The following is a 243,793-nucleotide window of genomic DNA, read 5'->3' on the forward strand; positions in this document are numbered from 1 at the left end:
CAGTTAAGGTCAGCGTCCATGCCTCCACCATCAGAAAAAGACTGGGCAAAAATGGCCTGCATGGCAGAGTTCCAAGAAGAAAACCACTGCTGAGCAAAAAAAACATTAGAGCTCGTCTCAATTTTTCCAAAACACATCTTGATGATCCCCAAGTCTTTTGGGAAAATATTCTGTGGACCGATGAGACAAAAGTGGAACTCTTTGGAAGGTGTGTGTCCCATTACGTCTGGCATAAAAGGAACACTGCATTTCAGAAAAAGAACATTATACCAACAGTAAAATATGGTGGTGGTAGTGTGATGGTCTGGGGCTGTTTTGCTGCGTCAGGACCTGGAAGACTTGCTGTGATAAATGGAACTATGAATTCTGCTGTCTACCAACGGATCCTGAAGGAGAATCTCCGACCATCTGTTCGTGAACTCAAGCTGAAACGAACTTGGGTTCTGCAGCAGGACAATGATCCTAAACACACCAGCAAGTCCACCACTGAATGGCTGAAGGAAAACAAAATGAAGACTTTGGAGTGGCCTAGCCAAAGTCCTGACCTGAATCCTATTGAGATGTTGTGGTATGACCTTAAAAAGGCTGTTCATGCTCGAAAACCCTGTAATGTAACTGAATTAGAACAATTCTGCAAAGATGAGTGGGCCAAAATTCCTCCAGAACGCTGTAAAAGACTCATTGCAAGTTATCGCAAACGCTTGGTTGCAGTTGTTGCTGCTAAAGGTGGCCCAACCAGCCACTTTTTCACACAGGGCCATGATGGTTTGGATTTTTTTCTCCTTTAATACTAAACACCTTCATTTACAAATTGCATTTTGTGTTTACTTGTGTTGTCCTTGACTATTTTTTAAATTGGTTTGATGTTCCGAAACACTTAAGTGTGACAAACATGCAGAAAAACAGGAAATGAGGAAGGGGGCAAACACTTTTTCACACCACTGTATGAGCGCTACAAGTGGCTAACAGCTACTGCTGAGCACAAGAACGTTTGGATGTTATTTACAAGTAATGGGTGAGTGTTACTTTTCTGTTACATTCTTATACAAATTTACTGAATATTTTTTCTTCTAATTGTTCACATGTGCTACTTGAGCAGTATGGATTGATGTTGAGCTTCACTGGGGAAAATGGAAAAGTTTAGCTAAATTGCTGGCTGTTCAGTTATGTTTTGGTTGGCTGCATTGTTGCTTTACTTGGCGTATTTCAGTTTATATGCATATTATTGGATGCCTGTGGCTTGGTGTGGTGCATCATTGCTGCATTGCCCAGCACAACGTGTGTATAGTTCAGGTTTAGTTGAGTCTGTTGAATCCCTGACTGAAACCCCGCAGCACGGCCCTGTTGATTCCACTGGAACCAGAACTCCATCACCTGCTCCACCTCCAGCTGCTGTGGTTCTCTGAGTCAAACCAACCTGTTCCCCTCCTGGCCTGTGGGGGCGCTGCACCAAGAACCACTGAAGGAAACGACACAAAAACCTCTGAAGACACTGAGAGCAACTTCCTTCTTCACCAGATGGAAACAAGATGGAGGCATCAGATTTTAGCGGTTGGAGGATTTCTCTTTAGTCTTTGGCTAAAGACCAGGAGCCATTTCTGCTGTTAGCGTTAGGCTAACATGTTAGCTTTGGTTGTATTTACCCAGATTGCCCTGCTCTGTAGTCCACTTCCTGCTTTTGGAGCGGTCTCTGGTCCGCTTGGCGTTCACATTCAAACTGAACCAGAGTTCACTTCAACCGAACCCAGACTGAGGTTTGGAGGACCAGAGGTCAGAGGTTAATTAGTGTTTACAACTCACCAACCGACCTGGACCTTCAAGGTAGACAGACCGGAGTTGGATTAAAGCGAACCAGAATCGGGTCGAGGCGGACCGAGTTGTTTTTTAGATGTAAGATTCTGATTTTAACAGTTTCTTGTAGGTTTTCTGGATAAATAAAATCCCTTCTTTATGAATCACTTTTCAGTTTTGATTTTCTTTTTTTCCTTTTCCTTCAACATTGATTGTCATTTAAAAAGGTTTGTGTGCAAGTCTTAGACTGACTGTTGGGAATGTTTTTATCTGCTGGCTGAGACTCTCAGTGAGAACAGCGTTTCTTTCTGCGTTGCCTGAATAAGTTTTTACTTCTCAGAAATTTCTCTCAGCTGCAGCAGCGAGTTTTTTCCGAGTCCTTTGGAAAGTAAGTACGGTAAACTTTTTCTCTGGAAACTTGTCTCAGAATTCCTGAAAGCATCTTCTGGCTTTCTCTTCTGCAAACAGACGCACGTTGGAACTTGGCTGTGGCTTCGTCTCCCATGGGAACGGAGCAGAAAGCGGCTCCCAGCCCAGGACCCGACCGTTGCTCAACACGTTGCAACAGGGCCGCTTGTGAGCTCACCAAGAAATACGAGCCTTCAGGATCACGGTTCAAATCTGGAGGAGCAGAAGGAAAAAAATGAAAGTTCAAGTACAAACGGACTAAAAGGAAACAAAAAGGGGGAAACTGGAGAAAATAACTTTTTCTACTCGTTGTTCCTCGGTGGATAAAAGCTGCGTCAGGTCAGCAGCGATTCCAGCTTCAGTTCCTCGATTACAAACCATGGAAGGCAAAGGTCAAAGGGCAAGATGAGATTAATGTCCTCCAAAGTGAACAAACGAGTGTCAACATTTTATTGATCTTTGATCAGAGATCAGCGCTTCCACCAGTGACTTCATGAATGAATCCAGGATTAGAAATGATCAGGTTTAGTTTTCACATCCTCAGTTCTGCTCTGGATTAGCATGGAAGCTAACTCTTGAATTAATGTTGCCAGAACTTCATCTGGTTTGGGGAACTATGCGAATGCTCAGAAGATAATAATTCAGTATTTTTCAGTCCATTTCTACTTATTATTACATTATTGCAGCTTTAATGATGTTTTATTACATTTTAAAGCCTCATTTTATTACATTAGTTCATATTGTGGCGTTCCTTCGCCTTTCGATCATGTTTCTATAATCAACAGAAACATTTCCACTAAAAGTCAACAGAAAGGAACTGCAGGAGCTCCGATCAGCACAAACAGCAGCGCCGCTCTGGAGGAGCGACTTCAGGAGGAACCAGATGCTCAGTTCACAGCTTCAACTCCTTACAGTCAAAACAAGCAGAGAGAAGCCCAGAGGTCACCGGGGTCATCTGAGTGGATCAGAGTCACTTCGCTCCCCTGGAGCAACCCTCAGCTCACCAAACATACGTGTGTGTGTGTGCGTGCGTGTCGGGGTGTGTGTGTGTGTGTGTGTCTGTGCAACCATCCATTTAACTGACCGTTCCTTCCAAACAGCGGATGTATCGACATGCGCTTTATTTGTAAAACAAAGCCAGTCTCTGGTTTCTCCTGTAAAGGCTAACCATGCTAACTATGCTAACCATGCTAACACACTGAACCATAGTTATTCACCCAGGCTTTGGGTTCCTGCTCATTTCTCCTGTAAAATTAGTAAAACAAAAGAATGAAAAATGGACTAATTACAACAGACTGAAATCTTCTGGCTGCTCACAGATTTTATTTCACCTGGAAGGTAAAACTTCAGAAATACTTTGAATTATTCCAGCTCTGGACTCCTTTTAAAGGAAATGGTGATCCAAACAAAATCTTCCACTTTATCAAATTAAAGTCTTGGATTACGGTTTGCTAAGGCTGTAAAACGGTTTGAGCTACTAACAGACGTATAAAAGGATCACAGCTAAAGAGGTGATAATTTTCTGGATTTCATGACGATGCCACATCGTTTGATGTTAATCTAAAACCTTCAGCCTGATTGGTTTCATCTGGCAGATTGAGAAACGCAAACCAGATTTTATCAGGCGAAAGCAGCTAAAGTTTGAGAGCAATTCAGAGTGAAAATGATTCTGAACTGCTGAAACCCCAAACATCATGCAACAACTTTAATTAGAATTCATTATTATAGAAAAACACATTTCAGTATATTTATTTACCTCACATTTTATGCAAACTGTTTTCAAGCCTTTTTCTGTTGATATCAAACCAATAACAACATTTTACTTTACTTAAAATTATATTATTGTTATTTATTAAGGTACTGCATCTTTAACTTAAGACTGTGCACTGTAAAACATTTGAGTCTAGCTGTGGTTGAGGCTACGGCTAGCTAGCTGCTAATAAATCATTGCTAGCTAGCTAGTTTCTCATTGGTAAGTGTAAATTATCACCAGCTGGTGACAGGCGCCATCGGCTCACTTCTGGTGCATTGTGGGTAAAAGGATCAGCACAAAAACATAAAATATGTGACTTTCTGGAGTTTCATTCAGAAGCTGGAGAAAAGACCCAAACACTGTAAAAATACAAAAAAATCACATTAATAATTTTACTTAAATACTTAATTTTAAAAGTATGTAAAGTAAAAGCAGCTGCTGAATGTTTTCCTTAATGTAATGGTCTAAGACTGAATGTTTCGATATTAATGAACAGATCATTGATGTTTTTATAGTGTGGCAGTTCAGTTGGAAATGTGATTCTGTGCATCAGGAACCATCTGCAGAGTAAAATGAATCAAAATAAGAAAGAGGAAACGTTATTTTAGCTACAGGAAACTTTTCAGAATAAAAGATATCTGCATGAAAAAAGACGCAGCTATCCGAGGAAGAGGAGCTGCTCGTTTCCAATTCGCTCGGCATCAACCCCACAATAAAAAAATAGTTTATTCAACTTAACAGCGGGTCAATTGTGAACAATAATTCAATTTCCAAAACCTCAACCTGTTTTGAGCTGCATGGAGTTGATTTTTGAACCAGATAATTTGATGATGCGTAGGGGATAGCGCGACCCATGTTTGGAGGCCTTGAGTCCGTCGTGGGTTCGAGTCCCGGACACGACGATATTTGCCGCATGTCTTCCCCCATTTCCTGTCAGCCTACTTTCATATAAGGGACACTAGAGCCCACAAAAGACCCCCTAGAGGGGAGAAAAAAAACAACATCTGATTAAGTCATGGATTATTTTCAAACTAACAAATCAAAGAAACGCAATGTGACGTAAAAGTTACGAAATACACAAAAACATTGTAGAAATGTAGTGGAGTGAAAGTCAAAGGCAGCCAGAATTACATCTAGTCAAAATGAACAATGTTCTTTGGTTCAGTAACAAACTGGTGAACTTGAATCACCTTCAGATGTTTTACAGTGCATGAGGAAGAGCCTCAACGCGTCGATCTCTTTAAATGGGAAACAAACGGCGAGGAGCTTCTTCTGCGCCAGAATCAGAGGAAGTTGGTGAAACTGCCGATCAATAACCAATAATCAAGGAGCTGGATTTCAGTCGCCGCATTCAGCTGGGATGTTCCGGCATCCGGTTACTGTTAGCCGGATATAATCCCATTCCCTGTCTGTCCTGATCCCCACACACACCCACACACACACAGAACCAACACGGATGTCCTTAACGGGTAAAAACAGGAAGTTGTTCACGTCCCACTGCAAATTCCTAATCTCTCTCTCACACACACGCCCACACACACACACACACACACACACACACACACACACACACCCACACACACAGGGAGGGCCGGCTGGCACTGAGCTGTCAGGAATGAAAGCCATTCCTTCTGTGTGACTCAGCTCTGACTTTCTATAGGCTGAGGAATGCAGTGGGCAGAAGAGGAGCGCTCTGATTGGCTGGGATGAAACTGTGGGTCGGTTTGAATTGGAAGAAGTTCAAGCTGCTGTGAAATGTAATATCAGAATGACTAAGAGGTTGCTTCCCTTTTTCCTCATTATTAAAACGGGACTTACAGGAATCTGGGAAAACAATGTTCCTGTGGCTTCGTCATTCCGCCAGAGAAAACTGACGACTTGCTGAGTCACGTTGGCAGCAGTCGATCTGACCACAAAGGAAGGAAGAGACTCCAAAGGGTCCAAAGCAAGAAAACTGCAGCAAAAAACAACCACTTGTGCTAACCCAAGGGATTACAGAGGAGGAAGCATAACTTTACCTGAAAGGGAAAAAAAGAGGCAAAACATGAAATGAGATGATTAAAGTTGGTCCATCATGTTTCATACAACCGGTCACGATGGATCTGTGGTCTAATCAAAACATGGTCATTACATTTTTGATCTAAAATCATTCTGCCTGTTGAGCTGGTTCAGAGTCGCCTTAAATCCTAGAAACCGCTGCTGGCCACGCCCCTGATCGCTGCTGGTCACGCCCCTGATCGCTGCTGGTCACACCTCCGACCGCTGCTGGTCACGCCTCCGACCGCTGCTGGTCACGCCTCCGACCGCTGCTGGTCACGCCCCTGATCGCTGCTGGTCACGCCTCCGACCGCTGCTGGTCACGCCCCTGATCGCTGCTGGTCACGCCTCCGACCGCTGCTGGTCACGCCTCCGACCGCTGCTGGTCACGCCCCTGACCGCTGCTGGCCACGCCCCTGATCGCTGCTGGTCACGCCTCCGACCGCTGCTGGTCACGCCCCTGACCGCTGCTGGCCACGCCCCTGATCGCTGCTGGTCACGCCTCCAACCACTGCTGGCCACGCCTCCGACCGCTACTGGCCACGCCCCCAACTCAACATTTACACTCTCACCTGAAAGGGGCAGCAAGCGGATTCATAATTATATGACAGTGCATCTTTGAAAAGCATCAGTGGAGCATCCTGCACAACCAACCAAAATGCAGCAAGTGGTTTCTGGATGATGAGTCAACAAAACTCTTTCAGCAGCCATTGTAGAGCAAGAAAACCAGCTGACCAGATGTTGGAGATCAGCTGGGGTTTCTAGGCAACGGGAGGAGCTCTGATTGGGTTGCTAGGCAACGGGTGTAGCTCGGCTTTTAGATTCAAGAATGAGGTATCTGAACACATCCTGAATTTTCTTTTCATTTAATATTTTTGAATATTTAAAAGATTTTTCCTTTTTCATTCTATTTTGGTTTAATTGGGTTTAATGTTTAGACTTTGAAAAGCTTCTGAAACTAAAACAGTTTTGTCTGAACTGACTGAAGTCCAATTATTGATCAGTTAGGTAAAACTGAATGTTGAACGGTTCTGACCCGCATCACTGCTACGCCGCCGCGCTGTGCGGCTGACCAGGAAACGGAAAGCAGAAGGAAAACATTCAAAGCATTTCTGTCAAACTGAACCTGAAACCAGATGATGTCATGAAACCAGGAGGAAATATTTGAATAATTCCCTCATGGATCAATGGTTTTCAGAATCAATTTGAACTAAAAATGATTTTCCCCAGAATCTTTGATTCAGAAAGAACAGCAGAGAGACATGAATGATTCATTTTTCCATCCAGTTCAGTTTTCATTTTATTCAACTGGGAAGTTTGAAGCAGAGAAACCAGCAGGACGAAACAGTCGATCTGACGAGCCGGCGAGGAAAACGGCTGGCTCTGAGCAACGGGAGGCGGAGCGGCCGAAACCAGGAACTCAGACCAGATGATTTCTAGAAACTCAGGAACGAAGGGAGAGGAAAAAACGAGACGTGAAGTCATAAAACCAAAAACATCAGAACTAAAACAGAATTCAAGATTCAACAAACCAAACATGACGAGTCAAGAGAACCAGCGATAATAATCAATAACTCAACGATAATAATCAATAACTCAACGATAATAATCAATAACTCAACGATAATAATCAATAACTCAACGATAATAATCAATAACACAAACGGATCAATATTCTGATAAATCACTGAATGGCTGTTGGATCAAGATCCTGGTTCTGGTTCTGGTTCTGTTCTGGTTTTAGTTCTGGTTCTATTCTGGTTCTGGTTCTGGTCCATCTTGGACCTGATTCTCTGCAGAAACACTCAATCTTTCCAAGTTTTTTAGTTTTTTTCTGTTAATATTTTTAATTTGAAATAAAACTAAAGTAATTTGTAATTAATTATTCAGCTGGAAATAAATTATGTTATAATTATTGAATATTTATAAAAAATATTAATTTGTTGCACTTAAAACATGAAAATTGCTAAAACATATTTAGTTTCACTGAGAAATTTGCACCAGAAACTAAAAAATATCTGTTAATATTTTGTGTTTTTGCTAAAACAAATTTATTCAGTTTCTTTGATTATTTATTACATTTTTCCTTCATTTTGCCTCCATCATTTAATATTTCTTTAACTTTGTTTCTGAAATGAAAACAAAGCAGACAGAATAATTAATAAGTTTAAAGTTTTATTATTAATGTTGATTTGTCTCATTCTGCAGCAGATATTCAAATATATTCATATCTGAATGAATCTGCGGCGCCAGAACGATTTATCCTCTGGAAAAACCAAAACAACCAAACGATGCGCCGAAAGCGAGCGGAGATGAAACTCGACGAAACGTCGATGTAAAAATTAACGACACAAAATAATAATCTGAATTTATTCGCTCCTTAAATTCCAATTGGATCCGTTTGGGTCGGTTTGAACAGGAATGAAGGATTTTAGAAAAGAAAACTGGAGCTCATTTCTGGTTAAAATTTAAATTATGAATATTTGCTGTGATGGTTTCTCTGCATCGACCTAAAGTGGTTCTGATTGTTCTGATCTTGTTCTGATTGTTCTGATTGTTCTGATCTTGTTCTGATTGTTCTGATCGTTCTGATCGTTTCGCCTGTTTCCTGTTTGCGGAGGAAGCTGCACCGTTCTTCAGGAACAGCCTGACCTCCAGCAGAACCCGCACATCCTGCCGACTCGCTGCCTTGTTTACCAGATTTTGTTTTTAGGGGACGACAGGAAACGTGTTTCAGCTAAATATTGATCACTTATTAAATCAATCAACTCATTGATTAGACATCGATTCCTGAATATTACAAAGAAATGAAGTGAAAAAGCAACTAAAACTTTTAGCAGAAGAACTTTAATAGACCAGAGGAGAGTCTGTCTGCTTGGGGGAAAACTTGGCGGAAGGACGATCTCAGGTGTTTTCACTCTGGTTTCCTGCAGAAGTCAGAAAGGACGTCAGTCTCTGATCAGGAGAAGCTTCAGTCAGTTGATGCCGACCCAACAAAATTCATCTCCTGCAAATAAATAAAACTCAACCTTTGTTTTTAGTTTCCACATAAAAACAACAAAAACCAAATAAATGCTGCTGCTTTTCACTTGCTGCCCTGAAACCGCCTGCTGCAGTTTGCTGCAGTTTGCTGCAGTTTGCTCCAGCCTGCTGCAGTTTGCTGCAGTTTGCTGATTAATCTGATTTAATTTGTCAGATTTTGCTCTTTTTGATAGATAAATTCGTTTCTCACCTCGTCTCTTCCTGTCAAACGTCAGCAAACCTTTTTGTGCTGCGGAGCCTCTGCGAGTGTTTTGAGCCTCACAGGAAGTTGTAGTAACCATGGAAACCGAGCTGAGCTTCACCTGTTTTTTTCCGGTGGTCTGCGGTCTCATACGCCGTGACTTCCTGCTGACAAAGGCGCCGCCTTCTTCCAGGAAAAACATCGAAGATTAAAGGAAAGACGAGTCGATCAGATTCCATCGTCACATCGGCTGGGATTTCTGCACAACTTTAAAGTTTCCTTCATGTCATAGAAGATAAAATCATTGAAAAACATTTTCATATGTTTAAAGTCCAGACTGTGTTTCAGTTGAACCAGAAAAATTCAAACATTAATAAAGATTTTAACTTTTGCTGCTGAATTTAGGTCACGTCTGCAAAACTGGATCTCATTTTGACATTTGGTGAAAAACATGAAAGGTTGTTTAGAGCTGCAGAGACAGGAAACAGTTTCCACTTCCTTCAGATTAAAGGCCTGCGGTTTAACTTCACAGCACATCAGCTGGCTTAGGGTGCACTTACTTATCGCAGCGTTAATAAAACAGATTTTATTAACATCAGATTAAATGCTGGGAAGTTTTTATGTTGATGGCAGGAAAGATCTGCTGCAGCTGTCTGTGTTTCAGCACATCCAAGGAAGCCTCTGACTGGAAATATTTTCTTTATTCTCTTTGGTTTGTCTAAAAGCTGCATTGTTTAGAAACCTGCAAATAAGCTATGAGAATAAAATTGCATAAATTTATGACTTTATTGTCATGATATTTATTCTTTATTCGGTTATGAAGAACCGACTCCATGCTGTTTGTCTAAGAATGGAGTCCAGAAATATGAAGGTACAGAGAAAATATTCCTAAGATTTACAACCTGCATTAACTGGTAATTAATCTCCATCTTGGTCTTTTATTTGTTCCTAAATCATCCATAAACCTTTTATTGTGAAAGGTAGAGACACGCCTTAACCACAGAGCCTAGATAAATACACAAACACACACTCGCTCTGTGTGTGCTGTTAGATAACACCTAGGGAAGAAAATGTTCCAAACACCCACACTCTGTTTCCCATGGGACGCTCGGTGTGTGTGTGTGTGTGTGTGTGTGTGTGTGTGTGTGTGTGTGTGTGTGTGTGTGTGTGTGTGTGTGTGTGTGCGTGTGTGTGTGTGTGTGTGTGTGTGAAGGTGAAAGCAGCTGCATGAACACAGGTAGGATTCTTTCAAAGTGCGGAACCGCCCTTTTTTAACCACCAATTAAAAGTTACAACATCTAAAAGCATCAACCTTTCACACACTTTCCCAATCCGAGTCAGACCGAGTTCTGGTTCTGAGGCTCCAACATGTTAACATCCAACTTCATGTGTTTCAGGGTCGATCTTCCTCATGCAGCAGAGTTACATTTGGAGTAACTCCAAGTTCAGAACTTGGCCCAGTTTCTATAAACGTCCTCCGTTACGCTGATGATACTCAGTTTTATTTGTCTATAAATCCAGATGAACTGAACTAGAGTTTGAACCTGGATGACTTTCTGGATACCAGGCTGGTCTCTGGTGCTTCTCTGACACGTCCTCTGCACTGTTGCCAAAATGACTAAACATTCGTCCCAGCGACACGTAGAGAAACTAATCTGGAATATTAAACATCTTTACTATGAGAAAGTCCAACCATTTCAGGATGAGCTGCTGATAAATAAGTAAAGACGCATCAAAAGCGTTTTCCTTCAAATGAACGTTTTCTAAAGATTCTCTGATGTTTCCGTCTGCAGGTTTCAGATCAGCTCTGAAAACATTCGTTTACTCTTCACGTCTTTTTGTGAATAATTTCAGCTTGAACATTTTTCCCTGAATGGACTTTAGGTTCTGACAGCAGGATGAAGTCCTGGACCGAAGACCGGAACCAACCGGATCCCAAACGATTCCAGGACCTGACTTCTTCTCTCGGTTCTGGACAAACTTTCACGTTTTGTCCAAAAGTTTCTTTAGGAACAAACTGAGGCAATAAAATCTGAATGTTGATGTTGAAGTTTTGGTTCTGATAGAACCGGGTCTACTGGACCATCAGGAGGAAAACAAACTAAATTCACTTTTTGGGTTTTTAGAATTTCACATCAAAAATGGATTTTTGTTCATAACGAATCAACTTTTTGACATAAAAGCTCGAAGATGCTTTTGAGTCTTAACTTGGGAACCAAAAGACTTTATTATTCACATAAATGTCATTTTGAGCTGCATGTTGCTGCAGAGCCGCTGACAGGCAGCAACATGAACGCTTCACCAACGCTCCGCTAATCTCCTGGGGCTTTCATCAGAGGAACCGCTTCGTTTCACCTGGAGCAGCTAACCAGTCGGCCATGTTTCAGCGCGGTGGGCTTTCAGGGTCAAAGGTCATTCACTCACGAAGGGACCGGCAGCCTGGAGACAATCGGGACGTTTAGATGTTCCTCAGCTTCAAGAATTTACCCAAACACTTCACATTTAAACTTCCGAAACCGACCGACCGACCGTTGGAGATTTTTCACATCTATCCAGTCCTGGAAAGTCCTTGGGCAGCGAGGAAGTGAAGTAACGGACCAATCAGAACCAGAACCAGAACTAGCTTAGCTGCTGGTTGATGAGCTGAGACAACAAAAACATGGCTGCCATCGTTATGGGAACGAATCAGCAGAAAGACTCGTTCACCTCCATCAGCTCTGAATGGAGGCTGTAGCGCCCCCCCCCCCACACACACACACACCCCCACACACACACACACACACATTTTCCTGTTTAGCAGCAGTTTAACTTTGTTCTTTGTTCCTGCATCAAACATTATGCTGCAATATTTCTAAATTAATGTTAAGTTATTACATTGTTTAGAGTGCTTTGAAAATGTAAATAAAACTGAGGATTTTCTGGTAGCAGAAACAGAATCAGTCGATTCAGTCAGAAGAAGCAAAACCAGAATATTCAAACATGAATGATTAAAACCATGACATGAAACAAGCATAAATCCTTTAAACAGAAACTCAAACCACATCCTGAACCCACAGCAAGAATTAAAATTAAAATAAAAATATCCAAAAATATTGAATTTATACATTTCCTCCTACAATTGAGCTCTGGTCAGCTGTTAAATTAAATACTGATGAATCTGAGCATCTCTTCTGGTCGAACCTGAGGATCAGCTTTTAGCCGCGCCGCTAATCTGCAAACTGGAGTTCCTCTGCTCTGCTGATGGCGCTCCCTGAAAAATCAACGTGAGGAAAAAACACACCGACGTCAGAAATCTTCCACACCAGAAGTTTTCCTACCGTTAGAAAAACAGCCTGACTGGCGTTTTTCCAAAGTAAGAACTAACTAGCCTCACGTCGAATGAGAACCGAATTTACTGAAGAGCTACCAAAACGTTAACAGTGCTAATACTGCTAACAGCACCAGTACTGCTAACAGTGTTAGCAAACCTGGTGCTGCTAACACTGCTAACAGTGCTAATAACGTTAACACTGCTAACATTGCCAATACCACTAACAATGCTAACACAGCTAACAGCTCCAGTACTGCTAACACTGCTAACACTTAGAGCTGAAATGATTGTTATCGAAATACTTAACTAATTTAGTAAGAATATACTTACTAAATATATAGTACTTAGTAATACTATACTTTCTTTATCCCAGAGGGAGATTTCAGTCCAACTCGGAGTCAAAAAGACGATTGAAACCCAAATGGAACAAAAACCTGAATGTGAGTTTTGCATAATTGACCCCCTCTAAGAAGAAAACCTGCCTGTTTTCCAGGACCTGGAAAATCCCTGGAAAATTTCCCAACAACAGCAAAGCAACAGCAACCGTTGCAGAGATTTCTCAACTCCGTTTTTGTTGCCACAGCAGGAACATTCCTCAGGGTTGCTCAAGACGGACCGGTATTCAAATTGACTGACGCAGCAGTGCAGTATTTGGTTTTTATTTGCATGTGAGCAGAAGGCAGCGTTCCTGCTGCTTATCTGCCTGCAGCGGGCTTTGTTTATGCTCCTGCATCCACAGGGCCGTCATCCACCTGCATGCTGCCGACACGCAGCAACCGACGCCTCACGGCGACGGTTAGAGCTCGGCTCCAACTGGCTGCATTGGCACAGAAACTATTTATTGTTTATTATCCACAGCTAATTGTTTAGTCGTGTCGTTTCCTCAGGCAGAAATGAAACTTTCCCACTTTAACTCTCTCCTTTCTACTTCGCCTTCCTGGTGATTTATTCTGTAAAAATATTTTCAAAAAGAATAAAAGTTTGTCAATGGGACAAAGAAACTTCATCCAAACTCACTGCAAAGCACAAAATCGTACCAAATATTTCTGGTTTTGTTTCTGTTGTAAATATTTTATTTCACTCCAAATTTAGAATAAACTTTTTATCATGATATAGGAGCTTAATTCAAGTCAGCAATTCTTTAATGTGGATGTAGAAAAGCTCCATTTTTCTGGACGGCGTGTGAAACATCTGGGTCTCACATTGAGTTCAGGGAAGCTAAAATCATAAATATTATAGAAATTATTCTCCTCTGATTTTCCCAAACAAACGTTTTACTTTCCTCTAACGTAGAAAGTTCTCCTGGTTCAGATCTTCTGCTCCGTCTCTGACCTCCAGGCCGCAGGTTCTGGTTCTGGTTCTGATGGAGGTTTCCTTCTGTTAAAAATCAGTTTTTAATTTCATACATTGCTACCAATAGTTTGATAAACATACAAGCTAACCAAACACATCGGTTGTCGTTGGTTGCTGGTTGTCATTGGTTGCTGGTAAATATCAGTTGCTGGTTTATTTTGGTTGCTGGTTGTCATCAGTTGCTGGTAAATATCAGTTGCTGGTAAATATCGGTTGCTGGTTTATTTTGGTTGCTGGTTGTCATCGGTTGCTGGTTGTCATCAGTTGCTGGTTGTCATCAGTTGCTGGTAAATATCGGTTGCTGGTTTATTTTGGTTGCTGGTTGTCATCGGTTGCTGGTTGTCATCAGTTGCTGGTTGTCATCAGTTGCTGGTTGTCATCAGTTGCTGGTAAATATCAGTTGCTGGTAAATATCGGTTGCTGGTTTATTTTGGTTGCTGGTTGTCATCGGTTGCTGGTTGTCATCAGTTGCTGGTAAATATCAGTTGCTGGTAAATATCGGTTGCTGGTTTATTTTGGTTGCTGGTTGTCATCGGTTGCTGGTTGTCATCAGTTGCTGGTTGTCATCAGTTGCTGGTAAATATCGGTTGCTGGTTGTCATCAGTTGCTGGTAAATATCAGTTGCTGGTAAATATCGGTTGCTGGTTTATTTTGGTTGCTGGTTGTCATCAGTTGCTGGTTGATCGGCAGCTCAACGGTTGATCAATGTGACTTTATTTCCTTTGAATTCAATATTTTTGCCAAAGTGGTGGAAATGTTGCCGTCACTGTTTGACGTGTTAAAGTTGCGTTGCTCTGTTAAAGTTGCGTTGCTCTGCTAACTGATCTATCACAACGTTTGTTTTTTTTAAGTGTTTGTTGGCTCTAGTTGCCTTTATTTGAAAGTAGTTTGACAGGAAACAGGGTAATGAGGGGGGGAAGACATGCGGCAAATGTCGCCAGGCTGGGAATCGAACCTGTGACCACCGGCACCAGACTAAGGCCTCAATACGTGGGTCGTGCGTTGCCCCTGCGCCACCACAGCAACCCCGGCAACCCCGACAACATTTGGTTTTTACAGGGGAGTGAAAACTTTCCACAGGTTTCAGCTTCTTGCTCAGAAACCAAGAGTTTGTCCTCAGAGCCGATCAGCAGAGAAAAACTGAAAGTTGAATCATTTCTGAATGACGGATTGAAACTTTGCTTCGGTTGAACTGAGGTTCTGCTTTACAGGAATGAGTCAGTGCACTGCAAAACCACAAACTCTTACTATGTTCACTTGTAACGGCATAAATGGCAAATGACATAAGCTGCCAGAGGAACCAGTGTTTTAATCAATATCGATGAATTATTGATCTAAAAGTTGAGTTTGCTGAGTTAGTTTTGTCTTTTTTGAAGTGAACTGAGATATTTGCTCTAGAAGACAAAAACCCTTTGTAGGATTTAGTGTTTTTACAGTGCAGATGCATCGATCACAAAGTTTTATCTCAATATTTTGCAGTAATATTTTATTCAAACATTTCCAGCAGAGGAGATCTGGACAAAACCCAAGGAGTTTTTGGTGACAAATCAAAATTCTTACTAAATGATAAATGATGTAATAAATGCCCACCCTATTTGCAACATTTGATTATTATTGAATATCATTTGAATTTTAACATTGTTGCAAAGCTCAAATTATTTAACTGTTATCAGTTATATTGCAGCTATGAACATAAAACCTTTACAGGCTCCGATCTTCGAATAGAAAACCCAGAAAGCGACGAGGTAAATTTCCACCTTCAGATCAGAAAAACACAAAAGCTGTCCTGTTACCATCCAGGGGGAAAATCGTCAGCCTCCAGAAAACCCCAGGTGAACCATGAAGGAGATGCAGATGAGGCTGTGGGCGTTTAGCAGAACTGAGCCGCTGTTTCGTTTCCACGCCCAGCATCGGAGCCACAGACACACAAACGGCTGAAAATGTGACGAAGTGGCAGCTAAAAAAAGATCCAGTAAATCCTGAAGTTACTGAACACAAGCAGCCTGCGTTCCCCCACAGGGGAATCCACATTTATGGTTCTTAAAGTGTCAAGATCATATCTAAAACAGAATTAACAATAACAACAGTAATAATAATAATCTGTACAAAAGGAATATCAGAGCGAGAGAGTCGGCTGGTTCATTATTTAAAACAATATATCAAATGAACTAATTGTTCCAAATGCCAGTTTTTATCAATTATTCTTTTTTAAGTATAATTTTATTTATAACCTTAAAATGAATCTTCAAGAAGTTGACCAAGTTATTGTGGCTAAAGTCTGAACACACAGTGATGCATGGTGGTGGCAGCATCATACTGTGTGGGTGGATGTAAACACAGATCCTGAGCTACAGGGAAGGTTTAGAAGAAATGTGTTAGAATGGCCTAGTCAAAGTGTGCAGAGATTGGAACGCTGATATCCATGGAGGCTCTCACTCCGATCTGACTGAATTTTTCATTTTCCTTAAATACAGAACTTGATGGTCCGGTCGACCCGGTTCTACTGGAACCAGAACATCTGCTCCACCTCCAGCTGCTGTGGTTCTCTGAGTCAAACCAACCTGTTCCCCTCCTGGCCTGTGGGGGCGCTGCACCAAGAACCACTGAAGGAAAAGACACAAAAACCTATGAAAACACTGAGAGCGGTTTTAGCAGTTGGAGGATTTCTCTTTAGCCTTTGGCTAAAACCAGGAGCCATTTCTGCTGCTAGCGCTAGGCTAGCACGTTAGCTTTGGTTGTATTTACCCAGAATGCCCTGAGCTGTAGTCCACTTCCTGCTTTATATGTTATGTTCATTAGTCCACCTTTATTTGTTGTGTTTTCTATTATTGGAGGAGAATGTCACCTGTTGGTTTTGAGTGGAAAATCAAATGAAATCATGAAATGAAGCAGAAAGCAGGAGGGGAATTACCTGCACCTTAGTTTTTCAGTTTCTCAGAATGAAACTACCAAACGTTATGACTCGTTTTTAATCATCGGGGATGCCAACGGTGTGTCAGACCTCAGAGTCTGAAATCTCTGAGGCTCAAACAAGCGAGTCTCAAGCTGTGCAAGTCATCCTGGCGCTGAAGCTCCACATAAATCATTAAACTGCTCAGGATGCAGAGAGCAGCTGATAAACGTCTCTGAGGTGAAAAATATCTGCAGTTGTTGAGCTTTGAGTCTGGGGGTGTTTCCAGGCCGCCGAGGCGTTTGGGAGGAAACAGAGAGTGAGTCAGGCGCAGACCCCGCTCACCAGCAGCCCACTGCCTGAGACTTTCCAACGGAAGCAGATTTAAAACACAGCGTAAAAACAAAGAAACGAGAATAATCCATCTAAAGTGGACTTAAGGAGTTCATTTAGCTTTTTGTTCAGCTGTTAATCCTCCAAAGTTCATTTAAAGCTTCATCTGCTTCCAGTTTTAAACACAAAGAGCCTTCAGAAAGCAAAGCAGCTTTAAGCTGCATTAAAAACACAAATCCTTCAGTTTCTCTGACAATAACGATGAGAGTTCGTTACTAATTAGATTATATTTCCCAAGCATGTAAACTATTAAACTTGTTATTGTGTTTTTATAATTATCTTCCAGTTTCTGCAGGCAGTTGCATGTTGCCATGTTTGGATTAGTTGACTCAAAATGACATCATTTGCAGTTTTATTCTTGAAAACGTTGAAGGAAATCTTGACCAGATTTCGTCTCTCTGCTACTTTCTCCTACTGCTCTCCAGTAACTGCTCAAAACCTGTCTCTGTGTTGCCATTTTTGTTTCCGATTTAAACCACAACTCACTAAACTATTAGTGAGTTTAACCACTGTAATCTCAATTGCTCTACACTTTAGTAAACTGTAACATTTAAAATATGGTGGGACTCAACTGAAATGTGAGTTTGAAAGTCTTATATAAGCAACATTTTCAATTTAAAACCCTTTTTTTGCTGCTAAATTACTGACCATAAAGGTATTAGAGTTTTAATAAGATATTTATAGTTTTAATAAGATATTTATAGTTTTAATGAGATATTTATAGTTTTAATGAGATATTTATAAGGCGTATAATTATTAATATGAAGATAAGTGTCACAAATCTGTGCAGCCAGCTGAGTTGTGGAGCCGCAGGAGGAGCGCTGCGCTGCGACAGCAAACACAGGGCCGTAACGCAGAACCTGGAGGCTGGGGCAGGGGGAAGGGGGGCCTAAAATCCTATTTATAGTTTTCCAGACAATAGAAACACAGAAACAAACTCAAATTACTAAAGTTCTTTTGTACTGTTGTAACCAGTGAACAATCTCCCCTTCAGTTCAACATTACCAGTGGAGACACATTGTTGATGTTACTATTATAAAATAACAGTTAAGTTTTGGCAAAGATTAATGTGATTTTCACAGGAGGCGAAGCGTCGTTGTTAGCAGCTGCTGAAAGTAACTAAAAATGTTACTTTTAATGTATCTTAGTTACTTTCCTTATCAAGTAATCTAAGTTACTTTTCCGAGGCGTAATGAGATTAAAGTTACTTTTAAAGTAACTATGCCATCACTGCCGATAACATCTGCCCATGTGCACCAATCAGGAGTGTGAATTATAACCTGTTAAATGACCGACAGGAAAACTGGTCAAATATGGAAAATATTCAAAACGCGACCTCTGGGCTGAGCAGTTAAAGACGAACTAGCATCAGATCTAGAAACAAATTCCTGAAGCCTGAAGATTCATTCAGTCACTCTGTCTGAATGAGCGGATGAACAGTTCTCTATTTGCTCCTGAGCTTCCTGAACGTTTCCAGCATATTTCTACTTCCTCCCTGACTTCCTGTGACGTTTGTCTGAACGGAATATTGTTGATCAAAGAAGTGTCTTTTAAGACGATCCATCGTTTTTCTCCCTGCAAGTTTTTCCTTCAACGATACGAAAGAGAAACTGACGCGAACTGTTCATTCTGCCAACTCTATGAAGAAAATCTCTGTCATTTATTCTGCTCTTGCTGTTTCTCATGTATTTTCTGACAAGAACATTTGTACGTTTATTTCCCAAACAATTCTTGATGACTTTTCCCTCACTTATGTAGAAATGTTGTTTGGATTCTTCTCTTATCCCACTAATAAAACAAAACATTTTTATATTATTAATCTAATTTTATTAGTCGCCAAATATTTTGTACATAAATCTAAATTCTCAAATCAGAAACCTCGTTTTTCAGCCTTTAAAGAGGAATTCAAACAACACATCAAATTTCTCCAGTATTCAAAAAATAGAAAAGCCATAAAGACAATGGATATGTGCTCTCACTTTAACATCTTTCTGGTTCTGGTTCTGCTCTGCACCAGAACCAGAACCAAACAAGGAGAAGCAGCATTCAGTATCTATGCACCACAAATCTGGAACAAACTTCCAGAAAACTGTAAAACAGCTGAAACACTGAGATCCTTTAAATCCAGACTAAAACCCATAAGGTTAGAGTTGAATTTGAAACGTAATCAATAATCAATTTAACGATGGAACTCGACTTAATGTCATGTTTTGATTGTTGAGCTATGTTGCATGGCTTTGTGTTTTTATGATGTAAAGCTCTTCGAAATGCCTTGCTGCTGAAATGTGCTGTACAAATCAAATTTGATTGATTGATTGACTGATTGATTGATTGATTGATTGATTGATTGATTGATTGATTGATTGATTGATTGATTGATTGATTGATTGATTGATTGACTGCTAACATTGCTGTTGGATAAAATCTGGTCATTTAGGACAAGATGAGTGAAACAGTGTTTCATGTTAGCTTTGGGTGCTAATACTTTGCTAATACTTTGCTAATACTTTGCTAATATAAAATCAAAGTCACTTTTTGTCCTGCTCTTTAATCCTCATCAGCACGAATGAAATATGGATTCATTTGTTGCTTTATTTGCAATATTTTTTTCAGTGCATCAGTACAAAGCTTCAAAGTTTTTTTAAAAAGATGAATTTGGTATGCAAGATAAACAATAATAATACTTAAATGCTGATGCCATTATTCAGGGATCATTTACAATCAAACTTCTGACTTCTGTGGGTTTTTTCTGGCTCTTCTTTTGAATTATTTGGCTACTTTTTTCTCAGTCGCTTTGGTCTTCTGTCCCCATTTCTACTTTTGTTTTCTGTCTTTTGCTTCCTGCATCTTGTTCTACCAGAGAGTTACAGTGAAAGTGTAGAACTGAATCTTGTCCGGTCTCTTGCCTTTAATCATAATTACCGTTTGTGGTTCTTTGAGTCACTTTTGACTCCTCGGCCGCTGAGTCACGCATTGGGACGACTTCCCGTTCTCGTTTCTTTCATTTGAACTTTTTCTTTGGTGCGTTCTCAGAACAGAAATGAAATTCTCAAAACTACTTCTCCACTGTTCAAGTCCTTGTGCCTCTTGGTCTCTTGCCGTTCCTCTGAGCAAGTTGCAAACGCTTTGGAGCAACCTGAGTGAAGTTCCACTTTCTTCAAATCAAACCAAATTGGTGTCAAACATTTAGATGAATTTTTCTCAGCATGAAGATGGAAATCGTAATGCAACATACAGTAACTCCTACAGTTTTACTTAGTAAGATGTTGTGTTTTTGAAGTGCACAGCTTTAGAATAATTTCACAGGATTTGATCCCAAATATTTCTACTTGCACTAAAACATTTCTTATTTGAGACTTTTTGTTCCCTCTTATTTTCCAGCAGCTCCTGTTGACCCCGCCCTCCTCCGCGCCCCATTGGCTGACAGCTTAGCCTCCAAACAGACCAGTGAATCCCATTGGCTGCCGAGAAAACAGATGAATTCTCCCCCTGCTGTCTTCTCACCTGCAGCGTGTGTGTGTGTGTGCGCGCGTTTGTTTCTAGTACCTTGTGGGAACCATTTTCCTGACATATACAACGTTGTGGGGACACACTGCTCCTTGTGGGGACCGAAACCAAAGGGGAAACGCTGTTTTGGGGTCAGAGGTCAGATTTAGGACTAAGGTGTGAATTGAGTTTTGGTTAGGGTTGGGTATGTAATGGGTAGGGCAAAGGTAAGGGTAAGGTTTAGGCTGTAGAAATGAATGGAAGTCAATGGAAAGATAACTGCGCAAACATGCATGTGTGTGTGTGTGTGTGCGTGTGTGTGTGCGCTCGCGTGGGGCGGGGGGTTCCTGGAAGAGCACCTGTCTTCCTGGCCGTGCGAAGCCAACAGGTGGTCTGACTGACAGGCCACCTGGGCTAGCATGACTCTTTGTTCATGCTAGCTGATAACTATTCCCATTTGTCCACTTCAACAATGCAAAACGCTCAGAAAATGAAATAAAAATAAAACTATTACTGCTGGTATTTATGGTATTGTTGTCCCATTATTTCATATTTCTGCCTTCTACACATTTAGCCTTTTTTGTCACTTTATGGTTGAAAGCAAATCAATCTTTGGTTCCTGCAGTTTTCTCTTTAATGCAGAGCCAGGCAGGAGGAAGTTTCTCTGATTGGCTGATTTATACATTTATTTCTTCCATGTTACTGATATTAATAGTAATTGTTGGCTGGTGAGGACGTATATGATCTTCTTCAGATATTTGATGTTGTCCCTGATTTCTATAACTTTGATTGTATCTCTGTTACTTTTATGTATTTTTTCTTTTTTACATTTCTTAGTGACGTTAATAAACCTGAATGTGAAATATAGCAGCAGTGACCCAAAGCATGCTAAACTATGCAGATACTCCATCTGCGCTAGTGAAGATTTACTCACATCGGCATGCTAGTAGCTGGAAACTTAACGCTTTTATGAAGAATTCATATAAAACTGGAAGTGAATAGAAATATGACTTCTGCTGACGGCAGCAGGCACTGCGCAACATATGAGCTGGTCAATAAATCCTGGCAGATTATTTCACTTAAAACATGGAAAAAATGTTTTAGGTGAATTGAAATAATCCGCTAGTGGAACCAGAACTGTTTATTAATATTAGATATTTGCTCTGAAAACTGGAATAAAATAAAATACTTGGTGAGATTTTGTGTTTTTGCAGTGAAGGCCAAAGACTAAAATAAGTTAAGATGAGTTTAAAAATAGTTTTTTAATGTATTTTTATGAATTAATAATATTTTTCTAGAAAGCCTGCAGCCTGTTGGGGCCCCTGTAGCCTGTTGGGGCCCCTGCAGCCTGATGGGGCCCTGCAGCCTGATTGGGACCTGCAGTCTGATGGGGCCCCTGCAGACTAATGGGGTCCCTGCAGCCTGATGGGGCCCTGCAGCCTGATTGGGACCTGCAGTCTGATGGGGCCCCTGCAGACTAATGGGGTCCCTGCAGCCTGATGGGCCCTGGAGACTGATTGGGACCTGCAGCCTGATGGGGCCCTGCAGCCTGATTGGGACCTGCAGCCTGATGGGGCCCTGCAGCCTGATTGGGACCTGCAGTGTGATGGGCCCCTGCTGCCTGATGGGGCCCCTGCCGCCTGATGGGGCCCTACAGATGGAGCGCTGGCTGTGAATCGCTGCAGCTTCTTTTGGAGGCGCTGACTGAAGATCTGCTGCCCACATTTGGGGCAATAAAAGATGTTTTATTAAAGCCGCAGGAATTCAGACTCAGAGTCACGTTTGCGTCTGCAGGAGGGAGAAACGCTCTCAGCTTCTAAAAACAGATTTATGAATCTGCTCCGTCTGTCAGGAACGCTGCAGGACGTTTCCAGGCGACGCTCCTGTAATCCAGCGATCAGACGAAGCAGAAACCTGTGACTCCATCCCAACATGATGAGTTTGTGCCAAATCCTGAATCAGCAGTCACTCAAATCTCACCAAGGTTTTATTTTATTCTAGTTTCTAGAGCAAATATCTTAGGTCACTTGGAATACAACAAAAATAACTTAATTATTGTTTTCAGTCAATAATCCCTTCATATTAATAGAAAATGCTGATTCCACTGGCAGATTATTTCACTCGTAACAAAACATTTTTTCTGTGTTTTAAGTGAAACTAGCTGTAGCAGCTCCTCAGCACTTGAATTAATCAGCCAGTCTCGACGGGTAAATTCAGCGTTTTATTTTTTTATTTTTTTATTCTTTGATGATCCATCATGATCATCACAGTCACTTCAGTCACTGTGAAAACTAAAACATATACAAATATTAGAATACAAAACATAAACTTACAATACAAACAACAAAACAAAGCGTACCTCGCTGCTTTCACTAAGAGTTTATTTCTTCGTGTTTTGACAGTTCAAGTCATTAATGGCACAATGATTTTATAGGGCCTGCCCTCATTAGCTACGGCAGCCCGTGAGGTACATAAAAAAAAAACCAAAACATTATAAACTGTAAATACCATTAAACAAAACTAAATATAAACCACCAACAATGCAAATCAAAACAGACAAACATCCATAAACAATCTGCGACATTCTTAATTTAGAAAATTCACTTTGAATAATTTACTTTAAATAGTCTACAAATATAAATGATTTGGGCAATTTATTTTAAATAGCTCACTATCCGTTACACTAGTAGCTTTTAAAACATTTAAATATTAAGGATTTATTGACTAAAATAATCTCCTAAATCTTACTGAAAAGTTGCTTTTAAGTAATTTATTTTTCTTTTCTAGTGAATTATAGTTGCACTAAAATGTGGCAACATTTTATTTTGCAGTGTTTAATTTTCCAGAGTCTCTAAAAATCCCCAAAAGTCGACCAAATGTTCCTGATGAAGCCTGAATATGGACAGAATTACATAATTATTTCCCACCTTAAATATTTAGTCTGTTTCTACTTGATTTTCACGGGGATTCACCCGGAGGAGCCGGAACAAGCGGCTGGCGAGGGAAGTCAGGAAATCCCTTCTTAGGCTGCTGACCCCGCGACCCGACCCTGGAAAAACGGAAGAAAATGGATGGATGGATTTATTTTTTACATTATCCAAATATTATAATATAATAATATTGATTTTACAAAAACCAGATTCATTTATCAAATATATTCTTCAAAAAGTATTTATTCTGTATTTTTATTGATTTTGAGAGTTTATTTAATGAATAAAATGAATTGTTAAGCAAACTCAGTGAAATTACTTGAAGTGTTTCAACACATTAAAGGCTAAAACATTTTAAATGCTGGAGCCTTTAGAAACGGAGAGAAACGCCGACCGAATCGTAACGATCCGACGATCAACTTCAACCGTCCTTCCACCAATCAGAAGCCTTGCTGTGATCCAGTCCAACCAATCAGAAGCTTCTTTACAGCACCAATAAGGCATTAAAGTGAGAACCACAAACTGCTCCTCTGTTGGGGATTGGGATGGGGTCAAAGGTCAATGCTCTGCCACTCAATAGCTCAGAAGAAGAACAGGAATCGTTTTTGTCCTGGGAAATCTTCAAAGTTACCTTTGACCTGTGAGGGATTCAGCCCCGCCTCCATCATCTCCTGAACACCATCTTCAGCCTTTCACCCCCTAAAGCCCCTAAAGCCCCTAAAGCCCCCCAGAACCCCCTCAGCCCCCTAAGGGGGAATTAAAGCGACTCCATAGATTCATCCAGACTCATTTTTCAAATTAGTTTTCTACCAGAGAAAATCATGAAACTTGACCCTCGAGATGGGAAGGAACTAGTGACGTTCAGTTACCTTAGTTACCTTAAAGTCACCTATGACCTTCCTAGAACAGGTTCGGGTCGGTCTATGGCCTAATCAAGACTTGGTCATTAAGCATTCTTTAGTGGGAAATCAGATTTCAGTCTGAACAGTTTTGCCTGTTGAGCTGTTTTAGGGCCACTCCATCCATCCATCCATCCATCCATCTTCTTCCGCTTATCCGAGGTCGGGTCGCGGGGGTAGCAGCTTCAGAAGGGAGGCCCAGACTTCCCTCTCCCCAGCCACTTCTTCTAGCTCCTCCGGGGGAATCCCGAGGCGTTCCCAGGCCAGCCGAGAGACATAGTCCCTCCAGCGTGTCCTGGGTCTTCCCCGGGGCCTCCTCCCGGTGGGACGTGCCCGGAACACCTCACCAGGGAGGCGTCCAGGAGGCATCCTGACCAGATGCCCGAGCCACCTCAACTGGCTCCTCTCGATGTGAAGGAGCAGCGGCTCTACTCTGAGTCCCTCCCGGATGACTGAGCTTCTCACCCTATCTCTAAGGGAGAGCCCAGCCACCCTACGGAGAAAACCCATTTCGGCCGCTTGTATCCGTGATCTCGTTCTTTCGGTCATGACCCAAAGCTCATGACCATAAATGAGGGTGGGAACGTAGATCGACCGGTAAATCGAGAGCCTCGCTTTTTGGCTCAGCTCTCTCTTCACCACGACGGACCGGTACAGCGCCCGCTTGACAGCAGACGCTGCGCCAATCCGCCTGTCGATCTCCCGCTCCCTTCTTCCCCCATTCGTGAACAAGATCCCGAGATACTTAAACTCCTCCACTTGGGGCAGGACACCCCCCCTGACCCGGAGAAGGCACTCTACCCTTTTCCGGCTCAAGACCATGGCCTCGGATTTGGAGGCACTGATCCCCATCCCGGCCGCTTCACACTCGGCTGCGAACCGCTCCAGCGAGAGCTGCAGATCACGATCTGATGAAGCCAAAAGGACCACATCGTCTGCGAAAAGCAGAGATGAGATCCTAAGGCCACCAAATCGGATCCCCTCAACACCTTGGCTGCGCCTAGAAATTCTGTCCATGAAAGTGATGAACAGAATCGGTGACAAAGGGCAGCCCTGGCGGAGTCCAACTCTCACCGGAAACGAGCCCGACTTACTGCCGGCAATGCGGACCAGACTCTGACACCGGTCATACAGGGACCTGACAGCCCGTATCAAAGGGCCCGGTACCCCATACTCCCGGAGAACCCCCCACAGGGCTCCCCGAGGGACACGGTCGAACGCCTTCTCCAAGTCCACAAAACACATGTAGACTGGTTGGGCGAACTCCCATGCACCCTCCAGGACCCTGCCGAGGGTGTAGAGCTGGTCCAGCGTTCCACGACCAGGACGAAAACCACACTGCTCTTCCTGAATCCGAGGTTCGACTATCCGACGGACCCTCCTCTCCAGGACCCCTGAATAGACCTTGCCAGGGAGGCTTAAGAGTGTGACCCCTCTATAATTGGAGCACACCCTCCGGTCCCCCTTTTTAAACAGGGGGACCACCACCCCAGTCTGCCAATCCAGGGGAACTGCCCCCGATGTCCATGCGACATTGCAGAGTCGCGTCAACCAACACAACCCTGCAACATCCAGAGCCTTAAGGAACTCCGGGCGGATCTCATCCACCCCCGGGGCCCTGCCACCGAGGAGCTTTTTAACCACCTCGGCGACCTCGCCCCCAGAGATTGGAGAGCCCAACCCAGAGTCCCCAGGCTCCGCTTCCTCAGTGGAAGGCATGTTGGTGGGATTGAGGAGGTCTTCGAAGTACTCTGCCCACCGGCCCACAACGTCCCGAGTAGAGGTCAGCAGCACACCATCCCCACTATAAACAGTGTTGGTGCTGCACCGCTTCCCCCCCCTGAGACGCCGGATGGTGGACCAGAATCGCCTCGAAGCCGTACGGAAGTCTTTCTCCATGGCCTCTCCAAACTCCTCCCACGCCCGAGTTTTTGCCTCAGCAACCGCCCGAGCCGCATGCCGCTTCGCCCGCCGGTACCCATCAGCTGCTTCCGGAGTCCCACAGGCCAAAAAGGCCCGATAGGACTCCTTCTTCAGCCTGACGGCATCCCTCACCGAAGGTGTCCACCAGCGGGTTCGAGGGTTGCCGCCGCGACAGGCACCGACAACCTTGCGGCCACAGCTCCGATCGGCCGCCTCGACAATGGAGGCACGGAACACGGTCCACTCAGACTCCATGTCCCCCACCTCCCCCGGGACGTGTTCGAAGTTTTGCCGGAGATGGGAGTTAAAGCTCCGTCTCACAGGGGATTCCGCCAGACGTTCCCAGCAGACCCTCACAACACGTTTGGGCCTGCCAGGTCTGACCGGCTTTCGCCCCCACCACCGGAGCCAACTCACCACCAGGTAGTGGTCAGTGGACAGCTCCGCACCTCTCTTCACCCGAGTGTCCAAGACATACGGCCGCAGATCCGATGAGACGATGACAAAGTCGATCATCGAACTGCGGCCTAGGGTGTCCTGGTGCCAAGTGCACATATGGACACCCTTATGCTTGAACATGGTGTTCGTTATGGACAATCCATGGCGAGCACAGAAGTCCAGCAACAGAACACCGCTCGAGTTCAGGTCGGGCGGGCCGTTCCTCCCAACCACGCCCCTCCAGGTCTCACTGTCATTGCCCACGTGAGCGTTGAAGTCCCCCAGCAGAACAAGGGAGTCCCCAGGAGGAGCACTCTCCAGTAACCCCTCTAAGGACTCCAAAAAGGGTGGGTAATCTGAACTGTCGTTCGGCCCGTAAGCACAAACGACAGTCAGAACCCGTCCCCCCACCCGTAGGCGGAGGGATGCTACCCTCTCGTTCACCGGGGTAAACCCCAACGTACAGGCGCCGAGATGGGGAGCAACAAGTATGCCCACTCCTGCCCGACGCCTCTCACCTTGGGCAACTCCAGAGTGGAAGTATGTCCAGCCCCTCTCAAGGAGACTGGTTCCAGAACCAGAGCCGTGCGTCGAGGTGAGACCGACTATTTCTAGCCGGAACCTCTCGACTTCACGCACTAGCTCCGGCTCCTTCCCCACCAGAGAGGTGACATTCCACGTCCCAAGAGCCAGTTTCTGCAACCGAGGATCGGACCGCCAGGGTCCCCTCCCTCTGCTGCCACCCATCCCACACTGCACCAGACCCCTTTGGCCCCTCCCACGGGTGGTGGGCCCATGGGAGGGGGGGCCCATGTTTCCTCTTCGGGCTGAGCCCGGCCGGGCTCCATGGGTAAAAGCCCGGCCACCAGACGCTCGCCATCGTGCCCCCCCTCCAGGCCTGGCTCCAGAGTGGGGCCCCGGTGACCCGCGTCCGGGCGAGGGAACACCAAGTCCAATGTTTTTATCCATCATTAGGGCCACTGTCACTTTAAATCCAATAAGCTGCATCTGGCCACGCCCCCAATCACAGCTGGCCACGCCCCCAACTAATGATGGCCACGTAAATGATGTGCAATTATATTGAAAAGCAGAAGTGGAACCTCCTGCACAACTGCTAGGTGACGGGCTGGGCTTCATTGGGTTGCTAGGTAACGGGCTGGGCTTCATTGGGTTGCTAGGTAACAGCACAGTGCCGTCCGTTTTGACGTCACGGCCGGATGGTTTTCAGCTCTTTTGGTTTTTAGAAGCAGAGACACAAAATGGAAGAACAAAATTATGCAAAATGTAAATTTTTTACAATACTTAAGTTACTTTAAGTAACTTTTGAAAAAATACACCTTTAGGAGTAATTTCACTGCACTGTACATTTTGCTTGAGTAATATTTTCATAAAAACTGCTACTAGTAAAATTTCTGAATACTCTGTGACTGAATGAGGAAAAGACAAAAATGAAAAATATTTAATTAAGTTTCGACTTAATTAAATATAATTCTGATGGCTGGGTCTGGTCTGAGAGGAAGCAGCAGGAATGACAATCTGGTTGCCATGGAGATTAATTCACTCCTCAGACTGAGTGATGAAGAGGAGGAGGATGAAGATGAACCTGTGGAAACTGTATCAGGATCTTTTATAGATTAAAAACTGTGCAATTCAAAAAGGAAGTTTGTTTCTGACAGGAAGTGAGGCGATAAAACGATTTAATCAATTCTGAAATTAATTATTCATCTTTTATTATATTTATTTTAGAACCTTCTTAACAATTGGAGCAGAAATCCTTTTTTAAGCAGCGCAGCAGTAAAATCCTTCCAGTCAGCAGAAACGTGTTGGCCAGATTAAGAGATTATTTTAATATGAATAATTTCAGGATTAATTAACCAGAACAGCAACAGAAGATGATTTTATTCTGCCTCCTTTTTGCCAAATGTTGCTCCGATCCAAACATCTTCAGCTGGAAATCACCGGGCTGTCAGGCGCAGAAACACACACACACACACACAGAGAGAGAGAGAAACGCGGCGAGCCGACCTTCAGGTGTGTGTTTCCCGTTAGCATGGACTCTGGCCATAAGTATGGCAGAGGTGGAGTCAGCCTGTGGGATTTTGTTTCATGTTCAGCTCTAATAAATTAGAAAATGCGGCCTGATGAAAGAACTATTAAGCAGATATTAAACTGTTTTATAATTGGTTTTTATGATCTGATGTAACATTTTTAATGTCATGTTTTCATTATCTGTAAGTGGAAAATTATCATAATTAATTAAACCTTTGTTATTCTGTAATATTCTAAATTATGAACAGGTTTATATTTCTTCCAGCAGATTAACAGAAAAATCCGTTTAATTTTTAACCAGGATTGAGCGGCTTTTTCTCGCTTCACTTCAAACGGAGAAACAGAAACTGAAGCAGCAGCAGCTCCTCCCATTCAAGGTGCGATGGTGAAAATTCACATTTTGTACATGTTTGGATTTCTGCTGCTTCTAAAAACAAACCAAGAACTTAAAAAACTCCCAGCTGATTTCTGGCAACAGGTTCATTTTCTTTAGTTTCTGGAAAACGAGTCGTTTTCAATTGTTTTCACCCAATCAGAGCCCAGTCCGTCGCCCAGCAACCCCAGCTGAGCTCCAGCGTCTGGTCAGCCTGTTTTCCTGCTGTACAATGGCTGCTGAAAAAGAGTTTTGTTTTAGGCCAACCAGAACCCAGCATTCTACTTGGTTGTGCAGGAGGCACCACTAATGCTTTTCAATGTATTTGTGCATCTGTTTGCATTTCCAGGTGTGAGTGTGAACATTTGCTGGGGGCGTGGCATTAAAGTGACAGAGACCCTAAAACAGTCCACCAGGCAGAACTGATCTGACTGGAATCTGATGATGTAAGAATGATTTAATGTAAACATATCATGAACATGTTTTGTTTAGGCCATGGTCCATTTAAACTGTTCTACAAAGCATGACAGGTTAGAAAAGTTGAATCTTTGAAAGATTAATTAATCAGAAGACGGACCTGCTGAGTCAGGAATTTGACTTTGGTTTCAAGCACTAACGGCTAGCAGCTAACGGCTAGCAGCTAACAGTATAAATAGAGGAAATAAAGGATTGAAGGGACAGTAAGCATGCATGAGTATGTACAAACGATTTATTTACAAGATAAAGAAATAAGAAAGGCAGGTTAGAAAAGTGCTGAGCAGTTAGATAACGAGTGTTTGTGTTTGTTCTCCTGAGAAGGAAAATCTCCTCATTGGTTGTTTCAAACCTGCTAATTCAGGTCAGGAAAAGTCGTCCAATAGGGGCTTAGACAAAGTTTCTCGACGTTCCCAACCAGAAACAGTCAGAGGAACAGGATCGAGTAGATCAGGAGTTAAAATCCAACCGGATGAATCGTCTCCTCCTGGATTATTGGTTTCATCTGGGCTGCGTGAAGCTGACGGACTCCATGAAATGCTCCTGCAGCTGTTGGCCCATAAATGGCGTCTGCAGCAGCAGTGAGGCTTTCTGAGTCATTCATGGTTTACAGAATGAAGCTGCATGAAGATCAGTACTCAGAGTGTAAAATGAGTTTCAGTCATCAGATCAATCTTAAATCTCCTTTTGACATTCAGAAAGTCCTCGTGACTAAAAGTGTTGCCGCCTCGCTGCGACCTACAGCAGCTCTTCCTGCCCAGCGCCACTTCTTCATTCGAACCGTTGAAGCATCAAGTCAGATGTTGCAGGGGATTTCTCATGACTGCATTTGTTTTTCCAGTCAGGGCGACACAAAGACAGGGACCTCCCCTCATCTGCATGACCCCCACGACCTCCTGCTGCAGAGAAACCAGCTGCTGCAGCCTGACCTGCAACAGCAGCGCTGCGTCTGATTGTCTGGAGCTTCATGTCTAAAGCTGAGTACGCACAAAAAATGTGCGGCGCCATATTTTACGCACAAATCAGCCTGTATGAAAATGAACTTTGCGTCAAAGTTTGCGTAAATATACACAAACTTTTTCCCTGCAGTGAAAATGTGCAGCAGCCACACAAACTTTATCTGTGGACAATAATAAACTACAAAGAGTCAAAACTCACATAAATCCACTGAAACCTGATTCAGTTATTTAGACCAGGAAGCATCAAACCCCATGATTTTATGATTTCAATATTTTAGTGTTTAAACGATGAAACTGAACCGATTTATCCTCAGACATTAACCCAACACAAAATAAAGAAAATAGAAATAAAGGATGTGAAAACCTCAGTCCAATGTAAATAATCATGTTGCTCAGTTTGCGTCTCATAAAGATGAAACGCATCGTCTGAATGCATCTATTTATTCTCACTAAAGAGAAACCAGGGCTGATCAAACAGTTTGATTATTGAAGGTGATCAGGTGTGGAGACAATCACAGGTATATCAGTAGCTGCATCAAGGTGAGCCGCTACCTGAGGAGCTTTGGCTCTGATGGAGAACATGGAGCCATTGATCAGAGATCAGATTGATCTGCTGGTTTATGAGCGTTTAGATTCATCCAGACTGATCATCCTGGAGCTCTGAGCAGAACTTAAAGCAGGTACCGGTACCGGTCCAGCTGCAGCGGTCCTCCAGTGGAGCCGCCCGCTTTGTGAATATGGACAGAAATCATCTCTACTCTGTAAATGTAACTTCTGCTCATGATTCCTGGATTCAGAATAAACATTTAAATCCCGGCTGAACGCTCTGCTGCTCCAACAGCATCTGCTCTGCAGATCTTTAGGATTTATTTGGACTTTTGTCCTTTAAAATGTAATAGTTTTATTTCTGACCTTATGTGCCCTGAACGCAGAGTTGAAATAAAATATATAGTTATTATCATAGACACTTATTCTGCTACAAACAAGGTCGTCGCCATGGTTACGGCTTCACGTGGCGGCAGACTTCCAGGTATTTATACTAATTTACATTAATATGTATTTATGGAGGCGACAGGCGGACCAGCAGCTGCTCTGTAGAAAGCCGTGCACAGCCACGTGCGCGCGCACGGCTTTCTACATCCAGAGTTTCTTTTGCGCCGCACTTTCCTAAATTTTAGTGTGAAAACTGCGACCTCTTTTACACCTGAGGCCCCGGATCTCCAGATGTGTCGCTGATTCTGGTCTAGATCAACTTTCTGTCTTTTCTGCCTGAAATCTCCAGGTTCTGTTTAAACACTTTTCCAGATTTTGTCTGGAAACAGAACATCATGTGTCGCTACAGTACGGCGAAACTTTAGGAAATAGTAGTAAAGATTTCATTTTACACTGCAGAAACACTAAATCTTACCAAATATTTACCTTCTACTGCAAATATTTTATTACACTTAAAATGAGACAAAACTGATTTGTAAGCAACTTCCATCCATCCGTCCGATTCACAATTTTAAAGCCTTGCTTTCTTTGTTCCAATACTGATAACTAGCACAATATTTAATCCTCATGAATTTAATATCCAACAATCCACATTCAGTTTGCAAGTAGGTTACTTTAATTTTTTTCTATCAGTTTTAGATACTGAAATGTTTCTCTCCACCAGCAACAGTCACAGGCAACATGCAAAATATTAAAAAAGCAATCCAGACGTCTCAAAAATGCTATGTAGTTGCATTTTATTCAAGCTGCAGTTTATAACTTTAATAAAAAATATGTTTTCTCCATATTTGTTAAAGCTGTCACCATGTCATCACAGTTTGTTATGAGACAGATAATCTGTGAAAACAATCAATCTCCTCCACCTGAACTGCTATTGCTGGCTAAAGTAAAGCAACGTCCGACCAAAACGACCAATCAGAACCAGGAGGAGGGTCTTAGCGCTAAAAAACATAAATAAATAGTGGAGGGGCCCCTTGTGGGTCAGGGGCCCTTGGAATCGTCATAACTTCCCCCCCGCCATACGGCGCGCTGCGTCAGAAAGACGGATCAGAGATCCATCACTGATCAATACTTTACTTCAGTTATTGATTGAAATAAAGAGCTTTTCTTGCTATCCAGGTGAATTTGGATTAAAGGGGCAGTCTGCACTTTGCTCCTCCCAGATTTACATCACTTCCTGTCTTCTTTACCTGATTAGCATCCAGACAGGCTGACCTTCCTGTGTGTTTGTGGTTGTGGACAGTTTCCATACTTAAAAACTGTTAAATAACGTCACATTTCTTCTATTTTTCTACTTTCATTTCAGTGTTTGATAAAACCCGGAGCTACAGAAACCGGAGCCAGATCCTGACTCACTGTTTCCTGGCGCTCCGGTCCAGCCGACCCGCCTGACCCGGGTCAGCTGCTCCTCCGCTCTGATGTAACGGCAGCAGGCCGTGACGCAGACAGGAAACGCACACCGTCCGCCTCGGGGGACGCCATCGGATCCGGTAACGGCCTCCAGATGAGGGAACCGCCGGCTAACCGGCTGCTGAGTCATGATGCTCGATTCCACATGCAGGAGAACAGAGGATGATGAGGATGATGAGGAAGATGAACGGGAGCAGCTGCGGCCCGCATTCTGACACAGGCAGGCGGTTCCGACCCTCTGCACTGTAAAAACACAAATCCTACCCAGAGTTTCCAGAGAAACAATCCTGATAGTTTCTGCAGCAACATTTAGCAGCTTGTTTCCAGTAAATAATCGTTTAATATTGATTTAAAAAATAAATAACTAGTTCACTGGCAGATTATCTGGCTACAAGTGAAATAATCTGACAGTGAAACTAGAACTTTTTAAATCTGTATTAAGGAATTACTGACTTCAGATTAAGATTTGTTGTTTTTGCAGTTTGAATCAGAGAATCAAACTAAAGACTGAGAGTCGCTGCATGTTCTCTCTGGGTTCTCCGACTTCCTGCCTCCGAACCAAAGCTGCTGGGTTACCTGGTCATTAAAGGTGTGTGTGTGTGTGTGTGTGTGGGGGTGTGTGTGTGTGTGTGTGTGTGTGTGTGTGTGTGTCCTGACTGGCGACCTGTCCAGGTGACCCCGCCCCACCAGGTGATGTCATTAAATTGCCATGGAAACGCCTTTGGCCTCATGTGACCAACAGCCGGAGCGTGACGGCCTGATTTTTAACGACTTCCTGCACATACAAACTCATTCACATTAGATTTTAATACATTTTATTTAATGCCACAAATATGAAATTGTGCTTATTTGACATTAGCAGAATATCAAAGTTTATCTCACAACAGAAACGCAGCGAGTGACAGACTAAAAATCAAAAAACTCAAAGTTCCTGGTTCTGAGCGGATTCTGTTTCTGTGAAGGTTCTGTTGCAGATTTCAGGTGAATGAGATCAGACCGAGCCGGGCTGAAGTCATGACGTATTTCTGTTTTATTGTGGCCTGCAAGCCAAAACGCCTGCAAGAGGCGTTTTTGAAGCCTCTCATTATTTCCCCTTTGGGAAAACAAAGAAAATTCAAATCTTCTGTTTCTCTCATTTTGTCTCCGTTCTCCTCTCCTTTAGTTTATCTCTCGTCTTTCCGTCTCTTGTGTCCCGTGTGATGTGGTGGATCAGAACGAGTGAGTCAGACTATCTGGGTCGCTCAGCCAAACAGTCGGCTACTGTATGACGCCCACGCTCTGGTGTTTAAGTTGGCGTGCTGCACAGCGCTCCACCCTGATGTAACAATATCAGATATTTAACCGGGCTGCTGGAAAAGGTTTTCTTCTTTTGTGGAGAGCAGCAGCTGTACGCTGCCGCAGGGAACGAAAGGAAAGTTAATCCACAGATAAAGTTTCTCTACAAACAGTTAGTCAGCAGGCGAACCCGGAGCAGACTGACCAAAAACACTTTTACACACATTTCACCGTTTACATGCTGCCAACGTCTCCTGGCTCAAGTTTACATAATAACGTCTGAAATGGAAAACATTTTTATTTCTCTGAAAAAAACAAGTTTATTTTAATTATAACATTGTTTTATGTCTTCTCTCTGACCCAAATACATTTGAAATGAATGTGATTTCTGGGGAAAATCAATGTCTGCACCAGAAAGCCACTTCATCATAAGAATAGGAACGCCTTACTTTACGGTGACATTTTTCATAATCTAGACAAGAATCACTGGATTCATACTTCTGAATTTTCCTCCTGATGGTCCGTCGACCCGGTTCTACAAGAACCAGAACTCCATCATCTGCTCCACCTCCAGCTGCTGTGGTTGTCTGAGTCAAACCAACCTGTTCCCCTCCTGGCCTGTGGGGGCGCTGCACCAAGAACCACTGAAGGAAACGACACAAAAACCTCTGGAGACACTGAGAGCAACTTCCTTCTTCACCAGATGGAAACAAGATGGAGGCGTCAGATTTTAGTGTTGGAGGATTTCTCTTTAGTCTTTGGCTGAAGACCAGGAGCCATTTCTGCTGCTAGCGCTAGGCTAGCACGTTAGCTTTGGTTGTATTTACCCAGAATGTCCTGTGCTGTAGCCCACTTCCTGCTTTTGGAGCGGTCTCCGGTCCGCTTGGTGTTCACATTCAAACTGAACCAGAGTTCAGTTCAGCCGAACCCAGACCGAGGTTTGGAGGACCAGAGGTCAGAGGTTGATTAACATCTACAACTCACCAACCAAACCGGACTTTGACTAGACAGACGATCCGGAGTCGAGTTAAGGCGGATTGGAGTCTGGTTAAGGCGGACTGGACAATGCTTTCACACTGCAGCCTGAAGTGAACCAATTCTGATTTTTTGTCAAATCGGATTTTTTTGCCGTGGTCGTTCACACTTCCAAATAAATGCGACCTGGGCCTGTTCTGCAGCGTGAACGGGCAAACGACCTGAAAGTGTCCCGATTGCCCAGTAGAGGGCGGAATAACGTCAGCGTTCTCAGTGTTCTGCCAACCGCCATAAAACGGTAGGGTTAGAGTTGGGGTTGTTTTTCTTCCCGCTTGCTCGTATCAGGGCGCAGAATAGTGAGGTTTGTTGAGTATCAGTGACCTTCAGTTCGGAAAATGCGACCTGGACGTCAGGTCGCATTTGAATCGGATACGTATCGGATATGGGTCGCATTGGAAAGAATCCGACCTGGGCTGTCCAGACTGTCATGAAAAGATTGGAAACAGGTCACATTTTGTCAAAAAAAAAAAAGTCACTGCAAAGCCCCAAAATGAGCTTCTGTTGGTCGACCGTCTCCTGATTTGTCAGCATGTGGACTGAATGGAAATCAATCAGAATCACAAGAACTTAGACTGATCAGCTTTCACAAAGATTTCAGTTGTGATCAACGTATTTAATCTAACTTCTATGAACTTCTTGCAAAGTTTGTTTGGTTTTGGTCACAACTTGACCTGTTCAGTGAGATGAACATGGAAAAATGTTTTATAGTGAGTAAAAAGAACATCTGTCAGTTGGTCTGGTTCTTTTTATCAATACTCAAGAAGTATTTGCTGAAATCAAGCTCCTTTATCTTTCTGAAAAGTTACTTTTGAGTTACTTAGTTTTGTCTTATTTTAAGTTTAACAAGATATATGCACTAGAAACTAAACAAAAATACTTGATAAGGTTTTGTGTTTTTACAGTGCAGCTAGATGAAAAGAACAGACTGAACGTTGTGGACAGTTCTTGGTAGCAAACCTTCATCCTCTGCCTCACCTTTCATAAAAAAATCTTAATCTGAGTTTTATCTGTAACTCGACTCGCGTCACATCCCACAGCCACTCACCTTGACCTACACACCTGTAAACACACACCTGACGCACTTTTAAAGGTGCAGTAACTTTAAAGAACAAACATGAAACGATCTGACTTCCAGCTTTTTTGTTCGCTCAAACTGATTTAATCTGAAGAAAACACCTGGATGAAATGAAATACTGTCTCATGCACACAGGTTTTCGCAAACGACCTGATTACCTGAGTCGGGTGTGTTGGCTGGACTGTGGACACTGATGCAGATATGCAGCAGCAGCTCCAGGCTCCTCTGAACAACCAATATCTTCCTGAGTAGATAAAGATTCATTTACAGAACGGATTCCTCACACTTTGAACCCAGGAGAACGTTTGCACATTTCTATTACCTAGGAGTGGAGAGGAGCGATAAGTGGCACCTGAGCCACACTTTTGCAACTCCTGGCCTAGTTCATACATCCAGATTTTTATTCCAATTTTCGTCTTGCTTTCCCCTCCAGGAGAGATTATCAGGATGACTCTGATAATCTCAGATCTTCCTGTTCAGAGTGATCCGGTCCGGTCTTAAACATGGCGGTTATCTTGACCCAGTATCGCAGCGTGTGACACATTGCCCAATGACAAACAAGAACGCAGCCTGTTCACTGCAAAAACACACAATTGTATCAAGTATTTTTTGTCTAGTTTTTAGTGTAAATATGTAAATACTCTTGAAATAAGACAGAACTAACTATAGCTATAAACTATAATGTGTATTATAGTTATAATACACATTATAGCTATAATAATGTGTATTATATATATATATATTATAAATATATATATATATATATATATATATATATATATATATATATATATATATATATGTATATATATATATAACATTATAGTTATAATACACATTATAGCCAGTGAAGTTACTTATTTGGGTTTGGAAATAAGCAGACATTAGTCTGACATCCAGTTAGTTTTAGTCAGGCTCTCCCTGTCCATCATTTCCCGGATGATCCGTCCCGCTGTGTCTTTGTTAATGTCAAGTTAAAATATTACCTCTGAATGACGTCGAGCTTCGCGTTGCGCTACAGAAAACTGCAAACATGGAGACTAATATGAACAGCGCAATAAACGTGAAAACGGCCACGAATGAACGAGTCCGTAAAGTTGTGCAACTAAACGGCATTATAATTATTAATATGAAGATAAGTGTCACAAATCTGTGCAGCCAGCTGAGTTGTGGAGCCGCAGGAGGAGCGCTGCGCTGCGACAGCAAACACAGGGCCGTAACGCAGAACCTGGAGGCTGGGGCAGGGGGAAGGGGGGCCTAAAATCCTATTTATAGTTTTCCAGACAATAGAAACACAGAAACAAACTCAAATTACTCACGTTTTTTTGTACTGTTGTAACCAGTAAACAATCTCCCCTTCAGTTCAACATTATCAGTGGAGACACATTGTTGATGTTACTTTATAAAATAACAGTTAAGTTTTGGCAAAGATCAATGTGATTTTCACAGGAGGCGAAGCGTCGTTGTTAGCAGCTGCTGAAAGTAACTAAAAGTTACTTTTAATGTAACTTAGTTACTTTCCAAATAAAGTAGTCTGTTACTTTTTCAATGAGTAATCAGTAATCCAGTTAGTTACTTTTTCAAACCATGCCATCACTGATTATAGCTAATATGCGTTAGCTATAAATAGCTAATAATTTTTTTAAAAAGGTATCCAACTGAACTGCTCATTCCTTTGGAGGATGCCATTTTGATAAATGTACAGTACTTTGTAATTTTTCCCATTACTGTACAGTATTAAAATGTTTATATTAATACTTCGACTCCGAATGTGTTGATGCTCGTCTGAACTTCTCCAATGTGGAACACAAAAGGGTATTTACACCAGATATTAAAGTGCTCAAATATATATATATATAATTAAGTTAGTTCTGGGTTGGTTATAAAGACACTTTATACATTCAGCAAGTCAAAAAGACAAACACAAAGTTTTCAAATCTGATATTTCATTTTATTTTCATTTTGAAGAAGGTGCTTTGTCTCCAAATATTCAAAACAAACTACCAAAATAATTTATTTTCAATAAAAAACGTTTACAAATATATACAATAAAAGGAAAGACCTAACTGCAGGCAGGTGGAGGTAGGTGTGTGAACGTATATGTAGAGGAACAAAAATAAACTCAAATCCCTGCCTTCTGGTTAACACCCGCCGCTGCAGCTGAACATTCCTTTTAACCGAACAGTTCATGACACACAGAAGGCAACTAGTTTTAAATTAACTGGATCTTCAGAACCAACCAACTAGAACCTGCTGAAGCCTTCCTTAAACCTGACGAGGAGGACCTCTGCGTAGAAAACGTCTTTTCCATCATACAGGGGAAACCGGCCGTCCGGTTCGTCGCTTTAACACAAATGTTGAGTTTGATTCACTGGGTTTCTCCTGGAACCGGCCCGACTGGGGCGCCGCAAGACATCCTGAAACAATCAAGTTTCACTGGGAAGACCGAGCTCCAGTTTGGCGTCCGGAGGGGGAAAAGACAGCAGAGACGGTTCTGTCTGTGTGCGTCTCAGTCTGCGGCGCTGCAGCCCCCCTCCGGCCCGCTGCATTATCTGCGCAGCTGCTCCAGCCGGGCCTTCAGCTCCTCCTGCTTGGCGCGCAGCCGGTCCCTGCGCGACCGCAGCCGCAGGCTCTCGACCTCCAGGCCGTAGATGCAGTCCCGCGCCTTCTTCAGGATCACCACCTTGGACGCCTTGTCGTTGTGCGAAAGTTCCGGCACCTTGTCCCGCAGGCGCAGGAAGCAGTTCTTCAGCTCGTTGCGCCGCTGCCGCTCCATGACATTGTGAGTCCGCCGCCGCTCCTCCTCGTCCTCCGACGAGCTTCTGGAAGAAGAGGAGGAAGAGGGCGAGCTGGAGCTGCCGGTGGCGTGATGCGTCCGCGACGAGCTGTCGGCGCCTCGCCAACGCTTGTGGGCGGACGGCGGCGGCGAGGCGGGGCGCGGAGCGGCGTAGTTGTGCTGCAGCTGGATGGCGCGCTGCTCCTCCTCCGGGTTGAGGCGGCGGGCGGCCGGCGCTGCGGGCGACGGGCTGGACGAGCCCACGGACTCCAGCGACTCCACGTCGATTTCTTCTTCTGTGGGGAAACGGAGCGGAGGACAAACGTTAGCACCAAACGCCGTTGGCTAACATTTCATAAAAGTTTCAGAAAAACAAAAAAAATAAAAACTGATCAAAGTGGATATTAAAAACAAAAACTTGTTTATGGAGATTTAGGGTCAATAAATAATGCAGCAGCATTTACTCTTTAACTCCCAACAGACAACTTGTTGCTCAACTTTATTGCAGCTGCAATAAAGTTTATTTATTGATTGATTATTTTCCCAATCTTAAAATATTGGCACACAGATTTTTTATTTAAGTCTTTTTTATGAGATGCACATAAAGATGCAAATAAGTAAGTTCCTTTTTCAAAAAGGAAAAACATTTAATTTCCTAAAATGCAATAAGGTCGTAGTGTTGCTTTGAATTTGAACCCGGTGAAAATAAAACTGCCTCTGAGTTTTGGCTAAATCAGAATTAGACAAGTTAGTTTTTTTTATATTAAATGCAAAACGTGTACTTTTTGTAGTTTTGGCTTAGTTACTTTTCTGAAAACATTTTTTCAGCAATTAGTCTTTATTGAGTCTGTATGTTCCAGTTAATTCATCGGTTACTAAAATAGTTTAATTGACCTTCTGGCGCCATGTTTAATTCCCAACAGGAAGTCATGGTTGTTTTGAAGCAATCCGATTGGCTGACCGCTGCACTGCCCCCTGTGGGTCAGGCATGTTATAACAAAGCTGACTGTGGCTGAGATATTCATTTAGAAAGAGCAGCTAGATCTTATTCTGATATGGAATAAAGTCATCCTCCTTCAATAAGTTGTAAAGTCGGGTAGAACCACTGAATCCAAAATTATTTTAACCTGCTGCAGTGAGCAACCAGCCTCCTTTCAGCTGCTAATGATTTCTGCAGGAACAAAATCTGAAAGTATTTTTTGTTTAGTTTCTTGTCCAAATATATCTTAGTTTTGTCTTATTTAAAGTGTAATGACAGCAAGATATGTTTTAGGTAAATAATCCTTCAAGTTTTAAATAAACTGCCAGATTTTTACACTTATAACTTGGGGTAGATTTCTGAGTGAAAAAAATATTTTAATCATCATTCAAGAATAAATGACATTAAAGAAGCTCCTGTGTCTTGCAGAAAAGTTACTTTAAGGTTAGTTTATTTCAGGCGAAGCTTTAGAAACTACACTGAAGTCCTTGGTGCGACGGTGTGTGTTTTTTCAGTGCAGACAGGAATCCTTGGTTGTATTTTGTGTTTTTGCAGTGTAACGTGTGCAACTGGCAGCCAGGTCAGACAGGAAGTCGGCCGGACTCACCGGAGTCGCTAGAAGACGTGGAGGTCTCCCCACCGGCCGAGCCGTAGTCTGACGTGACCTCTGGGGCCACCTGGTCCGGCGCCTGGCGCTGCTCCGGCGCGGCGGCCATCAGGTCGTGGCAGTCCAGCGTGGAGCCCACCAGGTCCTCGAAGATGCTGGTGTCGATGGCGGACAGCAGTGGGCTGGAGCCCAGCACCGACAGCTTCTCATCCAGCTTCTCCGAAATGCAGCGCCACAGGGCGTCGTCGGCCGCCTCGTCTGGGGGCGTCCGGGGGTCGCCGTCGCGCTCGGCGGAGCCGAACAGGTCGCAGGTCCAGTTGAGCAGCTGGAGGTCCTGGTCCTCCAGCAGGATGTCGGACATGAAGCTGAGCTGGTCCTCCTTGGACAGCGGCTTGGCCTGGCCCGGTTTCAAAGGGGGGGAGCGCGGCGGAGTGGGGGGGTAGTACGGCGGCGAGGTGGGGTAGTCCATCTCCATCAGGCTCTGCACGTCCTCAAACATGAACGGCTCCGAGTTCAGCCAGTCCGGAGACAAACTGGTCAACATCTTGGGTCCAGAAGCCTGAGAAGAAAATCCAGAAAATAGAGCCGGCCTAGTTAAAGTTCAGCCGCTGTCTCCTACTGAAACCCCCCTGGGCCATCTGCGCTTCTTATACCTGTTTACATCACGCTGGCCACGCCCCTTTACTCCCAGCGCCCCCCTCTCTACGCACCATGACGTCACAGAACAGTTGAGGCAAAAACTTTGGTTTTCTTCCCCCGAAACTTTAAACCAACAAAACCAGAAAAAACAAAAACAAGAGACTGACGGTTCCGGTTCAGTGAGACCGAACCCAGCGGACCCAAACCAGTTCTACTGGTCCTGAGCGTGGAGTGGGCTTCCCGCTGGGTCGGAACCAGCGGGGAACAAAGCAGCAGCGTGGGCAGTTAAAGCTGCCCGGCACAACTAATACACTCCATTTTCTACCCAACAATAACCGAAAAACTGCTTTTGCTCAACTTTAGTTTTTACAGCGGAGCAAAAACATAAAAACTATTTTCTGCAACTTTTTCTTTAAAAAAAATAAAATAAAATAAAAATAAATAATAACAACAACAACTGGTTGTGTTGACGTCAAGAGGAGTCATGTAAATATTAGTTTCCCTTTAAAAGGTCTTTGTGAATGAAGCCATCAGCAGCGGGGCATTTAAACGCTGACGCGCCGCTGCGGAGCCACACGTGAAACCGGCTTTCACAGTCCGGGAGCGTGCAGCCACGCAGCCACGCGTCACATGCACGGCATGCTGCGTGCTTGAAAACTCACAGAAACTGAATTAAAGACGCATGCAGAATCTTACCGTCGGCAGTTAAAAGGAGGAATTCTCAATGAAGAAAAAGGGGAAAACTGAAATTATCCAATAAAATCCACGCGGAGTGGTCGTGCTCTTAAATGTTTCTGCTTAAATGAAACTTTCTGCGTGTAAAATGAAAGTTGGAACACGGCAGCATTGTGTGGAAATCCGCGAGTGTCCGGTCCTGTGTGTCCTGCGTGTCCCACAGAGGGCCCACGTCTCCTCCTACGCTGCAGCAGCACAACACTGTGGGTGTGGCTGGAAAACGGATATATGTACCGCCGCTACGGTATCCTTCCGCCACGAACGAAAAACCCGCGAAAACTCACAAAACAGCAAAAAAGCTGCTAGTGGTGAGCCAAAGTGCCGCCTTAATAACCGCAGCGGCCCCCTTTGCGGATAAAGTCCAGGCGCAGAAGCCGACATTTAGCGCAAAGTGCGTAAAAACGGCCGTGAAGCGGAACTACCGCGGAGGGATATATGGGTCACTCGGTTTCTGAGAAAGTCGTGGCGGCAAAAAGTGAACACGTGGGGCGAAGCTGTGAAAAAGCGGCTCGCTAACTTACAGTCCATCCTGCGTGCGACCATCAGAACCTGTACGGCAGAGCCGCCGCCATATTGAGACAGGCAAAGAAGAAAAGTTATTCTAAACTGGGTTTTTATAATAAAGAAGATTCAAAAGTTTACCTTTAATTACATGTGATATATTTTATAGTGATTTTAAAACTAATAATGGCAATCACAAAGATGAAAAAGAAAAACATCAGCAAAATACAAATTAAGCCATTCCAGTTAATTTCTACAGAGCCCTCTAGGAGACATGGGGAAAATTTATTTTGCGTTCCCTCGCAATAAGCTAACTGCAATTTTTGCTGGTCTATTTGTATGCAATCACAAATGCATGTTCCTGTTGGGAATTTCACATATATACATATTTATAGAAGAAGATGAAGCCATCCTTGAAAACAACATTGAGAAGAGGACATGCCACTGAACATTATGCAATTTAGAGAATCATTAATGCAACCATTATTCTTAACTCTTTGGTGCAAAAAACTGATTGAAAAACCATTTATTCACTGCATGTTTATGTCTGTTAAGGTTCAGATGGAACTGTATATGAAAACGGCCCTTTAAACCATTCAGACCAACACAAAACAGACACAATCAAAACTGTCAGATGACTCATTACCCCAACAATAACCCAGAAATAGTCCAAGTATGGATGTATTTTCATTTCTTTCCTACTTACGGAAAGTTTCTGTTTACATCATAGGTTTGTGGTGCATTTCTATCCTTAAGGAAAAGATATAAAACTTCAGATATTTCACAACAAGATAATAAGATATATAGAAAAACCTCACAAAAGCCTTATATTAAAGCAGAGAGTACGATGCCCCATAAGAAAGGCTTACAGCAGTGGTTCCCAAAGTGTGGGGCGCGCCCCCTTGGGGAGGCGCAGTGTCATTGCACAGGGGGCGCAGGAAGTGGTATGGATGAATGGGGGGAAAAAACCCAGTTACACAAAAGTGTTTTACTGTAAAGACGGTTTGTAGTTTGTTTTGTTGCAACCTGAAGAGTGAAATAAACTTCAGTGGAGTTTGAAAATTAAATATGTGTTTAGGTTTATGTCTGGTTGAACGATGTGTGTGCCCAGTTGATGTTTTTTCCTTTTTGGGGGAGATTTTATTGTAATTCATAGGGGGGCCCAGAAAATGTTTGGGAACCACTGGCTTACAGTATTCAGTTATGCCCTATAATTGCTCGAGTGATTGCTCGTTAAGAAATGCCTTTTGTATTTATAATTTATTACATATTTGGTTTGAAACAGGAGACTATCACAGTTTGAATTAATCTTTTCAAGCAGGGCTCTGCACTGCAAAAACACAAAATCTTACCATGTATTTTTGGTCTACTTTCTAGTCCAAACATCTTAGTCAGGTCAATAATTTCTTAATTTTGATTAAAAAAGTTCTAGTTCTACTAGCAGATTATTTCACTTATAACATGGGAAAAAATGTTTCATTATAACTGAAAAATCTGCCAGTTGGAATTAAATCCTTTTAAAATCAATATTATGGAATTATTAATTTCAAACAAGCTCCCTTCTTGCTGAAAAGTTACTTGCAAATTAGTTTTGTCTTCTTTTAGGTGTAGTAAGATATTTCCACTGGAAACTAGGCAAAAAACGCTTTGCAAGATTTTGTGTTTTTGCAGTGTGTTGGATATGTCTTCAAAAATAATGCCACTCCCAATATGGCAGCCATAGCTATAAGCGATATACATGTACAGTATATCTCTATGAAGGTGTGCCTGGATCAGGTCTGAAGACCTTAAACTGAAACATTTCCAGGGTTTTTATTGACCTGCTGGAGCTCACAGCCTAACGGGGGTCGGCCATGTTCTCCTCTGATCACTTCCTGTGTGGAAACTGAGCCAGCAGAGCAGCGGAGGGTTACGTAACAGGCCGACCAGCCAACGGGAGTGAGATCAGCCTCTCTTCACGTGAGCTCGATGCTGCAAGTGGAGCCACGTGCACTAAATACTCTGAACATTCACTGATACTCCAGTGAACCGATTCTCACTGTTCATGTGATTCAGTCACAAATCTGAACATAAAGAGCCGTGACGTCATCCACACGCGGAAACCAGCGGACTGTTTTCTCCTTTGTGATTGATGAGGGCTGGACACCAAGCAGCTGGGCAGGTGGGCTGCATGGCTGCTGCAGCAGCTGCTGCAGCTGCTGCAGCAGGGTGAACACACACACCCCGTTCAGAGTCAGAGTCTGTCTCTGCGGCCAGCAGCCGCTGATTTAACGGTCACCATGAACCTGCTCTATCAGGTTCATGGAGGAGAAAATAAGTGGAATAAAGCGCCACCTACAGGCAGAGCACGATACTGCCGCTGAACAGTGAGCTCAACCTGCTGGCAGACTTAATGGCTCTGCCAGGATACATCTGTGGATCATTTCACTGAAAATCTTCTTGTTCCAGCCGAGTCAAAAGTTGATTTATTAAAACAACAACATGACATTACACCGAGTCCAAATCAAGAAACATCCACAAAAATCAGCTTTTAGGCAATTAGCAAGTTAATGTGGACGAAATGTTTTATTAAACACGGACAGAAATAGATAAAGATATAAAAACAAGGGAATGCTGCAGAGTGCTGGGAAAATGCAGATTATACTATACTACACGGTTTAGATTATTCTAGTTGATCAGTATTTTTAGAAATTGTGTAGTACTCACTTTTTAGACCAATATCATACTTTTTAGATTACTATGCAGAGAAGCTCTTATTGTTGCAACCCAGAATTAGAACCAACTTACAATAAAGAAAAACTACTTCCAGAACAGAAACATGCAGCTTTTATTTTTATGTATATTTATCTGAACAGCAGTATCTAGTTTATATACGTTAGATCAACATTAGATTCTTTTTTCTTCTTTTACTCTTTCCTTTAGTCTGTTATTTTGTCTGTATTTCCTTTTAATTCATGTAAAGCACTTTGAATTGCCTTACTACTGAAAATGTGCTATAGAAATAAAATTACTTTACCTTATACAGAAAATAAAACATAAAGGACTGTACAGTAATTTTGTAGTTAATTAGAATAACATCCTCTGATGCAGAGCTGAGTAAAATGTATCATGTTTATGAAATGATTTAAACAAAAACTATTGTATGATGCCATCGAGTTTGATGAAAACACAAAAACTTTCACTAGCACAGATGCTAACGGGAAGGATCTGTGAGAATGCCACTTTGTGCATTTAGGATGCATCAGTCTGTCTCTGACCTCTGACCTCTCAGCTGCTGATGAGCTGCAACTAAAAAGTTCAAATTTCCTCCAAGTTTGGATGTTTCCTTAAAAACCTGATCATCGATCCGCACCAATAATCAGCTGAGCAATCAGCTTTACCCCCCAGGTTTACCCCCCAGGTTTACCCCCCAGGTTCACCCCCCAGGTTTACCCCCCAGGTTTACCCCCCAGCTTTACCCCCCAAGGGTTTTTATGGCCAAGAGCTGATAACAATAAAATGAAAGTAAATGTCTGTCGGTTTTATTCTCTCTGCTGAACAGGCAGGTTGAATATGAGCAAACGAACATGAAGACAAAAACAAAAGTAAATATTAAAAAATAAATGAATTTATGGAGATCAGGGAAAAAACAATTTAAAAAAATGAAAAGTAAAGAATTTCGTGGATCCTTGTCTTTTTTAAAACTTTCAACAGTTTTCTTGTTTCTCCTTAACACACTTAAATGTTATGTTTTCTTGTCTTTCCCATTTTGGAAATAGGCCAAAAGAAATCGTGAAGCTTCCCAAAAGACAAACATTATATATTAAAATTGAGGTTTTTATCAGCAAGAATAAATATTCTCAAATGAAACAGAAGCTGAAGCAAAATGGACAAAACCAAATTTAATCTGAGGAATGAAATCAGTGGATGTTTCCTCCAGTCAAAGGACAACTGAGAAAGAGCAGTGTGTGTGTGTGTGTGTGTGTGTGTGTGTGTGTGTGTGTGTGTGCGTGTGTGGGTGGGTGTGTGTGTGTGTGGGTGTGTGTGGGTGTGTGGTACAGCAGGTGCAGCAGCAGATAGTGTGTATCTGTGAGCAGCTTCTTGCTGTTTCAGTGACTCAGTTCTGGTCCAGATGGGCTGATAGCTCGGTAGGGTTGAGCAGCCTCTGTCTTACAGTGATTATCAGCGCAGATTCCCTTATCTGTCCTGACACACAACTGATGCTCACACACACGCACCCCCCACACACACACACACCTGATTTAAGCAGACAAATAACTTACAACTAACTTATTGGGCAACATATATTAGCTTGTCTTAAGCCAATAATTCCTTAATAGTTTTGGGGAATAAGTTTTAGTTCCACTGGCAGATTTTTGCATTTATGGAATAAAAAAGTTTGTTTTTCAGTGAAATAATCTGCTAGAAGAACTTTTAAACTCACTAATCCAGAATTATTGACTTAGAAAAAGCTAGAATATCTTGCAAATACAAATAACTTTTAACAGTTACTTGTAAGTTAGTTTTGTCTTATTTTAAGTGAACTAATATATTTACATTAGAAACTCGACCAAAATAAAAAGTTTTGCAGTGTTAAATGTAAAGTCTGTTCATTTAGACTCATTTTTACTCATTCTTTGTAAAATAGCTCAGCTGCACCTCAATTTCCAGGTCTTGTCACAGACTTCCTGAACTTTGATTAGGCCACGAATGGCCGACTTCAGCATCTAAGCTCCAACACGTTGCAATCAAACGGCTGAATTACAAATTTTCCTTTCTTTTAAAACCTAAAAAGAGCAATAAAATAGTTGTTTAAAAATGACTATAGATTTGTAGTAGATGTTTATCAAATATTGTAAGATGTGTTTCTTGAAAAGCTCCGGTGAAATTTGTGGCTCTGAACCAGGTTGACTCCTCTGCTGCAGATGCACACACTGTAAAACCTGACTCTCTTTGTTTTGAAATTGTTACATTTATCCCAAAGTCGACCACAAAGCTTCCATTGAAGTTTGAAGAGAAGTTCATTGCAGATCCCAACAAGCTGGTCAGGAGAAGAAAGAAAAGAAAATGTTTTTATGACAGTTTATGATATTTAAAGAGCATAAACTAGGAAGCCTTCTGGAAGAAGAAACATCATGGAGGAAAAGAAAAGTTGTGAATGAAGGGATGCTGACAGCGTGGGAAAGAGGAACTGAAGAATATAAAACAACAGGAAGATGCGATTTGTTCCCACAAACTGACCAGAGAAACAGAAACTGAAGCAGCTCCTCACTTTTCATCAGCTTCACCTCAAACAGCGAGAAGAAACGAACCACGTTTCTCTAAAAGCGCCAAACATGGAAGGACGAGATTCAGGTTTCCTGTCTTCCTCCGTCACATAAAGACATCAGCTGGAAACAGATTAAACACAACAAAACGTTTTCATGAGAAACTCAAACTGAAACGAGAGACGAGTTCTGATATGAAGCTGAGCTACATCCTGACAGACAGACAGACAGACAGACAGACAGACAGACAGACAGACAGACAGACAGACAGACAGACAGACAGACAGACAGACAGACAGTCTTCACATCTTTAGGCAAAAAGACAAGAAAAAATTAAACATATGAATGAATGAATGATGGATGGATGGATGGATGGATGATGATGATGATGATGATGATGATGATGATGATGATGGTGATGATGATGATGACTCTGTTGGCTTCGATCTTTTATTCGTTTCTGTTTTCAGTGAAGAAAAGGATCTAAAACTGAAAAGTGCTGAATGTTTTTTCATTTGTCCGTCTATGAAGGTCAGGGTCATGTTCATGGGTCAGGGTCATGTTCAGGGGTCGGGGGTCATGTTCAGGGGTCGGGGGTCATGTTCAGGTTTCTGATCATCCAGTAATATTTAAACTCCTCAGAGAGAAGAAACCAGAAATGTGTTAATCTGTAAAAACTGTAGATTCATTGCAACATGCAGCTCTGGGGAAATGCAGCAGGATGCATTTTTACCAGTTCCTGGCAAAGCTGCAGCCACTTAATGAGTCCCTGCAGCATGCTGAGCACACACACACACACACACACACCCTGCACAGCCACACACACACACCCTGCACACACACACACACACACACACATCCTGCACACGCCCACACACGCACACACACCACATGAAGGCTGTTTCCCAGAAGGAATGCAGCGCGGCCGCCTGCCTCTCTTCCTGCCTCGTCCTCCGGCAGCTGATGGAGTCGCTCTGAATGCTGGGAGGAAACCTCCATCCAAACCACGTCAGGCCACATCAGCTGCTGCAGCTGCTGCTGCTGCTGCTGCTGCTGCAGGTCAGACCAGCCTTTTACAAACATAATGCTCAGTTCCCAAAGAAGATTCTCAGCCAAGGAACTTCCAGAACTTTGAGTTTTAATTTTTCAGAGGAGTTTTTGCTGCGGCGCCCCGAATCAGAGGAGCCCTGCTTGTCTAAAGCCTCGTTTCTCTGCAGTCTTTGTGTCTACATTGAAAATATTTTAAGTCTCTTGAAATGATGAAAAACTGAATTACTAGAATGTTCCCAGCAGTTTTTTAGTGTTTTTGCAGTGCGGTGGATTTATTTACAGCGCTGCGGCGCTAACATTTAGTCTGTCATTATGCGGAGAGCCGTAGTTTAGGAGGAATGAGGGAAGACATTTCAGGAGTTTGTTCCCGCTGATCGGAGACAGAAAGTTTCCTGAAGCCCAAATGAAGCCGGTGGAGTTCTGATGCTGCAGATTCACTTCAGACAAAATGAGCAGAAATAAACAAGTTCAAAAAACCAAAACGACCCGAAGAACTGAAGAAACAAAACACTGAGCAGCAGGATCTGACAGCAACTGAGTAAAAACCAGATGCAATGAGGAAGGCGACTGTTGAACTGCAAGCACGGTGAACAGCTGGAGATGGACGGATGTTTCAGGAGGAAATGGTTTCCACTATTTTCCAGAGCAGCAGGCGGTGAAGCCCAGAGCAGAGCTTGATTGGCAGCAGAGTTAGCATAAGCTCATTCAGGAGCTGGTGGCCTAATTAAAGCCTGCAGCAGCCAGAAGGGCAGAATAGAGATCTGCAGAGGATCCTGCACAGGAGGAGAGGCCTAATAAAGAGTAAATTCTCACACACACACACGCACACACACCCGCACACATGCACACAGACACACACAAAGAACTTCCATGGAAGCAGATAAATGTTTCAGAAACCCTTCCCACAGAAATGCCCCTCAGCTTTCTCCCCATGTTCACTTTGGACTTTAAATGATTTCTTTCAATTCTAAGAACTGCCACTAGGGGGCAGATTGTATACAAACCTTTAATGGTGTTAAGCGCAGCGTGTGTAAAACTAAATAAAACATAAAATAACCAACCAGCCATCAGATTAAAGCAAAGTTCAACTTTCCAGAGTTTCTCTGATCATTCAAGGAGCTTCTTCACAAATGTGGACTGTGGATGCTAACATTAGCATTAGCTGCTGCATGTTAGCTTGAATGCTATTTTAGTCTAGCATAACTTTGCTGATAGGCTAACTGCTTTTAGCACAACTCGAACACAACAACAGTCTTTTCCAGCGTCCAATCAGATTGTTTGCAGCAGAAATGAACCTAGAGAAGCTGCTTCACTGTGAATGTTAGCGAATGTAGCTGCGAGTTAGATTTACAACAGTAAATGGAAGGCATGTTGGTGGGATTAAGGAGGTCTTTGAAGTATTCTGCCCACTGGCCCACAACATCCTGAGTGGAGGTCAGCAGCAGAACATCCCCACTATAAACAGTGTTGGTGCCGCACTGCTTCCTCCTCCTGAGGCGCCGGATGGTGGACCAGAATCGCCTCGAAGCCCCGAAGCCCCGAAGACTTGAAATCTTGAAATCTTGAAGCAATCTTTCTCCATGGCCTCTCTGAATTCCTCCCACACCTGAGTTTTTGTCTCAGCAACCAATCGAGCCGTATGCTGCTTCTGGGGTCCCACAGGCCAAAAAGGCCTGATAGGACTCCTTCTTCAGCCTGACAGCATCCCTCACCAAAGGTTTCCACCAACGGGTTCTAGGATAGCCGCCATGACAGGCACTGACAACCTAATGGCCACAACTCTGATAATCCGCATCGACAATGAAGGAGCGGAACAAGCTTCACTCAAAACTGTCTGTCTTGGGTGACCCTACACTCCTAGGATCACTGGGGCATTCAAACCCCTCCACCACAATACGGTGGCAGCCCACAGACAGGTTGTTAAAATCCATGTAATTAATTGCCTAACATATGAAGGTCCTGGCCCTAACTGCAACATGCCTGGTCAAATGTTTACATACAGCCCTATGAGTTAAAATGTCTCCTACGAGTTTGAACTGTAAACTTCCCCTTGTCAGTTCGACCCCAAAGAGCTAATCCATCCACTGCACTGCAAAAACACAAAATCTTACCAAGTATTTCTTTGTCTATGGTGCAAATATTGCATGAAACAAAACTAACTTAAACGTAACTTTTTAGCAAAATATAGGAACTTGTTTTAAGTCAATAATTCCTTAATATTGATTAGAAAAAGTACTAGTTAATGGGGAAAATGTGTTTTTTTTAATTTGCCAGTAAAACAAATTCTTTAATATTCAAGAGTTACTGTTGTAAAACAAGCTCCTAAATGTTACTGAAAAGTTACTTAGAGGTTAGTTTTGTCTTACTTCATGTGTAATAAGATGCTATAGACCAAACTACCTGGTAAGTTTTAATGTTTTTGTATTGCAGCAATCCCTCGGCCCTGCAGAGCTGAAGACCTGCTGAGTTCCATCAGCAACACTCGTCTGAAACCTGCAGGACATTTCCAGTCCACCATCAGCAAACCCAGACATGCAGTTTCTCTGCACGTCTTTACATATTTTTGCACCTCTAGGGTAGTGAAACTTCACCCCTCATTTTACATCCAGCCTATGAGAAACAAACATTCATTCATGCATGTGAGAGACCTCCACTTCCCCATTCTGTCTACGAGAAATCAGCTCATTCATGACAGCAACAGGAACAGGAACAGGAAGAGGCCCTCAGAACCCCCAACTGCCCGGCTCCCTCTTCCTCTTTCCGCTTAATAATAGAAAGTCGAGAAGGTTCTGGACCCGGCATGTCGCAAGTCTGAAGAGTGTTGCACACGTCGCTCAGTTCTGCTCTGACTGAAGGAAGAAGCAAACCAACATCATGAAGTTGTTGGTCCCGCAACTAAAACCCAGAAAACAGAAAGTGGAGCTGCAGGTGGCTCCTGGGGCCTCAACGGACCTCCAGAACCACATAAAGCCGGTTCCAGAGTGGGCCTTCTAGCAGCTGCAGAACATTTCCAGGACCAGAGGACTAAAGTCTCAGATCAGAGAAACTCATCCAGGCGTTTCTCTTTAGTGGCTTTGATTCCTGCAGCAGCGTCTTCACAGGTCTGATTGACAACCCAACGGTCCAGAAAGCTGCTGCTGGAGTTCTGACTAGAACCAGGAGGATAGAGACACCACCCGGTTCTACATTAACCAGTTCTACATCACACAGCTCTACATCACCCGGTTCTATACCACCCTGTTCTACATCATCTAGTTCTACATCAACTAGTTCTGCATTCCTTGACTGAGACATTATCTGCTAGTAGTTTATAAATCACTGAACCGATTAAATATCTGCTGCTGGATCAACCTGCTGATTCAGGTTCTGGTTCTGCTCTGCATCAGAACCAGAACCAAACATGGAGAAGCAGCATTCAGCTTCTATGCATCACAGATCTGGAACAAACTTCCAGAAAACTGCAAAACAGCCAAAACCCTGAGCTCCTTTTAGGCTAAAAACCAGCTGCTTGGAGCTGCTTTGATTAGTAATCAATATTATTGATCTAATTTGATGATTTTGACTAAATATAAGGTCTGATGTTTTTAGGATGTACAAGCTGCTAGCTGAGGTTGACTTTTTACCTCCAGGATGTAATTAGTCACCATGGTTACCGGAGCTCTAATTACCAGGCAGAGAAAAAGCATCAACCAGTCCTCCCAGTAGACCAGAACTGGCCCAGTTAGAGCAGTAGCTCATCTTCACTCAGGTTTATGGCTCCGTCCAGAAAGAGGCTCTGCTGCGATGTGACGAATCCTGAACATTTAGACTTTTCTGTTTGCACCTTCAGCAGAACTGAAGTTGGACTAAAAAAATCCCTGCGAGGAAAAAAAGATGGCGGATTCACAAACCCGATTAGCTGGAAATCATGAGCTTGTTTAGCATTTCCACAACAGATGTGGTGATGTCATAGGCAATAAAACATTAAAGGCAACAGAGAAAAATGAACAAACTGAAATAAATTAAAATGCTAAATGAAAATGAAGATATCAGTGCACAACTCTTGGACATTTAAAGTACAAAAACTGTTTTTAATGGCTAATAAAAGTGGATTTTGCACAATGTGTCCATTTAACTGTTTAACATACTAACTAAATATTTAACTTGAACGTTTTTGAATAAACTCCTTTATAAAGGTCTGATTAAAATGGTGAAAATAATACTTTGAAAAATAAAAGCATTATCTGTATTAACTGACTGGCTGAGTAAAGGAAAATACTACGATTCATTTTTTACTGTGTAACTTTACAAACAGCGCCTCATGTGTTTGATAAGAAACCAAAAACTGAAGGGAATTTTATCCTGACTGGTGGTTTTATCCTGAGGTCTGGACCAGGTGCAGAGAGGTGAAGGCAGACGGTGAATTTGCACAGGTGAGAAACGGCAAAATAACTGGAGCTCTGGTAGCACTGGGGAAAAACCACAGAAGACAAGAATCCGGCCAGTTGTGGGTAAAAATGAGGAGGTGAAATACTGTGACGCTGAAGGAGCTTCATGAGAAAACTGATGCAGGTGAGAGTGGATGGCACAGCAGAAGGTGGCAACGAGGAGAATAAGATATTCTGGGTTATATCTGGGTAACCCTGGGAAACAACAGGGAGCTGAAAATACTTCTAATACTAAAGAAACTAAAGAAAACTAAAAAAAAATCTGATAAACTCAAAGAGAAAGTCAGGAGGGAAAACATAAACATTTCTTCAACATGAGATCGCTGCATTAATAAAAAGCGGATGGATTTTCCTTCAGATCAGCCGGCCTCATGTGAACAACATGTGAACAACATGTGGAGGGAAAACGCTCCGGCTCGGAGCCGCTGCTTCCTGAAACCAGAACTGCACGATTCTTGGAACCCCGAGAACAAACTGGGAGGAGTGGATCTATTTTTACTTCAGTCCTACAAAGAAGAAAAGTATTTCATGGTTTGTCACATGAGACATGTGAACGGCGCATGATGAGGCGGTTTCTCTGCTGCTCATCCAGAAGCTTCTTGCGGTTTGGAGCTGTTTGCTCCGATCCGGTCAGCAGAACCCGCCCAGCGCCGACGTGATCCCGACCATCATAATCCATAATAAACGTGGGCTTTTGAATGATTTAGTTGAACTTTCTATGGTAGAATTTGTCCAATTCTGTCCTTACAAAATAAACTAATGAATCCAAACCAATATTTGGATAAATGTCTTTTAAATCTCGACTAAAAACCCACCTGTTTAGGATTGTATTTGAAACGTAATCAATAACAAATTTATTGATGGAACTTGAATTAATGTCGTGTTTTGATTGTTGATTCTATATTGCTTTGTGTTTCTGTGTTTGATATGATGTAAAGCACTTTGAAATGCCTTGCTGCTGAAATGTGCTATACAAATAAAATGTGATTGATTGATTGATTGATTGATTGATTGATTGATTGATTGATTGATTGATTGATTGATTGATTGAAATGTCAAGAAAAACACTTTGATCACAGTTTCTGCAGCAATCTACCAGCTTGTGGACATCTGACTGGTCCTTCCAGAAGAACCAGTAGAACCGGCGCTGAAGCAACTTCCACACATTTTCTACTGAGTTGAGCTCAGAAACTTTCCTCGGCATTAATGACGGGTTGCTGAAAAGCTAGCTGCTAGTGCTACTCAGCCCAGCTGATTGTGGCCTGGCACTCGGTCACTAGAAGAGATTGCTGCAGCTGGAGAGATTGCTGATGTACGAGATATTGTTGAAGTGGGAGGGTTTACTGAAGTAGGAGGGGTTGCTGAGGTAGGAGATATTGCTGAAGTAGGAACGATTGTTGCAGCAGGAGAGATTGCTGCAGTAGGGGAGATTGCTGCAGTAGGGCAGAAAGAAAACATTTTTTGCTGATGTAACAATAAACCGAATTTAACAGTTTTTTATCTGGGCTTTAGCAGAAACGTATTTCACGTTGAATCGTTCGTTCAGTTGAATTGAACTGTTTGTCTTCTACAGAGCTTGCAGATGACGTTTTGAATCGGTTCAATTTAGATTCACCTGAATTCTTAATAAATCTTTTTACAGAAACCATAAATGCTGCGTCAGGTCTATGTGGACTGGTGTCTAGAGCTGCGCGTCTAGAAGTCTCACGGCACATCTCATGCTGCGCAACTGAAGCTTTGTCCAACGCGGCCGACGCTGCAGTTAGAAAATCTGACGTCCTGCAGCCAGACCAACCAATCAGAACTGGGCATGGCGCAACAACCAATCAGAGAGACTTTGTGGGTAAATCAAAAGGAATTAGCAAAAATTATGAAAAAATTCAAATGGAAAAAACTGCCTGAGGGAGAGGCATGAATGATCACTTTAACTTTCGATTTCTTAATCCGTTAGTGTCAGGGTTCCTGTGTGTGTGTGAGTTCATTCCCACCAGGTCAATTCAGACCGGTTTAACCCAACTCTGGTCTGTCTAGTCAAAGTCCGGTTGGTGAGGTGTGAATGCTAATTGACCTCTGGTCCTCCAAACCTCGTTCTGGGTTCGGTTGAAGTGAACTCTGGTTCAGTTTGAATGTGATCACCAAGCGGACCGGAGACCGCTCCAAAAGCAGGAAGTGGACTACAGAGCACGGCATTCTGGGTAAATACAACCAAAGCTAACGTGTTAGCCTAGCGCTAGCAGCAGAAATGGCTCCTGGTCTTTAGCCAAAGACTAAAGAGAAATCCTCCAACCGCTAAAATCTGACGCCTCCATCTTGTTTCCATCTGGTGAAGAAGGAAGTTGCTCTCAGTGTCTTCAGAGGTTTTTGCGTCGTTTCCTTCAGTGGTTTTTGGTGCAGCGCCCCCACAGGCCAGGAGGGGAACAGGTTGGTTTGACTCAGAGAACCACAGCAGCTGGAGGTGGAGCAGATGATGGAGTTCTGGTTCTAGTAGAACCGGGTTGACCGGACCATCAGGAGGAAAACAGAGTCAAATGTTAGAAGATTTTTAAAAGCAGTTCTTGGAGGTCAAAAGTCAAATGTAATGAATTTATAAGAACTACAGGAAAAAGTAAAAGCTCAAAGTTCTGATGGTCATGATGGGCCACAGTTTACATTTAACCTGGAAAACATCCAGCAGTCTTGAGTGATAACATGATAGTGCTTTCCAGGCACACACACACACCCACCCACCCACACACACACCCCCACCCACCCACCCACCCACACACACACACACCACTCCAGCAGCAGCAGCTCAGTCCCTGGAAGTGTTGGAGTCTCTCCAGTCCTTATTTGGCGGCTCTGCAGTCTCACACATTCCTCTGCTGGGACTCGACCCAAGAACCTGACGAACCCGCTGCTCCTCCTCGCTGCTCCTCCTCCTTTTTCAGGTTCACCGGTTCGTCTTCTGGGAATCAGAGGCAGCAGCTGGCATGCAGGACAGCTGGCAGGCGAACGGTTCGGTTCCCTCTTCAGTGACGAAGTGTTTGCAGAGCCAGAAGGTCGTTTGGCTGCAGAGTCACTGAGTTAATCGTTTACTAAAAGTATTCACCCCCTGCTGTTAGCATCAGACTAAAACCACCTCAGCAAAGGAGGAAACGAGTACATTTACTCAGTTACATTTTCCTAAGTAACTTTTTGGAAAAAAATTACTTTTAGGAATATTTTTACAATGCTGTATCTTTTTACACAGCAAAACACAAAATCTTGCCAAGTTTTTTTTATCTAGTCTCCAGTGCAAATATGTAATTATACTTGAAATATGACTAAACTAATCTACTAGTAACTATTCAGCAACATGCAGAAGTTTGCTTTAAGTCAGTAATTCCTTAATATTGGTGAAATTCCTGTTTCCACTAACACAATATTTCACTTCAAAAAGGAAAAATGTTTTGTTAGAAGCAAAATCATTTTTATCAATACTAAAAAAATATTATTTACGTAAAAAGCTGAATAGTTATTTGACAGTTACTTTTGTCTTATTTCCAGTATAACAAGATATTTCTACTAAAAAACAGACAAAAATACTTGGTAAGATTTTGTGTTTTTGCAGTGCGGGGCATTCCAAACACATTTTGGTTTCATCTGTCTCGTCTTGAGGAAAGATAAATCTTTAGGATTGCTTTCTTTCCGTCATTTTCTTTTATTCAGGTTTACTTTGATCTTTTGTTTACCGTAACTAAAGAGTCGGGCATAATTCTGCATGCTAAAGCAAAACAACACAAACAAGGTGTGATTTCTGCAGATGACGAATCCAGAGACAATCCTGTTAAACCGAAACATTTTGAGAGTTCCACTCTGTGACCTCTGACCTGCTATTCTGGCGCCAACAGCTCTGATTGACTGGTCGGCCTTCAGCAGCTCCTGCGGTGGTTCCGATTAGTCGGTTGTTCCGATTGGTGGGTTGCTCCGATTGGTTGGTTGCTCTGATTGGTCGGTTGCTCCGATTGGTCGGTCTCCTGCGGTTGCTCCGATTGGTCGGTTGCTCCGATTGGTCGGTCTCCTGCGGTTGCTCCGATTGGTCTGAGGCTCCTGCACCTCTGGTGTCGCCGGTTGCAGCGATGGTGTCATCAGCCGGGAAACAATCTGGGCCGGTGCTGAAATCACACACTGACTCTATTTGAGGAGGGAATGTGTTGGCTGCAGATACGAACCCAGAATAGAAGAAATGAGAATCTTGGGGGTTCGGTGCAGCGCTAACGTCAAACTGCTCTCTAGAAACCCACTCCCACTTCCACAGAAACCTCAGAGAGGAAAACTGGAGGAATCTCTGCTGTGTGAACAGAACTAAAGCCTCTTGGAATTTATTAAAGCCACATTCTCCAGCCTTCCTCACATTTTCTTTGATTTCAATCCAGAACCAATTCATTTTCTTTGGTTGACCTCTGACCTGTGACTCTTTAACTCTGCAAAACAAAGTCTTACCAATATATATCAAAGTTCATATTTATAATACCAGATATTCTAATAAAATATCTGGTATATATCTAAGTACTAGTTCCACTGCAGATTATTTCACTTATAATAAATAATCTGCCAGTGGAGCTGGAATTTATCCATCAATATTATTGATTTAAAACAAACTCCTACATCTTATTGTAAGTTAGTTTTGTCTTATTTCGAATGTACTAAGATATTTTCACTACAAACTAGTATTTTTGTCGAGCTTCTTCTTATTTGCAGTGTAACCTTAAATTACTTTGTTCTTCAGCTTATGATTTTCTATAGAACTGTTTGAAATCAGATCTTTGTTAGCAGCAACGTTCAGAAAGATGAAGCTCTTTCCATTCTGCGGTCATAAATCTGATCCCCTTTGAGGGTTCCTGGGACGGGGCCCTGAGGATTCCCAGAAGTGTCTGGAGATCTGGGAATGCCTGGTTGTCCTCCTGGAGAACCGACAGGAGGGATTTCTGGGTTTCTGTCCTGGATGAGCAGAATACGTCGGCTCTGTTCTGAATTACGGACAGAACCTGAGTGATGTGGTTCTGATTCTGCTGCTTCCGTTCTGTTAGTCTTTCCCCCTGATGCAGTAAAGACAGGATTGATAAGGTACAAAGAACTGCGTAAAGGTCGTCCTTCCACAGAGTTTTTGGACTCATGAGAAGCTTCCACCTTTACATGATTTAATTAGAGTTTCGGATCGGCGTACCGAATGAAACTGAAAGTGAAACTGATGCATGACCGACTTTCTGAGTCCTCTTTGAGTCATTGGATTGTGATTCCCAGATAATCACCTGATCAGAAATACTTTATTAATCTCAAAGGGAAATAAAATGTTGTGGAAACTCATCAAAGTCTCTCCAGAGTCGCTTCAGATGGTGATGCTGTGGGCAGGAAGAAGTTAATCTGTAAATCTTAGAAAGATGTTGCAGTTGGAAACTTCCTGTGAGATTTGGGGTCAAAGTTCACATATTATTTGAGCTGTTGAGATATATAATCAGCTGCTCCTGGTTTCAAAAACAAAGCCTTGTTGCTATGGTAATACTTCCTAGCAACTGCCCAAAAGTAGAAAAAGAGAAAGAAAAAGGTTTTTCCAGTTGCATAGAGGAAATAATTCTGTAAAACAAAAATGCCTCAAAAGGAATAAAGCCAATTTTTTAATCAAATATCAATCAAATCAATCAAACAAAGAGGCGATGATGCTGGACCTCGTCCTGACGCTGTGAGCTCCACACCACTGATCCCAGTACACACACACTATATTAAAGGAAACCCCTGTTCAATCTGCTTCTTTCTCTCACTTTTAGACTAAATACTCCAAGAGACGGGTAACTGCCTTTTTATTCAAACGGAGCGATTTGATATCTTGAAAATAAATTTGCTTAATGGAAACACTGCAATTTGGGGGAAAAAAAATCATCTTTCACTAAAAAATGTTGGCTCTGGGATGAAATTAGTTTATTTCGCCAAATGGCAACAAAAACACCCTTTTCAAATCATAGGAGTCACATGATCAACAGCCCGATGTCGCTGCAGGCGAAACCCACGAAGAAGAAGACGACCGGAAGCAGCTGCATTACGGCGCTACGTGGATTTTAATGACGTATTCATGGGGGATTTTAATCGTGTTTCTTATTTAATGGAAACACTGCATTGTGTTTTTCCATATTAATGGAATACTGACCGCATTTTACATACATTTGTAACAGAAACCAGCAGCCAAACTTCCTCCAGTCTGTTTGGGCTGAACTCAAACTGATCTGCTTAGAAGTTTGATAAAGTTCTGGTATTAACCAGAAATAGCCTTTCTGCCTTTAGGAAGGAGTTTCATGTGGCTTAAAATGAATCATCCATCAGACACTTTGTGTCCAAAAATACTTGGTTTTGGCAGAAACACCAGATTCGTCGTTCAGCCTTTTCAAACTGTAATCATAGCCGAGTTTGCAGGTTTTTATTGCTGAGGTCATAGAGGCTCAGAGAAACACCGAGAAGGTAAAAGACGATCATCATTTCTGTCTGTGGAGAGCTTCCAGCTGCAGAAACATGCGCCCTGCAGCTGCCGCAGCCCTTTAAACCAACACAGACGCAAGTTTCTGCAGAGCCAGGCCGGCCGGCCGGCTGACGTGGCGGCACCCGGCACGTGGAGCGAAGCGTGCCGAGAGATTTAAAGGGGAAGAACAATTTAACCGTCTCTCTGCTGCGTTTTAATGGTTTAACTTTCCTGCTGCGTTCCATGGAAATAATCTAATCAGATTATAGGAAAGAATCCAGAGTTCACGTCTCTCATTTCTTTTATGTCACTTTTGTCAGTGACTTTGAGCTGCTGCTCACATGGGACCGAAATGTCCAGAGAGGCAAAAATAAATATTTAAGGGCTAAAATGAATTCCATATATCTCAGAAACTTATTCTAGTTCGGGTTCCAGAATAAAGGTCTAGAAATCAACATTTCTATTACTGAGTGTTAAGGAAATATGATTATTTTGGTGCTTAATACAGTTAATCTTAAAAGATATATGGAACACTCTTATTTTGAACAGTTTTCTGTTGAGCATTCAGAGACACAGGAACCAAATGCAGATTAAGGGAGATCTCTCAATGGGACCCCCACTGTGAGGCCAGGCCACAGGCGAAGTCATAAAATTAGCATTTTCCTTGGGAGACAGAGACTTTAGATTTCTCAGGTATCTGTGAGATTGTATCTCAGGTCGTTCTGTACTCAGAATGACCGTGGGAGCCACAGGGGGTCAGGGCCAGCTATCTGCTCTTTTGTCTCGGTAGAAGGCAGATGGTCTTTTGATCTTTGCGTAGATTGAGGGGAGTTTTCTGAGTCCCTACGAAGTTTCTAATAGGTCAAAGAAGGGGAACGCCTAGAATGCATAAATTAAATAGAGAAACACCTCTTTACTATATGATTTCGTGTTAGGAGAGAAAATCCAGAGAGTTGCCACTTTTTTGCTTTTTGCATTGGCTCTCTCTCCAAAGACGTCTTTGCTTTTTGTTTGTCCTTGTTTCGTGTTTGTCTGTCTCCCCTTGTGTGTCTTTATTTTTATGAGAAAAATGCATATCTCTGTTCCTCTGCAGCTTTGTTGTTGATTGCTTTGTATGAGATTAAACTCTGTGATCTGTGACGTCAACACGCTTTGTTGTTGCTTTCACTTTAGCACGACGCCGCCACTCGCCGAGGATCCGGGAAAAATTAAAGAGGAAAAGAGCCAAACGTTTTGTCCAAAGTTAGCAGTAAATTATCCTCTTTTTTTACAATTGGGGGCTCGTCGGTGCAGAGTCTTGGCGGGTGGCGGTCTCACCCCGATCGATCCGTTCGGCTCGTGCGGTAAGACATGTTTTAATATTCCTTTGTTGTCTACAGCGCCATGTGCTCGGAGTGGGGGGGAGCTTGATGGTTGTTGTGTGCAGCCACGTGGAGTTTCGAGGCTGCAGGGGAAGACAGATTTGTTCTTAAAAGAGTTTCTTGTTTAGTAATTGGTCGTCAATACGCACTACAGGGAATCGTGGCGGGTTCAGACGGAGTACGTAGCGCTCACTCTGTCGTAAAAAGGCTGGGTTTCTTAATTATTTTCTTCGCCCGGGGAATCAATGACTGGGTCCCTAAAAAAGCAATTTGGTAATTGTGTATCAATTTGGTAGTTTGGGCTTGTATTGGCCCGGAGACTGACTCATCTCCAGTATACTTAAAATTGGCTTAATAAGGCTGCATCGCCTGTCTAAGTGAGGCGGAGTGCCTGAGCCGGGTTGCATCGCCCGTGGAGAAGAATAGGACAAAGTTTATAAGTTTGGAATTTAATGCATTTTGAAGCCGGCATTTTATTTTTCCCCTTTGTCTCTTCCGTTCGTCTGACACCGTGTTTGTGTTCTCTGTATTTCTTTGTGCGTGGTGCTGTGTGAGCCGGCTGCTGTGGAAACGTGAAGTGTGAATTTGCAGAGCTGTGAAGCTGCGGAGCCGTGTGTATCTGTGTGTGTATCTGCGTGTGTGTGTGTGTGGCCGTGTGTGTGCGCGTGCGCAAGTTCGGGCTGGCTGTGTGTTTGAGCGGAGTGTTGAGTTGTTTGAAAAGCGCTGTTGTGTGAATTTGCGTTGCTTTTGCTGCGTTTTATTGTAAAGTTATTATGGACACTGAGTTGACAAACGAAGCTATAGACCGTCCAGGTAATCTGGCTCCGCGGATAAGTCTGCGGGACCAGATTGCTGACTTAATTAATATATATGATCAACAGCTTGGTCTGGATTCGCTTAATGTGAAGGCCGATGAATTGGAAAATGCGGTCCGCAAACAGGGGGACCTTATCAGTGCTGGTTGTTTTCCTATGGCAGATCAGGACCAGCGTGGAAAACCTTGTGTTTCTCTGCCTCCTTCTGCGGTTTCCCCAGGTATTGCTCATATTACACACCGGTTAAGCTGCCCCACACCTGCTTTAGCTTCTTCCCCTCAGGCGGAGACGGAGCAAGTAAATTTTAAGACACAATTACTACAGCTTCAATTAGGTGAAGCTAGACAGAAGCTTCGTCTTGCAAGACAGAAACAGAGGGAGGCTCAGACTATGCTAACAGATGCTGCTCAATTAATTCCGGTTCTGGCTGGGGTCCCTGTTGCAGTGGCACAACCTGATCCGCACATGTATGTAGCTCCACGCTGGCAGTCTGGTGTTCAGAGGTGGCGTGGCGGAAGAGGGAGAGCCCCCGCATGGTCGGGTGTGCGGGGCAGGGGTGCACGAGGCTGGAGAAGCAGAGATAGGTGTTTTTATTGTGGCGAGGATGGCCACTGGGTTCGGCAGTGTCCTCATTATACACCGGTTGCTGCACAAGATGGTGCGTTGCCGGACCTGACGCCACGACAGACTCCGAACGCTGCCTTACTTCCGCAACATCCTGGATAAGAGTTAAGTAAATTAAACTGAGACCAGATAACGGGAAATTATTGGTTGCTGTTAAATTTTAACATAGGTTTGACATGTCTCTTTTAAACGTGCACGGGGATTTGAAAAGGCTCCTGACGATTGGAGTTTACTATTAATTAAATTGACACATTAAAATAGATTAATAAAACATTGGACAATTTCTGAAGCTTCAGTAAATTTGATATAAATTACAGAAAATTTGATAAAAATTACAGTTAAATTTGATAGAATAATGACCACAGACTGACATTTGGGGACTGATGAAATTCTGACTGACTATAAAACCTGGCCAGATGTGTTGTGCTTTGTGTTTTTGTATTGTGTTACAAGTCATGTTGGTGTGAAAGAGTGTGAGATTGGAGATAAAATACTACTGGGTATTTTATGTCATATAAATACTGAATTTTTCTTAGTGTTGTTTGATGGTGCAAAATTTCTAGTTTTTACAAACATCCTCTGTGTTAACTTGGACTAAATTATTAAAATTAAGCAATAACAGCAGTAAGTGTGACCTGCAGTTTAAAGATTGGAAGGTGATTAAAGGATAGAATCTGGATAAAATAAATCATCTGAACAAATTGACAATAAATTATGGGTTCTAAGGTTAAATAAATAAAGTAATAAAGAAAGAATAAGCCAAGAAAATTAGGTCACAGAGGATGGTAGAAATGAAGTATTGGCAAATTTATAAATAAATATATAAATGAAAAGGTAGGAAGAAAATAGAATAAAATATAATGAGTTAAAATAGGACCTTTTAATGGGTAGAGGATACAGACAAAACAAAGATCTTTAGTGAAACAGGCTCTAACTGTAAGGGGACTTGCAGCCCCCCTTGCAGCAGGAGGGCCACAGAGCTGGGCTGTAACTGCTACCCCTAGATTCAACTAATTAACATGGGAAGCCTCTTTGCATACCACTGTGGATAATAGGAAGTTGCAGAGAGTGGTTATCGTTACATTACGCAGGATTTTGATGTAGTTTGGTTTCCTAGATTTGGTGAAACATTTTCTTTTTATTGTAGATAGTTTCAGCAAGCACATACATAGTGAGCAAGGAATAATGTGGAAAATGTTGAATATAAATTTTTTGCATCCAAACACTGAGTCTGTGACAGCTGTCCTGACTGTCACACACAAATACTCTTGGTAATGATTTACTGTTTTCCTTTAATATTACTTTATATATTGAGTAGTGAGTAGTTTAGATTTTTATTTTTGAATTTGTTTTCATTAGTCTGACTCTTTAGTTCGCTATTTGTTGTGCACTCATTTAGTTAACTTTAAGTGTCAGTTCTTCTATATTTTGTTAAATATAACAAATTAATTTCTTTCTTTTGAGTTACCAGTTTCCTCTGGACCTGTTCCTGAAAATCACACTGATGAGCTCCAGCTGATCGGTGTCCTTATATGGGTGTCTAGCTTCCTTAGCGGGCCATTCCATTTGTTCACCCAGGGAGGGGGAAATTTAGTTTTTAGTTTAATTTCTTTCATTTGTAGATTTAGTGACATACTGACCAGTATTCGTTAGGGTTTTGTGTGTTTAATTACCCCTTAGTGTGTTAATGGTCTGATCAGCCATTATCTAAGTTCCCCTCATGTCTTGTTAAGTCAGTTTGTGCTTGAGTCGTTCTGTTACTACCTGTATTGTTTGTTATGTTGATTTCAGTATGGGCCCAATTTATTATTTTTGGATTTTCTTTGTTAACTGTGTTTTGAATCTTCTTCAACGTCTCTCTGGCTGGTTTATGCATAACCTTCACTGAGTCTTAATTGGTAAACACGTTTTGTCAAACCCCAGTGAAAATTTTTGAGGAGTTTGTAAAATGACTTATTTGACAATCATAACAGTAATATGTAATAATGAGCTTTACAACTGTAATGTGAAATATTTTGGGAAAATAGTAATCTTGAAGGTTTAAAGCATGCTACAATAAATTGTTCTGTTTGTTTTGAAAGTTTGCCTGTTAGGACGGGGGCAGCATTGACTTGGGTGGATTTCTCAGTAAAATAATGACCCTGTTTCATCAACATCGTTAGTTAACATATTAGGTAATGATGATACATTAGCCAGTAATGTATCATACAGAGGGAGAATATGTTATGGGTTTATCTTTTATAATACTTAAACAAATTTTTGAAGGACATGTCTGATTTGTGTTACACATAAAAAAGTGAAAGGAAAATATTCTCTGGTAATATATGTGCTTATTTTAAATAGGTTTGAGTTGTTCTCCATTAAAAGATTTTCTGACAATGGGCTAAAGTATTTTGAAACAATAGATAACAAATTTATAGTGATAATGAAGCATATTTTGGTTAATTAACTTGGGAAAATAACTATAGAAATTAAAATATTATTGTGTTAGCCAATTTCAGAGCATTAATTTAATGGAGCATGAATGTTTTAAGAAATGTTTTGAAGAATCTGTCATTGATTAAAGTTATCACTAATCAGTAAAAGTACACAGGCGGGATTATAATGATTTTTCTAAACTTGATTTTGATTTTTTGATTTACATCCATTTAAAATGATTTCGAATAAAACTGTAACTTTTAAATTCGACGACAAGTAAAAGACCTGGAAAAATTGGTAGATTTTGAAAATGTTTGGATTTGTTAAGTCATACATTGACGTTATAATTTCTCCAGGTCTAACTCTTTTGAATTTTGTTTAAGGAAAGCATGTTGAATGTTTTAGACAAATAACCAGTAAGATCTAGTTTGTACTATAAGAATAATTTAAACTGGACTGTTTAATTCACAGTGATTTTCACTTTTTGATGGTAAATGTAAGCTTTACAACTACATTTTTAAGTTTTTGTGTTTGTTTTGTTTCGTTTGTTTAATCCTATTTTTTATAAGATTGGTTTAAGAAAGGATCTGCATATGTTTGATATTCTGGCAAAACGTTACTTTGGAAACATGTCTTTTGAAGCAAATGATTACAGGGTTTTGGTATTTTCCATCGGTTAGGAGCTATAGTATACTATAATACAAAACGTACATTGAAGGGATCACATCCACCACTTGATGAACAGAACTAGACAAAGTAGGAGATAAGGCTTCAAGGGATGAGTTGCTCATGGTTTTACACACAGACTGCCCTGGAGCTTCGAGCTCCAGGTGGGACTCTGGACTCTGTCATACAAGCTGTGTCATGCGAGGCGGGGGTGGGGCTGCTTGGAGAAGCGGCTTCACACTTATTTCGAAGATAACAGCCACAGAGCCACGAGCGTTGGAGGATTCACTTGAACACAAAGTGAATTGAAGATGTTTGTGTTGAATTACACAAATGAATGATGCCTTTGGATACATCTGATCTCTGTTTTGTCATTATAGTTTTGCAGCTGGTTTCCTGGTGCCCTGCGGATGTGGTCTCCTTCAAAGTCTGCGTTCTTTGATAAAAAGGATTAAAATAATTTCCCGGATGGAAAATGACAAAGCAAATTTATTTTTTAGGTGAAACCATCGTTTGATTATACTGACATTAATGAAGATGATAATAAAGAATGTTGTAATTGTGTTTCTGATGCTAATGAAATTCATGTTGAAAACAAAATGTCTGTTTAATAACCTGTGACAGGTCGTTTCTTGAGGTTTCCAGTCGAAGAAGATCAGGCTGTAAGAGGATCATCATCGACATTAATTTTTATTGCGCGTTTTTCGTTCGTTGTGAACTCTGGAAAGGACTTTCGTTTCGTTTTTGCGCGCATTTTTTGAACATTTCCTGACGAAGACTTCATATTTTGTTTTTTGAGAGACTATCGACGGACATTGAAAAAAAAAAAAAAAAAAAAAAAAACAGAAAAAGGACGAGCAGCAGATTGTAACTTTGTGTGTTTCTCATTTTTTGGCAGATTGTAATTTTGTGCTGAATGTTGTCTTTTCAGTTGCAGACCATTTCTTACTAGTTTTTTCTATGTATGTCCCTGTTTTTTTTTCATTTTATACTTTGGGTTTTGTTTGTCCTGTGTTTTTGGTTCTATTGTGATAATTTTGTTTTATGATTTTATTTTTGTGAGGATAAGTATTTCTTACCCTTGGGTTTTGTTTAAAAAGGGGGACTGGATATAATTAGGGTACGTCACTCTTTTGGTTTTCATTTTTTGGTTTTTTTTCGTTTTTTTTATTAGTTCAATACATAGTTTTGGTTCTGGATTAGAAGGCTTACTCAATTTTTATTGAGATCTTTGATGAAGATCTCAAAAGGGGGACTGTTAAGGAAATATGATTATTTTGGTGCTTAATACAGTTAATCTTAAAAGATATATGGAACACTCTTATTTTGAACAGTTTTCTGTTGAGCATTCAGAGACACAGGAACCAAATGCAGATTAAGGGAGATCTCTCAATGGGACCCCCACTGTGAGGCCAGGCCACAGGCGAAGTCATAAAATTAGCATTTTCCTTGGGAGACAGAGACTTTAGATTTCTCAGGTATCTGTGAGATTGTATCTCAGGTCGTTCTGTACTCAGAATGACCGTGGGAGCCACAGGGGGTCAGGGCCAGCTATCTGCTCTTTTGTCTCGGTAGAAGGCAGATGGTCTTTTGATCTTTGCGTAGATTGAGGGGAGTTTTCTGAGTCCCTACGAAGTTTCTAATAGGTCAAAGAAGGGGAACGCCTAGAATGCATAAATTAAATAGAGAAACACCTCTTTACTATATGATTTCGTGTTAGGAGAGAAAATCCAGAGAGTTGCCACTTTTTTGCTTTTTGCATTGGCTCTCTCTCCAAAGACGTCTTTGCTTTTTGTTTGTCCTTGTTTCGTGTTTGTCTGTCTCCCCTTGTGTGTCTTTATTTTTATGAGAAAAATGCATATCTCTGTTCCTCTGCAGCTTTGTTGTTGATTGCTTTGTATGAGATTAAACTCTGTGATCTGTGACGTCAACACGCTTTGTTGTTGCTTTCACTTTAGCACGACGCCGCCACTCGCCGAGGATCCGGGAAAAATTAAAGAGGAAAAGAGCCAAACGTTTTGTCCAAAGTTAGCAGTAAATTATCCTCTTTTTTTACATGAGTAAGAGCAAATACATATGGCACACATTGCAAAATAAAAATAATAAATTCTAATGGAATACATTATGTAATGTGGCTTTTCCTTGAAAGCATACAGTTGAATCCCAGAAGCTCTAGCAATCCACAGTACAGGTTCTGATCACTTACTGGACCAAATTTCATCCCAAATAATGAAGCATAGACATTTTTAATTTGATCTTAGTTGATCAAATTCCAGGCCAATATTCCAAATGTTGACATTTTGGCACCATGTGTGCAATTACAAATTTCTCTCTTTTTTAATTTTTTACCCCCCAACTTATATCTTCCTATAAATATTCTTTGCAATTAATAACAGTGTTTTCTGAAACAATCTTAGAGTGAAATACTGATAAAAAGCACAGTCCTGCGCATCGAGACTACAGGGCAGATTTCCTGCAGCCCATTGGTTGATTTGGGTGATTGACACATCCAACAGCCAATAGGATGAGGGGGATTACAAACTACCATAGCAACATCATTCACCAATCACAACGAGCGAAAATGCGTAAATGATCTGAAAGCTGCAGCTGCGCACTAAAGAGAAGGAAGTCCTTTGAGTTCATAGGCCGTATCCATGGAGACAGAAAAGTGGAAAATAGTGAGGAATCAAATCGGTGTGACAACAAGGACAATGAGTGGAAATATTTACTCTAACATGGATTATGATGATGACACAGCAAAGATAGGACTGAATTTATGTTTTTAGTTTCGTGAAATTAGCCATGAGATTAGCTCTGTGTGTTTTTGTCTTTGCTGCTGGTTCAGTGAGTTTTGCACAGATTCTGATTTTGGTGATTCTGGTAAATCTGGTAGCAGATCTTGGGTTTTAATCTGATTGGTTAGTGTTTACCGGGGCGAGTTGTTCTAATTAGCCTTTAGTTGTGTTGTTTTCTTAAAGCTGATTAGTGTTGCAGCTGAGTGTTGTTGAGGTAGAAAATATTGTTGTTATCAGTTAGATGATATTCAATATGCCTATATTGGTTATTGTATAGCTGCAAGACCCAAAAATGGGGCCTTTTGTTCCTGGATGGAAACTAAGATGCAGAACTTCATCGTGTAACAAGCACAAACTTCAACAACTTCTGGGGGGTTTTATGCAAAAGTATAATTACGAAGTGGAAGGAAATTAATAGATGATTGTATTGTATCTTTGAGTTTTTCAAATTGTGATTTTGTTAGTTTGCACTTTTTGTTTACAAAAGTCTGAAAACTGTCAATTTAGTTACTTTTCCTGTCCATGAATCTGTCGTTCTGGTTGAGAGTTTGGTTTTTATTTCAGTTTCATTTGTTGTTTTTGGTTGTTTTGTTTTGTTCTTTTGGATATTAAATTATCTGTCAGTTCCAGTTCATATTAGCTCATGTTAGCTGAAAATGGGCTCAAATTAAGAGCATTAGTGTTTATCACACTAATTTCTGGGACAATTTATTGTTCAGCTACATTTGTTCAATAAATGAACTTAAATGAAGCAAAGATTGCCTGTGGTTTGTACACTGAAAGCTGCAGAGCCTTGAAGAGTCAAAGTCATGAGAACTTATTTCAAAATCTTTTAATTATTGCCAAAAAATGGTTGACAGATCTTTGAAATATTCAGATATTTTTAGCTTTAGTATAAAATATGGTCACTGACCCGTCATGTTGTTAAACCACAACGTTATTTATTACTTTAAAACAAATTCATTTCCTCGACAATCAACATGGCTGACTGATTATTTTTAACTACAGCTGAATATTTGAAACAAAAACAACCAGAAAAGTAAACAGAACATGAATTGAAAACCAGAAACAAACTCCTTTGTCACGACGGTTTAAACAATAATTGGCTGAACACCAGAACCTGCCACGATTCGGACAGATGGAGGGAAGTCCAGACCGAACCTTCGGTTGGATCGGACCGGATATTTCCAGAACCCAGAATGAAGAACCCGAGTTCGGCCTCGGAGAGGAAGCCGCTCTAGCAGAGAGCAGCAGAAGGAAACGAGACGCGATTCTCACTTCCTCATCTGGAAACATCTGAATGAAGCTCAGGGTCAGCCTGCAGTTATCGGCTGGAGCCTGTAGAGGGCGCCAGTGACAAGTTGGCAGAAATCCTCCCAAAGACTCGTAGAGACCCATAAAGACTCGTAGAGACACGTAAAGACACGCTGAGACACATAAAGAATTGTAGAAACTCGTAGAGACCCATAAAGACTCGTAGAGACACGTAAAGACTCGTTGAGACACGTAAAGAATCGTAGAGACACATAAAGACTCGTAGAGACCAATAAAGACTCATAGAGATCCGTAAAGATTCATAGAGACCCGTAAAGAATTGTAGAGACTCGTAGAGACCCATAAAGACTCGTAGAGACACATAAAGACTCATAGAGACTCGTAAAGACTCGTAGAGACCCGTAAAGACTCGTAGAGACTCGTAAAGACTCGTAGAGACACATAAAGACTCATAGAGACTCGTAAAGACTCGTAGAGACCCGTAAAGACTCGTAGAGACACATAAAGACTCGTAGAGACCAATAAAGACTCATAGAGATCCGTAAAGATTCATAGAGACCCGTAAAGACTCATAGAGACGCGTAAAGAATTGTAGAGACTCGTAGAGACCCATAAAGACTCGTAGAGGCCCGATAAGACTCGTAGAGACTCGTAAAGACCAGTAAAGACCCATAGAGACTTGCACAGAGTAACGCTGAGGAACACTCTAGTCTGTGGTTGAGAACAGAAGAGGAACGGCCTGAAGTTGCGACCTGCAGTTTGTTTGTTTTCGCCGTGTCAGAACGAGGAAATAAACCAGGAGACGCCTCGGCTTCATCGTGTGAAACCATGGAGTCGGTTTGGCAACATTTCTCAGGAACAAACCAAAGACTTGTGCAACTTTGTTGCCAAAAGGTCAAATGTTTCTTCATCTTGCATATTTATGCTCTCCAGGATTTTCAGGTTTTCCTCTTTTAATTAAAGAAGCTGTCAGACATCCACTGTTTAAATCCAATAACTTCAACAAATGTGAAGTTTGAAAGTTTGCACATCGGGATGGAAATGATAATAAAACGTCTGAAGGATGTAAAATTTGCCCAAAGTGAGGAAATTTAATCAGAACCTTAACAAACACTTCAAAACAGAAAGAAAACCAAATTCTTGGGTTTTATTTATTTGATGAAACCGGAGCAGACCGGTCCAGAAACTGTTGTCTTTCCCGCCGCGGTTCTGATAAGGTAATCTGACCCGAACACAAAACTGTAAAACCTGAACACCTGATTTATTTAATTTATTTCAATAATTTAAACTCAAAAGAAAACTTAATTTAACTTCCATTAAGTTTTCATTTTTCTCTACCATAGAAACCCTGAGTCCTGGGTCAGCGATCTGCTTGATGTGTGTATTCTCAGAACCAGAACCGGGACCAGGACCAGGATGGGGACCAGAGCTGGAGGTTTCTTCTTGTTAAAGGTTAGTTTTTCCTCTCCACTGTCGCCGTTTACTCATATGCAATAATACTGCAATCGGTTTCCTCAGATATTAAAGACATTTTAATGATTATATTTTATATTTTTATAAAAACCAGAACTTTAACGCATTAATTTAACATAATAATAGATTTTAACGCAATTAATCTGATTCTGTTTACAGTTGTGCGATTCTGGAACTGATTCTGATTGGTAGTTATTTGGTAATTTAAAAGTAAAAAGGTTTTTGAATTGAAAATGTTGCATATTTTGTCGATAATAGTTTTCAGTTAAAATGCGATTGATTGCAATGATGAATTGCTCCTGCAATGAAGGCGATTAAAAGGCTTTTGTTCTGCAGCTGTTCAGATGAACCAAATGATTCAGGTGTTTCATCCAAAGCTTCAAAAAACAAAACCTTGGAAATGATTCATGACAGGATCTCATCTCCAACTGCTGCCGGTTGGATGTCAGTTTCTAACTATTTTCAACCAAAGTGTGGCAGAAAAAGGAGAACGACTGCATGACAAACCAGAGCTGTGGTCGACAACAACTTATAGACAAACTAATCCCATCTGCAGAGAACAAAGAACCACAGTGAGTCACTGTGGTTCGTTTCTGACATGACGGTGAGACTTTTTCAACTCATATCCAATATTTTCCGTTCTTCTCAACTTAAAATAAACCATCAGACAAAACCGAGTCACAATCAGGCGTCTAGAAGCGTCTGAACAGAGGAAGTCATCAGTTAGTCAGCGGAGGAAAATCTGGACTGGATCCAGATAGAAAGCGGAAGAACCCGGAGTCCATCAGAACCGCACAGAGAGCAGAAACACAAACACAAAACTTCAGCATATTTTGCAATAAATCAAACTGCAAATTTACTAAATAATGGCAAAAAGATCAAAGGAAGCAGTTATACTGAATATAATATAATATAATATAATATAATAATTATTATATTGAGCTGTAAGACCCTAAAAATCGGTTTTATTCCAGAGAAACGTTCAAGTCAGGGATAATAAATAAAGTAGGAATTAATCAATATTTATTTTTAATAAGCAGCCATAACGCTCGTTTATTCCACACAGACGGATCAGTCAACAATGCAAAACTTTTCTCTGAATGTATAAAAACATAAAAATCATTTGAGATTCTGCTAAAAAAATAAATTGAGGAAGATTTTGACATTTGTTGCTGCTTTCATGGTCCCAACCTAACTAACTAAACTATAAAACTAAATTATGAAACAAGCAATAAACATTACATTTTGTCACATGGTCCTGGTTACCATGACAACAGAAGAAAAGCAACACAATTATCACTCTGTATTGCGCATAACATTTTGTTAGTATGTCTTAATTTAAAAAATAATATTTTTTTTAATTTATCCTTTAATGGTGGTCAGAGGGCCGCAAAAAAATCTGACTAGTGGCCACAAATGGCCCCCAGGCCCCATTTTGAACACCCTTGGTTTAAAGGTATGGAGTGAATTATGTTTTGGAGATACTGTCTGTTGGTGTGTGTGTGTGTGTGTGTGTGTGTGTGTGTGTGTGTGTTGTGTGTGTGTGTGTGTGTGTGTGTGTGTGTGCGTGTCTGTTTGTGTGTGTGTGTGTGTGTGTGTGTGTGTGTGTGCGCGCTTAAATCCCAACGCTAACAACTGCAGCTGTTAGAGAAGCAGCTGGATCTGACAGCATCAAAATCCAGAAACAGGAAGTGATCAGATCAGAGGGACAGTTCATTCCACACACACGCACACACACCCACACAGCTGACAGAGAGGGAGGGTATGTGCTCCTTGACCTTTGACCTGCTCTGTCCACAGGGAGAAACTATGAATACAGGTTAGTCTCTTCCGAATTTCCGAAAGTCCGAATTTCTGAGTTTGTGGAGGGAAACTGGAACAAAACCAACAGCTAACAGTTAGCAACGAACTGAACACGTTAATTTATCTCGTTAATTACCCAGAATGCCCAGTGCAGGGCATTCTGGGTAAATACAACCAAAGCTAATGTGCTAGCCTAGCGCTAGCAGGAGAAATGGCTGCTGGTCTTTAGCCAAAGACTAAAGAGAAATCCTCCAACACTAAAATCTGACGCCTCATTAGTTGCACTTTCTCAACAATATAATTCTGCCTTCATATTTTCTGTCAACTTTTAGAGCTTTTGATTTTAAATCCACATCTGGCTTTGGGGGCAGAAGGAGGAAGTGCTGCATTTTTCAAGTAATTTTTCGGGGTTTTCAAGTATTTATAATCAGATGCAGAAATAAAAACTGATTTTAGAAAAGGAGAAAAACAAAAAGCTTTAGTGAGGATTTTCTGTGACGGTTTGGGAATGCTGGGAATGTCACATCTCTGTTACTGGAGGCGAAGCTGCAGAGCCGCTAAAACTCACCTGTAATCCTGTGAGTGAAGATAGGAATGGAGACAGATGATCACTCCTACAGAAAAATACCAGAGGGAGCCAAACTGAGCAGAAACATCTCATCTTATCTATTCAAACATTTCCAGTAAACCAGTCTGCCTCTGGTGGAAATACTGTCATTCCAGGATGGTGAAATTCTCAGACGCTTCAAAACTAATCATGATTCTCCTCTGGAGAATGTTGGAAATAATTATTTAGAGATGATTTAGGTTGAAAGATCATAAAAACATATCAGCTTCATAATAAAAGGAGCGTTTCCTGTTTTAATCGCAAGAATTTACAAGGAAAATTCAGTAACATTTCATGGTGATTTCATGGTGATTCAGGACCTGAATCAGATGAACGTTTCCGGCTCAGATTAGTGATGCTGATGAGAATCCAGCTGTTGGATTCAGACATGATGCAGCAGAAAAGCATCTAAGCAGGAGTCAGCATGAAGCAAATATTTGTTTCTAGTGCGAATGTCTTCTGGGGAAAAATGTCATGTTGGCAATGAAATAATCGAGTACTTTTGAACAAAATTCAATAATTATTTACTGAAAATCGGCTCCTCATCTTGCTGAAAAGTTCCTCGTAAGTTAGTTTATTATTTATTATTTCAAGTGCAGTAAGACATTTGCACTGTAAACTAAAAAATAATTGGTGAGTTTTTGTTTTTGCAATGTAGTGTTTTATTGTCATTGTTGAAATTCAATGGCGGTATCGTAGGAATAAACTGAAACACTGATCATTTTCATATCCTGTGACTGAGTGGCTGGAAGCTTTCAGTGATTTCTTAGATCTATAATTGGAACGAAGCATTTTCATACTAAAGAAAATGAATAAATTGAATTTAAAAAAATTGCAAATCCACCTCAGGAGCAGCGTGAATAAAGTTCATCCTCCTGCAGCTGACGTCACCAGACAGGCAGGAAGGTGCAATCATACAGAAAGTCCTCTGACCTTCATCTGACCTCGGCCTGCGGGAAAACGTTCCTGATAACGTTCCCGTGAACCGCTGAGAGGCGGCTGGCGGAATCCAGTAAAGATCTGCTGAATCTGTGACTCACTGCGAGCAAACACCAAATCAGAACCAGACGGCGAACACGGCAAAGCAGGGCAGAGGTCACCGCAGGGTCACCGCCGGGCGACACGCTGGGGGAGTCAGGGGTCACAGTCAGAGCCAGATGAGGGACCAGATTGAGTTTGGATCAGAGGAGATTCTACCGATTTATGATCACTCCCTTTACTGTAATTAATAAAAAGACTCTCTTTAAAAATCATCACATTAGAACTACAAACTAGGATAAAGTGCAGCCAAAACATCCAAACCTACTATTAATCGTGATTAATCGATTATAGAAATAATCGTCAAATAATTTAGTATACACCAAAATTCAAAACTGTCTCACATTTACACATGAAAGTAGAACATAATTCAACAGATTTACTTCACAGGTGGAGCGTTACAGCATTCAAGGTGATGCTCTACTTTAGATACGTGTATCTATAGATATATAACTGTTAGAACTTGCTCTGGGTTCATTTTAAATGGAATGAAAACAGATGGAAAAAAGGTCAAATAAAGTAGAGTTGAAATGATTAATCAATTATTGAATTAATCATTAATTGGAGAATATAAATCAACACAGAGCAGAAATTCAGCCAAAACTGAACAAAAATATAAACATTTCATATTTAAAATACAAATATTCTTAATCTCTGGTTCAGTTTTACCTTCACCTGGTTCACATTCTGCAAAATAATCTATAATCACCTCCAGTTATTAATCAGCTAATCAATAATAATCTCCTGATCAGCTCTACTCTGACTCAGCAGAAAGCCTGAGCTTTTCTCATGTTGAAGGATTTTTATCTGCAGATTCATCGTTTGCTACAAATGATCAAAGGAATGCTGATTTTAACTTTTGGACAACAAAATTTTTATTTGCATCTTTTTAATGTATTTCTAGTATTGAAAAAAACTTAATGAAAAATCTGCACAATGTGCAATTTTGTTTTATCCGATTGTCACAATAATCAATAGATTAATCAATAACTAAAATAATTGTTAATTGCAGGCAGCCCCAAAATCTTTAGTTTATTGTGACTTATTTCTTCTTTTTTTTTAGTTTAGTCTGCTCAACAAACTTTTTTGTTTTAAAATCTGTTATCATTAAAGATTCAAAACATAAAATGGCTTCGTGCTGCAAATATCTTAGTCCAGAAATAGACAAAACTAAGAGCTTTAAGTCCAAAATTCCTTAATATTGATGAAAATTCAGATTATTTAACTGATAACACGGAACGTTCTTCTTTCCAGGGAAACTCGTTCCTTCCTCGCTGTCGGTTTTGAGCCGGTCAAGCAGGCCCGGTTCAGTGGAGGCCTGTGCGGTGAGTTTCAGTTTCACCCCAGAACCATTTAATTGTTTCCAGTTTGCCAGTACTCTCCCCGAACTGTGCCGGCCCAGTCAGTGTTGAGTGGTTCTGACTCTCACCACAGACAGAAAGTTTCCGCAGCAGCTGCCGTTTCATTCAGACCGCCATGTTGCTCCTTCGTGAGTCAGACAGCGGCAGCACGCAACAACTCCTGGACTGATGTCGCCATCTAGCGGCCGCTTCTCATCAAAACGCATTTTAGTTCCTTTACTGACGCAGTAACCATGGTGATTTCTCTGAAAAAAAGTACTAGTTTTACAGGCAGATTATTTCATTTATAACATGGGGAAATTTTTTTTTATTATTAGTGAAATAAATCTTAGTGGAGCTAGAACCTTTTATTGATATTGAGAAATTACTGACAAACTCCTACAGCTTGGGGAAAAGTTGCTAGTGTTAGTTTTGTCTTATTTCAAATCTACCGAGATATTTGCACTAGTCTGTTTATCTAGTCAAGGTCCGGTCCAGTTGTTGAGGTGTGAACGCTAGTCGACCTCTGACCTCTGATCCTCCAAACCTCGGTCTGGTGAAGTGAACTCTGTTTCAGAATGTGAACACCAAGCGGACCGAATTCTGGGTAAATACAACTAAAGCTAACGTGCTAGCCTAGCCAAAGACTAAAGAGAAATCCTCCAACCGCTAAAATCTGACGCCTCCATCTTGTTTCCATTTGGTGAAGAAGGAAGTTGCTCTCAGTGTCTTCAGAGGTTCTTGGTGCCACTGAAGGCAACAAGTTCTGAAGGGGAACTGATCTGTGGGGTCCAGATCAGTTCCCCTCGTGGCCCCCACAGGCCAGGAGGGGAACAGGTTGGTTTGATTCTAGTAGAACCGGGTCTACTGGAGGAAAACAGACTAAGAGTCAATATAAGCATTAGGCGAAGCTGAAGCTGCTTTAATTCAACATTTATTTTGTCACTTTAAAAACATTTTGTGGACATTCGAAATATAAATACATCTCTCTCTCACACACAGCCCTGATCTAAAGGTTGAAGCGTGCAGCAGCAAACCATCGACAACTGAACCATCGTCTGGATCCGAGAGGACCGGGACAGCGACAGAGGGAATACTGGACCGGAACCGGTCCAGTAACACATCATCAGGAAATACAGAACGAAGCGACGATTCAGTGCACATTTCTGCTTTTATAAAAACGTCACAACCTCTAAGGTTAAACTGGACTGAACCCAGGCTCAAAGTTCTGATCCAGATTCTAACCATCAACCTGCAGAAACATCATGTGAAACCAGCTTTAATGATCAGCTGGTCCAACGGATCAGAACCTCCAGTACAGACGACACCAGATCTGACCCGGCGTCTAACCCACAGGAAGCTGCAGAACCTTTCGTGTTTTCTGCCGGAAACTTTAATACAGATGGATGTTTACCTGGACAACCAGCATCCAACCAGCATCCAACCAGCTTCAGCAACTAATCTAATTTCTTGTTGAAAATCAAAGGAGGTTCTGCACTGCAAAATACTAAACTAAGATTTTTGGTTTAGTTTCTAGTTCACTTGAAATAAGACAAAACTAACTTACAAGTAACTTTTAAGCAAGAAATACCAGCTTGTTTGAAGTCAGTAATTCCTAAATTTTGATAAAAAGTCTTAGATCTCCTGGCAGATTATTTCATTTATAACATGAAAAAAATGTTTTATTTCAAGTTAAATAATCTGTCAGTGGAACTAGGAAAGATATATTTCCTAGTTCTACTAGGAAATACGCTTAATATTGATATTTTTAAATTAATATTAATGAATTATTTACTTAAAACAAGCTCCTTTACCTTACTCAAAAGTTACTTGTAAGTTAATTTTGTCTTATTTCAAGTGAAGATATTTGCACTTGACTGTAGGTCAGAAATACTTGGTTAGATTTTATGTTTTTGCAGTGCAGAACTGCCTTAGCTGTAGTGTTTCTGCAGTGCGGTAAGGAGTGACAACCAGCAGCTGTTTTAGTAGTTTAATGAGCAGTTTCTTCTTCTTCTCCTTGTTAATACCTTGCGGTGCTGCAGGTGGATCTCTGCTGGGTTTTCTCTGAACACTGAGCGGCTGTTGGAAGGATTCACTTTGTTTTCATCAGATCTGCTGCAGATATGGAAGAAAAAGTCGCTCCACAGCCTGAACCATGCGAGTCAGAGAAGATGGAATAAATTATCTGAGCTTAAAAATGTCCGTCTCTGCTGCTCCTCGCTCTCCTACCAAACGCTGAGCGTAGCGATGGAGCGGCTTCTTGCTCCTGGTGGCGGCGTCCTCCCGTTGCTCCGCCCCCGCGGCCTGTCCGTCTCCGAACGGCAGATAGGAAAATCCAAACGGCTCCACCGCTCTGGATTTCTCTCTCGGTTTGTTTCAGGTCTAGTTCATGGAGAAGAGGCGAGTTTCTCCCCCCGCCTCGCCGCCCGTTTCAGTCCTCTGGGTGCTCAGCGTCTCGGTCTGTGCGGCCACTGGGGGGCGCCGTCGTTAGGACGCCTTGCCCAGCTCTATCTTCTTCTGGATGGCGCGCGCCGAGTGGTAGATGAGCGAGTCGATGAGACCGGCCACTGGAAGAGTCGGGAGAATGTGGTGAGCTTCTCTGCTGCTCAGTTAGCATCAGAACGAAGGAGAGACTGACCTGTGAACACGCCGCCAATGATGGCGCACACGCCCGTCAGGAAGTGAGTCAGCGACCTGAGAAAACAGTTAACATTTATATTGGAAGGATTTATTATTTACAGCAAGTCTGAGTTTCATCTAACAGTTGAGCTAAAAAACTGGATTGTTATTGTTATTTTTGAAACAAATGGTTTCAAAGTGTTAAAACATGAAAAAAATAATTTCTGTGACAAACAGTAAGGACATTTCAGCAGCCGACCCCGTTCTGACTTTTAGAAACTGGCCGTCTGCCAGGACTCACCTGTGTTTTTCTGTAAATTTGACCATCATGGGTGAAAGTTCGTAGAGAACAAAGACGCCCGGCAGACCCTGATCTCCTATTAAACCGTTGGCGACTTTCTCGTGCCTGGTGACGGAAAACTGATTCGTTTTGACCACCTGGAAGTAAAAACAAATTCACAGAAAACGTGTGGAAAAGAGTCCAACAGAAAATACAATAAACACAAAGCTGTTTAACTCACCTCTCCGTCTGTTTTTACATAGATGGTTGGAACAATTTTCACAAAATACTGGTACATCATCGATGCTGTGGAGATGAACAAATTAAACTTGACTATCAACAGATTTTTAAACTGAAAAACCTCAAACAGTCCAGTAGTCTGCTTCTGACCGGCTGGATCCCCATCACATTAATGTCAGCAAATAATGTTGTCTTATTTCATACATTTCTTTGGTGTAAACAAAACAATTCCTCCACTGGATCCATTTATGCTTCATTTTATTTCACAGTGCTATTAGATTAAAAAGGAAAATATTGAGGAAAATAAAGGAAAACTTTTAAAATGTATTAAGAATTTTTTAAATGACCAAATATAGAGTAACTTTTTACCCGTTATGTTATTAGGGCTAAAACCAAAGTTAAAACATGAAAATTTAAAGTACGTTATTGTAATGACAACCCAGTTATTAAGGTGGATTCGTCTTGAACATGAACAAAAGAAATAATAGAAAACAAGCAATTCTAAACTGAGCCGCAGGGGGCGCTATCTCTTCCGCCTTTATTTCTCTCCCGTTTCCTGTTTCCGGTTATGGAGGTCTGCTAGAAAGACATTTAATCGCAGCTGCGCTCAACAGTAAGAGAAATTTTAAGCAGAAAAGCAAAGCAGCGAATTTATCACAGCAGAGTAACTGAAGGTAAGATGGCCTACGGTCCCGTTTTCCGGGGTTTGTTGGTAAAAATAGTAGGTTTGACGGTAAACGCTGTTACCTATGGAGGCCACAGGTGACGTTAGCATGGGAAGCTAGCACAACCACCTGCGGAGGAGTTAGGGGATAAAAAGATAAACACTCAGCTGCTCAGTGTTTGGTTACGAGTTCTAATCCGCGGACTTTAAGCGGTGATGCCCCACAGAAGCTAATGTGTTAGCAGCTAGGTGCTAACAGTGAAAATAAGCCTCTGATTAAAGTCAACAATCTGCAGGGGTCAAAGGTTGCATCATTTATTGGAGTAGAAACAGAAACCAACTTAATACAAACACTTTACTGGTTCACACACATGAATATCAGGATAATTTGTTTCTGTCAGAAGTATTAAGCTAAACATTGGCTGTTTTAGATTTATGGACCTTTATTTCTAAGAATAATTGCATTATTCCCCTATTACTTGAAATGGTTTCAAAACAATGTTGTTTATCTCAGTTTCTGGGACAATTTATCGTTTAGCATCATTTATCATGATAGGCCTACACATCGAAAGCTACAGTAATTTTAGGTAGCTACGTGAGTGACGGCCCTTTCAGGTGGATTTAATTGGAACAATAATTTAACTAAACGATGCAGATTGTGTGTGGCATGTACATTAAAAGTTGGAACAGAATTAATTAAGAGTTAATTTCTATCCCTCAATTTAAATTTGAGTCAGTCATGGGAGATTTCAAAATCTTTTTAATTACTGCCATAAATAGCTTAAAAGATATTTTACATATTCTGCTTTTGTAGTTTTTATTCTAAAATTTGGTAACTGACATTTCATTCAGCCCCCTCATCATTTGTTACTTACAATGGAAGGTAATTATTGTGTAATAATTTTACAGTATTAACAGTAATTGAAGGTGATTAATTATAGCAGATGGAAATCAGCCCAACATGTTCTGTGTTGGGTTTTTTCTCTACAGTACCGTTTTAACTGCGGCGTCAATAGGAAAGATTAAACTGCAAGGAAAGAGATTTTACTGCGGAGAACAGTAATGTGCGGTGAGGTGCAAAGCTGGCGAGGCACTGACTTGATCATAGTCAGATATACAAATATAGACCACCTGCACGTTTACATAAAGAAATTTTACGCATGCGAACAACATGGAGGGCAAAAAGACTATTCATTCCGTTAATTCAATCAAACTTGAACATGTAGATATTATTAATTTCGTGCTGTGCTCCACAGCAAAGGGAAAAACCGTTAAAGTACAACTCAAAACCTCGTCTTTCTCGCTCTCTGTATCAGCACAGCTACAGACTCGTTGCCATAGCAACTGACAACCAAGCCACACAAAAAAACACTGAAATATTTCCCACACAAAGAGCAGGACATTCAGCCTGTTGCAGTAGTATGGTTGCAGAGAAACAAACTGATTCAGTCCAAACTGAAGGAAAGTTCAAGAATCTGCATAGATCAGAAAATGAGCCTCACTGGGTAATAAATATTGCACTTTAAACTCAGTCAAAACGTCTAGACTTTTTCATCCTCCACAGTGAGAACCAAAAAAAAAATAACTTCTCGGTGCATCTATAATTCAGACCTTTTTGTTATTGGTGCTATAAAAAGTGCAGCTGTTTCTGTTACCCAAACTGGTCAAAGGTTTTGGCTTTGAAGATTAAAAATGAAGATGAAATGAACCCACATTTAGAAAGAGTCTAATTTTCAGTCAGTGTGCTGATCCGTTAGGTTTCCTCCTTTCTATGCAGCAGATTTTAATCTCAACCTCAGATTAAAATGAGCTGTCGTTGCGTTTGCAGATGCCGGTCGCTGTCGGTCCGTACGGCCAGACCCAGCCCAACTGCTTTGACCGGGTCAAGATGGGCTTCATGATGGGCTTCGCCGTGGGAATGGCCGCAGGCGCCATGTTTGGGACTTTCTCCTGTCTCAGGTGAGTTTGGACCAATAAACCCAAACAGAAAATGATTTAATTCAGCTGGAAAAAGGGAATGTCCCAGTTAAAGTTCACTTCTTTCTCAGCTGTTTTTATTCATCTGGTGCGGTTCAAGTTTAAAACTCAACATATTTTTGCTTTTCATTACTAATTACTATTTCTTGAAAAAAAAAAACAAATTGGTTTATTATTATTTACATATTTTATAAGGGTAAAACTTAGCCAAATTAACTGTTTAAACATTAGAAAGCTTTTAAAGTGTCATCCTATAACTTTCTGACTAACTGAACTTTTGTCTAGGAATAATCTGAGAATAATCCTGAGGTTTTGCCTGGCAGGACGGTTGCGCTAACATTTTAGCTGTTGGTGAAATCGGAGCTCAAAACAGTTTCTGTTTGCAGGATCGGGATGCGGGGCCGGGAGCTGATGGGAGGCGTTGGGAAGACCATGATGCAAAGCGGTGGGACGTTTGGCACCTTCATGGCCATCGGGATGGGAATCCGCTGCTGAGGAAGACCACTGCCTCCTCTTCCTCCCTCAGATTGTACAGCCTTGGGACTCAGATAACCACATGCTCCAAACCCACCGTCTAGTTATCAATAAAGGTTCTGGTTCGTCACATGACAGTCCTGTTTTTATCCTCCATGTTTTGCTCCATTAATGTGGAATTTAACGCTTTAATTTGGTTCAATAAATGGGATTAAACTTTAAAATGGATCAGAAGCTTTTAAAAGCAGCAGTTTGGCAGCAGAAGAAGTGGGACGATACCTTGCGGCGCCGAGACGTCGGTTCCGTCCAGCGGATTTACGATGCCGGGGTAATCTTTACCAAACGACAAGTGCTTTATCAGGTGGGTCATGTTGATCTGCAGAACCACAGAAGAAGAAGCAACTTCATAATTGAACTGATGTCTTTAGTAAATGAAACATTTTTAATTTAAATATCCAGAGAAATGTGGAAACCTACGTTGTCTAAACCAAAACTCTGCAGGTCATGAACTGCAAACAAAAACACAAACTTGTTATTGAAAATAATCCAAAAACATTCAGACTTGCATATTAATAAAAGCATAAATGACCAAAATCAGGAACATTCAGGATAAAAAGCAGCTGAACTGAGGGGGGAAAACACCAATCGCCTTTAGACAATATGGTTACCATGGCAACAGGATCAGCATCATGGCCTTCACAAAGTAAAAGTACAGACTGAGACACCGACCCATTTTAACTGACATTGAAACCACCAAAAATGCACCAATTAACCAGTTTTCTACTTAAATACTTTACTTCTTAATTGTTGCATTCAAACTGAAAACTCCCACTTTCTCTGGTCTGTAAACACATCGGGTCCAAAAGAATCTTCTTGGTTTTCAGTTCAGCTGAAACGCAGAAATGAGCGTCTTTGATCCCTTTGTTTTTTATTTAGTCGCTTCAACGAAGGAACCTGCAGCTCATTCCGTTTCTTTCCATGATCCAAAACCAATCAATTAAAAAGTTTGGAAAAACAAACGCAGCGGGCGTCCGGCGTCTGGACGCTTGTAACTGATGTCAGCGGGATTTGAACCATCAGGGTTTTATTAAAGAACGGCAGCTTTGCAGTTCTGCTGCCGACGCGTTTAAAATCTTCCTCCATCAGTTTTACATCGTAACTTTCGACTCATTCTGCCTCTGGAAACTAAAGGAGGAAAACGAGAGAAGCTTTCCTGAGAATTTCATAAGAAAACAACGAATAGAAGAACTTGTTCATTTTGGGACTGAATCTAGTTCAGAATGGTTTGGTGAACTATGAACATGAATTCACGTTGCGGTCTGAATCGGAGTTTCTCTAAACCAATCAGGTTTCTAATGTTTGATATTTGACATAATTCAGTTAAAGTTACTTTTCAGTTAGGAAACGTCAGACTCCTGGGTAAGAACTGCGGCGTTTACTAGTTATCAAGTAAAAATTTAATCGCATCACATTCAGAAACTGGTTGTAAATCTAAATGGATCTGATAATCATGCACTTTTAAATTGATACCGAGATTATTTTGACATTTTCTTCACATCATAATTGATTCAGCACTGAGTGTGTTTAAAGCAGAAACAGGGAAAGGTTTTCCTGAACACGCTGCATGCATTCACTGTGGCATAAAGGAAGATAGACTTACTTTCCACAGCGTGCACTGCAGAAAGAAGAGAGAAGAGTCACTGGGACAGTGAAACAGACATGAAACGTGACAACTGAAGGTGGGGCTGCACAACACTTTCCAAAATAAGAGTTTTCAGACAATTTACCTCAAAATCAGGTTGCAATCGAAACCAAACTGAGCAAAACCGACCGATAAGCTGTGAATTATGAGATAAAGATAAATAATGTTATTTTTGGGCTAAACTAGAACTGGTGTGCAGCCCGACCCACAGCAGATATCTTTCCAGGACAGGATGTGTTTGGGTCTTTACGAGGTTCTGGTTTGATTCTCGTCTCTGTTTCTGCTGCCGACACTTTAAATATTGATGAGATGAGAGAAATGAATCAGAGTCGCATGGACTGGCTTTCAGCACAGGAAACTAAAACCACCGCAGGTTTACAGCCCAACCATCCAATCCCAGTTCAAACAATCCCAGTTCAAATCATTCATTGTGGATGACTGAACATTTGGGTTCGTTTTAATTTCCTGCCCTGATTTGATGCCACAGAGGAAGAATCAGCTACAACAGAGAGGAAAACAGTGAATGGATGAATGGATATACTTTTTTAATCCCAGAGGGATGAAGCAGCAGAGCTGCTGAGATTAACTGGACAGATTTCAGTTTGTTACACAGGCAGAACTACGGTGGCCTGAATGGGCCAGTCTGGCTGAAGCATCATGGGAGATAAACACTTTGCTGATACTGGATCAGTTTAAACTAAAAGTTTAGTCAAAAATTTACAGCTGGTCAAAATTATTCATACATGTATTAAAAGGAAACAACACCACAGTACGGGAAGCTTTCACTGCAAAACCACAAAATCTGAAGTAATTTAGTTCCTGGTGCAAATATTTAATTACATCTGAAATAATTTTGTACACCACTTTTGTGTAGTTTTAAACCTGTTTTTAAAAGTTCTATATAAATAAATTTGACATTGAAATAAGATATTTGCTGGAGAAACTAGACCAGAAATATGAGATTTTGTGTTTTTGCAGTGATTAGAAGGTTTTATGCATCTTCCAGCCAAACAGTTTAAAATATTTTATAGATCAATCAATAAATCAATTTTAAATATTTAATTTTTGTTTTTGATTTTTTTCCTCTCTGGGTTTCCATAGTTCAGCGTGATGTCATCGCCAAGGGCGGCCATCTTGATATAAATTCAGGTTTGCTCTACAAATATTAGAGCAAGGCTACGATTTTTATCTTTAATCATGAGAATAAATTCATACCGTAACAAGAATACAGTCCAACGGCAATAAAGTCAAAAATAATGAGAATAAAGTCGTAATATTAGGAGAATAAAGTAGTATTTTTATAAGAACTTCTACATAAAAAACCCAACAAATTTAAATGAGGATTGAAGCAGCAGAGCTTCATCTCAAGTTATGCTATGATGTAAGATTTACAGATTATGTTTAATATTTAACACGTTAGAATCAAATTATCAGCAGGACTTTGAAATGACTGGCGCTAGTTCAGTCAGAAAAATGGGCCTCTGTCTCTTTAAGAAGCTCCTGCTCTTTCAGCACATCATTATGCTGTTTGCAGCCATTTTTAATAGTTTGTATGATGAGCTCAACAGATGTTTAGTAATTGCTACTGCCGCTAGTCTGCAGGAGCTGAGTGGGGAAGGAGACGTTCATGCGACATGTAGAGACTCGCCCCCAACAGCAGGGGGCGCAAGGTTGTTCAGGGTGGAACAAGACAACAGATGGATGAACATGAGAATCAGTCAGAGGTTTGAAAACAAACACCCTTTATTCTGATGGAGGTAATAAATAAACTTCTTATATGGTTTATATTTTCTTCATTTTGCTTTGAGGAACAGAAATTAGATTCCAGCTGAATTAAACTGTTGAACTCAATGATTTTTATACATAAATCGGAGTAAAACAGAAGAAAGGGCGTTTAAAGGCTTTGCTCAGTTAGAGGAAACGTTCTCACCGTGAACATGCGACTGCTGGAAACTCTTTCCTGGAGCAAAGTGGAAATTTCCTGCCACCTGAAACAAAGTGTGAAACGACTCAGGATCAATTTTATTGTTATAAATGAGAAAAATAATAATAACTATGAATAGAAAATATATGTAGACTCAGACATGTTAATAATGCTGATCATGCTTAAAAGCCTTAAATCAACAGTGGAACAATTATTGGCACTTTCAACAATCAAAATAAATGCAACTAAAGTTTTATTTTGCTACTTTTTAAAGCTGATCAGCATTTCTAGAAGCTTTTAATTTGAAATCCAAGACTTTCTGTTATGAAGCAAAGATAGCAGCAGCAGCGCCATCTATATTTGGGCAGAGTTCATCGTGCCGAATAGCATGAGGAGAAACTTTGAGGAGAAACCACAACTGGTAGACACGGCAGAGGATTGGTGATGCTGTGGGCCGGTTTTCTCTAAAGATCTGGGAATTTGTTTCCATCAACATTTTTTATGCACATTTTGAAGCATTGCTTCAGAAACGGTTGATGGAAACCTCAAAATCTGATACAAAGTCTCAATTCTGTTAAAAGTTTGAGGCGGTTTTTGGCTCTTCCTGAAAAGACTCGATGCAGAAAAGAAAGAAAAGTTCAGATGTAGCAAAACTTTCCCATCCTTACCAGAGTGACCAAACTGAAACATTTCAAACTCCAAACCTTCAGCTCAGAGCGGAGAGTCGTCCCTACACTATGCTAGCTAGCAACCGCTACTTCCTGTTTGTTGCAGCCATGCTAGCTAGCAACATTTGGCAAAATTACATTTGCGATGATTCGCTCTAAACCAGGAAATACAAACAATCCTAATTCTCAATTCTGCAGCTGAAAACTGTCATGCCAGTCGGAGGAAACATGGCCGCCGGGTGGAAGCAGCAGAAACGCTGAATGAAATCGCCGTCTGCCTCTGGCAGAACTGGATACAGATCACTTCCTGTCTGCATATTCCATCGTATAGTTTCATCAAAGTAAACCGGTTCGCGGAGACGAGGATGTTTACTACTGCGCTCCAATTTACCTGTTGCTGATCTACACACCTGCCCGTTACCATGACGACACACATGCTATATGATGAGAGACTAACAAAATCTGGGTTTCGTAACAAAGTTTGCTTGTGTGGAAGTAAAGGTAATCTGATTACTTTTTTGCAATTGTAATTTCTTACTTGAAGAAAGTAATCAGATTACAGTAACTGACCGCCACTGGAAAGGCGTGAAGGTCTGACCTTATTGACCTCCAGGAAGCCGTAAACCTGGCAACCCTCGTTCTTCTGCTCCATCATCTTCTGCGTGAAGCCTTCGCGTTTGCACTGCTCGATGGTGTCGGCGCTCTTAAAGGCCCAGCCGCGCCGCCGGTACGCCTCGCGCACGTCGTCACAGGTGTTGCAGCACCTGCACGCACACAATTAGCAGCAGTAATCCCAGCAGGCAGAGCAGCCGGCAGCGGCGGCGTTTCTTACTTCAGGTCATCGGTCTCGGCGCCGTAACAGCTCTCACATCGGTTCGGGTCCAGAGTGCTCGGGTCGAACGCTTCCCCGTCTTCAGCCTGACCCATTTCTGGACAACACAGAACCATCTGTGACTATAAAACAATGTTAGCTTCATGCTGTCTCTTATCCAGTGAGTTCACTGCAGACGGACAAAATCTTACAAAGTCTTTTTGTCTGGTTTTTGGTGCAAATATCTCATTGTAATTGAAATAAGACAACTAACTCACAAGAGACTTTTCAGAAGATCTAGCAGCTTATTTTCAGTAATAACTTCGTAATATTGTTGAAAAGTTCTAGTTCCACTCGTGGATTTTTTCAGTTTTGCATGGGAAAATGTCATGTTATAAATGAAATAATCCAGCAGTGGAACAAGTTCTTTTCATCAATATTAAGGAATTATTTTCTTCCACCGAGCTCCGTTGGGAGTTAGTTTTGTTGTATTTCAAGTGTAATGAGATATTTGCAGTAGAAATTAAACCAAAAATACTTGGGAAGATGTGTTTTTGCAGTGTGATCACCTGGTTTTAGTGCTGCAGCTTCTGGGATTTTGCAGGATAAATTCTTCAGCTGCGCTAATCCTGAAGCACAGCTAACTTCATAATTTCCATTCTGATGATTTACATTTTTGACTTCATTTCTTTTAAGGTTTTGATTGTGTGTGGTTTTTATTTCTGTTTTAATTTATTGTTTTTGGTAATTTTGTTTATTTTGGACTTTTTAAAATATCTTCCAGTTACAGTGTTCTTTACAAAAGTAAAGTTTACTGATCTTTGAAACGATAAACTTGCATCATTAATAATAATAATAATTTTTACTTTATTCATCCCAGCAGGAAAATTATTTTTGAAATTATTATGAAAATTCTCATTATATTACTTGAAAATGGTTAAAAAACATAAGATATCATTTCTTGTTGTGTGAAACATTTCTCTTGCCGAAATCATTCCTTCACAAAAACGGAGTTGGTGCCCGATTAAACTAAACTATTTTCATTTTATTAACAGAAAATGATTGATTACAATGATTAATTATTACATAGGCAAACATCAATTTTGATTGCCAACCATTTCGTCTGAGGTTGCTGCAACATGTAAAAAGGTCCATACCTAGTTTACAGTTTCTCTCCAGTTTGTCCAGCAAGTGGCTCAAACTTGTTTGTGTTTGGAATGAAGCGTACCGTGTTTTTCTGCCTCGGTGGTGACGGGTTTCAGCTCTTTGTCCAGCCGCTGCTTGAACAGGTTGTGTTCGACGTCCAGCTGCTGCTCTCCGGCCACGTCCATGGCGTCGATACTGAGATCTGACAAACATGGTGGTGAGCGGCGGCCGCCATCAGCAGCAGACAGCAGAGAAACAGAAGCACTTACAGGCACAGGGCATGTGAGGGAAAATGACGTCAATGTTGATCTTGAGTTTGTCTCCTCGCGACGTGTCGACGTAGAGCTCCGGGTGGACCTGAAGGACGACACGAAGCGTTCACTTCCCCTAAACACTAAACTGTCCCACAGCAACACAACAAACACTGAGAAAAAGAAACGTAGCAGAAAGAACGACACAGGGACGGCTTTCACCGCGACGCTCTGCTGGATTTTCATACATCGATACAACTTTAATAGAAATGCTTTGAGTTTATTTCGAATGAAAAGACGGGGCAAACGAAAGCAGGGCTGGAATGATTGTGACAAATCAGAAACTAATTTAGTCGATTACTTGTTAGCTGAACAAAAACAAACATTTTGCCTTCAAGATAAAAACAACCTTAATTACAAATCTGTTCTTCACCTGGTTCAAATCTTTAAAAAATTAATCTATTAAGAATATTTTGCATCCAGTTATTAATCAGTTAATAATAATCTCCTGACATTCAGCCTGAGTTTTTCTCATGTTGAATGATTTTTATCTGCATAATTTGCTGCAAATGATAAAAGGAATGCTGATATCAACTTTTTATTTTAAAAGTTTTTAATTATTTATTTGCATATTTTAGTGCATTTCTAATATATTTCCAATTTTTATCTGATTGTCAAACTAATCAATAGACTGATGACTAAAATAGTTAATTGCAGCCCTAAAAAGAAGAAAGATGCAAAAGGTTAAAAGGGAAATAAAGAGATAAGAGGAGCAAAAGATGGATAAAAATAAATCAACAGCCTTGAAGTTTGACCCTGAACCTGCAGAAAGATAGAAAAACAAAACCTTTTACAAGATGTGTTGCTTCATTTACTTCATGCGACCAACAAAAAGGTCCAAACCAGAAAGAGTTGACTGCTTCTGGGCTTTCTGGATCTGATGGCCCCTGAAAACCCTGGAGGAAAATCTCCAGCTGTTAAAGTCTTAAATCGGGCTCACATTTAATCCTAAAGCAGATCAGTGGATCAACTCCACTCCTCTGGCTCATATCAAAACTATTTTGATCATCTGACATATTCAAGCAGCAAAAGCAGCAAAAACTTCAGAAATCCATAAGAAGGAAAATACTTTTCAGGGTACTTTATGTTCCCAGATGTTCTGACTTTTCAGCCCAAATCCGCAACAAAAACCTGAGTCATTTCCTTCCAAGAAACCCGAGTTCATCCGACCCAACAGGAAACACACCTGGAGGCACTGCTGCTGCTCCCTGAACTCAGTTTCAGTTGGTTTCAACTCAGCTTCCCTGGTGAAAACGACCCAATGTTTCATTTTTATAAAGTTCTGGTGAAAACTTTAGCTGTTTTATTTTTTTATTGAACATGAGATTAAAATCTGTAGATCCTCTGATAACAGATGGAAGCAGGAAATCTCTGCAGGAACAAAACCTGATCGATTAACAGACTTCCTGATGAAATGCTGCAGTTTCCCATCCTGATAAAAACCAACAGCATCGGTCCGGTCAGCGAGCGAACAGAACCGAACCGAACCAGACCGAGTTAATCTGACAGTCGGATTCAGGAGCTCACCTCTTTGGTCAGGTAGTACTGCAGCTCAGAGACGAACAGAACGAACATGATGACGCCACTGATGATGGTCACTGCAGAGACACAAGGTGGAAACATCTGATTTCATAGCAACATAATGTGAATTAATGGGTCTTTATTTTACAGATTTTAAAAATTCATACTGTGGTAGTAAATGTAAATTTGGTAAAAACCACTGAACCCTTCCAAGTTGAGAATGGTAACCAGTTTTCATCTGTCTGAAAACCTGAGAAGTTCCAGAAACATTACTGTAGCTTTCCCTGAAAGGTCAAAGGTCACTTCAATCACATCCTGGATTTTAAACTTGAATTTCAATATTTATTTCATTTGATGTTTAAAATTAGTTAAGATATTTCTAAACCCTCATCTGTAGGCCAGCCACGGTGTTGGTCGGATCCGTTTTGGTGGCCTTAGGATCCCATGTCTGCTTTTTGCGGATGATGTCGTCCTGTTGGCTTCATCAGGTCGTGACCTGCAGCTCTCGCTGGAGCGGTTCGCAGCCAAGTGTGAAGCGGCCGGGATGAGGATCAGTGCCTCCAAATCCAAGGCCATGGTCTTGAGCCGGAAAAGGGTAGAGTGCTTTCTCTGGGTCAGGGGGGGGTGTCCTGCTCCAAGTGGAGGAGTTCAAATATCTCGGGATCTTGTTCACGAATGAGGGAAGAAAGGAGCGGGAGATCGACAGGCGGATTGGTGCAGCGTCTGCAGTGAAGCGGGCGCTGCACTGCTCTCGATTTACCAGTCGATCTACGTTCCCACCCTCATCTGTGGTCTTTTTGGGTCAAGACCGAAGGAACAAGACCGCGGATACAAGCGGCCGAAATGAGTTTTCTCCGCAGGGTGTCTGGTCTCTCTAGAGAGAGAAGCTCGACCATCTGGGAGGGACTCAGAGTAGAGCAGCTGCTCTTTCACGTCGAGAGGAGCCAGTTGAGGGGCATCTGGTCAGGATGGACGCCTCCCTGGGGAAGAGTCCAGAGGGAGACCCAGGACACGCTGGAGGGACGATGTTCCTCTGCTGGGAACCCCTGGGGGAGCTGGACCAGGAGACTGGGAGGAAAGTCTGCTGACCCCGCGACCCGACCCCGGCAGAGGAAGATGGACAGATGGAGATGTTTCTAGTTTTTCATGTAGTTTTCTTTGTTGCTTTATTTTCCTGTGAAGAACGTTGAATGTCCACGTTCATGAAAGGTCTGATAAATAAAGTTGCCTTTTATTTTCCAATATTCACCAGTATTAATGTATTTTTTTTATAAAATTGGAATAAATACATTTCTATACATTATTTAAATGCATTTATAACAAAGTTTAATAAGTAAAAAAATCTTTAGAATTGTATTTCTTTGTTTTATTTAATTATATCTCATATCTGTTCATTTGTTCTAATAGGGTTATTTATTATAACCAGTTTTTATCTCTTGTATTTTTTAAAGACACTCCTCCCTAAATATTATTGAATAACTTGTTTCAATAAAATTCTCATCATACTTAGAGATTATTATGATATAATTTTTAAAACGGGATATTTAATTAATGCAACCAATCACATTTGTTTGTTTATTCTGAGAAATCCCAGTTTGTGGTTACATGAGCAGCATTCAAAGCCTATTTCCAACCCTAACTGTGTTTTTCTCTCCATTTTTGTCTAAAAAGTATAAAAAGAAAGAACAAACATTTACTGAATTTTTATGCACTCGGTGTCTTTGGCTCGAAGCTGCAGAATTAGTGAAAAATGACAGTGAACTTCATTTAGCGCATTTAAATGAAAACTGCGAGTCACTGAAGGCAATTCATTAACATGGAGCTGTTTCATGTACATTTCTTGTAATTTTATTGAAATGTTATTGCTTTTTTGTTGCCTGTGTATCTTGGACTGGTCTCAGCTGAAAGGGCTTTTAGTTACTCTGTTTAACTAAAAGACATAAACATCTGTTTGATATGGAAAATAAGAATACCGAGGCTATAGTTTATTCTACCTGATGATATATAACAGGCCCACTAACTACAGGCTCAATCAATAGAAAGAAAATATATACAGATTGTGTCAACTACTGCCTTAGTGCCATTGGGTTTTTAGTAGTTCTGTGAAATAAACTCCCAGACAGTACAACTGTTCAGGTTTCCTCATTAAAGACAGGTATCTACAACAGGCTAATTGAACTGTAATGAGTAGAACATGATCTGATATATAGGAATAACGAATGTTTCCCCTGCTGTCTGCACCAGCGGCAGCCGTTAGCCCCGCGGTTCGGATCGGTTAGCCTCCTACCGGTCGCTCCTCCCCACGTCTTCACCCGGAAATCCTCCAGAGTTTTAGGATAAGCGTCAAACTGCTTCAGTTTGTTTAATGTGTCCATTTTCTCCACCAGGAAATCCAGCCGAACACCGTAGAATCTTATCGGAACCCTCCTGCACTCCAGAAACACATCAGGACCCTTCACTTCCGGACCACGTGATACACCGTTGGGCCAATCAGCGGCAGCCGCGTCAATTTCTTCTTCTTCTGCTCTTTCTGCCAAACTTTATTCACCATCAGGACCTTTGACAATATAAATGACGAGAATTATTCAATAAAATGAAAACAACAACAAAACAAAAAATAAAAAATAAACGAACGAATAAAAACAAACTTTTTTTTTTTTTTTCATTTTTACATGGAAGAGTATTTTTTCCTTTGTGTGTAATTTTGCGTTGACAAACCTCTGGTAACCTTTTTTGTATGACAAAATGGAGGTTAAAAATGTACAATATTTTAACCTTTAAAGTGGTAAATGAGGAAAAGGTGCTGGAAAATGTTTATCCACCTAAACAGATGAGCGAGAAGCAGCATGTCAGCTCAGATAAATAAAGAGGTCACTACAGTCCTCAGGCCTGAACCCAGTAGGAAACCTCACATTGCCCAATGTGTAATGGGCAATGTGTAATTGCCCATTACACATTGTACAGTTGTGTAATGGGCAATTACACAACTGTACATCTTTGAAAAGCAGAAGTGGAGCCTCCTGCACCATCAAGCAGAATGCAGGAAATGGTTTCTGGATAGTAAGAAAACAACAAAACTCGTCTTTTCCAGCAACCATTGTACAGCAAGAAAACAAGCTCACCAAACGCTTGAGATCAGCTTTGTTGTTAGGTAACAGGCATGGGTTGGTAGGCGACTCAGTGTCTGCTGATTTGTGACTTTACATGCCAGAGGTTTTTGAAACAGCTCATTTTCCAGACCAAAAAAAACTTCTATTGCCAGAAAATGGCTGTTTCTCTTTCTTTCTTTTTTTTACGATTTGTTTCTAGAAGCAGTAGAGACTTTCTCTCTAGCTCTCAGTGAAGGCAGACACTTTTTTTCCTGTGGTCCCTTCCTGCTCTGCTTGCTCTGTTGTGAGCTTCTTTGTGGAGCCTTTCTTTGCACATCATTTAAATCTATAAATTATGGATCTGGCCAACCGGTCTCTCAATGTAATTGATAAAATTTTCTCAAAGAAAAGACTGGGCAGAGGAGAGGCTATCCTGCAGGGACATACCTGATGGGATACATCCCAGATTTATTTTGATTCATGATAACAGAATTTCTGCTGTTTGGAGTTGGCGGATACTTGGCATATCGACAAATTCGTGATGGATTGAGCCGACTAGTAAACACTCAGACTGACAAGCTGTGGGACGGAGACGCAAATTGGATGCGATTCTTGCTGAGACTCACAGCTCAGCTGAAGACTCTAAAACTCACTAGCAGGAAGGGATTGATCTTGGAGAAGTTGCTGATTTCGATCCGGTGGGACGGCCACACTAATTTGGTTGATTGGAATGAACAGAGATGTATCGGTGAGACTTTAGGGCAGATTAAAATTTAAAATCTACCTGACCTAAAGCATTCTGTATCTGAACTGTTTCCCCTGTGTTAGCCTTGACTGGCTGGATATCTCAAATCTCCCGGAAGATATGTGAACATAACACTCCTTCTCTCCTCATTCCCTTCTGAAATCATCTGTGTGACTGTGGAGCGGAGCACTCCCAAGGACTTGCTCCTAGATAACACCATCATATCAGACTATTGCCTGGGAGACCAAGCTGCATGGTTTCATAGTCATACACATGCAATACACAAACACAGCAAACAGATACACTACATGATGTCACCGCCTTTCACTCACGTCTTTGTATTATCTGAATGTTGCTACTTCCCTGGTGTGTCTTTTCCTTGCCCTGCCTGTCTGGTTTATTTTATTACTTTTATAAATAGTGGAGTACTCACTATTTAGACCAATATTATACTTTTTAGATTATTATGCAGAGAAACTCCAATTAGTTTTTTCAGAGAAATTCCTTCTAGCTTATAAATTATGGAATACTTCTAATTCCAGAAAGGGTAATAGAAAAAAAACCTTATAATCCAGAAAAACAACTCATTACCTTAGGTCATCAATTAGGACTATCTAATATATAGAATCAAACAGGGAGAACCAACTTCTAGGTTGTTTTGTTTTTCCTCCGAAGAGTTTTTGCGGCGCTAGTGGCTCGTATTTTTCGACTGCAGGCAGACAGGAAGGAGGGTGAGGAGAGGGGGAAGACATGCAGCAAAGGTCGTCGGGACCGGGAGTCGAACCCGCGACGTCCGCGGACTAAGGCCTCCAAACGTGGGGCGTGCTAACCCCCTGCACCGCCACAGCACGCCCCCAACTTCTAGTTTTATCAGATCAAGAATCCAGAGAGAACCCAACTAGTTTATAAATTCTTATTCTTACTAAATATGGGGAACCAATATGTAGTTCTATACTTTTATTTTTCTCTTGCTTTTCTTTTGTTATTTGTTTGTATTTCCTCTAACACATGTAAAGCACTTTGAATTGCTTTGTTGCTGAAAATGTGCTATAAAATTACTTTACTTGACCTTACTTAGACATCCAAATGGAAAAACAAAAAATTTGCAAAATGTGAATTTTGTGTAACCCAGTGTTAAAAACACAAGCAAAAATTAATAAATATTGATTTCATATCTTATTCTACAATGAGATTAAAAAGTATAAATAGATAGATTTCATGTCTTTTTTATTCTACAATAAGATTTAAAGAATAATAAAGTTAAAAAGTTCATAAATATATGTATGTATATAAAAAGTGCTAAAAATCTTTAAAAACTGTGCTATGCATCTTTAGCGTTTGTTTTTAGTGATGAACCAATAGCTGGAGCAGTCGGAATTTACATCAGCCAATAAGGTTGCTTGTCCCGCCCCTTTCACTTCTGGGCTCAGATTTTGCTCGGATTGCGTCAGACACGCCTGAGAGCTCAAAGCTACCGGTTGACTCCGCTAATAGCCTGGAAGATTCTGTAAAATTAGAGGAAGAATCTTGGAAAAAGGTAAGAAAAACAATGCTAACTCAGCTCTGAAAATTATATAATTCAAAATAGTAAATTCGCTTTTATTAGATAATCCCAGAAAGCTTCCGTTGTTGTGAGTGGCTGAAGCCCGGAAATCCCCGCGTAGCATCGGTGAGTGATTTCAGGTGCTCGGCAAGTACTTAGCTCAGTAAATTCATTGAAAACTGGCTAAAATCCTTAGTAACTGATCAAATTCAATAAAAATAAAATTGTATTGTAAGGTTTTGTATTATTGTTGTGCATATTATATTTTTTCAATGTATTAGCACGATCTGATATTTCAATGGTGCTAATGGTGCTGTAATGTGCTTTTCTATTAGCATTGCTTAGGAACTTGTTGCTGTTCTGAATAGGTCAGAGGTAATGTAAGTGTCACTAAAATGATTAAAGTCATGAAAAAATGTGTGTTTATTTCTGAAAGATAGAATAATGTATTTTAAGTTGTTTGGTTCACGTTTAAAGATTTGTGTTAAATGATTGTATTTTATTTCGTGTCAAATTATTTTTTGTCGAAAGTTATCGCGAGATTTGTGTACATGTATGAGGCTGCGAGACTTAAATAAGCATAGAAGAAGCAGAAGCTCGTGCCAGAGCTATGTGTAGCAGCCTCATGTCCTGTCGTTGTCAAGGTATTTTGTAGTTATGTTTGTAATGTTTTGTGAATTTATTGGTTATGGTGTTTTAATTACTTAATATTTTGGTTTAGAGTGAACAACGACGAATCATTCGGTTAAAGACCTCCGAAGTGGCAGGCGGCCACGAGGTAACCTTTTTGTCAAAGCACGCGTCACCTGTCTGTTTGTAAATGTATCTATGTCTAAAGCTTTGTGTTTTATTGCTATAGTTTTCACGGCAAAAATAAAGAGCCCGTCTTAAGGAAGCCGTGCCAGAGTTGTCACTTTGGAGCTACAGGTAATGTTAGCTTGCAGTGCACATTGTGGTGTTGGATCATTATAGTGTTGTTGATGTATTTCATTAGCACTTTGATTGAAATATACATTTTTTTATTACTACATATAATGTAATTAGTTTTACTGATGTGTTGGTGATATGAAACTGTGATAACATTAAAGAAAACTTGAGAAATGACTAAAGATCCCTTTAAATTGTAGCTTAAGCCAATTGATATTAGCGTCCTGTATTTTAATTTGTTCCAGGTCAGTGCCACAGAAACCCCGGCCCAGAGGACCAATGGTGACCCGATTGGTCACCAACAGTGAAACTTTGAATGAACATTTGACAAACACATTGAAAAGATTAAAATGTTTATTGTTTTTTTTTCCCCAAAAGCCTGCACATTTTATTTGTGAACATGGCTCCATAAAGTTCTCCATATTAAATTCTACTCTTTCCTCTGTTGCTCCCACAAATTCAGATTCTGATCAGGCCCAACATCCCTTATGAGTTTGTGGTATCGGTATTTAGTAGATTGCAGGTAAATTACTATCAAGGCTATTTGAAGCAACCTTCCTTGTGGGTTACATTTGCAGAACAAATCCCCTTTAAAATAAATCTCTTCTCACACAAACTGTGTTTTTATTGAGAAAAATACTTTATTCATTTAAAATCTTTTGGCTTGCATCTGTTTCCAGATGCTCAAAGGAGAAAATAAAGAAGTATTTACATCAGAAAAATACCAGAGCTCATGCTAACACTAACGCAGTAGAGCGTTAAACCAAGTCAGAAGCTCGGCTAGTTGGCGTTTTATTGCGTTTTCAGTTTTTCAGCACACAGCGTCATCAGGACGCCATACAGCAGCGCCCCCGTGAGGAGCAGGGCCGTACTGCAGAGGGGCCCGAGCGACAGCAGCGCCCCCAGCGCGTAGAACAGCAGCAGCAGCAACAGCGTCCGGTAGCTGGCCAGCGGCCGCAGGCTGAGCCGCGGCTGCTGGCGGCGCTCCAGCGCCCGTTGGGACATCGGGCTGCGCCGCAGCCGCACGCAGGAGTCCGGGTCCGTCAAGTACCGCCGGCCGAGCCGACCCAGGAAGTCTGAGCGCGAGCAGAGAGCGCCCATCTGGGCCTGGAGCTGAGAGAGGAACAATCACTGATCAGAACGGGAATTTATTCTCACTATGGCCCAAAAATGAAATTACAAATAAGAAAAAATATTTTTATAAAAACGCTTCAATTTCAATCGGCCCTTCTGCACGATGGAGTATGAAAAGTTCAGTTTAATTACGAGAATATAATAACATTGGAAGAATAAACTTTTACTGGAAAATTGTTTTAAAGTGAAGAGGAAAAAGTCGTTTTAATGAGAAAAAAGCTTTGATTGTTTAGATCCACCAGTTTCTTTCTTCCAAATGGACTCCATTGAAACGGCTCGCCCCAGAACCCGGAACGGATGCTCCAAAAACCCGGACTGGACTCACCCTGTTGTTCAGCAGAGATGATGCCCTATAGAGCAGCCGCACCAGCAGGGCGCTCTCGTAGCTCCTGATTGGCTGCAGCTCTGGATCGCCCTGGTACTGAACCTCAAAGCGGCGCAGGCCGTTTATGATCTGCACACACACACACACACACGTTAAAGCTGGCCGGACTTCCATTCTACTACACGGACACGCTGCATCTCCCAGCATTCATAGTGCGGGACACCAGCCATCATTGCTGACATCACTAAAGTTACATACACTCACTCCACCCTGATTTAGTCATGGCAGCATCATGCCTGCTGGACCAGAATTCATTTTTTAAACCAGACATTGTTTCAAACTACTGGAAGTAAATCTAACTTCCTTTGAGTGTCTGAGCTGACATAAGAGAGCTAAACAAGACGATTTAGCCGTCTTTCTGTTTGTTGCAGGGGTCAAACTCATTTTCATTTTGTTCCACATTAAGGTGATAAAACAGTTCCTTTAAATCTAGACTAAAATCCCAGCAGCTTAGAAACATAAATTATTGATCAACACTCAGATGTGAAACAACGGCTAACTGTAACGCTTCAACTGCTGACTGTGTTTCTATGATTTAGCTTTTTTGTTTTTATGATGTTTAAAGAACCTTAAATCGCCTTGTTGCTGAAATGTGCTGTACAGATAAACTTGATTGATTGATTAAATGTCCTGGACAGGCCGGTTCTGTGTCTGTCCGACCTGTCGGCTGTAATCCGCCTTCGCTGCCCCTCCTTTGTCTAAATGTTGCTTTTTGTTCAGTTTTTTGCACCAAAGTGTGAGATGTGATTTTTTTCACCGCCTCCCATGATGGCTGCAGCCTCAGAAACCCGTCTTCCCAGGTCTTATGCTGTTTGTCTTTCTTTGGACCTGAAGTTAAAATGTTGTTGTGCTTCTGTACAATGACAATAAAGACATTCTGATCTTTTATTATTTTCTATAGCTTATCCCTAAACATAAACTCAATTCATAACTTATTACTTTTTTAACAGCACCAGCAGGAGAAGCTGGGACCCACAACATATTTTGAAAAATTGTCTTTACGCTGTATCAGAAACAAAGACACACACACACACACACACACGTTTGTTTTTCCATCAGTAGCTAATAATTATTTAAGGGATAATTCAGCTGTAAAGTTGGGCTGTTTTGTCCTTTAACTGAATGTAATCAAATTATTTTTGTGTTTGTGATCATTCCTCGCTGTGTGAGAAGTTTCTTCTGTTCGGTGGCCGACTGACCCGGGTTCTGGTTCTGGATGGTTCCCCAGTTCAAACTAAAATGCCTCTAACGTTAATAAATTATTATTAACAGCATGAGCCAAACTTTGGCATCCAGCCCCTTGTCGGGTCGGGCACCAACCTGTCTCCGGCCCAGGTCCGTCAGAACCGGCCCAGTCTCGCCCTGGACGCAGTCCGGCAGCTGGTTGGCGCGCCCGTCGTCCTGCGCGGCGCCCAGGTTGGCAACAAGTTGGGCAAGCTGGTTCTGGTTCAGCTGCAACGCAGAGACAGCAAGACATGAGGCGCTGCGGTGACCCGGTTCTATTGAGGGATCGGGAACCAGACCGTACCTTAAAGATATGACACAGGTTCTCCAGGGCCCGGTCCAGGAACTCGTGGGTCTTCTTCAGGTACTCGCCGCTGTCCTCGGGCTCGGCGCCGGGAAAAGCATTGCTGAGGTCGGAGGAGGCGAGTCCGAACCAGGACAGGAAGGAGCCGCTGGCAGCCGCCTCGCTGGACTGATCCGAGATCCGCTTGGCCGTGTGGCGGGCCTGCGCGATGATCTGGATCAACCTCATGACCTGCAAGGCGAGCGGTGACACGGTGAGCGACGCACCAGACCAAACGGACCTGAAGCGGAGCCGCCGGGAACTCACCACTCCTCGGACCTCGGAGCCAAACATCTGCTTGTACTGGCAGTCCTGTCCTTCCAGGGAATACACGTGGCTCTTCACCTTGAACGCCGTGTCAGTCACCATCCGTTGCCGTGGCGACAGGTAGCTGCCCCCATGGCCCGGCGTCAGGTAACCGCGGGGCTGCCGGTGGGGCAGGACGTGCTCCGGCTCCAGAAACAGCTGCTCACCTGGAGAGGACGCGCAGAAACACAAAGAGTCGCCCGATCGTTCAGCCGCTGGTCTATGGTGGAGCGCAGAGAGGCTGATCTGGACCCATACATCTACGCTAGCACACAGTAATGAGAATTTAAATCTCAAACGCCGCTCGGTAGAAACTGCAGCAAACGTCCAGAATTAGGAGCAAAGCAGAAGAATAAAATCGCTTGAATTTTTAATTCACTAAAAGAATATTTAGTTAAGAAATGCAAACATGCTTGGGTTAGCCAATTCTGCATTTCTTAAGAATCGGATGCTTTATTTTATTTTTGCACAGAATTACAACAAAATGTCATTTCTGTAAACAAAGACAAATAACCCAACAGACAGAGGAGGCGCTACTATTTTCATTAGATCAGTTAAATATCAGCATCAGGAAACCTTGGCACATATAAGCAACATCTGGAGACAACATGCCAGTGAAGGCGCTGCATTCAGGGAGTGTGTGTTTGTAGCCATGTGTGTGTAAGGAGGTCTGCGAACCCTGTGGAGCCAGCCAACAGTGACATCATCAGAGTCAGAGCGCCGCGCCTCACGTGAACAAAAATCAAACTTTGATGGATAAAATTTTCCTTTTGAATTTGACACTGACAGACGTGCCGACAATGTAAATTACACCGACTCTTCAATGCAGCATAACCCTTACAAGGAAATTCACAATCTCATTTCAAAAACTGAAAAATATTAAAATTCCACAGAGAAACATGTTTCTTTGTTAAAAAATACAAGGAGACGATTGGATAAAATCCAAGAATATAAAATAGCTTAAAGAGGCCAAAAATTCTTCAGAGTTCATCTCCAAAACTTTACAGTAATATTAAGAACAATTATCAGTATTGCTTAACTCACGGCGACAAAATTCAAGTGTGTATTTCATTCTCTTGCTTTGCTCCTAATTTTGGACGTTTGTTGCAGCATTTGGTGCTTTCATCGCAGCATTTCCCAGGAATAATCTGATTGGACGACGGCGACCGGCCTGTGATTGGCTGCCTGTCGTTTGAGCCGAGATCAGGCTGAGTGAGAGCAGAGCGCTAGATGTATGTGCCCAGATCAGACTCACTGCACTACATTGGGCCTCACCTCTCTGGATCATGTCTGCCAGGTTGGGCTGGGCCAGAACCTTGGCGGCCCGGAACACCATCAGGGCGTTCTTGGCGTTGACCAGGTCGGTCCGCGTGGCCCGGTTCAGGAAGCCCTGGAACAGCTTGGTGTAGAGCAGCAGGTTCTCGTGGACAAACGGCTCCCTGCGGCAGAGGTCCGGTCAGCAGACAGAACCGGCACCAACCAGAAACGCCAGGCGGGTCCACTCACCATTTGTCCGGCACGGTTCTGTTCTGGTCGGGTTGGGCATTTGGCTTCTCTCCTGTGTATCTCCAAGGCTGAATGTAGCTGAGCCACGTCTCCAACACCTGAACGAGATTTATCGCCGTCACATTTCTACCTCAGTGAAATGCGACAAGAAATCCTTAAACATTAAAATATTGAGAAAAAGTTCAACAGTTTTAGTCTCATTGAAAAAAGTGAAACTCATATTATTGACTTCAGGTCTTTATTTCTTCTCATTTTAATGATTTTTGTTCAGAGAATGAAAACCCTCTGAAAAATAGATTCAGTGTCTCGGAAGATAAGAATATTACTAGTCATGGAAAGTTTAGTGGAAGGAAAAGGTTCACCAGCACCACGGTGCTTCAGGAATCTGTGGCAGCTTCAGCAGGAAGGGACTGAGGTTGCTCAGACGGATCCGGTTCTGAGGAGAACCAGAACCCGACTGTTGCTCAGGGTCCAAACGTCTCCTTTTCAGATGAAAGTAAAGTTTGTATTTGATCCGGACACCAAGGTGCTGGAGGTCCAGAGTGAAGCTTCCACAGTCAGCTCAATCTGGGTCAGCAAGTCATCTGCTGGTTCTGGTCCACCGGGTTTTCTCAAGTCCAAAGCAAATGCAGCGTTCTACAAGAACATTTAGAGTTTTTCATGCCGACAGCTATGAGCTGGAAACATCTAGCTGGATGCTAGAAGTTGGCTTCAATCACCATGGCGACACCAGGCACGGGGCCGGCCAGAACCCCAGAGAATCTATGGAGTATTGTCAAGAGGAAGATGAGCTTTCCTCCGTGCTGCTGCAAGGATGAGCCCAGACCAGGCGTTAGTTTTCTGAACATTTTTGTTTAAAATAAAATACTGATCTGGTGTTATTTTATGAGATGCTGAATTTTGGGGTTTTATTCTCTGAATCGTCAGAATGCAAGAAATAAAAACGGAATATTTCACTCAAGGATTTATAAATCAACATAATTTACGAGTTTCACTGAAATGAGTGAAAAAAATACTGAAAATATTGACCTTTTTCTCAATTTTCTAGTTCTTTGAGCTTTTTCCTGTATTAAATTAGACCTTCAGTGAACAAATAAGTTCTTCTAAAAATCTTTTAATTTTAGCCTAACTGGATTTAAATTGTTGGTTGATAATTTCATGTTATATTGTTGGTAATAAACTAAACGCTGCGGTTCGTCCTGAGGTAACGTACGGCTCTGAAGGAGGCGTCCAGCGGCCAGTGTCCGAAGCAATGCTGCAGGAACAGGTAGAGCTTCTGCTGCACAAAGCGCTGCACCACCACCCTGCAGCAGCGCAGCACAAACACAGAAACACGCATCAAACATGCATCTGAATATTTGGCCAAATTACTTAGCAGGATTCGTTCATTCATGCAACAAAATTCAAACAATTCTCAGGAGGTTTTCAAAGTTTTCCAGCAAAACACTTAGCAGATAAAAACAATAGTTTCAATTCAGATTATATGATGTCATTTATTACTGTTATTAATAACGTCTTCTGATAGTTTTCTATAGCAGAGACAAGTTAAGCTAAACTAAAACAAAAGGTTTTGAAATGTTTCACCATAAACACCCGACAACAAAACACTAATTTAACAAAAATATTCTCCAATTTCAATAACTTTGTCTAATGTATTAAACATTTTCTTATGGGTCGGCAACAGAAGTGACCCAGTGGTAAAAACAAACGTTGTCCAGCCAACCGGCGATAAATTTGAACCGAATCATGACAGATGCAGGAAAGCTTTCCTAGCTAGCTAGCTTTCCTAGTTAGCTAGCTCAGTTAGCGGTAGCCTCAACAGCCTGGGTTGAAAACGCAGCGAAGATTTCGACTCAAACTTTAGCTGAACGGAACAGAAGCACATCCAGATTAAACAGCCCAACATGTAAGGCTGACGGATTTCAGGCAACAAAAATATTTAAACAGAAATTTAAGACTTTTTAAGGCCTTAGTTTTAGATGCATTAATTTAGGAGATATTCTGACTTTTTAAGTTTGCACCCTGAGTAAACATGGCTACCAGGGCCTTTTATAGCTGCTGACCTCTTGAACTCCTCCAGCGGGCTGGTGTGGGGGGGGGAGTGGGCCGGCGAGGGCGGCGGCTCCGGCTTCAGGCTGCTGGAGAAGGCGTGCAGATGTTTCACCAGCAGGCGCACCACCAACACGTGCTCCTCTGACGGATTGAAGGGCTCCTGGAAACACAGCCAATCACAGCGATCCACACCACCAATCATCTCCACCAGCTCCACAAAGCAGCCAATCACAGCAGGCCCCGCCCCAAAGTGAGGTCACATGCCTCAAACCCTTGCGACTCTGGATCAGAACGTGTTTTTTAATAACAGAAAATTTAGTTTTTATTTAGTTTCTGATGTTTGTTTAAGATGTCTTCTAAGAATCTGTCGACGGTTTTGTTTTAATCAAAGTCCAACAGGATGAGCAGTGTGACCTCACTTCCTGCTACAGCAGCATGACGCAACGCTTGACCTTCCGCAGCAATCAGCCATCCCATCTGCAGCCAATTACAAACACAGGAACTCATGCAAAGATGGTTGTTGTTACTGGCATTACATGCGCTTTGCAGCGACAGCAGGAAGACGGACAGACGGCCATGCATCAACGCAAGCAATGCGCCCAAAGACCTAAAGCTCTGCTGCAGGACTGCGCCTGCTGTCCAGGATCCTTCTCTGCACAAACCATGAACCTGGACCGGACAGCGAGATAAAGGCTCGCTCATACGTACTGCACTGCAAAAACACAAAACCTTGCCAAGTATTTTAGTCTCATTTATACAGCAAATATGTCAAAATAAGGCAAAACTAACTCACAGGTAACTTTTCAGCAAAATATAGGAGTTTGTTTAAAGTCAGTAATTCCTTGACCAAAACGTTCCAGTTCCACTGGATCATTTTGCTTGTAACATTGGAAAAAAGTTTTGTTACAAGTGAAATTATTTGTGAGTTGAACTAGAACGTTTTGATTACTGACTTAAAATAAGCTCCTATATCTTGCTGAAAAGTTACCTGTGAGTTAGTTTTGCCTTATTTTAAGTAAACTGACATATTTGCACCAGAAATGAGACAAAAAGTATTTTGTAAGATTTAGTGTTTTTGCATCTACAGTATTGCAAAAACATAAAGACACATTCACCTCATTAAAGAGTAGCTAAACCCCAAATAGATTTTTTTTGCTGTTAAACTGTCTAAATTGGTTTTGTGGTGCCATCTTTACATTTCTCTGCAAATTTTGACATTTTTGTGTAAATTTGATTAATTCTGATCTTTATGGTTGAGGAAGAACCCGGCCAATGTTGACCGGGTTCTTTGTATACGCATGGCCTGAACTTGGACCCGAAATCTGCAGATTCTGCTTCTGAAAATGGACCGCATCTGGTTTTACTGAAGTTTCAGGAAACGGAAACTTGATCTGATTGTTTTAAAAATTCAAATGTTTTCAGATAAATAAAGTTGATTTTCTCAGGAGTCTTTAGCTACGTTTCTGTCCAATTGCCATGCAAATTTCAAACAAACTTCTAAAACATCAAAGAAAATGCAAATTATATGCTATTTGTTATTTATCTGCTGATTTGGAGCCAACCACCCGGGCTAAGCACAGCGTGATGTCATCAAATGTTGACCCTACGCACGGCTGGAAGAAACAGGAAGTGTAGGTTGGACCAGTGAGACTACTTATTGATTACCTATTAATCATCTTTTTGGATAGCAAGAGGAGATTATTTTTCAGAATGTGAATCAGGTGAAGCTAAAACTGAACTAGAGCAGCTCTAGAACAGACGTTTATATTTTTATGACCAGTTTTGGTTAAATATCTGCTCTGATTGTTTTCTTTCAGCAAATGGCCTTTTTTAGAGTCTGTTTACTCCAGCTAAGGATTAATCAATCCCTAAATTAGTTGACGATTCCTTCACTAATCAATAAATCAGATTAATCGTTTTGGCCCTGCTGTCGGCTGAAGCTATGCGTCGGCATTAAAGCGTGGCAGACCGCGAGCCGCCTCCCCTCATGCAGCAGCAGCAGCTAACGCATGCTAACCTAGCATGCTAACCAGAGAAGGATCCTGGACCGAAGCTTTACCTCCAGGAGGCCCCAGGGGGGCGCTGCTGAGTGAAAAGGTAAAAGTACTTGGTAGGTGTGGAGGGTCCCAGAGCCAGGAGGGGCGAGGGGTTGGCACGGCATGCTGGACATACTGAGGCGGTACTGCAGCAGCGCCAGCTGTTCACCCGAAAGAGGGAGGGGAGTACAAGGGGGGGGGGGGGGGGGGGGGGGGGACATAGGGGAGGAGTGCAGGGGGGGGGAGACACAGGGGGAGGAGTGGGGGGGAGGGGACACCAGAAGGAGAGCAACCACAAAGAAACATTTGGCCGAAAATATTCAGGAGGAAAAAACACAACAGGAGACAAAAAGAAGAAAATATTGACTGCAGCAACAAAACGATTCGTCTCTTAAAGGAGAAAAACCAGAAGAGTCCAGATCCGGTTCTACCAGAACCCGGTCCGGTCCTACACAACCCGACCAGCCGGACTCCAGCCTGAGGACCGGCGCTGGACCTCCCGTCTTCCCCGTGATGGAGACGGACAGGCGACCTTTACAGCCCCTGAAGGTCGTCTGCTCCCAGTTTTTACAGAAAATCCTCCAATCAGAATAAAACCAGCTTCACTCAGCAAAAACAAAATCTGGCCAAATATTTTCGGTCTAGTTTCTTGTGCAAATATCTCAGTACAGCTTGTTTTCAGTAAATAACTTCTAAATATCAATTTTAAAACGTTCTAGTTCCACCGGCAGATTATTTCCCTTGTAACTTGGAAAAAAGTCTTTATCAGTGAAATAATCTGCCGGTGGAACTGGAACGTTTCCATGAATGTTAAAGAGTTTTTGACTTGAACAAATTCGTACATCTTGCTGAAAACTGATTGTAACTTAGTTTTGTTGTATTTCATGTGTAACAAGACATTTGTGCTAGAAACTAAAATACTTGGTCACATTTTGTGTTTTTGCAGTGCAACCTCAGCATCCATCCCTACAGCTGAGCAGAACCGACTCCAGCTGGAAGGTTCTGGGTTGGGTGAACAGTGAAAACGGTCCAGAACCTTCCAGCCGCCCCAAGCAGATAAAGTTTCCTCTGAACGGAGCAGTAACAGATCATTTCCTCTGAAATATGAAACAGAGATGCAGCAAAGCAGCAGCCGAGTCGCCTTTAAAATGTTTATTTGGTTTCATTTTTAAAACTGGAAACCAGCAGAAAGTTTCTGCACTGCTCCGAGAGGAAACGTGACGGTGGGAATTGATTCCCGTCCAGGTCGCCATGCGTGTTGTTGAGAGGAACTCCAGTATCAAGTCTGAACAGATTCACAGGAAAAGAAGGATTTTTATCTTTACTGTAAAATGTAACCGGAGGCAGTGGCTGATTTCAGACCGTTGTGGTGAATAAGGTCAGCCGAAGCGATCGATCGGTGCAGCCAAGCAGGAAACCCTCCAGAACCAGCAGAAACCCTGTGTTTTTCAGATTCTTTATCGTCTGTCCTGCTCTTTTCTCCGCTCAGCATTTTTTTTTTTTTTTTTAACCCCTCCAGGGGGTCTTTTGTGGGCTCTAGTGTCCCTTATATGACAGTAGGCTGACAGGAAACGGGGAAGGAGAGGGAGGAAGACATGCGGCAAATATCGTCGGGTCCGGGAGTCAAACCCGCGACGGCCGAGTCGAGGACTCAAGGCCTCCAAATATGGGTCGCGCTAACCCCTACGCCACCACGGCACGCCCTCCGCTCAGCATTTTGATGAGTTCAGTTTTGTAGTGATTGGATGACGAGCTGAGGCCGCCTGGAACAGAACCGACTTCAGGTGCCATGCAGCATGCAGAGGAAGACAAGCGACAGGAACATGCCCAACTCCTGACAGCAGCAGCTGCAGCTTTAAACTGCTAAATGATCTGAAGTAGAGATTTCTGCTGCACTGGCCCGAGACCTGATCCGACCCGGTCCGGCTCAGGGTGTGAACCCAGAGGACAGGCAGGATCTTCTCCGCAGCTTTTTAATTGAATTATTTTAACATCAGCAGGTGAGAATCAGCCCATCGAAGGCCGGTATGCAGCGTTGCAGCGCAGGATGCAGGGAGGCGAGGGAAAGCGCCTTACCTTTACCTGAGGAGACTGCAGCTTCTGGTACAAGTCCAGGGAGTAATGATGGAGCCAGATCTCTACAAACATCTGAAGACACAAAACGCAGAATTTTAGAGAAAAAATCCTCCAGAAACTGATCCAATCTCAGATCGGTCCCGGTTGCTCCGTCCTGCCTCTCTGTCTGGAGGACAGCCAGACCGCTGAAGTTTATGAGAAAATAAAATGTTTTCTTTCACTGACAGAAAGTTTCAGCAGTAGGTTTTTCCAGGGCCTGAACTAAATTAAGGACGGAACATTTGAATGCAGCAGAAATCTGGACATTTAAATTTCTCCAGCATGGAAGCTTTTAGCTTGAAGAGACTTTAGCGCTCTTCAAGCTAGATCCGAAAGATTCATAAATTTGCAGACAAAATCATAAAGTCTAGAATAACTGCTTGTTATTCTAACAGGTGTCTGTTTAATAACTGAGCAGTTGTATTACTGTAATGCATTTACATTACGGTAATACATTACTGTGAACCAGTAATACTGTGAACCAGGCCCAACAGTGAGAAAAGTTGTGTTTAATTAGGGGAAACATTAAAGTCTCTTCATCTGTGAACTGTGGCTGAAACGATTAATCATGACTAATCAATTATTGGAGAAAGAAATCCTTTGTCTCTAAATCTGTCCTACTCAGCACCACCTGGTTCACATTCTGAACAAAATATATATTAGCACCTTCGCTACTAGTTATTAATCAGTTAATCAATAATAATAATAATTTCTACACTGATGTTCAGCAGAAAACATGAGCTTTTCTCATGTTCAATGTTTCATTATTTGCTGCAAATGATAAAAAATGCTAAAAAAAAAATGCTGATATTGACTTTTAGACAATAACATGTTTATTTCCTTATTTAAAAGAATAATTAAAATTAGTTGTTTATGTGCATCTCTTAATGTAAAATGTAATTAAACTAATATTGTTTAGTAAAGGCTTAAAGGAAAAATCTGCAGAATATGATTTTTTGTCTGATTTATCAGATAATCATCATAATAATCGACAGATTAGATGATAACAAAAATATTCAGGGCGGAAGAGCGTGTGACCCGTGTGCGGCGCAGCTGTCTCAGGAGCTGCAGCATCGATTCTCACCTGCAGCAGCGCCTCGGACCTCCAGATCTCCTGCGCTGCAGGGTCTGCGTTCACCGACGGCTGGTGGAAGATGTGGTGCTTCAGGAGGCTCGGGCTGTGGACGCCGTAACCCGCAAACGACACACTGGAAGCTCTGAGAGAAAGTTTACCAAATATTTAGAGTATTTATCATGAATCCATCAGCCTTTGTTCACTGTTGCTGGATGTAGAGCTGCTGAGATTTCTCCTTTAGCCAGAATATGAAATAAAACCCAACATAACTGGCCTCCCACATAATCATCATCACACTGTTCATCACTTTATTTATTTATTCATTCTTTACTAGTTTGTACATTTTCCTCTTCAGGAAACTGTCATCGTTACCATTAATTCTCGTGTGTTCAGCGCTCAGTTTAACACCTGTTGCTTCTAGATTACTCCATAAATAAACTCAGGGCGTTAAAAGCTGTTCAATAAACAGTTACCGTGGCGACGGAGCCGCAACAGAGCCTCTGGAGTCGGTGAACGGAGACGCAGGAACACTTCCTTCAACGGGCAGGAAGTACTTGAGGTACAGGTCGACCAGCACGAAGTATGCGCTGTCTGTGGAGCTGCAGAGCTGCGGCTGAAGACAGTTCTGGAATCACAACACCAAGACAATCGCTTATATTGGAGATCAATAAATAATCCAGAGAAACGCATCCAGGCTTTGATTCCTGCAGCAGCGTCTTCACAGGTCTGACTGACAAACCAACAGTCCAGAATGCTGCTGCTGGAGTTCTGACTAGAACTAAGATAGAGACACCACCCGGTTCTACATCACCCGGTTCTACACCAGTCGGTTCTACATCACCCGGTTCTACACCAGTCGGTTCTACACCAGTCGGTTCTACATCACCCGGTTCTACAGTCCCTCACTGAGATTTTAAACTGCTGGTAGTTTATAAATCATTGAACGAATTATAGATTTGCTGCTGGATCAACCTGCTGGTTCTGGTTCTGGCTCTGCATCAGAACCAGGACCAAACATGGAGACGCAGCATTCAGCTTCCAGAAAAAACTTCCAGAAAACTGAAAAACAGATGAAACACTGAGCCCCTTTAAGACTAAACCCAGCTGGTTAGAGCTGCTTTGAACCATAACAAATTAAACAATGATCAATAATCTGATGTGCAACAACTTTGTATTTTTGTGTTTTTATGGTGGAAAGAATCTTGAATTGTCTTGTTTCTGAAATGTGCTGCACAGATAAACTTGATTGATTATAAAACGTAACTATTCTGACTAGGAACACTGGATGGAGAAAAGCTCCTCACTCTGTTCATCTCCAGTCAGAAACCTGGACTGTTTCTTTATCTGGAGCCCAGATGAAGAAAAATAACTCCAAAGCATGATGCTGCCACTGTCTGTTCATAACGATTCCTCCCCCAGCATCAGGAAGACGTCAAATAATGTTTGAGTAAAATTTAGAAGCTCTTTTAGAACAATCTCTATACCAGATTGTCTCTATTTGGGCTACAACTAACGATTATTTTAGTATTCGATTATTCTATCCATTAATCAATTAAACATATTCTGCAGATTTTTCATTTAATCACGTACTCTTATTTTAAACTAGATTAGGAATACGTTAGAAGATTCAAACAATGTAATTTGATTTTAAATTTTTAAAAATACACATTTTGTTTCCTCAAAGTCGATATCAGAATTCCTTTAGTGAACGTCTCATCATTTGTAGCAAATAAAAATCCTTCAACGTTAGAAAAGCTCCTGGTTGCTGCGGTGGCGCAGTGGTTAAGCACAACGCACATAAAGACGCCTTACCTGACCCAGACATCACAGGTTCGATTCCCGGCCTGATGACCTTTGCTGCATGTCTTGATACATTAATCGATTAATAAAATGATCATTAGATGCAGCGCTAACTAATCCATCCAACATGGATTTAGATGTTACTCAATTTTAAATGAAATCAAACGTCTGAAACAGGATAAAAGCTCTGAGTTCATCAGCGCAGGGATGCTAAACTCACCCTGGGAGCGATGAGGCAGTAGGCCAAATTAAACATGAAGAACTCGAAAGGATCTGCAGAGAGTTGAGGAATAAATTCATTTTCCACTAAGAACGATAGCAAGAGTTTGAAAACTGAAGTTAATGTGAGGGATGAGCAGGAAACCCTTCAGCAGCTCCTGTAAGGATACTGAGAGCGACGTTCAGCGTCAGGACGCCCGGCAGCGGGAACTGCAGCTTGTTGTGGAACAGAGGACAGTCGGGAAGAACGCCCTCCTGGATGCAGGCCTTCACCGGACCCTAAACACACACACATTCACTACTAGATAAAACATCAACCACAACATTATGTTGCCTGCAGCTGTACGGCAGTAAGCACTATGTGTACCTTGAGATTTTAATCAGAGTATAAAAAAAAGATATTTCCGAGTTGTGTTTTTTTTTTGTTTTGTTTTTGAACTGCCCTCTGACGGGACACCCATCGATTGTCCATTGACAGAGCGTGACGGCTTCCACGCTCTCAGCATCACGCTGCACTGGGAGAGCTGAACAGTTAAATGTAGTTTATCGTTTATCAGAAAGAGAAGAGATGAAGGAAACGTTGTCGCCACACATCCACCTCTGGAAGTCTCAGGTAAAACACATAAGCCTGGGAATCGGCTTCCTCCTCCACACACGGTTTGGCTTTGCTTTCCTGTCTTCATTATTTAGTGTAATATTATATTATTCTTATAATATTTTTATCAGACCTGCGGGCTGAGCGTCGGATCGTAACTATCAAAGCTTTTCTCTCTTAATCTTAAGATGTTTTTACTGGTAAGAATATGTAGTTATTCTGCTAATATTATGACTGCAGTCTTGCAAATAAATACAAATTCTTGTAGGCCCTGCTACTCCAGTGTCAAACTCACAGGAGGAATGATAGAAATAAAAGTGACTTCTTGAGAAGAATTTCTTTTGTAGAAAAGAACAAAATTGATTAAATTGGAAATTGGATCTGGTTTGATATTATTTTTAAGCCTAGATTTCGGTGTTTCAGCCTGAAATAAGAAAAAAACTCCAACTCTTCCAATTAACAATTTGATAAAAACTCTGTCGTACCGGGAGATAGTGGACAGGAACTTCGTATTTGTATTCTTCTGCCTGAAGTTTGTACACCAGCTTCATCATCGGGCCACTGAAACACAGAGGAGTGAGAAACCTTTGTTTTATTCTGAAAGTACGTCAGAACCGGTTCTACCTCGGGCTCAGGAAGTCCAGAACCAGGTTGAACTCGTTGCTGCGTGAGTGCAGCAGGCGCAGGTTCCAGCCGGAGATGACGCCATCCAGACTTCCAAACACGTTCTCCACCAGCCAGGGGAAGATCAGGTGCAGCTCCTGCAAAACATCCCAAAATTACTTCAAAATTCAGATGGGATCAGGAAGTGGATTTCTCCGGTTCAAATCAGAGCAAAATGGATCACAGCGAATAGCTAACGCCCTAAACAGGCTGAAACAGAAAAAATACACAAATATTTATTATATGATCCGTATTACATCGGTAAAAAAGATAATACTCTTATAATCTTGAGGATTTACTCGCATCGAGGTGATCCACATAACTAACTATCTGGAGCTGCAGACCTCATATTATACCACCAGCCAGAAGAAAGTTTTCAAAAGCCTGGAGAATAAAATCATTTAGTTTCAGGTTTGGTCAAATTTAGGATCAAAAGAAGCATTAAATGGCTGTCGACTTGTTTCTGCCGGGTGAGTAGTGAGTTGTGCTATTTTAAGTAATTAGTCTATGATAACGATGCTACCGCTAACAACAAGCTAACCCATGTTATTTCTATGAGCTTGGATCTCCTAGTAATAAATAATTTATTTAGCTTCTGTAAACCCAAATTCATGCAGAAGTTGTACGTTAATGTTGAGTCGTTGCTGGATTCAGGTCCAATACAGGTCAACGATTCGCTCCGATCTACAGAAACCCCATTAAAGACATGGTTGGTGGCTGAGAGAGAGAGTGGGGAAATACTCACGGCTCACTATGAATGCTTGTCTTTCTCAGTAACTGTCCAATAAAACATCTGAAAATACTATTAAAACGATGCGATCGTTACCTGTTAGAAAGTGGAGCTGCAAACTCTGGCATTGTTAGTTTTCACACCTGCTGTTTTAAGCTGTAGATTGTTGATCCACTTTTCTCCTCTTTTTTCAGCAAGTTTTTAAAATTAACTACCTTGTGATCGACTACCTTCGAAACACAAAAATAATGTTGATCTTTCTCTCTATTAGAAAAGTTGGAACAACCGTACAGGACTCAGACTTTAGACATTTTGAAGCTGGATCATTATATTTACTTCCTGGCCCTCATGTGCAATGCCTGACATCGGTACTACGTCATCTGAAACCCAGTAATAGTCAACTGCAAATGTGCAGACATAACCTGGTGGGCGGGGCTAACGGTCTAACCTCTCACTGCAGAGCAGAAGAAGACAGTGTTTGATTTTTAGACCTTTGCTAAGGGAGATAAGTTCAGCTTCACATGCAAGTATCAGCCGATCACCGATTTCTCAAAATTAAGGAAATTGGCACCGATAAATCAGTGCAACCCTACTAGAAATAGTGTTTTAAACCCATCCAAGAGTTTAAAGATACTTCCACACTTTTCAGATTCTCACTTGTAAAAAAAAAAAAAAAAAACTAAAATGAAGAAAGCCAGGAATTTGTTTCATACCTGTAAAATATTTCAGGTTGGTTTATCAAATAAAATTAGGGCGTACCAATATGAAAATTTGGGTCAATATTGAAATAAATATCGCAGTTACTGATAAACACCCACAATCCATTGCTGCATCACTATTCTCACATTACCTTCAGATATATAGTCATCAATAAGATGGAAAGAAACATCGGTTGCTAAAATCGGCCTAGTATCACGTAGGGGAGCGATGTTGATATTCTGTGCATCTCTAAGTGAACACATTGAAGTACCTTAGCGGGATACTCGTCTATGATCTTCAGCAGGTCCTGGCATCGCTGGATCAGAGGCTTGGAGGTGGCGTCAGCTTTAAGGTTTGCCTGAAACAACACGGTAACAAACATAGAAACAGGAAGAAAATTAGCACAACTATTTAAAGAATAAGAATATAGTGAATCACCCAAAAACTCTTAAAAGGACATGTGTTGACAATAATCTCAAGGCAGAGGTTATCCCAGCGCCTTATTTCACCACAGTTCTTCTTTCCACTAAACTATCACAAGGTCACTGTTATTTCTGATGATGACTAATGATTGCTTTGCTGGGAGTCAGAGTAACAGAGTGGAAGGTCATCATGGAGATGTTCAGCAGCTGAAACGCATCATCATATTCAATGAGTTCTAACTGGTGAATATCTATAAATCACAGCAAAGAAACTTTTTCTTATGCTGGAATCCAGAATCTTGTAAGCAATCAGCTCCTTTATGGGTAACTTTCAGTAGATTCAGTAGGAGTCTCTGCATGATGCTGTAGACCAAAACATGACCAAATACAGTATGTATCTCCCTTGTTTCATTTAATTAAGTGACATGAATGAACTTTGCATGATATCTTAAGTGAGCTGCAGCTGTTTGCTGATGTTAGATGTGACTCACCAGCAGGAAGCTGGGCTGCTGTAAGCTTGGGCTGCTCATGTTCCTCAGCTCCACCTGGAGCTGCAAAACAAACACAGGAAAGTTTTTATCCTGATGCTAACTGATCAGAAACATTTCTGTTAACTATTTTAATCAGTTTGGTCAGAAAACAAACCGCTCTGGAAACTAGGAGGAGTTATAAACTATTGAACTGAAGAGAGGGGGAGGCCGAACACCCTGAGTCAGCTAACGGTGGTTAGCTAGAGCCGTTTAAACTGACAACAGCTGCTATAAGCTGGACGGAAGTTCATTAAGAAACACCGGAAACTACCTGGAATAATTCAATCTGTTAATGGCGTCTTCCTCACCTCTGTCCGCGGGAAAAAATTAAAGTTAGAGTGGGTTTTACACGAACCGCGTTTCCATCAGTTCACCACAGGCAAGTAGCCTTCTTCTCTGTTAAACTCACAGGAGCCGATCACATGCTGTAGGCCGCTCCCGCCATCTGCTGGAAGCACAGAGAATTACATTCTTCTTCTTTTGTGTTTTATTGGTGGATGGCAACCTACTTAAGATTTTTTTTTTGTTTAGTTTCAGATTAGGATTATATTTTTGGTAGTTGTTATTGATTAAAAGTATTTTGGGGGTTTTGTTTAGGAAGGGGAGTTTCTGTTGTCCAGTCCTCTGGCTCGTTTTAAAGGGACCTATGGTGTCTCTGGGCTCCAGCTGATTGAAGAGACTCACCAGTCTGGTGGAAGGGGAGTTTATCCTTTGCTGTATTCACCAGGCACTTAGGCGTATTTAGTTATATTTGTATTTTCCTTATTATTATTTCTTCCCCAATCAGTATATTCTATTTAATTGGGTTTTCACTATTTTTCAGCTGTAAGGTTCCCAGGGCCAGCATAGACTCCTACATTTTAGTGTGGTCATTTTGTACAATAAAATAAATTGTTACTACTTTTACAAATAGGGCATTTGTGAATCAAATAAATGTATCTAATTTTCAAGCAGTGCCTCTGTTAATTCTTACAAACTTATCTGTATGATGGTCTGTTAAAAAAAAAAAGAGTATCAAAGGTTTTCCGAACATAACAAGAGCTGTATCCAAGGTCACATGCTCATTTGACCAAACTTGGTGTGTATACTCACCCCAACCCTCTGCAGGTGCCCACCACGTTTATCTGGTGGGCAGCCCAGTCCACTCCCTTCATATAGCTGCCATAGACTCCCATTCATTTTTCAGCCTAGTCAAAGTCTGGCTAGGAACTTATCCTTAACCTCAGTGGCCTCTTACCTCAACTTAACCAGATTTTATTAAATTTTTTAAATTAAGATATTAAGACAACAAACGCAGGTTTGTAACAATTATTCAGTTTATTCCTGCAATATTTACAGTGAATTTCCACAAAGAATGACACTAAAAGTAGCAGTAATGTTTTTAGTTCTGAATCTGTGCTTTTTTATTTTTATGTCATTTTAAATCCTACATGGGGAAAAATGCATCCAATTTTTTCCAAATTTTATGCATATCTATATTTTAGATTGTAAAAACAGATTTTAAACTTCTCTATATAACTCAGGAACTCATTACTGTTTTAGCTGGACAGAGCTAGCACTACTGGGACCTAGCATATGTCATTTACCCAGAATGCATTGCAATGTAGACGTTGCAAAGTCCATGTGACACTATTTTATCTAAATGTATTAAAACCAAACACCTTTACCGTATTGTTTTTACATCTAAAACAAATATTTCTCAAATTTTATTGTTACAACTAATCGTGGATCCCGGTATGCCACTACAACCTGGAGAAAGAATCACGACACGAGGCAAAAGCTTCTGGAAAGATTTAATCTCACGTACTTTTCACTTTTCTAACAAACAGTCAGGGTGATGTCGGATGCAAAAAAAAAAAAAAAAAAAAAAAAGATCAAGTCCCATCAATCTGAAGCCAACAACCATGAGGATCGGAGGTAACAGCGGGCCGTGGGTCGGTAACGGCTGTAACGTTTGACGTGGCGCGGAAAACGGTCTGAACAGGAGGGACGTCGATGAGCATGCAGGTTTATTTATTTTATTTCTTAACCGGCTCTGTCGATGTAAGAGTGAAACAAACCAACAATCAAAGAACACACACAGACACGTTGAACAGTTTTCCCCACCGGAACCGCAGGTCCAGAGCAAGGCAGCAGAGCCGAGTTAGCTCCAATAATAATACTGCTTCTATTCTCTCCTCCTAACAACATCTTTACATTTTTACACTTTTAAAGGTGGGGGATAAAACACTTACCCGTATCTGTGGGTAAAGGTACAATAAAAAAATAAATTATCACCTTAATAAACCAAAAATAAAATACATTATTTGCTCTGTTTGGTTCCTGCTCCTGAGGCTGAGTACCTGTTGCTGTCCAGCAGGGGGCGGTGCCGCGCTTCGGCCAGCCTCAGCCTCAGGCGGAGGAAGATCAACGAATCTGATTGGCTAAGCACTCCAAAGCAGCCAGAGACACGGACACATTATTGCCACTACTGCCGACAGGTACAGGACTCTAACATAGATTTATATATAAATATAAACTTCTATATTTTGAGGCAGGGTTGCGTGATAATTCAACACCAGCGAAATGTTCAAAAGGAATTTAATTAATATTTATTTTTTGGTCTCATTTCCCATTTCTATCAGAAAAATATTATATAACCGAGCCCTGATAGTTGAGGGTGGTGTTACTCTACTTTTTAATCAGTGCTGTTAACAAATCCCATGGAAAGGCGCCATGTTGGCCTTCAGGGTCAGGTGCTTCAGAGCTCATTTGAAATACGAAAAACAGAAAAATTCACTTCATTTCTGAGAACATACAAACTGAGCTGCATCAGTGCATTCATGAAGGGCTTTTTTCCATGAGATCAGCTAACAGCAAAAAATAAAATAAAAAAAAATAATCTGGACACCACTGAACCAGATCTTAAAGTGACATTTATGCTTCAAATATTACAAATGAGCTTCACAGGACACAGGCCACGTTAGATTTCTGATTAATCCCCAATGTTTTAAAATAAAACGGATACATTTCCCTCTGGGTGCCTGTTTCTGCTGCACTGCATTGCTGATCTCCCTTCCAGGGGGCGCCACTGCGCTCTTCCAGAACCACCTGTTGCTTCGCCAGGTGCGTCTCTTAGTGGGATTTTTTCTTCTTCTTTCATTTCTGAGGTTATACGAGTTCTACCACGGGGTATTGGGGCCAATTTGGTTAGAAAAAAGAAACGAGTAGATTCCTGCCAAAAAACAAAACAAAACAAAACCTTTTGAGATTAATATCAGAAATTATCTAGAAAAAAAACTGAATTTCAAATGTCAATTTCTTTTGGAGATTTGGAGTTTCAAAAGTAAACATTTTTGCAAATTTGGTTGGAGAAAGTGGAAAATTTTCCAAAATGTTTTCTAGAAAAAAATTACGATTTTTTTTTCTTGCACATTTTAGACTTTTAGAGATCATAAATTTCCTTGTTTTTTCTAGAAAACTTCTGGAATTACTCTCTTAATGTCTGAGTTTTTCAGTGGATATTTGGTTCTTTTTTGGCCCCTATTCACTGTTGTGGGTTTCGGTTTCTGAGGAGCTAGGAGGAGGAGCTGCGCTGGGATTGGAGCTGATTGGTCGGTCAGTGGACGTTTCGTCCAACCACAATGTTCCCAGGATGTCGTTGAGTCTGGCCGACAGGACGAGAAAAATCCTCTGATTTTTGAGCTTCCCTTAAAGATATGCTTTAATCTAGAAAAACACTCCCCCTAGTGGCCACACCGGTTCCCTTCTTCTGCCAGCCGACGGGTTGCAGGCGCCGCTTTTGTTTTACATTTATGCACAATTAAAACCCTTCTCTGTAGTTTCAGCTGCTGTTTCTAACTTTTTATCAGAACCGGCACTGTTCTGGATTAAAGCAGTTAAAATCCCCTCAGGACGGCGGCGGGCCACCTGCTGTGATGTCACTGCCGCTCTGTGGTTAGGCATTGATGTGTGATGGTGAGGGAATGCTTTAAACCACGGAGGTCCTCATAACGAGAGGTCAGTTTGGTGTGCGGCCATTTTGGCGGCGCCGTCCCGTCTCCTCGGTGCGGTCCGACCTGAATGGACTCACAGTAAGAGGTGTGTGTGTGTGTGTGTTTGCTTAAAGACCGATCAGTCTCTAGAGTGGGAGGACTTTTTTTGTTGTTTATTGAACAGAACCGAGGCGGTTTGGTCCAACAGAACCGCGCGGGAGCCTCTGGAGCTACGGCAGGTTCTCGTCTCGAAAGTCCTCTAGAATATGGATCAGGTTCTCCAGTCCGAACAGGTAGCCATGGTCCGGGCCTTTGTGCACGACCTTGTCGTCGAGGAAACCCCTGAAGGTGGAGTGGGCAAAGTCGATCATGCGAACGTCCACCAGAGGGGGCTGCTGAGGCGGCAGCGGCGGGGAGGGACATTTTGACGGGGGGCAGGGCACAAAGGGGCAGCAGTCCGTCACGCTGGGCGGGAAGGGAGAGGGGGGGGCGTCTGGCACCGAATGTCTGGGTCCCTGAGAGGACAGAGGCTCCAGGTCCGAGTCTTGGTCCTGGTTCTGGTTGAAGTCTGTTTCACTGGAAATGTCGGAGTGAGGAGAGGGAGCGGCGTGGACGTCTGCAGGGGCGGCGCTCTGCCCAGGGCCGGGCGGCGGGGCGGTTTCAGACTCCTGTAGCAGAGCGAGAAGAGACAGTCAACCAGGTCCGAAACGGTCCGGTTTATAAACTAACAGAACCAGGAAGGTCTCACACCTTATAGTCCCATAACAGTTGTTACATTTTCAGCTGCTCTGAGTCAAACCATCCAAACTAACTGCAAAAGCTGTTCCCCTTTTTCATGTTGTTTCCTTCAGTGGTTCTTGGTGCAGCGCCCCCTCAGGTGAGGAGGGGAACAGGTTGCCCAAAAAGTTTGTTTGGTTTGACTCCATAGCAGCTGAAAATGTAAGAAATGTTGACATTTTGTTCCCAAATCAAACCGAGTCTATCAGGTGTAAAAACTGTCCTGTTTTTAGATTGTGGGAGAAAACTGGAAAACCCGGGGAGGAACGCAGGCCGGGGTTCAAACCCAGAACCTTCTTACTACAAGGCGTCAGTGGTACCTATTAATTTATTACCTTACTGTGATTATTATTAGCTTAGTTATTGATTCTAGAGTCAGTATTACCATTTATTTCCCAAAGGGAGGCTTATTCCTTTGAATTTTGAGAAATAAACATATTTTTATAGTACATTCTTTTTAATATGGTTTGTATCTTTGTAACAGATAGATTTACTCATAAGACCTAAAACATTACAGTGGAAACTTGTTAAATTAGCTGGAGTGGCTAATTATGTGTTAATAAACTGTCAGTCCAGAATTACAAAGGAAGAGTTGTAAAAATGACGATTTAATCATTGAAATCTTAACAGAGTTCCTCAGCAGTGAACCTGCAGAGGATCATCTGAACCGCGGTTCTGCTCGGTTCTGATGCGAGTTTCTTTATTTAGCCCGTTCCCTTCCAGAGGCTGACAGTTTGGGTTCAGTCTCAGCTCCATGTCATCTCATTTTATTCTTGAAGCGCGTCTCCCTCAGGAGTTACAGACCAAAAATAGAAGCAGAAAAACGTCAGCTTGTAGTTTTACATTCAGAAACTCAAACCTAGACGTCACACCGCTGGGACGGAACGACTCAGTGAAACTTTCATTAAAAAAATTAATCTGAGCTTCATTTCAGTCAGAAACAGGTAGAGTATCCAAAAATTGTGAAAATAAGAGAATGACATTTTACTTTACTTTTTACTTAGACGTCTAAAACAAAATAACTCAATAAGAGAAAAAAAGTATTTGGTAAGAAGGCAACTGAAGTACTTAGTAACTGAACAAAATGTAAATCATTTAATATTAAAAAATTCTCACTGAACATGGCTAGCATTGGTTTTACTGTCAAGTTGTCAACATAACACGCTAAATCTTAAATGTATGGAAGGAAAAAGGGAAGCAGTGCTTTGCTGTTACTTGTTAACATGACAAGAACTAGACAATAAGATCAGGAAGTTTTAGTTAAGAAAAAATAGCAAGGGATAAGGAAGTAAGTTAGCTATGCTAGCTTGACTTTGACAACTTTAACTTATAGATGTGCTGCAGAATTCTGTGTTTCAGTTCATAAAATAAAATAAAATAAAATAAAAAGGGAACCTAAACACCAACTGACAGATCATCAGTAGAGTGGTGTTTAAATGAGCTAATCAACCACCGCACTGTTAGCTTAGCTAATAGCAGCGGTAGCTAATCCACCACAGCGATCTCTTATAAATAATCACATAATAAAGACTTAATTAGAAACTTGCCCATCTGCTCACCTTTCCCTCGTAGATGATGAGCAGCGAGGAAGAGTAGAAGCGGTACGACTCCTGCCTCTCTAGCACCACCTTCAGGCTGCGGAGCTTATTCAGGATCGGCTCAAAGAGGTCCCGTCTCAGGCCCTTCCCGTTGTCCAGGAACTGGCGGAGCGCCTGGCGGAACCCTTCCTTCGACAGGTCGCGCCCGTAGTACTTGTTCTTGCACAGGTAGAGGCCGGTGCTCAGCTGGTACACCTGCAGGGGGGAGAGGGCGACGTTTAAATAATTCATCACCAAAATCACTCTGCAGAACACAATACTGGTATTAAAGGTGAGCTATTATGCTTCCTTGAACAAGTTAGGATCGGTCTAAACAACACATGCTCATTACTTGTTAGCACAAAATTATTCTTAGATAATGAGATTTTAATCTGCTCAGTTCTGCCTATTGTGAGCTGTTCTAGGGCGTCCTGTCACATTAAATCCAAACAAGCTGCTGCTGGCCAACTCAACGTTTATACTCGCATGTAAAAATGGCTGCAAACAGATGCACTATCATACAACAACACATCTTTGAAAAGCAGAAGTGAAGCCTCCTGCACAGTCAACAAAAATGCAGCAAGTGGTTTCTGAATGGTAAGTCAACAACAAAACACTTGTTTTTTCCAGCAGCCATTGTACAGCACATGCAGCGATAAAACCAGCTGACCAAATGTTCTGGAGCTCAGCCTGGGTTGCTAGGTAACAGGCTGGGTTGTTAGGTAACAGCACCTAGATTGGCTCAACAATAAGGAGGTTTTTGAAATGGCTTATTTTCCAGACACCAGAAAACATTAACTTATTGCCAAAAAAACAAAAAAAAACACAGCTGGGTGGGTTCTTTTAAGCGCTTGGGCTGTTTTTTTTTAGAAGCAGTAGAAACCCAAACAAAGGACCAAAAATGTGCAAAGTGTGAATTTTACATAATAGGTCCTCTTTAAATGGGCAGAATTATGTACAGTACAGACCAAAAGTTTGGACACACAGTTATGTCCAAACTTTTGGTCTGTACTGTATTTACCAGGCACATAGTGCCATTCTATATCATAATCAAGAAACTATGTTACTTTCAACTTGTTATAAAAATGTTATATAAATATCACACATGACTGAAAAGAAATTTCACTTCCTGATTTAAGACCTTGAAATTGGGCCTGTCTCTTTAAGAAACTCCTGCTCTTTCTGAAACTTCACCTTCAGGACGTCATCACTGCATGGCTCCTCTATAAACCATTTAGCAACTTTTTTTTTATACCAATGTTTCAGTGAGAAGTAGCTCCTATAATGAGCTCAGCAGTTCCACCAGGTGTTTGCTAATTGCTGCTAGCTAGTCTGAAGGAGCTGGGGAGAGGGAGGGGAGGTCGGAAACTGCAGCTCTGAGGAGGAGCTGTACCTGGAAGGCGGGGCTAGGTCCACCCAGGCGCTTTGCACTGCTGAATGGTTGCCATGGAGACTAAAGGATTTCGCAAACATCGAAGAATCAAAGCAACACTCCGGTTTGTTTCTGTTGAGGGATTAACATTCTAACATGAGCTAATGCCCAAAAAAGTTACTGTTACATAATACTGCCGCTTTAAAAGTAGAGGAAATAAATGATGTATGTAAGAAGCTGGAAACTGAATAAAAATTGAACGTAACGTTTTCAATTTAAGCTATTCTGTCCACTTTTCTGTAGCTGAGTGAAGCGTTACGTTGGGTTAACGAAAGATGGACTGATAGGAGTTTCCGCAGCTGCATCCTGATGCGTTTCCTTCGCCATTCTACCTGCATGCCACACAGTCTGACGCCCAGCTTCGCCGAAGTGCTCTGTTCGCATTTCTTTATCTGTCGGGCCGCCTTCTCCTCCGAGGCGTCGTCGCTATGCTGCCGGGTTCCCATCTTCAGGTCCAGGATGCAGGGGAAAGAGAAGGGGTGGACGATGTTCTCCAGCAGCAGGCACTCTGGTTGAGACGCCGCAGTTAGGGAATAAAACCTGGAGGATTTCATCGACCGCAGACTGACTCTGATCTAGTTTTAAGAATGTCAGTTGGAAAAATATACAAATATATTTGATTTTAAAAGAAATAAAAGATTTCTGGTTTCTTTTACACCAAAAGTTGGGATTTACAGGCTTGAAAATTTCAGCCGATTCCAATATTCGGTATTTATACTTCTGTTATGAACAATGCCTGATATTTACTGATATTATATGAATTTGTCAACCATTTTGATACCCTGAAGAAACAATCGGGCAAATTTTACTAATTGAATCGATCCTGATGCGTTTAAAAAAAAAAAATCTGCCAATCCCGATGTTAATTGTCTAAATCTTCATTTAAGTACATTTAAAATGTTGATAGACGAGAATCTGTTTTTCTAATTTTGCTCCTTCAAATTAAGGGACATGAGTTTTTATAGTTTTTAATAATTTGTGGGTAAAAACAAACATTTAAAAATGAAGTTAAGAGATTTTTTTTCGTGTCTCTGTTGTTTTTAACTGTACAAATATAAGCGCCTTCCAAAAATAATGGCTTATGTCATTTTGTGCCAAAGTGATATTTTTTTTTGCTGCTTAAATAAAATTTAGGTATTAAAAAAGCCATAGTCTGAGAACAATAAAAACATAATATTTTTCATAATTCTTGGTGTAACTTGTCTTTTTAAGAAGTTCTATTAAAATACGTTAGAAAAAATGACACTTCAGTTTTTGAAGATTGCAAATATTTATGCAGATTTATGTATTTATTTGCACTAGTGAATGATTATGAGTTCATTGCAAAATTTTCACAAAAAAAGTGGTAGGTTAAAAAACCCCACCACCATCGGGTTAAAGTGACGCTAACTCCCACCTGCAGGTGGCAGTATTTCTTACTTCTACTAACCTGCTGCCTCAGCCTCAGCTATAGGTACAAAAATCGACCTATTTTAGTTTAATTTGTTTGTTGTTGTTTTTTCTTATATATTTTCTTGTATATGTAGTTTTTTGGAAGGGGTTTAATGAAAAAAAAATGCTGCAGAAGTCCCTGCAAATATTTCTAAAGTCTAAACTAAAAAAAATCAGTAATTCTGATTAGGGGGAAAAATTTTTTTAAAATCACAAAAAAAATTATGAAATTCTGAAGGAACTGCAAAACAAAAAGACTCCATGAAGCTCCTGTGCTTTGAGTTGCAGCGATGAGATTGGCCGAGTTAAACAGGTGATTCCACAGCTGAGCCTAACAAAGTGTCCAGTCACGGTGAGTGCAGGCTGTCCCGGCGGATGGACAAAGGATACTGAAGGGCTTGCGGTCCTTGGACTCGGATCTCATGCGGTTGAGCTGCTGCTTGTGGCACACCAGGCTCCAGGGGTTGAGGCTGATCTTCTCCGAGGCCACGCCGCTCTTTGAGTCCAGCATCTGGAACAGGACGTCCGAGCGGACCTTTGGGTCCAGCCGGGGGCTCTGTTTCACAGAACTGAAGCAGGAAAGCAGGTTGTTATCGTGATTTAATGAACTGTCGTCCATTCAAATAAATAACGACAGTCGATATATCACACATCTTGTGAATATTTTTATCATTGTCAGTAGCTGCGTTTCCATTAACAATATAGACATGTTGCATGTTATCGTTTACATCCGGAAATTTCGCAGAATTTTTAATTGAACTGAAACACCGAATTCTGCAACACATTTACATGTTAAGTTTGTCAAAGTCAAGCTAGCATAACTGAGCTACTTTCCTCTCCCTCGCTATTTCTTTAGAATTAAAACTTTTTCCTGACCTTGCTATCTAGTTGTCATAGTGTTGACAATTAGTAGCAAAGCACCACCTTCATTTTTATTTTATAACATCACGCATACATTCAAGATTTAGCGTGTTATATTGACAACTTAACAGCTAAAACCAATGCTAATCATCACCAGCGAGCAGCTTTTTGCCCTCCAGCTGGGAGGTGGAGAGCGGATCTTACGCATGTGACGTCACGCTGCAACTCGTCTATAATCGAGCAACTTGACATTTCTAAAATCAGCTTGCTTAATGAATGAGGTAATTTTTGTTGTTGTATTGAAATTGGTTTATTTTGCAAAACTGCAATGGAAACATGTTATTTGCATCATAAGTCACGTGATCAACAACAGTTACTACTGTGGAGAAGACAAAGAAAAAGGTGACAGGAAGTAGTAGGACAACTGATGGTGCAGCATTTTCTAATTACTTACAGCATGAACAAACTCAAGAAAAGAAAAGAAACTAAAACATGGGAAAACTCTTCTGCATTGTTTCTTATTTAACTGAAACTATGCAATTACAAAAGTGTTTTTTTGACATAAGCAGAATATTTGTAAAGTTTTGCAATGGAAGCGCAGCTTAGTGATGAAGTGAACAGGTTGTTACTTGCCTCTGCTCAGCCCGCTCCTCCCTCTGCTCGGCCTGCTCCTCCAGCTCCTCCGTCATGTCCTCCATGTTGTCCACGTACGGGTACGCCACCAGGTTGATGGAGTCGTCGGAGTCGCCTTCGAAGCACACCAGAACCACGCCTGACAGACAGAACCAGAGACGATCAGAAACAATTGGTTATAAAGCTGCTGAGCTACTTTGCTAGTTTGGCAGAAAGCACTACAGTGAATATCACCGATATTTATTACCCAGTGGTGGAGACTAGTTGTAATGCACTTGTATTATTTTTAAGTTAGATAGGATCAAGGCGAGAGCTAGTCCTAAGCTTGTGGCTTGTTTATTGTTGTCATAGCAACCCCATTGCAACTGCCTGCCAAGATGGCTGTCAGCTACAAGTGTGACGTCACGAGAACTTTTCCACAAGTTATAGGGACTCGTTTAAAGCAAATAATTTTTTAACATTGATGATTGGCATATTGATGATGACTTATAACGAGACATTTTTCCATGTTTCAAGTGAAATGATGTGCCAGAGTAACTAGAACCTTTTCATCATTACTCAATTACTATTGACTTAAGACAAGCTCTTAAATCTTGTTGAAAAGTTACTTGTTAGTTGTGTCTGATTTCAAGTGGAATAAAACATTTGCAGTAGAAACTAGACCAAAAATACTTGGTAAGATTTTGTGTTTTTGTAGTCCGTTGTTTATAAAAGTGCTTCAGATCCTCAGTGTGATTAAACATTTATTCAAATTCGGCAGATTTTCCTAAGCTGGACTAAGTATTGGGTAGCGCTCTCACCCACAGAGGCAAAAATAAACAAATCAAACCATTAAGTCCTCCTACTTCAGATCTAATTTTCCTATTTATTTCCACAGAAACCAGGTGGAAACTCCCTCCGTTCATAATAATGTCACAATGAAAGTCAGCTCAGCTTCTCTTTCATGTAATTAATCAAACTTTCCACCTGCCAGCATCTTCTGCAGAGGCGCCTCCATCTGCAGAACCACTGAGCAGCGCAATGTTTCATCAGATAGTGTCAGAAAATATGTGGGCAAAACAACCTTGACGGCTTGGAGAAGCTGCTCCTGGGCAGCTGTCTGTCTGCTGTTATTTAATCAGCAGGACAATGGCAGCAGGCAGGGATCCAGGGCTAAATATAGGCTGGCTGGGCGGCCGTCAACATCAGGGAGGACTGGTGGGAAAGCAGACCCACCGGAGAAAATATTCGGCTTCCCTAACGGAGTCAGACCTGCAGAGGGAGTCAAATATACCTGAACTTCACCTTCCTGACTCAGATTTTAGAGAGTTCCCAGAAAGTTGCTTTTTTTTCTATGGATGGAATAAAATCTGCAAACAAATATTTCTCCATAGTTATCGCTACAACAGCAGCTCTGATTGGTTCTTTTTCTTGACTTTTGTTCATTTCTTTTGGTTCAGTCGCTGGATGCAATTATTCCCTCTGGTCTGGATGCTGTGCAGCTTGGGAGGATTTTTGCTCCTAACTTTTAACTTTTAGACAACTATGATGTGTAACCATGGTAACAAGGTACTGTTTTTACAAATGGAAGCAGCTAATTAGAATCTAAAAACTCAAATAACACCTGAACATTTTACCCCAAATCCCAGAGGAGTTGAAAAGGAAATCTTGATGGATGCAGAACGGGAGGAACCATCAGAGATCGGATCCTCATTTCCACCAGAGTTCTACCCAAACGGCCAGACAGATTCAAAACGAGGAGCAGCAAAAGCAAATTAGGTGGATTAGCAGCTGTCATGTTATCGGACTTCTGTTTTATTTTTTATATTTTGTGTTATTTGTGTGATAAAAAAAGTTTTCACATTTTGAAATTCATCAGAACCAAAAGGAAAATTATTTTTATCACTGATCTGCATCTAATCAAATTTATTGATATTTATTGATGATGTCATGGATAGAAAATGTGGAGAAAATGGTAAAAGTAGCAATCCTGAACACTTTTAGCTTTGGGATGTTGTCGCTGTCAGGATAAGACTTTTTTCACGATGTAATGAGAGGTTTGAAAATCCCTGCATTACCAGCAGACTAAAGATTTTTCCTTTTGCATCCTGTGGGAACAGGAAGTGCTCCAGTAGCACCAACATGTCTGTGCTTCTTATCCATTTTCTTTAAAAGCCTTTCAATCCCTCCCAGGGACATAACCTCACTAAACTGCATGCATTATTTCAGATGATTATGGAGTAATTTCTCCAAACACAACCGAACGTCTGGCTTTCAGAGCTTCGTCTCAGTATTCGTGTTTGTTTAAACCAGTGCTTCTCAATTCCAGTCCTCAGGCCCCCCTGCTCTGCATGTTTTAGATGTGCCTCTATTCCAGAACAGCTGATTCAAATGATTGCATGACCATCAAGTGCTGCAGAAACCTGTTGATCACCCATAGATTCAATCCAGGTGTGTAGCAGAAGGGAAACACCTAAAACATGCAGGGCAGGGAGGTCTGAGGACCGAAATTGAGAAACGCTGCTTTAAACTGTGAATTTGTCCCATTAAAGCTTGCTGTGATTTATTCTAACAAAGAGCTCAGTAAGGAAATGGGTCACGCTGGTTTCCACAGTTTGTGTCATGTCCTGGTTTTGGGAATGACTGCAGCAGGATTGATGGGACGGTTTACTCTCTGTCTGCCGTGGTACTGCTGGTCGACGTGTTTGGCTCTCTGGGTCCGGCTGAACCATCACAACAAGCTGCTAGGTTTGTGCTTTCACTTTATCTATCAGTCCAACTCAAACTCTGAACATTATTCACCCTCTATTTTCTTTCAAAACACCCAAGTGTTTAAGGTCATGAGTAAAAAAAAAAGGAAAAAATTTCTAAATCTTTAAAGGGAACTATTATGCAAAATTTACATTTTGCACGTTTTTGTACTTCCATTTTGGACTCTACTGCTCCTAAAAACAATTCAAGCACTTAAAAAAAAAACCACCAAACCGATTCTGGTAATGCGTTAGTATTTTTTGGTGTCTGGAAAACAAGCCATTTCAAAAATCTCTCGAATCTTGAGTAACACTTTGCCATTGCCTAGCAACCCGGTCCATTACCTAGCAACCCTAGCAGAGTTCCAGCATATTTAGTCAGCTGGTTTTACCGCTGCATGCGCTGTATAGTGGCTGCTGAAAAAAACAAATGTTTTCTTGTTGACTTTGCCGTCCAGAAACCACTTGCTGCGTTATTATTGGTTGAGCAGGAGGTTCCACTGATGCTTTTCAAAGCTATACAGTTGTATAATTGTTTACCTGTTTGCAGGTATTTTTATGTTGGAGTACAAACGTTGAGTTGGGGGCATGGCCAGCAGCAGATCATTTGGATTTAAAGTGACAGGACGCCCTAAACCAGCTCAAAATACGCAGAGCTGAGCAGAATAAAATCTCGATCTAAAAATGATCTTGTGCAAAAAATGTTATGAACATGTTTTATTTTGTACAGATCTATACTAACCTGTTCAAGAAAGCATAACAGGCCAGCTTTAACCCTTTCATGCATAGCGGTCACTACAGTGGACAGCTATCTAAAAGCCATTTTCTTCTGCTTCCTGTGGATTTTTATGTTATAAATGCACACAGACCACTGAAGTGGACACTAATGCATCATAAAATATACCATCAACTACTGGCCATCAGCTGCAAATGCAAGAAATTATTTTTGTTAAATACAATATGGCCGACAGACAAAAAAGCATGAGAACAGACCCGGTCCCTCCTTCTACTGTAGACGACTCTTGCAAGTAAAAAAAATATTGTGACATCAGATAACCCCTAAGGAACAATACTACTGATGTATTTTTCAAATAACAACTTTGTATTTGGACAAAATTACAATTGATCACATAAAAAATAAAAAAAAAAAAAAAATTAAAGAAAAAAGCCCCCCCCAAAAAGCACTCCATCTTTGAACAGACTGATTAATAAGACGCCTGCTCCATCAACCATGAAGTATTTCTACTAACACAGGGAACAGGACCAACGCTGTCGGCGTTTGTTTGGGTCTGTTTCTACATCATCAGTTTGTCAGGCAGATCCAGCAGCAGCCGCTGATGGAGAACAGAGCCGCTACGTCTCCTCTTCCACTAAACATCCGGATCTCCTTCCTCCTTTGCGTCGTTCTGCCACTCCAGCCGTTTAGCAGGGAGTTATTCTGAGCTGAGCGAACATTACTGGACCACAGAGAGACTAACTAAATTAGTTGATGATTATTTTGATAATTGATTAATCAATTCAGTTCCAGTAATATGCGCAGCAGGTTTCATAATGCTGCACTGAGATGAGGTCTGGCGGCATGAAGAGCCCAGCGGTTCTGATCCGAAAACATCAGAGAGCGGCCACTGACCTTTATACTCGGAAGTGAACTCCTTCATCTCAGGAGGCAGAGACTCATAGAAGCGCTGCTCTCTGCTGATCAGAGGCTTACACACGGTGTGGTCATCGTACCACATCATGCTGGTGTGACCCCCCACCTGCAACACAGACACACACACACACACCACACACACACACACACACACACACACACACACACACACACACACACACAGGCATGAAAAACTGCCATGCATCCTGGATTTACAGAACTAAACAAAGAACTGCGAAAACACAAAATCTATAAGTATTTCTAGTCTAGTCTCTAGTGCAAATCTTAGAACACTTGCATTAACTTAGAAACAACTTTTTAGCAAGACACAGGCGTTTGTTTTAAAGGTGACCGGTTATGCTTCCTGGAACATGTTAGGACATATCTAACATGTTCATAGTGATTCTTGGATAATGAGATTTCAGTCTGGTCAGTTCTGCCTCTTTTGAGGTGCTTTAGGGAGTCCTGTCACTTTAAATCCAAAATGAGATAAAACCAGCTGACCAAACATGCTGGAGCTCTGCGGGGGTTGCTAGGTGCTGATTTGTGACTGTTACATTCAGAAAGTTTTTGGAACAGTTCGTCTTCCAGACACACAAAAAACATTTACTTATTGCCAGAAAACAGCTGGATGGTATTTTTTTAAAGTGATTTTAGTTAATAATTCCTTAATATTGATGAAAAAGTACTAAATTCACTGGCTGATTATTTCACTTATGGGAAAAATCTCCCATAAGTGTTTTAAGTGGAATCATCCGACAATGGAACTAGAACTTTTTCGTCAATATTAAGGAGTTATTGGCTGAAAACAAGCTGCTATGTCTTGGTAAAAAGTTACTTATATGTTGTGTTTCATGTGTCTTAATTCAAGTCTACTAAGATATTTGCACTAGAAACTAAAATATTGGAAAGATTTCTGTTTTTGCAGTGTAAAAGTCAGGTTCTTTGTATTCAGGGCTTTTTGTCGGGTGCAGCCCACCTGGTGTATGAAGGGCTCCAGAGAAACGCCTCCATCTTGTGGGTTAGGTACAGCCCCAGGGGGAGGCTGCGCCAGACCGAATAGCCACTTAATAAAGCGTCCAATGATAGTCCAAACCCCCGTCAGAACCCCGACGCACTGAAGTTGGATGCTGGGAGACAGGATGCGGGGGAACCACAGGAATCGCAGGGTGTCAGTCAGTGGGGGATCGCCGCTTACTGCAAGGACAGGAAGTGACACAAAGCAGAGACTTAATGATTCATAATATCAGAGAGGCGTTCTCTTTCCTGGTTCCCTAAAAGCTAAAACAATGTGTCCTAAAAACAGAAGGAGGCCAAACACGGTTCCTAGGGACCGCCAGATCCAATTAACCGTTTTCTAATGAAGCAGAGTAGAAAACATCTGAACAGACTCCAGCTTCCAGTCGTAGCCTGGAGGAAGAGGTCACCTGACTTCCAGGAGAGCCGACATGTTGACACGTTTAACTGGGGCGGGACGATAAATCAATCTTATCAATTAATCACTTTTTTGGTTTTTAGTGTTTGGAAAATCTGGATTTTTTTCTCATCAATGAACTCCTGGGGTTTCCCAAGTCCAGAGTGACGTTAGCGCGCCCTGGGCCGCCATCTTGTTTTACAATTTCTATCTATTTGGACTTTGAATTCAGGTCAACTCTCTGACAAAATATTAGGGCCAGGCTGGAATTTTTCACTTTTAATTGCAAGTAGAAAATCATCAAAATTAACAGAAATAAAAGCTTGAAAACATGATTCTGAGTGCAAATAATCCATATAAAATTCTACAAGTAAAAAATGTCACTGAAATAAATAAAAGTTTCAATTATTTTCTAATTTACTTAGGGCTGCAACTACAAATAGTTTTAGTAATCAATTATAGATTTAATCTTTAAAAATTCTGACATTCTATAGATTTTTAATGTAGCCACTTAAATGTTTTATAGAATATTAGAAATACAATAAAATATGCAAATAAGTAAAGAATGAAACCTTTTTAAAAAATAACAAAATAAACATTTTATTGCCTAAAATGGGCCACCAGCATTCCCTTTAGTGAAACTAAATCAGGGTGAAGCTAAATCGATACCATCTGAAGAATTTTGATTAAAACATTATTTACAAAATGTGTTTTTATCTTAAATGCAAAATGTAGATATATTTTGTATATTTTGGCTTAATTACTGCTCTGAATATGTTCTTTCAGCAAATGGTCCTTTTTCTGTGTGTATGCTACAGTTAACAATCGATCGTTAAATTATTTGACAATCATTTTAATTAATCGTTTCAGTTCATAAACAAATATTTTCACAGTTTCTTGTTGCAGAACTAAAGAACCCACAGAGTCCTGATGTCAACCAACATCTCAAATGACCCAGAGTTAAAACAATTAGATCCACCAGAACCAGGACCAGAACCAGCAGTGCATGAGGTGAACGTCCTTGTGACAGGATGGGAGTGACCCAAGTCCAGTGTGTCGTCACGGCAACAAACGCTTTAACACAAACACGACTCTTCGCAGGGTGCAGAAATATAACCGCAGCGGAAAAAACTCCTGTCGGATCTTAAGTCACAATCTAACCTTGACCAAGCGAGCGCGCACACACGCCCACACACACACACACACACACACACACACACACCACACACACACACACACACACACACAGAAACCCAGTCTTTCCCATGAGCAATGCATTTCAGTTAGAGGAGTGATCTGTAAACATTGGGTCACATCTGCTCTGGGATCAGCAGAACCTCTGAGTCGTGTCCTTCAAGGAGCCGCCGTTTATTTTACCGATCAGGAACATGTTAGCTTTGCAAAACAGCAGCACTGCAACTAATGATTATCTAGTAATCGATGAATCTTTTGATTATTTGATTATTTTCAGGGTTAAATCTGATTAAAAATATTGGCACATTCTGCTGATTTTTATTTAATCACTTAAGCCTTTTTTAATACAATATAAGAAATGCATATTAAGATTAAGAAAAAAATATTACCTGTAAGCAGTCTGCATAGTCTGCATGCTGGCTCATTATTTAAGTTTGATCCGTTCAGACTCTTTGGGTCTGTAACATAAGTGCTTTTTGTTTAATGTAGCTTAAAAATCTGCTTTAAGCAACAAGAGGTGGTCCAGTAATGATCAAACCAGCAGAGGAAAACCTCGTTGTTTCAATGGAAAAAATGATTTTATTCATCTAGCAGCTGGGAAGGCGCAGGACGATATTAACACCATCGTATTGTTTTTTTATTTATTGTGATAGATTTTTTATCATGATAAGAATTTTGATTAATTGTTGTCACAATAAATTCCCAATAATGATGTTTAAAACATCCTAAAATTGTACATATTGGGATTGTTTCTCCAATGATCGTATCAATAAATTTGAAAATATAATTAAATACCATTACTGTGTAAAGTTTATAATATAAATCTCACTTTTTTAAGTGACTGGAGTCCTTAAGTAGAGCATTATAAATATTAATGTTTTGCAAGAGCGGGATTTGTGTTTGTGGGGCTATAATTGCATAGTCAGTTATTTAGTTACCTAAAAAATAATAATAATTTTATTGTTATTTTAATCATTATCACAATAATACCACAAAATATTATGATAAAACTTTAAGTCCACATTGCCCAACCCTAATTAATGCTGTTTAGTTCTTTATTTATTGTAAATCGTATCGTTATCATGGTGCATGACTGTGTGTGTTGTGAATCTGTCTGTAGTCTAAAGTCCTTTGAGTTGTTGTACAACTACGAAAGCTTTATTTAAAATTTATTCCATTTATGTGTTAACATAAAATTATATTTCTGTTACCATTGTGACAACAAAAATCTACTTATTACTTCATTGCTGTCATTTTTAGGTAACTGTGGCTGTGACTGAACAGCGCAGCAATCAGAGTCCCACAAACACAGATATTGATCTGGAGAAACATTTCCATATGGAGCAGGTTACATAAAGACATGAGTTATGTCACCCAGCAGCACGCAGTGACTGCATTTAACCACATTTTATAATTTATTGATGCTTTCATGGAAGAAACAGTGGAGAAAATAGAAAAAATAATCAACAATACAGTCCGTTTTATTTTTAAAATATCATTCATTAGAATTTATCGTTACAACAATAAATGAAAATTGTTACTAGGTATGCAAGTAGTCAATTAATGAGTTATTGTAAAGTTAATTGCTCCCATCGATTGACAAACAATTAATTGAAAATCTGCCACTTTCTTAAAAACCCGACTTTTTCCATTTTATCAGGAGGGAAAACCGTCTTTCCATAGCATAAAGGGCTACAGTTTTCATGTGCTGAATTTGAAAAAAGAAGCACATCATTATAGTTTAACATTCTTTGTGGGTTAAACACAGACTGAATAAACAGAAAGATGTGGTTTTCTCCCGTTATTAAACTTAGAAAGACCTCAAAATCAACAGAACTTATTGGCATCGTGTTTTTATGTCATGTCACTTTTTTTGCGTATTGTCCTTTGAATTGCCGTTATCATCACATCCTCATCTTCGATAAAAAACTGTAATTTTAGGTTGAAAAGTTGACACTGCTCAGCTGAATGAGTGCCTTTAAGCTAATAACTTAATGATCTTGTCATGCATTTATATTTCTAAGCAGAACCGTCAACTGGCTCTGCTTAAGGATGACCAGCGGCGCCCTCTGATGGATGGGAGAAGCTCCAAATGGTTAATTGTTTCCATTCCTAATTGTTACATACTTTTTCAGCCGATATGATACATTTTCTTTTCTTTGTTGAGATTTAGCCAGTGTTCTGCCATTTTCTGAATGTTTTAGCATCACAGCCACTGAAACATAAATCATCAGGGTAGGTTTGGAGTCTCTCCAACTGGGTAAACATGTTATTGTTATGAGAGGCATAAATATAGCATCCTTGCAATAATTGGACACACTGAAATTACAGCGATGATTGTAGCTGGATATGTTATGCAGCAGTAGTGTGCAGATCTATTATGCAGAATTGGTACCAGTGCAAAACATGCATCTATTTTTTATGCTGCTAAGGATTAAATGAGGCAGATGACTCACTGGTTTCATTGGTCCAGGGGTTTGCAAAGAATTAAAACAGTCAATTAATTTTACAATAATTTTTCTATAATAAGGAAATAGTAATAACTCACTGAACCAAGAAGGAAGAGAGACTAACATCTCAATGCCTTTATTTACACCATATGAGCATATCTTCTCTGCAAAATCAATCACATTTCTGGACAGTTGTTAAAATAAGAGCAGATCAATCAGGGAGCTGCTATATGTCCCAACTGCTTAAAGGAATAATGAACCGCCTGATTCAGCAGCCAGAGCTACTAAATTATCAGTGTGTGTGTGTGTGTGTGTGAAGGGAGCCCTCGTTGTTTATGGGTTTCTGTGTCTCTGGGGAATTGATGGAGTGACAGGTGTGTGTCCGGGCTGCTGGAGAGCAAAGGGACGTCCTTTCATGTGTGTTAACCCAACACACACTGGACTATTTCAAAAATCCAACTGACCTCAAATACATCAGGAGACGACCTCTCCTACTGCTGTAATCTTCATCCTAATATATTTTCACAAACTATTTTTCTCTCCTCCGTTAAAGTTAAAATAGAAACAGTCTATTAGGTTTTTATTAATCACGATTTGTTGCTTGGTCTAAACCAGTGATGCCAAAAGTCAATCCTCAAGGGTTTGGGTTTTTTCTCTGGTTCAACATTGGATAAACTTTCTAACTCTAAATCATTTGTGAAAAACTCACCTATTCATATTTGTTTCTGTTGAGCACATTTAAAATATTTGTAAGTAAATGCAGCTCAGGAAGCTGAAATACCCAGACGCATCGTTCTTGATACGCCATTGGCTGCCGTTTGTAAAGCAGCCAATCTAGGAGCGCCATTCTTGTTCCATGGCGCTGATTGACTGAACCCCAAAGAGTGGAGATAAGAAAAACTGGGTTTGCTTCTGCGGTAGCACCAAGACTATTTCCACTGCTCTTATTAATGCATATTAAGGGATTATTAAAACAGGCAGTTACAAGCATTTTTAGACGAGGTCTCAACAGTTTGCAGGCCGATGTGACCACCATGGGGTCCACTATGTTTACATCTATGCTTTATATTAAAAAACCTTCAAGAACAGCAGACTATCCCTCTTAGAGTGCTTTGCTGCCTGGTAGTCTGGTATGATCTGTTCAGGAACTAAAATTACAACATTCATTACATTTTGAGCTGCTCTATGTAAAACCAACCAAACTAATTGAAAAACCTGTTCTCCTCCTTGCCTGTGGGGGCGCTACACCAAGAACCACTGAAGGAAACAATAGAAAAACCTCTTAAGACACTGAACGCAACTTTGTTCTTTGGAAAATTTAAACAAAAATGTAGAGATATCACATTTTAGCAGGTATCCTACATTTTAGTAGGATTTCTCTTTTGTCTTTGGTAAAAATAATAAAAAAAAAAACATGAGCCATTTCTCCTGCTAGCGCTAAACTAGCATGTTTGTTTTGGTTGTATTTATCCAGAATGCCCTGCGCTGTAGTCCACTTCCTGCTTTTGGAGCGGTCTTCAGTCCGCTTGGCGTTCACATATGCATTCAAACCGAACCAGAGTTCACTTCAACCAAACCGAGACAGAGGTTTGTAGGCGGAGCAGATTATGAGTTCACACCTCCCCAAACAAACCGGACTTTCTAGAGAAATGGAGGTGGAGTTGGATTCAAGCAGACCCAACAGGGCTGGTGTGAATGAACAGTTAAAGATATGCTTACAGTAGCTGACGATCAGTTAATTACGTATTTGACAGGAAAAACTCTCCCTCTCTTTTTACTCCTTTGGGTTTTATTTAGTTTTTCACAAACTGCAGCAAAATTTTGCATCAGCTTCTGTTAAAACAAAACTAATGTAATCATTAGACCTAAATATCCTCTTATTTTACCATGTTTTACTTTTATTTACCCATTCTTTGATGTTTTCTTTTCGTTTTTTCAACCAAATTAAATCTAAAAAATAATCACTGTGGCTTAGCCAGGCCACAGAAAACAACCTTTCTGTCTTCTATGTTCTACAAAAAGTCTTCAGCATTATTAACTTCTTGTTTCTCAGCACTCTGTCCACCATTCCAACAAACAAGCAAGCAAAGGTAAAAACAACATCACATCTAATCTGACCCCCCATGTCCTTCTTGGTGCGGTGAGCAACCTGATCAGACAGCCAATCAGCTTACAGGATCTGTGTGAGCATATCTTACATCATCAGCAATCACCGGGACAAAGCCGCCGGTCCGCTTCAGCTCTACAACGCTGACAGACTGATTAAGCAGCTATTTCAAACTGACTGACCACAGGGCTGGGTGTGTGTGTGGGTGGGCGTGTGTGTGGGTGGGGTGTGTGTGTGTGTGTGTGGGAATCCTTCGTCCTTCACTAAGTCACAGATGAAAGAGCCAATTAGGGACTTCCAGAAATATCCAAGAGTTGAAGTAAACAGTTTTAGTGTTTTTGGAAGTGAACGTTTTCAGCGTATCTGAGGACAAATCAGCAGTTTTTAAATTATTATTATTTTCTAACACCCTTGTCCGTAGCAGAGTCAGGAGGGGTGCTGGTGCCCATTTCCAGCGAACGTTTCGGGTGAGAGGCGGTGTCACCCTGGACAGGTCGCCAGTCCATCGCAGGGCAACACAGAGACAGACAGGACACACAAGCAGGAACACTCACACCTCGGGAGAATTTAGAGAGAGACCAATTTACCTAACAGTCATGTTTTTGGACTGTGGGAGGAAGCCGGAGTACCCGGAGAGAACCCACCATGCACAGGGAGAACATGCAAACTCAGCAGTTTCAGGGAATCGAACCCAGGACCTTCTTGCTGCAAGGCAACAGTGCTACCAACTGCACCACTGTGCAGTCCAAAAATTATTATTATTATCTTTAATAAATAAAACACATGTGAAGTTCTGTTCAGATTCCACTGTAGATAAATGTGCATTATTTCATCAGAATCACCTGAAGAACTGAAACTGCTGCAGAGACGGTTTTCTATTTTGGTCGGACTGACTCTGTGAAGAGGTTCGCTGAGGCGTTGCAGGCGTTCAGTACGTCAGAGGAAGAACTTTTCTACTCCTTAAACTCATTTTTGGAGCAAAGCAGGACAGGTTTGACGTCAGCGTTCAGTAAATGACAAAAACCAGAAGAAAAACATGTAGGACACAGCTTCATCATTCAGGGCAAACGTTAAGGAACAAAGATTTCTGTTCCAAGAGGAACCATAAAATACCATAAAATTTTTTTTGTATTTTGTATTTTATTGAACGCAGCAAGTTACAATTAAAATCCCAGCAATGCAAACACTAAATGTTCAAAGGAGTGGGTAGAAATATAAACTTATTAAAACCCACCCCTTCTCATCACAAAATGATCTCATCCTATTTATATGTTTTGTATCAGAATACCTTCATTCTACTTTCAGATTCTTGCAATTTCTTTAGTCTCAACTAGCCCTTATTTTGAAAGACAATTTTGTTTACAGAGACTTTATCATTCTTTTTATTTGTTGTTTCTGTTTTTTATTTTGGATATTTAAAATATTTTCCAGTTCCATTGTTAAATGTTCATCAGAATTTAAGGTTTATTGATCTTTGAGAATGTGTTCCTGCATTATTATGTCATTACCATCACACTCCTTTATAATGGTCTCAAAACAACAATATTATCATTCATTGGAATAACTTCTGGGATAATTTATTGTCCAGCAAATTTTGTTACTGTGACAGGCCATGTCACCAGATGACTCAGAACCATCCAATCACTGAACAGATGCCTAGAACAGATAAATGTGCCAAAACCTTCTCCAGTTGAACAGAAACAAAACTGAAGTTATTTTCTTTGGACCTAAAGAGGAACGATCTAGACAGCTTCAGTTTTAGGGGACTAATGTTCCAGCGAGATCTAGAGAAACTCATCATGGTTTATCTTTAGTTGCATTGATTACTGAAGCAGTGTTTTTACAGGTATGACTAAAAATAAATCAATCCTCCAGCTGCAGATGATCCAGAACGCTGCTGCTGGCGTACTGACTAAAACCAGCAAGATAAAGAACACCACAAAGTTCTAAAGTCCCTACACTGAGAGAATAAACTTTAAAATACTGAACTAAAGAAAAATCACTGAACAGCTTAGCGCCAAAAATACAAAATCTTAACACGTATTTTTGTCCAGTTTCTAGTGCAAATGTCTTGGTACACTTGAAATAAGACACAACTAACTTAAAAAAAAAAATTCAGCAAGAAATATCAGCTTGTTTTAAGTCTAATTCCTTAATATTTGTGAAAAAGTACTAGTTTCATTAGCGGATTATTTCACTTATAACAAGACATTTTTCCCATGTTATAAGTGAAATAATCTGCCAATGAATTAAGTACATTTTAAAAATTAATATTAAGAAATTATTGACTTTAAACAAGCTCCTATTTCTTACTGAAAAGTTGCTTGTAAGGTATTTTAGTCTTGTTTCAAATTATATAAGATACATTTCTAACATCTGTAAACAGAAAACATGGGAACCGAGAAAAATCTAAAGACCACAGAGGAAGAAATAAATACGGAAAAAGAAAAAGAAAACTATCGAAATGATGAATCAAGATTTTGGAAGACAGTTTTGGGGAAAAGATGCAACATTTTGAGGCGCCATCCAACCCAAACTCACATCTGCTGAGTTTAAAAAAAAAATATATATATATATATATATATATATATATATATATATATATATATATATATATATAAGACAAACACAACTGCTGCTGCTGCTGGGTCCCCTGACACAATCCAACAACTGCTGAGCGATACACACAGAAAACCAGGAGAACAATGTGTCCCGTTAACCTTCGCCTGGGAGGAGAGACAGACCACATCAGCTACAACACACACACGCCCACACACCCCCACATGCCCACACACATACAGCCTCTTTTGACACCACAAACCTGAGCCAGCAGTCACAGCACCCAGCATGTCAGTCTGTCTTCTTTAAATGAGAAACATTCACATCACAATTCAGATCTCATGGCAGAAAAGAGCTGCTGGTTCCGTCTCCAGATAAATTATTCTGTTTTTCATCTAAAGAATCATCTTTTCAACCAAACAAAGGAGAAAACTAAAGAAACATCATCAATAACCTCACAGGCGACATGCTCACACTCACTTTTCTGGTACAGACAGAAATAATTGCTGCACTGAGTCCCAAACGACTGTCAGAAATCTATCAACAACTGCTTAGATTCATCACCCTCATGAAGTCATAACATTAGCAGAACATAGTCATAATATTAGCAGAATAAAGACACAAAATTATGAGAAAAAGTTGTTATATTAGAAAAAAGCAGTTATTAATGTCTGATCTGACCAGCTCGGTGGCTCCGCGGCCGTTTGTACAATAATTATGATGTGTGGAAATATAAAATATTTCCCTATTTATAAAACCGATACTAGTTTATAACTTCACACTACGCTCAACATTCCTCATTTTATCGCCGCGCTAAGATTCACCTAGCAGTTAAATCACTACTTTATCTTCTTAATATTACTACTTCATTCTGTTACGACTTCATTCTCACAGTTTTAAAAAACAAAATTAACTTTGTTTGGTTCTAATATTTCAAATGACTGTGTATATTTGGAAAAAACAACCAGATTGATTTGCTGAGGTCACATCAGAGCTCAGTCGCTCTATTAAAGCTTTTTTCTAATTAATAGCACTTTTTTCCTCCTACTTTTACAAATTACCCTCTTAAGTTAAAACTATTTTAGTCAGGCTCTAATACTCTGTTGTACAAATCTTCATTGCATTACATGCAGCTTGTTGATAAGTGCCACAGTAACGGATGCTCACAGCTGAACCAGGTGAGAGGACCCAACCTGCTGGCGGTCTTAGAGATCAGGAAGCATCAGAACGACGGGTGAAGAAGAGAGAATTGTGGGAAATCTCATATTGTCATTACAGCTTCTAATAATGGCTACTGTTTCGTTTTTGATAGTTATTTTTCAGTTAAATAAAAGGATTTTCTTTCTGACTATGCACACAGAAACTTAACGGTTTATATGCCTCGTTTGAATCATGATCAGTTTTAATTCCAAGTGTTTTTATAATTTAATAATGACTTGTATTGATTTTCTGTTTAGCCTGTTTGGTTTAATTAAAGTTTTCCTGCCTGAAGTTTGCATGTCGTCCCTGTTCATGTCTGGGTCTCTCTGGGTACTCCGCTTCCTCCCACAGTCCAATAACATGACTGCTGGGTTAACTGGTCTCTCAGGTGTTTGACCTGTTCAGGGTCTCTACTAAGACAGTTGCAATAAACAATAAATTAATTAATGGCATGATAAATTAAAACAAACTCAATAATTTCCATTTGCATGATTTATTGTTTTTCCTCTTTCTACTGAAAACTGGATGAAAAGTTTTCAGTCTTTTCAACTAGCCCTTTTTTTGAAAGACAGTTTTGTTTACAGAGACTTTATAACTCATTTTATTTATTGTTTCTGTTGCTTTGTTTATTTATTTTGGATATTTATAATGTCTTCCAGTTTCAGTGTTAAATGTTCATTAGAATTTAAAGTTTATTGACCTTTGAGAATTTGATTTTATTAAGCCACTACCATTACATCACTTGAAAGTGGTCTCAAAACAACAATATTATCGTTTATTGAATATTTCTAGGACAATTTACTGTCCAGCAGGATTAAGTATTGTGGCAGGTGTAGTATAGACAGTGGATGGATGTTTGGATTCATTTAGATACGTATATTATCTATTAATATATTTAAAAGACAATAAAGTAAAACTGATATTTTCTGGACATTAAAACACACAGGCCTGGCTTTAACCAATCAAACGTGTGTCTCAATGTAAAACAGGGAAACCAGGACAAAGACAGACAGTTTATCTCCATTCAGGAGATTTAAATAAAATATAAAAACTTTCAAGTGTTTTTTTTCTGCCTTATTAGGAGGTAACTGGGAGAAGAAGAAACATCCAAGCCTCAAGGTAAGTCCTACCGCAGCCTTTGCAAACTTCTGCAATAATCAGATGCGTCATCCGCCATGTTTGTTTTGAAACAGTAGCCCATGTCAGATAAAAACAAAATATAAAATACTGCAAGAGGACGGTTGTCAGGAGCGAATAAAAAAACCACCAGAAGGATGGTGGCAGGAGACAGGACATATGGAGACAGCTCAGCGGGAGTCCGAGTCATTATTTCCAAAACGCTCTACTTTTCTGGCTTGAATACAAACCGAGTTTCAGAAAAATAATGTTCCTATTTAACCGGACAATGACTGACTATACAGAGCTTAAAATATCTACTATCTTTGGATGTTTTCCCTGGATTTCCAGAGAAATGCTTGGTAAATAATAAGCAAATAATCCTTTTCCTCTCCTCCTAATGCTGTGATGCCATCTTGAATAACCAAAACAAGCTGTTTGAGAGGGGAGAGGTTATTAAAATAGAATATCTGGCAGTATGCTGGAGCCACAAAAGCCACTGCATCCTGTTTAAAGCTTCCAGTAGCTCCCAGTGCGATCTGATAACTGCCACTACCTATTTAATAAAACGATCATTCATAAAGCAGCATGACTAGGCAGCCCTGCATTAATACAACACAATCAGCATAATGCAAGCCTTCTAATCAAACAAATATCATCAAACTGCTGATTTTCAGACGTCAGAAAATCTGAAGTAGAGCAAGTAAACGAGGAAGGAAAACTGAAATACACGCAGTTTATTCAGTTTCAAAACAAAACTTTAGCAAAAAAATCTTTCCTTACGACGGGTAACCACCTAAGTAACATGAAATCACACACAAAAGATAAAAATTTTGAATATTATTATTATTAGCAAAACTGTTTCTAAATCCATATAAATATTCCAAACACCAGAGATATTTTGTTTTTAAAAATCGAGCAAAAAAATAAAAATAAAGGTCTGCTACAATAGTTCTTATTTTACTGATTATTTTTTGGTTGAATTATTCCCTCTGTTTCTGGATACTCTACATCAGGAAGGATTTTTGATCCTACTTTTTGCCTTTTTACAGTTGTTATCATGCGTAACCATGGCAACAAGGTATAGTTTTTGTTTTTTTTTACAACTTGGACACGCGGATTAGCATCTAAAAACTCAAATAACACCAGAATTATCATCACAAATTCCAGAGGGGTTGAAAAGGAGGCTTCAAGGATGCAGAGCAGGAGGTTCAAGCATTTCTTCCATCAATCAATGTTTCTCTTCCCTGGCTTCCTAACCGTATATTCAGATAGCAAATGAGGTGGATTAGCAGTGATTGCCAAGCAACTGATCGTGTCATCTGGGACATGTTATAATAGAAAATAGTCTCTGGTGCATAAAAATGAATCTGTCAGCATGTCATGACAGTGATACAGCAACAACCTTCAATCAGAGGATTCTTCAAATTCGTTGCATAACTGACTGCTACTGGAGGTCCTTCCATGATGCCCACAGCATCACCATTCCACTCTCTTTAAAGATACTTGGATAACGTTTAATTTTCTTTTGGGATAAATCAAAGTATTTTTCAATTTGAATGATTAATATAAATATAAATAAATAAACTAAGTCAAGAAAATATAGTAATTCATATAAAACCACAAAGGACTTGAGTGATCAAAGACCACCTATTTTACATAAAGCTTATTTAAGCTAAAACGTCAGTGTTTAGATGTTTATAAAATTAATTGATAAAGTGCAAATGCAAATTGTACCGTAATTATAATATATCCAAGCAAATACTGACTTATTCAAATCAATAAATTCCTATAAATAGTTAAATATGTGTTAGCAGGGCTGAGTACCCGGGTGGTAAAACCTACCAACGCCTCTGGTCTTTGGTACAATCATATTTACACAGAGGTAGCTTCCAGCGAATGAAACTTTTGGAGAGCCACCCCTATAAAAACAACATCTTAACTCCCGATCAGTGTGATCCAGAGGCTCGGCCATTATCCGCTAGCAGAAGGACTTACTGTCACATTACACGTTTATAGAGACAGGTATCGGTTAGCGTTAGCTGCCGAACTGGCCAGCTTCTTGACCTTAGCCTAACAACCAGCAAGAGAAATAAGTCGATCACTTTCAGCATTTAAATGAGCTTTGATTTTAAATAAAACATCACCTCGTTTTATACTGTCGTCCGTCGTAATTCCACCTTCATTAAGAGCAGCTCTGACCCTCAGGCTCGCCCGGAAAACACTGTCGTTACACAGAGTCTAGTTGCCGTTAAGTAGCCTCGCATGCTAACGGTGCTGGCTAACATCACGGACTGACGTTACGCAGCCTCTCCGTTTAGATTGCACCAAGCTGTCACAACAACAACACACCTTCAGAATCACCAAGAGCACGCTGGACGTCACGGAGGATAGGCGAGGTGGACCCGGAGGAGCTCATCGATCTTGATCTTCGGTGCTTTAACTCATTAATCACCGCTATTCCAGTGAGGGTTAACGCAGACTGTTTAGATTTTACAGTTCATTACAAGAAAAGGTGCCTTCACTTACATCAGACAATTTATACAACTTCACATGTCCACCACATGAAAGATAGACAGTGGTATGGTACGGGGTATTATTTATGAGATTCAAAGCCATAGTTTCACTGATGGTTATAATATTTACTTTCAAAGGCATAACAGTGACGCTGAAATTAAAAATTGTGACTTTAAATCTTATGACGACGACTGAATATCAAATTTTACAAAAGCTTTAATGCAAAAGTTATGACTTGTATCTGATAACTATTACATAGTTTATATCTTTCTTCTTTCAAATGTACCGCTGTATGATAAATTACTGTCATTAAAACAAAGTTAGCTTCAGTCTTTGATAAATCCCGAGTGTCAATGAACGCACCGTCATCAAATTTAAACGTCCTAAAAATGAAGACCTTTCATTGGTCAGTAATTTTAAATGCAGCAAAGATTAGCCAATCAGTGACACGCTTGTTGTTCGTGGGTAGCAACCAACGTAGGCAACCGTTTTCCCCCAGAAATGGGCTTGTTAGCTATCAGTGCTCAGTTAACGTTCCTTTTTAACTATGAAAATTAATCTGCTAGTCACTTATTTTATATTATTTTAAAGTTTGTTTGTAAATCTACTGCTGATTCGGTGTATATTTTTCTCGACATGAACCTTGGGTGAGTCTGCTGCTGAACAGCTTGCTAAGCTAAAACAGTGAATAGATAAGGTGTCGCAGTGAAATTGCACAGAAATTAATGCTTATTAATTAATTTCAGAAAATCAATCGAACTTAACCCACTTTGACGTTATCTTTTTCTAGACGAGAAGTTTAGCCGAAGATATTCTAAAGAGTAGAAATATTAATTTGATTTCAAGGCACTATCTCAATTACATATATTTGCTATTTATTAATAAAAAGAAACATACATTTTTTTCTCACAGTCTGAAGTTAAATCAGACCTGTTTTATGTCTGTTAGTCATGCAGTTCAGAGGCAATACTACCAAATAATTTCGAAGATATAAATAAACACAATTCTTTCTCTCAGTATTGATGCATTTAGTAAATATAAATAATTTCATTAATTCTAACTAAAACAAGAGAAAGACAGGCTGATTTAACTTCAGACTGTGAGAAATATAAATGTGTATGTCTTTTTATTGAGTGTATGCAAATCTATGGTCTCAACTGTAATAATGACTCTTTATACAAAATTTATAAGGTGTATATTATACACATGTTCTTCACTTTGCTCAGTTATTATGTTGCTTCCTGGTGTAAAAATAATCTAAATTTCGTAAATTTATTAAAAATAAATATATGAATTATCATCAAAAACAGAATATTTAAAACTTTAGGTGACTTTTGTGTAAAGATCTACACCTTTTATGACAGAGATTGTTGCTGGCAGTTGGAGAACATGTTAGTGTGTGCAAAATGTTTTTAGTTGGATATTAAATTACGAGTATCATATTCAGACTCTGTGTATCCATAATGTATTTGATCCATTAAGTGGTTCAGATACTAAAGCTCTCAGAGCCATTGAGATGTGTAGCTGTAAATTAAATTCAGACATATCTTATTAATCTCAGTGGGAAATTTAAATGCAACTCGTATTATCAAAGTTTCTCTAAAGAGTTTTTGTCGATGCTGATGGTTGTTGGCAGGATGGTCCTGTTCTAAAGTGTATTCAGTTTGGAGGAAACCAGACAACGCTCCTCACCAACCCAACAGTGAGCTATGGTGATGGAAGCATCTTTCTGTGGGACTGCTATAAATTAAATAATCTACCGGTGGAACTAGTACAATTTAATCAATATTAAGGAATTATAAGCTCCTATATTTTGTTGATAGGAGACTTGAAGTTAGTTTTGTCTCAGGTGCACTGAGATATTTGCACTAGAAACTAGACAAATAATAATACTTGATAAGATTTTGTTTTTTCATGTGAAATCCCAGTCATTTTTACCAGAATAAACAAAGGATTAATATCTCTGAAAGTTGTTCATCCAGAGTCACTCAAACTGCTGGTGTACCTATGAACTAGTATTTTCTTCCAGTGGCGCTTCAACTAAACTGTAAATAAAGGATCTTTATGCTTATTTAAATGTAATATTTTTAAAATAAATTATTAAATCCATATAAAATTTTGTTTGATTTTGTCATTGTGGGATTCTGAGTGTAGTTTGCTGAGGAAAAATTTGTGAAAGCCAAACAGAAAAACTCCTTCTGAATCTACTTTAGGTTTTTAAAATTCAAATTTAAATCAGTGAGTGAATGAAGGGTAGCTGTTAACTTTCATTCATTTTCTTAAACACATTTTTCCATTTGTCTCTTATGATTTTGGTTTCTGTTTTCTTCTCTATTTTGTGCTCTATTTTGTTCCTGAACAGAGATGGTCTGCTGTTTGAGCTGGAAAATGGAAAACCCAGATTGATTTTACTCACTCATGGTGAGGCCTTTCTACTTCCCAACTTACCTTTATGGCAACATTTTGGGATAAATTATCTGCTTATCTTTGCGTTTGATTACATTTGATTGATTTGGCTGCTTATGATAAAACTTGATTGCTGTAAAATTAAAATGATTTTAAAAAATATCTACGTTTAATATTAAGTAATAGTAATATGTCTAAATTTTATGCTTTCATTATATTTTTTTGGCTCATTGTTTGGTTTATTTTTACAGCAGGTGTTGTGAAAAATCCAATAAAGGTAAGAAACAACATTAACATCTGTTGTCTTTAGCTATATATTGGTGTCCAGCACTGCTTAGTCTCTTCTGGAAATGATTCCAGGCTGAAAGGAGAAAAAATAATTAAAATAAATAAATGTGATCTTTAAGGTCTTTGTTTACCTGAATGGTTTGTGATGCGTTTCCTGCAGCTGCCCAGTAAGCACAGAGCAGCTAGCATCCTGAGCGCCAGGCAGACGTCCTGCCTGGAGGAGGTTCTGCCTGAGGAGCGTCCAGCTCAGCAGGCTGCGCGGGGTGCCAGGGAGGTCAGGTGTAAAGCAGCAACAGCTTCATCCTGCAGCTCCAGCATCTCCACCACTGATGGCAGAAGCTCCGTCCTGAATTCATCCAAAACTCCAGGCTGTCACAAAGAGCGTGCCAGTAAGGCCGTGGCAAAGGTAAGGGAGGCGGAGCCTAAATAATTCATGTTTGGATCAGTATTGGTACAATTTAAAGGGGAGCTATTAGGTTAATTTCATATTTTTGTATTTCCGTTTGGGTCTCAACACCGCCCAACTAGCAATAAGTTAATGTTTTTTGGTGTCTGGAAAATGAGCTGTTTCAAAAACCTTCAAAATGTAACGTTTTCAAATCAGCAGTAAAGCACCCCGTTACCTAGCAACCCAGCCATAATTCCGCTGTCACTTAGCAACCCCAGCTGAGCTCCAGCATTTTTGGGTAGCTGGTTTTACAGCTCTACAATGGCTGCTGGAAAAGACAAGTGTTTTGTTGTTGACTTACCATCCAGAAACCACTAACTGCATTCTTGTTGGTTGTGTAGGAGGCTCCACTTCTGCTTTTCAAAGATGCACAGTTGTATAATTGTTCATCTGTATGCAGCCCTTTTCATATGCGAGTATAAATAAGAACAAAATTAAGCATTCATTTTGCATGGTGGAAGAGTAAAACTACTTTTTAAAGCATGCCTTAAATAAAAGTTGATTATATAAAACATTTGGTATCTCAGATACTATAATAGTTATTGAAAAACAACAACAAAAAAGATATTTACCTTTTTCAAGCCGCTGTGTAACTTTGTATGCATCCTCTGAAGGTAAAGACAAACAAACACAAACTCAGCTCTGCTGTTGGACCGCTGGGATCCCCCAGGAGAACGGCTCCACCTCAAAACGGCGAGGGTGGAGGCGGAGCGTCGCAGCCTGTGCTGAGCAGCGTGGACGCAGGCCTGAAGGACGGAGACGTGGTGTGTGTGAACAGAGAGGAGCTGCCGGAGCTCCTCAGCTCCATCACGGTGTCGACCGGCTGCGCCCAGCAGGGTCCAGAGGAGCAGGCGGCTCAAGGTGGCACAAGCAAGAAAAACTGCAGGTCTGCTGGAAGCAAAAAGCTGCATCGTATTATAAACTGTCTCGTTTTAATCACTAGGAGGTCAAACACACACAAACTCTGTCTCTTCTGTGAAAGGAGAAGAAAGGCAAATAAAGGAGGATGAGAAAGGAGAAGAAATTAAGGAGGAAGGTGTTGATGAATATGGCAGGTAAACATTTTTATAAACTCCAATTCTTCTGCTGTAAATCATCCCAGATTGATTAAAGTTCAACAAAAATAAAAATTAAACATTTAGATTCAGTTTGAGCTGTAATTTCTTCAGCAGAAACAATAGGGATAGATATTAAAAATGGTAACACAATTTATCATTTATCTGTTTTAAACATAAATTCTATTTATTTAAGAGAATAATTTAGTAATTAAAGCTGCACGTAGCGTTGGAGGCCCTCGCAGCTCAGCGTGGCTCCGGCCTCGTGGCGACCGGAGGGGTTCCAGCAACGCCACCAGTTCACCACATAGACACTCTCGTGCAGTTCCCGCACCTGTCCACTAGGCGATACTCATTGACGTGTTCAGCAGGGTTCCCTGACGATGCACAAAAGATCTGGTGCAGATCGGCCGAAATATTAAGGAGATAAAGCTGTAGGAACAACCTTGGGGGGCGCCGATGACATGTTCGCATGCAACTCAGAAAGTATGTAGGTATGCAGTTGTGCCCCTGGCTACCTGTCACATTCAACAGGCTGCGTTAACGCTCCCAGTCGGGGAAAACCCCTGGAGTGGCCACTACGATCTACCGTAACACACCATACACAACAGGATGATTGGTTACGAAATCACAAGCCACAATATTAGAACGACCAACGTTCTAAGATTGTCATAAGGGGAAAATCTGGGCAAAAAACCGTGTAGTGTGAACTATTGCATCAGGTAGTCAGATGTGCCCATTGTGTCTATTTAAATCTAATTATTACTGAAGGGCAACATAGTATACAGACTTCATAATCTGCACTCTTTTGGTTGAATGCAGTATTTATTTACACTTTGGCTTGATGTTGTTTAGTTTTTATTCTAGTACATTTTTTTGTTAATGGAGACTGAGAATCCATTTTGTTTTTGGTTGTTTTGTTTATTTTGTTTATCAGCTTCCAGTGTTTAGTGTTCTTTTGAAAATAAAGTGTATCTATCTTTGGCAGGAAATCACATGCGTTATTACGTCATTTCCATTAAATCAGTGTAAAAAGGTCTTCAAACAATATTATCGTTTATCGCAATAATTTTTGAGACAATTAATCGCTCAGCAAAATTTGTTATCAGTGACAGGCCTAGCTGTTCTATTTCATTAAAAACAGTTTGAAATTTGCATGTACCACAGAGTAAAAGGGAAAAAAAACAGTAAGAAAACAGGTGACTTCCTGTTGGAAGGGGGCGGGGCTAAAGTGATGTCACTAATTGACCATGTGAATGTGATGAGCTCTGGTCTGTGATGATACAAATGAAGTTTTTTTTTTGTTTGTTTTTTAAAAAAAATCCCTCCAGGGGGTCTTTTGTGGGCTCTAGTGTCCCTTATATGATAGTAGGCTGACAGGAAACAGGGAGGGAGAGGGGGGAAGACATGCGGCAAATGTCGTCGGGATCTGGGAGTCGAACCGCGTCGAGGACTCAAGGCCTCCAAATATGGGTCGCGCTAACCACTACGCCACCACGGCACGCCCACAAATGAAGTTTGATGCAAATGGGAGCTTATATGGGGAAGTTATTCCACCTTGATGTTTCATGGCGAATGGTCAAATTTGAGGCTTGGCAACGCTCACATGCTTTGATGTATGAAAAATCCTTTGATAACTTTTGACCTTCAATGCCTCAAGACTGTGCTGACTGAGTTTGAAGCCTGGATCTCAAAAGCTGTAAAATGAGTTCGCTCAGATACGACGTCATTAAAAAAAGACTCGATGGCCGCTGTGATCCAATATGGCCGACTTCCTATTGAGTTTAGACCATCGCTCCCAGAGACTTTTTTTAACGTCCTTTCAAGATGTACATGTGTTGGTCAAATCATGGACCTTACCACAGGGTCCGCTTTTCATTGGCTGATGCCCATTCTACGTAGTAGCGTGGCTACAACGTGCGTGACCATCTCACAAACGCACTAGCTTCCCGTTAGCTAAGTACAGCATAATGGCAGTACTGGTACAACTTCTACACCTTGAAGCCTGTCTGCTACACAGTCTTACGTTAGCTAAACAGATCAATGTGCAATGTGTCTGTATCTGACATACACTAAAGGATTTTATTTTAGCAGAAAAGGCTTTGGACTAAACTGTTACTCGTGTTAGCCACTCTAGCACCAAGTAAAGTGTATCAGGCCTAGGCACACTCAAACATTTGCCAACAAACCACAGGAATCACCCACTTAGGTTACTGATTTCAAAAGCAACCTACAAAACGATGAATGCCTGACTTATCCAGCCATGCAAGAACAATAGGCATCAGTGATCTTGTCCACAGCTATATTGATGTAGAGGGTGTATGGATCTGCCAGTTTTCCTCATCGAGTGAAAGCATTTTGCTGTGACGTGCACAATGTTGGAGGCATCGCGTGGCTCATACACCTTGATCTCATCCAAAAAAGATGACATGAACTTGTTAGTTCCTCTATCCATTGTAGTAGCTGATATAATGTGAAAATCCGGTAGAAATTATGCACTAATCGAGTCAGAAATACACTGCAGAGAATCAGTCAAAGTGGAAGACGCCATGTTTACATAGAAACAATGCGCTGCAAAGGCTTTGTTTGTGAGACTTATGGTCTCACAAACAAAACTAGGGATTTTCTAGATCTGTTGTGGGCAGAGCTTGGTAAGGTCCATGGCTTGGGGCTGATTTTTTTTATATATATATAAAAATAGGGGGCCACAAGGAATTAGGCCACAAAACAAACAAAATTTGTAAAAATCCCGCTAAAGAAATCTGTCCTGTCACTCCAAATTGTTCTTTTTTTTTTTTGTTTCTTAGGTTGCGTCGCTCTTCATTCAGTTGGTTCAAAGAGCGCCGGCCGGACAGCAGAGCCGCCATCGATGCAAAGAAAGCTCAGTGGAAAAGAGAGCTTGGTACGAACGCTTTGCATGTGCTACAGAGGAAAGTTTAGCATGTGCTAAACAGGAAGAAACGTCCATCAGTAATAATTTTGTTGAACGAAAATGTTTGTCTGACTTTTAGATGAGCAGGTCGCCCTGAAGCAGCAGCTGCAGCTTTCAGCCCCCAGCAGACTGCAGGTATTTCACCTTCACCTCAACCTTTATTAGACTATTTATTCTCCTGGTTTAATACCCAACAGTTGCCATGGTTACTTCATGCTGTTAATCAGAAAAAAGCACAGTGAGCTTGAAATCATAATGGGAACGTTTTCCATTTGAGAAGCTCCTTACTGGTTAAATTTATCCCTCAGATGGAACCGTATAACTGGCATAACTTGGCAAAAAACTTGTAAAAAGTTAACATTGTTGGGGGGAAAAAGAGGCTAATTTTAGGTAATTTTTTGCTTTAACAGCAGTCTGGCAAATACAAATAAGTCTGAAATTCTTCATACCACAGGCAGATTTAGACCTTTTCATTTTTTTCTATTTTTTTCTCCAAAGAGTTTTTGCGGCGCTAGTGGCTCGTATTTTTTGCAACAGGGGAGGACATGTTGTGTGTCCTAATGATTTATCTTTGGGGATGAGCTTGAAATCTTTGAGGGTTTTTTCTTTTTTTAGTTACAAGAATATAGTGATAATAGATGCAATTTTACCAGAATATTTTAAAATTTTAATCAGAATTTTAATGAAGAAATTCCTGATTTTTATTTATTTTTACCCATTAAAATCATCCATCCATCCATTTTCTGTTCACCCGTGTCCCTAATGGGGTCGGGAGGGGTGCTGGTGCCTATCTCCACCTACGTTCCGGGCGAGAGGCGGGGTTCACCCTGGACAGGTCGCCAGTCTGTCGCAGGGCAACACAGAGACACACAGGACAACCAACCATGCACACACACACTCACACCTAGGGAGAATTTAGAGAGAGAGACCTAATTAACATGTTTTTGGACTGTGGGAGGAAGCCGGAGTACCCAGAGAGAACCCACGCATGCACAGGGAGAACATGCAAACTCCATGCAGAATGGCAAGGCAACAGTGCTACCAACTGCGCCACTGTGCAGCCCCCCCATTAAAATCAGAATAAATTTTAGTCGTTATTAAATAAAACCCTGATTTTAATGGGATAAAAATCAGGAAAAATCCTGTTTTTAATTTATAAGTAAAGTTTATTCTTACCAATGTGCACTAGTGTGTTCATTTTAATGAAAAAACATTTTCTCATTAAAATTTTATTCATTTCTATCCCTTAAAATCCTAATTTTAATGGTTAAAATCGGTTTATCGCACAGCTCTACACATTAGTATGAATAATTTTTATTTGTCCACTTTGAGTTCTGACTCTCAGAAATCTCTTCAATTCCTAAATCTTTCTGTTATCATTTAATGGTGTAAAAACATCAAGTAGACCTGCAGGTAAATTAATAAAAAAAAACAAAATGCACCTGAAATCTGTAGTGAACAGGAACTTGAAGCAGTTTCCAGGCCTTTCAGATTGTATTTTATTGATATTTTTCGGATGTTGCTGTGTGTTGCAGGGTGAGAAATACGCAGAGAGTGTTTCCTCTGTCGGCCACAGAGAGCAGCCAGCCGCCATCAGGTCCAGCCTCCGACTTGGGGTAAACATAAACTCTGAACGTAGTTCCAAACATTTCACCTCCAACTGTGGCTGCTGCTGGATCCTGCTGGATCCTGCTTCCTCTACGACACAGAGGCCCAAAGACATTTGTGGCCCTTGGAGTGATTTTGTATCATTCTTGTAACTCAAGAATAATACAAATTTGGGCCATCCAGCACGATGCAGAGGGAGAGTTTTGATGTGTAATAAGAGTAAAACTTTTACCAACATAATTTTCTTATAACAAAGTTTTAACAAAAGGTAAACCCACGTTTATTCAGAAACTTTTACTGAAAAGCCAAAGCCTTTTTTTTATTAAGCTTTACTAAATACATCAAACATTTTGAAAGAATGACGACAAATCCTGTTTCGATCGAGTCCAAAGAAGATTTCCAACTGTCAAAAATGTTAGATTTTTTGAAACGTGGAAATTTCCACGTTGTTCCTAGAGAATTTCTGAAATTAATCATTAAATTTCTGATGTGATTTTATTCCACCTCTTTTTTTTTTTATCTACAATGGGTCCATAACACACCGCTGTTACAATCCTTTTCAAGTTCTGGATGTCCAATAAGTTTCCATTTTGAAAAAATTTAAGCTAAAAATTATATTTTCTTGAGTCAGATTGTTTTATTTTTGGCTACTTTTGAGTTGATCATTTTGGCCGGTGTGACAAAACTGTTTGGACATCGCTGCTGCAGGAAGGTGACGCCCATGGAGGAAATGCTGAGCGTGGAGAGGAAGGAGGAGCAGAGGCGGGTCTGGCTGGAGGAGCTGGACCGCCAGCGGGAGGAGACGGCCGAGCGCCGGAAACAGGAGAAGCTGCAGCGGAGACAGGTAGAGACCCTGGCCTAGTCCAAACATAGCTGGGTCGTTTTAAAACAATGACAGACGAGATATTCACTTCTATAAAATACTGTGCACTGCTAGTCCACACGCAAACACAAAAAAGGAGAATTCGCAAATCTTGGCCGAAGTTTTCAATATCAGTGGTTTTCAGTGATATTAAACGGAGGTTATGTGTTTAAAAGGCCAAATCGCATGAAAATCCATTCGGTTTATCAGATATCTGGCGTCTGACCTCGCAGCAACGTCGTGTCTGTGCAGACGGAGGACCACGAGCGCTGGGCCGCGCACTTCGACTCGCTCCAGCGCAGAGCGCCGGCCCAACCCGCGGCCCCGGGGCGGCTCAGCGGCTCCGAGCGAGACGACTGGGACCCGTCGTCCAGCCTGTCGCTGGTTTGGGAGGGAACCAGCAGCTGTGGAGCCGACAGCGTCATGGGAGCCAGCGTGGATTCAACCAGAGGGTTCCCCTCCAGATCCAGGTAGAAAACTGGGAAATGCGATTAACCCTGTCACAATAATCAATAAATCAATCGATTTTCATTTGGACAACAGTCGTTAGAGGGACGATCCCCTTTAATATTGTTGAGAAGCCGCCATTTTGAAAAACGCTACAAACATTGACACCCTGTAGGAAGTAGTTTGCACTTCCTGCCACTTTTGCCTGGTTTCCCTCTAAGCTGAATGATTCTTACTTTTAAAATGCATAATCCATTTTAATCATTGTTGTTTCGCTTCTTTTGTTTATTTGGAGATTTAAAATGTTTTCCAGTTCGGTGTTAAATATTGTTTGTAAAAAAATGTTATCTTTATTTGGGTATACTTGGATTAATTATATCAGCTGAAAATGGTCTCAAAATAACAATATTATCGTTTATCGCAATAATTTATGGGCCAATTTATTGTCCAACAAAATTTCTTACAGGCCTACGCAGGATTCCCTCCCAGGCTGGACTCAGCAACATCTTGATTTTTATCATAAGCAACTTGAAATATGTTTTAAATTGGTACATATGTAGAATATCTAGAATAACTTCTGGCACAATTTATTGTCCAGCAATATTTGTTTTATTGTGACAGGTTTACATGTTAATATGAGAAACTAATAGTAACTCCAGAGGAGCTGTTAAGCCAACAATTCAGCTTTTATTGTGAAAAACAAGAAGGAAGCATTTGTTGCAAGCAACACAATAAGAAATTTTTCTGGACAATAAATTCTCCCAGAAGTTACTGCGATAAACAATAATGTTGTTTTGAAGTAATATAATGGTAATGGCATAATAATAATGAAAGAACACATCCTCAAAATCAATAAACTTTAAATTCTAATGAACATTTAACACTGGAACACATTTTAAATATCCAAAATAAATAAACAAAACAACAAATAATATTAACTATGAAGTATCTATAAGCAAAATTATCTTTCGAAGAAGGCCTCGTTGAGACCAAAGCACCAGACCGAAGACTTTTATCATCCAGTTTTTGGTAGAAAGAGAAAAATAATAAATTATGTAACATTTGTTAGCATGACAGACCCATTTCTATTTTTATTTCCAAAATGTGGCGCTGGAAAAGTTTGAAAACTTAAGTGCTTGTATCAGTTTTATGCCCCAAACACCAACAGTAATAAAGCTCTTTGTTTAATCTGAACTCTGTTTTTCCTGCAGCTACCTGAGGACGATGACGTCGCTGCTGGATCCGGCACAGATAGAGGAGCGAGAGAGGAGGCGGCTCAAACAGCTGGAGCAGCAGGTAGGGCGGCACCAACCTGGAGGAGGCCTCGTCTTCAGTGTGTGCCGCTTTGCCTTCACCGCTTTATTCTGGCCCAGAGAGCCATCGAGGCCCAGATGGAGGAGCGCAGGAAGCAGAGGGAGCTGGAGGAGGCGACCAGGAAACGGGAGGAGGAGAAGGAGGAGCGGAGGGTTGCCATGGAGAGGGAGAAGCTGCAGAAGCAGTACGAGCTGGAGATACTGAAGAAGAAGGAGAAGGTCAGGGGTCAAAAGACGTTACACCTTCACCACTGGCAGAAAATTCATCCTTTCAGGTTTCACCAAAAGAGAAAGAAAACGTCAGAAACTAAGTTGTGCCTCATCTTTCATAGGTTCAGTGTAACTGATGGCAAACATTGGTGCTAAATCCCCGTTGACTATTATCATTATTGTTAATAATAAATATTTAACTTCCCTTTGGGATCAATTAATTATAGATATATTAATTAAAGATGCCAAACAATATAACAAGCAGACAGACTGGAAATATGAATATTTTTATTCTTTAAAAAACTTAAATAACTCGATCTTATTTTCTTGTTTTTGTAGAAGTAAGACTGCCACCTTCAGGAGGGAGTTAGCATCACTTAAACCCAATATTTTTGGGAAAAATTTGCATTAAACTCACAATTATCCATAAGTGCAGAAAGAGATTCATAAAATTGTTGATTTTTGCATGAATTTCTGCACAATCACAAAAGCATGGAACGATTGCTTTATATAGTTTATGCAGACGCCCCCTATCTAGTTCCACCCTGGGCGTCTGCCAATATCAGAAACAATCCATTTCCTTCTCTTCAGGTTTTGGTTGAGCTTCAGAACGATCCGGTCCCTCTGGCAGAGCAGCCAGAGATCGGTGGCGGGTCGGAGGAGACGCCCGGATCCAGAAGTGAGTGAAGCGCTAATGTCGCCACAACCGACCCGAACAAACCCAGAACAAACCGGTTCTCTGTGCTGAACAAGTCCAGCAGAACTTCATTTGTTTCAGGAGTCATTTACATCTAGAAGTGAAAAGTTCAATAAAAGAAAATGTAACAAATGTTGCAGTTTTGGTTTCCAGTCTGACCGACTCTATCGGACTATCAGGTGTGAAAACCGTCTTAAATCTCCTTGGGTTTAGTTTCGGCGAACCTAAACCATGTTGGGCATATGTGTATTTTTTCTAAATATTTCAACAACAAACCACTAGAAAACTTTTTCTAACTGTTGGTTTTGTTTGTGCGTGTTCAGCAGTCACCAGGGAGGCTGAGAGTGTGGAAAACGGCGACAGCGGCTCGTCGTTTAAAGACTCGTCTGTTCAGACGGGTGAGATGCCTCAGATGGACCCCTGCTGTCATTTTTAACATACGATTACAGCTTCTCTTCTCTCCCTGAGCAGAGGATGCTCCTCCTCTTGCTCCTGCAGACAGAGTTCAGACCGCTGACGTCTCCGTCCAGAACCAGAACCGTCCGCCTCCCTGTGGTTCTGCTGAGCCTAACAGCAGGAGCCGTGCGCCGAGAGCAGGGAAGGAGAACATCTGTTTGCCAGCGGGAGAAGACCCGTACGCACCGTTCGTCCGGACGGAGAGGAGCCGGAGAAGCAAGACGAAGCCGGAGTGGGGAACACAGAGGTTAAAACACAACATTTACACCAAAACAGCAGCTGCATTCCCATCACTAAATATTTGTCTGGATTCTGCGAATGTCGAAAAAAACACAGTTTTGCAATTTTGGTGATTCCATTAAATAAGAAATTACATGAAAACCATACTTAAATAAGCTTGTTTATGCGATAAGTTCATAATTCAGCCAATCAGAGGAGAGGGTGCTGATTAGGCGAGGCAAGCTCAAAGTGACTCAAGCAAACGGTTTTGTTTCGTCTCTGCTCCGGTTCTCCAGGCCCAGCCGGCGGTTCGTTCCCGCCTCGGAGCGCTACCCAGTCGCCCTGCAGAGGGACCGGCAGGAGAGCCGACTGAAGAGGCAGGCTGAGCTGCTGGCCCTGCGGAAGGCCCGTCCGACCAGAACAGAACCGTCCGCTCCCCAGCAGGAGGCCCAGCTCTGCCCCAATGGCCAGCAGAACAAAACCAGAACCGCTAAGAAGGTGGAGAACCAGAAAATCATACTGGACTTAAATGAACGAAGTTGTTGTTTGCTAATGAGCGCTGATGTTTCAGGTGGAATCGGGTTTGAAAGGAAACATCAACACGGACCGGTGAGCAGCTCCACATGAACCTGAAACGTTCTCCCCTCATTATGTGGTTTAAATAGGGCTGGGCAAAAAAATTATTTAAAAAAATCAATTTTATTTATTAGTTTAATTTTTAGGTTTTGAAGATTTAACTTTTGGAGAATCTGGATTTTTTTTCACCAATTTGTGACCAGCGCCACTGGAACTGCAGGAGTTTATAGAGAGAATAAATGAGTTTCATCTCAGCAGGATGGTCTCAGATCGGTCAGTTCCTTTAATAAAACAGTGAAGAGACCAGAGAGGTTAAATCTGGACTGTGGCATCCTGCAGGGGGCGCTCTCCTCCTGCCCAGAGTCAGCAGGCTTCCGGCTCTCCTCCTCCGGCCCTGGAGTTCATTCCTTACCTCCGGACCGCTGAGGTCTTCAGCCTGGACCCCCTGGAGCCCGCCGACACGCCGCCGCCCAGGACACACCCCGGTTAGAAAAACATCAGAAATGTTTAAACTCAACAGCAGTCTGCAGTGGTTCTTAGTAACTTTGGCTAAAATTTAAATATTTCTAAATTAAGATATTAAGACAACAAACGCAGGTTTGTAACAATTATTCAGTTTATTCCTGCGATATTTACAGTGAATTTCCACAAAGAATGACACTAAAAGTAGCAGTAATGTTTTTAGTTCTGAATCTGTGCTTTTTTTATGTCATTTTAAATCCTACATGGGGAAAAATGCATCCTATTTTTTCCTAATTTTATGCATATTTATATTTTAAATTACAAAAACAGATTTTAAACTTCTCTATATAACTCAGGAACTCATTAGTGTTTTAGCTGGACAGAGCTAGCACTACGGGACCTAGCATATGTCATTTACCCAGAATGCATTTCAATGTAACCATTGCAAAGTCCAGGTGACACTATTTTATTTAAATGTATTAAAACCAAACAGCTTTACCGTATTGTTTTTACATCTAAAACAAATATTTCTCAAATTTTATTGTTACAACTAATCATGGATCCCCTTAAAACCAAAACTGACATTAAAATATAAACTCTAAGGCTTAAGATAACAATGAAAACAATGCAAGAAATTCTAGAAAATATAATAAGAAAATAAAATGTCAACTTTCCAAAAGTAGATATTAATCTAAAATGAAGTGTTGTGTGACATTTGCAGCTCTAAGCAAGTTTTGTTCAGCTGACATCATGAAAATGGATCTGTAGGTTGTAAGGGTTGCAGAGCGGTGTTGTTTTCCCTGTTAACCACCAGGGGGCAGCTTTCTGCCCAACTGAAAGGTTTTAATCTCTTCCAAAATAAAAACTGGGTTTTATTTTGGAACAGATTAAACAGAAACTTTAAGAAATTAGTTTCAACACTGAGATTATATTAACAAACATTTTAAGCCTAAGCACGCTTTGCAGCCATCTTTCTCTGTAACCTGGGTCGACAGAACCTAAAAGAGGGTCAGGAGGTCCAGTTTGTCTGTTTTTGGTGAGTTATTACCAATCAGAACCTTGTCTGTCCTGGTCAGGCCCTCCACCTCCAGCTCCTCCTCCTGGCTTCCTTGCATCAAGACCCGCTGCTCCACCCAGAGATTGCTGCCTGGCTCCCAGCGCCAGCAGGAGATCCTGAGAGGCCTGGCCCAGCTGCGGCAGGTAACCCAGACACACCTGCTGGCTCCCCAAGAACAACAGAAAAAAAACACACGCTGACCACTGAATCCCGGAAATGTATTCACACCCCATAAACTCTACAAATGTTGACAGAGAGCTACGCCACACTTTTCAGGTCATGTAAAATGAGATGGGAAATTCTTATGAGAGCATAAAAGGTATAGTATATAAAAATAATTAACATATAATATATAACAAACAACGTATGTTTAAGTAATTTTTAGATACACTGGGAAACTAAGCGATAATATTAATGTGAAATCAGTTCAGCTTTCTGTCATCAGATTGATCGATCCGGTTGGTACCTTCCAGACTCCGGTAGTTTGGGCCTTACCGGACCCATCCAGCAGCTTGTTTCCCTCGGATCGGTTCCGCCTGCAGGTGAACCCACTCAGCCAGCCGCTGTCTGTTTTTCAGGGTTTATTACAGAAGCAGAAGGAGCTGGAGACGGACCTGAAGCCCGTCCGGAACCGCCGTGATAACGAGCAGCGCGCGCTCTCCACAGCTCACCGCACATGACCGGCGTCGGCGGCGTCTGGAAGCTCCTCCCACTGCTGCTGATGCGATTTCCTGTTCTGCGGGGGACAGAAACCGCCTGAAGATAAACACCAACAGAAACCTGCTTCGGTTTGCTGTGATTCTTTCATGGAGGGGAAAGTTTAAATGAGCGATTTTTCCCTCAGTTTGCCATCAATCTGCACAAACATGAAGGTTCTACCTCATTACGGTCGCTGTTAAGAACCGTTTCGTCTCCCAGTTACCTGCTGAACAACGAGCACCTAATTTCTAAATGTTCCATTTTTTATTTATTGTAAATGTTATTTCAAGTTTGGTTTATTAATAACTGATTAAAGATGTTTTAAAGCTGCAATGTTGACATGACGAAGTCTGGCTGCACTGTGTATGGCAGACTGTTTTAGCATAAAATCCAGTTTCACCTCACTTGAATTCCAGATATCTCCAATTACATTCTGACTTGTAAAAATTACGTTACAATAAATTTGTATGGAAGTTTCAATTCAGAATATCTACAATAAATTACTGGCTGTGAAACATAAATTAAAATGAGTCAAAAATAAATGTCAAATATTTACATTTTTATCCAGACTAATCACAATTCTTTATATTTTAAATGGATTTTTGAACGTAAATTGACAACATTTACATTCAAGGTAAAACTGCAACTGTAATTTTTACTAGTTGAATTTTCTTTTCAGAAATCTCCAAATGAACTGGAGATATCTTATTAGACAGCTTTTCTATTTCAGATGATCTTAAATTAACATTCTGACTCATCAGAATGACATTACTTCATCTACTGAACTATTCTGACAAATAAAAAAGTCACAGATTTACATAGCATTTTAAAATTTAAATAAAACTATGAAAAATAAAAAAAATTGGGAATGAGTTGACAGCAGCACATTCTCTACAAAGCTGAAATTCCCGCTCAGGATCCTCTTGGCATAAAGTTTTTTCTTCACCATTGCACTAGAAAATGGAAAGCTGTAATGCCGAGCTGGCTTATAATGATCTTGTTTTCTACAACAATCCAGCTGACTAATGGAAGTGTCATCCACAAAACTGGCCAAGTCAAAAGATGCCATATTACAAAAACACACTACTTAGAAACCCCTCCAAAAAAATAAAGTTATAAAGTGTGAAGGGACAGCCAAAAATAAACAAAAGAAGAGGAGATCACACAGACCAATCCGCTCATCGGACCGTCGGATCTGGTACCTCTCCCTCTACCCTACCACACCAATGACCAGCCTAGCTAACAAAATAAAAGAAACAAGGCCACGGAAAATGAGACAACTGAACCCACCACAACACAAACAAAAAAACCTCACAAGTTCACCTCAACAAAAAATATCCCAGATGAGCCCCCAAATTGTTACATCCCCAAGGCAGCCTAGGGATCTTGGAGGGGGCTGTAAAAGTTCATTGTTCAAATCAACACCGTTTCTTATTTGACTGTCAAATTATATTGGATTTTCAAAACAGTCCCTTTCATGGTTCATTACTTCTCAAGTAGGATAGAAACCCTTTGTCTCACAATACAAATATTGGGTGTCAATAGCAAACCATAAGGCACATGTATGCAAGTTCATACGTCACAAAAAAAATTAAAAAATTACCAGAGAGATTGTCTTACTATAACTGTATTGATTATGCCACGACTTCTTGCGAATAAACCCTTTTCTACAAAAATACAGCAACCTCAATTGCATAAAAACAACACCGAAAACAAGACTTACCGTCATGTTTAGTTCCAGTTTTCTAACCCACGTGCAGAACGCCACAGGAGAGCAAGAATCAGTTAGAGGATGTTTATTAATACAATAAGGCAAGAGAGGCCGGGTGAGAATAATCCCTGGGGCAGGTTCACAGAGTCGTCGGTACACTGAAGGACAGTAAAGATGGTGAGTTTGTGGCTGTTGGAGATGAAAGCAACAAAAAATGTTGAAGACTGATCTTACTTGTAATGATGGAACATTCCTTCGGGGAGAGAGTTGACCGAGGGCTCGGGGTTATGAATCCTTTGTGTGGGTCTAGAAGGTGATCCGGGTTCCAGAGGGTGGCTCGATCAGGGAGGTTCCGTGTGGAAACGTGGAGGCTGCGGCGGAGGGCGGACAGGTAAGTTCAAGCGTGGAGGAAGACAGAGGAGCAGTCCGACTGCCAGCTGGAGAGCCCAGGAGCGGTTTGTGATCAAACGGAGGAGGTGAAGGTGGGACTCGGGCAACCAGTGAGTAATAATCCACAGAGTCATGAGGAGAAGAAATCCAGAACGAGGTCTTCTCAAGGAGAATACTCGGCGTAACGAGGAAAATCCTGAGAACAAGGAAGCAACAAGAGTGATTACAAAGAGTTCTTCTCAGATAAACCTCAGAGAGTACACTCAGGAGGGCTCAAAGTACCATTACTGGCTAACACTCAGGCCATGAAGTGCAGACCATCCCTCCTCTTAAGCCTCAGGATGATTGGATAATGAAACACAGGTGCGCTTGAACCATAGGCACGCCCCTCCAGGAAAACAGCCTTTGGTGCCATCTGGTGGATGAAGGGAGGAGCCACAGACCAACAGGGAGAACAGAAAAAACCCACAAAAGGGAACAAAAACCCCGGTTCCCAACAGTACCCTCCCCTCAACGGTCGCCACCTGGCGGCCGAGATGAACAAGAAGGGAGCGAAGAACGATAATCCCTCAATCAGAGAAGAATCAAGAATAAAAGAACCTGGGATCCATGAGCGATCCTCCGGACCTGTAGCCCTGCCAGTCGACGAGGTATTGTCAGCCTACGACCTCGACGACGGGAGTCCACGATCCGGCGGACAGTGTAGGCAGGACGCCCATCCACGTCTCGGGCGGGAGGAGGGGGCTCGGAAGGAGGGCACAAGCTGCTGGTCTGGACAGGCTTGATCTGGGAGACATGAAAAGTGGGATGGGTGCGTAGGGAAGCCAGAAGACGGAGACGTACTGCAGACGGACTGATTATAGTTTTGATCTCGAATGGGCCAATGAACCTGGGGGAAAGTTTCTTTGACATAGATTTTAACGGAATATCATGAGAGGACAACCAAACCTTCTGGCTAGGCGTGTAGGTGGGAGCCGAGGAGCCGTCTCCGGTCAGCGAGGCGCTTGTTCTGGGCGGAGGTGTTATTGAGGGCATCGATGGTGGTTTTCCAGATGTTCTTGCAGCGGCGGATGTGATGCTGTACGGATGTGACAGCAATGTTATTCTCATCAGAGGAGAACAATTGTGGCTGGTAACCTAGAGAGACTTCGAAAAGAGAGAAACCCAGTGGCTGCAGAGATATGACTATTGTGAGCGTATACAACCCACGGGAGGAAACGGCTCCAATCAGAGGGATTTTTAGGAGGTAAAACAGCAGAGAACCAAAAAAAAAGCAAAACGAAGACAAACTGGAGACACAGGAAGATTGATTGGTTTTAAAGAAATCAATTAACCTAACAGTCATTCTTTTGGAGTTCGGGAGGAAGCCGGAGTACCCGGAGAGAACCCACACATGGATGGGGAGAACTTGCAAACTCCTTGCAGAAAGAAAGTCCTGGGAGTCAAACCCAGGACCTTCTTGCTGCAAGGCAACAGTGCTACCAAATGCGCCACCGTCCAGAACATGGGCTGATGAGCAGATGTGAGTGGAGGGAGTGGAAGCAGACTGAGAAGAGATAAAGATTACACAAGGGGAAATAACCAAAATACAAGCACAAAGGAGTAAGTAGACTAAAGGAACCTAATTAGAACAAAGGAAAATAACTAGAAACAAGAAATAAACGTAATTAGAAACACCAATGAAGAATGTGGGAAACAAGGCAAAATTAAATGGAAACAACTAAGGAAAACCAAAAGAATCTGAGGAGGACGCCGGCGGCGGAGCAAACACAAGTAAATCTACAGTTTATTAGGTTACTGGTATTTTGGATGATGTTGTGATGACAATAAATTTCTTAATTAATTCATAAATGAAGTCACCTGAACAATACAGTAGCTGAACAGAATGGGGTTGTGGTTATAATTAATGTCGGAAGTGTTCACAGCCCCTCCTTGAAGCCCACAAGGCAGCCATATTAGCTTAGTACATTAGCGGTAGCATCTCCTGAAAAATTACGACTTTACTAAGACTGCCTGTCTCAGTCTCACCTAAGACAACATACAAACAACCCAGAAGGTCGCCACCCATCAGTTCTTTAAAGATTCTAGACTTGGCGCAAGTGGTATTTCTTTTTTAAATAAAACAGCGGGGAGGGGCTGGGGGGGCTAGGAGGTAGCGAGAGGTAATATGCTAGCACTTACATGGTGTAAGATTAACAACGGCCCAACCCGTGTTTTAAATCAAGATTTAAGATAATGTATCAAACTTCATGCGCAAAATAAAATATACTACAGAAATATGAAAGCATTAAACTCACCGTTGGGTTTGCGGCCGCCAGCCTCGGTGATGCTGGTATTTCTTCAATATGACAGTTGCGTCACGTGATTAGCTGGACGTTGGGATCTGACATCCATTGCTAACGTCTGTGACCTGAAGTGACCTCGCCATTTTTACAGAGAATTTTTAGACGCTGAATTTGAGCAAGTTGAATTAGAGGACACTGAAAATATTGCATTTGAATGTTGAAAAGTTGGAATTTTTTTTATATGCTGAATTTTTTAACACTGAAAATTTAAACTGAAAAAAAAATTATGTTGAAAATTTGATCACTTTGAAATAGGAATGTGAATTTTTTTAATAAATGAAAATTGCAACCACGTACAAATAATGACGCAGAATTATTTTTAGGTTAAAAATATATTCTGAATTTATTTTAACACTGAAAAGGTAAGCACTAATATGCAACATTCAAATTTCAGAGGCATTTTTCAAACAAATTCTGATGGCACATATTTACTTCTATAGTTATAACCCTTGGTGGTCCTGGGGCCCTCAGCGGCCTTGGGCCGGCCCTCATCTTATGACATAAAAATAAAAACTAAGCCTCAATCGATTGAAATGGCTGGTAGCGGCAATATTGACTTCTTTGTCAATTGCCAATATAACGAAGAGAAGAAGACTTTTCTGACACATACAGTACAGACCAAACGTTTGGACACACTTTCTCATTGAATTCAATGAGAAGGTGTGTCCAAACTTTTGGTCTGAACTGAGTACAGACCAAACGTTTGGACACACAGTTGTGTCCAAACTTTTGGTCTGTACTGTACGTCACTGGGCATGCGCAAACAACGGCGATGAGCGTAGCAAAACTAGCTAGATATTGAGTTTCCTCCAATTTTTACCCTTAAGTTTTTTCTTAAACTTAAGGAAAGGTATAAAAATAAGTTAGAAAGCTGAACCAAGTAATAAGATAAAAACGTATCACTTTAATAAGGAGTAAAATATATAAGAATTCTCAATATATTTCTAAATAAATATGTTGTTCTCATGTCCGTCAAACGGTTTTGCATTTTTGAAGTAGATCGCTTTGGGTTGGTCATTTTAGGAAAAAGTGTGAGCACCCCTAGTTTATTACTTGATTCACTGGAATTAATTATCATCTAATGAACCACTAATCGACAATAATTAGTTTACTAATGGTTTGCACCCCCAGTTGACATTTATTTACTGGGACATAATCACGCTGCTTTAAAGTAACTATAAATTGTAATAGAAAATGTACTTTATTAAAAATATGAGGTTTGCTGTGATCAGGTGTGGGATTGGGCTTACCTGGGTCCCGCTAATCCCTTTCCTCATCCTTCTGTAGACAAATCATTCATCCTCAAAATGCTTCAACATTTTGAACAGAGGGAAAGAAAAACATATTTCTGTTTTCATGGAATTTTAATACAAAAACCTGATATAGAAAAAAAACAAAACATAAAAACTGATTTAAGTTAAAACCATTTGTTACAGATTTTCTCTCTACAGCAACAGAACAGAAATGGCTCCCAGTGCACCAAACCAAACATTCAGCACGGAAAACGACTTCTTCTTCTTCTCCTTCTTTTCATCCACTGGTTTAAGGCAACCCCATGTCCTCCTGTGGTTTGAGTTTCCAGAGCGCGAGCAGCTCATGTCCGTCAAACAGTGAAAACATCTGCGTTCTTTGTTGAAAACGTTGAAAACTTTTGCTTATTTACACTCTGGTAAATATTTACATCTGCTCATTTATTTGCTTAGTGTTTCCTGAAATGATCCGGATTTATTCTGACTCTGTAAACAGTCATGACTGAAACCCTCAGGTTATTTATTAATAATAATAATAATAATAATAATCTTTATTTTTTGTGTTCAATTTGTTTCCGGATCAACAGACCCGGTTCTCCTCTACATCCTGTTAAAACCTCCGCCGGGCCGGGCGCCTCGGTACGCGCTCCCGCCCGGACCTGCAGGGCCGTAGAACCCGCCCAGGAGGTCCACGCCCGGCTGCTGCAGGCCCCAGACCAGGGGGCTGGCCGTGGGAGCCAGCCTGCCGGGCCAGATGGGCGGGGGGCCCATGATGCCCCGCAGGGCCCCCAACGGGCGCAGGGCTCCCAGTAAGGGTCCGGTGTGGAAATGCTGGCCGTGGAACTGCGGTAGCTGGGGGGCTTGAAGCAGGCCGACGCTCCGCTGTGGCGGCTGGCCGAACAGAGCTGGACCCGGCTGGTTCTGATCTCGGTACATCAAGACGGGGATCCGGGACTCTGCACTGCTCTGGTGAGCTGCTTCGGCGCCGACGGGTGGCTGCTGGTTGGACTGGGAGGATCTGCAGGATAAAACATGACCAGGTAAAACCAGGAAATTTATTCTGAGAAATAAAAACTATTATTGATTTATTGATTAATAACTGGACAGCAAAAGCTGCTTAATAGATTTTTATAGAATGTGAACCAGGTGAAGCTAAAACTCTGCAATGTGAGGATTTCTGGGTGAATATTTACAGACAGATTATTTTTATCTTAAGTGCAAAATGTTACATTATATTTTTTGCAGTGTCGGCTTAAACTGATCTGTTGTTCTATAATCAAATTACCGTATGTTCCACATTATAAGGTGCACCTTCAATGAATGGCCCATTTTAAAACTTTTTTCATATATAAAGCGCACCGCATTATAAGGCCCAAAGAATAGACGCTACAGTAGAGGCAGGGGTTACCTTATGCATCCATTAGATGGAACTGCGCTAAAGGGAATGTCAACAAAATAGTCAGATAGGTCAGTCAAACTTTATTGATAGATTACAAACCAGCGTTCTGACAACTCCCTTCATTCCCAAAATGAACAGCTGTTGCTTCCTCCACTTCCGCACCACTGAGTCGTTCATGTTAAATTCTCTCACTGCTGCTCTATTCCCGTGTTCTACTGTGTGACTGATCGCCTTGAGCTTAAACTCTGCCTCGTAAGCGTGTCTCTTAATAGGAGCCATTTTGGGGTCTTTACACAAAACCCAGCCTGCACCACTGGCTGCATCGGCGTCTGCTTTCACCCGTTTCTTATTCTACGGGGAAAATGAAGTCGGCGTCTGCTTTTCCCTGTTTCTTATTCTACGGGGAAAATGAAGTCGGCGTCTGCTTTCCTCAGTTTCTTCTTCTACGGGGAAAATGAAGTCGGCGTCTGCTTTCACCCGTTTCTTATTCTACGGGGAAAATGAAGTCGGCGTCTGCTTTCCTCCGTTTCGTCTTCTACGGGGATAATGAAGTCGGCGTCTGCTTTTCCCTGTTTCTTCTTCTACAGGGGAAAATAAAGTCGGCGTCTGCTTGCCGTAGTTGCGAGCCTGTTGTGGCTCAATATTGGTCCATATATAAGGCGCACTGTCTGCTTTTGAGAAAATTGAAGGTTTTTAGGTGCGCCTTATAGTGCGGAAAATACGGTAACTTTTTTGATTCAGAAAACTCCAGTTAATTAATTTATTAAATTAGTTAATTATTTCAAAAATCAATTAATCTATTAATCATTTTAGCCATAGTTGATTTGTTTTTTTTATTTTGGATGTTTAAAATGTCTTCCCGTTCCAGTTTTAACTTTTTAAAATAAATTTATCAATCAGAGGAAAACCGTCAGCATCTGTCCTGACTTCCTTTGTTGTTGCCACGTTTAGGTCTGACCTCTGACCTTTTTACATCATCTTTGTTTACGTCTGTCTAACTATAGAATCTAACCCTGTGACCTCTGACCCCATCAGACCTGGATAGGAACCTTGAACTGACCTGGAGACGTCGCCCTCTTCAGGAGAGCCTGATGATCGGTCGGGTTCTTGTCGTCGGTCCGGTTCTTGGTCAAAGTCCGGCCCATTTGGGTCAGCTGACCGAGTAGCTGCGCTCTGATTGGACAGTTCTGGGCGGTTCTGGGCCGAGTGTCTCTCTGTGGGAGTGGGCTGCCGTCTGTCCTCCGACCTCTCGCCCTCCCACGTCTCCAGCTGCAGACCGGAGTGAATCAAGTCCAGCGTCGCCGTCATGGCCTTCCTGCCGGGCGTGAACCGGACCGACTCCGGCGGTGCCGCCCGGTCCGTGGGCGGTGTGAGGTGACCGCCCTCCACAGCAGCGGGAGGAAGGGCAGCGTCGCTTGACTCCACCTGCAGCTCTAGCAGCTGCTGCTGCATCCGCAGCTGCTGCAGCTGCTTCAGGCGCTCTGCCCGCATCTCCTTGATGGCCTGCTGCAGCACCTCCATGTCTCTGCTGGTCGTTACGGAAACACGCTCGCTGCCAGCATCCGGAGCCAACTGGTCGGGGGCGAGGGGCCAGGCGGGCAGAATGCCGGGCGTCTGGTTGCTATCGGCAACGGGGTGGAGGCGATCGGCGGCGGTGGACGGAGACTGTTGGCCGAGACCTGAAGATGGAGCAGAACAGTGAAGGTCAGGAGCGACGCTAAAATTAGTGTCAAACTGAAGGTCCGGGGGCCAAATCCGGTCCACCGGAGCTTCTCTAGACTTCAGAGGGACGCAGAAATAAATCAATTAATCACATGATAAATCAAAACGAGTCCAATAATCTCTATTTTGATTATTTATTGTTTTTTTTCTCTTTTCTCTCTTCCCACCATAAACTGGATGGTAAAAGTTTTCACTTTGGTGTTTTGGTCTCAATTAGCTCATATTTTGAAGGACAATTTTATTTACAGAGATTTCACAACTCGCATCGTTTGTCGTTTCTGCTTGTTTATTTATTTTGGATATTTAAATTGTCTTCCAGTTTTAGTGTTAAATGTTCATAAGAATTTGAAGTTTATTGATCAGTCAAATCAAAGCAGTTTTTTTATCTGTTTACTGCAACACTACATCAATCAGTCCCTCCACTTTTTTGCAATTCTATGATTGCCAAAATTCACGCAAAATCAACAGGTCCTTGCATTTCCCCCCCTATACATAATGATGAGTTAATTGCAAATTGCTGCAAAAATGATAAAAAACAATGCGATTATGGGTTGCTAACTCCAACCTGCAGGTGGCAGTATTTCATCTACTCTGGTGCCTCAGTCTGGTATCAAGTTTTAGTCCATAATCAATGTGATTTAGACAGATATTTATTAACCGGCACAACCAGAATGTTTTAAGAACATTTGGGACGCTAATGTGGCCCAAAATAAAAATGAGTTTGACATCCCTGCTTTAAAGTGAGATAAATATTTACATAGTTCTCTAATATCTGACAAACTGTTTCCATTATACATGTGCGCAAAACTTTGTTGATACTCCACTAATGTCACAATTTCCCAATTGCGGTGCTTCTATTAAATAAGAATTTCAACTATAATCACATGTGAACAAGTTTGTTTGCGTCATAAGTCATTAAGAAACATGTTGGAGTTCTCATAAAATTTCAACTTTAGTCTTGTTATGATTTTATTCTCAATTTAAAAAATTAAATATAATACTCCGTCGTAGAGTTGATCTGAATTCAAAGTCCAAATAAATAAAAGCTGTTAAACAAGATGGCTGCTCTGACATCACTGAACTACGGAAATCCAAGGAGCGCAAAAACCCAGATTTTCCTCAAATTAAACCTTCCAAAACCAAAAATTCCATTCATTGATAAAGTTGATGTATACCCATGTCAAAGCGTGGCTAAAATAAAGTTATAGGTTGAGGAGGCCAGGTTTGGAGCAGCAGGAACCGACCTTTGGGAGCGAGAAGATCCTCCAGGAACAACTGCTTGTTCTTGACGCTGAGACAGCCAACCAGCCGGCTGAAGCTGCCCTCGATTTCTTCCATCGCGGCCACGATGATCCCCCCGTTGGAGTAGACAGGAAACTTATCGAAGGAGTGCTCTGAGTTTAGAAATGAAATAAAAAAATCACTGACATTTGATACCTGAGGTTTGGAGAAAATCTGGCTTCTGTGAAACCTCCAGAAATCTAAAATCTGATGGTGCTCAGTCGCATCCGTAGGCATTTTTGCAAATAATCAAAACATTTCTCAAAAGTTCTCAAACGTGCAGCTTGGTTAAAGTTTTCTCCACCAAATCATCAGTGTTATTTGCTTTGTGAATCAGGTCATCTGGACACAGAAGAATATGCACCAAACTTGGGAATAAGTTACACATCCATTCACACAAAACTTATTTTCTTATCTTCAATTATATGACACTATTTATAATTTTTAAATCAAGTTTAAATTCAAATTATATTTGCCCTTTAAATACTACAACACTTGAGCACCAATTTAATTTTGACATAATTTACATTTTGCAATAATTGTTGTTCCTAGGTTTCCTGTTTTCAATAAAGTTATTGGAGAAAAATACCAATAACGTGGAGTTGCTGTTCATAAAAATAATAACATAAATATCAACACCTAACTACCTGAAAAATTTGTAACAGTAAAGTTTCAACACAGAACAAGGGACACCAAGTTAGCTAAACCTTTTCAAAGTTAGCTAAAGCGCTAAATTAGCTCCCCTACTAGCGCATTAGCTGAAGGCTGCTGGATATAAAGCAACTTTAATGATATGAAATCTTCACTGAAACAGCAAAACAGTCAGTTGAAGCTGATTAATGCTCTACTGTGTTTTTTAAAACCATTTTACTTCATTTATAACTCCAGAAAAACATGTAATAATGTTTTAAAAATCAAAAAAGTTGTGTATTTTTGCTACAGTAAAAATACAGTAGTGAGAGCGGCTGCCGTACCAGTGAGGTAGACCGTGTGTCGGAACTGCGTGTATCGGGCCTGGAGCTCGGTGAGGCAGTCGAGGTCCGGCGACTGATGGTTTGTCATGTCACAGTGATGATACGGCAAGAACTCTACGATCTGCCGCTTCTGGTACGCCGAGAGCAGATCCAGCAGGTTGGCTGCGTCCCTCCGGAACCTGAACAGACAAACATCAAAACTTGGGGGAAAAGCAGCTGCACCATCTCCACACATGACCTTAGGGTCATCGAATCTGAAATTTTTCAGCAGAAGCAGAGCAACACAAGTTTTTTTTCCTCATTTTGCATTTTAACTGCTTCTATAAACAACCCAAGCGCAATAAATTAATGTTTTTGGTGTGTGGAAAGTGAGCTGTTTCAAAAATCTCTTGAATGTTAAGTCACAAACCGCTGAGCTGTTACCAAGCAACCACAGCTTGGCAGAATTCCGCCCTTTACCTAGCAACCACAGAGTTCTGCCTGTTACCTAGCAACCAAAGCAGAGTTCCAGCACTTTGATGAGATGGTTTTACCTCTTTATGTGCTGCACAACGGCTGCTGGAAAAGACAAGTGTTTTCCTGTTGACTTAAGATCCCGAAACGACTTACTACATTTTAGTTGGCTATGCAGGAAGCTCTACGGTTGTATAATTGCACATCTGTCTGCAGTCATTTTCACGTATGAGTATAAACATTGAGTTGTGGGGCAGCAGCAGCTTATTTGGACGCCCTAAAAGAAAGCTGAGCAGACTAACATCTCACTGTCTAGGAATAATTTTGTGCAAAGAAATGTGGTGCAGCTATTGTGTATAACTCAAAGATTGATGCTAACCTGTTCAAGGAAGCCTAATAGGTCTCCTTTAAAGGTTGGAGTCAATGAATCTGTGTTTGAGGCGTTGTTCTTAAAGCTACACCTTAAATTATATTGTGTACCTGGCTTGCTCTTTCAGCTTTTTGTGGGTTTTGCAGTGGATCTTCCACCTCCAGAGACTTTCTGGAGAGCTGTGCTTCTCCAGGAGCATCAGGAGAGCAGCCAGTCGACCTGCAGTAAAACACATCATAGCTATTTATGGCACATGGAAAAGCAACAAAAACAAAACCGATTCTGATTCTCTACGTACTGTGAGGGATGACGTCCGGGTTGAGGACCAGCTCGTCGGAGACGATGCAGCCTCCGGAGACAAACAGCTCGATGCAGCTGCTGTTCTTGATGTCGTCCAGCGAGTCGATGCCCACAAACACCACAGAGGAGTGTCGCTTTAAGGACATAAGGCCTGGAATCTGACATGGGCAACAGGCATGGTTACTTCACTGTTTACATCAGCTGGACATGGAAACTACAGCTCTACTAGAGTTAGAAAGCTGCATGCTACTCTATTTTCGTTCATTTTACAAAGAAGGAAGTTGTGCACAGTGTCTTCAGCGGTTTTGTGTTGATTCCTTCACTGGTTCTTGGAGCAGCACCCCCCCCCAGGCGAGCAGGGGAACAGTTTTTTCAATTAGTTTGGTTGGTTTGACTCAGTGAGGTGTGAAATCGCACCAACTGAAAATGTAACAAATGTTGCAGTTTTGGTTCCTAACTGAACTGAATCTACTGGACTGTCAGGTGTGAAAACAGCCTGAATTTCACTGCAGTGCGTTTTTCAGCATCATGCAGGTCCATTAAGGTACCTGATGAACGTGTCCAGCGATGTCCTGGTTCTTGATGATGACCAGCAGGCCGTTCTCCGTGTTGTCCTGGTGCAGGAAGTCCGCTGGACTCTGATGCACGTTGCCCAGGCTCACCAGATATTCCTGCAGGTCAACAACACGCAAACAACGCATAAACCACGTGTGTCAAACTCGAGGCCCGAGGGCTAAATCCGGCCCGCGACTGCCTTTGGTGTGGCCCTTTAAATATCACCTTCAAGATAAAGATTGTGTGCTTAAATATTTAATCAAAGTAATTTTTATCCGGGCGTGCCGTGGTGGCGTAGGGGTTAGCGCGACCCACATTTGGAGGCCTCAAGTCCTCGACGCGGCTGTCGCGGGTTCGACTCCCGGACCCGGCGACATTTACCGCATGTCTTCCCCCCTCTCCCTCCCCCTTTCCTGTCAGCCTACTTCATGAAAAAGGGACACTAGAGCCCACAAAAAGACCCCCTGGAGGGGTTACAAAAAAAAAAAAAAAAAAAAAAAAAAAGTAATTTTTATCCGTATTTGCAAAAATATGTTCAAACTGAAGAACTTACTAAATGCAGAGTCAGCTATTTGTTAATGTATTAACTAGAGACGCACCGATTCGATATAATATTTGTATCAGTTTTTGTCAGTTTCAGTTTATTTATTTTTCATTGGCTGTTATACTCCTCATTTTACTGACTGAATAATTTAAAGTTGTTTTTACATGTCAGATCAAGATTATGAAGCTGTTTGTTGTTTCTGTTTGTTTATGTATTTTCTATATTTAAAATGTCTTCCAGGTCCAGTGTTTTGTTAGAATTTAAAGTTTATGGACCTTTGAGAATGTGTTACCATTATATTACTAGGAAATGATCTCAAAACAACAATATTATCGTTTATCATAATAACTTCTGGGGCAGTTTGTTGTCCAGCAGAATTTGGCGGGCCTCCCAGCTTACCTTGACCTCCTTGCAGACCGGGTCGTCCGGTTCTGGGCAGTGGACGTAGAACTGCGGCGTCTTCCTCTTGATGTCCTTCAGGATCTCCGCCAGGTTGTGTAAGACGTTCGGCTCAAGCCGGTCAATCACAGAGCTGATGTGTGTAGTCGATGGGACGGGTGCAGCGCCTGGCTCCAGAACCGAGGCGGAGGCGGGGTTCGGACTGGCGACCTGTGGATGCTGGGTTTCAGAACCAGATCCAAGTTCTGACATGGTTATGGTGCGGTCCGCGCCCGTCAGAGTCTCTCCGCCTTCCTCTGCAGGTGAGCAGAGCACGGTCCGAACCGCAGCGCCGTGCTGAGGCTGAGCCGCGCGGCCCCAGGCGGACCCAGAACCAGAGGTTGGGTCACAGTCAGAGAACTGTTCGGTAGCGGCGGTCCGACCCGCTGAAGCCTTCCCTGCTCTGACACTGGCCACAAAGTCGCTGACAGTGTTGGCCAGTGCGGCGTCGACAGGAATTCCGACAGCCGCCGCCGCCGCCGGGGCGCTGCGGTCCTCGCTCGCCGCCAGCAGGCTGACGATGCTGTTGTGCAGCGAGCCAACGTAGTCGGCGACCGGAGGGCAGGGGTTGTAGAAGGAGACGTAGGGGGAAAACTGCGGCAGCAATGCGTACGGCGGCAGCGGCGCCGGAGGCAGCGGGGGGAGGCTGTAGTTGACGCCTTCATCCTGCAAGAGGAGATGCAGGTCCGAGGAAAACTCCATCAGGTTTTTGTCCACGACGCTGTCCAGGTCTCTGACAGGATGGCCAAACGAGCCGCCGTCGGGTTCCTTCGGTTCTGATTGGTTCCGCTCAGCGACCTCCTCATATCCCTCCTCTAGATGAACTTCTTCTTCTGCTGCAACCTTTACTTTCACCAGTGTCTCTGCCTCTCCTTCCGATTCCTCCATTCGTTGAGATTTGGACGGGGAAGATCTTATCCTCAGCGCCAGAACCGAGAACGGATCCATCTCTGCAGGAACCGATGCTGGCTCCGTTGTAACTTCCTTCTGCTGGACCTTCAGCTCAGTTTTACTCGACTCTCCTGAAGGCAAGTTTACAATTAGTGACATCACTTAAAAAAAGTATCCACACCAACGAAAAATAACTTAAGTTAATTTTATGAGACAGAACAACACAAAGTGAAGGGAAATTACACACTGTTTTGTTTTCTCTTTGTTAAAAATAGTCCACAAACTGTCACCATTGCTTCTTCCAAGTCGGCCATGTTTGTTTATGCCGAACCAACATCTGATCTTGAGAGATTTTGCGAGATTTCCAGTCTGACTTTTAAATGTTGGTGAGTGAAATCGGTTCTGTGTGGCTCCACAAAAACACTGCAAAATCACAAAATTTTACCAAGCATTTTTGATCCAGTCTCAAGTGCAAATATCTTAGTTTTGTCTTATTTCAAGTGTACTAACTTTAAAGTAACTTTTCAGCAAAAATATAGGAGCTTGTTTTGGGTAAATAATTCCTTAATATGGATTTTAAAAGTTCTAGTTCCAGTTAATACATGTTGAAATAAGTAAAATAATCTGCCAATTGTACCAGTAATTTTAAAAAAATCAATAGTAAGGAATTATTGCCATATGCTAAGCTCCTACATCTTGTTGAAAAGTTATTTGAAAGTTAGTTTTGTCTTATTTTAAGTGTACTAAGATATTTGCACTAGAAATTAGACAAAAAAATGCTTGGTAAAATGTTGTGTTTTTGCAGTGTAACAGTCATGTTTTTGGATTCTGGGAGGAATAAATCCATAACAATGTATATTGCAAAAAACTTGTGATCAGTATCAATAGAAAATACAACCAATATTTTCTATATTGGTCGCATTGGTGAACTGGAGTTCCACTGAACCCCAATCCAATCAGTAGATTGGAGTCCAGTGGAAATATTCAACAATTTCCACTGGACTCCTATCCAGAACCTCACGGCATTCTGGGAGATGTAGGCAGAGGAAAGGCTTTAGCGAGGTTGGTGGAATCTACCAACTCAGTAGCTCGGTCAGTAGTTTGCTGTATATCAGATATATAAAACAAAAAACTAGGCCTGTCGCGATAAACAATAAATCAATTAATCGTACAATAAATTAATTAATTAAAACTATCGACGTCATTTTAATTATCGGCACTATCGTCTCTTCCGGCCCTTTTCTCTTTCTGTTAATGACACTGAATGAAAAAAGGCTCAACTCCGGTGCTCTCCACTGACTCCTCCCTTCCTCATTTCCTTAGTGAAATGCCCAGCGCACACTACACGATCTTAGAGCTGTCAGCCGATTGTCGGCCCATTTTCAAAACCTGACAGACCACACATTAGCCGACAGAAATCCTAGATATAACGGTTCGATCGGATTCGTTCCTGCCGTGTGGTGTCCAACAATGGGCACAAAATAATGGCTACAAGTCCAGTGAACTAATTTTAAAATCAGGCATTAATCAATGCTTTACTACAATCTACCTGCAATGCATGTAAAGTCCTGACTGAATGAAAATCATTATAACCTATTTACGTCACGTTAACAAAGAACAGCTGAAAAGTTACCGGGTTTATCAACTGCGGTAGCAATTTCGCTCCAACTCCTCCTCTTGTCATTTCTATATTCTTTGCATGTTGAATAAACATTAATGTTGTTTCCACATATCATCTCCAATGTCCGCTGGACTTCGGGTTGCGCCGTGTCAGCTGTTTGGGATTCCCCTCCGTAATTTCCCCTCAGAAAGCACCGAGGAGAATCCGGGCTTTCTGATTGGCTGCCTGTCACATTCAACAGGCTGCGTTAAGCTTCCAGTCGGGGAAAACCCTGATTTAGATCGGAGCGGCAACGACGATCTACTGTAACACACCACACAATCTTAGAAAGACCAACGATCTTTAATTAATTAAAACTATCGACGTCTATTTTTCTAAGGGGAAAAATAGTAGCAAAAAATCATGTAGTGTGAATTATTGCATCAGGTAGTCGATGTGCCCATCTTCTCTATTTAAATCTAATTATTACTGAAGGGCAACATAATATACAGACTTCATAATCTGCACTCTTTTGGCTGAATGCAGTATTTATTTACACTTTGACTTTATGTTGTTTAGTTTTTTTTTTCAAGTGAGTTTTTTGTTAATGGAGACTGAGAATCCATTTTATTTTCGTTTTTGGTTGTTTTGTTAATTTTGTTTATCAGCTCAAGTGTTAAATATTCTTTTGAAAATAAAGTGTATCTATCTTTGGCAGGAAATCGCATGGATTATTACGTAATTTACATTAAATCAGTGTAAAAAGGTCTTCAAACAATATTATCGTTTATTGCAATAATTTTTGAGACAATTAATCGTTGAGCAAAATTTGCTATCGTGACAGGCCTACAAAAAACTAATCAATAATTACTGATATTGACTGATTCAAGTTCAAAATTACTTTCTTGATCCCAATGAATTAAATGAGATGCTTATATCTTCCTGACCCTAAAATAAACTGCTCCACTGTGAAGGTCAAAGGTCAAGTTAAATAATGTATTTCCCAATGGTAACAGAACGATTCTGTTCTGAAGGTTCTGGACGGGTTAAAGATGGATCAGCAGCTGAGCTGAGTTCAGGTTGCAGAATGTTACCTGGAAACTCCTTAGGGGAAACCTGCAGCTCGTTAGGCGGCTTCACTTCGTTAGCGGGCAGACACCGCTGGGAGGGCGGCGGCTTGGTCTCAGGTGACGGTGAGCGGGCGGGAGAAGGGCAGGGGCTGGGCAGCGGCGAGGGGCAGGTGAGCGGAGACGAGGGTGGGCTGGGGTCCGGGGACGGGCACTGGGATGGCGACGGGGACGGACTGGGGTCGGGGGAGGGGCACTGGGACGGCGAGGGAGGCGGGCTGGGGATGGGCGACGAGCACTGGAAGGGGGAGGGAGGAGGCGTCGCCTCGGGGGACAGGTAGGACGGAGGGGGGCTCCGCTCCGGAGACGGGGCGGGGCTCCTCCTGGGCAACTTGGTCGTCATGGTGACGCCGGTGGCCAAGTCGCGGTGCTGGAAACGCGGGTCCTGCGGGAGGCTCCTGTCCCGCTGTGAGTATCGCTCCGAAGAGAGACCTGCAGGGAGAAACCAGACTAAACGTTTCTGCTGCTTCACATCGCAGTCTGCATCCTAACAACAACGTTTCTGCTGCTTCACATCGCAGTCTGCATCCTAACAACAACGTTTCTGCTGCTTCACATCGCAGTCTGCATCCTAACAACAACGTTTCTGCTGCTTCACATCGCAGTCTGCATCCTAACAACAACGTTTCTGCTGCTTCACATCGCAGTCTGCATCCTAACAACAACGTTTCTGCTGCTTCACATCGCAGTCTGCATCCTAACAACGTTTCTGCTGCTTCACATCGCAGTCTGCATCCTAACAACAAAGTTTCTGCTGCTTCACATCGCAGTCTGCATCCTAACAACAACGTTTCTGCTGCTTCACATCGCAGTCTGCATCCTAACAACAACGTTTCTGCTGCTTCACATCGCAGTCTGCATCCTAACAACAACGTTTCTGCTGCTTCACATCGCAGTTTCTCTCTCTTTTGAGAGAGAAACAATAAGACCAGATTCAAAATGTTAAAATTTTTGAGTCTGGTGGTTTGGTCTCAATTAGCCCTTATTTTGAAGGAGAATTTAGTTTACAGAGATTTCACAATTCATTTTCTTTGTTGTTTCTGTTGTTTTTGTTTAATTTTGGATATTTAAAATGTCTTCCATCTGCAGTGTTAAATATTCATTGCAATTTAAAGTTTACTGATTTTTGTAAATGAGTTCCCTGTATTGTTATGTAGTTAACAATACTACATAACAACCACTTGAAAATGGTCTCAAAACAATATTATCGTTTATTGCAATAACATCTGGGACAATTTATCGTCCAGCTAAATTTTATACTATGACAGGCCTACTGATGTGTTTATTTTTTTATTTAGATGTTGATGATAATTACAGAAAAAAACATAATAATCATAAAAGCAACAAAAATGGCAATATTGATAATAATAATATTATTAATAAAGTAATAGTCAGTGCAAATAGCCTTCGTCTTATTTGGGACCTGGAGAGTAAACTGCAAAAATACAAAATCTTAAAAAGTGTTTTTGGTCTAATTTCTCCTGCAAATATTTTAGTACACTTGAAATAAGATAAAACTAAGTTACTAGTCTTTTTGCAAGGAATATGAGCTTATTGTAAGTCAATAATTCTTTAATATTGATTAAAAAGTTGTAGTTCAGATTGTAAAACTCATAACAAGACATTTTCCCATGTAATAAGTGAAACAATTTGCCGATATTAATCAATATTGAGGAATTATTGACTTTAAACAAGCTCCTATTTCTTGTTGAAAAGTTACTTGTAAGTTAGTTTAGTTTTATTTTAAGAGTACCAATGTATTTGCGGTAGAAATTAGACCAGAAACACTTAAGATTGTGTGTTTTTGCTGTGTGGATGAGGAGAAACGACTCGTTAGTCCTGAATCAGAGGAAATCCCCGGTGGGCCGAGGCGCTGATCTGCAGCAGATGTTCAGCCGCGTTGCTGAGCGAACCGACCTGTGATGGGGATCAGGACCCACGGGATCTCCCACTCCTCCTCCTGCTCTTCATTAGCCGGCACTTTCCTCCCCAGCCTTCCTCCTCCTCTTCCTCCGTGGTAGTTTGGCTCCCCGCTGTGCGAACCGGGACTGAAGCCCTCCAGGCTGCTGACGCTGCCTGCCGTCTGCTCCTGCACGCGCACACACACACACACACACACATTGTTTTCTGTCATCATTCAAACCTTTGAGTAACAGAGATTATCAAAGAGTTCAAGTCTAAAAATAATCCCCTCAATTAAACCGAGTCCAACATCTTTTTGTTGCGATATGAAGCATATTTTCTGTGCAATACTAATAAAATTCAAAGCAGGAAATATCTGGTCATTCCAACCAAATCCTGAGCAGAGTGACGTCAGTCAGAGGCTTCTTCAGAGTCATTGTAATACAGACCGCTACAGGAGATGTTTCCTGCCAACCTCCATCACCATCTCTGAAGAATTTGAATTAATATGAGTAACAAGAACATTTAATTTTCCTTTGGGACCAATAAAGTAGATTTGAATTTGAACTGAATCACTGCTGGGAAGAAAACTTTATTATCTGTGTGAGCAAAAACTCAACTGAACTTCACTGATTTATTTCATAACTCAAATCAAATTGGAACGTATCAATAATTAAAACTGAATCTTTTTAAAAGACTGAACTGAACTCACATCACACTGCAAAAACACAAAATTGTACCATGTATTTAGTTTGGTCTAGTTCAGTGAAAATATCTTAGTACACTTTAACTAAACCACAACTAACTTACAAGTAACTTTTCTGCAAGATGTAGGAGCTTGACTTAAGTAAAATGTTCATTAATGTTAACAAAAAGAACTGGTTCCACTGGCAAATTATTTCACCTCTAACATTTCAAAATAATCTGAAAGTGTTTTTCTTTTGTATTCATTTTTTCATACTGAACCAAATCTTTTCAAGTCCAAGACACTGTTGTCTCCTTCAGTGGTTCTTGGTGCAGCGCCCCCCACAGGCGAGGAGTTGAACAGGTTGCTCAAAGGGTTTGGTTGGTTTGACCTTTGCATTAGTAAGAAATCCCCCCCCCCCCTCCAGTTAGATTGTTTGGGATTGAAGCCCAGTTAGCTTAGCAGACCATGTGATATACCAGATACATCACAGCTGGGCTCTTTTTTCAAACAAATCCAGATTGTATTCCGTTTTTAGTCACAGACTTCTGCTGAAATATTTCATTTCTGAAACCATAAATGATAATGTTTTACCTCCAGCTCCTCCTGCTTCCTCAGGTCGATGTCACAGTTAGTGGGCAGGCCCAGCTTCATGGCCAGCCGACCGAAAGGACTCGACTCCTTCAGTCCGTCCTCTATCGCCTCAGAGGGACTCTGATTAGCAGCATTAACGAGTCCTGCCGTGAAAATGCATTGTCAACTATCAACATCGCCGAACCAGGTCGATATCATGCCCTAAATATCAGCTTTTCATTAATCCAGACGTTTTCAGATAAGAAAAACAAAGTCACTGAACACAGACAAGAAATAAAAGGTTCTGTCACCTTTCAGCTGTCTGAGAAATTTAACAGTTACTTCGGATCTGTCTTCCCTCAGATCCACGTCCTTCAAACCTAATGAGGTGATTATAGATGCAAAAGAGGTTTTGTTTCCTCCAACTGAAAGAAAAAAACGGGCAGAAAACAAATAAATACAGAAAACAATAAATAAACTGTCAGAGGATGGTTAGATCGTCATAAAAACAAAAAGTATTAAAATGACTAACTTTATTTTAGTTTTAGGAACAATTGCCTGTATTATAGCTGAAAAGCACTAAGTTGGTCTAAAACTGATTAAGCTGCAGGTGACATAATAAGAGCATCAACTAATGATTACTCTAGTAATCAATCAGTAATGATTAATCAGGTAAAAAAATAAAAAATCTGGCACATTCTGCAGATTTCTCATTTAACAACTAGAGCTTATTTTATTTAAAATCAAAAATGCATAAAAAGACGCATATAAACAAAAAATAATTTTTATTATTTTATTACCTAAAATGCAATAATATTGCATAACACATAAAATCAGAGTGATACCAGTTTATGTGCTGCAGAAGAAAAAGCTGTAAGATTCATGAACAGAAACTGTAAGTTCGGTTGACCTGGAATCCTGTCGGCTCTTCCTGTTTCAAGAGACGCCTTGAAGTATTTTAGCGTTCTCTCCGCTGTCTTCTGATCCATCTTCCTCTTCGAAGCTTTCAAACCATCGCCATCCTCCCTCCTCACTTCCGCCTCTGCGTTTTTCTTACAAGTCAGAATCTGGTCCAACAGCTGCTGCACCTGTTCAATAATTAGACAAAAAAAAAACTCAAACATTTTTACTAAAAGAAAATTCAAACATTTTCAAGGTAAGTTTTCAAACTTTTCCAGCACCACACTTTGGAGAACTGTAACTAACGTTTTCCAAATTTAGGCATTTAAGCAAACGTTAGAAACTTTATTACAAAACTGTGCAGTTTGAATATCAAGCAACGTCAAGGACTTTATACAGAAATCAAGCACTATCCAAACCTCAAAAACAGCTACATGAAATTCAAGACTTTCAAGGATTTCAAGAACCTGTACAAACCCTGAAAGTAACCAATCCCAGAGATGATGTAGTTATATGTATATGTATCTCACTGTTATACATAGTCTGACCCAGGAGTGATCCGTGCCACTGAACCACCATCTTGGTAGGCAAGTGCAGCACAAAGCACAGATGAACAATGGCTTCCAGACCAACAAAAAGAAAGTAGAGTATTCAAAACCAGTAACCGAGTATTAGTTGTAATGTACTTATATTTTTTTATTAAGTATATAGGAACAAGGCGAGAGCTAGTTCTAAGCTTGTGGATTGTTTATAGTTCTCATAGCAACTGGCATTGCAGTTAGATACAAATACCTACCAAGATGGCTGTCTTCATACATAGCTGCTACAAAGTCCCTGCAAGTGTGACATCACATGAGACCTTTGCCTTTTTTAAATGTCTGACGGTTATTTCACCTTATGAGCGTTGTGTCCCGCCATATCTGTTGGGCCTCTGTTGTTCCTGGGCGTTTTCTCCGGCGGTGGCTCGGGTCCGAGGAGCGCCTCTACCGCCTGCCTGGCGCGCGCTGCCGACAGCATGTAGGCGGCGGGGTTGGCCAAGTAGGAGCGCAGGTAGCTGTCTGTGTTGGGTCGTTGGTAGGGCGGGCAGGGCTTGGTCTCCTCGTCCAGAACCGAGTCGTACTCGGTCATGGGGCACGGCTGGACCTGCAAACACATCCAGTTTCAGAAACGGGTCTAAAAACGAGCGGCTAAGAGGCTTTTCCTATTAAGAGACAAAGGAGCGTACGCTGCCGGCGGTCACGCCGCTGAGGTATTCGCGCGTCTGCAGCTCCACACCAGCAGAGAGGTTGGCCGGCGGGTTGGCTCGGGTTTTCACCAGGGAGTGGTGCAGAGCTGGCAGGAAGTCGGAGAGGCGCGGCATCGGCGAGGCAGAGGACGGTAAACTGTCCTGGGAGGAGGAACACCGTGACGCTGCAGGAAAAGAGAGTTACAATACTGCTTTTGTATTCACAGTATTCAAACAATTCATCAACTTAATTATCAATTAATGGTTTATTTCATTAAAATTAGCTGCATTCAATTAACTAGTAATGTCCGCTTAGATGCTCCTTCATCTAAGCGGACGTTAGATGACAGAACATCTAAGTTTCTTTCATCTAATGTTAAATGTCTGGTAGTTTGGCCTCCATCCAGCAGAGGGTGGTGCTGGTGATCCTGAAGCAGAGCCAGTTGACACAGAAACATAGATGGCACCAGGATCCAAGAGAAACAGTCCAAACAGACTCTAGTGTTGCATGAAGTATAAACACTAAACAACCTCCTTAAAGTTATCAGCCTAATGTCACTTATTCAGCTGAGCTGCTTGATCTCTGTTCATGGGAATTAACTGTTTCATTTATTTTATTCTTTTCACCTTTCATTTCTCAGTTTTGTTAGATTTTATAAATATGTCTAAATTTGTTAATATGAGAAAAGCAGTTTTTTGTTTATTCAGTCAGTATTCAATGTTAAGATTTAATTGTGTGTTTTTTTAATTCAGCATATTTTGAAAAAATTTGCAAGAAAACAGAAAGCTACATAGAAAATAAAAGATTAAATAATCCTGCCACGTCATAATCCAAGACCTGTAATAAGCAAATTTAAGGCCAACTTACTGTCTAATAAATGTAAGACTTTTTAAGGATGCGCTGGCACCGTGTTTAACTCAGAGTGCTTCAGTAGCAGGACACTGGACTTCTGCTTTCTTAAGGTTTCGTAAGAAGTCCAGCTGCCTGACAGTTTCCGTCTATTCACACAGATGGAAACTAAACATCTAACTCGTCCCTCTCATTATTTTTACTCACGGAATGTGGAAACGTCTCTGGGCTCCAGGAAAACAAACAAGGCCTGAAGGCTCCTCTTCCAGTTCTCTCCTCTCTCTGAAAGCACAGAAACATTTATTAGCTCAGTCCTAGCTAACATTTATTAGCTCAGTCCTAGCTAACATTTATTAGCTCAGTCCTAGCTAACATTTATTAGCTCAGTCTGCCATCAGTCTATGTTTGTTTTATGCAAAAACAGAAAAATATTCACACCTGTTAAACTTTTTTCACATTTTAAGTGTCAAAACCAATATACACAAATCTAACTCCACCTATCTTCCCATCAATCCCTCTCCACAGCATGATGCTGCCACCACTATGTGTTCAGAAAACATGCAGTGACTCGTTCATGTCTTACCCGTCGGTGTGGCCATCTGAACGCTGGACAGCAGGAAGAGGAAACCTTTATCTGTGAGCGGATTCACCAGAACCTAAAGAGAAAAAAAATATGTGAATTTGAATTTTGCTTTTTATTAAGAGCCAAAAGTGTTAAAATTACAAGAAATAAAAGTTTGAAATATGCCACTCTATAGAATCTATAAAAACATTGAATATTTTTCACTACATTCTAATTTTTGAGTTTTACCCACCAGCTGTTTGGTCTCCAGCTCCAGCAGCAGCATCGTTACATTAGTGGAGGACTGATTTCTGTCAATCACCTCCAGCAGGCTGCAGTAATAGCCGTCAATCACAACTACACACACACACACACACACACACACACACACACACACATTTAAAAACTCACTGTAACCGAGTACACACAAAAACAGAAATGAAGATTTAAACCCTCAGCGGCGGTTTGCTCACCTTCTTTGCTGCTGCGGTAGGTATTAAAGGAGAACACAGCAGAGGGAACCAGGTTGGTCACTTCATCCAACGTCACAACCGAGTCGACGTCCAACTTCTCGGGTCTGAAGGAGGAACAGTTCTTCAGAAATGAGCGCATTTAAATAAACTACTGCTGCACAATAACAAGACTTGTTGGACGATAAATTGTGTGACAAGTTACTGCGATAAACAATAATATTGTTATTATGAGACGAATTTCAACTAATATAAGAATAAAAATAATGGATTAATGGAGGTGTGCCCACTCAAATATTAAAAATAAAACTTTTATTTCTAAAGAACATTTACCAATGGAACTAGAAAACATTTTAAATATTCAGAAGAAACAAAAACCAATTGCCTTTCAAAAAATAACAATCATTCAGCTTAGACAGAAAAAAATGGCAAAAGTGACAAGAAGTGCAAACTAACTACTTTGTGCGGGGTGTTCAGCGTTTGCAGCGTTCCTCAAAATGGCGGCTTTTCAACGTTATTAAAGGGGAGCGTCTCTAACGACTGTGCAAATTAAAATGAATACACTCGTTTTAATTTATTATAAAGTTCACATGTGACATCACACTTCTGGGAACTTTGAAGCTGACAGCCATCTTGGTAGGTATCAGTAACTAACTGTCATGACAGTTGCTATGGAGTTGCTATGCCAACAATAAACAAGCCACATTGATATACATTTTTCTTGCACACTGGTCAAGAGTGTCAATATACTGTCTTTTTGTTGGACTCAAAGCCACTGGTCTCCTATGGTCTCCACTGCACTTGCCTACCAAGATGGCAGTTAAGTAGCAAGAATCACTTCCAGTTCAGACTTGTGGAAACTATGCATCAATTTATTGCTTATTGCGGCACGCTCAAAGGCACATCCTAAAAGAACGAGCAAAAAACAAACTAACTAACTAAATAAGGAATCAGAAAGTCTTTAGGTTTCTGATGCTGAGGGGAAAACTTGTTTCCCCTTTCCTGGTCAAAGGTCAGAAGGTGTTCTGTGTGGGACTCACAGCCTGAGGGGCAGAGAAGGAGTGGAGCTGGACTGTAGGGAGACCTGGAGCAGAACCCGTTCGTTTTTCACCAGCTCTCCGGTCCACACGGTGAACTGAGCGCACCCTGGAGGGAAGGAAGGAGGAAACGCCGCGTGAGGTCGGGTTGAAGCTAAAGAGCAGAAAACAGCTGAGCTGAGTTTACCTTTGCTGCTCTCCGAGAACTGACTGCTGGACCTGAAAAACAGACCACAACGTCACATCAGACTGAGATTTTTAAAAATATAGCTAAAAATTATCTTTAGGATCATTAAGAATGAATGAACATGCTTTATTAACTCCGAGGGGATAAATTTACATTTCAGAACAGTCCAAGCAAAAAACAAACAACATAAGATTTGGGTAGACAGACGCCATGGGATGCGCTGGCCTTCAGTTAGATGTGTAAACACAACACTTGGCTAAAGTAAAATAAACACATACCTAAACTGCATCCAACGGATCTGTTATAGATGCTCCTCCCATCATTTATCTGTTTCTGTAACAGCTTAAGGCTGCAGGCAATAATTATTTTAGTAATCAATTATTCTGATGATTAATCTGATAAAAGAAAAATGGTACCACTTTACAATAAGGATCACCTAATAAATAGCTCATATATGTTATTAATTCACCTCTAAGCACTTTATAAATCATTAATAAATGTTTATTAAGCATTAATTAAGAGTTGAGGAGACAAAACTGTCACTTGAGGAGCTCTGGGAAGGAAATCGAAGATTTTTCATTTTAAATTTAATATTTTCATTACAGAAAGTTGAGTGGAGAGAAAAAGTGAGTCATGCACATATTTTTGTACAGTTTTGGTTTAATTATAGCTCAAACTGTTTTTTTGTCTTTCACCAAACAGCCTTTTTTAGACTCTATATTCTCCAGTTAATGATTAATTGATTACTAAATTAGTTGATGATTATCTCAATAATTGATTCATCACAATTAATTGTTTCAGTTTTATGGGTTAGATGTGCTGAAAATACTGATTTTAACCACGAATGAAGTGAAAACTGTACAGTGATCGATTCTCCACTTCAACATCCTGATAAATCAGGACCAGGAACTCAAAAATCCCGTTTTTGTCCCCACTCTGTGAACACACCACGTGTGAGTCAGTCGCATTTTTAAAACTGATCATGACAGATCTTCTGGTTTCAACCGGATCTGGGTACCTGACGGGTGCCGCGGGTTTGACGGAGAGAGGCGCGTCTTTTCCTTTAAAGTGGAAGGAGACGACAGCGTACGGACACACCTGCCGCGGCCGCTCCCGCAGCTCATCAAACAAATACTCGTAGAAGTATTGCTGCGGTTGGAACAAGCGGAAACACACAAGGCGTTGAGATGAGACCACTGGCTGATGCCTGCAGCCAGGTACGAGCAGCTGAGCATTGTGGGAAGTCACCTGCGTGAGCTCGTAGGCGCGGAAGCAGCTGAGCGACGTGACCTTGCTGGCGTTCTTGGCGATGTGGCTGTCGAAGCGAGGCGTCGGGTCCTGAAGGATCTTCATGTTTTCGTAGATGCTCTTCACCTTTCCCTGAAACCCGAAGCAGACGCTGCACAACACTCAAAACTGAAACAAAATGGCACTGATGATGACGAGCATCACCTGGAAGCTGGCTTACCTTCATCACCTTGAGGATGAGGAGCTCCCCGGTCGTCCCAGGGGTCAAAGGTCTCGTCTGCAGCAGGTCCGAAAACCTTGACAGATACACGCCTGCAACAACAAGCTCATTGTGAACACCACACAACCTCAAACTACCTGCTGGAAGTAAAAGAATGTCTATAAAACAGTTTATAGGAAGAAAAAAATATTTTCATCGCTCTGTCACCATATGTTTTAGGGATTAACCTTTGACACCCTTCAAAACTAATTTTGACTCCTATTCAGAATTAAAATAAAGAGGAAAAAAAGTTTTTGCAAGCAGTTAAAGATGTCAGCATTTATACCTATATAAAAAAATGCAATAAAATAACATTTTAAACCACAAATAACATATAAAATGTTTACAGATATTTTCTTTCCTTTGCATATTGAGACTAGATAATTATGTATTGGCTAATATTTAGTTATCGTCAAGACTTATGCCCAAAGTCTTGATGTCCAATGGGATGGACATTCAGATTTGAAAGAAATCCTGCAATTTAATGACAGGAAACATTTTTAAAATAACTACAAATACTTTCACTGGAAATATTTCCAAATTTATTAGGTCACCATAAACTTTAATGTATATTTTTGATGGAAAACAGACATTTTCTCCTCCCCATCTCTAGTTTCAGAGCAATGCTTGTCTTGTTTGATGCCTCTGATCAATATCACTGGTCAATAAGAAGCTAGGTCAGTAACAAAAATCATTCAAATGACATAATCCCTATTTCTTTATATTATGTTCATTCCACATAATAAATATATGTGGAATGATTATTAGTTAATAATCTTAATTATTAATTAAGATTAATAATAATCTTAATAGACTTAAGATTATTATTATTATTGTTTGCTTTATTTTATATATTTTATTTTCTTAAAATAAAGAATAATGTGTAAAAACGTAAGGCATATAAAATGGAGGATAAAATACATGTATACTTCTGCTCTCTCTTTTTCAAGAGAAACGCCGGGACCGCTCAGTTTTATAAAGAAACGTCACGCTAGCTTTTATCTGTCTCACTTCCTGTCATGAAAGTTGCTTTTAGTGCTGTTACATTTGTGTTTTTAGCCATGTGCTTTATTTAGCCATGTGCTTTATTTACTTTTGTCAGCAAAAAGTAAATTTGCTGACAAATATATACATATTTGTCATATATTTGTCATATATATATATTATATATACATATAATATATATGTATATAATGTATACATATATATTATATGTATATAATACACATATAATGTATATTATATGTATAATATAATATACATATTATATTACCAATATAATATGTATATTGGTAATTGAATTGTAAACATGTTTGAATCAAATAAATAAAATAATAATCGATAAATTATTTATTAGACTAGGATAATTTCCATTGGATTAACTAATAAGGCGCATTTAAACCTTCTTTCAGTGTTGCAGTTTTGCCGCCATCCAGCAGAGGGCGCCGCTGATCACCCAGTAGCGGAGCCAACTGATTCAAAAACAAAGATGGCGGCCGTGTCTCATAACGGTAAAGAGAAACGGTCCAAACAGAATCCAAGATGAGACGTAAAATTCACTTTATGCAGTTCTGTTTTGAAATATAAACACTCGACGAGCTCACTAAGTTTTGACCGTAAATAGCGCTGTTTCATGGCGGATAAGTCTCAACTTCTCAGCCAAAAATTACTGATGTGCCACAAAAACGATGGAAACGCAGAAAAACTGCAACATGATAGAAAATAGACGTGACGCCAATAAGGACGGTTTATTGTGAGGGCTAATTTTGAGGTAATGCACGTAATGGAGCGAAGTTTTAACATTACCTCAAGAACCACAATCAGCTGTATGACAGTAAACTTTAGATGAATTAATGTCTCCTACCTTTACTCGGGTTTCCCAGCACCGTGTTTTTGCTACGACCGACAGTTAGTCCCTTCTCACAAAGAACAGGCAGCTGCAAGAGTAAAAAAAAAAACAAACTTAGAATTAAATAGACAATAGCAAAAGCTGAATTTGTTTTCTTTATTATGAAAACATCGCTGCTTAATTGTCCTACCTTGACTGAATTAGTCATCAGGAAGCAGTAGCTCTCCTCCAGCTCCTTATCCGTCCTTCCGTCTGCTTTCATCTCTCTCCGTTTTTCCACGAACTGAAACATAAACCATCGTTTTTCTCAGCAGGTAAAAACCAAGGAACTAATGCAATTAAGCACAAACTATTCTGAACTTTAACACGTTTATTTCTCTCCTTAAACATCCTCTACACTTATCAACGCAGATCTGGACAACATGGCTGAAAAACATCCCAGGATATAAGCATTTAATTTCAGTCCATATTGATAATTATTGATTTGTTGTTTTTTTTTGTCTTACATATCTGAAATACGGCTATACTGGTGGAGCTATTCACAACATTTGGAATATATTAACCAAATGCTATTAACCGTTCTTTGCTTTATGAATATTGTAATGACAACATATATGGTGCAGCTTTAATTTGATATATTTTAGCCCTTTCTATCAAGTCACCAGAGTTCAAGTCCATCATGTGTTCCTGCTACTAACAATTCAACTGATGCCTTTGTTTCTGCAGCACCAGGTGGTTTTGTTTCAAGGCTTACATATGATCAGGAAATCACTGAAAATATTTGAACCAAAACATCTTTTTTTAAGCTGATAAGTAAAAAGAGACTTTTTGATGTTTTCTAGTGAAACAAAAAGCAACAACAAGCTCGTTGCTCACTTCCTTCTCCAGCAGCTCACTGTGGACGAGCTGAGGGTTGCTGTAAGTGAAGCAACCTGAAGAGTTGCTGTCGATGTAGCCGGACGTCAGGATGGTCTTCATGTCCTCATACTCCCTGGACTCGGTGGAGACGAACTGGAACAGAGCTGAAGAAGAAGAAGAAACATTATGTTATTGACTAAAATGCAACAACAGCATTCTTTGGTGAAAGCTGATCATTTGTGGCAAAGGACGCATCTGCAGAGATTAAAATATTTCTACCATCATGAGAAAAACTCAGCTGTTTCTGCTGGGCTGAACATCAAAACAGTGCGAGGCTGATCTGTGGGTTACTTTTTGATTAACTGATTAATAATTAGATAGCAAAAGGTGATTAATTGGAGATTTTTATTATTTTTGTTTCTTTTTACAGAATTTGAATCAGTTGAAGGTAAAACCGCCACTTGTGGAGTTTTGCATAGAACATATTTACATTCAAAAACGGTTTATTTTTCTCTTAAATGGAAAAAAAAATATATATATATATACAGTACAGACCAAAAGTTTGGACACACCTTTTAATTCAATGAGTTTCCTTTATTTTCATGACTATTGACATTGTAGATTCACACTGAAGGCATCAAAACTATGAATAACACATGTGGAAATATGCACTAAACAAAAAAGTGTAAAACAACTGAAAATACCCCTTATATTCTAGTTTCTTCAAAGTAGCAACCTTTTGCTGTGATTACTGCTTTGCACACACTCTGCATTTTCTTGATGAGCTTCAAGAGGTAGTCACCTGAAATGGTTTTCACTTCATAGGTGTAGCCCTGTCAGGTTAATAAGTGGGATTTCTTGCCTTATAAATAGTCATGAAAATAAAGAAAACCCATTGAATTAGACAGGTGTGTCCAAACTTTTGGTCTGTACTGTATATATATACATATATTTGATTGGTGGTATATTTATTTTTGCTTTATTATATTTGCTTATTTGTAGTGTGCCCGCTAAAGCCGATAGCAATAAAACTGGTATGGCATAAAAAATAAAATAAAATAAGGAAAACAAGTTAGAAAATAAAAACAAATACAAAATTAAATTAAATGATGCAATTAAAAAAATATCTAACTAAAACTTTAACAAGTAAAAACTGAAATTATATATAAAACCTGGTCTGGGATTATTCTTTTGTCTTCCAATAAGACCATAAACATACATCACTGCAGGTGAAAGACCAAAGTGAACCTTTCTGACTGTTCATAACTGTCTGACTTGAATAACAGATCACTTGTGAGGTAAACTGAAGACAAATGATAATGACTGAAAGTCATCAAATCTGGGAAACCTTGAAAAATAAGGAGCAGCTTTGATTTCTGAAATGCAAAAATCGCAAAGCAGACGCATGTATAATACCATCAGGCGGGTCGTAATATTAGTTTTTGTCTGAGTGCAAAATAATATTTTTTTCCCCCCTCAAGGTAAATAAAATTATCATGGCTTACATTGTTTATAGGAGTTACTTTAAAAAATCATCAACAAAACCGGTTTCTCACATCCTTCCATGTGGATATAATCCATCTTAAGGCTAGCGTAATATTTATTTGCCTATTATCTATTATTACATCTGAGGTACACCAAAATAAAAATGAATTTGAGAAACTCTGTAATATTGTTTTGCTGTCATTAACTACTGCATCCATAACCGGACACTCGAGCCGCTAACTGCTATAATAATGTAAACATGGAGGCGGTTACTTCCCTTTAGCTAAAAACTACAATCTACACAAAGCCAAAAACAAGCTTTAGGGTAAAAATCAAAGTATGTTTTAGTACCTACAACAGGAAAATAAGATATAGTTCTTAAATAATGAAATATTACCAAATGGTAAAACGTTTATAAGCTTGTAACTGAAGCGACTGACCGCTAGCTGTTAGCATTGCATTATTCCATTAGCCACTAGTTTAACAACATTAGATCTCTGAACTGAACATAAAGATTGGAAACTAAACGTAATTTTTTTACATAAGAACACAGTAACATAAATGACACTCATGGTGTCATGAGTGTTATTTATGGTGGATAAGCATCCAAATGCCTTGTTGCTAACTAAACTGGCAGGATAGATGGAAGTGTCCGAGAATGGATACATACTTGTCTGACAATTGAACTCTTATAGATTAAAACACCATTGATTTGGAGCATCATACCCTTTTTCTCTTTGGTTTTCCTCGGTATGTGGAACTTCTTGGGCTCACTCGGCATATGTCGCTGGTGGACCACTTGCGGTGCTGATTTCCTCCGCTCCACGATCTTCCCCGCGGCCGCAGGGCTCAGTCTGGCCGCGGCAGGGTAGCCTCCTCGACCAGGGGTCGAACAGAGCAGCTCGCAGTCCCGGTAGCTGAAGTCCGCGGCAGCCGACACTCTCCTCACAGGGCAAGCCTCTCTCCGGCTAAAGCCGTCCTCCATTGTGAGATTCTCCACTAGATCGACGCTTGCTCACTGCTGCTACCTCCAGAGCCCGCAGCGGAGGAAGGCAGCCGTGCACAAAACCCGCGCCATGCTTCCGCCACCGAGAACTGATCTTCTTCAGAGGTAAACCTGCGGCCAGTACAATAAAAACTGCTTTACTGCCACCTGCTGGACAAACGACTGTGCTGCAAGTTTGATCTCAGAGTGCTTAATGAAAATAAAAACACAAAAATCAACTGATTTGAGCTTATAAGTTGGTTCAAAAATGTTGGATATTTTAAAAAAATGTTTATATTCAGGATTTATCGTTTGAAAAATAATAAAATATCACCATGTATTTTATCCATTCTGATTTGTTTGAAAAATAATAAAATCTGACTATACATTTTATCCAAAGCACAAGGCAAAATTTTAGATATCTCCCTTTTTATTCTGACTTAAAATAACTTTAATCAAAGATACATTTTAAAAATGAGATTTTTAGGATTAAGGAAGTTGCTAAATTCCTAAATTTAAATTTCTAAATTAACTAAATGACGTTTAATCTAGATTCCTTTTCTGTTCTGGATATCTTGAATTAACATGAGGTGCAGCTCTGGGATTTCTGGTTGTTTCTCTGATCTTCACACTCTGAATCTGCTGGACGTCGACTCCTTGGTAGCCGATTAGATGTTTTCCCCTCTGGAGAATGATGGACTATAGATGATTGATCCAGTACCAACAATACTGTTAGCTCTGATTTCTTAGTTCATCATTTTTTGTGTTGTTTGGAATATTGTTGTCTCTGGTTCTGGAGGGTGTCCAGTTGGAAAAATGTTTGATCTTAATGTCTTACTATCGTACAGTTTTTATGGTGCGTAACTATGTCAACAAGGTATTGTTTTTACAACTGGGATCAGGTGATTACCATTTGAAAAGCTCAAAGAGAACCTGAACTCTGACCCCAAATCCCAGAAGAGCTAAAAAGGAGAGAAGAAGGAAGCTCAGACCATCTCTTCCACCCATTATAATGGACAATGATCAAATCCCCTACTCCAACGTCTTTCTTACCATACGGTCAGACAGAGATTTAAAGAAAAGCATAAAATGCAAAGGAGATGCAAAGGAGCAGAACTGCTACCAACTGATGGTGTCATCCAGGAAATGCCCAAATACTGAGCTGTTATTTGCCATGAAAATCATGAAACTGTTATGCAGTAACCAGGTCTTCAGTCAGAAGCTATATTACAAGATTTATTACAAGATTGACTGCTTTTTAAATTAAGTATTTTTTCTTTATTTAATTTATTTGTTTATTAATTTAATTAAACTCATCTATGAAAATCAATTTATTTATCTAATTTTTTGTCATTTTGTTTTAAATATGACGGGTGTGTTCATCTATGTAATTTATCCGTTACAATTTAACATTTTAGCCCAAATTATTTCTGAATCACAATCATCCAGGCAGCTATCTTTTAGTTCAGGCGCTTCTTCGGTAGCTCTGGTTGGGGTCCTCAGTGGCGCCGCTCTTAGGGCAACAAATGTTAACAGAAACGAATAGAATTGACAAGACTATTCCGTGAAATCGGGCTTTAGGGGACTTTGGATCCTTGGACAACCAGCGATGAATCTCGAGCTGCTCGGTAAATATACGAAGAAGCATCTTTTTGTTTCTACGGCTCAGTTTTTCTGCAGCGCTTCGGTCTTGTTGTGGTTATCTTCCTCTGTTAGCCGAGGATGCTAACAGCTAAGATTCTGGTCACAGTACAAATAAAAACAATTGAAGTTGTTAACTTACGTTAAGCTGCATACACTGCACGGATAAATTAGAAACAAACTGATGAATACTTACAATGAATGTTATTCATTTTAATACAAGCAAAAACGGTCAGATAGCTACATTTAGCATCCATACATTTTTCGGTTATATTAAATCTAATGACGCCTGGAAATAGTGAGGCCATATGCTGCCAGCTGATGTAAAGCAATCAAACTATTTACAGCTTTAACGTTTGGTTACTCAGAGCGGGTTTGTTACCGTGGAAACACCAAAGTAAATGGAGCAAAACCACTTTATTTATTATGAAATGAGGCAAAGGGAGGGTATTTGTTTACCACCAGTCAAGCAAATTGATTCCAGGTTTTTCTATGGGAAGAAGATAATATCGAATAAAACATATATTAAACGAAAATAGATTGATTGAAAATAACGCGGAAAAGAAACTGTAAGACTAGACTAACAAGTAGAGGTGGGTAGTAACTATTTATATTTAGTTTAGTAACTTTTGGAATAAATGTTTAGGAGTCGTTTTACTTCATCGTACTTTTTAAAATTATTATATTATATTATTGTGAGGTACTCTTGAGTAAAATCTTTGAATACGCCACCCACTGCGGTTAAACTCACCGAATAAAGAAAAAGCTTGTTGAGGAGCAATAGAATTTATGTTAAAGTGAGACCTCTTGTTTCTACACCAGCTTTGTTGCTTAATGTTGTTTTCTATCTGCTGAGCCTGTTGATACATTTGGAGATCAATAAGCTACAACAAACAATATATATTGTTTCTGGTAGTACTTTACCCTGTCCTAACATATACACATTACCCACTGGAGGCATTCATTTCACAAGTTTAATAGTAGAAAACCAGACTTGAAGAAGTTTTCTTACTTCTAGAACTTATTTTATAATTAGTTTATTTTCATGTTTATTTTATCTTCGTTTCAAATACACCAGAGTTTGCACAAAACTTTGTATTTATGTCTTTCTGGTGTCATTTTAAAATATTAAATCAGTCGTCACAATCAGTAGCTAATACCCAAACACTTTAAACTTGAGTATAAACACAATGAAGTAGTGGTATTCATACTTTAGCACAGTTTTTGACTGCTCTATGCAGCTCTGCTATTAACTTAATTTTTTCTGTAACTGGAGAGTTTATGCTGAGATATGATCCATCTTCTATGTGTTGGTTAGGACTCAGGCATCAGTAAAATACCATTACAATAATCTATTAAAAATAAAAACATCCACAAGTTTTTCCCTTCACTAAAAAAATATTGCATCAGTGTTACAACTGGTAGGTATATTCTGGTATGTAATTGTTGTCTAAATTTTAAAAGTTAACCATCATCGTAAAGTTTGGATAACAGAGATGTCTGTGTGGTCTGTAGAAGGTCGTAACTAATCAGTTTGCCAGTTCAGTTTCCAGATTCCTGTCAAGCTAGGCCAGCCAGTGTCATGTTGATATTGTAGTTTTTACTCACATGTGATTAAATCTTGTAAATGAAATTGAAGCTGTAGAATCTACAAAGTTTCCAAATAATGAACAGAATATTTGGGACGACATTTGGGGACCTTTGCTGAGTAATTTCACACAGAAACCAGTAAAAATGTTATTTCTTATATGTTAAAGCATCACTGAAATGCTCTGATAAAAGTTTGATAAGACAGCTGTTTAAAACTCTTATTCCTTCTTTTTACATTATATTTTCCACTGAATGTTTCAGTTTGTGACGTGTCTCAGATCTCCTCATACTGTTTTTGTATATGTTGCTGTTTTGATTACTTTAACATTTAACCTGTTTTTTTTAATTTTTTATTTCTGTAGAATCGTTCGGGCAGAACTACCCAGAGGTAAGCCACCATGTTTTAATCCTCGAGCAGCTTAATGAGGGGTTAGGAATCATCTTGGTTAATATTTGTCTCCTGTAGTTGGTTAGTAGAGCGTTGTTGGCTCCATCAGCTGTGATAATTTTGGGTTTCTGTGTTCAGGAGGCAGATGGCACCCTGGACTGCATCAGCATGGCGCTCACCTGCACCTTCAACCGCTGGGGCACCCTGCTGGCCGTGGGCTGCAACGACGGCCGCATCGTCATCTGGGACTTCCTCACTCGGGGAATCGCTAAGATCATCAGCGCACACATTCACCCCGTCTGCTCCCTGTGGTGAGGCACGGCCGTTCAGGCTGCAGGTTTCCGTCACAATGAAAACGTTGTATGACAATATGAAGTAAATCGTGGTCTGATCTGTGGAAATGGAGACAGGATCTGCTGTGTCTTATGTAGATGGATTTTGTGCTGAAGTCTCATGTGAGTGTTGTATTTTTGTTGGGTCCAGTTGGAGTCGAGACGGACACAAGCTGGTGAGCGCCTCGACAGACAACATCGTCTCTCAGTGGGACGTCCTGACTGGAGACTGCGACCAGAGATTCCGCTTCCCGTCCCCCATCCTCAAGCTGCAGTACCATCCCAGAGACATGTGAGCGTCTCATCGTCTATCTCTACCCAGCAGGACAGAACCTTCATGGTTCTGACCAAACGCTGTGTGTGTTTCAGAGACAAGGTGCTGGTTTGTCCCATGAAATCAGCTCCGGTGCTGCTGACGTTATCAGACTCGAAGCACGTGGTGCTGCCTGTGGACGACGACTCGGACTTGAACGTGGTGGCGGCGTTCGACCGGCGGGGGGAATATATTTACACCGGCAACGCCAAAGGAAAGGTTGGTAAAGTGTTGGGTTATTAAAGGGTCAGGTCGTTAAGGGTGGGTATAGAGTTTAGTGGGTAAAGGGTTGAGTTGGTAAATTGGGTCAGTTAAGGGTTCGGTGGATAAATAGTTGGGTTGGATTACTAAAGAGTTGGTTCTGGATGGATGGAGGGTCAGTCTGAGACAGAGACATCACTATTATCTGTCTGGTTCCAGATTCTGGTGTTAAACACCAACACTCAGGAGCTGGTGGCGTCCTTCAGAGTTACGACCGGCACCAGTAACACCACCGCCATCAAGTCCATAGAATTCGCTCGAAAGGGCAGGTGAGGTCCAGAGGAGCTCTTGGTCCAGTCTGTCTGGTTCTATTGGGGCTCTATTGTCACATTCTGAATATTAAACGCTCTAAATGATGCTGTCGTTAAAAGTCCCCGTCTCCACCGTGTTCTCCTCCTGCAGCTGCTTCCTGATAAACACAGCCGACAGGATCATCAGGGTGTACGACGGCAGAGAGATCCTCACCTGCGGCCGGGACGGCGAGCCAGAACCCATGCAGAAGCTGCAGGATCTGGTCAACAGGTACGCGGCGCCGCTCTTAACTTGGCTGCCGTCAGGGTGTGGACTCCTAAAACGACTGTTTCCTCTCCAGGACTCCGTGGAAGCGCTGCTGCTTCTCTGGCGACGGCGAATACATCGTGGCCGGCTCGGCCCGGCAGCACGCCCTCTACATCTGGGAGAAGAGCATCGGGAACCTGGTGAAGATCCTGCACGGCACCCGAGGGGAGCTGCTGCTGGACGTGGCGGTGAGAACGATAAGCCGCCGCTTTCTGCTCCGTGTTGCTCCGAATGGTTTAATCCTGTCTCTGCTGCCCTCCAGTGGCATCCTGTTCGACCCATCATTGCCTCCATCTCCAGTGGAGTGGTGTCCATCTGGGCCCAGAACCAAGTGGTACGACAGACGTCAGCTGCAATTAGATCAGTCGACAGCTTGCCGTAGATGAGTTTCCACCTGATATTCAGTCTCACACAATCAAACCACATCCTGTTTCTGTCTCTCTCTCTCTATCTCTCTGTTGGTGCATGTGTGTGTGTATCTCTCTGTTGGTGTGTGTGTGTCTGTGTCTCTCTCTTTCTCTGTGTGTGTGTGTGTGTTTTTTGTGTAGGAAAACTGGAGCGCTTTCGCTCCAGACTTCAAAGAGCTGGATGAGAACGTTGAGTATGAGGAGCGGGAGTCTGAGTTTGACATCGAGGATGAAGACAAAAGCGAACCGGAGCAGACGGGTAACTATTGGGTCGCTGGTACTATTGAGCTCTGGGTTCTAAAGCCGCTCGTATTTTTGGTCTGGGTTTGTTTTCCCGTTTGTCTCCTTGTGGCTCAGAGGTGACCTTGGAGCTGACCTTGGTTTCCTGTTTCAGGCGCAGACGCTGCTGAGGATGAGGAGGTGGACGTGACCACGGTGGATCCTATCGTTGCTTTCTGCAGCAGGTAAACCAGCCGGATGAATCTGATTCCTCTCAGATACATGAGGGGGCTTAACAGGACTCTGAAAAGTGTGGCATGCATTTCTTTTCAGTCCCCTACACACTAAAAGCTAAGAAAATGTCTCAGATTTTCATTTATAAAAAATAGCATAAAAGCTAAAATGGTGCATAAATCATTTTCTCTCATTTTAAGTTTGTCAATCCCATGAAATCCTACTAAAGTTTACGTGAAGCTCTAATGGTGCCAGATCTGATCTCCACCAGAAAGAACCAACTATTTTGGAGTTCAAAGTTGATGACACAAATATTATCACCATTTTTCTTTCAAAACAAAAACGTAATTTACATTTTTCTTTAGAAATTTTACGTTTTTTTACCTTCATAGTCTGTCGTCCTTCTGTCATTGTGATTTATAGTCAGTTGTTTGTTTTTAAGGATGTGCACATCTTTAATTTTAATTAAATTAATTAGCATATCACATTTCAGCTGCAAGGTTCAAAGTGCTTTACGCCATGAAAAACATAATGCCGTTCCCAATTATGAAACAAGAAATAAACATTATCAAATGACGTCAAAATCATCAGACAAATTCACATCAGATTTATTGATCAGTCTTCCAGCTATTATGAACCAAAGACAAGTGTAACCAGGTGCAGCATTCAGCTTCTATATACCACAAATCTGGAACAAACTTCCTGAAAACTGCAAAACAGCTGAAACACTGAGTTCCTTTTAATCCTGTCTTAAAACTCAGCTGTTTAGAGTTGCTTTTGAAACATTGATAAACATTCTGGTGTAGTACGACCACCAGACAAAATGTTATGTTTCTATTACTGACTGTGTCTCCTATGACTTTGTATTTTTATGATGTAAAGCACTTTGAACTGCTTTGTTGCTGAAATGTGCTATACAAATAAACTTTATTGATTAATTGATTGAATGTTGACGACACACAAATATTATCACTATTTTTCTTTATAAATAAAACACTTGATTTATGGTTGTTTTTTTTTTATAGATTTTGTAGGTTCTAAAGTGAGGATCAGATGGGTTTTGGTGCGTAAAATTCAAGGAGCAGCTTTGCCCCACACTTTGATGATGAAATATCTTTATAATTAGTGTTTTTATGTTCTGTTTATGACCTGTTTATGGGTTTTCATCGGGTGAATCTTTACTCCTAACTTTCAAACCTCCTCTGCTCACATCGGAGCCGGTAAACCTTCTCCAGCTTGAAGCAGTTTTTGAGTCTCTATGTTTGTTTGTGCAGTGACGAGGAACTGGAGGACAACAAGGCCCTGCTGTACCTGCCCATCGCCCCTGAGGTCGAGGATCCAGAGGAGAACCCATTTGGGCCGCCGCCAGACACCTCGGTGCCGCCCGGCGCCCCTGAGGACGCGCTGCCAGGCGGCGGCGACAAGAAACAGCGGCAACCGTCGTCTGAAGGGGGCCCGGCCAAGAAGAAGGCCCGCACTACCACCATTGAACTGCAGGGGGTGCCCAGCGACGGTACGAAGGGCAACTACACCAGGTTCTGGTTCTGCTGAGGAGGATAAATGGGTTTCTGTTTGTTAAATTAACATTTCCTGGACTTATTTATTAAGCAATAAATAAGTTAACAGCAATATAAACTAAAATGAGTTCAGTCATTTTCATTTGTATGATTTATCTTTTTTCTCTCGCTCGTCATCCAGTGTTTGGTAGAAAAAAATCTTCAGTCTGGTGCTTTGGTCTCCACTAGCTCTATTTTTCAAATACAATTTTGTTTAGAGACTTTAGAATTCGTTTTATTTGTTTTGTTTATTTATTTTGGATATTTAAAATGTCTTCCTGTTCCAGTTTTAAATGTTCACTAGAATTTAAAGTTGATTTACCTTTGAGACTAAATGTGTCACAATAACACATTTCGCTGGATGATAAATTGTCCCAGAAGTTATTGAGATAAATGATATTGTTGTTTTGAGACCGTTTTCAAGTGATATAATGATAAATGCATAATAATGCAAGAACACATTATCACATATCAATAAATTATGAAGTATCTGTAAACATAATCGTTCTTCAAAAAATTGGCTCGTTTCATCCAGTTTGTGGTGGAAAGACAGAAAAAATAACAATAAATCAAATGGAAATGATTGAGTTTTTTTAAATTCATCATGTGATTAATTCATTTATTGTGACAGGCTTCTTGAGATGGTAAACATGCATCATTATGTTATTACCATTGTATTACTTGAAAATGGTCTCAAAACAACAATATTGTTTATCTCGGTAACTTCTGGAACAACAAAATGTGTTATTGTGACAGGCCTAGTTATTGATCATTTTAATCTGGTCTTATCCAAGAATCCAGAATGTCTCTCTTAAAGTTCCCCCAGCGTCCTGAAGGTCAGACCTTTCTTTTGTTTCCTCAGAAGTGCACCCCCTGCTGGGTGTGAAGGGGGACAGCAAGTCCAAGAAGAAGACAGCAGGTCGGCCCAAAGGCTCCAAAGGTAAAGACAAAGACTTCTCCTTCAGGCCGAAGCCCTACAAGGGCGAGCGGCCCCCGTTCCCCATGGGGCCCGAGGCCCTGAGCAGCTCTGGCCTGGGGGGAGGAGGAGGAGGAGGAGAAGGAGGGATGAAGGTCAGGGCAGAGGGGGCCCTGGCGCCAGGTAAGCCCAACCCCCCACCCCCACCTGCTGCTGCTGCTGCTGAGTGTGGCTGACCTGCTTAACAAACCCGGCCTGTTCCCAACCCCTCTGTGTGCCGCTTTTAGTCCCCGCCCCTCACCTTGAACCACCCAGCTGCCTGCTGCTCTACACCTGATTCACCTGTAAACTTGAAGATCTGCTTCAGTATCTGACTGATAGGGCTGGACAATAAATCAATAACGATATATATCCCGATAGACACGTGATTTGATAGAATATTAAATATATAGAATATTAACGGAACTCTGATCCAGAACCGCACAGCATTCTGGGAGATGTAGGCTGGGATAAAGCTGTGGATGCTCAACATCTCACTGCTAGCTAAGCTAGGTTAGTGGAATCAAGCGCTCTCACTCTTTGGTTGCCTAGCAACTCACTCATTCCTTGGTTACCTAGCAACGAGCTGCTGAGTTTAATGTCCCGCCTCTTTGCCTCATTGTTTATGAGCTACTCTTCCTGGGTTCCACCATTAAAACACTTACACACATGGAAATCATTCAGATATATATGATGGATGACAGATTTAACATACATATCAATAAAAAATGTATTACTGATCATACAAAAAGTTGATAAATACATAAAATATACATTAATTAGCCACTACCACTATAAGTATGTAACTCCTAAAAAGCTTTTGAGCTTCTTTTTAAAAATTAACTGCTGTTCAGCTTTAATTGGAGTTCCACTGTTTCATTGCTCTGTAAGTAAAGGTGCATTTAAAAAAAATTGTTTTTGCTCGAGGAATTTGAAAATGTTCTTCAACTGCAGCTCTAGTTGACATATCCTTATAACTAGTTAAAAATAAAAGACATGAATTGAAAACTGTGGATAAAACAGGAAAAGTCATTTAACTGGTTTACCAGAATTTCAGATATTAAAACTAAAAACTAATCAATAATTATCAATATGGACTGATATGAAATACTTGTATTGTGATAAGTTTTTCAGCCATATTGTCCAGCCCTACTGACTGAGAATAGGTGAAAGCTGCTGCAGCCTCTGATCCAAATGGGTTTTAGTCGGGTTCTGCTCGGTGGTTTTCCTGCAGGCGAGCTGATTGGTCCAAATGAACTTCCTGCTTGACCTTTGACCCTCCTGCTCCCTCTCCCGCCTCGCTCCGCGGGCTTTCTGTGTGACCTGCTGTGGTTCTGCTCGGGTTCTGGCTGCTGTGTCCCAGATGTCTGTCATGTTGGTATTAATGTTGGACCTGAACTCTGCAGCTTCACGTGTTTATTAAGAATCGCCTCTGCAGGCCCGGGTTTCTGATTTAGGACCAGGGTCTTCCTGTTTGACTGTTTCTGACTGAAATTCACTATATGAGATTTTTAAACAAATTTCTGTTGCAGCGTCTTCGGCTCGGCATCTTTGACCTCTGACCTCTGACCGTCCTCTGACTGTCCTCTGTATTCCTGCAGGGAGTCTGGTCTCTCAGGCGTTCAAGCAGCACAACATCGGGGGGATGGACTGATGGCGAGGAGCGCCGATCATCTCCGTCTCAGACAAATGGACTCAAACTTCATGTTGTTAACAGACTGAATGAATTTCTGCTGAGCAGATCTGAGATCAGCCTCACAGGAAATCTTCTGGACTCGGATCTCCGACCAGAACCGGGAAGCACCAGAGATCCACGTCCTCCTGTCTCTCTAGGATTCGTCTTGTATAGAAAACCTTCAAGTCCTCGTAGTCTGTTGCCCTTCCTGTTTTTATACATATTAAACTGTGTGATTTATAGTCAGTTGTTTGTTTTTTAATGATCAGGTGGTTCTGGTACACCTGAACCGTCACAGGTTCTAGACAACTCTGACGGGTTCGGAACAAACAAAATTGGTGTCAAGCGTTTGTGCAGCATAAATTTTCCATTTGTGCTGCTGTCGTTGTGAAGAAATGAATAAAAATGTTTCCAGAGGTCAACGAAAATTAATGTTGGAACTGTCACTTAAAAATGCTTCGGTGCTGAACTGTGAACATGAATAGATTAATTTTAACAAATGAAATTAATTTTGAACTAGGTCTTATTTAGGATGAAGTGGTACAACAACAAAAAAGGAACAGACGTAGTGACGTACTTTGGTTTGTGATCACTAGGGGGCGCTATTAAACTCATTGTACTTTTTAAAGACATAAAATACTTCAGAACGTGTGATAGCCATCTAATGAGTCTGTTCAAGCTAAATTTCATGACTGACAGTCATCAACACTTAAGTGTATGTCTTAAGTTTTGACTCACAAAAACAGGAAGTGTCCTAGCACCAGAATAATCACCTTCCGGTTGTCGTGTTACCTTGGAAACGGAAGCTCCGTGTGTTGTTGTGTTGCTAATCTCATTTCGTCATAATGAATCCTGAAAATTGTGAGGAAACTTTGGCTGTGCCTCTAGGAAAGGCACTAAACTCCATCCAGTGCATCAGAGACCGAGTCAGAGGTAAATATAACAAGTTATTTGTTGCGGACGGAATGAAAAAAACAAACAATAAAAAAACAATAACAGCAATTGCATGCTAATTTTCAGCTAACGTTTAAGGCCGTATGGAATGTCTCTTAAAATCCGTTTTCCTGTTTGTTTACTTCTCTGCTATTAATATATTCACGTCAACTCTTTTTATTTACCCCGACGTTGTTTTCGATTTACCGGTCGATCTACGTTCCCACCCTCATCTATGGTCATGAGTTTTGGGTCATGACCGAAAGAACGAGATCGCGGATACAAGCGACCGAAATGGGTTTTCTCCGTAGGGTGGCTGGGCTCTCCCTTAGAGATAGGGTGAGAAGCTCAGTCATCCGGGAGGGACTCAGAGTAGAGCCGCTGCTCCTTCACATCGAGAGAAGCCAGTTGAGGCTCGGGCATCTGGTCAGGATGCCTCCTGGACGCCTCCCTGGTGAGGAGTACCGGGCACGTCCCACCGGGAGGAGGGGAAGACCCAGGACACGCTGGGTAGGGTCGCTATAATTGATAGAGATATATAGATATTATTTATAATGTATAAAGGTATTGATTATGTCACCTAATTAGCTCTATGTACCTTTGTGGCCTTCTGTAGTAAATAGAAGATTAGCATAATATACGTACAATAATCTTGGTCCCATTGACTCACTCCCATTATAACATATTTCTCATATACTGTACTCCTCAAATAGCAATAAATTATTAGTCTTAAGCTACGTTCACACTGGAGTGGCCCAATTCCAATTTTTTTGTCAAATCGGACTTTTAAAATTTTTTTTTTGTCGTGGCCGTTCACACTTCCAAATATATGCGACCTGTGTGTTTTCCAATGTGAACGGGCAAACGACCTGAAAGTGTCCCGCATGCGCGGTAGAGGCCGCAATAGTGTCAGCATTCTCAGTGTTTTGCCAACCGCCATAAAAAGAAGTGCTCAGTGTTTGCAGAAGTAAACATGGATGCTAACGGTGGAGCATAGCTCACACTTTTGAAGTTGTTGCCCGATCTGAACCAGCATATCAACAACTTAATTCTCATTATAGTCCGTCATGGTTGTTGTTTTTCTTCCCGCTTGCGCATATCAGTGACGTTCAGGTCGGATGATTGCGACCTGGACGTTAGGTCACATTTGAATCGGATTCGTATGGGACATCCAAGTGGCCCGGGTCACATTACAAAAAAAATTGCATTAAGGCAAAAAAAAAAAATTGGAATTGTGTCACGTCACGCTGCAGTGTGAACACGGCAGCCTTAAACTCATATTTATTCTGTGTTTTCAGCTTCACTCAGAGACAAAATGGTAACATGTTAGAGGAGGATCTCTGCTGTCCAGTCTGTCAGGAAGTCTTTAAGGATCCGCGTGTTCTGTCATGTAGCCACAGCTTCTGTAAGGAATGTCTGAAGAACTGGTGGAGAGAGAAACCATCAAGACAGTGTCCAGTTTAGTAAGAGGAAATCTTCTGAGGCTGATCCGCCTTTAAATCTGGTTCTGAAGAACGTGTGTGAGACTTTCTTACAGCAGAGAGACCTACTTGTTCTTAAGTTGACATAAAATATATTTACAATTCCCATCATCTTTTTTCTATTTACGTACCAAAATAAAACACAAAAATATGTTTATTCTTGTCTATTTACAGAAAATGAGCGACCTGTAGCCAACTCAGAAAGCTGCTGCTTGGATTCTTGTTAAACTTTTATTAGTTTATAAATCTAATAAATTAGCCATTAAATCATTAAATGGCTTAGCAACATAATACGTGAAAGACTTGCTGTTGAGACGCAGTGGCTGTGCAAGAGGTAGAATGTGTAATGCATGGCCCCAGTCCTGAAAGCGGCGTCACGGGTTCAAATCCCTGCCTCTTGACCTTTGCCTTTTGTCTTCCCCCTCTTTCACATCACTTTCCTGTCAATCTAGGTGGCTAAAGCCAACAAATCCCTAAACTCATAAAAAGAAAAAGATCTGCTGCTGTTGTATCAGTCTACCAGACCTCTCAGGTCTTCTGGTTTTGGTCTAATCTGCATCACCAGAACCAAACATGGAGAAACAGCAGTCAGCTTTTAATGCTCCACAAATCTGGAATAAACTTCCAGAAAACTGCAAAATAGCCAAAACACTGAGTTTCTTTTAATTAAGACTAAAATCCCACCTTTTTAGATTTGTCTTTGATTAATGATAACTTTAACATTGATTAATTTATTTGATGTATATTTGACAATGATTAGTCTTGATGGGTTTTTTTTATGTCCTTTTTTAGAAATCTATTGTTGCTTGTAATTGCTTATTATGTTATGTTCTTATCATGAAATGAACTTTGAACTGGCTAGTTGCTGAAATTTAACATACAAATAAGCTTCACTTTTCTGTTTCATTTTTATTTCACCATTGTTATGTTTAAAATCAATGCTTTAGAATATTTATGTTCTTCAAGATCTTTAATTTAAATTTAGTTGCCAACGTCTCCTTCACACTTTCCTCATTCTCTCATTTTAATTTTGTTTACTGTAAACACAGTAATCAGCTGGGTTCTGCTGATCTTAACAAAGAATGAATGTTTCTGACAGACTAACTTTGAAATAAAAAACATGTCAGATGAGTGTGAAGCTGCAGGTTTGACAGGTGTAAGTTGCGCCCCCATCTTTTACACCTTAACTGAAGAAGGAAACAGGTTGAGAACAGCTTCTCTATTACAGGTTCTGTTCTGATCTGCTCAGAGAAAAGTAAAACTTGTTAATTATAGAGTTTTATAGCAGCTCAAAGGTTGAATTCTGGACTTTGGAATGAAACACACCTCAGTTGGAGCTGAACTAAAGCAGGAAACAGTTTGTGATCGTTGTTTCCTGCAGAGAGACTCCCAGACGATCAGATTCACCTTCAGACCAAACTAGCAGCTTCCTGAGTGAATCCAGGAGAGAAAGCAGGAGAGAAAAATGGAAACCCCCAACTCTGCTGCTTCAAGCTGCTCACACTGAAGGTGAGTTGGACCAAGAACACTCAGGGAAGTTAGTAGAGGAGGGAGGGAGCCGTGACTGACTGGACTTTCTGTGTTTTCAGCTTCACTCAGAGACAAAATGGCTTCCATGTTAGAGGAGGATCTCTGCTGTCCAGTCTGTCAGGAAGTCTTTAAGAATCCGGTTGTTCTGTCATGTAGCCACAGCTTCTGTAAGGAATGTCTAAAGAACTGGTGGAGAGAGAAACCATCAAGACAGTGTCCAGTTTGTAAGAGGAAATATTCAAAGGCGGAACCACCTATAAACTTGGCTCTGAAGAACCTGTGTGAGACTTTCTTACAGCACAGAGATCAGAGAGCTTCAGAGGATCTCTGCAGTCTGCACTCTGAGAAACTCAAACTCTTCTGTCTGAACCATCTAAAACCAATTTGCTCCATCTGCAGAGGTTCAGAAAAACACACCAACCACAGATTCAGACCCATCGATGAAGCTGCTCAGCAACACAAGAAGAAACTTCAGGAAACTCTGGAACCTTTAAAGAAGAACCTGGAGCTGAAGAAGAAAGTTAAAAAGAAGTTTTATTGGACAACAGAACACCTGAAGGTCCAGGCCCGACACACAGAGAGGCAGATTGTTGAGCAGTTTAAGAAGCTTCATCAGTTTCTAGCAGAGGAAGAGGAGGCCAGGCTGGCTGCACTGAGGGAGGAAGAGGAGCAGAAGAGAGGGATGATGAAGGAGAAGATGGAGGCTCTGAGCAGAGAGATAGCAGCTCTTTCAGACACAGTCAGAGCCACAGAGGAGGAGCTGAGAGCTGCAGACGTCTCATTCCTGCACAACTACAAGGCTGCAGTGGAAAGAGTCCAGCGCTGCCCCCTGCTGGAGGATCCACAGCTGCCCTCAGGAGCTCTGATAGACCAGGCCAAACATCTGGGCAACCTGGCCTTCAACATCTGGAGCAACATGAAGAACATGGTGACCTACAATCCGCTGGTTCTGGACCCAAACACGGCTCATCCAGGACTCCACCTGTCTGGAGATCTGACCACTTTGACTGTAGGAGACGAACAGCAGCTTCCTGATAATCCAGAGAGGTTTGGTACCTGGTGTTCTGTCCTGAGCTATGGGGGTTTTAACTCAGGGAACCACAGCTGGGATGTTGATGTTGGAGACAGTGAATACTGGAGACTTGGTGTGATACCAGAATCTGTCCAGAGGAAGGGAATCATACAGTCTGGATGGTTGGCTATATGGTTTTATGAAGGTAAATATAAAGCAGAGTTTCCACCAGCTCCTCCAACGTTTCTCTCAGTCCAGAAGAAACTCCAGAGGATCAGAGTGAATCTGGACTGGGACGGAGGAAAGCTGTCGTTCTCTGATCTGGATACTAACACACACATACACACTTTCAGACACACCTTCACTGACAAGATGTTTCCATATTTCAGCACTTGGAATAAAATAAAACTCTTACCGATGAAGATCTCAGTGATCAAACAGCAGCTCTGAGGTTCTCAACATGAAGAACAAAAGTCCAAATGAAACCTTATTGATCAGATTAAAACTGGTCTGATGTTCTGGTTCTTGACTCTATAACTGGATGTTGGACTTCTTGACCAACTGGGCATCTTTATCTGTCCTATTGAACACTGAGACTCCTCAGGGTTGTGTCCTCGGCCCACTGAGATGGTAACTGCTCAGAGGAAGTTGTTAGAAATTATTTCTGGAAATTTGTGTCTCCCTCTTTTCTCATCATGAGTTCTGCAGGATCCAGACCTGAATGTTGAATGTTTGTGATTTTCTGTTAAATCTGGAATATGACTCCTCCACAATATAAAGGACAATAGTGAAGTTTGAGCTCTCCCTCATTCTTTAAAGAGACAGTAATCATTCTGTATGTAAACTTCTGGGCTTGAAGACTTTCATGTAAATATCTTACAGATTCTTTCATTATCATTTAGCAAATAGAAATTATTTTGGTTATTCTAAACTGAAACAAGAAAACTTTGGTTCTGATTCAGTGTGGATTATGGAGTACCTCAAGGTTCAATTTTAGGCCCTTTTTTTATTTATTTTTTGTTTGCATAAGAAAATCAATATCTCTTTTCACTGCTTTGCTGATGATGTGCACGTATACCGTAATTTACGCACTATAAGGCGCACCTAAAAACCTTCAATTTTCTCAAAAGCTGACAGTGCGCCTTATAATCCGGTGCGCCTTATATATGGACCAATATTGAGCCACAGCAGGTCTCGCAACTACGGTAAGCAGCCGCCGACTTTATTTTCCCCCGTAGAAGAAGAAGCGCGCGGTGCACGCTGGGTTTTGTGTAAAGACCCCAAAATGGCTCCTATTAAGAGACACGCTTATGACGCAAAGTTTAAACTCAAGGCGATCAGTCACGCAGTAGAACAAGGGAACAGAGCAGCAGCGAGAGAATTTAACATGAACGACTCAGTGGTGTGGAAGTGGATATATATTGTGATTGCACTAACGTTTGATTTACTGTAACAGTATCAGACTGTTTTTTAATTGAATATTTTTATTGGTTTTCAACAAAGTAGATTAACAACCCAAACATTCACATCCACACATCCGTTAAAAAAAAAAAAAAAAAAAAAAAAAAGGGAAGGTTGACTTAGTTAGTTTCATGCTGGGTTGACTGATTGGCTGGACGTCCCTCAATGTGACACAAGAGTGGTCGCCATACTTTGTAAAATTTGTCCACAGAGCCCTGCCCAGCATATCTCTGCTGTTCAACTTTGAGATTTGAAAGCAAGTCCTTAATCCATTGTTTATAGGAGGGGGGTGCCTCTTTTTTCCATGATAGAAGTATGAGTCGACGAGCAACCAATGTGGAAAAGGCTACAGCTGAAGCTTGTCGGGTGGACACACAACATGTCCGAGGAACAACCCCAAATATTGCAGAAAAAGGATTCGGCGGAATATTAATATTCCAAGATTTCGACAGGGTCTTAAAGATAGTTCTCCAGAAGGTCTGCAGTTTTTGGCATTCCCAAAACATATGGCCAAGAGTGCCTTTCTCGCTTTTACATCTTGGGCACGCTTCATTCAATCCTGGAAACAACTTTGCGAGTTTACTATTTGACAAATGAAGTCTATGAACCACCTTAAATTGTATTAAACCATGTCTGATACATATTGATGAATCATGAATAAGCCTTGTTGCCTGCTGCCACTCCACCTCAGTTATTCTCAATCTCAACTCCAGCTGCCACTGTTCTTTAATTTTGTCTAATGAGGGTGCAGCCGCTGTATGAATTAATGCGTATACCTTCGATGTGGCCCCTCTCTTCTTGGGGTCCACCTCCAGGCACCCATCAATCCAATTGGAGTCTGGAGTTTGGAGCGTCTGTGAGAAGTGTTTTTTAACAAAACTTCGCAACTGCAGATACCTAAAAAAGTTCGAAGAAGATAGGCTAAATGAATTCTGCAGCTGTTGAAAGGACATAAAATGCCCATCTTTGAACAGGTCTCCCACAGTGCTTATCCCTTTATTTGCCCAGGCATGGAAAGCAGAGTCAATTAGAGAAGGCGGGAACAAGGCATTCATTGATATAGGCGCTGCTAGGAGACCTTGTTTTCGTTTGAAATGGATCCTAAGCTGTTCCCAGATCTTAATTACCCCTAAGGTAACTGGGTTAATTGTAATTAGTCGTTTATCAAGTGGCAGTGGCGAGCAAACAACTGAGGCCAACGAACCAGATTTACAAGAGTTTTGTTCCATCAGTGACCAAATGGGCACCGCCTCATTTTCTGCTGGCTTAAACCAGAAACAAAGTTTAGAGACATTAGCAGCCCAATAAAAGTGCATATAATTCGGCATGGCCAGTCCTCCCTCCTCCCGTCGCCTCTCCAAAAACTCTTTTCTGATACGAGGAATCTTTTTATTCCAAATGTACATTGAGGTTATCTTGTCTAGCTTTTTAAAAAATGATTTAGGAATAAATATTGGAATTGCCTGAAAAAGGAATAACAGTTTAGGCATTATAACCATTTTAACTGAATTTATCCTTCCTGCCAGAGACAGAGGGAGAGATGACCAGTGTTCCATATCCTGTTTAAACTGATTGAAGGCAGTAATAAAGTTATGTTTGAATAGATCTTTATAATTTCTGGTTATATTCACTCCTAAATACGTGAATTTGTCAGAACTCACTGTAAACGGAAGAGAGTTTTGGGGCATCTTGCTCGCTCTATCACCGACAGGAAAAACAAGGCATTTTGTTCTATTAATCAAGTATCCCGATATCTTCCCAAATTCCTCAATGCACTTTATAACGTTAGGCATGGATTTGCATGGGTCAGCCAGAAAGAGAAGGAGGTCATCGGCATACAATGAAACAGTGTGGATTTGTCCTGCTCTACTAATTCCCATCACCCCTGGATCATTCCTGAGTGCAACAGCTAGAGGTTCTATGGCTACGTTAAATAGCAGGGGGGATAAGGGGCATCCCTGTCTCGTCCCGCGAGAAAGAGGAAAATAATCTGACACCATATTATTTGTCCGAACTGCAGCCAGTGGAGATCTATAAACAAGTTCTATCCACGAACGAAAACACGGCCCAAACCCAAAATGTTCAAGAGCCTTCACCAAGTAGTTATGCTCAATTCTATCAAAAGCTTTGTGAGCATCTAATGACATGATGACCTCTGGCACAATATCTCCGCCTGGTAAATACATTATATTGAACAAACGGCGTAGATTACTATAAAGTTGTCTGCCCTTCATGAACCCAGTTTGGTCCTGGTGAATAATCTTATCTAGCACTTTCTCCAATCTGTCCGCCAGAGTCCTAGTGAGTATTTTGTAGTCACAACAGAGTAGGCTTATAGGACGGTAAGATTCGCATATGAGTGGATCTTTATCTTTTTTGAGCAGTACGGATATATTAGCCTGTGTCATTGTAGGTGGGAGAGCCTTCTTTCTAAATGCTTCTGTATAGACGTTACATAGGTGGGGCAAAAGCTTGGCAGAGAAGCATCTGTAAAACTCGATCGGGAAGCCATCAGGGCCTGGAGATTTTCCCGTTCTCATTTTCTGAATTGCCTGGTCAATTTCTACCAGTTGTATGTCCCCTTCAATAGTAGCCCTGTCTGACTCTTGCAACGTAGGCAACCTCAAATGCTTGAAAAAGTTATGTATCATGTTTGGATCTGGACTGACCGAAGAATATAATTCTTTATAAAATGACACAAACTGCATATTAATCTTCTTTTGGTCCGTAGTTATCTCCCCTCCCTCCTCTTTGAGAGCTGAAATGGATCTTGCTGCAGACTTTTGTTTTAGCTGATGACTTAACATCCTACCTGCTCTTTCACCGTGCTCAAAGTGTTGTTGATTCAGGTTTAGTTGCATCTCTATTGCTTTTTCATTCATAAGGAGATCAAATTCTGCTTGAAGGAGAGCTCTCTCTTCCCAGCAGATGTCTGACGCTGCGGATGCCTGACACTGGTCGATAATTTTAAGCCTGTCACTAATTTCAGACATGCGTTGGAGCTTATTTTTTTTGTCGTTTGCGCTGTAAGAGATAATTTGCCCTCTAATGTATGCCTTAAATGTTTCCCACAGTGTTCCATAGCTAATGTCCGGAGAGCTGTTAATCTCAAAAAATATATCTATGTGAGTGTTAATGTAATCCACAAATTTTTGTTCTGTCAATAGTCTGGCATTAAACCTCCAGATTTTTCGAGGTGTTATGTGGCCAGTAAAATGCATTTTCATTATAACAGGACTGTGGTCTGAAATGACTATGGCTTCATTGTCAACTGAAGCCACCATATGCATGAGTTTCTGGTCCAATAAGAAGTAGTCGATTCTTGAATAGGACTTGTGTGGGGGGGAGAAAAATGAGAACTTTTTCAAGGTTGGATTTTTGACTCTCCAAGGATCAGCAACGCCGTACGTCCGCATGAATAAGTTGATGCAATGAGCTGCTTTGTTGCTCAATTGGCCAGTCCTCTGTATCAGATTTGATCGGTCAATAGAAGAGTCCAGAACACAATTAAAATCCCCGCCTATGATTATATTGTGCGAGTCCAAGCATGGGAGGAGCGAAAACAAGTTTTTGAAGAATTGCATATCATCCCAATTTGGAGCATAAATATTAGCAAGAACAACAGGAATATTGAATAGATTACCTTGTACAATAATGAAGCGACCATCCCTATCTCTGATGACGGAAGTTTCCTCAAAAGAGACATCCCTGTGTATAAGGATAGCTACCCCCCGGCCTCTAGCATTAAAGTTAGAATGATATATCTGGGTGAAACCTCCTCTCTTAAGCCTGTTATGTTCTTTGTTTAACAGATGCGTTTCTTGCAAATATGCTATCTTGGTCTTCAACTTATCAAGGTGTATAAATACTTTGTTTCTTTTAATTATATTATTGAGACCCCTCACATTCCAGCTAACCCATGCCACTCCTGGTTCAAACCTATTGCAAACACTCATAACTCTTTGAATTGATAGAGTTGTAAAGCCATCTTGTTTGTTTGTCAAATCTCAGCTCAGTGTCCCACGCAACAAAAGCAGTCAACCATATAAAACAGAGTAAATACACAGAATATAATAAAGGATGTGTGGAATTAAACAAACCAAAGAACACAGTCACAAACCTCAAACTCCATAACTCTTGGAACACAAAAACTGACGTATTCATGATCCCTCTCCCGCAGATCCAAAATAAAACATTAAATCTCAAGAACAGGAAGGGTGGGAAGGGAGCTCCGTGTGAGCTTCCCACCGGGTCCCGGTATTTACAGTTTCTACACCCGTAAGTGTATCCGCTTACCATGACAGCCTGGACCCGACTGGACCCCCATTGATTGAAAGAAAGAACAAAACCCCTCAACTGTGCAGCGGTCATGCTCGTCCGACCCGGGCGGTACTCATTTCCCCGAAGAGAGCTTTGTGGATATGAACTCTTTTGCTTTTAAAGGGTCTTTGAAGCGATGCTCTTCACCCTCCGGGGTGGTGATCCTGAGCGTAGCCGGAAAAAGAAGGCCATACCGGACACGCTCAAGACCCCGCAGGAGAGACCTGACCTCGTTAAAAGCTGCACGTTGTTTACTGACAGCCATAGTATAATCAGGGAGAACCAAGATCTTGTCGCCGTCCTTGGTGGTAAGTTGTTTACTCCCTGTTGCTTTCCTCAAAATAGCCTCCCTCTCGTTGAAGTAGTGGCATTTGATCACGATGGCTCGCGGAGGCGCGTCTCCGCTGACTGGTTTACCGCGCAGAGTGCGGTGTGCCCGGTCCAGGAGTGGAGTCGAAGCAAGCTGTAATGTCTCCTTCAGAAGTTCAGCCACAAAGCCAGACATAAGCTTCCCCTCTTCACGCCCCTCTTTTACACCCACGATACGCAGATTGCATCGACGGGACCTGGCCTCCAGGTCCTCGCAGCGAATTTTCAGGGTTGCTAGCTCTTGTTTCATGGCCGATATGTCTACCTCCATAGCATGGATCGAATCCGAGTGGGTCGCAGTAGCAGTCTCAAGTTCCGCAACGCGGCCCATGGTGTCATCAATTTTGGATTCTATCTTTCCCAGTGCACATTGTAATTCTTGAAGTTTATCTGTGTGAACCTTAGCCGTAGTTGTTAGCGTGGCCATCAGTTCACCGCGCAGTCCACCAATAGCAGTTAGCACTTCGTCATGGCCGCTAGCATTAGCTTCTTGGGGTTCGATTTGGGGATTACGATGTTTGGGCATTTTGCTGGTGTATGCCTACCTTTTTGCTCCCTTAAGAAGTAATGTTCTTAGTCTGATGCAAGACCAGCGCTGAAATTGAGTTAATTTGTGCCAAAATTGAGGGTCCAGTCGGAGCTCAGATCAACGTGTCCTCACATGGCTCTGCTCAAACCGGAAAATCATCAGACTGTTTTTTACGTGTTTATTGAATCCAGGAAAAGTTTCCCTCTACTATATGTTATACCTTGCTGTTGTTAAAAGATAAACTGTGTCACAAAAATACCACGTCGCTTACTTTACCTCGGGGAAAATAATAAAACAGCTGTTTATTCATTTTGGGAACGGACGGAGTTTTCAGAACGCTGGTTTGTAATTTATTAGTAAAGTTTGACTGACCTATTTGACTGTTTTGTTGACATTCCCTTTAGCGCAGTTCCATCTAATGGATGCATAACGTAACCCCAGCCTCTACTGTAGCGTCTATTCTATGCGCCTTATAATGCGGTGCGCCTTATAGTGCGGAAAATATGGTACATGTCACTCAAGAAACTACATAAGGATGATTCCCTACAGTCTGTAACAGATTGCTTAACAGAAGTTAGCCAATGGATGAACCACAATTCTCTTCACTTAAATCAAAATAAAGTTATTTTGTTTGGCCTTATCAGTCAACCTGATAAAATTATTGGTTCCCTTGGCTCCTTTTATCAATCTTCCGTTAAGAATCTTGGTGTCATTTCTGATTGTTGTCTTAAATTGGATAAGCAGGTGAGCTGTCATGAAATCAAACTTTTTTTTCATCTGCGCCTTCTAGCAAAGGTTATATCTAGCTTTTGTCTCAAAGACTTTGAGACACTTATCCATGCCTTCATCACTACACGTTTAGACTATTGCAACTCATTATACAAAAATATGGACCAATTGTCTTTACATGATCTCCAAATAATTAAAAATGCTGCAGCTGGACTTGGAACCCGGTATCGAGAGCACATAACACCAGTATTGCCAGTTTCTTATCGGATTGATTTTAAATTTTTTTGACTGGTTTTTAAAGCTTTACATGGCCTAGCCCCAGCTTATCTTCAAGACCTTTTTCACAACCATTTTGTTTCTAGAATACTTCTGTCAAATAATATGTTGCTCACAGATGAATAACCAGGGTTGTTAAACAGATACAAGCAATAATTCACATTTTTATTTTTATTGTGCCATGTATATTATTCTGAGACTTTTTGTTGGTAGAGTCTTATATATAGGAAAAAATATGGTTAAACTATTTAGTCTTCCAAGGCGGAAATTTTTCTTCAACTCTAAAATGATAAAATAAAACTCATTCATAGAATCACAATATCAACCATTGGTGAATAGAGCAAAACACTTAGCATGCTACAGGTAAATGTTATCATCTAGTTTGGCTAAGAATAATTATTGCACTGTCAATAAATTACTTTTAACAGATGTTCTATAGTTACCAGAGGAACACAATAACGCCTTCATGAGCTCAAACTATTACCAACTATTTTACCTGCCATTGAAAGTTTTCTTAAAAGATTGTTTGTTAGTCTGCAGGTCATGTGACCAAACCAGCTGAAAAGATGAAAAGTTAAAACACTCAACAGTTAAAACTTGAGATGATAAGTTTTAACATTTTAAAAATGTTAAAACATTTTTAACATGTTTTAAAAATGTTAAAAAATTTTAACAACTAGAGATTTACGCAACCTCTAATTAGGTAACCCCAAGATCACTGGGTCTTCTTAAAAGATAGAGTCTCTGAAAACATTTCTTAAAAATATAGACAGTGTTTTCAGCAAAATTGAGCTGACTGTCCAGGAATGACCCAAGGTATTTAAAATTTACCACAGTTTCAACAGGTTGGCCATCGAGTGAAACTGGAACCACTTTCAGGTTTTGTTTATGTCATTTAATTAGCTCTACTTCCTAAAGGAAATGAAAAGGTATGCTGTTATGTGAGGGACTTTAACTTTTACGGTTCCAGTAATGCCAGAAATAATAATAAATAATAAAGAATTTGTGGTATTCTGATTTAGTAATGTAATTATATTAGTTGTGTTACCACCCCCACGCCACTAGAGGCAGTAGCAGGCCCGAAAAGATACAACTAAGGTGCAGATTTAGAAGTACACAGAAAGCTACGGAATTTGTTAAAAACTGTAAGCTGGTGGCGTAGCGGTTAGCGCGACCCGTATTTGGAGGCCTTGAGTCCTCGACGCGGCCGTCGCGAGTTCGACTCCCGACGATATTTGCCGCATGTCTTCCCCCCTCTCCTTCCCCGTTTCCTGTCAGCCTACTATCATTTAAGGGACACTAGAGCCCACAAAAGACCCCCTGGAGGGGTAAAAAAAAAAAGTGTAAGCTGCGCTGAAGTAAATAAAAGAGCGAAGTTCAAAAACATACTGAGAGTGAAACGCCTTCCTAAAAATGAAGATATATCACAGATTTTAAAACATAAAAAATAAAAACGGGAGACCGCGGATAATATAGGAAATAGCGCCCCCTTCACTTCCGGAGTGCAATGGTCCCATTTCCAAATAAGGTATGAGACTGACAGCGGTCCGTCCCCGCCCCTTTCTGTTTGCTGCAGCGAGGTGTGTTTGCTTCTGCCTGGCTGCCTGGCTGCGTCACAGAACCTTGCTTTGGCAACACTAATAGCCGTCCTGCCAGAACAATATTTAGGGACCAAAAATAAAAGCAGTATAAAACAGAAATACCCCTGCTGCAATGCAAAGGCGATAACAGACATGTCAATTCAACAAAAAGGTGTTTTGAGAAGGTTCATAAGAAAAATGAAAAATAAACAAATAAATAAAATTAACTCAGCTACATTTCCTGATTTCTTCAGAGTAAAACAGATGCAGCATTTAGGACAGTTTATCGTTCATTATTACGTTTTTTTCCCCTAAAATGTGCAGAGATTAATGTTTCTGACAGACTCACTTTAGAATGAAAACCGTTTGTTTTGGGTGAAGCAGGAAGCTCCGCCCCCAACATCTACTGCCTGAACTGAAACAGCAAGCTGGGTGGGAATTGTTTTACTGTCTTTTTTTACAAGGTCTGTTCAGATCTCTGGAGAGAAAAGTAAAAACGTGAGCTTTAGAGCAGGTTTAATTCTGAACTTTGGGATGAAACACACCTCAGTTGGAGCTGAACTAAAGCAGGAAACAGTTTGTGATCGTTGTTTCCTGCAGAGAGACTCCCAGACGATCAGATTCACCTTCAGACCAAACTAGCAGCTTCCTGAGTGAATCCAGCTGCAGGAGAGAAAAGTGGAAACCCCCAACTCTGCTGCTTCAAGCTGTTCACACTGAAGGTGAGTTGGACCAAGAACACTCAGGGAAGTTAGTAGAGGAGGGAGGGGAGCCGCGACTGACTGGACTTTCTGTGTTTTCAGCTTCACTCAGAGACAAAATGGCTTCCATGTTAGAGGAGGATCTCTGCTGTCCAGTCTGTCAGGAAGTCTTTAAGGATCCTCTTGTTCTGTCATGTAGCCACAGCTTCTGTAAGGAATGTCTGAAGAACTGGTGGCGAGAGAAACCATCAAGAGAGTGTCCAGTTTGTAAGAGGAAATCTTCTAAGGCTGATCCGCCTTTAAATCTGGTTCTGAAGAACCTGTGTGAGACTTTCTTACAGCAGAGCGATCAGAGACTTTCAGAGGATCTCTGCTGTCCAGTCTGTATAAAAGTCTTTAAGGATCCTGTTGTTCTGTCATGTAGCCACAGCTTATGTAAGGAGTGTCTGAAGAGCTGGTGGAGAGAGAAACCAGCAAGAGAGTGTCCAGTTTGTAAGAGGAAATCTCCAAAGGCTAATCCGCCCATAAGTCTGGTTCTAAGGAACCTCTGTGAGACTTTCTTACAGCAGAAAAATCAGAGACTTTCAGAGGGTCTCTGCAGTCTGCACTCAAAGAAACTCAAACTCTTCTGTCTGGATCATCAAGAACTGCTGTGCTCAGTCTGTAGAGATTCAGAAAAACACATCAACCACAGATTCAGACCAATCCGGGAAGCTGCTCAGGATCACAGAGAGAATCTGAAAATATCTCTGGAGATTTTAAAGAAGAAACTGGAGCTCAGAAAGAAAGTTAAAGAGAAGTTTGATCAGACAGCAGAACACATGAAGGTCCAGACCCGAAACACAGGGAGGCAGATTGTTGAGCAGTTTAAGAAGCTTCATCAGTTTCTAGCAGAGGAAGAGGAGGCCAGGCTGGCTGCACTGAGGGAGGAAGAGGAGCAGAAGAGAGGGATGATGAAGGAGAAGATGGAGGCTCTGAGCAGAGAGATAGCAGCTCTTTCAAACACAGTCAGAGCCACAGAGGAGGAGCTGAGAGCTGCAGACGTCTCATTCCTGCACAACTACAAGGCTGCAGTGGAAAGAGTCCAGCGCTGCCCCCTGCTGGAGGATCCACAGCTGCCCTCAGGAGCTCTGATAGACCAGGCCAAACATCTGGGCAACCTGGCCTTCAACATCTGGAGCAACATGGAGACCATGGTGACCTACAATCCTCTGGTTCTGGACCCAAACACGGCTCATCCAGGACTTCACCTGTCTGAAGATCTGACCAGTTTGACTCCAGGAGAGGAACAGCAGCTTCCTGATAATCCAGAGAGGTTTGAGGTCGAGTGGTCGGTCCTGAGCTCTGAGGGCTTTAACTCAGGGAACCACAGCTGGGATGTTGATGTTGGAGACAGTGAAGGATGGATGCTTGGTGTGTTAGCAGAGCTTGTCCAGAGGAAGGGACTTTTAGAGTTTGGGTTGTTGGTTATGTTGTTTATTGATGGTGAATACGAAGCATTTTCTCCACCAGCTCCTCCAACGTTTCTCTCAGTCCAGAAGAAGATCCAGAGGATCAGAGTGAATCTGGACTGGGACGGAGGAAAGCTGTCGTTTTCTGACCTGGATACTAACACACACATACACACCTTCACACACACCTTCACTGACAAGGTGTTTCCATACTTCAGCACTGCTGAAGTAAAACTCTTACCGATGAAGATCTCAGTAATCAAACAGCAGCTCTGAGGTTTTCAGCATGAAGAACAAAAAGTCCAAATTATTTCAGTTGTGAGAAATTATTTCTGGAAATATGCGTCTCCCTCTTCTTTCATCTTGAGCCGGGTTCTACAGAATCCAGACCTGAATGTTGAATGTTTGTGATTTTCTATTTAATCTGGAATATGACTCCTCAACAATATAAAGGACAATAGTGAAGTTTGAGCTCTCCCTCATTCTTTAAAGAGACAGTAATCATTGTGTATGTAAACTTCATGTCTCACAGACATTCATACAGTATATTTAAACGTTTGGTTGAATGTTTATCTTGGTAAACACTGCATTATGAGAAATATCTTACTTAAAATAAATTTTATGTCACGTAAATATGCGTTGTTGTTTTTTTTTTTTACCAAAATGTCTCTAGAAATTAAAATAAAGTAACAGATTCTCTTTATGGATGTATAAAATATAGTTTTATTTGTCTTACAGTCACATATATAACAGTAAAGTGGTGAAATCATCAACAATCAATAAAATGCACATAAAAGCTGTTTTGTTCTCATATACCAGGAGAAGTTTCATCATGTTTTTAATAAACGTTTTATTTACAGTCAGAGGCAGTGGCCTGGTTCCACTAAAGCTTTTTTTTTTTTCTCAGTCAGCTGTTCAATGAAACAGCAACAAGTTTAAAACATGAAAAATATTTCCTTTGGATAAGATGGAGAGGATGGACCGAGACACCATGGAGCGACTGAACTAATAAAGGTGCAAAATAAAATGAAAAACTAGAGAAAAGGTTTGAATTGAGAAGCTTTCAGTGTTAGAAGGTCATCATGACACAAACTGTAGCTGCATTTCCAACCTGATGTGTACGTGCTGCATCACAGCCATGAAGGTTAGCATAGAGTTGGGATTTTAATGAAGCATTTGAACCATTTTTCACTCCATCTGATCCAAATCGACCCTCTAGGACGGAAACAAACTGATAAAGATGTTAACCCAGTACTAGTGTATGAATAATTCTAATTCTGCATGGATTAGAGATAATACACTAGTTATTAAAAAAAAAAAAAAGACACTGGAGCTGCATGTTTGAATTTCAGTTCAAACAAATCATTAAAATCAAAGCATGAATGTAACGTTGAGCGGACGTAAAGTTCTGAGAGGAACTGAAACAAAAACGCTGTAAACCGTCAGAAAACTGCAAAATGCTAAACTTCACTTGTTTAATGATATTAAAATACTCAAACAGATCAATCAGTCCCTTATGGATGTAAATTATGTAGATGTTTGCTGGTTCTGTATCAATTAGTGTTTCATAACATCTCAAATAAAGGCGTAATAAACCCTGAGAAATGTGTAACAAATCAGCTGCAGAAATAATGAATCTGAATGCTACAAAAATGCTAATGTTGTTTTACACCATCTATTATAAACAGAACTGACTCTGTCTGTAGTTTACCCATTAATCAGAACATAAAAGAAAAACTAAGGAAAATAAAACTGAAACTGAAAGTTCTGAACATGGACAACTCATGGAGCAGTCTTTACTTCATCTGTCCTAGTCAAAGCCCTGGTTTAAATCAAACCAAAACATCCTGGCTCTGTTGCTGATATAAAGGAGTTTAGATTTCATCACAGTCAGAAAGAAATCTCAAAAACAGAAAATAGTTGAAGAAGAGGAAAAAATTGTGTTCAGTCGTATAAAATGTAAGAAATTTTAATCAATACATTATTATTTCACATTATTACCTGGTTGTTTTCTACACTTGGTGGTATTGATTCATTAATAGATGTGTCCTCTAGTTTTAAAGACAGAATTTTGCCTCTTCAATATTTTCTAAAATCATTGATATACACAAAACCTTTTCATCAATAAATTATAAATGACGTTTTTCTGTAAAAGTGATGCCCTTTAAGTTAATTTCAAACTGATATAAATAATAAATGTCAAAAATATTGTGGAAGAATACATTTTTTGTTAAAATCTCGGCCTTAATGTGATAAAATGATGTTTTAATCTGCTGGTAATACCTCAGGGTACCAGTAGGGGGAGTTATGCTTGATCCTCAAGTGTCTCGGTTCTGTTCAGGTTTGGTTTTTATAGACCCACTAGAACTATTTTCCTCCATCTGACCCAAACTGACCATCTGGAATCTGAAGAACCTGCTTCTTCTTGTTCTACTCAGATTTATCTGAGTATTTTAGTGGAAGTATTCATCTCGTTGCAACCAACCAAACTATTAGATTGTCTTTTAAAAATCATTTCAGCACAAAGTTTTACCCTGAACACCTGGAGGTGCCTCAAAGAACCAGTGAAGGTTTTTCATTTTGACCATTCAAGGTCCAACATGATGGCAGCATGTTTAAAGCAGTCCATAACTCTTCTAATCACAGATAAAAATGTATATGTACAGTGTGGGGTCAGAGGTCAACAGTGATCTGGGTATATCTGTGTGTGTTTTCCTGCATGCTGAGCTCATAAAATGCTGCAGGCGGTGGGATACTTGGAAGTGAAGACCTTGTTCTCCGTCCCGTAAACGTAGAAGCTGTAGTCCTTCCCGCCGTACGAGTAAAAGGCGTGAGTGAGGGGCACCAGCTCGATGGTCTGACGCTACAGAGGGGCACACAGAGGTCAGGAGGTCATGCAATGTCTGGTAATGCAATACCATAGTGATAGGAAATCAGCAATGACCTTAGAGAGGTAGCTTCAGGGTTTCCCCCAGTGTGTAATATAAACCTGGTGGGCCGCCAGGCTTTACTTGCCCCCCTGCCAGGCTTAGAATTGTTTGTGGATTTAAATGATTTTTTCACCAGTAAAAGTGATAATAGGTTAATGGTCAATGCACTGAGCTCATCTTCTGCTCAAAATGGCCGATCTTGCAGAGAAGGTTCACCTCCACCACCATCAAGTAAGTGCAGCCCCCTGAACTGCACTTACTTGTTCAGTTCAAGTAAGTGCACATCGATTCAGGTCATCACCTGAATCGATGTGGAGGGTGCACTTACTTTTTAAGACTCTCTGATCCCCAGGAGTCCTGAAAGTGTCAGAAGGTAGGCGCGTACCTGCTGGAGGATGCGGCTGGTGGAGGTGAAGCGATACAGGTGATCGTTGATCAGTTTGGCTGAAACGTCGCAGATCTCCTGATCAGGGAAGCCGTGGATTGGATACACCTGGAGAGAGGTCACCATGGTAACACGTTACATCTTTTACCACTTTGATGTTCTAAAACCCTTTAATGTTAGCGTTCTACTGACAGGGTTTGGACCTGGCAGAACCAGCTTGTCTCACCAGAACGTTCTCGTCGATGAAGAATGGGTCGCCTGACACCTTCTCAAACTTCCTGTCTGGGAAGTCCGGCTGGCGGTCCGGGATGAAGCAGCTCACGTTGTTTTTCCTGGAAAACACGGCAACAACAGATGGACACGGTGAGGTCCGAACGGGTCGGAACCGGGTCAGAGGAAAGCGAGTGTTCAGCTAGCACACCATGTGACCGTGAGCTGGATGAAGTGCAGCAGCTTCTGGGCACCGTGGCAAACAGAGCAGGTCTTGTAGCCGTCTCCACGGCAACTGACACACCTGGAGAAACAAATATGGAGTCACCAGGAGAACAAAGTGGATGGGAGACAAAAGGGCCAGAACCAGAAAAGAACTGAAACCAGAACAGAACCAGAACAAAAACAAGAATAACAACAGGAACAAGAGCCAGAACAAAACCAGAACCAGAACCACAACTGAACAACCAGAACTATAACAAGAACAGAATCAGAACAGAACAGCTTGTTGAGCCTCTTTCAGCTGCTGGTTCTAGTTCTGCACCAGCAGATGATACCAGCAGAGGTCCGACCTGCTCTGTCGTCATGGTGATGAGGTCTGGCCTGCTCTGTCGTCATGGTGAAGAGGTCTGGCTTGCTCTGTCGTCATGGTGATGTGAAATCTAAACTCTACAGTTTGAGCTAAACCCCTCAGCAGGACGTTAAAGCGTAAAAAAGCATTTTCACCTGCGGCGGCCCCGCCCATGACAGGAAGTGCAGCGTTTTTTTCTGGCCCGCCCATTACCATGGCAGAAGCTGCAGCGTTTCTGAGAAACAAGGAGAGAGATGGAGTTTGTTAAAGCCGATCCATTTTCAGCAGCAGATGCATGATATATCGGAACCAACATCTGAACCGGTCCGATAAATACAGAACCGTATGATATATGTTATTTGTACACATGACAATACAAATGGAACTTTGTCGATGTTCCACTAATGTTGAAAAAAACAACATTTTGCAATTGTGGTGTTTAAATAAGAAATTGAAATTTCTAATATGACCTCTGAGTTAAAGGTTCCACCTCACCATTCCTCGGCCGAAGCAGCCGGCGCAGCGCGTCCTCCCACAGCCGTGGCATTTATGGCACACCTGAAACACAAACACACCTGGCTGTTAGGCAGCGGCCGCTGGTCCAGGTAGGGGGCGGAGTCACAAGAAACCATAACCCTTTTTGGAAAATAGTATTTTTTATTACTCGATTATAATCACAATACTTTAACCTCTTTAAATTCTGCACCTCAAAAATTTAACCAAAGTGTAAAAAAACTAAAACTACTACTATACTTATAAAAACTAAACAATATTTAGCTAATAAAAAAATTATTAAAACTAACTGAATTAGATAAAACAAAATAGAACTAAGCAATAATGAAAAACCCAAAACTATTACAACCCTGGTCGGACCTTCACGAAGGACGAGTGTGGCACTGGGATCTTCTCCACCCTGTTGGAGTACATCTGCGGCGGCGACACCGGGATGTCCCACGGCGGGGGGCTCGCCCCGTACTGGGGGCCGTCCACCGCCTGGCCTGGTCCAGAACCACACAGAGACACGGAAAGAAAGGTGCTTCATCACGCTGCTAATCCTCTTCACGAGACTAGCAGAGTCAGTCAGAGGCTTCTTCAGAGCTGCTGTAACACAGACCTCTGCAGGAGGTCCAACCAGTCTCTGCAGAGGCTCTGAGGAATCCTGAGTGGACCTGAACTGGTTCTGGTTAGTGGTGAAGGTTTACCGTTGTAGGGCTCCAACTGCCAGGCGCTGGTTCTGGTCTCAGTGTAGGTCTCCAGTCGATACTGAGGAAGGAAGACGAGAAAAACGATGAAGACGATAACATTTAGGTTCAAGCTAAATATTTAGCGAATATGCAAATTGGCTTGCCACTAAGCGGAGTGGAATATCAAAATAAAAGCTGGGTTTTGCTGATTATTGGCAAACTCATTTGCATTTTAACTAAATATTTAGCTAGGACGTAGATATCTAGCTAATAGTTAAATATTTAGCTAGCAACCTACATATTTAGTTAGCAAGCTAAGTATTTAGCGCTCTCTAGAGCTAAATATCTAGCTTAGTTTGAAAACTAAATATTTAGTTCAGAAATTACTGTATTTAGCAAATACGTAATTTCTTAGCAAAATATATACTTAATTTGGAGTTAAGTATTTAGTTTGAAAACTAAATACTGTCATCAGTGACTAAGGTAACTAGCTTTAGCATTTACAATAGGATCTATTAGCAATAGCTAGCAGATTATGATTGACAGCAGCTAAAATCCCCCTCCTGGCTCTGATTGGTTGTTTCAAATTTGCACTGGGTGAAGTCCAGGAGTTCAACTTTTCCCAGATTATGTGTCTCACACCATACAGTCACAATATAGTAAATATAAAAAATTATTTGTAAAAAAATATGTTTTAGAAAAGCTTCAAATGAATTTTACTACGTTTTCCTAGCATAAAGCAGCCAGGTCATCTGAATAGAGTCTGCTGCTGCAGACAGAGGTTGGGTTCTGACCCGGTAGACGGTGACGGGCTTCAGGTCCTTGAAAGTGAGGTTCCGGGCCGGTTTGGAGCTGTACTTCCATTTGGACTCGACAAACCTGAGCAAAGCGTCTCGGGCCACGTCCTCCGATATGGACTGGGACTCTGGGGACAAACCGAAGGACGGGTTAACCCTGCCATCCTGTCCGGAGCCGCTGTCAGACCCAGACCGGCCCGATCTTACCGGATGGTGGGGACCGAGGTGCTCCGGTTGACCTCTGGCTGGGGGTTGTAGGCAGGGGGGCGGAGGGTACAGCGGCTCGTCGTCCTCTGGACCTGCAGGGAGACAGGAAGAGTCAGGTCTTATGCAGGGTTGCAATAGGGTTTTCACTATAGTTTGGCTTTTGTTTGTCTAATTTAGCTTGTTTCAGTTACTTTTTATAGTGTCTTCTGTTTTTATTAGTTATTATTAGTTAAGTAGTGTTTAGTTTTTATTAGTTATAGTTGTAAATAACCCAAAGTTAAGCTCTTTATTTGACTGTATCCCTTTTTATGGCCTATCACCTTTGCTTTGTTTTATCTATTCTATCTATGATTAACTTCTGATTTTAGGCTTGATGCTTTTATTTTGAAAATACAACTTCCGGTTTATTTATTAACGAACAGCAACTAAACGACAGCCAAAGTTGGATGAAAAGTTGCAGCGGAGTTGATAAAAAGTAGCTTGTTATTATCAGACCTCTTCATAGAGGCACACGGTATGCTTATTTTGTAAATAAGTATGTTTCCAATGTTGAGTAACTAAAAGTGTGCATTTTTTTTAATCAGATACTAAAAGTAGAGTTGTTTTTATATAATAGCCTTTTTTATATATAAAAAAGGCTAAAGCCAAAGAGTTTTGCATTTGCCTTACCTTTGCCTTACAGTGCTTTTTCCTGGTACATTCCCAGCTCTTACGGTGAATCTAACGGTTTACTGCCATTAAACCTGACCAGGGAATGCTACAATAGTAGTAGTTTTAGTTTTTTCATACTTTGGTTAATTTTCCAGAAAGATTAGAGTATTGTATTGTGATTATGTATGAATCAATTGGGTACCACAGAAGGTACCATTTTCAATAAATTTATTTAATTATTGTTGAATAACCAACAGTCTCTGGCGCTTTCTCCCAACTTTTGCTGTCACCATTTTTCAGACTTAGCAAACGCTGCCATGATGGAATGCCGTAATTTGCTGAAAGCTGACATAAAAACATGTGAGGAAAACAAAATCTATTTCACATCAGTTTGAAAGGTTAATAAATAGATTCAAAAAGACAAAAACCAAGAATGTTGTATGTATGTTTTACTTAGTTTTATAAACGCGTAATGTAGCTCCAGTTAGTTAAAAAAAATTCTCAGCTAATTACTGCTTTTACTTATTTCAGTTAAGGAAAATATTTCGTTAGTTTTTGTTGACTAAATAACTTTGGTCGTATGTCAGTTTCCGCCATATTGTGAGGGGCAGATACGTGAACATGTGTTCTGATGTTACACCATGAGACTCTTCAGTTGCACATTAGGATCAGCAGGAACAAAAAGGCTCTCTTCTCACTCTCTCTTTTTCTCTCACCTCCTTTATGCCCTTGGTATCCATCTATGTCCTCCAGCCATCCAGGAGGGGGCGCTGATGGTCCCTCTTCAGGTATGTTTGGATCAAATGAGTCTGAAACACAAAAAGGTGAAAATGGTTTTACTTTATGCTGTTTTTCCTCTTCAGAAGCTCATGAATAGATTTTTCTCTGCTCCGTTAGCTTTTCATTGGCTGACAACTAGCATGGCTAGGCTGGTCATCCCCAATTTGTACTTTTTTCAAAAATGGTTGCAATATCTGTCAGATGCAACATCAATGCATCTGATGTAGGTACGTACATCAGATGCATTGATGTGTTCTTTTTAGAGAGAGATTATTATAATCCATCACAATACTAAGCATAAACATAATGGAAATTACAGAGCTGAAATTGGCTTCTGATTAGGAAGGTGGCTAATTTTTTTACAATCCTTCAGCATTTTAATTTGCTCTAGTGTAAAAACGTCAATACTTAGACTTTCCAAACATGGATTAGATTATATAACACTAGAAGCAGAATATTTAGTGTGTCATTTGTGAATGTACTAATATGGCTTTTTATTGAACTTTCACAAATAAAACAAAGGTTTCACACAAGCCTCTGAGGTGATAAACTCCTTAAAATTACACAAGATGTATACTTTCTCTCTCTCTGTCCCTCCAGCAATAGCAGCAGCAGCACCACTTTCTGGTGCTAACATCACTACTACATAAATATACTGGACTTGGTTCATTTGGACCAGAACCAGCTTACAGCTCATTTCTTCTAATGCCAAGATTAGTTTGCCACTCACAACATGGTGCCACAAAGCTAGCGCTCAGGCTCACCTCCTCCTTCCTGCTCCTGGTATCCATCCATGTCCCCCAGCCATCCAGAAGGCGATGGGCCCTCATCAGGTATGCTGGGATCAAATGAGCCTGAAACTAGGAAGAGTCATGGAGAGAAATTAAAGTTTTAATAAGGGAACTTTGTTAAAAAGAACCTGAAGTTATGAACAAGATCTGTGACATAGAGACTCAGGCTGCTGCAGGATAGATGGATGAATGTTTGGATGAAACTCTTTGGTGTTGAAATGACTCCCATATTCATCTCCATGTGTTTAAAAGAGATAAATGATTTGATCTCTGCAGATATTACTCTACATTTGAATGTTTTGGTTTGGTTACCACGGAGCCACATCTAGAAATGGGGAACTAGATGCTCAACTTTCTCTCCACATATAATAAATTCCTTCAGTTATTTATGAAGATAATAAAGCATTTCCACGCTGGAACTGGAGTTTAATCAGCAACAAAATAAAATCTGACTGGATCAGGACTTTCACACACTGGAGTCTGAAACGGCATGTTTAAGTCGCGACTAAACCGTCTGGGTTAGGTTTATTTAATCTGGTTCTACATAACAGGATCATTACGTCACACCCACAGCGGAGAATACGCGCGTTCTCCAGCTGATCGCGTTGCTCCGGCTCCATTGGCAGATAAAAATACAAGCCGAGTCAGGAGACTGTAAACAATACTTCTGGCTGAGGGTAAAAATATCAGCGAGAAGGTGTTTCCCTCGGCAATCTGGGCCCAGATGGACGGAGAGCAGGAAGCAGGGAGAGATGGAGTCATTAGCAGAAAACCTCCAAACAATCAGCCAGGGAAGCGTGAGAACAAACACCACTGATTACAGGAGCTCAACCCTGAGCCCCCAGAGCCTGCTTGCAGATTCATAAATAACTGCTGCAAAATATGTAAATAAACATCAACTTTTCGGCAAGTAGAGCCTGGCGGCCCGCCAGGCTTATAAAAGATTGGGGGAAACCCTGATTATCAGATAATTTATTATGACTTTTTTTTTATCAGATAATATACATTTTCATCATGATTTCCTGCTTTGATTATAAGAAAATATGTAATACTTTAAATTAATCACATCAAATTAATTTCATTCCCACAGTTCTTGTGGTTTTCTGCAGCAGTTCCTTTTCTTCCTTGTCAGAAACGTTTCCATTTCTTGCTTGCTAAGTTAGCTTGATAAGCCACGTAGCTTGATGAATTTGACTGGCAGCCTAATCAGAAAATGAGCACCAGAAAGAACATTTAAATCAATTACTCTAACTTATAATTTATTTTTGTAAAAAGATTGAAAAACAAACAAAAGTTATTATGACATTTTTTAAAATTTATTTTTTTAGTTTTGCATGTTTTTCTCATCTTCTCTCAAACTTTCTGCGACCCCTCAATGCTCCCTGGCGGCCTCCCAGGGGCTGCGACCCATACTTTGAAAAACACTGGTATGGACGATGGATGGACCAAAATGAAACTTACAAAGTATTATGTGTGTGGAGGGAAACTAACCCTTCACATCTCCCTGAACACACTACCCTCATGGTAAAGCATGGTGGTGGCAGCATCATGCCATGGCAGGTTGGAAGGAGCAGGAGGAAAACCAGTTAGAGGCTGAGACTGGGTTCAGCTTCCATCAGGAGAGCCAGCCTGAACATCCAGACAGAGATATTAGATCAGAGTAATGGGTTAGAACGGCCTAGTCAAACTCCAGACCTGAATCCAACTGAGAATCTGGGGGAAAGGCGTGAAAACTGATATTCTCAGATGAGTTTAGGTGCTTTATGAAGAAGAATGGAGAAAATGTTCAGTGTGCAGACGCTCTAATCTGCTGGAAGTTGACTTAGTAGATGCATGCCACACGTTTCAGATTTTCATTTCAACTACCGGTAAATGTTTAAAAGAATTTAGAATTTTCCTTCAACTTTAGTGTTAGGAATTACTTTGTAGTTCCTAACCTTTTTTGTTTACCTTTTGGTCTGACAAAAAACTAAACTAATTAAGGTTTAAAGTAAAAAGGTTTTATTGGTAGCTGACAGTAAAGATAAGACCTGGAGTAAATCGGTCCAGTCAAACTCCTCAGCTGACCAGAGGCTCTGCGCTGTAAATAATTAACACGCGTATGGTAATAAAACAAAAACACACAAAGATCATCCTGCTGGGATGAAAACTGAACTCCAGATTTTACATCTATTAAAAATGTGTCACGGATTCCTCTGAAATACTTTGATCTACTTTCACAAAACCGAAGGGGTCCTAGTCCACCTCTGAGGGGAACGCCACAACCAGTAGAAACAAACAGCATTTAAATAATTGGAACATTTCTAAATGAAGTGAATTTAATTGCATTACATCAAATTGAACTGAATTTAACAAAAACAGAGAAACTTGAGCAGAAGTTTTCTTTGTGTTTTTTGGCAGTCTTCTTAAATTAAAAGGAAACATGGAAATGTCCTTTAAAATCCATTTAATCCATTTGTTTTGGAGCAACCACAGGTGAAATGCTAAGACGATATATAGGTTTTGTTATTGTTGATCTACAGTTATCTGGAGCCAAAAGCATCACAGTATAACAGATGAATTAATCAATGATAATTTCCATCCATATAAAATGAAAATAAAACAACTTGAGTGGTAAAGTTGACATAGCAAAAGAAAAACCTTAAAATATCAGATCATTATTTTGTTAACTATTTTTGTTAAGGCATATTTAGCCAATTATATATTAACTGTTATGATTGTTTTTGAATTTAAATAATAAATGGCACGTGAAAGCTATTAATTTCATGACTTAATCATTCATGACTTCATCATGAAATGTGGCACTACTGGATTTCCATACAGAAGTATCTACAGATACTGTCATTTAACGGAATTAATTACACACCTATGCAGTTTACATTCAGTAATCTGACTCAGATTGGATGCTGAAAGCAGAACCTGGGCTCCTATTCTACTGGGTCTTTAACTCAAAACCTGAACTGGTGCTGTAACTCAGAACCTTGGTTTTGTTCTATTCTACTGGTTCTGTAAATCAGCAGAACTTTCGTGAGCTTTGTTTCTGCTTTCTGCTGTTTCCAGTTAAACTCTGAAAGCCTCTTCTGTTCAGACAACTTTTTAAGGAAACTTTTTCACAACAAAAATATCAGAGTAAACGGACTGAATGTTCTGACCCAGTTCAGTTCGGAAGAAAAAAAAAAAAAAAGAAGCATCATAGCGAATTGTGAAAAACTTTTTGAAAAAGTTGCATACCTCAAGGTTTGCTGTTAAAATCATTTAAACTCACCGAGATCTCCGTCCATCTCGTCTAAATTTCTCAACCGGACCTGCCCAGAACGCAAATAAAGCTCCGCGGACCCGAAAAACAACAAAAAGTAAAGCTGCGGGAATACCACACCACTTCCGGTCAGGACTTTCACAACAAAGCTTTGCGACAGCAGCAGGCTACATAAAATAAATTACAAAAATAATAACGTTGAATTAAAAATAATAAATTTGTCCTTCAATGGAGGAGAAAGTCATCTTTAAAATGTAGAGATGCAATAATATAAATTTGAAATTTATGTGTGAAACACATTTAAAAACAAAAGTCAACCAAAGAGCTTTACATTTTACTCCTTCAGAATAAAACCGTAGAAGTAAAACGCAAAGATGAAAAAACAAGCCTAAATATTAAGATATTATTTATATCCAATCTTTAGAGTAAAGTATCTGTCAATGGACTGAATGTTTGTTGTTTATGGTTCTGGATTCCTGTTGCTTCCTGATCTATTCGTAAAGCTAGTGCTAACGCTACGTTGCCACCAGGGGGAGCGCTGCTCTAAAATGTGGTGATGATCCCGAGGTGCGTTCACTGACGTGATGCCCTGTGGGATATAAAACCTGAACTCTCACTACATTCATGTACTGTAAACACACGTTGACCTGTTTATTACCCATTTTACAATAAATTCATCCTGAAGATGAAGATATTTCTACATAGTATTATTATGAAGTAAAAGAAGAGAGAAACGTGTTTGTATAACGAAAGAAAATATATTAAGGCATAAATAAAGATAAAATTAAACAGGTCAACAGAAGTTATGTGAGAAACCTTTAATATTAATCTGTTTTTATGAAAAATATTAGTTTCTGGTAGCTTTTCTGCCCTGTTGGATTCCAGAAGTCACAAGAAAATAGCTTCAACTGGGGGTCTTCGTTGTTTTTTCTGACTGAGATTATTAATGTGACATTGAAACATTTAAAGTTTTAGTCAGTAATCTGGGAAACATGAAAACACAATTAATTACTAATTAATTATGCTATTTTGTTGTTTAAGATGAATTACAGTTGTCCATGTGTCGCCTGCTGAAGCGTTTAAAACAAGCATTTTTCTAACATTCATGGCTCTATTTTGATATTTTAAAGTCATATTTATATTTTAGATCAATACAATTGGGTTATTCTCATTTCCTGATGTAAAAAAATATATTTTTACCTATTCTCCGGTTTCTTGTTCTCCTATTCACCTGTTGTTGAAAATAGAAAGCAAACAGATAACAGAAGCAGCAGCTGAACTGGATTCATTTGCTTTCCTAAATAATAAAACATATTTTACAACCTGGAGGCTCTACATTGCCACCTTCAGGCCAGGAGAGGCTACTGCAACTTAATCAGTTATGTTTTATGCACAGATGAAGGAAAACCTCCAGAAATTAGCCTATTTTTTAAGGATCTGTTTAAGAACAAATACAGAATGTTTCGGAAATTGTCCATAAATCTAGAACAACTTACTTTTTTAAACTTTGCCTATAATGAAATTAATACAAAGCAAAAGAAAAAACCTGCACAGAGAAAAATACACAAATGCATAAAACTGTAAAAATGTTATATTAGCTGCAAATAGACGTTTTTTCATTTAAAAATTAAATCAGTCCTTCATTTATTTTCAATTTATTTTTACTTTGTTATTTTGTTTTTGATTTTTGTAATTTATTCAATTTTATAGATTTATTTTGGCTACTTCTTGTTGCAGGTAGAACCAGAACCGGGTCTCTGCTTTGATTTTCCACCATCTTAGTTTCCTTCTGTTGATCCTTTTCTCTCTTTAGTCTCTTTTTTTTGTGTCTATGCACATCCTATTTTCATGTCATTTATATCTTTTAGAGGTGCTTTGCAAAGTTCAGATGTTTTTTTTTCCGTGTTAATGAATAAATTAGTCTAGAAGGATGTTTATTCAATAATATGGTTTTAGAAGAACGTTATATCGATTTTAATCATAAAACTGTTCTCCGAACACTGAGTGAAGATCAAAACAAAAATGAAACCCAGGAATAAAAACCCAGGTGTCAATTAAATGAGCAAGAAAACAAATATTAAATAGAAGAAAAGAAGAATAAACTGAGAAAAATTCATCAGTAGGCTGAGCCAACAGGAGCAAAATCACCAAACAGGTGAAGCAAAACTAATTAAAACCAACGTTCAAAGAAGGATTTTGCATAAAATAAAAACAAATTATGAACATCCTCTTCATGAGACTGTCTTAGAAGAAACATCTTCAGTCAGAAGCTTCTTCAACTTCGCTGTAATACAGACCGAACAGGAAATGTTTCCTGCCAAAAGCCATCAAAATCTACAATGACTGAATCTTAAATTAATATGAATAACAATAACATTTTATTAATAAAGTATATTAGCATTTGAATTCCTAAACTAAACTGAGTCAGTCGGTCTCTTTTCAGCAGAATTCCCGAGCGGTCCGTGAACGCAGCACTGTGAGACAGCTTGAAGCGGCAGCTGAACTTCTCCGTTAGTTTCTATCTGGACCATCTCTGGGCAGAGTGGTACCTGCTGGACCCGGTCCAGAACCTTTCCTCCTTCTAACTGAACTGAGATAGAAACCTCCTCAACCCGGTTCGAAGGTCCACATCCCGGCAGCAGAACCCTGGTACCGGTCCGGAGGTCCACATCCCGGCAGCAGAAATCCGGTTCGGTGAGTTTTAATCCGCTGCAGGCGGTTTAATCAAGGTTAAATTACTGACTGGTAGTAAATGGATAATGGAACATTGATCAATATATTTCATGTGGATTTGCTTTATGATTTTGATGATGGCGTTTGATAAAATGTCATGTTTGTTGCTTGTATCATAATTTATTATTTTTACGTTGTAAAACTTTAAATCGATGATTTAAAGTTTATATAGTTGATATTTTTAGGTGTGATAATGATAAAAGTGTCGATAAAAACTTGTTTTTTCCTTTTTTTTTTCTTAGCTAATTGTATGTTTTTGACTGCATGGCACAGCAATCATGGTCCCCAAACACACAAATGATGCTCTTGAGAAACATAACATTTATTTAGGACAACTGTCACATACATACAGTAAGTGTGATTTGTATCACTAAACTGCACACAGTAACTGTATTTAATTATATTTTTATATTTATCGACACTCTCATTGAACAAAGAGTGGATAAAAACAACAGTCCAGACAATATTGGTGTGTTTTGGTGGGTTTCAAGCATCTTTAACTTGGAATTTATCATGGCAATGATCAATCAAAATTCTTATCATGATTATAAATTTATCACGTTAAATGATAAATTTATCACGTTAAATGATAAATTTATCACGATAAATGATAAATTATCAGTTATCTCTATACTAATTAATGATCCTGGTTCTGTTTAAATCAGCTTTGGCTCGGGTTCACTCATGTTGACCCAGAGTTCTCAGTAGTGTCATACCAAACTGGACCAGGTGTGTTTCCTCTGATTGGAGGCCTGGATGTTTCTGACGTCACTGAGTTGTGTTTAGGTTCAGTCAGACGTACTGGTGATTTAAGATGATTAAACATCCTTCTGGATCATTCAGCGATGTATGTGTAATCTGCCTGATGGGAGGCATTACCAAGGTGACTCTGGATCACTCTGAGACTGAGATTTCGTAAACCGGATTGTTTCTAATGAAAAATGAGTTTTGAAGCGGTTCAGACCAGAGACGTAGATGTGGTGGAGGAAATCCTCCTGATGCGTTTATGGACCTGCAGCAGGGTCGGTCAAACCAGAGAGGAACGAGAGATCAGAGAGGGAAACCTCCCCTTATTGTCTCGGCCTTTCCTGTTCTGGAAGTCAGCATCACCCCCTCTGCTGCTTCCTGCGTGTGTGTGTGTGCGTGTGTGTGTGTGTGTGGGGGCGTGTGTGTGTGTGTGTGTGTGCGGGTGTGCGCGCGTGTTTTCCTGCCTGTTTTGTGTCATTGTTTTGCCTCAGAAGCAGCTGTTTACATCTGGATGGTGAGGATGAGTCATGGAAAATCCCTGTATGACTGATGTTAGCAGAGAACTTGAACGCACCTTAGTGTGTAGTATTGATCCCAGAAGTTATTGCGATAAACGATAATATAAGGGTAATGGCATAATAATGCCTTCAAGATGCAGCTCCTCTGTTTCTGAGCTTCTGCCTCACGGAGCAGTTCGCCACTCAGCTCCTTCAGACTAGCCAGCAGCAATCAGCAAACACCTGGTGGAACTGAGCATCCGTTGACTGATTACTGGAGCTACTTCTCAGTGCTATGTTGTTAAAGGGGCCATGTTGTGATTACATTGGAGGTGCAGTTTCAGAAAGAGCAGCAGTTTTTAAAGAGACAGAGGTCCAATTTCAAGTCATTAAATTACAAAGTAAAAATTCCTTTAAGTCAACATCTGAAGTTAACATAGTTGCTTGATTGTGCTATAAAATGACAGCATAATGGAAAACGCATAGTGCTTTAAGTTTATATTGACATGTTTTAGTGGGAATTAAACCAGTTTGATCTCTCTGCTCTCTGGGCCCAGAGTTGCTTGTTTCCCCTCAGTAACATGAGCCTTCGCCGTGGTTTACTGTCGGGCTCTCTTAACCTGCAGGTCATCTTTTGGTCTGTATCAGTTTAAAGCTGAAACTCTGGTCCAAGTGTCAGGCTAGCTTCCTAGGAGCAAAGTGCTGAGATGTTTGCTCTGCGTCAACTTTAACAAAATCATTTTAACCCCTTAATACTCATGATGACTCCATGTTTCCCTGAAGAGACGATCTAAGCTGAGGATGAGGAAATAACTCTCCTAACGTCAGTTTTTACTCTGACAGCTGTTTGGCTCCTTGCAGCGTATTTATCTTGGAGACAGTGAGGCGTGGTTGCATGCCGCTCGCCGTCTCCTCGCTGTCCTGTCCTGCAGTTCTCTGCTCTTCCTCCTCCGATGTCGCCTCAGAGGAATCTGACGAAGCAGGAGGATTTCCCCGCTCCCGACTGAACCTTCATAAATCATCCAGGAGTCACTGGAATCTGTTGCTCGGCGTTTCATCATCCTGCAAGTTAAAATCCCATCATAAAAACATTTGAAAACTAAACAACTAAACACCCACATGAAATATGCAGAATGCATACTGATGCCGAAAAGCCCAGAAAAACATCCTCTTCATCAGCAGCCGGGAGAATCCCCCTCCTCTTCGTCTTCCAGCCCACAGCTGAAGGCCTGAAGCTCCAAACATCTGTGGGAAGAAAAACAGTCCAGGAAATAGAGGAAGCTGGTTCATAAGAGAGGCTGCTGCAGCTCTGGAGGTCAGGGGTCAGAGAGGAACCATCTGACCAATCAACTCCAACCAACCAACCAACCAACCAACCAACCAACCAACCAACCAACCAACCAACCAATGATGCAAACAGCCATCCAATCAGCCATCCAACCAACCAATGCGCTTTTCCCCTTTCTTACAGACCAAATCATGTTTTAGACCTGATTTTCCCCTTTATTGAATATATTTCTCTTCATCTCTGCCTTAGTTTGGGTCTGATGATCATCTTCCAATAAGACTAAAAACAGAACAACATGCACAGCGGAGCATAATGCAGATTCCTGCAGGTGAATCATCCTCAGACTATAATGTCTGTAATACAACACGCATCATAGACTTGTCGCAATAGATCAGTTAAACGCCTGTTAAGTTAAAACAAGCACAATAATTTCCATTCGCATGATTTGGTTTTCTCTTCTCTCTTTCTACCAAAAACTGGATGACAAAAGTCTGGTGCTTTGGTCTCAACTAGCCCTTATTTGAAAGACAAATCTATTTACAGATTCTTCATAATACATTTTATTTGTGGTTTCTGTTGCTTTGTGTATTTATGTTGGATATTTAAAATGTCTTCCAGTTCCTGGTGTTAAATATTTATTAGAATTTAAAGTTTATTGATCTTTGAGAATGTGTTCTTGCATTATTATGCCATTCAAATGATATTACTTAAAAATGGTCTCAAAAACAATATTGCAATAATTTCTGGGACAATTTATCGTCTAGTAAAATATGTTATGACATATCAGTGGGTCCTGTGCCTCTAGTTGGTTCCGGTTGGTACTGGTCGGTTCCGGTTGGTTCTGTGTATTTTTCTCTCTGAACTGTCAGAGCGTCCGTCCTGCCGCCGCTGTTTGTCCTCCGCAGCTGAACAAGTTTTTGTTGATTTCCTTCCTTTGCAGCCGTTTCCTGACTGGACCCAGGTCAACAAGATGGGGTCAGAAAAATGGACGTTATTGTCCTCTAATCTGCAACGTGTCCAACTGTGGACTGGTTTGATGAAGCGGGAGGTCACCAAAGATACAGGAAACAACTCCTCAGTTACTGGAAGGAAAAACACACAAACTTCCGCAGATTTAAAGTCGGTCTGATTGACCTCAGAGCTTTTTTCGTTTGGATAAGAAACTAGGGCTGAACTTATCACAATATAAGCGTCTCATTGTAGTCAATATAGTCAGTAATTATTGATTAGTTATTTTGTTTTCAATATCTGAATTTACGACTAACTAGTGTCATGACCCTTCTTGTTTTATCCCGCTTTAACTCCAAACTGTTGTTTTTTATTTTAAAACAGTTATGAGGTACAGTAGTGAAACCTTGATCTGCTGCTGCGCCAGTTAGTCAACAAGTTGTTGCTAGGTAACCGAAGTTGGGGGGAGGGGACTTCAAACTGCTTGTTACCCTGCAGGTTGTTGCTAGGTAACCAAAGAGTGAGCGAATCAGTTGATGCCACCAACTTTAAGAGGTGGAGCAGCTAAGCCTTTCCCTCTGCCTACATCTCCCAGAATGGATTGGAGCTCAATGAATATTATGTACTGATTATTGAATATTCTATCAGATGTATTATCTCTTGATATTGATCACATGTCTATTGTGATATATATTGCTGTTGCTTTCTTGTCTAGCCTTAATAAGAGCCAATATTTGCACGATGAGAAGCTCCTGAACGTGTGCACGGTGTGACGTCAGAGGTCAGAATGCCGCTGCAAAAGTCCCAGCAGAGCCAGACAGGAAACCAGAAGGAAAAAAAAATTATTTATCCAACAAGTTTTATTCCAAGTCAGACTGAGATCAGTGAGCACGCTCAGTCGGAGCCGAGCGGACCACCCAGCCGGGCTCACGTCAATTTCTCACATTCAGAGGAGACAACAGCTGAGCGGAGAGCTGTTACCTCATCAGCTGAGGAGGTGATGCTGGGGGACAAAGGTCAAGGCCTGCACAGGGTCACTGGAGGGGATTAACTCTGAAATGTCTCTTTAACTGGGAGAGATGACTTGGAGGTGACGTTAATGAGGAAGGAGTCGCAGCTTGATGCCTCGTCCTCGTCTTCCTCTATTGTTTGGTTGTTTTTAGCGCTGAGCTAATTAATTAGCTGCTTATCTGAGCCGAGGCAACAATCATCTCTTTGTGTCCAAACGAATGCTTCCTTCCTCCTGCAGCCCTGTGAGCAGCGAAGGGAGCTGGCGCCAACAACACACACTCACACACACACCCACACATGCACATTCACACGCACACGCATACACTACTGTTAGCCACTATCAAAAAGCAAATTCATTGTTTTTTGGTCTAAAGTGCAGCTTGATTGTTATGAGACAGATAATCTGTGAAAAGATCGACCTCCTCCACTGCTCCTGACTAAAAATAACCAATCAGAGTCAGGAGGAGGGTCCTAGCGCTGTCAATCAATCTCATGTACTCACTGCTAGATGTGCTAATAGCGCTACTTAGCCTTTGCTAACAACATAGCAGAGAGAAAGGGGGTGAGAAAAAATGGGGTGAAGAAAAGGTGGGATGGGCAGCACCATTTGAGATTGTGATTGACAGCGCTAAGACTCCTGGCTCTGATTTGTTGTTTCTTGCTAGCACTGGGAAAAGGCAGAGAAGCTTGATTGTTTTAAATATTTTTAAATATTAAATGACTGATAAGTTGATGAGTTATTCAGCTATTTTTTTTTTACCAAATAATTTTTTACCCTTACTTGAGTAATTTCTTGGACGGCTACTTTTTACTTTGACTTGAGTAAAGATCTGTTGAGGTAGTGCTACTTTTACTTTACAGTTTTTGGGTACTCTGTCCACCTTGCTTATACCATTCTGTTACAACTAAAATAATTTTTTTTAGAAAAGTTGCATACTGCAGCTCTGTTTCTGGCGCTATGTGTTTCCCCTGTAGCGCCCCCTAGCTGATGTGGTTTCAATGTTTTCAGCAGAAGGACGGTGGATAACCATGAGCTCAAATCTTTCTTGACGTGAGCATTCAGGCATATGACTGTAAACTCACAACTGGTTTACATAAAGCCCTCATGTGGCATAAATATTATTACTCTGCAGAGCTACAGCAACAACCAGCAGAAACAATGGCGTTAAAATAAATTGGGCCACATTGTCCCGTGGTGACTCAAATAAACGTGTCCCCTGAGGTCGTGAATCAAACACAGAGCGCAGTGTGTGAGTGTTGGTCCCGCTCTGCTCTGTGTCTCTCTGGACGTCTGCAGACAAAGTGGAGCCCAGCAGGGAGCAGACAGTGATGCATGATGTATGCAGAAACAATAACTTCCAGTATTTATGTGTGGAAGCGAAGGCTTCTATATATGGCAGCCATGGTTTATGTGACGGCGTGCCAACCTGCAGGTTTCCTCTGATGGAAACAAACTGTCCAGCTGCTACCAGCATTTTGTGATTATATTGGAACAAATGGATTCAACAGATTGTTACAGCAGATTTTTGTTAACTTTGTTAAGCAGCAGCTTCTGATGGAGGATAATGATGCTTTTAGAGCCACTTTGTAAAGTTGGACATGTCAAACTTTTTCCTCGTGTGGGTCAAAAGTACTCTTGAGACAAAAAAATAACTGAATTAATAAAAGCGTTTAAATAATTTTGTGTTCATTATTTGCTCAATGCTGAACTAAGCTGTGAAATTTTAATCAAGCAAACAAACTAGTCAGATGTTTTCAGTAGCAGGACAGCAGACTGACCCTGGAACACGCCTTATTTTCTTACTTATGTATATATATATAAAATCAGATGGTATGTGGCAGCATTTACGCTAAATGAATGTAATAATTATTGAATAGTGAGTAAGAAACATCCTAAAAGTTGATGTCTCTTTACATATGTGGTTGCTGTGTCTGTGGGGGTCGCCGCAGACAAAGAGGTCGCCGCAGAGGTTGATCTTTGTTTGATTAAATGTCTTGCTGCAGAGGCTGTGGTCATGACGTTTTGGGTGAATCTCGTGGCTGTTTTGATGTTGATCTAGAGGATGAATCTGAGCTCTGCTGTCACACTGGAAGTACAAGCGCTACTTCAGCCAAAGTTTGGAAATCAGGGAACACTTCTCCAAGTGAAGTGATCAGAAGTTGGCAAGACTCTCTGAACCAGGAGTTTTCTGATCCCATAAACGCTCTGTAGCAGCTCAGCTGCACCAGACATGTTGTACTCCATTAAAATGACCGATGGCTTTCAGATTTTTACTTCATTGTTTTAAAAAAACTGGTTAAAAATGATTTGTTTAATGCAACCTCCAGGGTTAGCCTCCTAAATTTTATTTGGTTTTGTGGATCAGATTGTCAGCAGCCCTCCAGCTCTTTCACCTCCACACTGTATATTGATTTATCATCAATCATCAGGTTTTGCTTTCTTTTGGATGCTGTTCGTTGATAGTGTCAACTGCTGTGGACTGAGCACACAAACTTGAGGAGTCCTGCAACATTTCATGAGAGTCCGGTTCATTGTGGCAGGTCTGCATTTTCTGACTTTTTGTTTTCACGCCAAGCAGTCAGACTGGTCAGCAGTCTCTCAAAGTGATCCTGGTTGTTAGTCTTCCAGGCTGTTTGAAGGTCTAGATTGTTCTTTTAGTTGTTTTTTTCTCAGTTTCTGTCTGATACTGGACTGATTTCAGCCGTTGAACTCATTCAGACAGATGAAAGGTCCTAAACTCAAGGGATCAACCAGTGTTCCAGAGTTGGAGGAAAGGTTTAGTGGTTATTGATATGCTTTAGCTGGATCTCCTTTTTCTACATAACCCAACGTAACCACATTAATCAAAATGAGACATGAAAGACAGATTCTGTCCAGCTTTAATCATCACCATGGACATTTCTAGTCTGAATTATGAAGCCATTTTGAAAACTAAAACTTTTTCCTGCACCAATTAGTTTCCTGTTTGCTTTTCCAACTAATAAATCACCTCAATGAGGATGAAATCTGTTCTATGTACTCGTTAGAGAAAGGGAAATCTGATTAGATCTGAGGTATTTTGCAGGATAAAATGTTTCATGAGCTCAGTGTGATTTTATTTGACCGTTGTTTTTCTACATGTGTGAGCAGTTGGTGGCAGTCAGAAAGCGCCTAACGAGGCAGAGATGAAGACATTAATCTTGTTCCCTCCATCAGCGTGGCTCCAACAGGAAGTCATGTGTTACAATGAGGCAAAATGCTGGTGGTGGATTAGCCGTAATTCCCTTTAATTTGCTGTAACCGCTGCATCGTCCACACAGCTCGGGGTGTAGCTGAAGGAGCGATCTGGAAATGCTTTAGTTGATGCCGGAGAGGAATCTAATAATGGAAGCGTTTCTCTTTGTTTCACTGCTTTGAAATTAGGAACAACAAAAAAGTTTGAATCCAAATTTAACCTGAAATGTTCTGGTTTCGCTTTAATCTCGGTGAGAAGGTGGAGGTGCTGGGCCAGGAAATTAGGCGAGATGTTCGGCCTTTTGAACTAAAAACATGAACAACAACATTGTTGGCTCTGATTCAATCAGCTGCTGCTTCACATCTGAAACTCCAGGTTTGTGCTTCCTGTTGCGGACTTCCTGCTAAAATCTCTGAAGAGTTTCAGTCAGTTGTTATCTTGTTAGTTTTAGTTTATTATAATAACCTCGCTCTGAACAGTCATGGCGCATTTATCCAACTTTTACACCAATGAAGTGAGACATACGTCATCATTTTACGCCAGAAGAGGCAAAACGCAATAAATCCGGATGTAAGCAACGACGGCTGAAGCTAAGCGTCCTGATCCAGTCCAGCAGATGGCGGTAATGCGCATCTGAACGTTGCTTGTCAACTGTCATAAAAAAGAAGAATATGACTGAAGCTATCGGTGCCGACAGTTTGATTGCTTCTTTCTCAAGCCCTTCGTCTGGTTCTGATCTGGTATCGATGCTATCGACTCTGAAGAACTTTAAAATTCATTCAAAGTCGTCAGCGGCCATTATTACTAACGTAATCAGGGCGCTGCTGAGTGACATCTATGTTCTTCTTCTACGTTCTGAAAGAAGAGATGATCCGAATGGGTTGGACCTACGTGGGAACGGGTTTAAAAGGGATTACTCTGGTTCTGGTGGGCTTGGACCTGCAGGTCAGGGAAACCATTCACACAGATCTGGTCTTACTGGGACCATGATCCAGCTGACTGACACTCATCGCCCCTCATTAGGAGGCCTGGTGAGCAGTGAAAGGAGCATCTATTCACTGGATCTGCTGGGAACACTGGGACCAGCAGCGGGGAGGCGGAGCCTGCGGACTCCTAATGGCGCTGAGACAAAGACCAGGCTGCATGGGAAACCTGAACTCCCAGCTTCCCTCAGGTCTGCATCCTCCTCTTCATCATCTTCCTCAGCTCTTGTCTGTGGAGTAAAGAAAGCCGCTGACGGCTGTCAGTCAGGCTGAGGAGCAGCAGGGACCCGATCAAAGTTACTAAACCAAAACTATCAAAATAACAAAAACTGAAAGTGAGGAAACCATTTTATTAACTGAATTAAATAAAAACATCAACAAACGGGAAAAAAAAACTATAACTAACTGGAACTATATTCCAGTTAGAGTTTATATCTCTAAAATTATAGAGATAATATCTTTTGTTTTGTGTTTATTAATCTATTTATTAGCCTTTCAAACTGATGTGAAATAGATTTTTTTTCATTGTCAACTTTTGGCATTTACAGAACTCCATACTCCTCCTGGCGGTACTTAAGTTGGTCCCCAAAAAGGCGGCAACAAAAGTTGGGAGAAAATGCAAGAGTGGCGATAAGTGAATACATTTATTGAAAACGTTATTTTCTGTTTAGTATTTATTACTCTGTCGATGTGTACATATAAACAGAGTACAATATTTTGACCTTTTTGAATTCTGTACCTAAATAGTTAACCAAAGTATGAAAAAACTAACAATATTAAATTAATAATTTCTAATAAAAACTAGGAAACACACTCTAAAAACTAATTAAAACTAACTGAATTAGACAAAAAGTCACAACAAAATAAAACTAAACTATAATAAAAACCCAGAACTATCGTGAGCCTGCTCCATACATGGATGGTGCTCTTTACTCCTGCGCCACCGCCGCGCCGCCTTTCTGGGACTTTTTTTTTCAAACCTCCCACCTGGACTGTGTATGAAATATGATGTTGCTTTCTGACCTGAGCTGCTCTTAAAGAAAATGGCTCCTCTAAGATCTTCTACTTGCATATTACTCTTTAAAGTTTGACATAAAAATGTGAACGACAACAAACGTTTTCCAAGTGGTTCTGGTCAGAAACGGGCCGAATCGAGCCACTGGTGGGTGGTGCAGGGCGGAGGGTTGTAAATCAGCCTCGGCTCAGATCACAGAGCCAAATAAAACCTTCAGATGGAAAGAAATGCTGCAGAAACGGAGCGCAGAGTTTCCCAGAGAGGCAGAATGAAGGATCTGCCGCCTGAATCGTCTGGGACGGAATCGGAGGAGATGGCTTCCTCCTCCGTTACCGTCCGCAGCCTGAACTCCCACAGACCCGGAAATGAGACCAGGAAATGTTGCCATGGTGACAGAAAATGCAGAAAATCTCCTAAATGCAGCGGATCGCATCATCGAGTTCCAACCAACGTTATTATGGATGGCAAAAACGAATGACGTGACAAAAACTGAAATCGAGAAAACATTTTTAACTGAAATAAATAAAACCGGTAACTAGTGGGGAGAAACTATAACTAGCTGGAACTACATTGTGGGTTTATAAACCTAACTAAAACATACTCGAAGCAGAGATGTGTTTTGTGCTTATGAATCTGTTTATTAACCTTCAGAACTGATGTGAAATTAAGTTTTTTTTTTTTTCCCCACACAAGTGGTTTTCGTCGGCTAGCAGCAACA

General features: G+C 41.0%; 11 protein-coding genes across 21 annotated transcripts; 5 read left to right on the plus strand and 6 right to left on the minus strand.

Moving 5' to 3' along the window:
* Positions 1-38,478: 38,478 nt before the first annotated feature.
* LOC116711129 (transcriptional regulator Myc-2-like) lies at positions 38,479-42,407 on the minus strand. The gene is made up of 3 exons (XM_032550512.1): positions 42,175-42,407; positions 40,840-41,398; positions 38,479-39,549 (listed from the first exon to the last, which is right to left on the minus strand). Exons 2-3 carry the CDS (start codon positions 41,381-41,383, stop codon positions 39,026-39,028), a joined length of 1,068 nt encoding a protein of 355 aa, XP_032406403.1. The 5' UTR covers positions 41,384-41,398; positions 42,175-42,407; the 3' UTR covers positions 38,479-39,025.
* Positions 42,408-77,035: 34,628 nt separating this feature from the next.
* Positions 77,036-92,954, minus strand: LOC116710919 (endoplasmic reticulum-Golgi intermediate compartment protein 3). 2 transcript variants are annotated; one of them, XM_032550221.1, is made up of 14 exons: positions 92,743-92,954; positions 90,462-90,532; positions 88,893-88,980; positions 88,706-88,825; positions 87,499-87,595; positions 87,265-87,430; positions 86,005-86,062; positions 84,033-84,047; positions 82,850-82,881; positions 82,652-82,748; positions 79,259-79,323; positions 79,039-79,175; positions 78,757-78,812; positions 77,036-78,685 (listed from the first exon to the last, which is right to left on the minus strand). In XM_032550221.1, the coding sequence occupies exons 1-14, from the start codon at positions 92,828-92,830 to the stop codon at positions 78,606-78,608; spliced, it is 1,170 nt and encodes a 389-aa protein (XP_032406112.1). In that variant the 5' UTR covers positions 92,831-92,954; the 3' UTR covers positions 77,036-78,605. The 2 variants fall into 2 exon arrangements, with proteins under 2 accessions (XP_032406112.1, XP_032406113.1); XM_032550222.1 differs by lacking the exon at positions 84,033-84,047 and having other exon boundaries at positions 92,743-92,952.
* On the plus strand, positions 79,776-82,509 carry LOC116710920 (reactive oxygen species modulator 1). The gene is made up of 3 exons (XM_032550223.1): positions 79,776-79,931; positions 81,750-81,880; positions 82,285-82,509. Exons 2-3 carry the CDS (start codon positions 81,750-81,752, stop codon positions 82,391-82,393), a joined length of 240 nt encoding a protein of 79 aa, XP_032406114.1. The 5' UTR covers positions 79,776-79,931; the 3' UTR covers positions 82,394-82,509.
* A 4,431-nt stretch (positions 92,955-97,385) lies between the features above and the next one.
* On the minus strand, positions 97,386-115,020 carry smpd4 (sphingomyelin phosphodiesterase 4). Of its 8 annotated transcripts, none has more exons than XM_032549749.1 (20): positions 114,902-115,020; positions 114,555-114,614; positions 113,913-113,999; positions 112,174-112,310; positions 112,035-112,110; positions 111,125-111,233; positions 110,956-111,008; positions 109,409-109,560; positions 108,945-109,077; positions 107,828-107,893; positions 105,817-105,906; positions 103,721-103,869; positions 102,871-102,961; positions 101,658-101,755; positions 101,427-101,590; positions 100,113-100,318; positions 99,807-100,037; positions 99,599-99,730; positions 98,219-98,347; positions 97,386-97,872 (listed from the first exon to the last, which is right to left on the minus strand). In XM_032549749.1, the coding sequence occupies exons 2-20, from the start codon at positions 114,591-114,593 to the stop codon at positions 97,552-97,554; spliced, it is 2,463 nt and encodes an 820-aa protein (XP_032405640.1). In that variant the 5' UTR covers positions 114,594-114,614; positions 114,902-115,020; the 3' UTR covers positions 97,386-97,551. The 8 variants fall into 8 exon arrangements, with proteins under 8 accessions (XP_032405640.1, XP_032405638.1, XP_032405639.1 ...); XM_032549747.1 differs by having other exon boundaries at positions 105,769-105,906; XM_032549748.1 differs by having other exon boundaries at positions 107,822-107,893.
* Positions 115,021-115,895: 875 nt separating this feature from the next.
* On the minus strand, positions 115,896-144,228 carry LOC116710859 (inositol hexakisphosphate kinase 1-like). Of its 2 annotated transcripts, none has more exons than XM_032550136.1 (8): positions 144,051-144,228; positions 130,638-130,855; positions 129,638-129,764; positions 125,279-125,417; positions 124,175-124,353; positions 122,686-122,861; positions 120,904-121,137; positions 115,896-119,235 (listed from the first exon to the last, which is right to left on the minus strand). In XM_032550136.1, the coding sequence occupies exons 1-8, from the start codon at positions 144,115-144,117 to the stop codon at positions 118,798-118,800; spliced, it is 1,578 nt and encodes a 525-aa protein (XP_032406027.1). In that variant the 5' UTR covers positions 144,118-144,228; the 3' UTR covers positions 115,896-118,797. The 2 variants fall into 2 exon arrangements, with proteins under 2 accessions (XP_032406027.1, XP_032406028.1); XM_032550137.1 differs by lacking the exon at positions 144,051-144,228 and adding an exon at positions 143,846-144,036.
* Positions 144,229-144,669: 441 nt separating this feature from the next.
* ccdc66 (coiled-coil domain containing 66) lies at positions 144,670-160,505 on the plus strand. Its single transcript, XM_032549265.1, is given in 23 exon segments — positions 144,670-144,862; positions 146,578-146,636; positions 146,873-146,898; positions 147,070-147,315; positions 147,972-148,218; positions 148,301-148,412; positions 151,220-151,314; positions 151,424-151,479; positions 152,880-152,961; positions 153,663-153,796; positions 154,067-154,284; positions 155,473-155,557; positions 155,635-155,793; positions 156,376-156,463; positions 156,805-156,879; positions 156,953-157,184; positions 157,453-157,654; positions 157,728-157,765; positions 158,072-158,217; positions 159,271-159,299; positions 159,301-159,333; positions 159,335-159,394; positions 159,830-160,505. Coding segments are annotated over 23 exon segments (2,535 nt in total). The 5' UTR covers positions 144,670-144,851; the 3' UTR covers positions 159,932-160,505.
* A 5,236-nt stretch (positions 160,506-165,741) lies between these two features.
* On the minus strand, positions 165,742-192,503 carry LOC116710289 (protein TASOR-like). The gene is made up of 28 exons (XM_032549264.1): positions 192,117-192,503; positions 189,924-190,069; positions 189,238-189,330; positions 189,063-189,135; positions 187,160-187,251; positions 186,940-187,071; positions 186,710-186,840; positions 185,692-185,723; positions 185,508-185,613; positions 184,471-184,574; positions 184,251-184,354; positions 184,019-184,091; positions 183,643-183,717; positions 182,586-182,770; positions 182,255-182,503; positions 181,371-181,548; positions 180,772-180,885; positions 180,482-180,624; positions 179,218-179,389; positions 177,268-177,732; positions 173,644-174,704; positions 172,694-172,816; positions 172,144-172,303; positions 171,956-172,064; positions 171,023-171,201; positions 170,012-170,161; positions 168,106-168,724; positions 165,742-166,664 (listed from the first exon to the last, which is right to left on the minus strand). Exons 1-28 carry the CDS (start codon positions 192,373-192,375, stop codon positions 166,247-166,249), a joined length of 5,745 nt encoding a protein of 1,914 aa, XP_032405155.1. The 5' UTR covers positions 192,376-192,503; the 3' UTR covers positions 165,742-166,246.
* Positions 192,504-193,847: 1,344 nt separating this feature from the next.
* rbbp5 (retinoblastoma binding protein 5) lies at positions 193,848-202,750 on the plus strand. Of its 2 annotated transcripts, none has more exons than XM_032550373.1 (14): positions 193,848-194,003; positions 195,969-195,994; positions 196,133-196,305; positions 196,478-196,618; positions 196,696-196,858; positions 197,060-197,169; positions 197,303-197,422; positions 197,493-197,646; positions 197,721-197,792; positions 198,007-198,124; positions 198,260-198,329; positions 199,593-199,831; positions 200,737-200,973; positions 202,431-202,750. In XM_032550373.1, exons 1-14 carry the CDS (start codon positions 193,985-193,987, stop codon positions 202,481-202,483), a joined length of 1,695 nt encoding a protein of 564 aa, XP_032406264.1. In that variant the 5' UTR covers positions 193,848-193,984; the 3' UTR covers positions 202,484-202,750. The 2 variants fall into 2 exon arrangements, with proteins under 2 accessions (XP_032406264.1, XP_032406265.1); XM_032550374.1 differs by having other exon boundaries at positions 200,737-200,814.
* Positions 202,751-206,376: 3,626 nt separating this feature from the next.
* On the plus strand, positions 206,377-208,576 carry LOC116709810 (nuclear factor 7, ovary-like). Its single transcript, XM_032548462.1, has 2 exons — positions 206,377-206,427; positions 206,508-208,576. The coding sequence occupies exon 2, from the start codon at positions 206,525-206,527 to the stop codon at positions 207,908-207,910; it is 1,386 nt and encodes a 461-aa protein (XP_032404353.1). The 5' UTR covers positions 206,377-206,427; positions 206,508-206,524; the 3' UTR covers positions 207,911-208,576.
* An 8,515-nt stretch (positions 208,577-217,091) lies between these two features.
* On the plus strand, positions 217,092-219,509 carry LOC116710974 (nuclear factor 7, ovary-like). The gene is made up of 2 exons (XM_032550324.1): positions 217,092-217,446; positions 217,528-219,509. The coding sequence occupies exon 2, from the start codon at positions 217,545-217,547 to the stop codon at positions 219,150-219,152; it is 1,608 nt and encodes a 535-aa protein (XP_032406215.1). The 5' UTR covers positions 217,092-217,446; positions 217,528-217,544; the 3' UTR covers positions 219,153-219,509.
* A 70-nt stretch (positions 219,510-219,579) lies between these two features.
* ssuh2.1 (ssu-2 homolog, tandem duplicate 1) lies at positions 219,580-233,309 on the minus strand. The gene is given in 15 exon segments (XM_032549385.1): positions 219,580-221,739; positions 222,192-222,299; positions 222,418-222,523; positions 222,613-222,705; positions 223,128-223,207; positions 223,468-223,530; positions 223,846-223,970; positions 224,175-224,235; positions 224,951-225,110; positions 225,161-225,219; positions 225,221-225,252; positions 226,528-226,620; positions 227,356-227,445; positions 230,648-230,805; positions 233,251-233,309. Coding segments are annotated over 15 exon segments (1,422 nt in total). The 3' UTR covers positions 219,580-221,604.
* Between the last annotated feature and the right edge of the window lie 10,484 nt (positions 233,310-243,793).

This window comes from Xiphophorus hellerii, chromosome 20 (genome assembly GCF_003331165.1).
Source record: "Xiphophorus hellerii strain 12219 chromosome 20, Xiphophorus_hellerii-4.1, whole genome shotgun sequence".
Classification (NCBI taxonomy): domain Eukaryota; kingdom Metazoa; phylum Chordata; class Actinopteri; order Cyprinodontiformes; family Poeciliidae; genus Xiphophorus; species Xiphophorus hellerii.

Bases quoted from the DNA above. Each gene is read 5' to 3' on its own strand.
- LOC116710289 (XM_032549264.1), bottom strand. From the start codon at position 192,375: ATGGAGGACGGCTTTAGCCGGAGAGAGGCTTGCCCTGTGAGGAGAGTG. The intron at 186,841-186,939 runs GTGACTTCCCAC...TTCCAACCGCAG, and splicing joins GCGCCTACGAGCTCACGCAG to CAATACTTCTACGAGTATTT. The intron at 183,718-184,018 runs GTAAGACATGAA...CTGTGCTTTCAG, and splicing joins TCAGATGGCCACACCGACGG to AGAGAGGAGAGAACTGGAAG.
- LOC116710859 (XM_032550136.1), bottom strand. From the start codon at position 144,117: ATGAGCTCCTCCGGGTCCACCTCGCCTATCCTCCGTGACGTCCAGCGT. The intron at 129,765-130,637 runs GTGGGCTGCACC...TCTGTGTTGCAG, and splicing joins TGGAGCCCTTCATACACCAG to GTGGGGGGTCACACCAGCAT. The intron at 124,354-125,278 runs GCAAGTAACAAC...TTCCTGCTTCAG, and splicing joins GAGGAGCGGGCTGAGCAGAG to TTCTGTGAAACAGAGCCCCC.
- smpd4 (XM_032549745.1), bottom strand. From the start codon at position 114,593: ATGAGCAGCCCAAGCTTACAGCAGCCCAGCTTCCTGCTG. The intron at 111,234-112,034 runs GTACGACAGAGT...GTGTGTGTTTAG, and splicing joins TTCCTGTCCACTATCTCCCG to GGTCCGGTGAAGGCCTGCAT. The intron at 109,078-109,408 runs GTAACTGTTTAT...ACTTTCTCTCAG, and splicing joins GTTGCGGCTCCGTCGCCACG to AGCTTCCAGTGTGTCGTTTG.
- LOC116710919 (XM_032550221.1), bottom strand. From the start codon at position 92,830: ATGGACACATTAAACAAACTGAAGCAGTTTGACGCTTATCCTAAAACT. The intron at 78,813-79,038 runs GTGAGTCCTGGC...CTGTTTTCTCAG, and splicing joins AAATTTACAGAAAAACACAG to GTCGCTGACTCACTTCCTGA. The intron at 78,686-78,756 runs GTCAGTCTCTCC...CGACTCTTCCAG, and splicing joins CATTGGCGGCGTGTTCACAG to TGGCCGGTCTCATCGACTCG.
- LOC116709810 (XM_032548462.1), top strand. From the start codon at position 206,525: ATGGCTTCCATGTTAGAGGAGGATCTCTGCTGTCCAGTCTGTCAGGAA.
- LOC116710920 (XM_032550223.1), top strand. From the start codon at position 81,750: ATGCCGGTCGCTGTCGGTCCGTACGGCCAGACCCAGCCCAACTGCTTT. The intron at 81,881-82,284 runs GTGAGTTTGGAC...TTCTGTTTGCAG, and splicing joins GGGACTTTCTCCTGTCTCAG to GATCGGGATGCGGGGCCGGG.
- rbbp5 (XM_032550373.1), top strand. The intron at 196,859-197,059 runs GTTGGTAAAGTG...GTCTGGTTCCAG, and splicing joins CCGGCAACGCCAAAGGAAAG to ATTCTGGTGTTAAACACCAA. The intron at 199,832-200,736 runs GTACGAAGGGCA...TTGTTTCCTCAG, and splicing joins GCAGGGGGTGCCCAGCGACG to AAGTGCACCCCCTGCTGGGT.
- LOC116710974 (XM_032550324.1), top strand. From the start codon at position 217,545: ATGGCTTCCATGTTAGAGGAGGATCTCTGCTGTCCAGTCTGTCAGGAA.
- LOC116711129 (XM_032550512.1), bottom strand. From the start codon at position 41,383: ATGTTGACCAGTTTGTCTCCGGACTGGCTGAACTCGGAGCCGTTCATG. The intron at 39,550-40,839 runs GTGAGTCCGGCC...GTTTCCCCACAG, and splicing joins CACGTCTTCTAGCGACTCCG to AAGAAGAAATCGACGTGGAG.